Source organism: Peromyscus maniculatus, chromosome 10 (genome assembly GCF_049852395.1).
Source record: "Peromyscus maniculatus bairdii isolate BWxNUB_F1_BW_parent chromosome 10, HU_Pman_BW_mat_3.1, whole genome shotgun sequence".
Lineage (NCBI taxonomy): Eukaryota > Metazoa > Chordata > Mammalia > Rodentia > Cricetidae > Peromyscus > Peromyscus maniculatus.
This window is the reverse complement of record NC_134861.1, coordinates 69,799,905-70,088,262: the sequence shown is the minus strand read 5'-3', so window position 1 is coordinate 70,088,262 and position 288,358 is coordinate 69,799,905. Positions and strand designations below refer to the sequence as shown.

At 44.1% G+C, this 288,358-nt stretch overlaps 3 protein-coding genes and 1 long non-coding RNA gene across 16 annotated transcripts in view; 2 read left to right on the top strand and 2 right to left on the bottom strand.

Moving 5' to 3' along the window:
* The first annotated feature begins 85,537 nt into the window (after window positions 1–85,537).
* On the top strand, window positions 85,538–202,994 carry Lnx1 (ligand of numb-protein X 1). Of its 2 annotated transcripts, XM_076546450.1 has the most exons (13): window positions 85,538–85,654; window positions 92,585–92,670; window positions 94,598–94,719; window positions 111,805–112,273; window positions 170,364–170,605; window positions 171,254–171,406; window positions 175,733–175,935; window positions 179,345–179,716; window positions 187,321–187,455; window positions 191,161–191,338; window positions 193,030–193,255; window positions 201,773–201,931; window positions 202,483–202,994. In XM_076546450.1, the coding sequence occupies exons 4-13, from the start codon at window positions 111,882–111,884 to the stop codon at window positions 202,616–202,618; spliced, it is 2,196 nt and encodes a 731-aa protein (XP_076402565.1). In that variant the 5' UTR covers window positions 85,538–85,654; window positions 92,585–92,670; window positions 94,598–94,719; window positions 111,805–111,881; the 3' UTR covers window positions 202,619–202,994. The 2 variants fall into 2 exon arrangements, with proteins under 2 accessions (XP_076402565.1, XP_006979772.1); XM_006979710.4 differs by lacking the exons at window positions 85,538–85,654; window positions 92,585–92,670; window positions 94,598–94,719; window positions 111,805–112,273 and adding an exon at window positions 119,853–120,220.
* On the bottom strand, window positions 200,854–268,588 carry Fip1l1 (factor interacting with PAPOLA and CPSF1). 11 transcript variants are annotated; one of them, XM_006979712.4, is made up of 19 exons: window positions 268,236–268,570; window positions 267,163–267,207; window positions 267,036–267,075; window positions 261,884–261,941; window positions 260,715–260,818; window positions 256,904–256,968; window positions 256,205–256,312; window positions 255,505–255,635; window positions 255,148–255,216; window positions 245,492–245,601; window positions 238,032–238,139; window positions 231,446–231,539; window positions 229,869–230,025; window positions 218,478–218,504; window positions 216,546–216,600; window positions 214,966–215,021; window positions 208,972–209,191; window positions 204,670–204,807; window positions 200,854–203,995 (listed from the first exon to the last, which is right to left on the bottom strand). In XM_006979712.4, the coding sequence occupies exons 1-19, from the start codon at window positions 268,315–268,317 to the stop codon at window positions 203,848–203,850; spliced, it is 1,815 nt and encodes a 604-aa protein (XP_006979774.1). In that variant the 5' UTR covers window positions 268,318–268,570; the 3' UTR covers window positions 200,854–203,847. The 11 variants fall into 11 exon arrangements, with proteins under 11 accessions (XP_006979774.1, XP_006979775.1, XP_006979776.1 ...); XM_006979713.4 differs by lacking the exon at window positions 218,478–218,504; XM_006979714.4 differs by lacking the exon at window positions 255,148–255,216 and having other exon boundaries at window positions 268,236–268,567.
* On the bottom strand, window positions 224,452–225,318 carry LOC143267626 (uncharacterized). Its single transcript, XR_013042957.1, has 2 exons — window positions 225,178–225,318; window positions 224,452–224,639 (listed from the first exon to the last, which is right to left on the bottom strand). It is a non-coding gene; the product is annotated as an uncharacterized LOC143267626 (long non-coding RNA).
* Window positions 268,589–279,707: 11,119 nt separating the features above from the next.
* Window positions 279,708–288,358, top strand: part of Scfd2 (sec1 family domain containing 2) — a 327,459-nt gene continuing 318,808 nt past the window's right edge. Inside the window, exons 1-2 of one of the 2 annotated variants that reach the window (XM_076546449.1) lie at window positions 279,708–280,697; window positions 284,579–284,747. In XM_076546449.1, coding sequence (XP_076402564.1) covers window positions 279,860–280,697; window positions 284,579–284,747 — 1,007 coding nt within the window. In that variant the 5' untranslated portion in view covers window positions 279,708–279,859. The remainder of the gene's footprint in view (window positions 280,698–284,578; window positions 284,748–288,358) is intronic. The other variant, XM_006979706.4, reaches the window with a different exon arrangement.

Here is a 288,358-nt window from a genome sequence, read left to right as displayed (position 1 = left end):
TGGTAGTGCTGTTCTAGTAAGTTCTAGAAGCCTTAGGTCCTAGCCGGAAGAAGCAGGTCAACATGGGCATGCTCTTGAGAGCTGTCGCTTGTCCCAAGCCTCCACCTCACCCCTGCTTTCTGGTCACACATTTCTCCCACCATGATTTCTACCACCATGATATGCTGCTTCACTACAGGCCCAGAGACACAGAACCAAGTGGACTGAACCCTTTGAGGCCATGTGTCAAAATAATTCTTCCACTTAAATGTTTCCCTTAGGTGACACATAGGTATTCCCACCCCACCCCGTATACACCATTTGATCCAGGCTAAAGGCAAAGTTTCCTTAGGTCTAGGGAAAGGGGCGCGTCTTCCTAGAGTCAATATCCCTGAGGGTCCTGGACTGAACAACCCATCGAGATCTGAACTAAAATCTTCAGAAAGCCAAGGGTTCCCAGGTGACATGATCCCTCACAGGCTCTCTGCAGCCTGGTGCTTGCCCTGGTTTGAGAGCTGGAGTCTTCTTCATCTCCACGTTGTTTCTTCTCTCTATGGTTCGGAACTTTAGTTCAGGGTTAAAAACTGCATCTGGGAGTCTCTAACCCACGGAACATGATGAAGACCTCTTTCAAAGTACAAGTATGGGTAAAATATAATCTCAACAGATACATGATACTATCTTTTCTTTTTTTTTTTTTTGCCTGACTTCAAGAGTATATTGGTCATCTGGGTCTCAGAGATCATGTTAGATAAACATTGGTTGCTGGGTTTAATTAGGAGGGCAAAGAGAGAGTAGCTTGGACTCTGAGTAGAAAGAAGAGCAGGAGTAAGAGGACCTATGAGCCCTGACAGATGATCTCTGGCACATGGGAGGCAGCCGCTAAGACAAGTCAATCACTCCTGAGGACTCAGGTCTTCGTCCCACCCCGGTAGCAACTCTTGACAAGTCCCATCATTTTTCTACCCTGCTGTTTTCTGTTGCCTGGAGACAATACTTGCAGATTTCATAGGACTGTTCAATGAAAATCAAGTAAAACGAAATACATCAAATACTTTCCAGAGTACTAAACATTATAGTACATATCCGGCATCAGTATTGAATCGCAGATATTGTTTTATTGTTTTTATCAGCTAAGATTCTAGAGAAAGGCAAGCAGCCAAGGAGAAAGGATGATTAACGGTTCCCAGGGACCCACGCTGGAGTGGTAAAGCTAGAGTGACCCCCTTGCTGGGGCACAGATGTTCCAGCCTCCAGATGTTCACACAGGACCGGTTTTCTGCAGAATGAAGGAGCCGAAACCCAAACAGGGTCTGGGAAACTTGTACAAGCACCACGTCAGACAAGAACAGTCTTAAATCAATTGCAAATAAAAACCCCAAGAAGGAAATCTCCCACTGCAACCTGGAAAGCTCGCGTTGGGGCTTTCTCTACCTTACACAAGAGAGTAGGAAAAGGAGACACGGGAGGCGAGCAGAGGGGAGAAGAAGAAAGCAGAGGAGGAAGAGCAGTGTTGGAAGAGGAGAGAGACAGAAAGGGGAAGATGGAAGAGAGGAATGAGGGAAGAAGGGGGAGGGGACTTTTAGAACACTCCTCCCCCAACTTCCTGCCTCCCCGGAGAAAGGAGACATGTTCCTTGGCTAGCAGCCATCCGAGGTCTCAGAGCGATGCCGCGTGTCTGAGCTGCCATGGGCAGCCAAGGAGCCTTGCTTTGGGTCCTAGGGGAAGCTGTCCCTTGGGCAGGCTGCAGTGCGTCCACACACAGGGTTCAATGAGGGCAGTAGCTCGTACACATCGGGGACCACGAGGGATGACAGAGGCTGAGTCTAGCCCCGGGGCTATTTTAGGCCAGACACAGAACTGGAGTCAGTGGAGGTTTTGTTTATGTAACATCTGCACAAGGTCCTTTGGAGCAAATAACCCCGGGCCTCCGGGCCTGCGCTCGCTCACCGAGCAGGGGCGGGGCTTCGAGCTTCCTGTTGCTCTTGGCTCCGCTACCCTGCTGTTGCGGCTCCTCTCCTGGAGCTGTTTGCTGTTTGCTGCCTCGTAGGCTCGGTGCAGAATCCCTCTCTTTAGCTCCCTTTCTAGAGTCAGGATAGTCAAGCTGTAAGTAGCCACCATGCTAGAAGAGATAGTACCTCAGACACTATGCTCCAGAGAGTCGCTTCCTGACCCCAGGGTGTCCTGGCCACTTGTCTCCTGCTCCATGGTGTCCCCCCTACACATTCCCTTAGCTGAGAAGCTCTCCTGACTGCTCTGGGATGCTGTTCTGCATTCTGCAAGCACAGATCTGAATCCAGATCCACACCCGATCCTTGCTGTCTTGAATTGTTTCATTTACAAGTTGGTTTTTACCTGCAAAAATAAACAGCCATTCCTTGGGGTCCTGTGATTGGCTCCAGTGCCCAGTGGATACTCAAACGTAAGGATGCTCAAGTACCCTACAGGAAATGGACAGCGCTTGCATAAGACCCACAATTTCTAGATTGCTTGTAGCACATAATAGAATGTAAGCGCTTGTGAGTAGTGGTATATTGCTGTACATGTTTAGATCAGACGCGGTTGTTTTTCATAAAGATTTTTATCTGTGGTTCATTGACTCTATGGAGGCTGAACAGACATATACAGAGGGTTGCTATACATATAATAATATATGCCAATTACCCTTCTTTCAGGCCTCCTCAAGAGCATGAAGACTACAGCTTTTTAAAAAGTTCAGGAAATATGGGTACTTCATTTGTACTTTATCATCATGGACTCCGTGTGTGTGTGTGTGTGTGTGTGTGTGTGTGAGAGAGAGAGAGAGAGAGAGAGAGAGAAAGTCAGAGAGAATTTTATATACATCTACAATGCAGTTTGATCAGATTCACCCCCACAACACACACACACACACACACACACACACACACACACACACACACACACACACACTCTCTTTCTTGTCCCTCTCTTGCTGAACTCCAGACTCCTTCCAACCAATTCTCCTACTTTCCTGCCTTTTTTGCTTTTCTTTCTTTTATTCCCTCCCTCGTGATTTGCTGAGTTTAATTAGGGTTGTTTGCGTGAGCGTGGATGGGGGAAATATTTACCAAAGTTTGGGCAATCTACCTGTGTCTAGGAGGAAAGTGACTTCCCTTCCGCTGATAACCCGCTAATTGCCAAGAGCTCCTAAGGAGGGGTAGGCCTTATGACCTGATCAAAAGCCCATGACTGGAGAAGGCAGGCCATCACCCTGTCAGGGAATCGACTACAATCGTTTTGCTAACTGAACACATTGCCTTCCAAATACTTAGTTTTACACCCATAGAATAATGCTGCTCTCTGTCTCAGCAAACAAAGGTCTTTTTTTCCCAGGGGATAGCGGTCAATGCAGAGACTCCTAACAGGCCAAACTGCTAAGACAAGTGACTCTGAATACTCAGCCCTGTTGACCCCTACCCCCCCCCCCCACCAATGATAGAACACTGATGGGCCACTCTAGAGCAGGAAACCACAGCTACTGTGAGTTTATGAGTGCCATGGCCGCATCATATCCTGAAGATAGCTCTTCACATCACTCTCCCTCATCCCTCTTCCGTGATGAGTCTCTGCATTGACCATTACCCACTTGGAAAAAAAAGACTTTTTTTTCTTTTTTCTTTTTTTCTTTTTTCTCTTTGCTGAGGCAGAGAGCAGAGCAGCATTATTCTATGGGTATAAAATGAAGTCTTTAGTAGGCAATGTGTTCAGTGAGCAAAACCACTGTAGTAGAGTCCCTGATAGGGCGATGCCTTCTCCAGCCGTGGGCTTTCGATCAGGTCATAACACAAGACACGAGTCCTCTGCTCTGGAGAGAGCCCCAGCTGCAGTCCCAGAGCGGCTGATTGCCCCCCCCCAGCAGCCATGCTACCATGGCACAGGTGGGCACAGCTTGCCACGCAGGTCGGTAGGCAGCATGCAGGGTCCTTGGCGGGGTAGGACCATGGAAGACTTTTCTTCCCGAGCAGCCTGCACAGCACCTTCCAGTCCTGTGAGCTAGCAGAAACAAAGCACCTAAAGTCCACCTTGATTTTTCTGTGTCCTGCAACCAAAGCGTGCAGTACGGTTCCATCTTTTTAAAAAAGAGTATCAACTGGGAAATACTAGAGCCAGTATTTTTTTTTATAAGTTTAAATAAAGTTTACAAACATGTAAGTCTTAAATGGACAATTTGACACATTTGCTTAGCTTCAAAGTCATGATATAAATAACCAAATCAAGCTATAAAAACATTTCCACTTAACTTATGGCCCGTCATGCCCTACAGGGTTCTCAACCTGTGGGTCATGACCCCTTGGGGGTCCCATACCAGATATTTACATTATAATTCATAAGAGTAGCAAAGTTACAGTTATGAAGTAGTAACAAAATAATTTTACAGTTGGGGGTCATCACAACATGAGGAACTGTATTAAAGGACCACAGCATTAGGAAAGTTGAGAACCACTGATCTAGGGTCAATAACCCATTATCCCCCAATCTACCTATAATAGTGTAATATAGAGCTGACCTAACAAAATACCGTCAGCTAGAAGATGTAATCAGCAGAAATGGATTCTGCAGGGTAGACCTCTAAGAACAGGGTACAGTGTAGATGGAGTCTGGCAAGGGCTCTTCCTGGCTCACAGATGGCTGTCTGTTGTGAACACAAATATGTACGAGGAGAAAAAAAGGCAAGCTCTCAGATCAGTTATTAAAAACATAATCCTATTAAGCCAGGACTCTAGCTTGATGGCCTTGATTCACCTTGATTCCTCTCATCACAGCCCTGGACTATCAGTGCTTAGGACGTGAACACGTGCATCTGTGGACATATGCAGAGCATAGCACTAGTGAATGCCTCAGTACCCGGCCTGAAGCTACAGTTACTGCCTCACTTTTAGTGTCTCAAAACTGGAGGCAACCCAAAAGTTACCAAAGGAAAATGGACAAGTAAACATAGGTACACTCAAACAATGGAATACTCTGTCTCGGCAGACAAGAAAGGGCTACCCATGCCCATATCTGTCCCTGTGTCCACATCTGTCCCCATGTCTGCATCTGTACCCATGTCCACAACTGTACACATGCCTACCTCTGTACACATGTCCATATCTATACCCATGCCCATATCTATGTCAATGCCTGCATCTGTGTCCTTATCTGTCCCCATATGTCCATATCTGTGCCCATGCTCACATCTGTACCCATGTCCACAACTGCACACATGCCCACATCTGTTTCTATGTTCATATCTGTACCCATGCCCACATCTGTGTCCATGCCTGTATCTGTGCCCATACCCATATTCATCTGAGCTTTCCTTTGGGCAGGATACGAATGAAGTATCTGCCAATAGTTCCTCATTAGGAACAACTTTAATTGTTTCCTCATGTTTGAAGGCAACTTTTCAAGTCTCTAGGACCTTGCCTAAGTGCTGATAATCTTCTCACTCTAGGGTAGAGAAGGATGCCAGCTCCCTAGCAGGACTGCTTCCCACTAGAGCCTGGTTCATATAAAGTATGGCTTTATTGGGAGAAGAACTCAACTTCCATTGTGGACTCTCCTATTCTTACTAAAAAACCCAATAGACTGGCTAGCTGACCAAGGTAAAACAGTTGTTTCAAATTTGGTGTCATTTTGAATCAAGCCAACAATGGCTTAATGCATTTCAACTTAGATTTTTCCTATGCACAAGACATTTCTCTAAATCCTACCAAGATCGATATTTGGCTTCAGGCTTTGTAAAACATAAAAGCAAGCGTGTGTTCTGACAGCGGTACTGCCAGTCCACTGGAGTCGGAGGAAAAGATTTCTATAACACTCATCTCTGCCAGGGGAGGAAGTCCTCATTCGATCAAATAGTAGATTTGGAAACAAAAGCAGTTAAGACGCGAGAGCTCCGCTAACAAGCCAAAGTGCTTGCAGCTCTGTAAATGTGGTGTTACCCCAGGCAGCGCTTTGGTTTTCCCTTCCCAGACGCTCCGTTCTGGTTTGTGAAAGTCTGGGGCCTCACTCACCGGATACTCCAATTTTCACTTAAAGAATACTAAATGAGTCAAAAACAAAGATACCAGAGACATATAAGGAACATCAGAGACCTAGCTCAAGTTCTAGCTCTTTCTGGCCTATGCCTAGAAGCAAGTGACTTCACCTATCTGGGCCTCAGAGCCACCATTCATAAAATGGATACAGTAATAATGACCTCTGAGAATTTGATCAGAGTCCAGAAACATGCCTGTGGGATGGTGGAATATCATGCCCCTCCCCATTTAATAAATACTTGTAATGTGTCGGATGCCTTAGCAATGGGGACATAATATAGACAATAATCTCCTCCTCCAGGAGCTCATGGTTGATCAATAGTCACCACTCTAGTGAGCATCTAGAAAGATGCTCCAATAACTAACCACCAGGAAAATGCAATTAAAAACCACAAGGTGTGATACTGCCACACATGTGGCAAACAAAACAAAACAGGAGATAAATGTTGAGGGCATGGAGAAAGTGGGCCCTTGGCACACTGCTGGTGAGAACATGAAATAGGGTGGCTGTTCCAGAAAATATTACGGAGGTTCACAAAACATTACAAATAAGCAAAAAACTATGACACAACAATTTTATTTGTAGGTATTTATCTAAAGCAATTAAAGACCTCAAAGAGAACATGTCATTCCTGTGTTCATTGTGGTGTTTCTGACAACCGCTAAGAGGTGGAAACAATCCAAATGTTCATCAACAGATGAACATGTTGTATACGATTCAGCCTTTAACGATTGATTGATTGATTGATTGATTGATTGATTGATTAATGATTGATTGATTGACTTTAGTGCATTTGTGTGTGCTCATGCAGGCAGGTGCCCAAGGAGGCAAAAAGAGGGCATCAAATTCCCTGAACTGGAACTTCAGGCTATTGTAAGCAACCTGATGTAGATGTTGAACAGTGAACCCAGGTTCTCTCCCAAAGCAGCAAATGCTCTAAAAAGCCAGTCCTATAGCTCAGCTTTGGAAAAGAAGAAAACATTGTCCCTTGTGACAACCCACGTAACCCAGAGGCTATGTGATGATGTGTAAGAATGGTCTCCACAGTCTCATATAGTTGGTGAACTGTTTGAAGGGTTAGAAGGTGTGGCCTTGTTGGAGGAGGTGTGTCACTGGGGGTGGGCTTTCAAAAGCCCATGCCAAGCCCAGTGTCTCTCTCTGCCTGGCTTGCAGATCAGGATGTAGCTCTCAGCTGTTGCTCCAGCACCATGCCTGCTGCCTGTCACCAGTGCTCCCTGCCATGATGGCCATGGACCAGTCCTCTAAAAGTGTAAGCAAGTCCCCAGTTAAAAGCTTTCTTCTGTAAGGTGTCTTGGCCATGGTGTTTCATCACAACAGTAGAACATAGCGGAGATAACACAGCACGTCTAACATGAACACACAAGCAGAGAGTGGAGTCGTGTTGCAAGGGCTGAGGAAAGGGGTGAGGGGAGGACGGACGGAATGAGCTTTGACTTCAAGATGATGGCGTTCTAAACATGGGCTTCGTGATGTGGTTCCTCTGCTCAACAATATTGCGTAGCATGCCGAAGAATCTGTTAAGATCAGTCCCCTGTTAATTGGTCCTGCTGCAATTAGAAAAGACAAATGCTTTAAATCTAGATTGTGATCATGTTTGCGCAATTCTACAAGTTTACTAAAATATATTGGGTTATACATTTTGGATAAGTTTGTGATATAAAACTTATAATTTAGATGCTTTAAAAGCAGTCGTCATTATCTCAGTGGCTCATTTTGTTAAAGTCTATCATCATGTCGTTATTCCCTCTGCTATTTGCTTTTCAATGTGACTAAGTAACCATTCAGAAGCAGCCTACAAGATAAAGGATTCATTTCGGCTCATGGTTGAGAGGGTTCTCAGCTCCTGTGATGGGAAGGTGTGGCGGCCGGCCCAGCTACCTGGCTATGGGAGTGTGAGGCTGCTGGCTAAATCACCTCAGCTGCCAGACAGCACAGAGACTTGCGGGACTGGCGAGGAAGCAGGCTAGAGCTATGGCCCTCAAAGTCTGCTCCACCAGTGGCCTGTCTCCTCCAACGAGGTTCCGCTTCCCAAAGGCTCCATAGCCTCCCCGCATGGCACCACCAACCGGAGATTAGCCGTTCAAACACACAATTCTGGGAGGGACACTCTACATCCCAACCCTGACTCCCTCCCAAGCCTCCTTTGCTCTCCTCCCTTTCCTTCATAAGCATCTTCTGGAACAATACACCTTATCTCCCAAACATAATTCCAAGTTGCAAGATTTTTTTTTTCTCATTTTAGCATACATGACACCAGTATGCATTCTGCAGCTGGTAACAACTACTTAGCCTTAGCAGTGTTTTTTTCCCTTAACAACACATAGAATTCTAGCTTGTCTCTGTTACTGTCATTTTAGAGATGACAGGCTATATAGCATTGCAATAGTTTTTTACCTAATTCTAGAATGTCTCCTCCACAAGGCAGAGCAATCTTGATTTTGTCCATTGCTGGAGTCCAACCACCTAGGCTAGTTGCTGGCACATAGTAGGTCTTCACCAAACATTTGCTGAATGAATGAAGAAATGCCATGCCTACTGTCAATCAACCGATGATGAAACAAATGGTTGGCTTAATGATAAAGAAACCTTTTGCCTCATCTCTTCTGTTCCTGGGATAGTGGGAAAGTAACCTTCCTGATGGGCAGCCTTGTCAGGGGGCTTCTCTACTTGCCCTCCAGGGAAGGAAGAGTAGGCCAGGAAGCTGGGATGGGGCTCACTGTAGACCATGTAATTAGTGTGCCCAGGGCCTAGGTTCAATCTCAGCACACAAACCAAAAGGAAACAAAATAAGCAAAAAAGTACAGCAACCCAGAAGGGACATCCCTAGATCGTAATGCTCATGGTTAGCTCAGTCCTAGCAGCTTTGGTCCATGAAAGCCTAATCACTGATATATATACCAACCCATCCATCCATCCATCCATCCATCCATCCATCCATCCATCCATTCATTCATTCATTCATTCAGCAAATGCCCCTGGGATGCGGAAGTAGCCTGCCCTGTAGTAAAAGCATCTGCCCTGGTCTGGGGCAGGGGAGTGTCCAGCTATGTCTCAAGCACTTTCTAGGGGTGCAGATCCACCTGCCCCCAAAGCATAGTGAGTCGCTCAAGAATAGCTACCTCCTGCTTCTGATTCGCCTTGAGGACCCTGAGGATGGGTCTGGACGGGGGTCAGGTGGTATCTCTGACAGTCTTGGGGTCCAGTGTCAGGTGTCACCCAAGGTCTCTGTCCTGTTTCACAGCACCTGGTCCCACCTTGCTGTTTCATCTGCCTTCAGTTTGAAGAGGCAGGGCTTACACCATGATCCCCCTTGCCATCTCTCTGGAAGGACCTCTGTCAATGGAGGAAGAAATCCCATTAGAAGGAAAGGTAAAACTTCCCCTGCCATGAGACCCTCAGATGGCCTCAAGTTGACATCCTGGACACCACTTACCCATCAGGCCCCAGGCCTAACATGTTTGGGGGTACCTACCACACTTAGGAGGTAAAGGGGCGTTAATCCTTTTAAAAGCAGAAGGAAAAGCAAGTCCGGTTCTCAAATGTTTTTGTCTTAATCTGAAAACAAACATTTTTATGTGTATGAAAATCTATTAAATCCCCCCCAATCAAAACTAAATGTAATGCTGAAGTGATTAAAGCTTATCAAAAGAATGTTCATATTGACATTTTCATGGAGAGGAAGGCCCACATTGTATGCCTGAGATGCTGCTAGGTGAGAAATATGACCTTGTCATAGTAAGGGACCTTTTAGTCCCTTTATGACATACTCTCTCATTTCAATAAGACTTTCAAATGCTCTAGAAGCCCAAATAATTCCCAGTTTTACTGAGAGCTTAAGGACTGCCCACTCCCCAGTCTACCTCCTCCGGTATCTCCCTTTATTAAATAAGTGATGGGCAGGGAGGTGGCCCATTGAGTAAAGCGCTTGCCTCATTTCAAGAGAGATCCTCCCTCTCTAAATAAGGCAAAGAGAGAAGGAAGAAACACCCAAATCAACTTCTAGCCTCCACAAGGATGTGCCCACACATGACACGCACCTATACAGTGTACACACACACACACACACACACACACACACACACACACACACACACACAGAATCATTTTTAGTTACCCTCTAAATGCTATTTTTACTTTTTAAATTTATTTATCTATTTTTTTTTTTTTTTTTTTTTAGATAAGGCCTCACTATGTGACCCAGGCTAACCTTGAACTCTGGATCTTGCTGCTTCAGCCACCCAAGAGTCAGGATTCTAGTTATATGAGCCACTACTTTTTTCTTAGTTTTTTCATCAAATGAGAAGCAGCGGCCTAAGGCTGTATCTCCCTGGTAGAGCAACTGCCGAGAACGTAGCAGACCCTGGAATCAAGCTCCAGTACTGTTAAATAAATAAATAAGAACCAGAAAGATAGATTCTGACAGTCAGAGACCTGTTTGTGCTTCCAGAATGTTCTGACTGTGTTCTAAGATGCACCTGTGGTCTTGAGGTCACGATTACCTAGGGCAGCCTGCCTTGGAGAAACATGTGGTTTTTATTTTTTGAAACACATTTCATGTGTGCAGAGGTAATTTAAAAGCACATTTCACAATCAGACTTGATTGTATTGGCCTCTGTGCCAACACACCCACGCCGTCTTCAGAATGTGGCCCCAGGGAAGTTCAATTAGGAAAACCAGAAAACAGGGCTGGCCCACTGGAACTCATCCTGCTCAAGCTGTCCCAGAAAAACAGAGTGCTGGCTGCAGAACTCCTGGCTTCTCCCTCGGACAACTGGGTCCACTCACTGCTCCATGCCCGTGAACACTGCTGTGTGAGCAGTCGGTCACCACGCTGGGCGTTGGGAGGATCTAGTCCCCAACAGAGGGATCTGGTCTTGTGATTGTCGTTCCCAAGCTAATGAGGTCAGCCATCTTGGCCTAAGCTACCAAAGACTTTCAGAAGCTTCTTTACCGGGTACCCTCCCTTCACGATGCAGAGATCCATGTGTCCAGTTATATCCCTCTGTTTCTCAGCATCCTCTGACTGCCCCTGCTTCTCAGCATCCTCCCACTGTGAGTGCTTCTCAGCATCCTCCCACTTCCCCTGCTTCTCAGCATCCTCCCACTGCCCCTGCTTCTCAGCATCCTCCCACTGCCCCTGCTCCTCAGCATCCTCTGACTGCCCATCTCATTCAAAGCAAAACCAAGCTCTATCTCCTACCTGTCTTCCTCTCTCTCACCGTACTCCAAGCACTCTGGCCAATGTGCTCCTTCTAAAGATGGCCAAGCACACCCCCACATCCAGGGCTATTTGCTATTCTTTCAGCCAAGAATGCTCATCTCTGATGTCTGTGTGGCTTTGTCCTCGCCTCCTTCCTGTTTGACCCAAATGTCATGACAGTGATGTCTTCCCTGACAACATGGCAGCCCTGCTCCCCACCTCTGAGCCTCCGTTTGTGCCTCTCCCAAATTCTTTGACTGCACTGCATTCTTTACCTCTAAGCATATTTATTGTATTGCTTACTTATTTTTCATTGACCATCTCCCTTGACTGTATATATAAACTTGACTGTAATAAGCCTTACAGAGGGAATAGAATATGATAAAGGGATGGGGCCCATTTGGCTTACCGAGGAGCCAGGGAATTCTCTGGGGTGATGCTAAATTGAGGAGATAGAGTATGTTTCACGGGTGCGGGGATGAAAGCTTTTTTTTTTTTTTGGACAAAGTCTCACCATGTGGCACTGGCTGTCCTGGAACTCGCTATGTAGACCAGGCTGGCCTCCAACCTGTCTCTGCCTTCCAAGTGCTGTGATTCAAGACATGCACCACTACACCCTGCACCTTCTTGTTTTTTGTTTTTTAAGATTGGGGGAATATGGATATTTAACCACAGGATTGGGTGTAAGGGGAAATAGAACTCATGAATCTCCCCAAGGGGCCCACTAGTGACCCACACGAGGCTGAGATCTTACTGACTATGCTGGGATGGGAGGGAGAGTCAGTTTTCTTTAAGGGTGAGGCCCCTGGTAGATTGAACATGATCCCGTACTTGGTCCCACTTCCACGTGTATCTGGGCAACACGGATCGGGTTTCACACACACACATCCAAAGATAAGAAGTTGGGAGGGTGTGGGAGATGAGGGGCGGATCTGAGGGGGATGGTGGGAGAGTAGAGGGTATCATCAAAATACATTGTATGTATATATGACAGTCTCAAAAAATTAATAACATATGATATTAAAATCTTTCCTAAGTAGGGTGAGGCGCCACATGACGGTAACTCTAGAACTTGGGAGGTGGAGGCCGAAGAATGGCTGCAAGTTACAGGCCAGCCTGGTCTACATAAAGAAACCCTGTATCAAAGAAACAAACAAAAACAAGAATTCCTCTTAAGTTTTACCTTGAATGAATAGTGAAAGTTGGTGTCTTTTACTGAGAAGTACAGGAGAAGAGTGGGTTTTCAGATGGCTACAGGGAATCCATTTTTATTTTAGGTACATTCAGTGTGGAAAGCCCATGACACACCCAAGAAGAAATACAGTTGGTGATGGCATTCAGGAATTGAAGGCTATGGTCCTGTTGAGATAGAAATTTGAAGGTATTTGCTATGGCAAGACTAAGTGAGATTGCCCAGTGTCTTAGTCAGGGTGACTATTGCTGTGAGGAAACACCATGACCAAAAGCAAGTTGGGAAGAAAAGGGTTTATCTGGCTTACACTGCCACATCACTGTTCATCACTGAAGGAAGTCAGGACAGGAACTCAAACAGGGCAGGAACCTGGAGGCAAGTGCAGAGGCCATGAAGGGGTGCTGCTTACTGGCTTGCTCCTCATGGCTTTCCCCCCATGGCTTGTTCAGCCTGCTTTCTCATAGAATCCAAGACCACCAACCTAGGGATGGCACCACCCACAATGGGCTTGGCCCTATCCCATCAATCACTGATTAAGAAAATGCCCTAGAGGCCTGCCTATAGCCTTATCTTATTGAGGAATTTTCTCAATGAAGGCTCCCTCCTCTCCAGTGACTCTAGCTTGTGTCAAGTTGACATAAAACTAGCCAGCACACCCAGGAAGCTGAATATTGATAGGAACGGGAAGGCGTTCCAGGAGTGATCCAGGCAAAGAAGATAAGTGAAGGAGGAAAGGGTGACTCTCCGGGTGACATGCTGCTTCCAAATCCAGCAAAGGGAGGGTGGAGGGTGGACATGGCAAGGTGAAGATCCCAGAAGCCTCAGCAAGAGCAGCTTCAGCAAAGCGGGCGACAATGAAGTGCAGGAAAGAACTGGAAGCAAGACAGTGATGACTAGAGTGAGTGGCAGTCACAGAGCACGGGGAACACAGAGGTGTGGATGAGGCAGAGGCTGGAGAGGAGTGAGGTCAGGGGACCCAGAGTGAACATATGCGCAGATGGTGATCACTGCGGAAAGAACATCATTGGTATAGGACAAAGGGGATGATGAGCAGTTGGTGTCAACACTTAGGGGGTAGGGGTAGGGGAACACAGTGCACCCCTGGAGAGGCTGCTACTCAGAGCAGGCACAATGCCACTTGCTTCAAGGGGACAGTGATGCACAGAACCTCAGGTGCTGGAAGTGTGGTAGATTCCATTCCATGGATAGGAGGCCGCTCTGTTTTTTGTTTTGTTTTCCTCAGCAAAATATTTCAGTATGACTGACCAGTGGCCACCTGAAATCCAAGGTCCTTAATTTAAAGTGAGGATGGAGCCAGGTGTGGTAAGGCACACCTATTACCCAGATGCAGGAGGCTGAGGCGGGAGGATCACAAGTTCAAAGCTAAACTGGTCCACACAGCCAACAAGACCCTGTCTAGAAAAATAATGAATACATTAAAGCCAGTAAAGTGAAATCTGCCTCCTACCTGGCGTGTGTAGGACTCCTGCCAGTTTAGCTGGATGAAGCCAGGAGGGGACAAAAGCAAATGATGGTGCTTTAGTGGAGGAAGATACTGTGGGGTTACAGGTTGCCAGGCTCAGTCTGGCATGAGCTGGGTTTGGGACAGCTAAGGAGATCCAGGTGAATTGGCCTGGTGGGAGGAATCCACACTAAAAAACAAACTAAACTGCACAGGGATGCTGGCTGGGAGGGGTGGGGGGAGGTGGATTGCTCTGACTGGGAACAACTCTGATTCGAGAAGCATGTCCGAGGAGATCCACTGTGACTGACACCATCCTAAACACCACAGGACATCAGGGAACAAAAGGCAGTCTCTGAACTCAAAGAGCTGCCACCCTGCAGAAGAAGGCTGTGCATAGATCAGTGGTTTCCACGGACAGAGCTGGGAACCCAAAGAAGTGCTGTACCATGTCCCGAGATCCGGGTAGAGAGTAGAACTTCCACTCTGACTTTTTTTTTTACCCTTAACATCTGTTTTTATGTCCCCGATTTTATAGTATGTTAGCAGATGTATTGAGGAGTACATATATATGTGGATAAAGAAAATGTGTATGTTGAGAAATGTTTGCCGAAAATTTGTTTACTGGTGGAACTGCTTGACTGAAGACATTTGGAAACCACTAACCACGTGGAGAGAGCAGCAGATGAGATACTGTAGCCAACCCCCACAAACGACACAAAGAAGTCGATAATGAATTAATTTGGCTCTGCAGAGCACAGCCCCTGAATTATCCTATCCTGTGTGGGGAGTGAAAATGCCTAAGTGATGAGTCTTCCAGAAATGAGGTAAAAATATCATAAGGACTCTATAATGACTGTGCTGTCAAAAACCAGAGCAGGCTTCCATGGGAGCATGTTGGAGCGTTCAAGAGAAGCCAGGTGCCTGTTGGTGAGATTGACTGTGGGGGGGACATCTTCCCCAGGGCTGAGTTCATTTCATAAGGAAGACTGGACTGCATGGCCACTGAGTACCTTGTAACTGTAAGCATCTGCGAGTGTGTGAGGAATGAGCTGCGAACTTAGAGTCTAACAGCCTCTTCCTGCAGAGTTGGACTGGAGAAGGGTGAATCACAGCCTCCACTCTGCAGAGGGCAATGGCTGCTCAGATCACAGGGAGGGGTGGTGGTGGTGGTATGTGTCAGTTTTTCCAGCTCATGGATTAGGAAGCCTGAGCTGCAGATGTGACCATGTTGTTTCTGTGGTTGGTATTTTCCTAGTGTGACTCATGTGGTCCCCACAGCATGAGGAAAATCACCAAGAGAGACCAGGCATGGCAGCTCATGTGCTCATAATCCCAGAATTTACAAGGATGAGGGTGAGGCCAGCTTGGGAGAGACCCTGCCTCAAAACCCAAAGCAGAAAGCAAAAGGAAAACCGGCAAAGACATTGTCAAGAGCTGGGCATCAGGTGCACACATTTAATCCCAGCACTTGGGTGTTACATGCAGGTAGACCTCTAAGAGTTTGAAATCAGCCTGGTCTACAAAGAGAGTTCTAAACCAACCAGGACTACATAATAATCTCTCCCTGTCTCTCTGTCTCTCCCTCCCTCCAAGTTGGCAGGATCTAGGATCTAGAATCCCTTTGGAGACAAATCTCTGAGCATGCCTACGAGGGATAGCTTGATTGGGTCAATTGAGGTGCTGGGGTCCTGAACTAAACAAAAAGGAGAACTCGAGCAGAGTACCAGTGTTCATCACCCTCTGCTCACTGGCTGTGGCTGCCTCAAGATCCTGCTGTTGTGATTGCCTTCCTGTGAGGGACTATACACACTCATTCTGAGCCAAAGCTACCCACACCTTCCTGACATTGCTTTCGTCAATTGATCATAACAGCAAGAAAGGTCACTAATACAGGATGGGTTGAATTGTGTGCCTTCTAAATTCATAACTTGAATTCTTGATGCCTAATAATTCAGAACACGACTGTAGTTGGGGCCATGGGCATTCCTTGACTTACAGAGGGTTAGACACGTAAATATATTGCAAGTTGAAATATCATCAGTCAAAACTGTCTTTAGTACACTGAACCCACTGAATACCCTATCTCTGCAACACATTGCACAGTGTTGGTCCATTTTCCATGATCATGGGCTGCCCAGGGCCTATGCTCGCCACCGTAACTGTCATCATGAACAAGTACCACACCACATATCACGAGCCTAGGGGCAAGATTGGAACTCAAGTCCCTGTTGCTACTAAATGTAGTTTACTTTTGCCTCCTCATAAGGTGGAAAATTAAAGGAACCATCCTAACTTAAGGGCCCTCTGCAGGGCTTTTGCAGAGACAATAATGTTCATATGGAGCCAATAAGACGGATCCTAGTTATGCTGTGACTAATGCCTTTACTGAGAAGGAAATTTGGAGGCAATACACATCATGAGAAGATGGAGGCAGACCCCAGACTGATATTCCTATAAATCAAGGAACACTGCCTTCAGCCTGCAAAGCACCAGAAGCTGGGGAGAGGCCTGGAAGACATGCCCTGTCATCCCTCAGCAGGAGCCAGCCTTACCAACACCTCTCCATTGCTCTTCATTGCTGTTGTCCAAAGCACCCTGTGAGGCTTTGTTAGGGCTGCCCTGACACACTCCTCCAAGCCTCTGTCCCACAGAAGTACCTGGCGCATATCCAGTATTTGATGAATACTTTGGGGATGAATAACTGAATGCATGAATAAGTGATTCTTGAACATACGAGTCATCTCTCACTTCCCCTCCCTTCGGCATTTTCTCCACTGTTAGGAGCTGTACCTGGTGCAAACCTAGCCAGAGAACAAGGCAGGAGATTCACGAAGACAAGGAGAAGCAGCTGCCAGCAGCTGTATTTCCCAGAAACTCTCCCCTGGCTGCAGATGTCAGGGTCTCAGCCAGGCCGCTACCTGGAGGGAAATCTGCTTAGGAAAGTGGAAAACTTGCTATTTGTTATTCAAGCTGAGAGCATTCATGACTATAAATTGATTTTGTTTTTGAAATCAGCAAAACAGCTTAAAGTATATTTGGAAGTTTTGGAGACCTGGGGGGACCTCGGGGGTGCATTTTCAGAGAGTATTTTTCCACTTTGTTGTGAAAGACACTTGAGTTTCTGGGGAAATGTAATCCTATGTTTCAGCCCCTTTGTCCTGAAAACCTCGGGAAGACTTACTTCAGGAGCACTGCGAAAGAGAGCGCCTGGAGGCCTTTCTGCCCCACTCTCTTGGAGTGAGTAGATTTCTTTTGCCAGCTCCACCTGAACACATTAAACTTCCAGTCCATTGTAACCAGTTACCTTCCACTTGGGAAGAAATCCATGGCTGTTTCTATTGATGGACACTCTACTAGTCCATTCGCTGTTACTATAATGAAACGCCTGTGGCTAGGAACTCCTAAAGAAAGGAGGTTTATTTATCCTCAGTCATCCAGGTCAATGGGCATGTTGCTGGCTTAGACTCTGCCTTGCTGAGGCATTCTACCAAGAGCCCATGAGGAAGAGAGCTCACCCAGAGAGACAGGAAGGGCCAGACATACCAGGCTAGGACCAATGAGGACCTCCCTCTAGGTCCCAGCTCTTAGAAGTCCCACCACCTGGTAATCACCACACTAAGGACCAGGCTTCCAACATCCAGCTACTTACAAACCGCATCTAACCCATAGCAGACACAGCCTCATCTCTTTCTTAGCCAGGCCTTGCATGCGGCTCACACACAGGTGACAACCAGCCAGCCCTGGCCAGTCCCCTCCAGCCTGCACAGCACAGGTTTGCTTCCCTCTCTCCATCCTGCCCCGAGACATCTTTTTGAGAAAGGTACTAAATCCTGTCTCTAACACAAAGCACAGATTTCCCACTGAGCTGGATGAGCGAAGGCTCTATTCGGTGCCGTTAGGAACAAAATGTCTGTCCCCTGCAATTCAGAGAGTTTCACAATAAATACTCATGTGTCTCCTGTTCAGAGAAATGTGAGGCTCGGTTCCAGGAAAGCGGCAGAATATATGAACCACATGGGACAGAGCCCCTCCCGTTCAGTGCCTGGTGACTCTGAGATTTATTGCATTCATTCATAGCTTTTTATAGGTCAGAGACTGCAGAAGCCCTCCAAAGGCCCCCCAACCGATCCTGAGCAGCAGAAAGTACAACAAGCTTGTCCTTGGACTGAAAACAGTTTCCTGGTGGAGATGTCAGGAGGAGGGAAAGAAAGGGTTAATGTCAGAGACAGAAACTGGGGAGGCTTTTGGGGAGTACAACCCAACACACTGCAGACTCAGCTGCCTGGGCTGCCCCATTAATCACTCCTGGCCCAAGGCATCATGGGGCCCCTCCCTCAGACACAGAGGGGGGTGGCTTCTCAGTCTTGGCCCTGGCATAATTTATCCCACCTGAACCAGCCCCCCCCCCCCCCCGCCTCCCCCACACACACACACAGGAGGGCAGTCATAGTAAACTCTGTTCTGAGCCACGGAGCCACGGAGGGGAGGAGCAGTTGAGGTAGTGGAAGTTCTAGAAGGGGCGTTTTCAAATGTCTCGCCACCGCTAGGGTTGAATTAAGTTAGCTCCATGTTGTACTTACTGTTTCAGTTTGTCTTTGGGAGGCTCTGACTTTCTTTTCCTCTCTTTTTCTTCCTTTCCCTTCATCTCCCCCCACCCACCCCCCACTCCTGTCCTTACCTCCTACCGCCTGCCCATCCTAAAGTGTTAACGCGTACTGTTGTTTCCATCCATATTTGCAAAAATGCACAAGGCTCCGCTTTGCCTGGGCATTTTAATTTCTGCATGTTATGAGGTAGACCGCATGAAACAATTTCAACATTTAGCTCCCACTGCCCCAGGGATGTGAATGCTGACTGCTTTCAACAGTCGTTATTACAAAACCCACCAAGGTCAGTGTGGATTCGTTATCTTCGAAGTGGTGGTGGGTGCGCTCCTGTGTTCCAGATGTGGCTCTGGCGCTTCAGATAAGTCAGGAAGCAAAACAAATAAGATTTCAGCAGACAGGACCCATCTGTGGTTGTGGCATTTGTGAGGCAGAGACAGGATTGGAAGTTCAAGGCTAGCCTGGGCCACATAGAAAGAGTCTATCCCTAAAAGCCATGGGCTGAAGCTAGAGCTCAGTGGTAGGTACAATGCTTGTATAGTATGTACGAAGCCCTGGCTTCCATCCCCAGCACCACAGGGCAGGGTCAGGGAGCAGGAGGAGGTTACTTTTTATTTATTTATTTATTTTTATTTTTTTGCTGGTCACAATCTGTATCTGGCAGAGAGGAAGGTAGAATATAACCAAAAGTATTTATTGAAATCAGTATATTTTGTGATATTTTAGAAGGTGGTAGGTATGATATGGAAAAATCAAGCAGGTCAGGCATTGTTGGGAGGGTGGGTCACAACTGCAGTGGATTGACAATAGTGTCATTCAGACATAGACCTGAAGGGGCAAGAAGAGGACAATCATGTAGATGACCCAGGGAAGAGAGTTCAGGAACAGCCACGGCAAAGCTCTAAGATCAGAATGCCCTTGATGTAGGATGGGTATAGAGGGGTTCAGGGCTGGGCTATAGTAAGCAGGTAGTTGAGGAGAGGAAACTGGGGACAAGGCAGATAATGGATGGTCACAGAGGGCATTTGAAGGATCTGGGTTTTTATATCAGGTGAGGAATGATTGGAAAGCGAGCCAAGCCAATCTGATTGATGTTTTTCAGAGATCGCTCTGGCTGAATGTTCGGAAGAGACTGCATTAAAGGGGAGAAGCCAGAGGGCTCTGTCCAGAATGCTTTGTGATAAACTGAGTGAGATGTGGTGATCCATGCAACCAGGACTAGAGGTATCTTAGTGATGTTTCTGTTGTGACAAAACAAAAAACAAAAACAAAAACAAAAAAACATGACCAATATAAGTTATAAAAGAAAGATGTTGAATTGCTCTTACAGTTTCAGCAGGTTAGAGTTCATGATAGCTGAACAAAGCCATAGTGGAAGGAGGAGCTCAGAGCTCACATCTTGACCCACAAGTAGAGGGCAGGGGCACACTAGGAACAGTGTGATTCTTCTGAAACCTTAAGGCCTCCCTCCAGCAACACACCTCTTCCAACAAGGCCACACCTCCCAATCATTCTCAAACGGTTCCACCAACTGGGAGCCAAGTATCCAAACATATGAGCCTGTAGGGGCCATTCTCATTCAAACCACCATAGGAGGCATCAAGATGATGGAAAGAGGTCAGATGCCAGACAAATTTTATTTTAAAATTTATAGAATAGCACTAATTTAAAAAAAAAATACCACTATTTTTGCTTAGCATACAAAACAATTGGTTTCCCTATAACATTTTCACACATGTACTACTTACTGTACTTTGTTCATCTTCGCCCTATTATTCTCCTTCGGCTTCTTCCTTAATGCTGGTCCCCTTTATCCTCACAGACAGTGCTCCTTCTGCTTTTGTGGTGTGTGTGTGTGAGAGAGAGAGAGAGAGACAGAGACAGAGAGACAGAGACAGAGACAGAGACAGAGACAGAGGTCTAGATATCTAGTATGAGAAATTTGGATATTTCCTTTCTTTGCCCCCACCCCATGGCTTTCCCTTTTCCCCTCCTCTTTCCTGTAGAGCATTTCTGGCCCATCAGCACAGTCCCACTTCTACTTACACACTGGACAAATTTTAGATGCAAAGCTGGTAAGATTTCTGCAAGTTCTGCTTCTACTTAGGATGCAAAAACCGCAAAAGCGCATTGTTCTCATGCTAACAATGAGAGCAAACTGGATAATCTACAGAATCATTTCTGTTCTTGAGCCCATCAGAGAGCTGAGGTCTCGAGGCAACCAAAGAAACTGAATTCCATGACGAGTCAGGACTCTCCCGAGAGACACAAGACATGCTGGCTGCTTGGGCTTTGGCAAGGCAGGGAAAGGAAAGATGGCTGCCAAAGAGTGAGCAAGAAAAAAGGAGCTGAAACTGTTGGACATTCCTAAAGACTCAGCGTGGGCTAGTATACCAGGAACGCGACCCAAGGGACTCCTCGCTCCCTCACCCCTCCCCACAGGTGTTCCTAAAGGCAGGGCAGGGGACCAGATCACCCATCACTGGCCTCGGTGGAAAGAAGGGGCCAGATGCTGCTGGGAAACCTGGAAAATGCTCCCTACTCGCCCAGCTGAAGCCTCATGTTGCTGAAAGAGTGCAGCTTTGGAAAGGTTTATGCAAAGAAGGCCCATGTGCCTCTGAGTACACAGTAAGTGTAGACAAAGACCTATCACTTCCAGGGAACAGGTTGAAACAAGAAACAACTCTCCCTAGAAAAGGAATGAGGGGCCCTCTGAGCCTCAAGATTCTACCCACCCCAAGCCTTACTCTACCGCCACTGAGAAGGCATAGAGAGATCTTTACCGTCCAAGAATGCACACCATCTGAGAAAAAGTTGGGGGCTATGGGGTATAAAGGGGGGGAAAGGAGTAGCCATTCTGAGAGGCCAAGGTGTCTACTGTAGGAAGGAAACTCTCTGGAGGACACGCATGGAGGGAAAGCCGAGATCTGAGAGGACAGCAGGAAGAGGAAGGCCTCCCACTGAGTGAAGGCTCTCAATAGCAAAACCCAAACCTAGCTTAATCCTTCCACACCAAGGGCCGGCCAGAAACCCAGACAGGCTCATTTCGGTGTGTAAATACCAGTTGTCTCAGCCACCACTGTTCTTCAAGCACAATGCTTGGCATTCAATTAGAAATTGAAGCACAAAGAAAGCAAGGAGTGAGAGAGGAAATCTACTGTTAAGAGCTAAAGCAGTCAACAGAACTAGCCCAGAGATGCTGAAAGGATCACAGAACCATCAAAATAACTATGATTTAGGTATGTTAAAAAAGAACTCATGGAAAAGGTGGGCCACATGCACAAACAGACACAGAGTTTGACCTTTTCAGACAAGGGCAAGGAAATTAGTGTCAGCTTTTGAACAGTCAAAAACCTTCATTACATCAGCTTTACCAACAGTTTTACCTATAAGCAAAGGTAGATGGATTCTACTACCAGGATGATGAGCTTGTTGTGTAGACGCTCACCAGGAACACTGAGAGGAAAGGCTGGGAGGAGGGCAAGGGAGTAAGTGAGAGTCAGAAAGAGAGCGAAGGGGGACAGTGACACCAAAGCGTCACCCCTGGGACTAGGTTAGATATCATCATTACAATGATAGACAGGACCCAATAGACTCCGGGAAGAAAGCAAACCAGAAGAAGGCCTCAAGAAAAAAATTAGAGAAAGTGGAGAAATAATGTAAGAAGGGGAGTAGAGAGAAACAAATGGGGTTAAGTGTAATGGTGGGGAAAGAATGGCAGGTACAAACTATTGCAAGATGGTCTCCACAGCTCCAGTCACCACATCAGGATGTCAGGTACAACGAAGGAAAGAGAAGACGAGGTGATGCCTCGTGCCTCTGTCTCCTGTATCAGAAAACCAAAAGCCGTCCCCAAACCTCCCTCGTGGTCAGTACAGTCCTATGAGGGGGCCATCTGATCACACACACTGTCACATCAAGGCCAGGTGGGGAAAGCAGGCTCTTCTCTGAGTCCATTTCTTCTTCAAGTGGGATCAAGGTTCTGTCCCTATGGAATGATGGCGTGTGTGACCCTGGCTCGATGACACCGAGAGAAGAGACAGATGTCATGGCTGGCACACCAAAGATGCTCAGTAACGTAGCCTAGAGCTCCACAGCCGAAGAAAAGGGGCTTCTCTGAAACAGAGGGGGAAAGACGGCCTGTAGATGCAAGGTCAGGTTCCCACACTCCAGGACTGACAAATGGAACGTTTATATTTGATGTTGCAAATCCTCAAAATACTTAGCAGAGACACTGCCATCCATTTTAAGAGCACTCTCAACAGCCAGGGGCGGGTCTCCCTGGATCTCTAACAGGCAGACTGGTTAATATAAACTGGAAGGGAAGGGGCTGTGCCAGATGCAGAGAAATAGCGACTGTCATGGGAAATAAACAAATGCGGAGGTAACCTCAGGCCTGGAGAGGGCTTTGGAGAGGTGGAAGACAGATAGCACACGGAGAGTATGAGTGCACTGTGCATACACACGTGCACTGTATAAATAGCTCACAGGCTGCCAAAGCATTCTTTAGCAGGGGAAAGGGGAAAGACTTCCATCCACCCAAACGTAACTGATTTCAGCATATCCCTTCTATCAACTTCAAAAAGTTATTTCAATAGGAAGAGCTTTGTTGCTTTTAGGGAACTTTAAGGACAGATTTTAACATCTGTTTCCACAGTCTACGTGAAGAGAGGGAGACACTCAAGCATGAGCTCTTGATCAAAGATAACCACCAAGCGTCATGAATTTAAGCACCATCTAGATGCCTTTCAGGCTCACTTTTCCCCTTTCCTGGGGCTTTCTGGTAACAGCTGTCATCAACATTCCACTCCTCAGCTTCATTTTGTAAGGGTGTTTGAGGCACCAAGCTGAAGCACAGAGATGTGGCCTAGATGCCTGCGTCAACTTTCCCAACAGTAATAAGCTACCCGAGGCAGTCACCCTGAAGTTGCAGAGGTTATCTTTGCTCACGGCTTCGGGACTTTTATTCTGAGGTCACTTAGGTAAAGGTAACCTATTGCGAAGCTCAATGTCATGGCAGAGAGAATATGGAAGACAGGTGCTTGCCCCATGAGTCCAAGAAGCAGAGAGAGAGAGAGAGAGAGAGAGAGAGAGAGAGAGAGAGAGAGAGAGAGAGAGAGAGAGAGAGAGAGAGAAAGGGAGGGAGAGAGGGAGGAAGGGAGGAAGGGAGGAAGGGAGGGAGAGATTTGGGCTCAAATATCCCTATCAAAGGCACACCCCCAATGACCTAACTTCCTTCTGATAGGTCAAACCTATTGAAGGTTCTACTGCCCTCCAATAGAGCCACTGACTGACTACCGGATCTTCAGCACATGGGTCTTAGCTCCAGAGAGACGTTCTGAATCCACAGTACAACCTTCCTTTCTTTCCAGTGGCTGATGATGGAATAGGTAACCGCAGCAAAAGTACCAAAGCATCCTTGGTGGTGCTCCAGTTCAGACAGTGCAGATTTACTGGAGCAAATCTTGGTACAGATCTGTGCTTATGCAACCAATACCCAGATAGAGATTTTTGTTAGGCTACATGGATGAAAAAGATAGATTTAAAAAGAGCTCACTTAATGATGGTTGAATTAGTAACTAACATAACACAGTTAAGTTAAACAGTGTGGTTCTATTAGCTACTTTTCTCATTGCTGGGACAAACTACCCAGCAACAGCAACCTAAGAAAGAGGGATTTGCTCTGGCTCGTGGCTTAAGAAGAGTACAGTCCATCGTGGCAGAAAGGCCTGGGAACAGATACATGAGGCAGCCGGTCACATCGTGGCCACGGTCAGGAAGCAGAGAGAGAGAGAGAGGCACGCTGGTGCTCAGCTCACTTTCTCTGTGTTTCCTTGTAAGTCAGTGAACAACACCAGGCCCTTCAGGGTGGGCTTCCTCTCTTTGGTTAAACTTCTCTATAAGAACCATTAGAGATAAACCCAAAGTGCACCTCATTAACGCACTGGTCTTTCCTAATCCATCAAGTTGACAAACATGTATATTACTGGCATGAAAATGGCCTTATGTACCTGAATCTAATATATTAAAAAAAATCAATAAAAACTATAGAAGAAAAGAAAAATTACCCAGCTTCAGTAAAGACTCCAATATATTACAAAGACTATTAGAAGTTTTATGCTCTGACATGGATATCCAGGGTGGGCAATTTTCCATCCACCATGACCCCAGACTCTGTTTTATAACCCTGTCACCTTGATGTCTATCTCAGGCTGCTACGCTGACTTGGCTTAAACAGCTCATGCTTAGTCTCTTTGTGGTTCTGGTTGGGACCAGGTGCCAGGACTCAGTTTCCGGTGAGGTCTCTTTTCCTGCCTTGCAGAAGGCCATCATCATACCACGTCCCAACAAGGGGTCCGCTCTGTACACATTACTGGTCCCTGCTTCTCTCCTCCAAAAGGTCACTGGGAAATGAGCATGGTGGCACACGGCTTTAAACCTGGCACTCTCTCCGGAAGCAGAGGCAAGCGGAACTCTGGGAGTTTGAGGACAGCCTCATTTACATAGTGAATTCTCAGCCAATGAGGGCCACAGAGTGAAATCCTCCCTTTAAAAATAAAGTCACTGACCCACTGGGTTAGACTCCTACCCTCACAACCTCACTTAACCGTAAAATTCTTCTCGTTGGCACCGTCTCTAAATCCAGTCACAGTGGGAGTTAGGACTTCCCCGTATTATTTGGGGACACAATTCAGTGTATAATATGTTTCAGAGCTACTCTGCTTGCCACATAATAACCCGCAATTCCAGCCAAAAATAAGGAGGAAGTCAGGGGAAGGCAGATCCCCCCCCCCCCAATCAACAAGCACTTCAACTAACACTCAGCTTCCACCGGCTACATCCTTAGCTTGTAGTCACATCTAGTGGCTGAGTAGGCTGGGAGACAGGCTCTGTGGCGAAGCTTCCATGAGCCTGGCTTAGGTTCCTACTGGGGGAGCAGAGTTAGGACCTCAGTAGCAATGTCCCATTTTCTGGTGCGCATCGCGAGGGTGGCCATTCACCTCCTTGCTCACTTCCTCTGTTTCTTTACACTCCTCATGCGGTGTGGGCTCCACTCTGCATCCAGGGAGGAACACGGTTCATGCCCACACTTGGAAGTTATTTTATGGCATCAGTAGGAGACTTGGATGCATTATCTTACACAGAGACCCCTTCCGTTTCTCTTCAAGAACGAAGGGTTTGGGAGGCAGTAATGCAAGCCCTCTGAAGATAATTAGAGGACAAAGCAAGGTCAAAACAGAGAACTCAGAGATGGAGACACAGCACATTCTGTCTGCACTGGGAGTGATAACCTCCTACCCTTGTTTAAAACCTTCCAGCGAGGCAGACCTTTGCGGAGAGAGGATGTTTAGAGCTGTCCACTTCCGATGCAATTTCTTGCTGAGCCACAGCTAGGTCTGGCTTCCTGCTCTGTCTCTTGAAAGTGGAATGTCTCATTCCATTAGCGTTTTTAATCTCATTCCTATAAATGGTGCAATTTCCTGATAGTCCTTCTATGATAATCTGGCCAGTTTCTGTTTGGGGCAGGGGGTGGGGGGACTTTCCCTGTTGCTTAGGTTTCCCGAAAGGTTTTCTAGTTGTCTCTTTCTCCTCTACTCTTTTGTGGGAAACACTGTGTTCTGGCACTTACCAAATAGCTATTTAAAAATGCATCTTGTCACCTTGGCCCCATTTCAATCAACAAGGATTCATGGGATGCTTTCTCTGCTCTGATGGCGTTCTGAGTCTGGCAGAGTGTAGACACTCAAGACTCTGGGTCTAAAAGAGCCCAGAGTGATAACCACTATTTTCTAAATGAACAAACGGAGGTCCAAAGAGCCCACAACTTGCCTCAAGGTCATGAGGTTGTTTAGAAGAGCCTATTGACTTTCCCACTTCCCATCCTCATTAGGGCTTATGCTTTACGGGAGAGATGAAAAGGCTTTATGGAGCCATGGGGTGGGGAGTGTCTCTGAGCTATGCATTGTATTTTCAGCATGTTTTGTAATCTCTCATATCCCCCTAAGAACTTAATAACAGGATCCCACAGTCAAGATTTGCCCGAAAGAAAACCACAAAATGTATCTAGACAATGTCTATAAGGAGACATGCACAATCATATTATATAAAAATTATTTATAATACCAAAGACTAACAACAGATGCCCAAGCAAAGGAGACTTGTTAACCATATTGTGTTCTTTCTACAATGGGAAAAAATCTGACACAGCGGATTGAACAAGTGAACAAAACTAGAAAGACACGGGTGGACGGGTTTCCTAAGGGAACTGGGGATTTCCATTTATTCAGCGTTCTAAAACGCCCCGAATAATGGCCCCTGTGTATCTGGATGCACATATCATATGTAGTGGCAGTATAAACAGGTATGGAAGTTAAAAATACCAAACCCAGCTTACTAATGATGAGAGCAAGCACAACACAAAACATGGGCCAGGCACTGTCCTAAGACGTCACATGCATCAACTCACCGGTTCCCTGTAAGAGCCCCGTGAGGCAGAAGCTGTTATGAGAACCTGAACAGAGGGAAGGCAGTGACTTGCTCAAAGTTGTCCCTATGCTCTAAGCAAGTTGTCTGATTTAGCCAGACTAACTGGCCTGCAAGATCTAGGGACTCTCCTGTTTCTGTCTTCCTGGTGCTGAGATTAAAGGCATGCACAGCCTGCCTCATAATGAGCACTGGAGAGGCCAGCTCAGGTCCTTGGCCTGTACTAACTAAGCCATCTCCTCAGCCCCAGCTCATTAAAACAAAACAAAACAACTGTTTAACTCAGTCTTTTCTTGACTCTTGTTTTTCTACGCTACCGCATGCTGCTTTATATCAACACCTATTGACTTTCAGCAGCACCAATTTCTACCGGAGATGGTATAAATCGAAGCATGGCTGCCCCTTAAGGAGAAATGCTCATACAGTCCACGCCTGAGTCACTATGGCGGCCAGAGGAGGAAAATCAAAGCGATAAGAGCTGCAGTGACCACATGCTTCCAGCCTGCTCTCCATACAGCGGCACTGGCCCCACAGCTGTGGTAGCCGTGATAATGTCAGTCAAGATTCCAGCAAATTCCTGCCTTGGCAGTTCACCCGGGAACCATGTCCCTATAACTTATCTTCCCTGCAGACTTGGTGATCAGCCGGACGACATGTCACACTTAATGTTTATAGACTACATTTCTTTGGCTTGTACTTTAGTCTCTAATGAGTTTTGACAATGAGCTGAAATGAGCTATCTAAGTCTAGACTTTAAAAACTAAGGACCAGATCCAGGAACATCACGAGGCTGATACCCTTAGAGTCCTCTTGGGGACAGTCAGACAGCATGCAAGGCATCTAATGTTTGGTCTTTTTCATACTGCAATATGTATTTCTGTTTCAACCTTGTGAAGAAGATAGCATTATTCCTAGTTTAAAGATGAAAACACCAAGGCTTGAAGGAAATACCTCAGGAATGATTCTGGCCTAAGGGGGAAAAAAGTGATGAAAATCAGTTTTATTGATGTCTTCCCTTATCCTCAAAATACTAGATTAAGTCACTCCCCCGTCCCTGTACAGCTTCCCAGTGTAGAATGGTAGAAGGGTGTAATATAGACCCTAAATGATGTCATATAGACCCTAAATGTCTCTCAAGGGCTCTTCTGCAAGTTGGCCCTCAGCCTGTAACACTATCAAGAGGTGGTGGAACTTATAAGAACTGGGGTCTACAGACTGGAGAGATGGCTCAGTGGTTAAGAGCACTGGTTATTCTTCCAGAGGACCCAGGTTCAATTCCTAGCACCCACAAGGTGGGCCAATAACCATCTGTGGTGCCAGTTCCATGGGATTCAAAGCCCTTTTCTGGCCTCTTTGGGCACCAGGCATGCACATGGTGCATAGAGATATATGCAAGCAAAATACCCACACACATAAAATAACTTTTCTTAAAGTGGGGCCTACTGGGAGGAAGTTAGCCATTGCAGGTGGGTTCAAAGGCACTGCTGGAACTCCATACTCTTGCTATTCTTCCCAACCACCAGGACCTTTACTCTACTATGTACTCCTCCCATGATGCTCTGCCTCAACACAGACTCAAAGCAACAGAACCAAGCAGCACCTAACCTCTGAAACCATGAGTTCCAATAAACCCTCCCTTCCTCTAAGTTGTCTGCCTCTGGCATCTTGTCATAGTGACAGAAGGCTGACCGACCCAGGCATTTGAGTGGACAGGGTGTGGCCTTCAGGACACATATGATTGTGGGTGCTTTCCCTCATAGATGGCATCTGTGAGGTCCCAGATGTGCTTCTTCTACTTCTCTACTCTGTGAGGGGAAAAGTCTTCTTGGAAGAGCTGAGAGAAACTCCCATCCTCTGGAATGGCTCTACGTCCCTGGGACTAGGAAGAAGTTAAAATAATGAGTGTGGGGAGTATGGTGGGAGATGGTGAAGAGAAAGGGAGAAAACAGAGGTGCCTAGAACCAGAAGCCCACGGGGATGGGGGTCTACAAGGAAGGTCATGCTCTGTAGCACTTCCCAGACCCACACACACATTAGTGATCCTCCATCTCTTCTTCCTAGAATCTGGACTTGCCTTTATACCTTCCCAGATGTTGCGATCCTAAAGACAAAATTATATATTTGTATATGTAGATGGAAGTTTCTGTCCCACCGGGAACTCCCAAATACCCGGCAGCTGCTTCTTCCCAAATTGCCACACAGAGGCTTATATTGATTATAAATTTCTAAGGCAGTAGCTCAGGCTTATTACTAACTAGCTCTTACACTTAAATTAATCCATAATTCTTATCTATGTTTAGCCATGTGGCTTGGTACCCTTTCTCAGTACGACATTCTCATCTTGCTTCTTCTGCATCTGCCTGGCTGGTGATTCCTAACTCTGCCCTTCTTCCTCCCAGAACTCTGTGTCAGGCTGTCTCACCCAATCTCTTCTTGCCCAGCTATTGGACAATCAGCTTTTTATGAACAATGAGAGTGATGCACATTTACAATATACAAAGATTGTTCTCCAGCATGTATATCCATACAATGAAATGATAGTCACACAAATACCAATAGTTGTGATCATTGAGTGAAGGTTTAGTCATTTTTTAAAAAAAATTTCTTCCTCAAGATTTTCTATTTTATTTATAAATAATGAATTGAAATTCCTTTTTAATTAAAAATGGGATTTTTTTCATTTAGTAAATTATAAAAGGCCACCATGCACATCTACTACATCTGAATATGATTGCTACCTAAAAGATGCTTGGAGGTCTCAACATGACTCTGGTCAACACTGCATCCTTGACTCCACAGGCAATTTGAGAAGAGATGGAAGAAACCAAGATACATATCCAGTTCGGGATGTGGAGGGCTAGCTACTAATCAAATTCTTTCTGGAAAGTTCCAAAAACAGGCTCACATTCCTCTTGTCTCTGTAGGGTTCGAGGAAATGCTGAAGGAAGACCCCCAGACTCAAATAGTATATAAGAGCATAGAGCGATTATTAGCACTCCAGCATGCACATAGGGTTATATATGACTATAACCCTGAGAGGAACATGCAGGCACCCTTTAAGGGGAATTTCAGAAACAGTTAGGTCATCTCAAATATGATTGGTTAACAAGAAGCAGTTACATTAGTACATTTTTAGTTGGCCGAGGTTTTTATCTTTGGACATACTTGGGTAAGTTTCAAGGGGTTGCAGGAACTGTCTTTGAGACATTGTGGGGCTGACTCAGACCTTGTTCATGTTCCCTCCCTCATCCTTGAATGTAATTTGTTGATAAACGGCCCTTTGTTGGGAGAGACATCTGTCGGCCCCTCTCAGAGAACTGCAACCTAAATTCAGTTGTAAAAGTGGGAAAGTTTAAAGCCTTCATCTCCATGCAGCATCATCTTGGACTTTTCTAAGCATTGGATTGCAGCCACTTTGGGCAAAGGAAGCCATTTACAGGTGATTATAATTACCTGCAAACCTGGTCTGAGAAGCTCAAGAAGCAAATGTGGAGGTTTAGTGCCTCTGTTTTTATGTTTTTAAGTGTGGCTCAGTGATACTACAGCACATGCTTAACATTCACAAAGCCCTGGGTTTAATTTCCAGCACAATGAAAAACAAAAACAACAACAACAAAATCTCCACAAATGGACAACAAAAATGCAGGTGGAGGCCAAGGGAAAACAGTGAAATGGTGGCCATTTGGCTTTGTGAGATGCCAGGAAGAAGACAGAATCAAAATGTCCCTAAATGAGTTAGAGGGATACAATTTAATATTTTCCTGGGAGAGATGAGGTGGCCTTGGTTTCTGTCTTAGTGATTTTCCTCATTGCTGTGGCCAGGTAACTAAGAAGAAACAAGTTAAGGGAAGAGGGGTTTATTCAAATTAGTTATGGAGGTCTCTGGAGAACACAGGAATGCAGCCCCAAGTAGACACTCCTAGCTTGCTTCTTTCTGGAGTGTTCTAGAACAGTAACAAACAGTATCAGCCAGGGCCATTGAAATGGCTCAGTGGTGAAAGTGACATGAGACCAAGTATGATAAGTCCAAGTTGGATCCCAGGATCCACATGATGGAAGGAGAGAAGCGGCTCTTGCAAGTTGCCCTCTGACCCCCACATGTGCCTGCATATATAAAGTGAGTAAATGAGTAAATAAATAGATATCAGTGCAATCAAAGTTGCTTAAGTACCAATCTCTAGAACATGGGAATGGTTTTCTGTCTTTAAAATAGCCTGGTGTGTGTGTGTGTGTGTGTGTGTGTGTGTGTGTGTGTGTGTGTGTGTGCAGAAAGATGTTTAGAAGGTTCCACACCCAGTGAATCATATCAGTTAATTTTGAAAGTAGGACAACACAGGCATGGAGGTGCAGAGTAATGAAGGGCCGACAACCAAGGACTTTCACCTTTCCTATATTCGCTTCTGGATGGTTAAACATTTTCTTCTGGATTCTCTCTCTCTCTCTCTCTCTCTCTCTCTCTCTCTCTCTCTCTCTCTCTCTCTCATTTTAATCACGTGAATGTGCAGGTGCCCATGGAGGCCCAAAATGTCAGATCCCCATGGGGCTGGAGTTTTAAGAAATTGTGAGCTGACTCATGTGGGTGCTGGGAACTGAACTTGAATCTTCTGAAAGAGCAATACGCATTCTTAACAGCTGGGCCATTTCTCCAGCCCAAATGTTTTCATTTTTAAAGTGAGAAAACTAATACAAAGAAACTTGAAACAAGCAAGCACACAACCACACTGCTCTAAAATCCTGGCCAATCTCATTCTTTTCCTCTAAGACCCCAGACTGGGGAATAAGAAACACATGTTTGGGGAGAAGTCTCGCCTGCCTCACCTGCCCTGTCTGTGCTGAGCCCCACCGCAAGAGCTGGCGTGGCACCCACTGCCCACAGGGCTTGCCTCACGCTGTTGGCAGCTGCCTTGGCATTCTAAAATTGCCACATGGCTGGCCTTGAACTTGTGCCACTCTTACCCTCAAAGCTGCAGGGTGGAGATCTGAGTCCTGTGCTTAGTGTGGCAGGCAAGCTTCCCTGCATTCAAGGACCAACTCTACCTTCCTTAGGAGTCAGAATCACAGAGATGCTTAGATGGCTTTGTATAACTGTGGACAAGTACACACGGAAACGGTCCAGACTGGGATCCAGGTGACGGGGCTCTGGCTTTTCTACATACTGTCACTTAATCTCAACTGAGTGGCTTGGCCACTTGTGTTCTTCATCTGCTGTAGGACTTAAATGCGACTGGGTGTAACTTCATTTTAATAACGTCTGTCACATGGTGAGAGTTAGGCATTTCTATCCGTGTATCTAAAGTCACAAGGCCTTCCTGGGGTCAGGGGATCGGCCAAATGAGGGGGTTAAAATAACTGACTGGCAAATTGGATCTGATGCCTCCACATGGCATCAGTTAACCAGAACACTAGTTAAGACTTGGTGGTGGCCATTCTCTCCTGCTTCCTAAGTGAATAGTTACTTTATTTTGTTTGCTTAGCAAATCTGGATGTGTCAATATGTCACACTTGCACAAAGTAGCTTCAGCTCCACTTCAGGGCCCCCAAAACAATGAATTACAACCAGCATACAATCTCTAAGCTAATTTTCAGTTAGCATTCAAAGTAAGGCTGTGTTGTCGATTTCATTTTATATACATCTAATTATATTTGCCGCCTCCACCTTCCTCTTCTTGCTGGCTCCCCAAACAGTCCTTCCTTCTGCTCTCACGTCACAGATGTCCCATTGTCCTTGTCTTAGGGTTTCTGGTGCTGCAAGGAAACATCATGACCAAAAAGCAAGTCGGGGAAGAAAGCGTTTATTCAGCTTACACTTCCATATCACTGTTCATCATCAAAGGAAGTCAGGACAGAAACTCAAGCAGGACAGGAACCTGGAGGCAGGAGCTGATGCAGAGACCATGGAGGGGTGCTGCTTACTGGCTTGCTCACCATGGCTCGCTCAGCCTGCCTTCTTATAGAACCCAGGACCATCAGCCCAGGGGTGGCACCACCCACCATGGGCTGGGCCCCACCCCACTGATCACTCATTGAGAAGATGCCTTCCAGCTGGATCTCATGGAGGCATTTCCTCAGCTGAGGCTCCTTCTTCTGCCGACTCCCACTTGGGTCCAGGTGACACCCAAGATCAGCCAGTGCAGTTCCTCTTGTCGGCCCCTCCTTTTAGACCTCTTTCTCCTCTCCCACAGTTGCCTTTGTACATATTCATGTCGTAGACCTCCCACGTCACATGTTATAGACATGTACTATATGAACATAGATCACACACAAGAGGAAACATCTGTCACTTTGAGTCCGGCTGATTTCATCTAACATGGTCTTCTCCAACTCCATACATTTCCTGTAAATATCATATTGTCATTCTTTACACTTGAATACAACTCCGTTGTGCATATGTAGTGCCATACTTTCTCTAGCCATTTGCCTGGTGGTGGACCTCTAAGCCATCTTGGCTACTATGAATAGTGCAGAATGAACAAAGATGTGTAAGCATCTCAGTGGCATGCTGACTTAGGGTCCTTTGGGCATACATTTAAAACCATATAGCCAGACCATGTGGTACTTTATGGTTTTATTTTGAGGAACCATCACACTGATTTCCCCCATTGGAAGCATCAATTTAAATCCCCATGAGCAATGAATAAGGCTTCTTCTTTGCCCACATCTTCGCTGGCAGTAGTTGGCATTTGTTTTCTTGATGATAGCCATTCCAGACTTTTTGCTTATTATAAAAAAGGGGGTGAACAGGAGTAGGGGCATCATTTCTCCTGAAAAACTGCTTCCAGCTGACTTGGTGGGTGTCTCTTTCCCCTGGAGAAAGAGACTGGCTCCCATGGGATTGGGGCTGCTGCTTCCCTTCCACCCACCAGGGGACCTCAGGGCTGGAGCTGTGTTCCGCATCCTTCTCAACTGGACACAGTCATGGTCCCCACAGTTTGCAGGTGTCCTGTCACTCACTAATTTGTGAATTTTCGAAGCCCCTCCTCTCTTTTTTCCTTGGTACCATGTTTATATTTTCTTGTTCAGCCTCTTCTTCTCAGGGTCACACAGAGGCAGACCCTGGTTGGCTTTCTTGCTGGAAAGTCCCCCTGGGTATTTTCATACTCTTTTAGTAATTATGTTCATCAGTTTTGTCCATCAAATTCATTTCTAAAAAAATGGCTTTCAGACATGGAGACATTTCTCCAGGTTCTATGACAGCCGAGCCTCCTCCAAGCTCTAACTACCCCTATCACGGGAACTCAGCCTACTCTCACATACAGTGTCTTAGGCTGGTCTCATGAAAGCTGTCCTTTACCACTTCCCAAATGCCTTTTAGTTGCCTGACTTCAAATGGAGGCAAATTTCAAAGAGGTCATAAATGAGCTAATAGGATTTGCCTTTAAAATTAGAATTGGTGAGCTGGCCCAGGGAGAACACCTGCCACCAAGCCTAATGATCTGAGTATGAGCCCCAGAACCCACATGGCAGAAGGAACCATCTTCTACAAATTGTCCTCTGATCTCCATGCATGGGCCCTGGCATAAATGTGCGATTACGCGCGCGCGCGCGCGCGCGCGCGCGCGCGCACACACACACACACACACACACACACACACTTAAAATCTCTAATTCCTATGGCTAGGCAATTCCACCCTCGTAAATGAAAGCAATGGGTGGAAAAATTCATAAAGCATTGCCTGCATTAGCAATAACTTTAGAAATAATTTAAATGTCAAGTGATAGCAAATATGCTGAATAATTACAGCATTTGCCTATTATGAAATTTTCATATTGGAACATTTTTTTAAATGTGAAGGAGAAATGTACATAATTACATATGTGATAGCCAATGAGAAATGTACATACTTACAGGAAAGGTTAGCCAACGGTGCATTAAGATAAAAAAACAACAAAACACAGACCCTGCTCCTCATAGTACATTAGCTCTCTACTGCTGTGTGGCAATCCCCCAGCACTCACATGCCTTAGAGCGGCAATCATTCACTGGTTCACAGTTTTGCATGCAGTGTGAATTGAATTCATCTTTGAGGTTTTTTATCTCTGCTCAGTGTGGTTGGCTGAGCTCACTTACATGTTTCTGGGCAGTGACAATGGGGGACAGCATTCTCTCCCTGTCCTTGGCCACTTCCTGGGATCCTTCCAGCAACCAGGACCTACAACTTCTCACCTTCGGCTCTTCCCAGGCCTCACTGTCTCCTTTATCTCTGCTCCTATGGTTTCTATTCCATCTACCCTGAGAACTCTCAGCTGCCTCTCCCCCTCCCTCCTTCTCCCCCTCCCTTTCTCCCCCTCCCTCCCTCCCTCCCTCCCTCCCTCCCTCCCTCCCTCCCTCCCTCCCTCCCTCCTTCCCTCCATTTCTCTCTCTGTGTGTGTTATTGGAACCTAATGGATTAAGTACAATCATTCCTTTTTGCTTTTGGGGGCCTTTTTACACAGTCATCTGAGGCTTCTCACTAAAAGCATTTTACTTTTGTGTGTGAGCTTGCACATACACACACAAACTCACTCTGCTTCTATCTGCCAAGCACTATCATCTTCATTGCTGAAATAATGGGTGTGTGCCAGCACGCCCAGCATCAGTTCTGTAGTTTCTAAAACAAAACATTAATCTCCCAATATGAAGAGACATTTGTACAGCTCACGCTGAACACAAGGGGTGTCGGGAAGGAGGCTGGCCCATACTGAGAGTCATTTGAGGGATTCTGGCATGCATGTCCTAGTCATGACTGCACGGCATGCATAGAGTCCATGCTCAATCATGGTTTCCCAAGGTGGACACTCAGGGAAAGGATAAATAAAGGTGGATGTTAATAAAACAAAACAAAACAACCTGTGAGATTTCAGTATTCATTCTCCAAAGTGCCCCCTCCCCACCAAAAAAAAAAAAAAAAAAGACAAACAGGTTCTGGTTCTGAAATACAATTAGGACAAGCAGCTGGAGCTGGTTTGGAACACTGAGAACCTGTTTGAACAAACAAACACAAAATGGGACCCAGCTGCCTGAACCAGTTTAGGAAACATCTAAAATGAAGTTCCCCTACATTTTCCAATCGTTTTTCCAGTGCAAACGTGATTTTCCGTTCTGATCAATTAATGAACGCAGTTGACCAGGGCTTCTTAAATTCAAACTTCAAAGGCTTTGGGCAGTAAAAATGGAGATAATTGTCAGTACGGTTGCTTGGTTTTTGTTGTTGTATATTGTTGCTTTCCAAAGTCTGATCTAACACCAGGAGTTTCCTCTTTTAAGGCATCCGTGGCACCCCGCACACTGTTCCTTTCACGGGGGATGTTTATTATTGCCGTTTTTACTGCATTTAGGAAAAGACAATCTTGTTGCCAGGGTTGGAGACAAAAGCATGGAAGCTGTAGCCCCTGCCTAACGGAGCCAGGGTTGAGTCTCTTCTCCGTGACTGTCCAGGGATATGCCAGGGTTAGTCTTGCAGCCTTGCACAGAGCTCAGAAGAGGTGACTTCGCTTCAAAGAGAAATGCCTTTAACTTAAAGAAGGCAAAACCAACACACAAACGAATAAATGTGTTGGGACAATGACATCACCCTCACCCCTAGCATCATGCACAGACCTGCTCAAGCTGTGATTTGAAATTTAATGGGAAAATTTAAATTTAATCATTGCTTCTCTTCTCATTTAAAGTTTAGGCTACTACAGACAAAACTGTTTTTTTCTTAATGCAATAACTCAATTTATTTTATCTGCTTTTAGACTAGTCTCTGCACCCGAATCCTATCCAGGAGGGAATCAAATGAGACCCTCTTAGTGCAGAAATCATGGAAAAGGCTGTTCGGCCAGAAGCTACAACAGGAACTTCTCAGGAGGAAACTGTGGGTTCTGTAAGCAATTGAGAAAAGCAGAAGAGAGAGATGGGAATATCATGCTTGTTCTCTCCCTCACCTTAAGACTCTCTATGATTCTCAGAAACGACCCAGTCCTTCCAGACCTTCTCTCCTTCAGTGGCAAGAAGGAAATAAGTTTTGAGAGCAAAGTACCATGAAACTATTGGAATGATTACCAAGCAAAGAACAAAACCGCAGCCACAGAGACAGGGATGTGTGGTTCTTCTTTTGATGAAGTTGACTTAAGGTGAAACTGTCTGATGAAATTCCTCAGGGAGTTTGCCTAAGTCTCCTTGAAAAATCTAGAATGTAGAAAACACGAGTTTTTGTTTTTCAGATATGGCAAACCCTGACTTACATCTCTGTGATCCCGGTGTCAGATTCATTTTACAAACATGTTAATCGCAGGTACATCCAAAGTTGATTATGAAAGAAACACTTTAAGCAGGGCGTGGCGACGTAGACCTGCCATCCCAGCACTTGGTTGGCTGAGGCGGGGAAACACCAGTTGGAGGGCAGCTTGGACTACATAGTGAGTTTCAGTCAGAGCTACACGATGAAACCCTGACTCAATTTAAAAAAAAAAAGAAAGAAAGAAAAAAGAAAGGGAGGGAGGGAGGGGGGAGGAAGAAGCGATTTAAAGTACAGTATCAATTCCTGAAACTTCAAGAGAGAGTCTGGTGGAAACCAGGAACCTTAAGTGATACACTGACTTTCCGGGGAGCCAAACGGATAGTGATTCATGAACCATGAGACCCGCAAAGAGTCTGACTAAGGCACCCATCAAAGAGCGACAGGGAAAAAATGGAAGCTAGGAAACAGAGACTCGCCTCAGCTGGCCTGGCATCCCTGTGTGTGTGCGCGGCCTGCCTAAAGCAGGGAGCTTAGGGGCTGAATGAGCGGCTGCGGGGTTCGTGGTGCATTCGGGAGGCAGAGGCAGGCAGATCTCTGTGAGTTCGAGGCCAGCCTGGTGTACAAAGCAAGGTCTGGGGCTGTTACACAAAGAAACCATGTCTCAAAAAGAAAAGAGGAGGGGAGGGGAGCAGAGGCTGCCCAGGCACCCTTCAGTGCCCACCAAGCCTCGGCATAAGGATATGAGAGACAGAGGGAAGGAGACCTTTCCTTTTCCAATACAGCTCCCTAGCCCCAGAAATGCAGCCCAGGGAGAGGGCTACTGTCCTGACCTCACCAGCCAGGTTACCCATTACCGCTCCCATCCCGGGAACAGCCCAGGAGGCTGGAGAAAGCCATGGAACTGTTCCATACAATGTTCACAGTTCTTCCCCAGTAGACAGGAAGTCTATTCCAAATAGAGACAGGAAATTGTTTCCTGGTTCTGCCTCAATGCAAATAAATGCAATCCCTGTGTGAATAAATTATCTAGTCAGCATCCATAGTCTAACACATGCTAACCAGGATTCAAGAGGAGAGTAAGAAGGGGTGTGGCTGGGGGTGGTGAGTCACCATAGTTTCGCAAATTCATAGAAAACAGAAAACAGATGAACTCCCATTTTAGAGTTTAGTTATGAGCAACTTTAGGTGAATATGTTGGTTATTAGGATTTGGAACACAAACCCTCTTAAACTGATGTTCTAAAGTTAAATGGTGTTTTGTTTCCCAGAGCTGGTCACCAAACATTTTTACACCAGTACAATATTCCCTCTTCCCCGTTGTCTTCATGAGGAAGGAATTACAAAATCTAACATGGGAAGTGGACATGCATGAGATTGGCAGGCAGTCCGGGAGCTCTCCAGAACCCTTCCCTGGGCTTGGAAACAACTGGGACAGGAGAGGGAATGTCTGTGTGCTTGGGGGATGGGGTGCTTGCAGATTCCAAGTCCACAGTTGCTTGCCAGCTCTCTGGTCTTCCTGGGAAGTCTGCATCTGCATCTGAGTGAGAACATTAAGCTCCTCTCTGAAGATCTTTAAGACACTCAGGCTGGCAAGATAGCTTAGCGGGTAAAAGATGTTTGTCCTTCAAACCCTGTCAGTTCAATCCCTGCAGCTCACAGAAAGAACCAATCGTAAAAAAGAATTGTCTAGACGCCACAATCAGGCTACTCACTCCAGTCATAATAACAATAACAATAATACTCATTTTTGAATTAAAAAATATAGTCGAATTCCTTAAATGTCCTAAATTCAAAGGAAATACTCTTTTTCTTTTTCAGTGGCTCTTGTCTGTACTAGAATTTCAGGAGTTGTTATGTGCCTGGACACAATAGACCCTTCTCCTGCCTTCATAAATGAAACCTAGCTGGGCTGGAAACATGGACATGGGAAGGTAAACTATAAATCAAATATTAAGCAAATAGATACAAGATATACACAGATCATGAGATCGTCAATCGGAAAAGTGCCTGCCATGTGGGCATGAGGACCTGAGTTCAATCACCAGTGTCCCCAAAAACTCTGAGCATGGTGGGCCACTCCTGTTAACGCCAGCACAGGGGAGGTGAAGATGGGTAGATCTTGGGACTCCTTGGCCAGCCAGTCTAGACTAATGGGTGAGCCCCAGGCCAGTTAAATGCTCTATCGCACAAACAAGCAAATAAAAATTAAGGTGGATGGCACCCAAGGAGCAACACCTGAGAGCGACCTCTGGTCTCTATAACCATGAACCACACACGTATGCGTACCTGGGCACACATGCAAAGGATACACACACCCAAATCATATTAAATATTATGGAGGAAATGAGAGCCGGGATGGAGTGGGGTACAAATGTCCCTGGGCTCCAAGGACATTTGAGCTGAGATCTGAAAGATGAGAGAGGAAGACAAGAATAGAGTTTGTATGTGAATGGGGTAGGGTCAGAACCAACCCTCCCTGGAAGAGCAGAAGGTGCGAGACAGGAGAGTTCAGGGCCTTGGAGGAACTGCTAGCAAGCTAATGCACACTCTGGTAATGGTGGAGAAGGGAGCCATCCCATCATGCCAAACCTCCCGGGGCAGCCAAGTGAAAGGCCACGTAACTTATCCAGAGGCCCTATAGATAGCCTCACGGCACGTTCTGAATTACGTTTTAGAAAGTCTTGTCTTTTGGAATTGGGAGTGCAGATGCAGGAGTGGTCCAGGGGCAGACAGGGAAGCGAGAAGATCCCATCAGCAGACGATGAACAGAACTTCAGTGAGGTGGCCGGCCGCACAGTCAGTGACCCCGTGGGAATAGGGCGGGGCCTGGAGAGAATATACTTCCTGGATATGGCGATGAAAGTGGGAATCAGAGAATGAGGCTGAGTAAGGGTGGCTTCCAGGATAGAACACGAAGTGGATGGAAGAGCCAGAGGCTGAGATGGGAGAACAGGAAGAAGGTTTAAAAAAAAAAAAAAAGTGCCGGGCGGTGGTGGCGCACACCTTTAATCCCAGCACTCGGGAGGCAGAGGCAGGCGGATCTCTGTGAGTTCAAGGCCAGCCTGGTCTCCAAAGTGAATTCCAGGAAAGGCGCAAAGCTACACAGAGAAACCCTGTCTCGGAAAAAAAAAAAAAAAAAAAAAAGGCAAGAGTTGGCTTTGAGGGCATGTTCAAGGTGACTGTGAGACATGAGAAACGAGTTGGAATTGAGCAAAAAGTGCCAGACTCCGGGGCAGAGACTCAAAGGCGGAAGTTGTTGGTGTAGAGACAGGATGGAAATCACGGAGGAGCTCTGGACTCCCCACTGCCTCCCCCATTTGCACTAAAAGTGGGTAAATCAAGATAGGCACAGCAGGGAAGGTGAAAGACATTGTCTGTGGCCTTAAAAGAAGCCATTTTCCACTTCCTATCACAACTGGAACATTTCTCAAGAGGGAAAACCTCCTTAGAGAAAGTTGGCTCAGGTTCCAACCTCATCTCGGCTAGAAGACAGAAATGGTTTCCCTGTAATTTTACATTTCCCCCGCTCTAAGGCCCCTCCTCCCTCAACACGCACCAAATATAAGATCCCCTCCTGTTTATCTGGGCATGTCCCTTTGCTGAGGCCATCAGGAACGCACCACTTCTATGGTGGAGCTGTTGGCTTCCCTGTAACCGTTAGGATTTGGGTTACATCTGGACATGCATGCAGAGTTGGAGCATGTCACTGGCTGGAAAGCCCTCCTCTAATGGAAAGGACAGTTCAGAGCCATGGTGTTGGAGCAGACTCGGGCCTCATGCGGTCAACGCCAAGAGTGAGTAATGCTGGCGTTCGAAAAGGGCACATTTGTAAGGCTAAATTAATATGTCCTGTTTCTCATCCACGGCTTCTCTCTGTTTCCACTTGAAAGCAGTCAGCTGCTTTGGTTACATGACCACGCAAAAAAACTTGTTTTGGTGTGTGTGTGTGTGTGTGTGTGTGTGTGTGTGTGTGTGTGTGTGTATGTTATCAATCCCAGAATGGACTCAACTCTTGGAACCAAATCAGTCAAAACTCGTCAGGAAACTCACAGGAGAGGAATGAGAAAGAAATCCATTTACCTTACCTTTCTGGGAAAACCCCAGAAAGCTTCCGACAGTCTTCAGATTTATGATCATTTTCTCCTGGCAGTGAAAAGCTGGGGGGTGGGGGGCAGCTGAGGAGCTTGAAAGCCTCCATGGTGATGTCAGCTCCTGCCTGATACGTTGGTTTTATCATTTTATCCAATAGGGTTGGCCAGACCTGGATACTGCATCAAACTCTACGCCACTAAGAAAGAAGAGCACGATGCCATCTGAACTAAATGCCAGCCTCTTTCCAACCACCCCCTCAGTCACAGCCGTTCCAGTAAATCTGTCTCCAGTCTCCATGAGAACAAAAGACTGAGCAGCCTTGGGTTTAAAGGCTGATGGGTCTTCAGGAGAAAATGTTAAAGGCTCCATCTGCAGAATCCAAGGTGTCAGAAGAAGCAATTGCCCTGATGTCTGAAGTCTCCTTTTTATGCAGACTATTTGGATCCCCGCAGGAAGACATTTTTTTTTGTCCCTTAATTAACCGACTTCTATTTCCCCAGCAGCCAGTTGGCCTGGATAAGAGCCATGGCACAGAAGGGCTCACAATTGGAGGTAAAGATGAGGACACATATAGAAAAGTAAAGAATTGACCTTAGGCTGTGAATGTATGTGCTGATTTTTCCTTCTCAAAATAGGAACTTAGTGTCAGCCACTCCATGGGCTACTTACTAAAAGAATCTGCTGGCAGATAGGTTCCCATAGGCAAAAGGACAAAGCAGCCATTAGCTATGGCTTTCTTGTTTATAAGCAGAAGTCACAGCAGCCTGCAATGTCACCTGGGAATAAGGACAGGGTACCTAGGCTATTATGTGTCCCATTGTTTACGGCTCTAATGGGCAGTGGGACTTGAGAGACTGGGGCCGATAAATGAGGCCGATTCAAGTCGCATGCAATAGCCAACTTTATTTAGAGCATCAGACAATTTATACTCTGAGGGTTAAGATGAGTCACATGAGTAAAGTGTCCAATTACAGGGACAAGTCACACTTTACACACAAGCTGCATGTGGCAAAAATACATCTTTTCTTAGAGGCATATAAACAAATAACAATATCCTGTTGTAATGAACAATCTGAAGTAAACTCACTCCTCTCTGCTACACCTAGGGGGAGCGTGAAAGCCTTTCAAGAACAAGTCTGCGTTTTGAAGAAACTGGGGTCACAAGACTCTTGTATTGTTTCCTTGGAGTTTTCACACAAGCCCTCAGAATTCTCCTCTCACAGCTCCATTCTTGGTTTGTATCTGACACCATGTAAGCCTGGAGCCACCTTGAATCACTAAAAACGTTTCTCTCTGGAACTCTTTTCCCACAGCATTTACTGAAGCAAAAGTTTTGCCCACCAAAGCTGTCAGAAGCTCACAGAAGAGCTCAAGACAACTGATAGGAAGAGCCAGATTTGGAACAGCACACTCCTAGACATGCCACGTTTTGGTGTTTAACTGGGTATGATGGTTGGAGTTTTTTGGCTCTAGACTCAAGCTAGAGAGTCATTTGCAAAGAGGAAGGTTCAACTGAGAAAAACGTCTCCAACAGATTGGACTGTTGGCAAGTCTATGGAACACGTCGTGGATTAATGATCACGTGAAAGGGCACAGGCCACTGTGGCACCACCTCTGGGAAGATGGTCCTGAATAGTATTTTTAAAAAGCAAGCTGAGCAAGCCATTAGAGATCAAGCCAATCAGCATTATTCCTCTGTGGCTTCTGCTTCAGCTCCTGCCTTGAGTTGTCCTGCCTTTGAGCATCCTTCAATGGATGCTAGACATGTCTCCAGACATGTGTAAACCAAAGAAACTCTTCCCTCCGCAGGTTGCTTTTGGTAGTGTTCTTTATCACAGCAACAGGAAGCAAACTAAGACTCTAGGTCACTGTACGGGAGTGACTTCATCTCTAACCCTGAGTTCCTTATTCTGCACGATGGGAGGGGCCCTCTTAAGATTATGGTGAGAGCTGAATGAACTATTACATACAGGTCAGGTAATTTACATAAGAATTGGCAGACAGTAAGCACTGGGTAAATGCCAGGCAAGAGGCTGCTCTCCTGGTAATCCTGCCAAAGAGAGAGTGGAAGAAATCCTTGCTTAACCAACGCTACGGTTTTAGGATTCAATATTTTATCTCATGTCAGCTGTTAATTTGCTCATTCCACGGCTCTTATTTTGGCCAACATTCAGTTGTGAGCAATACTGTGCGCACAGCATCTTTCAAAGTTTTGGCAGTTTGGATGGGAAAAGTCAGACTCACTTGATGTTTCTGCTGCAGATTTTATCGCATGCCTCTTTGCATCCTTAAAAATAAGAAAATGGGGGCAGGCGTCTGAGGCTGTGCTGCCTGTTCAGGAACTAGACCCAGCATGGTGATGTCCTAGAACTAAAGAAGACCCTGTGTTTCTTTCCTTATCGTCTTGCTCTCCCGGCTCCAGGCTCATTCTCTCAGTGACTGCAGGAAAACAATATCCAGGCATTCTGTGCCTGACTCAGCAGCCGTAAGGATGAACAAAAGCATCCTGGCTTGAGTCGAGAGCAGGAGGAAGCTAAAGAGCATCTCAGCCTGTCCAAATCAGGACACAGATGTCACTAAGGCTAATAGTGCTACCCTGCAGGGGTGCTCTCCCTGGGGAACCCCCCCCTCCAGGCTGCCTTCAGGCTTGGGGTCTCTACTTCCCAAGGCCTGACATTTGAACAGTGAACCACCGAGAGTGGCTGGGTGAGTGGTCTTTGTTCTGGAAAACAGGGCTCAGGAAAGTGAAGGAAAGGTTTCTTCATCCACCTGGAAACCCATCCACAGTGCATGAATCCTCCACCAGGTGGAATCACACTTGATTAAAAAAACAAAAAACCTGTGCCCACATTCCCCCACATGCAATAACCACTGAAGTAGAGTAGAGCTCAGTGGTTCTCAACCTTCCTGATGCTGCGACACTTTAACACAGGTCCTCATGTGGTGACCACCCCCCCCCCCCCCCCCCGCGCGCCATAAAATTATTTAATTGCTACCTCATAACTGTAATTTTGCTACTGTTATGAATTGTAATTACACATGGAAGTCTTTGGGTAGGTATGCCAGGACCATTGGAAAGGCCTCTTGGTGATGGGGAAAGGCCTTGGGTATCTAGGGTTGGAATAAAATGGAGAGAAGAGCTACAATAGACCTGACTTTTGACTCTGTATGTATCCTCTTTACATACATATTTAATATTTGATGATGATCTACATGTATCAGAAACTATAAGGTCACACTGGCTCTTCCGAGTCGGATCCAGAACCCAAAGTTCATTTCCAAGTTTGTCATCCCCTCTAACATTAGTCAGAACCCCGCTTCCACTCTCTTTCACATATTTATTATTCTTCCTTCCCAGCTGCTGTCAGGGCCTCCGGCCCGCTCCCCACACAGCCTCTCTCCTCACTTAGGGTCTCCATCCTGCCTTGCCTCCCTGATCTACATTGGTAGGTAATTCCTTTTTTAAGAACTGGGGTTTACGTTTGTGTGTGCACAGATATCTCTTGGTTTAAGATGGTCTACTTACTATTTTGTTTTCAACTTTACTGTCATGGGAAAGTGAGATGCTTTCAGTCAAATCCCTCTTTCCAGTATCATGTTCTACTCTGTTTTCACTTCAAGTACCATATTCAACAAATCCCAAGAGATAGCCAACACCTATTAGAAAGTAGACTCTGTATTCATAATGCCGCCCAACTATAGACTAACTGAAGTGTTTCAAGCATGTTGGAGGTAGGCTGGACTAAGGCTTAAGGTTCGGGGTATTAAATATATTTTTGACTTGTAATAGTACTAACTTCCAGTGAATTTATAAGGAAAATGTATAAAGTGAGGACATGACCGCTCTGAAGTAAGCTTGACGGGGAGGTTTTTATGGCATACATGAGGGAAAGAACAGCCAGAGTCATCTGGAAGAGTCCAGGGGAGAGAAAGAAGTAAACTGAACACAGCCTGCAGACTGGGCTGGGCCATGAGACAGTAGGGGGGAGCAAGAGAGGAAGAAAAAGACACAGCTGAGAAGGGGGGGCATGAGAGGAAGAAGAAAGGGGGCACCAAGAGAGCGCATGGCCGAAATAGCAGTTATACGGGAGGCAGACCCGTGACAGAAGCAGCTGGGAGCCTTAGATCCTGGCCCACGGGCAGCAGGCAAAGAGAGCAACTGGGCCTGGCACCTCGAAGCCCACCCTCAGCACCACACCTCCTCCACTAAGGCCACACCTACTCTACCAAGGCCCCACCTCCTCCACCAAGGCCCCACTTATTCCACCAAGGCCCCACCTCCTCCACCAAGGCCACACCTCCTCCACCAAGGCCACACCTCCTCCACCAAGGCCACACCTACTCCACCAAGGCCACACCTACTCCCCCAAGGCCACACCTACTCCACCAAGGCCCCACCTCCTAATCCTTCTAGACTGGGGACTAAGCATGCAAATATCCGAGCCTGTGGGGCATTCTCATTCACACCACCACAGTGGTAAGGCAGGGTCATGTGATGAGATCTATTTCTATCTAGCCTTTTGAGGAACCTCCACAATGATTTCCATAGCGACTGCACTAGTTCTCACCCCCACCAGCAGTGAATGAGTTTTTTCTTTCTCCACATCTATGCCAGCATTTGTTGCCATTGGAAAGATCTTAATCACTTTGACTGGGGCAAGATGAAATCTCAGATTGTTTTGATTTGCATTTGCCTGATGGCTAAGAAGGGTTAGCACTAAACAAACAAACAAACAAAAACCCAAAACCTATTTCTCATTGATTTGCATTTCATCTTTTGAGAACTCTCTAGTTCTATTTTCCAACTTTTAATTAGATTAGATTGTTTATTTTCTTTCTTTCTTTTCATTTTTTGTTTGTTTGGTTTTTGTTTTTGTTTTTGAGACAGGATTTCTTTGTGTAGCCTTGGCTATGCTGGAACTAGCCCTGCAGACCAGCTCTGGCCTCGAACTCACAGAGATCTGCCTGCCTCTGCCTTCCAAGTGCTGGGATCAAAGGCATGTGCCACCACTACCACCCAGTTGTTTATATCCTTGATGTTTACTTTTTTGAATTCTTCATATATTCAAAGTACTAGTCCTCTGTCAGATGCACAGCTGGTAAGGATACTTATCCAGCTGCAAACCTTAGGAGCTGCAATAACAATTGGCCTGGCAGGATATGCCTACTGGTGCAATATGGCACGAATGTTATGGAAGTAATCACATACTTTCTGATTTGATTTAAGGCTCACTCTAGAAGATGTAATCCATACATAGTACTGTTATTGGGTCTAAGAACCTGTGGCTAGATAGGTCATAGGGTTTGGGAGAAAACCTACTACTATTATTCTGCTAAACGGACACAATATTAAGACTGACTCCTAATGACTTATTGCTGTACCCATAGAGGAGTGCAAATACACCCTCATCAGAGAAACTTCATGTAGACGATGACAACCAAACAGTGTTTTCTGGATACAACTATCATTTGCACATATAAACTCACAGTGGCTATGACAGCATGCACAAGAATTTTGAAAGTTCAAGTCAGACAAGATTCAAGCATGGAGCGGGGAGGTAGGCATGAGAGAGAGAATTAGTTTTATTTTTTTAAGAGTGTGACCCCTGGTAAGGCCCCCATACACAAGAGTATTTCAGGAGCACAAATTAGACTCAATGGTTTTGAAATACCTGACACTGCTAAAATGGTCAAGAAGATGAGACTAGATAGGTCATGAGCTTAGGAGAAAATCGACTATTATTATTTCACTAAAGGAAGACGGCAATATATCGACTCCTATGTCCGCAGATCAGTGATCCACTCAACCCTCATCAGAGAAGCTTCTTCTCACAGTAGATGGGAATTAACATAGATTAAGACAGAGTCCCACAACTGGACAACGTGCAGACAGTGAGAGATTTGGAGCACTCGGTCCTAAATGGAATGTCTTTATCAAACCCCTCCCCTCAAGGCTCAGGGATCTTTAAAGAAGAGGAGGCAGAAAGCTTGGAAAAGCCAGAGGTGATGGACAACTTCAAGGAAACCATGTCTTCCAGACACAACAGGACTGATGCACATATGAACCCACAGAGACCGTGGCAGCATGCACCGCCTGCACAGTTCGAGCTATAAGAAGACCTGGCACTGAGAGGGAGAAGTGGACATAGAGTCCCACCCCTTAACATGAAGCTAATTGCAGTTGATACCTGCTGGCAAAGGGAAAATCCGTTTTCTCTATTGGAGTGTCACTGGGTATATCAAGCACATTCCAGAGCAGGCCTCAAGTCCAGGAGTCTTTGGCCAACACTAAACAAACTCCAGAGGTTTTTGTTGGTGGGGTTTGTGTTTCATTTCGGCACTTTTTTTCTTACTGCGTTTTTATTTGTTTATTTTGATTTTCATTTTTGTGTTTTTGTGTTTGTTCTGATAGAGAGAGGGAGAGAGAAAGAGAACATGAAGTTGGGTGGGTAGGGAGGTGGGAAGGAGCTATAGTTGCGGGAGGGGAAACATGTCAGAATATATTGTATGAAAAACAAATTTTAGAGCCGGGCGGTGGTGGCGCACGCCTTTAATCCCAGCACTCGGGAGGCAGAGCCAGGCGGATCTCTGTGAGTTCGAGGCCAGCCTGGGCTACCAAGTGACTCCCAGGAAAGGCGCAAAGCTACACAGAGAAACCCTGTCTCGAAAAAACCAAAAAAAAAGAAAAAAGAAAAAAAAATAAAAACAAATTTTAAATAAAAAAAGAGAAAATAAACAAAAACTTCCCTGAGTCAAACAAAAGAGCCAATAGAGTGAAAAGATAAGCCACAAAGGAAAGAAATGTGTGCAAGTCAAGCATGTGATAAATTCTAGACTATATAAAGAACTCCTATAACTCAACAACACAAAACAAACTGATCCCAATGAGCAAAGTACTTGAATGATCACTTCTGCACAGAAGATATATGAATGACCAAGAAGCACGTGAACTAATATGAATGTCACAAATTATTAGAAAAATATAAATAGAACCACAGTGAAATGACACCCCATGTCCCTCAAACTGAAAACAAACAAACAAGCAATAAAAACCTAACAAGTGCTACAGAGGATGCAGAGAAATTAAATCCCACTGTTAAAATTAAACCTCTCTGCTGATGGGAATGGACAATAGTGCAGCTATTATAGAAAACAGAACAGTTTATCAAAATATTTAAAAACCCACTAACCCTCTAGGTCAGCGGTTCTCAAGCTGTGGGTTATGACCCACAAACCTCTATCTCCAAAAATATTTACATTATGATTCGTAACAGTAGAAAATTACAGTTATGAAGTAGCAATGGAAATCATTTTATGGTTGAGAGTCACCACAACCTGAGGAAGTGTATTAAAGGGTCATAGCATTAGCGCTAGACAATTCCAAATCCAGTCAAGTTGACAGTGTAAATTAACTATCACATGCATATCTATCCCAGATAATTGAAAGTAAGAACTCTAGCTGATGTTTGTATACCTATGTATGTAACAGCATTGCTCACAATTGGCAGAATGGGACAGGAACCCATTCATTCACTGGGAGATGAATGGATAAGCAAAATGTAGGATATCCTATAGGATACAATTCAGTCTTCAAAGGGAAGGAAATTCTGACACATGCTACATGATTGAAACTCAAGGACACCACATTAGGTATATAAAGCCATTTACAGAAGGACACATAAGAGATGCTGTAGCTGGAGTTTTCTCTCCAGGTCCCACCAAGCCCTGGCAGTCTGACACCCCACTTATAAAATAAAAACACAGCCGCTTATATTATTTACAAACTGTATGGCCACAGCAGGCTTCTTGTTATCTATTTCTTATATCTTAAATTAACCCATATCTATTAGTCTATAAGTTGCCACATGGCTTGTGGTTTACCGGTACCTTACATCTCACTTTTCATGGCGGTGGCTGGCAGTGTCTCTCTGCCTCAGCCTTCCTGTTCCCAGAATTCTCTTCTCTGCTTGTCCCGCCTATACTTCCTGCCTGGCTACTGGCCAATCAGTGTTTTATTTATTAACCAATCAGAGCAGTACATTTAACATACAGAACATCCCACAGCAGCGAAGGGTAAGCTCGGCTCTCAGCTACTGCTCTGACCTCTTGGGCTTTTAACTCTGCAATTGACTCTGTTTCTTATTTAATAAAACCGTTCATCTACAAGATGCTCCGCTTACATGAAGTACTAGCGAGGTCATCTCCACAGAGGCAGAAAGCAGGATGATAGTTGCCAGAGTTGATGGGGAATGGGGAACTAGTTTCTAGAAGTTCCAGAATTTCATGCATGATAAAGAGTCGAGGAGACAGCAGTCATGGTGTACAACGAGTGTGTGTGTGTGTGTGTGTGTGTGTGTGTGTGTGTGTGTGTGTGTGTGCATTTAGTAACGGTTGAGATGGGTTGGGGTTGGGATGCATCGGCATAATGTTTACATACTGTTAGTTAAAAAGTTGGGTTTAGTTCCCAGCACTGCAAAACAAAAGGGATTATGGTATCAAATTTCATGTTGTGTCTACTTTATCATAATTTTAAAATGTCAGTAAGTTCATGCTTACTTCCCTTAAAAATATGAACTAATAATTAGAGGATAGAATTGACAAAAATAACTACGGAAGAGGTGGGGGAAAGGTCCTAGCCAAGTGTGGTGTGCACATTTGTGATCTCAGGACTTGGGAGGTGGAGGCAGGGAGGTCAGGAGTTCAAGGTCATCAATAATTCCATCATGAGTTATAAGGTTGAGTCTATTCTGGACTACATAAAATCCAGCCTCAAAAAGAGAAAGAGAGAAATGAAGAGAGACAGGGGTGTTGAGAAGTTTCCCACAGGACTGGTAAAGACATAAATTCTAGTACTTTGGTGTATGTTAAGGCTCTTCTCTTCTCCACTAAAAATACACAGAGAAACAAGTCCTAGCTGGACCTTGGTTATGCTCTCACAGTCAATAATATGAACTCTGCTAAATCACAAAGAGCTCACAAGCTTGACGACGAGTCACATGAGGAGGTCACCCCTCAAACAAGTAGGATCCCCATTATATTGAAGATACAAACAGGAAGAAGCCACACACACTAGGTAGTCAGTGCAGGCTGCGTGCACAGGTATGCGTACTACAGAAATATTTTAGGTCTTCGGTTCTTAACAGGTAGCTGGTGAGCCAGAGGGTGGCATAGAAGAGCATTTTAAAAAAATACACATCCTCACAGGCTAGATCTCCATCAAACCATGTAGACATAGACCCAGCGTGAGGCTGAATCTAAATTCAAAGTCCCAGTGTGCTAGATCTCCATCAAACCATGTAGACCTAGACCCAGCGTGAGGCTGAATCTAAATTCAAAGTCCCAGTGTGTGACAAGGGAAATGTCTGTCTAACATCTGGCCCTGGGACATAAGGAAAGGGGCAGTGGAGCATGAAGAACCTTCTGTCCCTCCTTCTTACATGCCTGGCCAGGAGACAGACATGGGCACACTCCTGTAATCTCAGCACCGGGGAGGCAGATTCCTGGGCCTTGCAGGCTAGCCAGGCCAGTGAGAAACTCTGTGTACTCAAAGGGTATTTCCAGTCCCGCCAAGCCCCCGCAGTCTTGTGGCCCCACTTATAAAATAATCATTCAGAAGCTTATATTAATGATAACTGCTTGGCCATTAGCTCAGGCTTGTTACTGACTAGCTCTTACACTTAAATTAACCCATATTCTTATCTATGTTTAGCCACGTGGCTTGGTACCTTTTCTCAGTTCTCCTTGTCATCTTGCTTCCTCTGTGTCTGGCTGGCGACTCCTGACTCAGCCTTCCTCTTCCCAGAATTCTCCTAGGCTGCTCACCCCGCCTTTACTTCCCGCCTCGCTACTGGCCAATCAGGATTTTATTTATCAACCAATCAGAGCAACACAAATTCACAGCATACAGAACGACATCCCACAGCAGCCCTGCCTCAAAAAACACCACTCAAGGCTGACCTCTGGGTGTCTCCACACATACACATGCACCTCCACATACAAACAACCACACATGTACATACACATACCTTCACCTTTATTCATCCCTGGTAGAAAGCACAGCTATGGTGTGCCAGGCAAATGACACTGGTATAAAACCAGTTCTTTCCCGTGGAGAAGTAGAGGGGGATAACACATGCCTATCATTCCAAAATAAGACAGTATGAGCACTGATGGAGAGGATCAATGCTTGTGCATGCATACCTGCACCCCATGTGCACACAGGGAGCACACATACATATATACACACACTTGCACAAAATAGCTATAGGAAATTATAAATGCTATGAATAAATCGGGGACATAAGGACTAAGGGCCAGAGATTGACAAGGGGGTCAGGAGACAATGTGATTTTACTAGCACACCCAGGGAAGACAGCCTCAGTCTGCCTCAGGTTTCACCAAGCCCTATCGAGACTCACTCTGGTCATTTACTACCATGTGCCTGGCCGTTGTTGGAACCTGGAGCTGTGAATTCATCTATGAAATGAGGCAAATCCAAACCAGACTTTGAATGGGGAACAGGCCCAATAAAAAGTGAGAGAGACAACAAGAATTGAGGAAATAAGAAGTGAGCGCAGGCTTAAGGGTCTTCCTGATCATCCGTGTCGGGTATCAGATTTCATTGAGCTTCCTGGCAACCACAGCAAAAGGCAAATATTTCCAGTGACATCACGCTCATTTTCAGAAAGGAAGGAATAAAGCCAGCCTTTTATAGATATACGGCTTCGGCTTTCCTTCTCTGAACTTGGAGTAGAAATTGACTCTGTCAGGCTCATTAGGGAGCTGGGCGAAACAATGCTGAACCTCCACACTGGACGTAGCCAGGAGTGTGATCATACTAACACCCCTCTAGAACACCTCTACTGAAGTATTCAAATAAGCACCAGAGATGAAAAACAACAACAACAACAACAACAAAAAAAAAAAAAAAACATATGCTCTTTCTCTGCTGTCCACAGAGACGAGGGCATGCTTCACCTAACCTCAGCCCCGTGGGCATTGTGACAAGACAAAGACAAAGCAGGCGGACCAGCAGCCCCCAGTGACACCAGTTCTCAGAGAAAGGCTAACAGAATCATTGTCACTCAAATGTTTTCCTTCCCCAAGCCTTTCTTTTTTAATCTGCCTATACGTTAAGAAGGCAAAGGCTCCTTGCGATGGGCCTCAGGGCAGTGGTCCTGTTACTAGTAAAGGGCATCTTCTATAGCCCTTGGGTACTTAATAGAAGTAGGAAACACTTCCTCCCCTTTCTGGAATAGCCCCATGGAAAAACACCAAAGTGTACGCCTGCTGATGTAGTTGGTTTGTTTTGTTTTTTTTCTTTTTTGCTCTCAGCTCTTTGGGGTCCCGCCACCCAGCTCCCAAATAAATCACATGGAGGCTTATTCTTTCTTATGAATACCCCGCCCTAGCTTGGCTTGTTGCTAGCCAGTTTTTTTCTTAACTAATTATCCCATCTACCTTTTGCCTCTGGGCTTTTGTTTTCTCTATGTCTGTATATCTTCTCTTCCCTTCTTACTCCATAGCTGGTTGTGTGGTGGAGTGGCTGGTTCCCTGCATCCTCCTCTTCTCCTCCCTCTTCTCTTTTTCTGCTTCCTCAATCTCTTCTTCCCAGATTTCTCCTCCTATTTATTCTCTCTGCCTGCCAGCCCCACCTATCCTTTCTCCTGCCTCACTATTGGCCATTCAGCTCTTTATTAGACCATCAGATGTTTTAGACAGGCACAGTAACACAGCCTCACAGAGTTAAACAAGTGCAACATAAAGCAATGCAGTGCATCTTAAACAAATGTTCCGCAGAACAAACAAATGTAATATATCTTCACCTAATAGTCCATAACATGCTGATACATTAATGCCCAAGACAAGCCCACATGACGGGAGAAATCACTAAATCTCCTCATTCACTCTTTGTACAAGAGAGCTCTGCCACACTGGTAGCCTGGTGACCAGGGCCAGGAAATGGTGCTTGCCTTCTAGAACATTCCCAATTAGACAATGGTCTAATTGCCTAGTCTCTTAAGAGTTCCCTTGCTAGCCAGATGGTGGCAGCACACGCCTTTAATCCCAGCACTTGGGAGGCAGAAGCAGGCAGATCTCTGTGAGTTCGAGGTCAGCCTGGTCTACAGAGGGAGATCCAGGACAGGCTCCAAAGCTAAACAGAGAAACTCTGTCTCAAAAAACAAAAAAACAAACAAACAATAACGGCACCAACAAAAAGAGTTACCTTGCTGAAAAGCGTCTCCCCTGGGCATTCTCAATGTGTTACTGCCATCCTGTACCCGCAGATGTACATTGTATGTGGGCTTCCAAATGTGCTTATGCCTGGGGGGTAGGGAGCACAACAAGCAAATCGGAATTAATCCAAAAGTCCGTCCTTCTGGTTTGCAGGGAAGCTGCCTGGCCAAACTCTTCCTGCCTGGATTATCTTTCGGGTCCTAGGACTTTACGGACACACTCGCCTCCTGTTGGCAAGAGTTGGCCAGCTCTCTGAGAGCCAGGCCCAGGCATTACCTGTCCCTCCCTCTTCTGAACACGGAGAGGCTCAATGTGGCTTCCTCCGCCCTGCCGCCACACCCTTGTCCCTTTGACTCAATGCGCCCTCTGAGCCAACCTCGAAGAACTGGTTCTCTGAGTCTGAGCTTGTAGCAAGGTCTTTCCAGAAGTGCCCAGAGCTCCCTCTAGCAGGCATCTCACAGGCTCTGCTTGGTCACTTAGAACTTAGAATGCACCCTTATGGTGTCCCATTAACCCACTCCATTGGAGAGATTCCCAAGTCACCTGACATGGAATCCAGCTCCATCCTGATGAGGCAGCCATGAACATCTGAGGATTTGCTATGAGAGTCCTAGCTAACACTAGATCTATGTTTGGGTTTTTTGAAGACAGGATCTCATGTAGCTCAAGTTGACTGTGAACTCCCTAACCAGCTGAGGACAACCTTGAACTCATTCTCCTGGTTTTTGTATGTACCAACATACCATGTTGATGCTGTGCAGGGGTGAAACCCGGAGTTTCATGCTTACTGGGCAAGCTCTCTACCTGCTGAGCTAGAGCCCCAGGCCAATACTGGGCTTTAAGATAAGCTTCATCACCCAAATTTGCTTTCAGAGACCGTAATCTAATAATGCTTCAGGTTATAACACATTGTTGATTTTTTTAGACTTATTTTTTTTATTATGTACATAGTGTTCTGTCTGCATGCCAGAAGAGAGCACCAGATCACATTACAGATGGTTGTGAGCCACCATGTGGTTGCTGAGAATTGAACTCAGGGCCTCTGGAAGAGCAGCCAGGGCTCTTAACCTCTGAGCCATCTCTCCAGCCCCCAGTATAACACATTGTCTTGAGATACACTTTCCGTATGTGTCTTTTATCGCTAAAATAAGTGCAAAATGTAATTCAACTAAGTTTTGCTTTTGCAGGGCAAGGTCACTGTTTTAGAGCACACTAAATGTCTCTTGCTGTGTTTGTGTGTGTGCTCATGCATATATATTTGTGTGCATGTTGTGTGTGTGTGTGTGTGTGTGTGCACTTGTCTGTGCATCTGTGTGTGGAATTCTACTTTAGGTACCTTCCTCTGTCGCTTGTCACTTACTCTTTTTGAGACAGGGTCTCTCACTGAACATGAAACTCACTGTTTCAGCTAGACTGGCTGACGGGCAAGCCCCCGAGGTCTGCCTGTCTCCCCTCTCCCCCAGGTGATGGAGTTACAAACATGTACTACCTCATGGTGTTTTATGTGGGTTTGGGGGTGGGTTCTCAAGCTTGCAAAGCCATGTCCCCATCCTCACATTTTGAAGATTAAAAATAAATGGTCCTCAGCTGGTGCTGCACAGTTAGGAAACACAAAGTGCCCTGTGTGGGGCTGGAGAGATGGCTCAGAGGTTAAGAGCACTGACTGCTCTTCCAGAGGTCCCGAGTTCAATTCCCAGCAACCACATGGTGGCTCACAACCACCTATAATGAGATCTGGTGCCCTCTTCTGGCCTACAGGGACACATGCAAGCAGAACACTGTATACATAATAAATAAATCTTTAAAAAAAAAAAAAAGTGCCCTGTGTGTAGCAAATGTTCTTGTTGCTGCTATAAAACACCACAACCAAAAGAAACTTATGGAAGAAAGGCTTTTTGGGGATTCTGGCTTCAGAGAGAGTCTCTAATGGTGGATGAGGCATGGCAGCAGGTGGCTGAAGTCGAAGCTAAAAGGTCACATCTTCAACCAGGTGAAGGAAGAAGAGACCGAACAGTGAAGCTATGAAGTCTCAAAGCCCGCCCCTTGTGACACACTTCCTCAAGCAAGACTCCAGGTCCCAAAGGCTCTACAGTCACCCCAAACAGTGCCACCAACGGAGGACCAAGAGTTCAAATGCATGAGCCTAAAGGTCCATTTCTTATTCAAACCACCAGACAGAGAGGGATGAGAGAAAGGAGAAGGGAAGCGGGAGGGAGATCTTGGATGGCCCGTTCTCTGGTGATGTCAAGCCTGTGACCCACAATCTATGGCTATGTCTCAACTGTAGTCTGAGTGAGGAACTGGACCCCTTGCAGATTCTGTATCAGTTGCATTCTGTCCATTCTGTCCAGTCTGACTGCTGACTACCTCATAAAGGTTTCTGGCTTTGCCATCCTGGTGTTTGGAGCTAAGCTATTTTCAGCCATGTGTTGCAAGACGTTCAGCCACACCCTCAGCCACTACACTCCAGGCTCACTAACATCTCCAAGGTTGTGATGAGCAATAATGCCTCCAGACAATGCCAGTGTCTACTGAAGGGCAAAGTCACACCACGTGAAGGACCGTCACCCTAGATACACAGAGGCAGAGAGAACAATCCGCCACAGAGGTGATGGTAGCAGCTCCCATGGCAGGAAGGACCACATGGGAACTCCTCAAGGAGAGGAGCCCTCTCACAGCCAGGATGTCTTTTTCACCCCACACTGAGCAGGAAAGAGATGATGGGAGCTTCAGTCTCCTACCCTCACCTCCAGCTTGTAGGCTTATGGAACACAGTGTTCCTCCAAAAGGCACAAAGCCTTTCCATTTTTGCCATTTGGACAAGGAGTCTGCACACACACAGGAAGTAATTGACCCTCTCTTCCATAGTTATCCTTGTAGCATTCATTTGATTCCCCCAAAAGTGTTAAAGGGGAGCCATGAAAGATCTAAATTTAGGGGTGTAAGGGCTATGTGAGAAAGACTCCAAGCTGGCACTGCCTATCACAAGGTGGCCAAAAGAATTCTTTGTCCTAAGCTCCACCATAGGCTTGAGCTTAAAATCATAACATCATCTCCAATGTTACACGTCAGATTTTTAATGTATATTTAAAATCACTAATTTGTTCCACAGATATGTTAAAACATATCACAAAAAACACATTATATAAGTCAGTTGATTGCGAAATTTCTTTTTTAATATTCCAAGAGCTCCAAAAAGTGGAAGTGGCCTGGGTCTGTCTTGACTTTGATGCCTGCCTTCATCAAAGAAGACGCAAAGGCACATGGAGAACATGATCTCCATGGCCAGAAAGTCCTGAACTGCTAAATTATTCTCCTCATGTTCCAGCTGGTGTTGAAAAATTTCATGAAAACTTTCCAGATAATATCTTACCATTCAGGGTAATTCCTTAAATACTATATACAACAGCAGGGTGTATAAAGGTCTCCCAGACTCAGCTCAGGATGGCTACTCCTTATCCGAGAACTTCAGAACCAGGAGTACTAAGCTTGTGAAGGCTGAGAGCCACGTCTAAACACAAACTGCATTTAAATTGTATGCATGCTTTATAGGCATTGCCTGGAGGCAATTTTATGGCATGTTTTTAGCATGCTTCTGTTTTGACTGTGACCTATCACACCAGGGCAGGTATGGAATTTTCCTGGCTGCTGTGACGTAAACATGTCTGCTGCTCCCTGCTTCCCCTGCCGTGATGAACTGAAGTCTCTGAGTCCGTGAGCCTAAATAAATAAACCTTTCCTCCCTGTTAGCTGTCTCATCCCACTGAGGAATGTATGACTAAAACACCCATCAAGAGGTGAATGATGAGCTGGGGGTGGGCCACACATGCCTATAATTCAAATACCTGGGAGACTGAGGCAGAGGAGGTAGACTTCTAGGCCAGCCTGGATTTCATAACGAGATTCTATCTCAAAAACCCTCAAAGCAAAAGCGCCCCCGAGATCAAACAAACAGCAAAAAAGAGGTGACCGGGGCTGAGGAGGTGGGTTAGTCAGTGAAGTCGTTGCTATGCAAATACGAGGACTAGAACTCAACGCCTAGAAGCCGTGTAAAAAAACAGGCTGCATGATAGTGTGTGCTTAGTGGTGGGGAGGCAGGCTGATGGATCCCCAAACATTCATTTAGCCAGTCAGCCTAGCTGAACAGGGAATTTCCAAGCCAGTGAAAGACCCTGTCTCTGAAAACAAGAAGACTGTCACATGAGAAACCACACCTGAGGTTGACCTTGGCCTCCCTGCCCCCAAGAAGTAAGTAAATCAATCATCTGAGCTATGCCCTTATAATACAACACTAGTATAAAAAGAATGAGCAGTTGACACACAATAAGAATGAATCCCCAAATTATCATGTTAAGGGGCAGAAGCCACTTGGAAATTCCACTTACAGAAAATTGCAGAGGACAGAGGCAAACTATGGTTACAGAATGCAGCTGGGTGGCTGCCTAGAATGTTGTTGGGGAACCAAGGAAAGATGACAGAGAGACATGAGGAACTGAAGCATTATAATGGTACATTTAGATCCTTGGGTGTTGGGCCAAGGGCAGGGCATCATCATCTGGCTCACTGGAGAGAGTCCTCCATCTCTCTCTTCTGGGGCTGGATTCAGGGGCTGTGGGTAGTGTTTTCTCACCACTGCCTGGATAATGTTCCTAAAGGCAAGCTTGAGAAACTCATAAAAAATTCATCAGCTTATTGGTGAAGGAGAGCTTGACTGTGGGGTCTGCTCACTCTCTGAGGGGCACCGTTTATCTGCAAAGTCCCCTCTTGGGACTAGTTAGCCTTTAGACCCAAATACACTGGGCATGTTTTCATGGCATTAAAAAAAAAAAAAATCCTCCTTCTTAAAGGGGTAGATCCCACTTTCTCAGAATAGAAAAAGGGGCTGAACAACTTGGATCCCCTCCAGCATATTCATGCCCAAAACAAACTCTGCAGTATCTCCGGGTTCACTGGGAGAATAAAATGCACACCCATAAACACGTGCAGAGAGAGCAGCCGGCACTGAGCCTCCTCCCAGGCTGGGGGGGGGGGGGTCTGCAGGTGCAAGCTCCAATTACAGCATTCAGGCTCCCAATACCTTTTCATTCCTAACAACAGCCACAGCCAGGGTGGAAGACGGCCCCGGAAGGGGAGCCGACCAGAGTGGGGAGAACAAAGCCTGCCCAAATGTCACTCGTGTGAGTCAAACCTGAAACCCGACTTCATTTTCCAAACCTCTTGTGAGAACCGTCCAATGCATGGCTTTGTTGGAAATCGGTGAGTGGCCCCGAGGAAGCCAGACACCTTGCAAAACAGAGGCAGGGGGTTTTTCCCACAGTGCCGTCTCCATGGCGGTTTTAACAATTGACAACAGCTTCCCTCGCCCTGATGTGTTTGCCAGGGTGATGGTAACTGGTGGCTCTTTATTGCTAAACATCACATCCAGGCTGGAAACAGAGCACCTGTGACCCTGTGTTTTGGTGAAGGGATGTGTGAGCTGCTGGGCTCAGCGATGCTTTGGCTGGCTGCTGGCTTCTGTGGGAGAGAGCAATGAGGCCCTGGACTCGCTCTGCATGGCGGCTTTCCTCACTTGCCCCCACCGACTTCTCAGAGCCAGGCTCTGTCACTCACAAGGTGCCCCTTACTTCTGTAACCCAGCTAGCTTGCCTCACAGCCACAAAGGCACAGCAGAAGAAAGGCTTTCACTGCCACCTCTCTGGCTCTCCAGGTTGGGTTACTTTTCCAAACCCCGCTGTGTTGGGGTAACTTCCTTCCTTTTTGAGCATCTGCTTGTAGCCACGTAAATCCTGGAAGAAGTGCTTACAACAAGAAACTGTGACAAATGGATGTCATAAGCATGCATTCCTGCTATATCATCATGCCACTGTGCGGTGTCTTCAAGATCTAGTCAACCAGCACATTTGGGGAGGGGGGGTACTTAATATATGCATATGCATATGACTTTCAACTCGCTATCTTCCTGGCTTGGCCTCCACAGTCCTATTATAGGCATGTGCTATCAAACCTGGCTAAATTTCTGTCCTTGGTGTGTACTTGAGTGTGTGTGTGTGTGTGTGTGTGTGTGTGTGTGTGTGTGTGTGTGTGTGTATGAGAGAGATGTGCGCTGTGTGTTCCTGTGCAGACGCAGCAGGGTATCATTGTCCTTCTCCATTACCCTCTAACTTGCCTTTGAAAAACACAGTCCACATTCACCAAGCTCCAGCAATCCCTACAGCCCAGAGGTCAGAGAAATTGATGCAACCAAACCCAGCTTTCTAAGTGGGTCCTGGGGATTTGAACCATGTCCTGTTCTTACGCAGCAGACTCTCCTACCCGCTGAGCCATCTCTTCAGCCCACACACGTTTGCTCGCTCCTCCGACTTGACCTCTCCACAGGGTTTGCAGTTATGCGATATGAATGGCTGACAGTAGAAGATACAGCCCTTTCCACACGCTAACACCTCAGAGGAGTCAGTTCTTATTAGTGAGAAGGAAGGTAGATTCCTCTGGGAGCCTGTGGCCGCACTTTCATCAAGTGATCACCCAGAACTTTGTCTCCTGTGTGGTTCTGTTTAAAGAGACCTAATTCAGTACATATTGTTGATTCTTGAACATTAAGCGCATGTCCAACTCAGGCCTGAATGAGGCTTACCTAACGCAAGTATTTTTTTTTTCCTGCAGACCACGCATCCTTCTCAGGCTTAGCACACTAGACAGCTCTTCAGCTGTGCTTAAGGGCCACTGGAAACGGTGAAGGGACAAAAGGAGGGAACTAGAGTACTTGACGACCGTGAAAAGGGCACTTGTTTGCGGTATGAGAGCCACAACAAAAAGGCAAACATGGCTTTATTCAGCCTCAGCTGCGAACAAGTGTATCTTGCCGACGCCTCAAACTTTCCCTGTTCAGGGCGTGTCTACAAATGCACACGGAAGCACCAGTGGGCTATTGACTTGCATTATAGCAAAATTTTATATACTGCGGAGTCCACAAATGATGATTGGCGGCACCCCCCACCCCCCCACCCCCACCGCCGCCCATGTTGTGCTTGTGGGATGTATCAGGAAGACAGGTGATAGTTATTTGGATTTCCCTTGGAAAACAGGTGATTGTGTTTCATTGAAGACACTACCAGAGTGTTGCCGTTACCCGTGATGAAGCATCTCTTTTTCAGTGCCTGCTGTCAAACTACACGGTGGAAGCCTTCTGTCTTGCTTCCGTTGCTAGGTCTGCTTGAATGGAGTCCACTTGGGCTAAAGTCAGAAGGTCCAATAGTGGCCCAGACTGCATTGGCAACCAACCCTTGAACACAGCATGAATGTTCTCATCTGCAAAGGAGAAAGTCCGTGTCTCAATACTCCCAAGACAGTCATCGTGTCATGGCTTGGCATCTCCGAAACCGTGTGTTTCATTTCGTTTGGTTTTATAATTGTTGGTGCACTGCAATTTAATTGGCAGTCTTCTGTTTTCTTTCTGGGTGGTACATGAAATCAGGGTGTGCGTCCCGCCCATTGGCTTCTGCGAAGTAACGAAACAGAGTTCTGGTGATGCCTCCCGCATGGTGTCGTAAGGACAGAGCCGCACCGCACTGCACCTTCACGGGGTTGGGAAAAGGTAAACAACGTGTAGAAAGAGGTGCATGGTGCAAGCACATCGCTTTCCTTTTCTTCAACCTGTTTGAGGAACTTTGTGAAAGCTCTGCCATGATCTCTATGATACTAATGAACTTCTTTCAAATAATGACTGCTACAAATGATCTTAGTGGATCCTAACCTTTTTTTGACATTGGAAAGAGATTACAAAAACAATTTAAAAAAACTCAGTTTCTTGGAGCCAGGTCAGTTCTGCCTACCATGTGTGACCATGAGGTTGTATGTGTCTGGACGATTGGGAGTCTCTCCTCTGCGTTCTAAGATCCTGTCAGCGTGAACTGCTCTCTTCCCATGAGTGTGTTGCTCTGTGTGGGAGAGAAGCTCCCAGCATCTCCACTCTGAACAGACGCTCCAGTTACAGACTGGGAGCAGGTTTCCTTGTCTATGGTGGTTTCTCGGTGGATAGAGACAGAACTACAAGAAATGTCAATAGAGTCTCGCCATGAATGGGAGGGCCGAAGGCAGTGTTAGCTTTTAGACAGTACAATATGGAGGTGGCCCTCTTTTCTGCCTTCTGGTACAATTACCATCCAAGTGGATAAATGGAAGGGCACAAAAAAAACCCTCATGTTTGTCAAGCTGCCTCTCTGTGATGCCCATTTTGTATAACAGTTTTGGACACCCCTTGATATGGTTCTTACTATTTCTACTTGAAGTTGTAGACACTGGCACTCGAAGGTGAAATGACTTACTAAAGCTCTTCTCGATCTAATTTCTAACGGACAGGAAGATCTAACAGGGCAGGATATGCCATTCCCTTTCCTGGCCCTCTGAGACGTTTACTGAGAGCCACTCCAAACCCAGCTGCTCTGTTTGGGCCATGTTTTCCTACCATGAGGACATGGATAAACAGCTTCATGCTCATTTTTTTTTTTTTGAGACATTTAAATCACTTTCTCCCTAAACCAATCAAAGACAGAGTCCCTTACCTCCATCCCTTCTCCGTTCAAAAAACAGAAAAGGTAGTAGATTACAGCCTCCGGGGGAGCCCTCTGTGACTTCCGCTGTAAGTAGCAGCCTTGTCCTCAGCAGTCATTGCTTTTGGAAAGAAGAACAGCAAGAACACACAGCACAGAACACAGAGCTGTTAGTTAACCTGCCCAAGGTCACCCAGTTGGCGTCAATGCTTCTCAGCCCTGCTTCTCCATCACGGGCAGAATAAGCTCCCACTATGATTTGTGCACACTCAGTAAATATTTACATCTTTAAATATCTTCCCAGCTGCACTCAGGACAAGAAGTACTCTCATATAGACACACGTCCATGTACAACAGATGGAGAAAGCGTAAACTTGAATTACGTAGATACAGTCTCATCTATACTAAAACAGAAAGCTTAGCACTGGTGTTTGTTCCTTTCAATCTTGTGGATGTTTTTTGATGTTTTGTACTAAGGAGGCTTTATGAATTGGGTAAATAGTGATCAAATCGTGTCCTTAGTTCCCAATCAACCATTACATAAAGTAAGCGATACTTATAAGGTATGAGTCTTAGTCCCCTTTGTGATAAAGTTGAGTTATTAATGTATCAGTACATAGTAGACTCCTAATAACAAGGGTAAGTTCGTGTAGGATAGCAAAAGAACATCCATATAAATGAAAATTTATATTTTTCAAAATGATATGTCCTTTTAAGCTTTGTGGTGAATTGAGTGAGGCTAAGTTAATATAAACTTAAGAAACAAGGACTTTGCAGGCTCACAAACTCTGGGACATCAAGAGAGGTGATTCTGGTTCCCACGCCACAGCTGCTGTCCTTCCCCACATCTGGCCACTGCACACTGGTCTGTTGTGTAGGGTTCTGGTGTCATGCTTACCCATCCTCACCTCCTGTGACTGGAGAGACCCTCACTGCTTGTTCTACCGCCCACTGCAGACACCCTGGGGAAGGGATTAGGCTGACTGAGTAAGTGAGCTGCCCTCCGGGCTGATCTTCTTGACGGGGCTGTAGGCCTCTGCAACTGAGTCGTGGGCCCAGCTCTTCATACCCGGAAGGTGGTGAGCTCAGTGGTCAGTGCCGGCTCACGACTGAAGTCACACTGGGACGGGGTGACAGCGAAGGAACAATCCACCAGAGACAAGGCTAGAGGGAGGATGGAATGCTGAGCTGAGCAGACAAACAAGTGTTAATTTACCTCAGCCTGCTCCGCTGAGGGTGTGTTGAGAATGACTACAATAAAGAGCCCGCTGAGTAGTTGATAAGGAGTATCCCAGGCAGACGCGTGTCTCTCTAATTCCTACTTTCTTCTGGGTAGATTGTTGCTACAGCAGATGTGGGTTACAGGACTTCATGCCCCAGTGACTCAATTTGCAATGGTTCCATGGAGTTGTTAATACAGTGTTAGTAACAAAGTGTGTTGTTCACAGTTTCTGAACAGAGTTCCGGTGCTTCCCAAATCCCAAGTTAGGAATTCTCTCTCGAGGCCCTTGTGAAGTGGCCGGCACCATATGTTACTCTAGAACCTTTCTGATCATGGAGAAATGGGACTGTGAGGGGCTTATGCAGTCTCCCCAAAGCCCCTAAACTAGTTTGTGGCCAAGCCTGTAAACTCTGTCTCCTGTCCTAACTGCAGGATCTGCTCCCAGCAGGGGCCCCTTTTGGCTCCGATGGGGGAAGATGGATGAGGGGCTCTTCTGTCACGCCTACTCTGATTGGTTTTTAATGGCCTTTAAATTTCAGTGTTGAGGAAAATAGTATAAGCTTCCCTGGCTAAACACTATTTTGGGAAAAGCCGCAAACCTGCCCCCCAAGTCCTGTTTACAGAAAAGAACTCAACCTAACTCTGCCGGGCTGACCAACACTGATGACCTCCAAGCAGCTTCCCTGGCGCAGCCCACAGAACGAGGGCCTGCATTTTGGGCATCGGAGTGCATTTTACACCAATGATCCTGAACAAGGGAAATGAAGGACAAGGCAAAGAATGAGGAGAGGAGGGCTCCCCTACTTCCCCTCCAGGCGAGAATGCAATAGACTAGGACCACAGGACCCAAGATCTTTGATCTTTTCTTCACTACATTCACGTGCTCTTAACAACTCCTTCTCCACTCTGCCAGCTTTGGCATTCTCTGACAGACTTTATTTAAACATTTTAAACATACAGTAACTACGGATCTCACGATGTCCAGGATCAAGGCCGTAAAACAAGCATAGTAAGCCTGGGCTGCACCCCGAGGAAAGAATTGATCAGCCTGGCGTCCAGATTAAAATAAAGACGGTGAGTACTTTTTAAACCATATATGTCTAGTTAAAAAAAAAAATCAAACCAAGGCGCACCTGTGACGCATAAAAACAGGAAAGGCTGCATGCAAATGGAAGTCTTGGCCTCATGTTTTACAGGGGACATCTGCTGAGAAGAGGCGCAGGCTGACCATGCCACCATCCCTCTCCCAAAGATGGAGCAAATCCTGAGATGGGCGGCTTTTTCCCAGGCTCCGGCTCCGAGCCTCCCCTCCCCTCACTTCAGCTCTGTTGCTCCACTCACTAGACAAATGGCTTGGCTGTTGCCTTGGAGCGCGTTGGGCAAGGCGGGCGGCTTGTGGTGCAGACAAGCCATTTGCGAACCATTTGGAGGACAGACTGCATCTGCCATAACTCACCTTCTTTCCAGGTGCTGAAGCGAAGCCAGACTTTGACATTGCCTGGGATGTTCGATAAAGACAGAGAAGGTGGAGAGAACCACGGGGACCTCAGTGTGTGTGTGTGTGACTGTATGTATGTGTATAGGAACTCATTATTTTCTTCGACAGAAATTGAACTCAGGTCATCAGTCTTGGTAGCAAGAACCTTTACCAACTGAGTCATCTTATTAGCATTTTTTTCTGACATGGGATATTTATTTTGCAAAAAGATGTAAGTGATAATGAGTCTCTGTGTGCTGTGTAAGGGCTACAGGGCACAACCCTGTGGCCTCTTTATACAGTAAGGCAGCTAATTTTTCATCTTTAGTTATTATGCAAAAATATAAAGCAGTGACCAAGACATGGATCTGACAGGAAAATCGGCCTCTGCAGTGAGAAATTAGAGCAGTGCGTGGGCTGAAATGGTCAAATGATTTAAGTTAAATGTGTTAATGAAGCATTAAAACAGGTTCAGATATATCTTCCTAACATAATAGTTTCTTGAAAGTCATGTTAAGGTAATATGCTATTAAAAATGCCACTAACATTGGTCACAGATGGTAAATTGTCAAAAGTTACTGAAGTTAATTTTGACCCTTAATATAGCTTTAAATGATAATTAAAGATTTATTAGGTTTACTTCCCAAGGGAAATTTCACAGTTAGAGTTGGGGTATAGCTCAGTGCTTGCCATGCAAACACAGGGACCTAAGTTCGATCCCCCAGAACACCTCTCTCTGTCTCTCTCTGTCTCTGTCTCTGTCTCTCTCTCTCTCCCCCCCTCCTGTATGCTCTCTCTTTCTCTCACACACACATTTAGAAAGAACACCAAACTTCTAAACATTAAAACAAAATTAAGTAGGCAACATTAAAGAAAGGTCATATCTATACTGAAATGTGGTGTTTGATGTTCAGCGAACTTTGGCATTGACTAGAAATCACAGAAACATTCTGTCAAGGAGAAAGTCATCGCAGAATTCAAACCCACCTGACAAACCATCTTGGTGATGGTTACGTGAAGCTTCCTGGGTACATTTCATTTTCTTGATGGCGTCCTCTGCAGCACAACTTTTTTTTTTATTTTGATAAAGACCAATTCATTGTGTGTATGTGTATGTCCTTTATGTACTAACTAAGAAGCCACTGCCTACTTCATGATCATAAAGGTTTCCTCATGATTTCCTCCCAAGAGTTTCGTAGCTTTTTCTCTTACATGTAGACCAATGATTCCATTTTGAGTGGATTTTTACAGGTAGATTGCCTAAAATTTTTTTAAAAATACATACCTTAAAGATATATATTATTTTAAAAAATTAAACTGCATTTATTCCTTACTCTGGAAAAAAAAAAGGGGGGTCTGCTGCTGCTACAATGTTTAACAGTTTCATTAATTTGAATCCCTTTTTCCGATAAATATTTAAAATGTAGAACGTTGGGACTAGAAAGATGGTTCAGCAGTCGTGGGTGTGTGCTGCTCTTACAGATGGCTGGGGTTCAGTTCCCAGCACCCCGTCAGGTGGATCACAACCACCTGTCAATCTAGCTCCAGAGAATCTGCTGCCCTCTTCTGTCCTCCAAGGGCACCTGTACTCACATGTGCATACCCATTCATAGACATGCACCTACACAAAATTTAAAAAAAAATAAAAATCTTTTTAAAATCTATAAAAGATCATTTATATGTATATTTTTTCTGGTTTTAGTCATATTAACTTTATATTAATTCAGAAAATGTTGGAATATTTCATCTAACTGGTCCTCTAACAGTTTTGTGCCTAGTGTACACACACCATCTTCCAAAGAGTGGGCGATCTGCCAGGTCAAAGGCTACAGAAAGGTCAAGGTGAGGGGTGCCTTGAGAAAGGCCCACACTGTGCAGCTGGTTGGAACAAGAGTGTTCTGCAATGTGCTGTTTCAGCCTGGGCCAGGGGGCAGCTGGGGATGCTGAGAAATTGCCACTCTAGACACTATTTGTTGTGAAAATTAGAGAAATCGGATAGCGACTGTAGGGTACAAAGGAGTCATAGAACCACGCCACACGAGGGAAACCTGAGCGTATTTGAGAGAGGAATGGGAACAGGAAATAGAGAGAGCCTGAAGCAGCTTGAGGGAGCAACAGACCTGGTCCCTGACATACACATAAGGATACACATGACTCAGACGGCAGAGATTCCCGTTCCTCTGAGGAGGGACAACCGCCACAAGGACCCTGCAAGTCACGAATTCTTGATAGCTGTGACTCCTTAGGAGCTGTAACAAAACCCAACACCCAAGTAGCTTCAGTTGAGAGCTGGCTAAAATAATATTTTATTTATCATGGCCTTCTTCCTACTCTGCAGTCTAATAATCTTGACAAAAAAATGTGAGAAACACATTGTGTTTTTCTATGAATTCTTCTTTTTTTTTTTTTTTTTTTGAGACAGGGTTTCTCTGTGTAGCTTTGGAGCTTATCCTGGAACTCACTCTGTACACTAGACTGGCCTCAAACTCACAGAGATCTGCCTATGTCTGCCTCCCGAGTGCTGGGATTGAAGGCGTGCGCTACCACTGCCCGGCTCTGAGAATTATTCCTACCCCCTTCTCATCCATGGTATTTCATACTGTGTGGAGTCAAATCTCTACTCCGTGGAGGCCAGAACCATCTCATCTGGAGTAGATGGAGTTAGCACAGACCCGTTCTATAGAGCCACACAAAGCATCTAAGTGATCCATCCAGGACACTAAACCCCGGAATGATGGGATCGGCACCCTGTTTTGCAACGTTTTCAGCCTCCAGCCATCTCTGCATAATGAAAGGGCAATCTGTCTCCATCTTTCTTGTGCAATTCTAGGCAACAAAAAGTCAGACTCCCTTCCCAAGGAATATTTTGCTTATGAGAGAAATGAAGTTATGAAAGACAATGCTAGCGTCTCCCAGTTCCCCGGGGCAGATGTTAAAGTCTTGTGACACAGAGGACAGTGACCAGCTTCTGACGTGTGGGTCAGCCTCCCCCACACCCTTGCCCCTCCAGCACCAAGCATCTTCTCAGGAAACACGAGCGTAACTGCACTGCATTCTCTGGGTTGCTTGTGTTTCTCTGAAGTATGTTTCTGTTTATGCGTTTCATTCTCTCCCCTCTCATGAATTTCCCCCTTGTTTTCTTTACTGTATCCTGTTGTAATAAGAGGATTTTTTCCCCCTAAACCTATTTGGCAAACTTCCTTCCTGGCATTCAGATTCCATCTTCAAATGTCAGAATGGGAGATAATGGTCCATTGCAGGCTGGGAGCAGTCAGGGCTTGCTGGCCCGGGGATGGGGACACTGAGGAACAAGGGGAGCTGTGGTCTTCCCATGTGGGGCAGCTCGCATAGACTTCATGAACACTGAGTGGCCCAGTGTGTGCCGACAGTGGCTGTACTGTTCACTGATACAACACCCGGGCATTACCATGCAAGGCCAGTGGTCTCAGAACTGTCAGTATTTTCTAATCCACACACTCTTTATGACAAGTCAGTGGGTTTTCTAGAGAACTTAATTGCTCAAACAGAATTGGATTGCGAGCAAATGCCAACTTTCTCCATCAAAATCCACTTCTCTGGGTGTGCTGTACACCCACATCTTCCCAAAGGCAGGATTTGTTCAATTGCTTCTTTGTCTCAAGACACTGAATATATAATAAATGATGTTTATAAACATCCCTAGGGAAATAGGAGAACCATGTATCTTAGTGTAACATGCCTGTAAAACAGATCATGAGAAAGGAGTATTGACCTCTGGAGGCCTGTTTAAATAAAACCTTAATTTCCAATGTGGTCTGCATGCCAATAAAAATTAGAATTTTTGTCCTTAAGAAGACGTATAGGGAGCCGGGGAGATGTTCAACTGGTAGAGCGCTTGGCACATAAACATGAAGATCTGAGTTCAGATCCTCAGAACCCACATAAAAAAGCCAGGTGCGGGACAGGAGAGATGCCTAAGCGCTTTAGAGCACATGTTGCTCTTGCAGAGGACCGGGGCTCAACTCCCAGCACCTACAAGGTGGCTTACAACCATCTATCATTCCAGCTCTAGGGGATCTGACATGCTCTTCTGACCTTCACGGGTACCAAACATCCATGGTATGCATATTTACATGTAGGAAAAACACTCAGACACATCAAACAAATCTTTTTTTAAAAAATATAAAGCCAGAGATGCTGTGAGGCATGCCTGCATTTGCAAAGCTGGGAAGGCAGAGATAGGAGGATTCCTGGGCTTGCTGGCCATCCAGTCTAGCCAAATTAGGGAGCTCCAGGTTCATTAAGAAGCCATGTCTCAAAAAATAAAGAGAAAAGTAGGTATCCAGCATCCATATCTGACCTACACTCTCTGTCTCTGTCTCTCTCTCACACACACACACACACACATACACATACACACACACACACACACACACACACACACACACACACACACACATACGAGAGAGAGAGAGAGAGAGAGAGAGAGAGAGAGAGAGAGAGAGAGAGAGAGAGAGAGAGAGAAGAGAGAGAGAGAGAGAGAGAGAGAGAGAGAGAGAGAGAGAGAGAGAGAGAGAGAGAGAGAGAGAGAAAGACTATGGGATGATATGGGGGTTCTGCAAGGTTGCTTGCTCCAACATCCTCTCTCAGAAATCGAGAGCCTTAGGAAACTCGGGCCTGGAGCCCAAATGCCAAGTCCCAAAGCACCCCTTCCTTAGATCAATGTCCGACTGGGGGCCACGCCAGCAACCCAGAGTTCATTTCAGGCAGTGTCTCTGCCTTTCAAGGTAGGCGCTCATAAACAGAAATGTAGTGAGAACTCAGACTGCCATCGGGGTGTTTCCAAAGTGGACACTGTATTCCCTCCTTTGCCCCTGCCTCATCCCAGTCTCTTCAACTCTCGGTTTGACTCGAGTGAATCGGAGAACCGACCAGACGAGTCAGTAGACAAAGTGGAATGTGAGCCCTTAGGTAAAGTGACCGCAGATTGTCTACGTGGGTGGATCATTCACCCACCCACTGTCCTGTGGAGTGTACATTGGCTAACCTTCTATTATCCGAAAGGCAGCAAGTAGGACCAGATGCCTGCAAACTATAGAGAATCTCACAGTGTAGTGTTGGGGACAAACAGATAAAGAAACAAACTACATTCTGGGTGATGTCCAGCCTCTCTGCAGGCAGAGAGGGCAAAGGAGAAGGGCATCCCAGGCCGAGGATGTCACATGGGGAATAGAATTTGGCAACTTTGGAGATCTGAGTCACTTCCAGTACCTAGAACAGAACTTGTAGGATTTTCACACACATTCAAGTCATCTGGGGACCTTCTTAAAATGCAGATCCCAGTGCTGGAGGTGAGAAAGGAGGCTGCAAGTCCACCTGGCCCCAGTCCCTCGCTGATGTCAGCTTGCTCTGTGGGACAGGGCTGGAGAAATAAGGGACGTTAGGGAAATGAGGGTGGAGCCGGTGACCAGCTGTGTCTGGAAAGCCATGGAGTTGGGAATGTCTTGTAAGTAAGAGGAATAACGAATGAACTCGCTATCTAGCAGCTACTGCGGGCTTTGGATGCTGCTGTATGCTTTGGATGCTGCGGCGGGCTTTGGATGCTTGTTAAACCTGAGAATTGCTGGGGTCGCCAGGAAATGGCGGCCAGTCACATTTTGCAGAGGCTTCGAAAGGCCTTATTTCTCATCAGGTCCAATCAGGGGCAAGCATATCTTCTAACATATTTCCTGCCTTCGTACCTCTTGCTTACATCCAATCAGGCACATCTGGTGCAGTGGGGTCGAACTTGTTTAGGGGAGTGGAAACATAAACAGTAGCCTCCAGCCTCTAACTTGGGTCCTCACGTGCTTCCAAATCACTTTCTGCAAGGATGCTTTCTCAGTCTTGAACAACCAGACTGCCCTGCATTACAAGTTAACATCATTTGTCTTCTGCTAACTTCACTTGGAATCTCAGCCAGGGAACAATTTTGTCTCTCTCTGCTTTGAGTTCTCAAACTGAACATACCTGTCACCTTGTACTGAGTCTGGCTCACGGTTTTTCTGCAAACTTAGGTCTCTGTTGTGTTGGCTCTAGGGCAGAGATTAATTCTTAAATATTAGCCTGTGCCTGAGTCACCTGGACACAGATGACCAGATTCCACCCCAGGTATGTGTTAGGAGGGGGAGGAAAACTAATGGATTTGCTTTTCTAATTCTGTTCACAAGCAATAGAGCAGCTGCTGGCCTGGGACCCTCACTTTGATAATCACTGATCTGGAAGAAACAGTCAATGACCTCATACCAAGTCTTAACAAGTCTTACCGGCTAAGGGCAGAGGCTCTAAGTGACTGCTTAGTCCCTTAGAGCCACACAGCACAGTGCCATCAGCTGCAGACACAGTCATAGTACCTTTTCCCCAGATCCAATGGGAGATTAGCTTGTATTAGTGCAGATGGGGGATTCAGCAGCAGCAAGACAGAACCATCACTGCCCGAGAAGAATTCAGCTCCCCTGCTGACAGCACTACATAAAACAGCTTTTAAAAACGAATTAAAAGCCTCTTGTGTGCTTATTTACAAACAGATTGGGCAAATAAGAACTTAGCTTTTCGTGTGTGTGTGCGTGTGCGCGCGCGCAAGATCAGAAGAGTGCATTGCCTGTCTTATTTTATCACTCTCTACCTTAATTCTCTTAAGACAGGGTGTCTCACTGAACCAGAAGCTCACAGTTTAGCTACAGATGATTCTGTACTGTATTCCAGAAATGGCAGCCATGTTTTTGTTTCAAAAAGTTAATAACCGTCTTGCACCCCTTTCTTTGTTCCAAAAGGTTGTTATGACCACCTTGTTATAACCACCTTGCAATCATGTCTTTGTTTCAGGAGGTTGTTATGACTAACTTGTTATGGTAATGTTCTGGTCCTGTAACCCCACCTATTTTGCCTATCAAATCCCACATTTGGAAACCCCCCTACTCCTGGGCTATAAAACCTTTGTTTTCCTTACATCCAATGCTGACATCTCAAATCCTGCCTTAGGGGCAGACAGCCCATGAACATAAATAAAAAAGCTTGCTTAAATTAATTTGGCCATGATGGGTCGGTGGTCTTCTCCCATCTTTGGTATTAACACTAGTCCTTAATCTTTTTTTTTTTTAAGATTTATTTATTTTTATTCTATGAGTATTTTTCCAACACGTATGTAAGTGTACCATGTGCATGCCTAGTACTGGAAGAGGCTAGAAAAAGGTGCTACATCTCCTGGAACTGGAGTTACAGGCCACCATGTCCTCTGAAAGAGCAGTAAGTATTCTTAACTGTTGAGACAGCTCTCCACCGTTCTCCTTTCCCCCTTTTGAAGGCAGAGTCTCACTGTGTAGCCCTGGCTGGCCTAGAACTCACTATGTAGATCAGAGAATAAGTGACTTTGTTTTTATTCCAGTACAATTTTTATATTTATTATTGTACTGTAACTCCAGTTTTTATATTTATGATTGCATAACTTGAGATCTGATATGGTGATACCTCCAAGAGGTTTTTTTTTTAATTGCTGTTGATGATATTTAATATTTAGTTTTGTTCTGGATATCCCCAGTCACTTGTTTTTCCATATGAAATTCAAAAATGATTTCTAATTTCTGTGAAAAATCGTGTTGGAATTTTTAAGGCAAAGACATTGACTACATAGAATGCTTTTTGATGCACATCCATTTTCACAACATTAATCCTGCCATTCCATGAGCTTGGGAGTTCTTTCCACATTCTGGTATTGAGAGAGCCAGTTGCCTTTGCCTCCCACGTGCTGGGGTTAAGGGTGTGTACCACCACACCCATCTCCCTTGATCTTTTTAGAACTATAAGAACACCATAGCTCCTGTTGCATTTGTTGTGACCACAATTTGAAGTAATTTTTTTTTTTTTAATTCAGGAGAGCCCCAGCTGACTCTGGTTTTGTTACAGTCTTTGGATGGCTATATGAGCTAGCACAGGCAATAACAAAGGTTAGAAAGAGTATGGATAAATTAGAGCCTGCACGCAGTGTTGGTGGGCTTATAAAAAGGCTCAGCCACTTTGAAAACTAGCCTGGTGTTCATCAAAAGTTAAACATAGAATTACTATATGACTCAGCTCTTCTAGATTTATGCTCAGCAGAATTGGAAAATATGTCCTTTCAAAACTTATATGAATGTCTGTAGAATCATTGTTCATAGAACACAAAACGTGGGGCGGGGGAGGCCCATCAATTGATAAGTAGCTCAACATGTGACATGTGTCTTTTGAGAGATACAGGACAGTCAGTACATGCATCTGGGCTAGTGAAGTCGGGCAGGCTTCCCCTTACATAAAAGGCCATTGCAGTGGGCACTTGATGGCTGTCTCATTAGCAGGGCTCAACCATGTAAACAGGCTAATTCAATGGATGCGTCTGTCTTTGTTTTTTGAGTAGAAGGCCACCTGCAATAACAGGGACTTGTTATGGCAAAGCACGAGGTTCTGAGCCAGTATTATTTCAGAAAGGACTTTGTGTGTTTCTTGCTAATGAGACCACAGTGAGACAACTGAGAAATACATTCTGAAGACTTAATTCCTTTCCTCTTCGGATGAACTTCTTTCCAAAGCTCAAATCCTGCCTCAAAATATCATTAACCTTGACGTGTATCTACTAAGAAATACAAATTAATTAGAAGACAACCCCAGAAGGGAAAGCTGTTTTAAAATGAGTTAAACACAATGATTTCCTTGACAGATAAAATAATCCAAGAAAATTTATTTAAGTGATATCTAAATGTCTTTCAAGAAGAAAATTAAGCAGGCTAATTGCTTCTAAGAAGTCACAGTATCTTTTGATTAGAATAACAATGAATGTTATTTTGAAGATGTTCAAAAGCATCAACAAGCAAATTCTAATCCCTTTATCTGAGAATTATTGTTAATGTATAGAATCTACAGATGCTCATTCTCCTGGGAGAATAGAAGGCTTGCTTAGTGAAGAACGTCTCCGAGTAAAGGAAATCAATTCAGTTTCTGTTGTTGGCTCTTCATCAACAAATCAAGTTTCTTTTCATTCAGTCAAAAATAATTCTAGGGGCTGGAGAGATGGCTCAGCGGGTAACACTTGTTGCTCTTGCAGAGGACCGGGGTTCCATTCTCCGCACCCACATAGTAGCTCACCACCATTCATAACTCGTTCAAAGTAATCCAATGCCCTCCTCTGACCTCCATGGGTACCAGGCACATATGTGGTGCACATACATGCAAGCAAAACATCCACATGCATAAAGTAAACAAATCAAAAATAATTCCATTGGCACTCTAACTTTTGAGAAGACCCCAATTTTTATTGGTTCGTTTGTATAACACCCCCGGGTCACAACTCAGTAGCTTAGTTGAGAATAATCCTTGTGCCTTTACCTCAACAAAACAGGAGCGGTATTTACAGTGCACTCCTAGATGAGGTCGGTGAGCACGTCTCTATACACTCTTCTTTTCTCCCCACCGACAAGCTTGTCTAAAATTATGTACTGCTTTCCTATGGACTCGCGCAGAGTGTGGGACCGTGCCAGGAGAGAAGGGTCGATTCGTTGCTGGGTTTTTTATGGACTCACATTCCAGTGTTTCCCAGCTGTGTTTACAGCGCTGGGTTTCTAAGCCTCTTGAGAAGTCATCAGTTTTGATCACCTTAAAGCCCGAAGTAAATTTTCTTTTCTGGAGACTGCTCCCGCTTGCTAAGACAGGTTAGCCTGGCCTGTTGGACTATCTGTTAGTGCGGTGACATCCAAAAGTGAAAGCTGTGATTTCACTCCGAGGAAGAGAGAGGCCTGAAACACAACACGCAGCCTTCCTGTGCGGATGAGGGATGTGAATTCCTCTACTCTTAAAAAAGTTATTACATCCTGTCTTGTTCCATGGTTATTTCACTGTGAAAGTCTAGTATCTTCAAAACAATGTAAGCCTCTTCAGAGCCAAGATTTTCAAATGCTATTTTTTTTTTTTTTTTTTTTTTTGGTTTTTTGAGGCAGGGTTTCTCTGTGTAGCTTTGCGCCTTTCCTGGAGCTCACTTGGTAGCCCAGGCTGGCCTCGAACTCACAGAGATCTGCCTGGCTCTGCCTCCCGAGTGCTGGGATTAAAGGCGTGCGCCACCAACGCCCGGCTCAAATGCTATTTTTATTATAGCTCATATGTTTTATCACTTTCTATAATAACTGATGTAACCAGGGACATTTGCTCTCAGTCATGTTTGCTTTTTGATTCATAATAAATGATATTTAAGTTTTTGGTGATTGTAATTTATGGGCGATTTCTAGTTGGGAAATTTTTATAGGTAGCTATATTTACTATTCTTCGGTGCAAATTCTAACTACACAACTAGCAACACTTAGAGCCAGAGATTTGCTAAGAGTTGAGGTTTTGCCAGTTAACTACACAAGCTTGGAACGGTCAGTAAATCCAAGTGTGCCTCAGTTTCCTTGTGGAAATGATAAAGAACTAACAAAATCAGTCAAAGTACATGGCACCATGGTCAACATATTGGTAAGTTTTCAAAAAAAAAACAACAAAAAACGTTAATTCAATTGCTATCAGTGATACTACTATAACCACTGTGCCCTTGACCAAGGGACCCAGTTCTCCATTCTCCGGGAAGAGGCTCTCTTCTTTTCAGAACTGTCTCCGAGGGAAAATGAGGCACCTTAGGGATAACTGCAAAGGTGCTAACTAAATCTAGAGCCCCACGGTGTTCATTCGTGACACATCCAAGTTCCAAGAAAATGAGACAACAGCCCATCAGGCGCTGCACGAAACACTTGATTTTATCAAGACATGCTAAACTCCCAGCAGCCAATCCCTGTGCCCTGGGAAGAGGATACTGAAGAGCTGAGGGAAGATGCTGTACCTGTGTTACAGGCGTCTGATCCTGTGAGCTTTACAGTGTGGAGTACATGGGGATTGTATGTGATCGCGTCAGAAACGTGTTTTCCCAGGTTCCTAAAAAGGAAGTAGAAAACATGTCTCACTATATGCAGAAAACTAGAAAAGCATAGATTAAATTCAAATGACCAAGCTCCTATACTAATAATACGCTGCTGCTTTATAGCCAGTGTTTGTGGTTTAAAACAACCACTAAATATTATTTGCCACAGTTGTGGGTTGGCTGAGGCATCCTTCTGTGAGTTTTGGCTGTGGTTACTTGGGAGGCTGCTTTTAAGTGAGAAATCCAAGATGGCTTCCCTCATGCCTGAGAGTTGGTTCTGGTCAGTAACCGGAGCCTCAGTTCTCTTGATGAGGTCTCTCATTCACCCCTTGATGGGGCTGGTCTCTTTCTAGCTTGGTTGCCTAATCACAAGTTCCATAAGGGCAAGAATACAAAAGCCTCTAGCACTCCCACAGTGTTCCAAAAGTCACTCGGGGAGATTGCAGAAATCAGGAGTATGCCTGCCTTTGCTTGGAGGGAAGTGCCATCCATCATCAGTTAACCATTGCTGTGTAGCAAAGCATCCCAGGATTATATTAAATTTCTCTCATCTATTTATTGTGCCTTCAACTGTGACAGTTTCTTATTTGTGGCATCTGTAAATAGCTTTCTGGTTTCTTTCTGCAATTACTTAGTTTGAAGTGTCAGTGACTTGAAGAAAAAATATCTATCTTTCTCACTCTGAGAGTTCAAAAGTTGACAGAGGAAGCGAGGAACAGCTCTGAAAGTCAACTTGGAATGAAATGAAGAGGATGTAGCAAGGAGCGAGACTCTGAGTCTGACCACACCCTTGGAGACTCCTTTGAAGGTTCCCAGTGCTGCATGAGGAGATTGTAGGGGCGGGGGATGAGCAGACATGAGCTAGAAAGCACTTTGTGAGCATCAAGGATGAGGCAGGAGCATGAAGCTCCCACCACAGGGGCTCACTAGAGGCATCTCAAGTCAATGCTCTTGGCACTCAAATATCTCAGGCCTATTACCCAGCGAGCAACTGTCCATTTCCTGGGGTATCTGGGATGTAACTCTTTCCCTCTGGATTCTTAGATGTGGATGGAAAAGTTACACAGCTCCGTGAAAATCTATCTGAAGTCGCTTGACTTGCTTTGCCTAGAAAGGTGGATATGAGGGTGACTTCAGAGAAGGAAGTGAGGACAAGAAGGGGAGGAAGTGGAAACTCCACAGGAATTCCACTTCTGCGAGTGTGTTGAAGGCTCTCTAATGCTGTTTCTGAGATAAAACTCAGGGTCACAGTATTAAAGGCTGGAATTCCACAGGCCTATGACCCTAGCCTGCTCTGTACACAGTGATTGGAGGCCAGACTGGCCTACAAGAGACCTTGTCTCAATAAACAAACAATTTTTTTAAATCCCAGATTAAGAACAGGTTATATTTAGGAATATATATGTATATTCATATCTGTATATTCATGCAATAATTAATGAAAACAGAGGCCATGCATTTGAAGAAGAGTAGGAACAGGTATATGGAAGAGTTTGGAGGGAGGGAAAGGAAAGGAGAAATGTTATCATTATATTATAATCTCAAAAATAAAAATAAATTAACAGATTAATAGCAACAAAAATAAATTCTTTCCTGGAGAATGGAGAATGTATAGGGACAGTGTTACACAGGGAACCCCAAGTTTTCCTGTTAGTCAGGAAGTCATCTGTGAGACCGAGTCTCATGTGGACCAAGTGATTTCAGGCATTTTCCTAAGTGCATGTGCCTGACATCTGAGGTTAAGTGCATGCGTGCAGTCACATGCAGATGCGGTCACGTGAGGGTGCACTCATGTACGGGTACCTTTGGTTTGCTTTTCTTTTAACATTTGCTTTTGTCTCAGGACTTCCTTTCTCCATCACACATGTCACCTCCCAAACCACCCTCACTATCGTCTGTTTAGTGTCTTTCCTATGTTCCTACGGCTCTATGGTTATGTGCGGACACATACACACAGATGCACAAGGTGCTTTTTGGTCATTGTTTATTTTATAGAAATCAGCCGTGTGATACATCACCCCTTGTAATCTGCTGGACTCCGTCAACAACGCCTTCTGAAGTCCTCCTTGCTGGCCAACACAACTCTCACCCATTCTTCTTGGTGACTGTGCTGCCCCATCTCAGGGTGGCCAGAATTTATTTAGCCAGGCCCCTCATCCTAGAAACACTTCCTGACTTCTACACAACAATTCACACAGCAACAACCATGACAACAAATCACGAAAGACATTACATTCTGGTGATGTTATGTCCCACTGGAGTTTCTGGGAAAGGACTGCTGGCTGGAAGAGCATGTTTTTGTTTGGTTGGTTTTAGGGGTTTTTTGTTTGTTTGTTTGTTTGTTGGTGTGTGTGTGTGTGTGTGTGTGTGTGTGTGTGTGTGTGTGTGTGTGTGTGTGTGTTTGCTGCTGTTTTGTGTGTTGGTTGGCTGGATATTGGACCTCGGGCTCTGTGTAAGCCAGACAAGTTGCTGCATCGCTGAGCTGTGTCCCTATTCCCGGTTTTATTTCTGAGACAGAGTGTCACAACGCTTCGAATTTTCTCTCTAGTCCAGATAATCCTTGAATTTACAGTTCAGCCTCCAGTCTCCCAAGAGTCGGGTGTTATAACCCTGGGCCACCAGGCCGGCTAAGAGTGCGTCCATCTTGAACTTTCTATAGATGCTGCTGTGGCTCTAAGAGGATGTCACATTTCTCATTTCATCCATGCTGTGGGGCCATGCTCCCTCCCTCATGGCTTTCCCAGCACAAAACAGCATTACAGACTCCTTATATTGTAACCGACCTGATGGGCAGAAAGCCTGACCTCCCTGTTAGTGGATTTGTAGTCTTTTCACCCTTGGGGACTCTAAAGAGCTTTCCTGACTTCTTGGCCGTTACTCAAGTAGCCCATGCACATTTCTTACTCTTCTCAGGTTCCTTTTGTCAAATTATACTCAGTCATTATATTCTAAAAACCTAAGCATATTATGTGGCATATTCTCTAGCTGGGTTGTGACCTGTGGTACTTTTATACTTCCTTTGTCTTAGGATGTTGTAATTTACAGTCCACTGCATCTAGCTTCCCTCCTGGAGGTTTTGACTTGGAAGGAAGATAGATTAGGGAGGTTCTCCTGTCTCCGCACGGCACCATGGTACATCCTGGATCTTCTCGCAAGAGCTCTGCTTTACTTCGTTATTCACTCCCACATCGGAACTATGTCACTGAATGTGCAGTAAATCGGAAGCAGGACACTAAGGTGGGTGACTTGGCTGCCCAGGTTCCAGTAACCATTGAGAAAGTCGCCTGCCCTGACTCTAGTTATTTTTCCGAAATGATATGCCTTTCTCTTGGAATTTAGATTTTCCTCTAAAAGTTTTAGATCACTTGCACAATTACTTGAAAAAAATAGGCAGAAAAAAATCCATTTTGTCATCACTGTAAAATACAGTTACAAACAGGGAGCTCTGTGCCTCTGGGTCTCCCCACCCTCCACCACGATCCATCTTTCCATGGCTTAAGTATTATCTTTCCATTACATTTCTAAGTATTTAACATGGGATAATTTTTGTTTGTCACTATTTTAAGGGTATTTTTCATCCCTATTTTAATTCCTAGAAAAAATAATGATGTATTTCAAATTATTATCCATTATTTGAATCCACTAGCCTTAAAAAATTGCTGTAATTCTGAGAGATTTGGATGAGTCCTTTGGGTTTTCTTGGTTTACAATCATATCATCTGCAAAAGTAGATATTTTTACTTTTCTTTTCCATCGATTACTCCCATTTTCAAATTTGTTGCCATAGAATTTTAAATTGCATTATCTTTTAATGCTTTTAGTCATTTTAATGTCTGATATTTCTGCTTCTTTTCTCCTTTCTTTATTATTATTATTTGGTTTTTTGAGACAGGGTTTCTCTGTGTAGCCCTGGCTGTCCTGGATCTTACTCTATAACCCAGGCTGGCCTCGAACTCAGAGAGATCTGCCTGCCTCTGCCTCCAGAGAGCTGGGATTAAAGGCGTGCGCCACCACTGCTGCCACCTGGTACTTTCTGCTTCTTGATCTTCCTTCATTTTGCTCTTTCTTTTTAATAACCCAGACTTGCTCATGGTCACATGAAGATTGTGCAGACATTTTTATGCAAAATTTTAAATTTAGTTGTATGTTCTATTACTTTTTAAAGAGTTTTAAAGTTTAGGCTTTCTTTTATTAGCTATTTTTAAAGATTTATTTTAAGTGTGTGTGTGTGTGTGTGTGTATGTGTGTATGTGTGTGTGTGTGTGTATGCATGTGTATGCATGTATATGCATGTGTATGTATGTGGTATGTGTGTGTGTGCCTATGTGGGATGTGTATGTGCGTGTGTGTCTGTGTGTGTCTGTGGGGGTGGAGGTGTGCCTGTGGTATGTGTGTATTTTCAAGTGAGTGTGGGTGCCCTAAAAGGCCAGAGGTGTCAGATCTCCCAGGAGCTAGAGTGACAGGTGATTGTGAGCCATCCAACCTAGGTGCTGGGAACTGAACTCTGGTCTCTTGCAAGAACAGTATATGATCATAACAGCTGACCCATATCTCCAGCCACTCTTTTACAAGTTTTTTATCTATGTGTATTTGTGTGTTCGTGTGTGTCTGTGTGCATGTATATGCAGGTGCTCATGGAGGACAGAAGAGAATGTAAATTTTAATGCCTTTACCCCTTGAGTTTGCTGAAGTTTTGTTTATAGCCATGGCAGTCTTTAAAAGTTCTCTGCAGATACATAATAAATGATGAAGGTTTTTCTGTATTGGATCATAGGAAGGGACTATTGTATTGCATTGGCACACCCACTAAAATAAAGACTTCAGCTGGGTCAACCGTATCTTCACAGATGTTGGGAGGCTAAGACCAGGGGCTTGGATACACAGAAATATGGGGGGGCAGCTGGAGAGATGTAGGTCAAAGCTACTAAGTTATGTAGCATGGGTAACTCTAGAGATCCAGTGGGGGGCATACAGATTGTAGTGTTGTGTGCTGGCAATGTGCTCAGAATGTATTTTCAGGTACTTAACACATAATCACTTATCCAAAATAAGATGAGGAGTATGTTAATCAATTAACATTATGTTAACTGATTGACTGCATTAATGTGCCCAACTCTCTATGTATATCAAAATATCACACTGCATGCCTTAAATTTATTTCATTTAAAATGCTAGGCATTGAAAGTGTGTCTTTGCAGTGTGACTTGGCCACCTCTATTTCCATCCCTTTAGCTCTGGGCCTTGCAATCCCTTTAATAACTGAAATAGGGAGAAATTGTGCCAGGTCAGTTCTCAGCATTGCCCCTGACTGCCTTTGAGTCCCTTTCCAGGCTAATGGGGTCCCCAGATCTTGCTGTGACTTTATATTGTTTCCTGTATTCTTAAGTTTTCTCCTAAGTGTGCAAGTCAGCAGAAGTTGGAGAAGTTTGTGCATGTCTTTGGGCAAGAAACAAGTGCCATAATCAAGCCAGTCACCGAAAACAAAGGAGGCCGTTTCCAAAGTGGCGTTGAGGATACAGAATAACTCCAAGGAAACACACAAAGCTGGATGATAGTAACAGTGTGTGCCCCAGGAGGGGGTGGGTGGAGTTACTGCTGTGCAAAAGCTTACACTCTTTGTCAGAAATCAGGCACTCCGATGCTGTAAGATGCTTTGTTTTTTTAAGATTTATTTTATTTTTGTGCACGGATGTTTTGCCAGTCTGTATGTCTATGTACAATGTGTGTGCAGTTTTTGAGGAGACCAGAAGAGGGCATCAGATTCCTCTGGCAAGCAGGAGCTGGGAATTGAACTCCCTCCGGAAAGGCAGTTCTGACACTTATGAGACAGCATATCGCTCTTCTTAAGATTCTATGAGCACAAGACTTCCAGTTTCTTGCCCCAGCACCTTCATGGAACTGTATGTAGTCTGTGACCTGCCAGTCCACCCAGAAGCAATCCAGAAATGAAGTCAGCTTATTATGCAAAAGACAACTAAATCTGTGTCTGACTTGTAACTAATATCATCATGCCTTTTCAGTTGTAAGAGCCAAATAGAACCCGAGCGTATTTCAGATGTCAGCTCTGCCCTTGCACACTCTTTGAAAGACGCAAAGTCAATTCCCAAGACCCACATGGCTGCTCACGGCCATTTCTAACTCCAGTCCTGAGGATCTGATGCCCAATTCTGGCCTCTGTGGGCACCAGACACAGCACACAGACATGCATAAGAGCAACCTATTTCTACACATGAAATAAAATAACAATGACAACAATAAAAGATTTTAAAACAAGAATATGCTTGACCTGAACTCTGTACCACCACCCGAGGGGAACTCAGTATCACCACCCAGGAGAACTCGGTACCACCACCGGGAGAACTCAGCCATCACTTTGCTGTTAGAGAGTTCCTGGGCTTCCTTGTTTCTTCCTGCCTCTGCATGGGATCCACTCATTTCTTACGCACCTGTGTATTATGCACCTGGTTTGAAACCCTGGAGCTCTCTCTGTTTCCCTCCAGAGTGTCCTTTGCCTCAAGCATCGTGTGAGGTCAGCACTTAGGACTGGTCAGGTCGCTTTTCCTTCAGCCTTAGTTCAGTGTTTCCTCCAAACTTAAGGAAGGAATAAACACTTTCTGGTGGTCAGAGAATAAAGACAGTAAGGAATGCACCACCTTTAGCTGTGAAAAAACAGTGGCATGAATTCTTTCCGGTGATGGACTGAACAAAAATCAGCAGCAATTCTGAATAAATATACTGTCCATTTGGTAAATCAGTCTCCAACAAGTTCATACAACAATAAGCTGATTTTTCTTTTCTTTTTTTTTCCTTCTCCTTCTCCTTCTTCTTTTTTGAGCATGGGGGAGAGAGGAAGAAGGACTAGTCGTATAGTATAGGCTGACCTGGAACTCACAATGCAATCTGGGCTGGATTCAAACTCACAGTAATCCTCTTGTCTCAGCTACTCAAGTAAACATGCCAAGCTTGACCAATTGCTTTTGACAGTGCCCCTGTCCACTTCTATTTACAAGAATTGTTCATAGGATCGGAGGCTATAGTAACAGAGGGGTGGCCATCAGAAATGAATTGATTTCCATTTGAAAAACCAGCTCCAAATATTCCAGGCAGTTTGGTAGCCCAGGTCTGCAGGTGCAACAATGGTTAGAGCGTAGCATCAACCAACCAGGACAGAGTTCAAGAGTAAAGGTGTAGTGCAGCCCTATGGGGTTCATATACCCTGCCTACAACCAACTCCAATAATGCATATCATTCTGTATCCAAACCCTCTTTTCTCTTTCCCTTCCCTAGATATATTCTGTTCGTCTGTGCATTCATATCATGAAGGCATTTCTCCATTTGCTAGGCAGGGTGAGGAGAAAAAAATGAGTCATTCTCAAAGACAACAAGGATCCTCTGATCCTCAGGCAGCCCCACAGCTCCTTGGAGTCCTGCACAACCCATGGCCATCAGGACTCAATGGCCTCCTTTGCGGTCTAAACACTACGCCATTGTGGTGCCTCCTGCCTGTAGAAACTTCCTTAGTCTGTCATTAGCAACCTCGTGGCTCAGAGCAGCATTTGATTTTATAAGTTTTACACCTGGGAAGTCTTCTTACAGAAGAAGAAATGGGGGCTGGAGAGCTGATGGATGGTCCACCAGACTTAGAACCAACCTCCTCCCATCTTCTCACGTCCTTCTCTAGCCTTAAAAGTACGCTTAGTTCCACACTTCCTTTGTCAGCTTCCTTGGATTTCAAGTCTATTGATTTTGTCTTAAAATAGGGAGATATGACCTGTCACAGATAGATGTGACAGCCCTTTGTCCCAAGCACACTTTCATCAGTCTTTACTGTTTCTCCTTCGCTAGTGTTGGCTTTGGGATGCAGTCCAACAGCTCTCTGGCCTTTCCAGCCCCTCCCCCATGCCACTTTCCTAATCAAGCCCTTGCATATTTAATCTCTTCTGGGCACCTGTTACTCACAGGACTAATGTTAAAGCCAACATTTCCAGTTCCGGACCGGCTGGTTGATCCTGGGAGTGTCGAATCACAGGAGGCAGAGCTCTCTTGCTACCTTTGGCTCCATGGTCCTCACTGCAGAGGGTAACTTCAGACCTGAGGCTTTGGGTGTACACCCACGGGGTCCTCACATCTGAAGTTTTTCCATTTCTCGTTCTTGCCGCCATACTGTAGATTCCAAAGACTTCATCACGAGGAGCCATGTTGCTTCTCTACGAAATCTTCTGTGATCCTTTCCAAGGGAAGACAGTTCGGGTGCCGCACAACCCTGTGGGTTCATATCTAGCCTGCCTACAGCACAGTCCTGCTAACCGGCATCAATTTGTATCCAAATGCACAGCAAAGGCTGTGCCTACCCGACTCCTGGGGCACACAGTCACTATCACCTAACTCGGCCCTTTCTCTGGGGTCATCCTGTATCCTGAATGTCACTTTGGAAATAGTCCCATTCGTAAACTGTTTTCAGTGACCTGGCTTGACCACAGCACTTGTTTCTTGTCCAGAGATGTGCACAAACTTCTGGTGCTTTGCACATTTAGCAGAGAACTTCAATGGTGCTGATAGGAGATGAGACACCAGTCATTTGAGATTTGAGGGTAGATGGCTATTGGTTCTACAAAATGGATAATTGGTATGGGAGGTATGAGGGCAGGTAGAAATCGTGATAACCAGTTGGGAGAGTGTGGCTTTTGGGTGACTGGCAGCTTGGGACTGACATGTTGGTGACCTCTGACATGTGAGGCCTTTACCCTAGAAAAGAGATAAATTGAAGGTAACCCACCATCATGGATCTTCTCCCTACATCTCCAGGTAGGTGACAGTACACTTGGCCCTTGTGGCAGAGGTGAGGATGAGGCGTCCTTTTGCACAACTGCTATCCACCCTGTCCCTAACCCAGTGGCCAAACAGCATCAAAAACAAAAAACCCCAGGATGCCATCTTGCTGTCACATTCCTGCAGCTGTCACAGCAGTTGTGAGGGATGGGTGGGAAATAGTGTTAGTCCAGGTACAGGCTAATCACTTGCAAGGCTGGTCTCCTGGGGAGGTATTTTAGTGGAAGTCACCCAGTGTGGGGATGCAAGCACACCAGTAGCTTGACTTGTCAAGGCTTTATTTCTAGTCTATCTCCTGGAAAGACTAAGAGAAAGTGAGTCAGAAGGGGACCTCATTGTTTTAGGGCTACTAGAAAAACCAGTCTGGCCAGCTTGGCTGATAGCAGATCCTGATACCGTCAAAGGCTCAAATTAAGACATCACAAACAGGGAACTTTGAGATCTGGGGCCTCTAAACACCCAGACTGGCTAATAACACATTCCCAGCTCTTAACCCTCCACGCAACTCACCAGGACGAGCTAAGTAGCTTTGAAGACAATATACAAGTCTCTTCTCCGACATTCTCATATCCCAAGAGGAACAAGTTTCTGCTCTCACCTGTGATTTGGTTCCTGGATTACAGCTGAAGTCCACATTTCCAGCTGCGCCTTAATTGGACTGCTCAGGAATGGAGCACTTCAGGGAAGCTTCACAATGGCACCCATACTCTTATAATGGACAAAGGACAGCGGCAGGGAATCGCTCATTACTCTGCTGAACTCTGGATGGAGGTTCAATCTCCATATGGAGAGAAGATGGCTGCACCTAGGGTCAGAGTCACCAGAAACGGACATGGACAGGTCCTCCCGCCACGTCACCCAATTCCATACCTGACACTCCAAGACACTGTGGCTTGTGGTTTCCCAGGAAGCCCAATCTTGTTGGCTCCAGCTACCTCACTGCAGATTAGTGACAAGGCGCCCACAGGGAATTCAGCTGCAAGAAGATTCTAGATCAGACACTCGGTCCAAATTCCCTGAGCAAAGTAAGAAGGACTGTCTTCACACTCAGGATTTGGGAGAAGTCAAGTGAGTTGCCCTGTTTTGGAGACCCTGATGCTCAGAGTCTGACCAAGGCTGCCTCTGCATGGATGGTGAGTGGTTTTCATGGTGGCTTTCTTAGTCTGACTTGGAAGGTGCAGGGTAGGGTTCCGGGGTATGGTCCCTGCTTCAGAGGACCTGCCCTTTGTTGGATGGAGGTGGAAGTTCACCGGGAAGGAAAACACTTCTCCACCTAGGAAGGGAAACACTTCTCCACCAGGAACTTGGCTTCTCTGGGACTTCACACGCCCCACCTGACCCTCAACACAGTTCCTTTCTCACGAGTGTCCTTTCTACTACAGTCCCCCAGCGGAACATGTCCTTAAGTCACTTGGGGTCACTAATGACAATGAATTTTAAACTCCCTTGGGAAAAAGTTTGAAGAATTTGGTCTCCTAAGTCTAGAAAGAGGCATTTCACAGAGAGCACCGAGCCAGCAAGTCCACGGAGGGCTGAGGTGAGGCAAATGACAATTTGTTCTTCTTCACTGAGGGCTGAACATACATACATAAACACAATCAAGAGACACATAAGTTAAACAACACTTTAAAAGCTGAGGTTTGAAGCAGGGTCTTTTTTAAAAGGCCCCCTAAGCCGTCAATACCACCTTAAAGGACCCGAAGTTCATCTCAGCGTCTACAGAGGGTATTGTCATTGGCAGAAAGAACCCAGGTTGTTCCCAAGTTCTTACCTGGGTGCCAGCCAGCCCTGACCGTGGCCATGAGACAGAGGCTGTAATTGAGACGTGGCTGGTCTGCCTGTCCACTCAGTCCACCCACTTCTCACATTAGTGCAGAGGAAAAAGCTAGAAGAGGCTCAGGCCATCTGCTAACACACGCAACCTGGACCAAGGGAAGACTGCTGAGGTCTGAGGTTACCATAGGAACTACAGACTGCACTCCGAGGCTAGCTCTGCTGTTCAATGGCATAGAACTTGGAGCCTTTAAATTAGCTCAAGACAGCCTCCTTCTCTCGGGTCACTACATCTGTAGCATTCTTCCTTAGGAAGATTTCTACCTTGCGTTTTGTTTTACCTCTCATTCCCCATTGAGTGTAAATACATAAAGCTGGGAGCCCTTCTCTTAGACACTGACTACCGTATGGAAAGCACTCAACAAATGTGGATCAGTGGATAATGAACGCTCAGATTATTGTCCATTGCAGGGAAATTAAATGTGATAGAAAACTCCCCAAAGCTTATGGGGAAAGGAAAGATTGATTAGGGATTCAACTTAGCAATGTGTACTCCTTTTTATCTCTTTCCTGGTCTCTTTTGATCTTTAAAGTGAAATGTACTGAAGGCTTCCTATGCTCCTTCCAGACTGTGGGCCAAGCTTATCAGAAACGTCTCATTACATATTTTGCCACCTTTAGGGGAGACGCTCTAAACACTCCAAGCAGCAAAGTACTGAAGTAGGACCCGTAGGGAGCGCACACAGTATCTGCTTGGAGAAGTCAGAAAAGGTTCTGTGGGAAGAAATTCCTCAGGGTTCCCCACAGCGATACTCCAGGTAGCTGGCTATGGAGCTGAGGATCTGCCTGCAACCAGCTGGACATGTTGGACAAGCTTCTCAGGCTTGGTTTTTGCACATCAAGTACAGTTAGTGTATGGGATGCTGCCAGGGCTCCGCAGAGTGACCAGTGACATGGGTGCACCGTGTCCCTGCAGACGGTGGCACGTGAACAGTTAGGAGGGCAAGCACTGACAAGAGCCCAAACAAAAGAGAGACGGGTTGCTATGGGAACCGTAAACAATTGGGTTCTGGCATGTATTAGGGACGCCCCCATATAAACAATGACCCTCTTTTCCACTAGTGTTCAGAAAATATAAAATGAAGTCCTTATGGAAACTCATATGTCACTTTTGGAATCATCAAGACTAAACCAGAGGCTAACTCTAGAACTGGGAAGACAATACTAGAAGGCACCCAGCTGGGCAGACTGGGGGTATGGCAGATTCATGAATGGGAAAAACGTGGGGCACGGGGCATCCCAGGAGAACACGGGCTCCCTCCAAGACAGAGGAAGAACAGAAGTGAGCCTACCTACTGCTCTTTTCCAGGGGACCATCCGGAGACTGTCAGGGGCAGAGTGAGAAAAAGATGGAATATGGTGGATGAGAGTGTGAGTTAGGAAATTCTTTTCCTGTGGTCACAAGGCCATGCATGAGCATGCTGTCCTCTCACAGGGGGCAGGGAACAGCTGCTGCTCTGTGCATAGAAAGAACTAAGAAGTGGCACAGGTTTGACAGACAGGCTGATAAAGAGCTCCAAGGGGTAAACCTGAGAATGGGCTATTCTAGAAGGGGTGTGTGTGTGTGTGTGCAAATGTCATTGCCATCATAGGGATGTCAAGGATACCAAATGGGTCCTCTGCAAAGATGTGGAGGTCCTCAGATGGAGATCAAGGTTAAAGGAAGAAATCTTTTGCAACTTCCGGCACGTGGACTTGGGCCAGCTGAAGTATAAAGAAATGTAGTGGTTCGTGCCTGTAATTCCAGCAGGTGGGTGGCTAAGCCTGGAGGACGGAAGTTCCAGACCACTATGGACTGACTGTATAGGGAGACTGTCTCAAAACAAAGCATGAAGTAACCAAGAGAGAAAGGGACATGACCAACTTCCAAGCAGCAACCACCACCACCACCAAAAGTCGCTGGAAGAGAACTCACATGGTTTATGGTAGGATGGGCTCATGTAAACATGGAAGTGTAGCTATCACCAGCTTTACACTTTTGACAATGGCAAAGAGAGCGTTAACATGGTCACTGTTTTCCTTTTGCTAAATGAGAGTGTGCTGGCTACAATTTGCATAGGGAACTTTCACAAAAAGTGTCCCCTCATAAATAATGGATGTAATTATAACTGCTCTGAGACCTTCCATCTCCCTGCAAAAACCAAGTGAACCAGAAGATGAGTGTTCCCTATGATATATGTATGGGGGGTACCGAGTGGAAAGTCTGCGAAGCAAGCAGCTCATGGCTGGTGGGGGGAGTGAGACGGGATGTCTCCCACATAACAGAGCCCCAAAGCCTCAGTCTCCACTGCTGTTCCCCAGAATTGCCCTGTGGAGGTCGGCTTATCCACATCATGCTAAGTTCTTGTACTTAGCTAACGGAAGACTTGGAGCTGAGCTAGTTAAAAAAAAAAAAAAAAAAAAAAAAAAAAACCCGAGGCCAATGTGATGTAATGTATATAGAACAATTTCATCTTATAATACAGAATACCTTCAGAAATTATGTAGCTAAGGCTTTTTCTAAAGATGATTTTATTAAAATCAGATGAAATCTGTTCCCTATTGTGGCGTTCTGCCGTCTTAGAAAACCCCACAAATATGCTGGGGGTAAAGCAAAATAAGGGTGCAAACAGGGGCAGAGTAATTCTGAATCAGAAGGAATGCTTTAGCCACAGGTTCATTGCCACGAGGAAGCCTTGAGAATGCCAGCCTTCATTGTGGGGATCAAGAGGTAAAGAGCTTGGAGAACAGACCTCCCCTCCTGTATACTAGGCTCTGTCAAGATGGATGAGCGTTCAGTCGAATCACAAAGCCCACGTGAGCCGGGCCGAGGAACTGGGGAAGGCCCAGCCTTGAGTTCTGTGGGCTTCCTAATGCTTCCCACCTGCCTCTGCAGAAAATGAACTTTCCAGGATCTAGTCCCAGCAGAAGAGGCCAGCTCCCAAAAAGAAGGAAGCCATAGAGAAGTAGCCCAACACTTGAGAACACTAGCACTCACTGCCAGTCACCTCTACCCACCAGCCAGCCTTCCTTCCTGATCTGACCCCATCTCATCCACCCGGTGGATCCTCTGTGAAGTCTCCTTGTACTGCTGCCCTCCCACGCACGTCCTCACCACACACAGCCTATGTCCTATCACTCCTGCCTCCGGCTCTATGAGTGTCCATCTCTCCTTCCAGGCCCAGTTCACGTGTCTGTTGTCATGAAGTTTTCCCCAATAGCCCCGACAACACTGAGCAGCCCTGCCTCTCGCTTGCTGTGAAAGTCGGGCTAGAAATGATTTGTTCTTGAGGCAGGAGGGTTAACATCAACTGCTAGTGTACCTGGAGGTAGAATTGGTACATTCCAAGCTGTTGCTACAATTTCTTCCCTTAGGGAGTTGTAAACAAAGCTTATCCCTCCCTAGAAGGTCCCAATGGCAAACTGAGGTGTGATTCCATCAAACTTCACCCGGGGACCAATGCTTTTGTGTTTCTTAGGCTTACTTACAGGTCTGTGGGGGTTATGGGCAGCAGGGTGGGTGGCCTTGAAGCAGCCATACTAGAAGGTACCAGCATGGATGAGGAAGGACTTCCCAGTGGACCAATAGATGGAAGCCCCCCTCCCTGGACCTTCCCAATGTATGTACTTCTAGCCCTTCCCCAATATCACATGCAATTAGGGCAGAATTGCATACAACTGGCTAGGAGAAGCGGCTGATGACCTCCCACCCTCACGCCTCCTCCTATGAGAGAACATCACAGTCAACAAGTCCAGCTGTGGTAAGCCTTTGTCAACCAGCACAGCTGAACTCATGAATCTACAGTGGCAGTTGGTTGTTATGGAATATTAACTAGGCAAAGACGTGTCACATCTGTTTAGGCTGCAGACCTTAACCATGTAAAGGCGTGTTACTTTTGTTTATGCTGCGTTTGTTTAATGATGTAAAGATGTGTGGCATCTGTTTCACCTTGCCTGCCTAAGGCACCTGATTGGTCTAATAAAGAGCTGGACAGCCAATAGCTAGGCAGGAGAAAGGATAGGCGGGGCTGGCAGGCAGAGAGAATAAATAAGAGGAGAAATCTAGGCTCAAAGAAAAAGAAATGAGGGGAGGAGAAGGCAGAGAGAACAAGGCAGCCACCAGTCAGCTTGACACGGGAAAAAGTGAAAATATACAGAAGAAAGGTAAAAAGCCCCGAGGCAGAAGGTAGATTAAACAGGTTAATTTAAGTTAAAAGAGCTAGCCAGAAAAGAGCAAAGCTAGGCCAAGCATTCAAAACTAATAAGTCTCTGTGTCATGTGGGAGCTGGTTGGTGGCCCCAAAGAAAAAGCCTGGTACAGTCTGTGACAGTCCGGGATGACACCTTCGAGTTCCAAAGCACCTGAGCCCTTTAGCAATGCCAGTGAGAAAGTCTGGGGAAGGGGAGGCAGTGTGTGTCCACTGCTTGTCGACTCTGGTCCCAACCACTCACCTTGGCAGTAACCAACTTACTGTGACATTATCTCATTTTATCCAACTGTATGCAGATCTTAATAGCTCTTCAAAGAGTGTGTTGCTAGAAATGACCATGGAAGATGTCACAGGGAATCACTGGTCATTCTCAAGGGGCCCCTCAAGTTCTCCTTCATTCTTGGGTTTAGTTTGACAGGTCTCCAAAAGGTAAGTTCGAGAACACTCCCAGAAGTAGTATGGTTTGTAACACGAATCTTAAAAGTTCTTATTAATAAAATCAAACCTGAAGCCAGGTATTGGGGTGAATGCTGGAAGATCAGAGAAGCAGAACAAGCCACAGCCACCTCACCTCACCATTTCCTCAGCTGATCCTGTTTCCTCAGACTGGATGGCTCTCAGCTGAACTATGCTGCTCAAACGCCTAAAAGCTTAACCAGGCTATCGTTCCTCGTCCTCATGCCTTAAATACCTTTCTGCCTCCTGCCATCACTTCCTGGGATTAAAGGCATGTGTCACCATGCTTGGCTGTTTCCAGTGTGGCCTTGAACTCACAGAGATCCAGGTAGATCTCTGCCTCAGGAATGCTAGGGTTAAAGGCGTGTGCTATCACTGCCTTACCTCTATGTTAATATTGTGGCTGTTTTGTTCTCTGACCCCAGATAAGTTTATTCGAGTGCACAATATTTTGGGGAACACAATACCACCACAATGGTTTCCTGGGGCCTTTCATAGACGTATATATCCATACATTTGCATACATAAGAATATACATCTTACATCTGTATATTTTGTGTATAAACCAGGTTGTTTATTTGCAGCTGAAGGTCTTAGTCCAATTCTTGCGGCTACTAGTCTCTTCCTTCAGAGTAATGTATAGGTAAGGAGCTGAGGTCAGCCCGGCATGGTGGTGCATGACTGGAAATCCTAGCACTTTCAAAGACGGGAAGATCCACCTGGGTCAGCCTGGGCTCCATGAGATCCTGTCTCAAAATGTGTGGGGATGGGCAGGGCTGGGAATATAGCTCAGTTATACAATGCTTGTCTCTCATTCAGGAAGCCCCGGGTTCGAACCCTGGCACTATATAAAACCAGATGTAGAGGCTCACACCTGTAACCCCAGGTATAACTCAGGAGATGGAGGCAGAAGGGTCCAAGGCCAAGGTTATCTTCATGTATATAGGGAGTTTGAGATCAGCCTGAGCTAGAGACTCTGTGTAGAGGGAGATGAGGAGGGAGAGTGAGGAGGAGGAGGAGGAGAGAGATAGCTAAACTGACATTTAGGACCTTACTCAGTGAACGTACAATTAGAAGCTCTCTGATTTCTTTTCATGGTTTAGAAAGGCCCTGGTTACAAACTGCTCTGGCCCTTTCGCTTGCTGCCTGAGCCAAGTTCCCCGATTCTCTGTGCCCCGGTTTCCCGACCTGTTCTGTGTGAATAGCACTCGGAGCTGACTTAAAGCACTCAGAGCTGACTTAAGGAGTTGAGGTATAAAGTGCTTGGGATGGTAAGTAGCATCTGGCACGACTCTCTCGGTGTTTGCTTTTGTGGTTATCATTTCCACTTTTTCTACGGTTCCTCAGAATCTAAGGCTTGGCTCAAACACTACAACAGCCTGAACGCGACAATGGAGTTCCTACGGAACTTGTTTGTAGTCGTTAAAGGATACGCTACGCCCAGCAGCATAGAAAAGCCCTTCCCTTGGCTGATCATATAAAATAGCCAGGAGTTCCTCTTGCACACGGCACCTGGGCCTTAGCTCCGCGCCCAGTTTAATGCTTATTCACTTTTCCTACGTCCCTTTTCTTTTTCTTTCACCAGGCCATACATGCCGTGGGGCGGTACGTTTGTGAATACAGCAAGAAAAATCCCGACAGTCTAGAGGCCTTCCGCGAGGTTCTATGCGCGTACGTTTTATTGCACATTTAATGCAAATATATTTCTCTGGCTCCTCAGCCCAGGGGCCCGGTGCCAAGAACTCTAACTGCCTCTCCAAGTCAGAGCCAGTCCCTTGGGCAAGGTGAGGCCTGACTGACAGCACACGGAGGGCGGGACTCAGCGAGGGGCGTGGCCTCCCGTCTGATTCAACTGGCCTAGCCGGGTCTCCACCTATCCCCGGGGACACCTTGTCTCAGGAAAGAGAAGCCTTTGTTGGTGGGATGATCCGCCTCCCCTCCACCACCCCAGAAAAACCTGCACGTGGAGGGTTCGGCTGCCTTCATGTATGCCTCCTATTTCCATTGTTTTGCTTTTACTAGTACAGGGTGGCCACACCCCACTTAGTGTCTATTGGATAAAGTCGTGAAGAGTTGCTTTTGTGTTTGTTTAAAGCTTCCCACGCTGCTGAAAGAGTACCTGGGTCCCAGGTGGGAGAGGCAGTTCTGGCCTGTCCGGGATGAGCCCGTCTTTTGAAGTTGCCTTCTGGACTAGATTTCGTCTTCCTTCTCCTCCTCTTCCCATTCGCTTTACCTGGTACTGAGTGACAGGGAACTACCAATGTGGACTCAGTGGGGGGATGGGGTGCTTGTTTTTTCTTTTTCTTCCTCCAACCTTCCTCCGGCCCAGCCCAACAAACCCCTGCTAGACAGTCGGGTATTAGAACAGGTGAAGCCTACAGTTTCGAGATCGGGAAGGGGGAAGGATTTTCAGCAGGTGTTTTATTTAAGGGACAAACGTCCGCCTGGACCAGGCCAGGAGGAGAACTCCCCAAGTGTCCTCGGGTAGCACATTCCGTTGAGTGAATAAGTTGGGGAGGGAGGCTGGCCCTGAGCCACAGGCGCGCGCACACACAGCTAATTCAGCAGTCTGATGGGGGTTGTTCACCGCGCTGGGCACAGATGCCACAGGCCTTAACCGGCAGGCAGGATTCCTCATAGCTGCCACTCAGGTGCCCGCTGAGTCGTGCTATTAGCCTCTCTTTCCTGCTGGAAAAGCTGAAGCAACCATGACTTGTCCAGGGTCACACACCAAGCTTGGGACCAAAATAACCTTGACTCCTCCTCCTCCTCCTCCTCCTCCTCCTCCTCCTCCTCCTCCTCCTCCTCCTCCTCCTCCTCCCCCTCCGCGGCTCTCCCAGCGGACAACATCCCCTTAGTAAAGCGTTCTCATTCTAACCTGAATCATTTAAAATACTCCTAATTGCAGGCCTACGGTGGGTGAACTGTAACCACCATGTGACAAGCAGACAGGTGGGAATGACCCAAGTTTTACCAATGCCTAGAATATACTATTACAGTGCTGGGGGCGGCGGGCAGTAAGAGGGTGTGGCAAAGGATGCCAACACGCATCAGATTAGATTTTTTTTTTAAAGAAGTACACTAATAATGTCACCTCCAGTTGTTACAATATTGCAACAGGAAAACACTACGGACTCAAATGGATCCGATTCAGAAAGGCATTTGGGGGACAAATCCCAGATATTGCAAATCTTCACAATCTCTTCCCTTTTTTTGCACCCATTGGGGGGGGGGAAACAACTTCCCTTTTAATTCTGATGTTGGCAGCGGTGTGGGCTTGGGAGGGCCCTGGAAACAATCAGGCAGGCATATAAGGTCCGTCTGGGAAACAATCAGGCATATGCATTCAGCTCGGTACACGGGGCCGGACACGTGCTTGTGCTCAGGCAGGAAAAGTAAATTCCATCCTGCAAATCGCTCTAACTGATTCATTTGTCCTCTGAGAGACGCCACCTACCTGCTCCCAGGTATTCAGGTAATTGACAGGGGTGGGGGCGGGGCCTCCGGGGATGTTTTAGTCCCTCAGGTCTTAGCCAGACTTCCGTGATGTCACACATTTCCTGCTCCGCGCCAACCAATGCCCTCCTTCTTCCTCCAGCCACCTGTACACCGAAGTTGAGACTGGTCACAGCTCAGGCGGCCCTAGAAGCTTCTACCACAAGAAATGAAAACTGGCTGGCGGCTGCTGCTACTTTAAAAGCCCCAAACACCTTTGAACAGGTGAGCCGGGTCTCCATTCTCCTCTCTTGGCCATTAGACCACTGACCTCTCAGGGGTGTCCAGGGAATTTGAGTGACCGCCTTGACTGTGAACGGCTCAGTCCAGAGTAACACTCTTGAGAGTAGAGGATGTCTGTATCAGCCGTCTTCTCAATGGCTCTTGGCGTTGCCTCTGGACAGCTATTTAATCATTTTCGTTTCCTAATTATTGATCCAGCTTCTGCTTGTCGGTGAAGTTATCTGATTGTTTTTAAAACCCCCCCAGAGAAAAGGAAGGTGAGATGGGTTTTGAAACTTAGTCCAAATGTGAAGACCAGTTCAGCCTGTTTTGTGGGGGGCTGGAGACACTCACCAAATTCAGAGTGTCTTGTTTTTCCCTTGTATTCTGCATTCATCTCATGCTTCTGTACTACTTTCCCAGGTTATGTTGTGTTGTGTACCACAGAGTCCTGGAGTTGGTAAATTCTGGTTCCCTATTATAAGCCTTTTTTTTTTTTTTTTTAACCTTTAAAAAAAAAGCCTGCAGTTTCCTTTGTGGAAAACATTTAACAGTCTGGATTAGAACTGTTTACCTTCAGGCCAGATAGGCTGCCTGCTGACCTTTGGTTAAAGTAAAGATTACCCCTCCAAGGCCACAAGAATGTTAACGCCAGGTCTGGGTTTTAAACTGCTGGAACTCTTTTGTTGTTTGCTTTTAATATATTAAATAAGTATATTTAATATATTAAAAAATACATGGAGGTGGCTGCTCTGCCAGGACCTGATTTTTAAAGTAATTTTATTCCAAGGACCCATTTTTGTTTTTTTTTTTTCATCTGGATCACACACCTGGCTCTCGACAGCCCCAGGAGCCACCCTCCGCCAGATACTGTTATTGACAAGAGCACGGGGACCGTTTCCTAAGCCAGCTTCTTACCGAGCTAGCTGGGAAACTCCAGGAGAGAAATAAACGAGTGGGATTTTCATTTCATAGTCCTTAGTTAGTCGCTTTCCCCGGGAGTTACGTTAGCAGATGGGTTTGTAAGGGAATAATCTATTAGGAAACAGGCCCATATATAGTCCTGTAGAAATTACAAGAACGTGTGTATAGAGACTGAAGCCCAGCGTATAAGCTGAAACAAGTAAGTTGCTTCTTACTGCTCAGCATCGGCCTTGTTCTTGTTGCCAGTCTCTCTCTGACTCCTGGGAAGCTCATCGTTTCTTCTCTGACCTTTGTGCCTGTTATTGTCCTCCAAGCTCACATATTTGCAGAGTGACAGCAGTTTACGCCTTACAAACCTTCTCAGTGGATTCAGAGGTTTGTGAGCAGGGTGAGAAAGGATTCCCCGTGGCTGGGATTTCCTAGGTATGAATTCGTCTTTGATATCCCAGACCTCTGCAGATCTTCACCGCCTCTGGCTCACCTGGTCGATTAGTTGTTTTTACAACAATGGACTTATGATTCATCAAATCATTTCATCATTGACTGCTTAGAAATATAATGCTGTATATATCATTGCCCCCAATATAAGAAAGAAAAAAAGGCAGGAACCAGAGTTGACTGTCTAGTTACAGGGGCAGCTTGTTGGACAACTTACATGTGTGTTTCCTGAGTGGTTCCCATGACAACTCCATTGGTTCAGGTGTGTACAAGGTGTGATGGGAAATCTTACATCCCTTAACAAATGGCTGAATTTCTCTGGACCTCCATTTCTCCCTCAGTAGGATTAGAGATAAGTACCATGTGCTATAATGTGGCACTGAGCATGGGCAGAGCTTGGGGTAAGCCATGCCTGGTACTGAGCCAGAGGCTAATAGAAGCCAGGTCTGCCTCTGCTGGAGGAATTTTCCTGGGAGCTTAGAGGACTTGTGTGAGCCTACGTGGCTCTCCTGTGGCTGCAACAGTTGGGAGCCCAGCTCTTATTACTGTAATTAATTGCCGGTAATTAACCCCACCGTTCACAACAATCTGGAGGGAGGAGAATGAATGAACTGTCGTTCACTGGGCCAGCCAGCGTGTGTCCGCCAGCCCCCTTGGCAGAGAAAAATCTGGGGGTGGTCTCTATTCCTTCCGTTCTCCAGCTGAAGGCTCTCTGGAGATATCTACAAAGTACGAGTTCCTTGTAGGGTTTCGGGAGAGGTCTTATTGTCATTTGCTCTAAGCTGACATGGCAGGGAGCTCGGTCTATTTTCAATAATGCCACCAGCCATCACCACCACCCTGAGTGGTCTGGGGTGTTAGTCCCTTCTAATCTTGTGGATAAACATCTTCCACCTGAGACTCCCTGAGCACTTGGCCAGGCCAGTGTGAGAGGGGACAGATAATTTGCAATGTGTACCATTCTGTGGAGAGGGAGACTCATGAGCTCTTTGAATAGGCTCACCCCCTTAAGTAGAATCTGCTGTGCCCTTCAGTGACCTTGAATCACTGCATCAGAGCAGATGTGTCCTCAGACCCCCTTGGAGCTGCTTCTGGCCCCACGCTCTTCCCAAAGTGTAACCCATTTCTGCCATTCAAGAGCAAGGGCCCAGTGAACCGAGGACTATGGATTCTAACCTTGACCACACTACAGCCTGCTGCAGAGGACTTTTAGGAAGAAGTTCAAGTTCCTCGCCCATCACTTCCATTGCCCCCCCCCAACCAAGGATGAGCCCCCCTGCATCCTACAGTAGAAGCTGGAGAGGCTCTTGGCCTGAACTCCTGGGTCAGGGTAATGGAGAGCAGGGGATGGGCAGTGCCTCCCAGGCCACGATCTTACTCAGTTCCAGGTGAAGTGGTGCTGCCATCCCACAACAGAGAGCTGGTCTCTGGCATCAGACTGCCTGGGCCCAAAGCCAATCCTACCGTGTCCTTTCTTTATGCCCCGGGCAGGTTTTTTAAAACCTGTTTGGAATGGCCCTGGCACTACATTAACCTAGTACCCATGTGATTTTCTTGAAAAGAAGGCATGATAGTGAGGACCAGACAGACCTGGCTCTGTCAACACAATTACTAGCCTACACGAGGCCCTTGATATCTTTGCCTCAGTTTGATCTCCTGAAAAGTGGGATACTTAGCTACCCAGGATGCCTGTGATAAACAGTTGCAGTGGTCGTGTGTAAAGTACCTGGCACATGCTAGGTGCTCAGTTAAAGTGCTATAGTGTTCCAGGACACATGTTACATTAACTACAGTCAGACATCTTAGCTCACGCTTCAGTTTGGACATAATGATGGAAATAACCACTGACTGGACAGATACGTTCCTGGAAAGACCTCCATGGGCTTAGAAGAAAACCTGTTAACCAAGACCATGTTATCTCCTTCTGGGATAGAGTAGCTGCCAGGGTGATGTCTGGTATTTTATAGACCAGCAGGTGTAGGAATCTGATGTACAAGATGAGGTCCGAGCATCTTCATGCAGCATGGACTCATGGCTGCACCTCTCAGCATTTCCTCTCCTGTTCTTAGAATCCCACACACCTAAGGTGGAGTCAAGATCTGCTTGGCTCAGGGCTATAGAGGCTCTTTAAAGGGACTCTTTATGACTCCTCCCCTCCTTGGTATCTCTGGACTTCCTGGCAGCATGGAACTATTCTTGATATTTATGTGCAGTATAGACTCACTTTTATGTGGGTGGTAAATTGACTGCCCTCTGACAGTGTCTCCAAACAATCAAGAGCCTTCCAAAACTATTTGAAGGTGACTGCGTGTAATTCTTCCTGGATGAATTAGACTTTAACCATGTACTGTTTCCAAAGAATAAGGATTGATGTGAAAACCATAAAAGTCGCTAAGTACAGAGACCTACAGGGAGCTGAGATCAGGGTCATAGAATGTTGGCTGTCTTCCCCCCTCTGCCATCTCCTCCTTATTCTGTGTCCTATGGCACAAGGACACCATAGTGAACTATTGCTTAGCAACACAGATACATACTTCAAGGGGAGAAAGCACTTCCTATGAACTGGTGTTTCCAAAAATGGAATAAGTTACCCAGTGGGGTGCTGAATGTGTTGTCACTGAAAGTGGTCACTATTTGGCATTTGTAACACCTGGAATGCTTGGTGGCTATGTGCCTGGGTTGATAGACAGATGGATGTATGGGTAATGAGTGAATGGATGTGGATAGATGATGGATAGATGTGTGGATGGATAGTGGATAGATGTATTGATGGATGATGAATAGGTAGATGTGTTGATGGATAGTGGATAGATGGATGAATGGACAGATAGATGGTTGATGACAGATGTATGTATAGATGGATGGATAGATGACCAACGTTTGTGTTTCTTCAGTTGAGACATCTTTACATGTGGCATGAAAATAAATAATGTACAATCAATTGTTTTAAAGATTGCATGAGAAAAATTCATGTCTATTACCAGCATCTCCCCTAACCTGTAGAAAATTGTTTACTGAAAGTAGTAACAACAAATTAAAAGTTTATATCTGCAAACAGAAAAGAGAAAAGGCATTCCCACTTCAGACAGGGTGGATGAGCTGACTCCCAAGCCGGAGATATGCAGGTTTTAGGATAGTTTATTTTCTTTCTTTCTTATCCCTCTCTGCCTCTTCTACCCCACTCAAAGAATTGCCCTCCCCTGCCCAGGGAGCCACAGTCCCTGTCATTGTTTGTAGGTTGACTGGTGCACTTCAAATATGTGCCCCGAGTTCCATCCCAGTTAGCCAGGAAGGTTTTCTTGTTGTTTTTATGACATCAAGAATTTCAGTTTGGAACACGTATGCCTAAACACCACTATTGTTTGCCAGTGACTCGGATTGGCTTCTTGTGTGATGCATTTGTCACAGGGACCTGAGACTTCATCAGCAGCAGAGTGGAAGCTCTCTAGGAATCCCTTTAATAGCTTCTTGGCACACAGCATGGCAGCAGCAGATGCATGATGAGAGGTTTAAAAATGTCATTGCTATCTGCTAGGATGATTTGTATAACTTGCTTGTGACTAAAGGCTGTTAGTCACGTGGCCTCTTTAGAATGCTGCATGCTTGGGCTCATGCATCCTCATATTAACACATGAGTCACTTTGTGTTTTCAAAGTCCTCGTTAGGTATTATGGTCATACTCGTATGACATCTTCCACAGCATGCACACACTCAGCCATTCTATCTGTGACCCCTGGAGGCCCTTGTAAATTGGTTTCATGGTTACCTCCAAAGACATCTGCATTATAACTTATTAGTGAGCTAAAAGGAAATCACTAGAGTTTTACAATGGGGAAGGATTGCTACTTCTAAGTATACAGGAGTCTCAGTGGCCGCCATCTCCAAATGTTTGCCCTGTCACTTAGCCATGTGGAGAAGGGTTAGAGTGGGTCACTGGGAATATTTACTCATTCCTGTGGGATTCACCTCTAGGAATACACAGTCTCCTGGGCTAGTCTCTTAGGACTTACCTTAGCTGATGACCGTAAACTCAGAGACTTTAAACAACTCTGTTTATTATTTCAGTTCTAGAGTGTGTAGAAGTTTGAAATCAAGACATCAGCAGGGCCGCAGTCTGCCTTTGAAGGATGTAGGCAGGAGAGAATTTACCCCTGCCTCTCCCAGCTTCAATGGGTCCAGAGGTCATGTGGCCTGTGGCAAAGTCCTCATACTGCCTCCTCTTCTGAGTCTGTCTTCTAAGGATACTAGATTTAGAGATCACTCAGGTAATCAATATGGTCTCATTTCAAGGTCCAATACTTGGTGACATCTTTTAGAGTCAAATTTCCCAATTAGGTCAGCTTCCAAGCTCCGGGGATAACCATGGACATGTCCTCGGGGTGGGGCTATCACTTTAATCTACTGCACTCACTCTGTAGCTGATGTTCATATTCACAACCATCTATGTCTGTTTATGGAGAAATCTTTGTGTAGACAAGTGGTTCTCAATTTTCCTAATGCTTTGACCCTTTAACATAGCTCCTCATGTTGTGAAGACCCCCAACCACAGAATTATTTCATTGCTACTTCATAACTGTAAATCTTGCTACTTTGATTACATGAATCATAATGTAAATATCTGATATGCGACCCCTGTGGAAAGGGTTGTTCTACCACCAAAGGGGTCATGACCCACAGGTTGAGAACCACTGGTGTAGACATACTGAGTGAAATATAGGCAAGGACAGGTTAGAGTTGGCAGCATTTACAACTATCATTTATTCCTATGATCAAGGCGGGATGGGAAGGGTTTTGTGCTCTAATGTATTCTTCCCATCAACACTATGACATCTCCAGAAGGAAGGCAGTAGAAACCAACATAGATTGTAATAGAGATGGGTCAGGTCATATTCCAAGAACTATCACTCCACTGAATCTTGACCCCTCCTCCACTCAGGATAAGCAGATAAATATCTGCTTCTAAGTAGCATTGCTTCAAGGGACCTTAACAAGTTAGAAAGTGTCCTAGGAGAGCCTTTGCCATCACCGGGACTACTCATGAAGACAGTAAGTAGGACCAGAGACAAGACAAAGGAGACACTCCCCCCCTCCCCCCTCCCCCCCCTGTGCTTTAATTTGGGGACAGGGATCATGTTTTGAAGGGACAGTGTGACATAGGTTGACCCCTGAAAAAACAAGCGCCAACAGCCAGGGTAACAAGGATTTGAATCTTTGAAAACTGCCCAGGCCTCTATCACTGGAAACTTTTGGAGGAGTAACTGGCATGTCACCCGTAGGTATGTTTGAAGCAGCATTTCCCCGACTTGGTGAGAACCTAAGATCCTTGCCCAAACCAAAACCTTGTCATTTCTAAGCCAGCCACAGTGCTGACACCAGTATCCAGCACCTGGGAGGCTGAGGGAGGGTCATGAGTGTGAGGCTAGCCTGGGTTACACTGTAAGTTTGAAACCAGCTGGGCTATGTATATAGTGAGGCCTTGACTCAAAATATCTGTGACTTCTAAATAAAACATAAAAAAAAAGTCTTAAAATCATGGAGGTACCAACCCCCGTGTATACTCTTGTCCTTGATGGATGTCTTTGGTCAGGCCCTTCCCTCTCGGGATCTTCTCTCATTTGTTAAAAGCCTACTCACTTTTGTTTGTTTGTGGGTTTTGTTCAATAATTTTTTTAAAGACAGGGTCTCATGTAACTCAGGATGGCCTTGACCTCTCCATGTAGCTGAGGATGACCTTGAACTTCTATCTCCACTTCCTGAGTGCTGGGATTAAGGCATGTGCCACCGATGCCCAGGATATGGTACTGAAGGTTGGACCCCAGGAGTTGTTACGCTATGCAAATGCTCTATCAACTGAGCTCCAGCCCCCAGCCCCCAGCCCCCAGCCCCCAGCCCCCAGCCCCTGTTGTGAGCCATCCCAGCAACCAGTGGTCCATGAAGTTCCCTGGCCCTCGCTATGTGGTTCTCTGGTTCCTTCTCCTCCAAAGTTTTGTTGCACTTTATTGAGTTTGCTGGCTGTGTCATACTATCTATCTGTGTCTAACCTCTATTTTCCTAATTAAACTTGAACTCCATAAAGATGGCATTGAATTCTCTCTGGGAGTCCCCACAGAGTTCAGGACAAATCCCAGTCATGGACCGGGCAGTCAGCAGACATCTGTAAAATTGAAATAGTTGGAAGATGTTGAGAACTCAAATATGTTTCTTTATGTCCTTCCTAAAGCTTGGCTAACTGTTTAAAAACTAAAGAAAAGTTCCCTTCCTGACATGGTCAGCTTTGAGGGGTCGGACAGCAGCTTACAGGTTGTTCTTTCCCATACGGCCTCAGCGTCAGCTCTTCCCAGGAGTCGGTGTTGATGCTTTGCAACAGAAGAGTCCTTGCTCCTGTGAAATCCTTCCCTTTAATCGTGGACTCTTTGCAGGAGTCCATGTTTCTAGGCTAGGAAGTGGGAGGACATCTTATTTGAGACAGAGCACTTACAGACCCAAGGATAGCAGGTGTACCGTGACATCCGGGGAAGAGTGGTGAGGTCTCCTGTCAAGGGAGATAAAGCTCTTTTCTGGAAGGCTGTGAAAAGCCATCCCCTGGCCTCCAGAACTCATTTGTAATTGGTTAACCATGGGGGGCTCTGGTCGCTCAGCCGCTTCTCTCGTCTTTCCCACTTTCTGAATGTGTTCCCAGTTATTGACTCCAGATGTGTTCGGCCGTCTCTTCTTGTTTGGTTCTGTAATTTCCTGGCAGATTCTGACCTTTGTGGAGACCCTTTATAGTTTTCTTCTGTTCTTCCTAGTGTCTGAAACACTGTGCAGGCGGATGTCATTCACAGATTTCATTAATGAGTCTCCCGCTCCCGCTTTGAGACCATTGATTTTAGAAGTTAAGCAGAGGCAGAGCTAACCACAACCCTTGCAGGCAGGCTGTGAGTACCTGCCTCAGTCTCCCAAGGTGAATTGCATGCCCCTCCCTGATGCCTCCTCCAACCCTGGCTCATAGCTTGAAGATAGGTTTTTTTGTTTTATTCTATATGTGACTCTGTATTCAGGTCACTGAAGCAATGGATTTGTCCTGATTATATACAAGTCTGTAAACCAAAGAATAATGTATCTTAGTTCATAATCAGTACTTATTAAAAAGATCACACATTATCAGAACCTTCAGTGCTCACTGAATGTATCTGAAATTCAAGGTTTAAGTAAGATTAATAAGGAAAGATAAGGCTTATCTTGACTTTGGGAATTGCTTTCCCCAAATAATCCATTTTAAGAGGGTCAGCCAGGGCACTATTGAGACAAATGTGCCTGCTGGCAAATTCCTTTAGAAAGAGAACAGGTGGCCCGGGCCACTGTGGGAAGCAGTTGTTGGCACTGGTCCACTGGGCTTTTCCATGGCTAAGCTTCTGCTTAGGAATGAGTGTCCTGGCAATGGCTGGGGTGTGGGCCCAGCAGCCAGTTTGAAATACTGAGGCCCCAGGTTGCCCTACAGTGCTTCACTCAAAGGTTTAAAGCATCATCAACAAAACCTCTGCACCTCTGGTTTTTTAAGTTTTTTTTTTTTTTCTTCTTCTGTCATGTTGTGATGCTAGGGACTGAACCCAGGGTTTTACACATCCCAGGAAAGCACATCATCACTGAGCCTCGAGCCTGTACCTCCATACCAGCCTCAGCTTCTATTCCATATGTTTGTGTTCATGGGGGGTATGCATGTATGTGTGGCTGCACACATGTGTATGTGTAGAACAGAGGACAGCCTTGGGTGTGCCATTCCTCAGGCCCCATCCACCTTGGTTTTTTTGTTTTTGTTTGTTTGTTTTGAGACAAGGGCTCTCATTTGACCTAGAGCTTTCCCATCAAGCTAGGTTGGCTCAGGGATCTGCCTGCTCCTCGGTGCTGAGATTAAAGCTCATGCCATAAGGCATGGCTTTTTTTGTTTGCTTGGGTGGGTTTTTTCGTGGGGGTGGAATCTGGGGATTGAATCAGGTTCCTGTGGTTCCAAAGCAAGTCCTTCAGCAGCTGAGCTATCTCTCCAAGCCTTCTCCCCAGGCTCCGTTTCTTGGAGCTAGGTTACCTGAGGGATCACTCCATATAGGCTTAGTCTGTATACATTTGAAATACATTGTAAACCATTAGGGTTGGTTGAGGGATAAAAAGAGTTTGAACAAGTTTACATCATCATTACAAAGCAATGCCCCAGTGTGGTGGTAAACACTTGTAATCTCAGCACTCGGGAGGCTAAGGCAGGAGGATGGCGTGATCATGATCAGCTTGGGCTAATTAGGAAGACCCTGCCCCCACACTCCCCCAAACCAGCAGACTGAACACCACTCCAGCAGGGCAGAGCCCCCTGCCTGCTGTTTGGCACATTCTGGGCACTGTCCTGGATGGCAAGAACTGCTCGTTGCTTGGCTGGGATCTCATGTACACATGCAGCAAAGCTTTTGCAGGACCCAGTTGCTTTGTCGACCCCTCTGGAAGAGAGCTCTACACTTCCTGTCCCTCTTGGCTCATGAGCCCTTCAGCAAGTTGTGGCCCTGGTGTCTCTCCCAGGCACGGACTGAAGTGGGGCTGTAATCGGTGTAGGGCTTAAAGTCTAGTGGCAGGCCTCTGATACATCGGCCAAGCCCACAGTTTCCTCATGGCACCTGGCTGGCTACCAGGGGTGATGTAAGAAAACTAGGAAGACTCACCAAGGCTGTGTTAATCCCAGGGCTGGGTCTAAGCCACAGTGGTGACACCTCACTTTCCCTACTTGAACTTCTAAGAAAAATAGTGATAAGGCCTTGATTATAGGTAAAGCAAGGGAGGCACTCGCCTTGGGGTACAAATTTTAAGAAGCCAAAAAAACAACACCCCAGCAGTGGTGATTTTCATAGTGTATTAGTCTTCCCATTGCTGCGACGGAGTGTGTGACGAAAGCAAGTTAAGGAAAAGACGCCCCTCACCTCCACCCCCACTCATGGTTTGAAGGGATACAGTCCATCATGGCGGGGAAGGCAGGCAGGAGTGTGAGGCGCTGGTCACATGGCACCACAGTCAGGAAGCAGTGAGAGATGAACGCTGGTGTCTGGCTCAGTCCCTCCTCTTCCCCTGGGTAGTTAGTCCAGGACTCCAGTCACAGACCAGCACTGCCCACATTCAGAGCGGGTCTTCATTCTTCAGTGAAATCTCTTTGGAAAGACCCAGGTGTTGCCATGGTGACAGTGAAGATGAATACTCAGTGCTTTTCTACAAAAAAATCAAAAGCAAGACAACAACCCACGATGAACAAAGGGTCGGCACTGGTTTAGAGATCAGATGGGTAAGCTGTGGTTGTTTAGGGGTTATCAACCCAGTCTTTCATCTCAGGCTGTGGTGTGGCTCAGCACAGCACCAGTGTGTCTGTTGTTTAGGGATGGATTTAGTTGGGGTTCTCGACATCCTATGTTAGTGAAACGTTTTCTGTAGGCAAGTCTGTCCAGCAATTGCCTCTTCCCCAGGTTGGGACAACTGTCACGATCTAGGATGACAAGCAAGCCTCTTCAGGCACTCTCCTTTACAAGTCCTCTTTTTGGGGGTGGAGCAGGTGGCTGGAGCTGGAAGGTTCTGTTTCTCCCTGTCACTCCTCCATGGGTTTCTCTCTGCTCATCACTTGAACCTTTTCACATACTAGTGAATTTTAGTGAGTATTAATATTTGTGCTTTGGGTGGGGAAATTATCACTGATTGACTGTTTAACTGGTTTCCATTTTAGTTTTCTTGCATTATGTGTTGTTCATACTCTTAAAAATGAGATTGATGAAATAGGAGCCCGAAATGTCCCCGGTGCCGTCTGTTCTAGGGAATAACAGAATACTGTAGATCCTAATACCAGACTACTTAGCTGCTGAAGGCTGCCCTCTATTTATATAAAGCCACTTTATATATATATATATATATCTTTCCACTTCTCAGCCATGTCCACAGACCTTGTTTATGCTTTTAGACACTTCGTGCTTGTCCTTATAACCCCAGATCTTATCTCTCAATCCATCTGTCTACCTATGGAGAGAGTGCTGTCCCTCTTCAGTGCGGATGCTTCTAGAACTCCCTCCCCACCCAGACACCCCAATTCACAGATGCTCAAGTTCCTTCTATAAAATGCTGCAGTATTTGCCTTTAATAATCACACATCTCCTAGGTAGCCTAAATCTTTTCTAGATTACTTATATTTTCTAATACAATGTATTGTTCTGCTGAAGTTTTAGGGGAAAATAAGGGAGAAAGGTTATATATTTAGCATAGATGCCTTTCCCCCCACCCCAGCCTGTGATTGATTGAATCCAGGATTTAGAACCCTCACACATGGAGGGCTCCCTCCCTCTCCCCCACCCCTCTCTGTCTCTTTTTTTCTTTCCTCCCCTCCACAGCCAATGATTTCCACTAGTGCTCAGGGAAGCATCTCATGGGTGGCCACCCACCAGCATTGAGGAAGCATCCTAGGCTGACTGAGAATCATTGCAACAGTACATATACTGGCCTCCCTCTGTCCTGGAGTTCTGGTGCTTACTCTTTCCGGGCATTGTAGGAGACACATTAACAGATTGGGGGGCTTGCTGTGAAAAGCTGGTCAGCCCCATTGCGACTAGAAACCTGAAGAAACACTGGATGAATCCAGTTCAGTTCAGAGAAAGTCATATCTTCAAATACTAAAGTACTAAGCAACTACGTACACTCTATGAAGATCTCCATGGGCAATGCTGCATACCCTGGAGAAGGGAGGAGCTATAGGGAGACAAATTCCCACTTAGTGTGTGAACATTTCCTCTGATATAAAGATATGCCTGAACATGCAGAATGATCTGTTTTATAAAGCCATTACTATATTATGTAAGGACCACTCTCAAAACTTTTAAAAAAAGATTTCATTTATTTATTATGTATACAGTGTTCTGCCTGCCTGCATATATCCCTGCATACCCAAAGAGGGAACCAGATCTCATTATAGATGGTTGTGAGCCACCATGTGGGTGCCAGGAATTGAACTCAGGACCTCTAAGAGATCAGCCAGTGCTCTTAACCTCTGAGCCATCTCTCTAGTCCTCCAAAGTTCCTTTCAATGCAGCTTCTGTGTGCCATCTTTGAAGGGTACTGATGCACGTCATAACTGCCATCCTTACAAGTGGAGGGAGCCCCTTTGTTTATTTCCTTTTTTGTTTGGTTTGACCGTGCTGGGCCTTGTGCCTGATAGACAAGAACTCCACTCCTCAGCTCTGTATGTCCGCTGGGATTCCTTTGACACAATGGAATCTCCTACTGTTAGAAAACGGGACTTGGAAACAACTTCAGAGATGTTTTAGGGTGAAATTGGTTCTCTCAATAGGGGAAGATGAACTCTCAGTGGAGCCAAGTAATGTGTTCATCCATTTGCTTTCTGTGAGCTTTCAGGGTGCCCTGGAAGAAGAAAGAGGGTGCCCGAGACACACCACGGCCATCTTGTTCTAGTGGGCTCCCTTTCTAGGTTCATTTCTATTGCTGTGATTTTTAAAAAAGCTAATTGGAGGAGAAAGGGATTTGTTACAACTGACAATCCCAGGTTGTGGTTCATTATTAAAGAGGAGTCACCGCGGCAGGGCCTTGAGAGAAATGGTCACATTGCATCCACCTTTAGAGCAGAGGAAAATAAATACATGCTTGCTTGCACTCAGCTACATTCTCCACTCTTATACAGTCCAGGACTCCATTGCCTAGGGAATGGTGTCGCCCAAAGTGGCCTGGGTCTTTCCGCATCAATTAAGACAATCCCCTCATAGGCGTGCATCAAGGCTGACCCAAAGAAGCTGATCAATCCCTCGTTGAGGCTCTCTTCCCAGCTGATCCTAGGTGGTGTCAATGTCTGAAAGTCATGTTGTCCTTCTGCCCTGCTCTAAATGAAAAGGGGAGAGATTGTTTCTCAGTGTGGGAGACCAAGAAAGCAGGACTTCTGTTTTCTGCTTTCTCGCTCTGAACTGTATGAAAGCCACATCCCACATCTCCCTCCCCGCACCCCCAGGACCAGAAGGACTGGCCTACCATACTGAGTATATTTAGATAAATACTCCTACCTGCCTGGCTCCCAAACCTTACTTTTTAGGAGAGAAAGGCATTTATCTGTTAGGTTAAATGCTTCTTAATCCTGTCATCTCACATTCATCTAAAAGCAGGATATGTTATATGTTCATAAAATAGAGACGGAAAAAGAACTGCCAGGTAAACTGAAGGAATCTTCTATTTTCCAAGTCCACCTGGTTCATCGTTGTGGAGCCCAGTGGGCATGTTCAGCCAACCCTCCCCTGGCCCGATTTTATTTATGGGGGCTTTATTTAGTCTAAAGCAAATTCACAAAAATATATGTAAGTGGTGTTTACATTAACATTACATTAAGAAATTGGTTTACCATCTGGCCACGAGCCAGTGGACTCATTACTCTGAGAGGGAAGGAGAGGGAGAGAGGTTAGGAGAAAGGAAAAAGAGGCTGGAGGTAAGGGAGGGGATGGAGGAAGCAGGGGAAGCCTGCCAGGTTTGCTAACCTGCTTAGGCTAAGTCTTCCTCAGGCCCCTCCAGTTCTCCTCAGAGGAAGGACTCTGTCTCCTCAGAGCTTTGACAGCTCTCTCTGCAATGAGGCCTAAATGGATTTAAATCCTTCTGATTCCCTGGGTCTTTTATATTGAAGTGGTTACAGTATTGGAGTTCTGACCATTTTATAGTGGAGAAAGGTGCTGGGAGACAAAGGGATGGGAAGTTAGGGGGAAGGTAGAGGCCGGGAGCCCTGCCTGGCTAGTTTCCTTTCGGGTATGCCTAACTGGCCAGTCACTTACATGCCATATTCCAGTTTCCTGATCTGTTTAATTAAAAAAAAATGTCATGAGGTGCTATAAGGATAAAATGACACAATCTAATAATGTCCTCAGCACAGTTCCTAGCACATGGGAAATTTTAATTGTTAAGAAGCAAAGTTATAAAAAATATCCTTCCAGAGGGGCATGGTGGCACAAGCCTTTAATCCCAGCACTCAGGAGGCAGAGGCAGGCAGGTCTCTGAGTTTGAGGCTAGCCTGGTCTCATATATAGTGAGACTCTCTCTCTCTCTCTCTCTCTCTCTCTCTCTCTCTCTCTCTCTCTCACACACACACACACACACACACACACACACACACACACACACACACTCACTCAATATCACAAGAACAAAACAAAAACACTTCATCATAATAGAATCATAGAAATCTATTCGTGAACAGGATTTTATCTAATCCTGTGCCCTACAGGGTCTTTTTGTTTGTTGTGGTTTATGGCTTTTTTTAAAGGCAGGATTCTTAGTGCAGAATATTATTTTTTTAAAAAAAAGTGATGTGCCAGTGGAATAGAGCAAGGTCGAATGGATGCCCTGCGTTGATCAGCTTCATGTTACAATAATGAACGGCCTCGGTCAGGGTCCATCCTTTTCTATTGCTGTGCAAACACCATGACCACAGCAGTGTACAGAAGAGCTGGGACACCCAAGGGACCCGATGGGAGGAAAGGAGGTCTAAGGGAGTGAGCAGTGGGGGTGTGCGGTGGAGTATGTTCAGAGTACATTATACGCTTGCTTGAAGCGTCCTTGTGATCTTTTTAATAAGAATATTAAAGCCACATCCCAATATGATCTGCCCTGGGCCCCACCTCTCAGGGCTCCATACCCTTTCTTCCCGGTAGCAGTACCCTGGAGACCAAGCCTATAACACATGGACCTTTGGGAGGCACTTGCCCAGACCACAGCAGATGAGCCAAGGTCTCTCCTTGTCTTCTCCCACCTTCAGCCTCTGGAAGATTCTGAGGGAGGCTCACGACTCCTCCCAGAGCACACTTGACAAACCACCCATCAGGTCTACACCGCCATGTCACTGAAGGATGATGAGTGGCACTCAAGTGAGCAGCGACTCTTTCATTAGTACCAGGAGCTGTAGCCTGGTTCCTGTTAGACCGTCTCCTGCCACAGCATGAGAAAGAACGGGACCAGAACATGTGGGGACACATGACAGAACTCCAGAAGAAGCCTCAAAGATCTAGAGCCTCGGTGTACCCTTCTGAACCTTTCTCCCTACAGTGAGATGACCATCTTTTGGGTGGCCCATTTCCATTGTCAGATTAATTTTAACTTTCCAGTCTCCCGAAAGGACTTCCTGTAAACTTCCAGTGCCTGCCTGAGAGCCTCGAGGACAAATAGCTCCGTAGGTTTCCTTGCGCTCTGACGGCAACTCACCCCCTTCCTGAACCCTCAACCTTTTGCCGTCTGTGGTCTCAGTGAGAGAGAAGTCAAATGCTGTTGCTTCCCAAGTGCTCTAACTTTTCAGGCATTTTACTTCAGCCCCCTGTGACCAGACTATTCTTTCAGGCATCCTGGCTGAGTTTGGAAATGTAAACATCAAAGCCCGAGTCTGTGAAAGTTGGAAGGCGTGTATTTTCTTTGAGATAAGGCTGTGTTTGGACAAACAAGCTCAGAGTGTTTGGAAAAGGAGAAGGATGCAGCGCCGTGTGTGACTGACCACCATGTTCCTTACACACGTGGCCCCCTCTGTCTAGTTCATGTGTCTCCATGGCCCTGTGGAAAGCTGAAAGTCTTGTTTGTGAAAAAGTTGTGTTGGAGGTGAGGGGAAGCCAGATGCCCCCTTGGCATAAACAATGGCAGATTCGTTGATGGGCACTTGTTACCTGCTCTCTGCCAAGTTGAGAATGCCCACCTCCTCTCTCGACTGGGGACTCCCTAAAGCTGCATTCTTTGCATGTGTTTTTGAGGTCTCCCCCTCAATTCACAGCCTGGCTTCGAGTTGGTCATTGAAAGTACTTATTGATTGTTTAAAAATTACCCGAGCTTTAAAATCAAACATTGAAAAAACTTATTGTTTGGGGACTCTTTCTGTACCAAAGGAAAAGATACACCGCCATGGTATTTTTCTGGGAAAGATATAAATATATAATTGGGTCAAAGACTACTGTTCTGACAAAGCAGAAAGATTCCCTTGTAGGAACCAAAGTTTCTGTTCTAGGCCAACAGAGCTAGACTAAAGACAAGATAAATTGTGGAACACCAATGAGAGAAAAAAAATATCACAAGTTAATTCGTACTCAGTGTATGCCTGGTACAAATCAAAGATCTTCACTGAACTTATGTAGTCTTCAGATCAGCCCTATAAGCTGGCCTGTTGTTAACTCTTGCCTGGTTAAAGGCATCCACACACAGTAATGGGAGGTTGAACTCCGAGGCCACTTAACTACCGATAACTGGACAGTTGAGGGTGGTAATGAAGAAGGAAAGTAATCCAGGCCATAACCATAGGAAAAATACAGAAGACACACAGCTCAGGTGACTTGTTGAAGGCACTGGTGTCCTGCTGTGTTTGTACTCTGGAGAACGGTGGCAAAGAGTCTTCAGTCTGTTTTTCTGAAATTATTTCTTGCTCTGGTCTGACAAAGAATTTGGTAAAAGATCTATCTCTTTGATTCTATTAACAAATCATATTTCTTATATGATGTACGTACACATTTCACCAGCAGACGGGACCCAAGTGATTATTAATCCATCGGCGTGGGAATGTTTGTATGTCTCCATTATTCCTATAATGTGAAATGGAGGTACAGGGAGGCAAAGATCGTTAGTTATAGAGTAGATGCTCAGGCCTGGCCTTCGGAGTCTATGCTCACATAAGCCTTGGTCCCCTCAGGCTATGGTGTGAACATGAGCTGCCTTTTTCTCTTGCAGGTTTTTCTCTTGGGTGGCCCTTGGAATATCTTGACCTGTTCCTGAGGAAATACTGCTTTCCTGATCCCCACTCAGTCATGAACCAACTAGACCTCGCTGATGAACCAGATCCCAGCCTTGAGCCCTTGTGCACGGTGTGCGGCCAAAACCACTCCCCAGAAGAAAACCACTTCTACACCTACACGGAAGACGTGGACGACGACCTCATCTGCCACATCTGCCTGCAGGCATTGCTGGACCCTCTGGACACTCCGTGCGGGCACACCTACTGTACCCTGTGTCTCACCAACTTCCTGGTGGAGAAAGACTTCTGCCCGGTGGATCGCAAGCCTGTGGTTCTGCAGCACTGCAAGAAGTCCAGCATCCTGGTCAACAAGCTTCTTAACAAGCTCTTGGTCACCTGCCCGTTCCCAGAGCACTGCACCGAGGTGCTACAGCGATGTGATCTCCAGCATCATTTCCAGACAAGGTAGGAACCCTTCCTCCTCCTTTCCCGGGGCCAGGGAGTAAGACGCCAACCGGGGTGCAGTGAGGAGTCACTCACCTCCCTAGGGCCTGGCACTCCCCATGCCCTGGCACGCCTGGCACTCCACAGGATGCCTGTTCTTTCTCTTTGTGTCTGTTTCAAAAAGACACAGTCTAGGTGTTCATGGCGGTGAACCAGTGTGAGCAAATGTCACTAAATGGGATTGTGTTGTGTGTATGCCCTTATGTGTTTATGGTTTTTTTAAAAATGGTGGTGTGAAATGTTAGGGTTTGGATATCAATTATCACCACTGGGTCATGTTTTCAAATGCCTGGTTCTTGGCCAAATGGTGCTATCTGGAGATGTGGCAGAAGCTTCGCAAGATGGGGCCTAGCTGGAAGAGATAGCTTACTGCTGCATACCTTTGAGGTTATGCTAGGCCCCTGTTCCCTCTCTCTTTTTCCTGGCTGCACTCCTCACCCAGATGGACAGAAACCTCTGAAACTGTGAGTCCAAATAAATCCTTCTATACGCAAGCCATCTCTCTTTTTAATTGGTGTAGGATCTACATTTATTCACTTACTTATGTTCAATTTTAATTTTTATTGGCATATGCTCATCATATAGAGTATTGGATTTTATAATGGCAAATTGTTTCAAATAAATCAACTAAGTCCTTAAATGAGAAATTCAGAAAACTATCACCCTTCATTCTACTTTTCTTTCTCTTGCTGTGATAAGTATCCCAACCAAAGCAACTTGTCTTAACACATCCCAATCACTGTCCGTCATTAAAGGAAGCCGAGGCAGGAGTTTGAGGCAGGCTCTGGAGCAAAGGCCATGGAGGAACACTGTTTACTGGCGTATTCCCTGGCTTGCTCAGTGTTCTTTCTTATAGCATCCAGGAACAAGGTTGACACCACGCACAGTGGGCTGGGTACCCTCCTGCATCAGTCCTTAATCAAGAAAACGTCCCCCAGACTTGCGTCCTGGCAATCTGATGGAGGCATTTCTCAACTGAGGGTCCCTTCCCAGGTGACTGTCGCTTGTGTCCAGCTGACATAAAAATTACCCAGGACACCCTCTGAGTGACTGTTTCTGTTTCTCTTTTGGCCAAGGTACACACAATGGTGGCAGAAATGAGATGCGCTTCTTGCTGCTGCTGACTGGCACCCCCTGCTCCCCCACTTGCTTCTCAGTTTGGTCCTTTTCACTGTTGTGTGCCTGGGCATTCCTGTGTGGGTGGCCTCACTGGTGACTCTGGGCCTGTTACCCATGAGGCACTCTTCTCAGCACACTTAAGGTGCTTAATCAACGGTGAACAATAATACCACAATTATTTTTGTAAGAGGAAATCTGCAGGCTTGTATTTATCTTGGTTCCTGTCACAGCCGGGGCAAGAGGCAGATGCATGTTATTTTTTTTTTAAAGGTCACATACCTTAGGTCATGAATCTGTGGCTTTGTCTTGTGAGACATAAGTAGATTCTCTAACATGAAAGTTTTTTTTATCATATTAGGGCCTAAGTTTAGTGCTTAGCACATGTTTACCATGTTGGTTATGACACTGGACTCAAGATGCCCAGCCAGAAGTTTTTAATATAGGTTTGCAGTACATGCTGCTTTCAGACATGGAGACCCACCTCTATAGTTTCCCAAAAGAAGGTGTGGTAAAAGGAGACTGTGGGAGGGAGCCTCTTGGTGACCATTGCTGATAATTTTGGTCAGGTGTCAGAGGCATTGGGGAGAGGAAAGTAATTTCCCAAGGTCAAAGATAAGGTAAGTTCTGGTCCAACTATGCCAAGACCAGGGGACACACTACATAGGGAATATAGAAGACCTAAGGAGAGAGGGTCCTGGTGGAAATCCCTCTGCCCATGTGCCCATGTCCTGTCCTGCCATCTTTTCTTCTATTTAGGATGTGTTGGTTCCCTGTTGCTGCTATAACAGTGATCACAAGCTTTCTGACTTCACACAACTCAAATTTATTATCTCAGAGTTCTCTGGAGGGTTAGAAATCTAATATGGGTGTCACCGACCAACATCATGGGGTCTCTGGGTTAGATTCCTTCGGGCTGCAGGGAAGGCTGTCACATCTTACCCTTGTCAGCTTCTAGATGCTTCCTTCCTGGGGGTGGCCAACCAGTGATAAAGGGATAGCATCACTGGAGTAGACTGTGGCAACCTGTGGGGCTACAGGGAAGAGAATCCATACTTAGCTGCCCCAACAGAACTTTCATTCATCCCCTGCCCACGCTTCCCCGTGACCAGAACTTCTCAAGGAAGCTGAGAGGAAAGTGTTGGCAATCACACAATTGGTAATGATTTTCACTTGGGAAAGAGCTGTGAGGGAGGAACCCCAGACTGACAGAAATCCAGTCACCTCTTCAGGCTGTGGCTCTCTGGGGAGGAAACCCCCACCTCAAGGAAGCATGGGCCTCAACACCTGCACTTGCACCTCTTCCTCCACACTAGAGCTGCCTAAGTAGGTTGACACCAGCATTTCCCAAAATACACATTAGTCATCAAGTGCTTAATATATACACAGATGCCCTCCATTACCAGCCCTAGCATTTGTGGGCAAAGACTAAGAATTTGGAACTAACCCTGGACTTGCCTTCTGATCCTTCATAGGCCATGCCCATTACTGGTCAGTAAACCACCTTTTCCTTCCCTTAGAAGGAACTTTAAGAAGACCCAATAGTGCTGGGCAGTGGTGGCGCACACCTTTAATGCCAGCACTCAGGAAGCAGAGCCAGGTGGATCTCTGTGAGTTCAAGGCCAGCCTGGTCTACAGAGTGAGATCCAGGACAGGCACCAAAACTACACAGAGAAACCCTGTCTCAAAAAAAAAAAATCAAAACAAAAAGATGACCCAATAACTATTGCTTTAGGTGTCTGTTGAGCTAGGAAGACTCAGATGACCAGGAGATAAGTGTCCTTTGGCATGAGGCCTCAAGGATTATGACTAATGGTTGGGACCATTGTCCTGTGGATATGCTGGGGAGAGCTTTTGTGAAGACATTTTGCTCTTTTTTTTTTTTTTCTCATTTTTTGAGACAGGGTCTCATGTGGAATAAATTGGCCTGGACTGCTATATGTAACTGAAGGATGACTTTGAATTCTTGATCCTCCCACCTCCATCTCCTGAGTGTTGGGACCACAGACCTACAGCACCACATGATACAGTTTAGTTTTGCTTCTGGTTTTTGATTTTTCAAGACAGGGTTTCTCTCTATACCCCCAGTGGTGCCAGAACTTGTCTACAGACCAGGCTGGTCTCAAACTCAGAGATCTGTCTGCTTCCCTCCCAAATGCTAGAATAAAAGGCATGCATCACCACTGCCTGGCTACAATTTAGCATTTTTGATCATTCTGTATTGTCACTTTATTTGGTAGATACACATATAAACAATTTTTTTTTAACTTGACAAAAATTGCTGTGCTGGGAATGCAACTTACTTGGGTAGAGTGCTTGACTACCACAAAGCCTTGGGGTTGATCCCCAACACCACATAAACCAGTGTAGTGGTGTACACCCATTATCCCAGAAATTGAGTGGTAGAGGCAGGATTAAGAGTTCAAGGTCATTCTTAACTATATAGGGAGTTCAAGGTTAGCATAGGCTACCTAATACCCTGTCTCCAAGAATACATTTATGGTGTATAGCATCATCCTTTAAATATTGATGCATTGTGGAGTGGATTAATTAAGGTATTTAACATGCATTACTCATACCAAGCTTTTGGTGCTGAAAACTTACAAGATCTGTTGAAAACTGATAATATCAGAGAGGAGGGCTCGTTGACTTTTTCCTCTTATTTCACTGAATTTCACATCCTTAACAGATGGTAGCCTTGCGTCTGGGGTACAGCTGCATCACATCTGTAAACAGACGCCATGATCTCTGGGATCCTGGCCATGTACACACAGTGACCTTCAGAGCCTGAGCTGGGGGAAGCTTTGGTAACACATGCAAGATGAACTGTGACTGTGAGCTAGTGGCCGATCGTTGACACTTGCCTCTGATTAGAGCATTCTGGGGGTGTTGGGAGCCAGGGACCCAGTGTGTGGAATCTGCTCGGGTGCTGTTGACTTCTGCCCTCTTATTTACATGCCTTTAGATTATGTCGCATGTCTGCTCAAAAAGGTCCCAGTAGGGGGCCGGGCTGGTTGAGTTGGATGGCAGCCTTCCCAACCAAGATATGATTCCAGGAGATGCCATGGTGCTGCAGCAAAAGGCCTGACTGGAAAGTCTCCCTCCTTACCTGTGTCATTGGGAGAGCGTGAGCGGACACCAGCTTGCTACCCTCTGGCCTCTGATCAAGACAGTCAACACCTCGTCTTCACTTTGTGACAACCTCTTCCGCATGCACGACATTTATCAAGGGCCATAATGGTCTAAGTCCCAGTGAAAGAGACCGAGTTCTGCTTCTGAGGAAATGACCTCAGAAGGGTAAAGAAGAGAAGCGGCAAAACATCCCCTCTGAGTCGCTTCCTAGGCAGGGCAGCCCACCCTCTGCCTCTCATCCTCTGGACACTTTGGTTGTGAGCCTAGAGTGGCTGAGTCGCCTCTCCAGCTGGTTTCTCTTACTCTTTCAAAGTGGTAGACAATAGAACTGGCCCTCCCTAAGGACCTGCTGGCAAGGAGAAAGAGATCATTGTTCAGTGTTTTGAAAGAAGCTGGAATGAAAACATGATGGAATTGGCTTCAGCCCCACCTGGCTGCAGGTTCCCGGGGAGGAGTGTCTTGATTAAGTCTGGCCAGTGTCCTAGGAGTACCTTCTTCAAAGATCTACCCTGGGCCCTCTGTTGACCTTGACTGCTGCAAGGGGCCCTTTTCTGTTGCTTTCGGTGCAGTCCAGGCTTAGCTGGCTGTCCACAGTCTAGGCAGGATTTCACTGCAGGGAGAAAGGAAGCCCGGGCATCACTTTGAAACCTGTAAGCATGTTACTAGTCAGTGTGTGTGTGTGTGTGTGTGTGTGTGTGTGTGTGTGTGTGTGTGTGTGGTTTGTTTTTTACTGGTCGTTTCAGGTCGTCTGGACATATACACTGGCATCTATTCCTACAGTAACTTGATTTGATTGGATTGGATTGGGTTTTGTTCTCTTGAGGCAGTGTCTCGCCATGTAACTCCGGCTGTCCTGGAACTCACTTATCTTAGGCCAGGCTGGCCTTGACTTCGAAGAGATCCACCTGCCTCTGCTTCTCTGGTTCTGGGATTAAAGTTATACGCCACAATGCCAGGCCTTATTGTGACTTCCTAACCCTGAATCCAGTTTGGTCCTCACCTCACCTCTGTTTAGCAAAGAGGAAAGAAATAAGATAGGGAGAGACGATGGTGGATATCTGAGGTGGCCTTGCCCGGCATAGAGAGGACAGCCAGCAAAGCACCAGGACAAGGACTAGGGTTAGGGCTGTTTACTATCAAGGAAGCTCTAGAACAATGCGTGGTTATTCCAAGTGAGGGCTTTTATCCCCCAGGGACTTATACTAATTAGGATTGCAGCTGGTAGGCCAGAGGACATCAAGTGGTATAGGATTAAGGGGCTGGACGTTTTCTTTTTCTCATGGAACACAAAGTCTCAGGTAGCAAGGCCAGGGCCAGGATGACGTCACCCTGATGCCATCAGGGATCCAGGCTTCCTTCTGGTTTTCAGTTTAGTGGCCACCCTCACGCTTGACACTGTGTGCTCCCAAAATGGCCATTCACCACAGTATCACATAGACGTTTCAGGCAGGAAGGGAGCCAAGCCTGTTTCCTTTGAAGAACTTTCTGGAATGTCTCCACCTGTGAGTTTTGCTTATACCTTGTTGGCCTGAATTGTGATCCAGGACCAGTCATCGGCAGGAGGGGCTGAGTGCATTACTGCCATGAACAAACCTGGGTTCGTTAGAAGAGCAGACCTCTGGTGGGCAGCCAGTGAGCAGCCACAATGGTGACATGGGAACAACAGGAAGGATCCCTTTATTTTTGTCTTGCAGTCTCATTCATTCATTCATTCATTCATTCATTCATTTTGTCACACTGAAATGCAAGGAGACAAATGGATGGGCACCGTTCATGGGTTAGGGTTTATACTCTAGAGTCTGCACCTCTCAGAAGAACTTGTCCCAGAACTTGCTAAAACCACATTCAGGAAAAGGAAGCATATCATCTTCCCCAGTATAAGAAGGCAGAAAAGATGAAACAAGGATTAAAAAGCCACCAGCCAGGCTCAGTCACTATTACTAATAGTCATTAGTAACGACTCACTGGTGTAGACATAATTTTGTCCTAGCTTCTTAACAATACTCTGAGTTAAATGCTGTTATTTTCTTACAGGGGAGGAAACAGAAGTTCAGAGAGGGTAAGCAGCATGCCTGGTACACCCAGCATGAGGCAGAGCTAGGATTCAAATTGCAAGCTTGTCACCTCAGCACGAATACCAAACCTGACTTCCTCTTTACGGCTGTTCATTAGCTCTGACTCACTCCTGCATACCGACCTTCCCTGCCAGAGAGTTCAAGTTTGGGCCTCAACAAAATTGGCAATGACTGGAAAGAAAGGCTTTGTCAGGATTGCATGTGTCTGAGCTAGACCACGCAAGTTCAGAGTGCACGCAATGCCTGGCTGTGTTTAAGCTCTCAGACCTGCCTCGCCTCCACGCCCGGCTCCAATGTCAAACTCTGTTACTAAAACTCTGTTACTACGCAGCTGATTACAGTACCTCTCCCTCTGTAGACACTCCTGTACTCCTCTTCCTCACAGGTGTTCAATCTGCTAATCCCGAATGTAACTGTCCCTTTGAGCCATTTCTCTCAAGACTTAGACTTTGAGTTGACGAGATGGACACATTCTTCTTGAATATGGAGTCTTGGGAGCATCTTGGCCGTCCAGAGCTCAGGCACATAATCCTTATCCAACTTGAAGCTGAAAGAAGTATTAGAGTCAGGTCCCATGAGAAACCACGTATACTAACTTGATTTCTGTAGCTGAGGCTCAGACAGTGCAACTAAATGCCAGCACGTAGTTCAGAGAGGAGTGACAGTGACTCTCTTCACCACAGCCAGCCAGAGCCCCTGTTTACACAGTACTGCTGTCTATTTGGGGCTCATTAGTATTTTCAAAGAAAACAGCCTGGTCTCCTAGAAAGAACCCGTCTTCAAAAATTGACCAGCACAGCATGCCTGTGGTCCCGTGTGTCAGGATAGTGAAGGGTAAAGTGTCACAAATTCATATTCTGAAAGTGCATCCATGCTCAGGAGGGGTGGTTCCGCTTTCGGCACCTCCTGTGAGGCGGCATCATAAAGCCCAGAGACTCCAGGCTTGGCTCTAGAGATGCTAATTTCTGAGTGTCTCTCTGCACCAGGCAGCAGCCTGGGTTTTGATTATTCACTCATTTACACTTTGAGTTGAATGTGCCAATGCCTGTGCCCTCTTCCAACACGGCTTTCACTTTGATTATTCACTCATTTACACTTGGAGTTGAATGTGCCAATGCCTGTGCCCTCTTCCAACACGGCTTCACTCGCAGCCTGGCTGCTCCTAGCCAGTGATGTAAATGTACCAGCTGCTTCCCAGGAGCCAGTCCGAATCCTGCAGGAGGGGCCTGTCCCTCTCCCAGGCATCAGCCTGCTGCCTCCAGCCTAAGCTCTCTTGCCAACCATGGTGGGTCTCTCCGATCTCCCATCACGTTATTGGAGATGCCCAGAGCTAATCCTCTTACTGGCTCATGAATTATAGCGTGCCTTAATCTACAGACTCCAAGACAGATGCACTATCATTTTCTGATTGTGGGGACATGAACAGATTTGCTTAAAGGGGCGGCACTGGGCTGACTGAGGTGGTCAGGAGGAAGGCAGCAGCTGCTCAGAAAATGAAGGCGCTTTTGCTTCTGGTTCTGCCCTGGCTGAGTCCTGCTAACTACATTGACAATGTGGGCAACCTGCACTTCCTGTACTCAGAACTGTGAGTCCTTTCTCTGTGCCTGCATCTGTCCCTTCCCCTCCCGACCCTGTGTGTGTGTGTGTGTGTGTGTGTGTGTGTTGGATGGAGGTGGCTTCTGAGTCACTTTCTCAGCCGGTCTATTCTGTTTCCGGCAGTAATTCTGCATATATTGCATGTGTTTTAATAAAATGCCCTGTGGCGGTTAGGCAGCATGCTTAGTACTCTGTGACTTAACAGAAAACGTCATCATCTTAATGGTTCTGCCGCTTCCCCAACAAGGCATCCCCCCAATTCTGTGAGCATGTGTGTGTGTTCAGCCTTTTCTTGATAAATTGACTTCTTTCCCTTTCCATAAATAGAACTGAGAGAGCAATTAAGATCAGGGCTTGCACGCAGAGATGTGCATCTTGTATAGGGATTTTTAATGACTAACACAGTCCCTTTATTGACACCATCAGAGCCAATACCTAGAGACAGATGTAGTGTCTATAAAGAGAAAAGATAAACTTATGCATTAAAAGTATAATTTTATTTGTATTTTTGATAATTTTTAAATATATGGAAATAAAGAACCATGTCACTGATGTCCATAATCATATACATCAATCTCAAGATTAATATTTTAGCAAACTCCAGGCCATCCAAGGCTATGTAACTTTATAGCAAGACTGCCTCTCAAAAAATACATACATACATATATAAAGATATATATACACACACATACATACACGTATATCTTTAAAATTGTCTTGAGTAAATGTAGCTGTCATAAAACTTCACCCTCGAATAATTTATAGTATACTTCTAAAACATAAATATATTTTCCTACATGCCTAGTGTCTATTTCATGAGAGGAAATGACCTAGGTCCTCTAACTTTGAGTATTTTTCTGGCTCCTTTGTTGAAAGGGCTGCAGGCTAGTGTGGGTGGTTTCTATCAGTCACAGAAGATGCGTTGCTCAGCCAACAATATTTACAAAACGCCTCCTTGCAAACCAGACAAGAAGCTACAGCAAGGATGATTTTTCTTTCAGGGATGGGATTTTTCTGTGTAAACCAGGCTGGTCCGGAACTCTCATTCTCCTGCCTCAGTTCCCTGAGTGCTGGGATGACAGGTGTGCTCTACCAGGGCTAGGAGAGAAAGCAAGGAATCTAAATTGGGGTTCGTAGAGCTCTGGTTAGAAAAACTTAACCGGGTCTTCCTTCGGTTGTGACTTCACTCAAGAATGTGTGGAGACAGACAGTACTGCTTTTGTGCTTAGTAGGACTAACCAGTTTGTCAAAGACAGTAGCTACTCAGTAAATGCTTGGCAAATAGAGGAAGACACTTGAAGGCAAGGTATTCATTTTAGAGATGCTAACCAGACAGGAGTGCCTGGTCTACCTAACTGAAACGTGGCCCTAGTGCACCGGAGATCAGAAAACTTAGAGAAAGAGTTTGGCCTCAACTTGAATTGTGGGAGCCCCTGGGGAGATTATGCCATCGCAAAAGCCTTCCTTGGAAAAACACACAGTGGGAGAGTTCACTGGGACTGTGCGAAGTCTCCTTCCCCTCTCCCAGCGGTGACTGAGGTTGGGGTGTCCAGAATGCAGGACCATAGCATCCTTTCTGCCTACCCCAGCCACCTGTATCCTTGTCAGTCACTGTGAGTGTTCCATGGAGGCTGCAACAAATGCCCACAAACTGGGTATCTAGCTACCTATTCTTTTGGTGTTTTGGAGTCCAGATACTAGAAATTGGGGTGTGAGTCCACATCCACTTTGACGTAGTGGGAAATCCTTCCCTGCACTCCTCAGGGTCTGCTCTAAGCCACCCTTTCACTGTGGCTTTGTAACAAACTCGAGTTTGTCTCTGTCTGCATGTGACCTTCCAAATTCTGTTTTGTCTCTTTCTCTCCTCCTCTTCTTTTCCTGCAGCACTGGGTACCTAACCTAGGACCTTGAACATGCTAGGAAGCCACGGAACAGCATCCCAGCTCCTCCTCTTGTGAGGATATTGTCACTATGCTTAGGCCTAATGGGGATAGTCCAGCGTGATCATATCGTGAGACCCTTAGCCTAATTTAATTTCAGTCCTAAATAAGGTCACATTCACACACAAAGCTGAGTGGAGTTATCTTTTGGGGGCTACTGGTACTCTGGCCTACTTTAGATGCTATGGAAGAGCCCCTCAATTTAGTTACCTTCAGTCTTATAGCCAAGTTGAAGGAAGGATTTTCATTTTAGCTTATCAGTTTTTGTCCTGTAAGTATCTGGCTCAGAGTCAAAGTCTCTCTTGGATTATCTGAGTGGACACAAGGAGGTCACTCCGAAGCTCTTCAGAAAGTGTGGTGCTATAGAATCTCCAGGACAGCATTTCTAAACCCATTGGTCAGGACTTGTTAACCATCTCCAGTTACTGAGGAGGTGAAAACTGTCCATTTCTGGTTCCCAGAGAACTTTGGGGTGTAAGCTGGACCCTGAAGTAGGTAGGAATTAGGCATGACGAGAGGTGGAGAAAACATTTCCAAATATCAAATAGCACTGGTTATTACTAAAACTTTAGCAATTTAATTCCGAACCATGCAGGGGACTTCTCAGCTAGTTTAATCCCCTGAGCAAAGGCAGCAGGAAGTGAGTCTGTGTCCTTAAGGTGAAGAACTTCATCTCCTATCTACCCTGGTCACCAGGACCTCAGAGACAGAACCATGGGGATTTCCCGGCTCCCCAACCCAGGCTCTGTCACATTGATGAAGCTTGCTTTAGGCCCCCAGTGCTCCCAGATGCAGAGTCTCCCTTGAGTTCCCTACCTACTAGCACCAAGTTTCACCCACTGGGGACTGATCTGGGACACTGGAGCTAATCAGTAAATGATTCAAAATTGGGCGCAGGACTGCCCCAACTCACATGCCTACAGGAACCTGTTAGAAAATGTTCAAAATAGAAGTCACTTAGGTAAAAGGCAAAGTCCATGGTGAGGTCTATGGCCAATTATAGAATCCATGTGAAGTAGTTGTGTGTGTGTGTGTGTGTGTGTGTGTGTGTGTGTGTGTGTGTGTGTGTACATATATAAGACACATATAATATAATATATAATTCATTATGTGCATAATACCTAATGGCATTCTAATTTAATCCCACCCAGAAGATGGCTTACGCATGCTCAGTTTGGCCTCGGGGACCAAGAGTTTCTTGCTGGCAGCTCCGTTCCTCTTGAAACACAACCTTTGTCTTTTGTTGCCTTGGTCGTGGGTTCTAATCTGCAATTGGAGGCAGGGAGTCCAGGGCGGTCCCAGAGGCTGCACCGTGGAAACAAGTGCTTCGTGCTGGGGGCCGTATGGTGGTGGGAGAACACGTGCTTGACATGCACAGGGCCTGGGCTCTGCCCCGGGCCCCACACACTCACATTCGTACACACAACAGTGCCAAGGTGAAAGCTGCTCTCTGAACTTCCTAGACCCCAAAGGGAACACAGGCAAGGACCTCACCCGTGGGCCGTGGAGAAGGGGCACACAGGATGTGTCCATGAGGGTCTGAAGGACAGGTGGGTTCTCAGGACCACCCCAGCCTGCTTTTTAAAGTTTGTGATTCTTAGGCCTTAACTCAACCCTAGTAAAATTAACCTCTTTTGGGGAGGAGCCATCATTTTCTTCCTTGAACTATCCAGATAACCCACGTGGACCATCATTTCCCATTTCCGTAGGGAACAAGCCTTCCGGGGTGACTCTGTGGCATGGTTATTAAAGAGCCCTTTGTTCCAGCTGGGAGCCACCATCCCCTGACTTCTCTGATGGCCGCCACCTCTGTGCCTTGTGTGTCTATGTCCCTTCTCTGGGCATCGCTGAGGACTTAGAGTTGCACTCCCCACATAGTAGTGCGTGCTTAGGAGGGGTGAGGAGATGCTGGAGAATGTCCACACGCCCAGCTTCTGCAAAGCTGAGCCCCAAAGGTTTAAGGTAAACTGAATGGGGTTGTTTCCCATCTCGGCCTGCTTTGTGATTGAGGGAAAGCTGCGATAACAAAGGCATTCTGATCTTGCTCACGATAATCCCAGCCAAGCTTCCCTCAGAGGGTCTAGAACACAGCTCTGCCCTTGGAGAACTGCGGTATAGTCATCACCTGTTCAGTGACCCACTATGGCATTCACAGCATTTCTTTTCATTTAGACTACATACTTAGTTCAGCAAAAACCCCCAGGGAAAAGCATTGGTGTTTGGAGTACAGCATGCGTCTCATCGCCCGCGGCGGACCTTTAGGAACATGTACTGAGAACTGGAAGGCTTTGTGTTTCCTCCACCTTCAAAGTTCCTACTCCCTCTCAGCTTTGGGGGTGCTCCTTGCTGCCACTTTCAGGGGGCTGTTGTGACCTGCTGGTGCCGGTGGGGCAGACTGAGCGAGCTGTGAGCAGGCATGCAGTGCAAGTATGCTGAGGCTTTGCTTTTTAGAGGACACTGTCTGTCCACTGTAGGGAGTTCTCAAAGGGCGGCTCGGCATGGTGACTAGAAGAACCCATGTCCATGAGGTTAATGTGACTCTGTGACTTCTCCAGAAGGCAGGAAGTACCGTCGCTCTCTAACTTGATAAACAGTTTGGATTTGTGAGTGGAGTCACTGTTCATAGTAGCCACTCCAGGATCTGGAGAGAGAAACTACGTTCTAATCCCTTGGTCCCTATGAGACAGTCATCTGCATGGACGTGGCCTGGCCTGTTCCCACCAGAGTTGTGTACTAGAAGTGTTAAGATGAATGATTCTAAATGTGCAACTTGAATCATCTCAGGCTGTGGAGGGACAAGGTCTTCTGGAGAAACTGCCAAGAACAGCAGGCAGGATGGGAGTGCTGTGTGCATCCTTCTTGCAAGCCGGGTCCAGTCCACAAGTCAAGGGCACAGGGACACAGATCACCCACCAAGTGTCCTAGGACCAAGGACACTAAACACCCACCACCTCCTGAGAAGATCCTTCGCAAAGCATCTGCCAAGCACACCTGTGACGAATCACCCTGACTTGCTGCACCAGAGGCTTGGCTTTGGAGCTGTCAGTCAAGTCTAGTTGGGCATTCTGGGCTTGGAAGTGAGAAGTCGGCTTGCCTTAGCTGTGTCTGTCACTCACTAGGTGGTCTAGCTGCTTGCTTTCCCTTTTCTAGGTCAAGGTCTTACAACAGTCATCCCAGTGTTTCTTTTTCCTCCCTTGTTGACCTTGGCTGTTGGTCTGTGGACTATAGAAAGCCGGGGGCATCTTCTATGGAGCCTCCGGGGAGCAGAGATCCACACAGGTGTGTCTAGATTGCTGCCTTTGGATTCTTCTAGGAGGAAGAGAAGGGACGAAAGGAATGACGTCAGCACCCATTTCTCCCTCATTGTCACTCTGTCTGTTAATGACACCCAACACACCTGAAGGCCACACTGCCTGGCTCAGCTTGATGGATTCACCAGCCAATGTTGTTCAAACTGACTCTCCAAGAATTTGTTTGTTTTTCAATGATCTTGAAAGGAAAAAAAAAAGTCTCTGGACTCTGGATTTTTCTTGCTATATGTTTTGAGCAGCTGAGGCCAAGTTTTGATAGGACTCCAAAGGAAGGAGAAAACATTTACAGATAAAATGGGCTGAGGTGGAGAAGCCATATCCCAACACCAGGTGAAGCCCGATTTCAAGGTTTTGTTTGGGTTCAACGAATGTCTTCAAAGCATTTCAGTTGGGGTCGGAGGCGGGTGGGTAGGGCACCAAGGAAGGCCTCATACATCAGGCAAGTGCTCTCCCACTGTGTTCTGTGCTCAGCCTTCAGTACATGCTTTCCCATTTCCCCTTAAGTTTTAGACTTGTGTATCTGGAAGGAAATTGAAGCTGTATGTTCCTGATCCATTTATACTAGGCTTACTGAGTGCTTCTTTGTACTGATTCTTTGATGTTCACAGAGCATGGTGACCTTGTTCCATGGTTTTGTTTTTTGTTTTTTGCTCCTTGATAGTCCACAAGTTCTCTTTTGGCAACAAGGCAGCAATTCTGTTTCCTAATTCTTCACTGGTATAAAACGCTCTTCCTTGGAAAAACCTCTACTCCATGCAAACCCGGCAGTTTGGAGAGGCTACTCAAGGGTTGACCAGTTGTGTTTATTTTCCTAGTTGTGTGACTCTGTCAGGCAAAGTTAGGATTTTTTTAATAGTCGTATTAGTTCAGGTTTGGTTCATTGACTTTCATCTTCGTTTTAACTTGCTACGGTGGAAAATTTTGGACAACAAAAGGGGAGAGGAGAATAGAGACCTTCTGGGTCTCTTCCATCCGTCGTTAGCAGTTCCCAGTCCATGGTCAGGTTTCTTTCATCTGCATGCCCTTGAACTGTTTGGAAGCAAATCTTAGACATGACTACCATTTTTAATCTGTAAATATCTCAGCATTTCATCTCTAAAAGGTGGTTTTGTTTAGTTTGGCTTCTTCCTTTTTTATTGTTGCTGGTTTTACTTAAGAAAGGATATCACTATATAACCCAGGCTGACCATGAACTTGGGGTCCTCCTGCCTCAACTACCCGAGCTCTTGGGTTGTGACCATGTGCCACCACTCCCAAGAAAAGAAATTCTTAAGAAATGTGACAATAACATGAGTACCACAACAAGACAAGCAACCAGTTCCTTAACATCAAATAACCAGTCAGGTCCAATCACCTCCACCTTTCATTATCTGTCTTCTGACAGTTTGGTTGTAACTTGTTACCATATTCAGTTGTCTTCCTCCTTTGCCCCTTCCTCCTCTTCCTCCCCTTCCTCTTCCTCCACTTCCCCTTCCTCCTCTTCCTCCTCCTCCTCTTTCTCCTCTTTTTCCTCCTCTTCCTTATTCTCATTCATGCTGCATTGGTAGAAGAGTGTTGTCAAAGTGAATTTGGAGAAACATACCTTTGACAAGGTACAAATGCTAGACTAACATAGATTGTAACTTACTACCCAAGTAGAAGAAGTCTCCCAGAAAGACCCAAAGCCTTGCGTGCTCAAGTCCTTAGGAATTTATTTGCCATTTTATCTGAGTTCAGTTTTTTGGTGACAAATCACCCAACATTTGGAGGAATCTAAAAGAGCACAAAGAGGGAAATATCTTTCCCCCAGAATAATAGTTTCCCATGGTTTTTAAATCATGGGCTTATATCAATAAGGAATACATTCATATATTCATATACCTGTCATGTATAGTTATTTCTATACAGAGCTATGGACATATGCATATATTTCCATATATACTATCATAAATATATCTATGTAACTCGTAATCTGTATCATCTGTACATAGTTTATAGGTATTGTCATACTATAGGTATCTATAAATTTTGCACATGTCTACTACTACATTAATAAATACCTGATGGAACATGGGCAAAACCATTTTAAAAGGCAAAGAAGTTGCTGGAGTTTTATGGCAGCCTCCCCTCACCCTGCTCCGGGTTTCTTGCACTTTGGCGACTGACTGCTCCTTGAGACATGAGCTCTCTGGACTTCTTGGCATAAGAACACAACATTCTCAAAGTTAACAGAGGACAGTTTCTCCCTGACAATCTGGGGTGGGTCTTGGAAGGAACAGGCAGGAAATGGCCCGATTTTGCAGGCCAAATAAAACTTGAGGCCAGAGCAGCAGACATCCTTTTTTTCTTAGTCATCGTCCCTTTCTATAAAAAGGAAAGGGACTGTCCTTCTCGGTGGCCTCTCTCCCAAGGAGCCCTCTTTTTGCCCACACTGCTTCCATGACATCCCGAGTGGCTCAAGCCTTAAGACTGCTAAGGCCAGCTAGGGTTCTTTGAGGGATGCACATGTACCAGGAACCCTGGGCCCTGATCAACCCCATAGTAACCCTGCTTCGGTGCGGGTAACTTTCCTCCTGACTGAGCTGCTTGTTCTCTTGCCTGTCTTTGGAGTAGCAGGCATGGTGGTCCCTTCCAGTCTATTTCTCCTGTGTCACCTCTTGCACGCTCTCCTGAGGCTCTGGGCGCCCTTCCTAAGCCTCTCCCTTCCCTAAATCACTCTACCCAATGAGAAAGGAAGAAGCCAGGGCTACATGACAGAGAGGAGCCCTCTTGTCAGCCCAACACTATGACTAAGTGGTCCTCATGAGAAGAGGGAGGCGGCATGGCCTGGTGAGTGGCTACCAGGGCTACTCTGGAGTCAGGCTGGCTGACTCCTTACATGGGGCAATTTGGGGGCTAGTTCCTCAGCCCCACTGAGGTTTCTTCACACAAAAAGGAAGGTAAGAACACCTACCTCACAGGTGGTTGTGAGCGCTGGATAAAATATGAAGTATTTAATACAACGCCTGGTATAGAAGAAGCCCTTATGTTGTAGATTTTGCTAATAATGGCAAGAATATACAGCCCCCAACCTATTTTAGTATCTCTGAAACAGACAGCATACAAAGAAATGTGGTCCCGCTTTTCTTGGTGACTGAAATAACAGAACATTCCCCAATAGACGGAGTCTTTGATGTGAGGAAATTTGGATCACAGCTTTGTCTCCAGTGAGCATGGGTAAACAGAGCAGAGGGACCGGTGACATGGCTCCTCTTCGCCTGCTTCACCAGAGAGGCAAGTGACATCTGAGGCGGGGTGGCGGTCATCTGGGAGTGAAGTCTCGGGAGAGGCCTGAGCTGTTTGTCAGCAAAGGGCCACACTTGTCTGGCTCCTTGCCTCAGCAATGGGTCCTGGACCACACCTGCTGCCTTCCTCCTCAGGAGTCACTCCTCAGCTATTCGGCTCCCTTCTTGTTGTTCCCTCGACACCACAGCACCTACTTCCTCTTCCCTCTCCATCTCCCCCTTCCTCAATTAGAAGATGACGACTCAACCCCGCACATTCCTTGGCTGGTGGAGTCTGGTGATACCTGCTGCTTAGCACTGTAGCTGCTTAGAGCCTCAGGAGGTCTTCAAGGGACTCTAATGACTTGTTCTGTAAATGGAGAAACTGAGGCATCATAGTTTACCCAAATGACTCAGTCCTCTCAGTTACAGGCTGTGTGACCCTGAATAAGTCATGACATTTGGCTACATACAATATATTCGTTATTGTACGACATGCCCTCAGGAGCAGTAAAACTAGTTGTTAGCAGTTTTGGCTAACAGCTTTGGGTGACATAATACCATAGGTGTGACACACGTGACCTTGCACATCACCCATGAGGAACTGAGTGTCCTCTGATGGAGTCTGACTTCCTGGGCATGCTCAGAAAATGGCATCATGGGACTTCCCCGTTCCATTTTGTATAAGTGCAACCTGGGGCCATATGATGGTAATAAAGCTGTAGATTTGAATGCAGCATTCCAAGATCTTTCTTTCTGGGATTCTAAAGATTTCATATACAGAGGTCTGCAGCAAGCTACAAACTGCAAAAAAAAAATGTGGCCTCTTTGGTGGTGTAGCCACTGCCGAAGTAGCCATGTTCCTGAAAACAAACTCCCATCCATGCTCCCGTAAACAGCCCTGATGAAATTCACCAGGTCATACACATGCGCACGCTCGCACACACATACAGAGACATACATACATACATACACACACACACACACACATACACACACAAAGACACATAGAGAAACATGAAAGGAGTGGACTACTTTGGAAGAGGAAGGAGATTAGCAAGGCTGAGAAGGGGGACAAGAGAGGGTAACTAATAAGGGTGGGGATTATGATCAAATTACATTATAGGTGTGTATGGAAACGTCCTAGTGAAACCCATTTTTAAAAAAATATAATTACTACATGCTAATCCAAAGCATTTTGAAAAAGCAAAGAAGAAAATGTGGCCTCTGGAGCCACTTAGACCTGAGTTCAAACACTGATCGGGCACTTAATAACCACGTGACCTTCAGCAGATTACCGGGCCTCGGGTCCCTTCACGTCAGGACACAGCATACATGAGGCACTTGGGGACCCGCAGCCTGCAAGTGTGCTATAAACGTTAGTGGCCTCAGCTGACCTGGGCAACAGATGCACAAAGCTTTTCAGCACCGGAGCACAGAGATGGAGTGGGGTTCAGGAAGCCCCGGCAGGCCAGCCTGCAGGCCCCAGAGCAGTGGGTTTATTTTTTTTTTCACTGCCCCGCCCATTGTTGCCATGACAATAGCATTGGTGGCACGTGTCTGCAAGTTACTCCTGGCCTGTAAGTCACACTAGTTCAAGTCAGATTGAAAGATGAAGATGGCTTCTGAGGGAGGGATTTCTAGATTAAGTTTTCCTGGGTAGAGGACTTAGGTAGTTTTTTTTGTGGGGGCGTCTGTGAAAGTGATGCTGAAGATGGGGCTTTCATAGCTGATGCAGTCAAGAGAGCAGCTTCACGATGCTCTGCCAGCGGTGGTGGCAGGGACAAGGACCTAGCTCCACGCTGCCATTTGCAGTGGCCTAAGGAGTTTTCCTCCCATTAAGGAATGTGCACGGGGGTCAAGCCAGATCCTTGACTTTACAGCGAGAAGAAATTTCAGGATTAGGCATGAATGAAGCCAAGGTGAAGTTTGCTAAAGGGAATTTTTAATGTGGGTTTAAGCAGCACGGGTTAATAGAGAGGCTCTTGGGGAACAAGACATGCCCACGCGTGGGTATGTGCTTTTCATGAGACAGTCATTCTTCATTGCTTTTACAATTGTCACATTTGTGATGTTTTGCATTCTGAAGTTATTATCATCAAAGTGCCACTGTGAAATTTAAACAAAATCACAAAGTGGCTTCAGGGTATATGGGACAGGATTATTGTGTGTGTGCGCGTGCACATGTATCCTCTGACCGCAGGGGTACCACAGATTAGGGGATCTTCACTGTTAGGCAGTCTTATTTGTGAAGTTTCCAGAAAACCAGAGGGAGAAAAACAAAGCCACAGTCAGGCCGTATATGCTCAGGGCCCAAGCCTGGTTTTCTTCTATTTTAATATTACTATTGGAAAACAACTCTGCAGAAAATTAATATTCGCCTCTATGTGCTAGGATTCTTGATTCTCAGCTAGCAAAAGCCTTCAACCTGACTCTAGAATGAGAGGATCCTTCCTCTTTCTACATTCTTCCATAATTTCCCATGTCTTTTATCTTGCCTCAGTCCCAAAGACATTTGTTAAAGTGGTCAGCCACAAATAATTTTGGTTTTATGAGCTAAATTGATGCTAAATTAAAGGGGATCGACCTCTATTGAGCGTGCTCTGGAACAGTCCTTCCTTCGCTCTCAGAAGATGCCTCCACAGTTTTTGTGGCAAGAACATCTGGTGGGAAGAGTTATGAGGACCTAAGTTCAAGTCCCAGTGCCCCAGGTGAGAAGCCAGGCATCCTGGCACTTACTTTTATAATCTGGTTCTGGGAAGGCAGAGGGCAGGAGGACCCCTGGGACTTCTGTGGGCAGCCAGTCTAGCCTAATCGATTAGTGCCAGGTCCCAGGGAGAGACCCTGTTTTCAAAAAATGAGATAAATGGTTCCCGGGGAATGACACTTGAGGTCTCCACACACATGTGCATTCACACACACACACACACACACACACACACACACACACACGAATGAATAAATCTGGTCACCACCAGCAGGGTAGACGTCTGTCTTCCCTGTGACATAAACCCTGATGGGAGCTTTGCAGTGACATTGGGGAATTCTAGAATGATCTCTCTTAAACTGAAGTCGGGCATACCAGGATCTACCATGTTTTAGGTGTATGTCCTTGGACAATGGCCACAACTTCCATGAGTTGTGATGACTAGTGAGGCTTGTGAGGACTGAGACAATGGCACGCTGCCCCACCTGCACAGGGGCATCATCCACTGATGCTGTTTATGTTCCCACCTTTGCTGATGTACAAGCCAGCTGCTTTATTTCACTCCCTGAGAGCTATTTTCCTTTAGAGAAGGAAAGCCTGTCAGCGTTGGTATCTTCTGACTGGAGGGTCTTCCCTGAGAGCCCCCCACTTGGTCTCCTCGGGTCCCACGCCTCGGGGAATCAGAATTCCTCCAGACCTCACAAAAGGATCCTGAACTCGGTGAGAGAGGCCAGTTCCCCGTGCAAGGCCCCTAGACACTCACCATCTGCTTTGGAGTCTTGAGAAATGGTATCTGGGCCTTAAAAATAGGACTGGAGAGGTGATGGAAGCTAAGGAGAACAGTGTGTTCTCCTCGGTCACAAGATGACCGGAAATGTCTTTTTATAAGGCTCTCAATGTCATGTAAAGAAAGTTCAGGGGTGACTGTCCACTTTCCAGGTGGCTTGTTGAAACAGTCATTGTCACACCCACCTCTTTCTTCCCTGGAGAGGTTGGCAGTGTTAGACTGAGGCCGGGGGCCCCTAGGACTCCAACTTCATTTTCCTTCATACTTTCTAGCATTTGTGATCATTTTACTTTACTTCTTCCTTCCTTCTTTCTTTATTTCTTTCCTCTTCTTTCTTTATTTCTTTCCTCTTCTTTCTTTCTTTCTTTCTTTCTTTCTTTCTTTCTTTCTTTCTTTCTTTCTTTCTTTCTTTCTTTCTTTCTTTCTTTTTGTGATTTTTTTTTAGAGACATGATTTCTCTGTGTAACACCCCTGGCTGTCCTGGAACTCACTTTGTGGTCCAGGCTGGCCTCAAACTCATAGAAATCCACCTGCCTCTGCCTCCTGAGTGCTAGGACTAAAGGCACCATGCCCAGCATGTTCATTTTCTTTAACATTTGCTAGACAATCAGCAAAGACAAGGAATGTCTACCAATATCAATTTAAAAACGGGCTTTTGGGGCTGGAGAGATGGCCCAGTGGTTAAGAGCACTGGCTGCTCTTCCAGAGGACCCGGGTTCAATTGCCAGCACCCACATGGCAGCTCACAACTGTCTGTAATTCTAATTCCAAGGGATTTGACACCTTCACACCAATGCATATAAAATAAAGTTTAAAAAATGTTTTTTTAAAAAGGTGTAAAAAAATAAATAAAAATGGGCTTTTCTCAGCAAGTGGATGTAAACCAATGTTCTGGAAAATAAATCCAACAAAAGAAGCTTTCTATTGCTTTTCTTATAAATTCTGATCCCCTGTTTGTTGGTTTCTAAGTGTGGTTTTCCAACCTAGGTGTCATTCTTGTAGATGAAGAGTTTACACTTGATTAAAAAGAAAACACTCACTCCTAGGAAGAGTACAATTTAACAATAAGTATTATTGAGTACTTGTGAAATGTCAGGCATGCTCTGGGCTCTGGGGATTACGCAGTAGTAAAGAGCTAGTATACAGAACCTCAGGAAAAAGAAACAGGGCAAAGAGAGGAGAGGGGCCTTCCTTAAGAAGGCCTTCAAGAAAAGGGAGTATTGGAGCGGATGCCAGAAGGAAGATTGGGAGGGTCAGAAACATCTAATGTCAAGATGAATGGACGCACAGGCCTTTTGGGCAATTAGATTCCTAAGTCCACATCTGTAAACTATGTACGCGTGATGATGCCTGCATCCCACGTTCCTGCGAGTAACGGGTAAGAGCTGCCCCTGGGAGGTCCTGAATGTCAGCTCCTGCTACTTCTACTCATTTTCACCTTTGCTGCATTATTCCAGGAGGAGAAGAGAGGGGGATCTTTTTCTACTGGTTTAACATCACTCTGGGTCATGTACTCTAAACATAGATTTTTTAATAGAGCCATGCATGCTAAAGCCCGCCTTCCATCCCATCCCTGCTCGGTGGGAGTTCATGGCTAGCTTCCTTGTCTCCAAATTGTGCTGCTTTCACGTCCCTCACTCCCACCGCCACCCCCACGCCTGCTCATATCTGTTTCTAGTGAATTCTCTTGACTCACACCCTGTCCATAGGTAGCCAAGTTTGTTGACTTACCTCCTCCCCTCTTCCTGTCTCCTGTCTTCGGGGACATTCCCCCACCTGAGTGTCGTCCATAAATTTTATGACACTCTCAGGTCCTCCACCTTTGGTTCATATCAGCAGGATGGCAGGTTGTAGAGTACACTCTGAGAAACCACAGAACTAGGCTCAATCCCATGCTTGTGATTCCACAATTTTCATCCAGCTGTGACTCTTTGGACTAATAATGGCGGTGAAATCTTTCCTGAGATGTGGCGTAGCTAGCTCAATTCCTTCCCCACCCCTCACAATCTTACCAATACAGAGCATAGTGTTGCGATCTTCAAGACACTCTCGTAGGCCTTGGGGGATGGGAGCCAACTAAAATGCAGCTTCTTTCTATTTTTCATCCTTCCTTTAAAATTTTACGTCCCCAATATTCATCCCTCAACTTTTAACCCAACCATCACATACATCAGTCACTGGGTTTTGTTTTGTTTTGTTTTTTCTAAACTACCCTTTCCTTTTGCTTGCTTTCTGTATCAATATCACATGTTGTTGGGCTTTTTCCAATTTCTGACATCCCCCCTGAGTGCAAGGTAATTTTTCAGAAATAATTATTCATTTTTACTGCGCCATTGTTCAGTAAGCGTATTAGTCAAATTCCTTCATTCCCTGAGGGCCTGTGTCATCTGGTCCAGCTGATTTATGTGTCTTCATATTTGCCAAATATTCCTTTACCTAGATTTTAGTCCAAACTTATCTACGTGAGTTCATAAATCTCCTGATTCCCCTTACATGTACTTTTAAAGAGTATCTTGGGGGGGCGTTAATGTTTTTTTTTTCAATATTTGTCCCTTCTGCTTGTAAATTGTTCTTTCAAGCTGCTTGGCCTATTATGTCTGTGACTCAGAATGCACTTACCAGTGTTTCAAGCTGTTCCTAAAGAGCTTGCTTTATTTCAACCCCTGTGATTTCTCTGCAGACCTTCATTGATAGAGGCCATTGTCCTGGCCTCTTGCTTGCCTCTGGTTTGCCAAAGTGTCCATTGACCCTGGGGGCTTCTGCCACGTGACTGGAGAGGGGCCTGCTTTTTGCACATGATTATAAACACTTCAAAACTGGAATGAAGCAAGAAACATGAACCATAAACTCCTTTTGCAAAGAAAGAGCAGTGGAATTTGCTAATCAGATCTGCTTCATAGAAACGACCAAGTCTCTTGAAGCAGAGAACTTTCCACCATGCAAATAGTTTGGCACTAATATTTACCCTTCCTCGGAGAAGTAATTTTATTCAACCCAGCCTTGCCAAGTCAGTACGATTTTAGAAAGCACTTTGCTGCACTTGACCCAGTTGCTAATGGTGTACTAACTTGTTCGATGCCTCCACCTGCCCACAAGGGAATCCTGAAACCGTAGCCTATGGTCTTGCCATTTATTTTTAGACTCCAATGCTCACATTTCACTCAAGACAAATGTTTGACCCTGACACATGAGGACACTCCGATCTGTGGCCACTCTGCGCTGGTGACCCCTCCCAGCTTTCTAACTCCAGGCCTTAACAGGCTGCTTTCACAAGGTGGTGTGGGCCCCAGCTCTGTGGTGCTCAGATGAGAGTTCTTTGTCATTGGTTGTTAGCAAGAACAGAGTATTTGGGATATCATTTTACTTTATTCACATCGCCTTTGATTTGCCAGTAACACCCTGAGTAAAAATGGTTGGAGCAAAGGAAAGTACTAAAGGTCTGCTTTTAACTCCAGGGCCAAGGTAGCTTGTGCAGTGGGTGTCCCATGCAGGGGCAATATAAGTTAAATGATTCCAGTCAGTCATGAAGAAGAGTAGCCTTGCTATGCTGGGCATCCTAGCCGATTGTAAGAAGCCATGGGCCCTGTCTGGAAGCACGATTTAAAGGTCCTCCTTGATTGGAAGGGTTTTGATGCCAATGGTTCTGGTATAGAGATTTTACATATGTGTGTGTGTGTGCGCGTGCGCGCTCACGTGCGTGTGTGTGTGTGTGTGTGTGTGTGTGTGTATGTGTGTGTATGTGTGTATGAGTGCACGCACACACATGGAATAGATAGGAACAGGGATTAAACTCCAGCTAGAACTGAATCACTTTCTAGAAATGAAAAATTACTCCTAGGATTGTGTTTCTGTAACTAAAGAAATTCCAGAGTTCTAAAATCTTAATTGTCAAAGTCTTAAAAATAATATGCATAAATAAATCGCTTGAAGACTTTTAGTGAACATCTGAGCCATTCATCAGCCCATAGGTAATTCAGTAAACAAATACCTCTACTAGTAACTCGACTGTTCTTTTCACTGAAAGAGGCTCAAACAACTTCCATGCTTGTCAAGACTGTATAGGACTGGAAGGCTAGGAAACTGTCTTCTGGGGAGGGGTCATATGGACACTTGTGCCTAGTTCAGATCACACAACCTCAGGCATCTGGTGGCTTCACTTGGCAGGATGTGTGTGGGATTGTTGGTACCCAGTGGAACCCTCGATCGGTGTGTTTGCCGTAAAGCACCATGCCTCCTTTGATGTAGCGTGGGACAGCATGCTGATCAGATTGTTATCAGGGGAATCTAACTTACTAAAAGAAAAAAAAGCAAACCTTCAAATTTCTTACGCCCTTGGACCTCACTCTGCTTTGTATGGGACCAGGTTGATTTAGTCTCCTTCCTAGACCTGCTTCAACTGGTTAGATCTCCCGGACTTGGCCTTGTAAGACTGCGCTTAAACCTTAATCAGCTGTTTGGCTCACTCCTGATTGCTTCCGGAAGTTCCGGAACACGCTGTCTCTGTCTGAGGGTCTTTGGTTACCTTTTCTCTCCACACCAACCCCCCTCCACTCCAAAGGTCTCTTGTCCCAAAGTGTTCTGGTTGAGCCTTTCCCGGCCATGAAAAGAATGAGACTGGACACAAATGGCTGCTGCATTTTGAATTTTTGGTGTCCCCGGTGGGTTGAACAGCTGTGCGTCTGAAGGCTCTTTTCAGTCATAGCGTCGGGGTCACAGAGGCATCAAGGGAGGACCAGGGCTGCATGGGGAAGGGGTTTTAACCAAGTCACGTCCCACGTCATCAGTCTGGAGCCTCTGACAGAACAGGGTGACTGACCCTGACTTTCTACAAAATGTGCGGCTAGCTCAGATTAATTGGACCTGGCGCACAGTGAAGTGTCTCTTCAGAGATGAACCCTCATTCTTTCAGAAGAGTCGGAAGGTTGCCATCGTTTACCCCACTTGGGTTGTGTCTGCCTCCTCCCTGCCTCCTCCTGGTAATCAAGTATTCAAACCTATGAGTGTTTTAAAGACAAATCAGCTTTGACATGAGACTCAGTTTACCTTCTCCACTCGCCACACTAGACTCAAGATGAGAGGAAAAAGTCTTCGCCTAATTGCACGTCTAATGGTGTTCAGTAAAGTGATAAACAAAAAGGTGCATTTTCCTGGGTGATTAGAAAATGGTGACTATTAACTGCATGTTACAGATATTTGGAGTCTGCTACTGTGAGAGAATTTATATTATTTGTATTCTCTATATAAAGATCCTGTAGCTGGAGTAGAAATTCCACACGGATGCTGGTATCTCTATCATAGTGTAATAAATGTAATTTATCCCAGCTTCCCTGCTGCTTACCCAAGTCAATGCCCCATTAGGTGCAGAATTAAGAGGATTAGAGCCAACTGATGATAGAGACCCAAAGGAATGATTTGTGAGCGTGCACATCCTCCGTGTGGCTCTGGAGAGGCACTGAGAACACTCGCTCTCAGGAGAGAGGAAGCCAGCCACTAAAGCATTTGTAAATCTCTTTATAAAACATTTGCGTGGGAATGGGAGCCCCAGACTGGGAATGGAGCAGCCTTGAGATTTGATCCAGAGCTGGTGCATCTGGACTGCCAAACACATTTTTATAATTTGCTTCTATACAGCACATTGTGTTCTAGGGTAAAGGTCGGAGAACGATGAAAGCTTTGTTGTAAGAATTGTGTGTGACTTGGGAAATATGCTGTTCAGTACATCTAGGTACTCTGCTGTTCTTTGGGGGATAAGACAAATGGCCCTTGTATCAGAGTCCTCTTCAGAAGGAGATGTGGCATCTGTGCAGCTGATAGGTGGCTTCAGTCCTAGGAAGATGTTCTGTGGCTGTCATTTCCCATGGGATTTTTAGTGAACACTTACTTGGCTTGTACTTGACCGTGGGCATCCAGTTCTTCATGGCTATGTAAGGAAAACCACGCCCCTCTGTTATATGGTATAACTGATAAAAACCAGCAATGATAAGGCACCAACAGAGCACTGAAAATGCTTCTTAAAGACAGGGAGGAAGACTTCAGGTCAGGATTAAGTGATGAACCCATGAGGCTGGCAGTTGATGAGGCTCCAAAGACCTCAGGAGGGTTGCCCCTCACTGAGTATAACTCTCGAGTGTTTGAGCGCTGCCATCTGAAGAATGAACTGATGGGGTCCTGGCAACAGTTGTCAGGTGCCGTGACCCCCAAGGTTGAAGCCCAGGTCATCCCAGCCCTGTGGCCCCATGGACTGAGACAGCCAATAAGGGGGGGGGGTGACAGAATGAAAGGAGAGAGGGTCAGGGGGCCAGGGAGGAATTACAAAGTGACAGAGGGGAGGTTAGGTAGGAAGGACTTGGTCTGCATGGAACTCTGGGTTTGGGGAGCTGATTCGAGGATCCAAGACCAACCATCTAAAGAAATCCAACTCACGTACCTGGCTCACGTCCCCTCACATCTCATTCCAACCAGTACCAAGGGACCGTAAAGGTTTTCTCAAGTGATGGTAACACTGGTCACCGAGAACACAGCGGAGTGTTGTCAAGTGTTCATTCGTGTATTAACAGTGATAAAATTTAATAAGATAATTTTTTAAATTCAAAACAGTATAGTAAGCCAATCTGTGTGACTAGCTCAGTGCCTCATGTGTCCTTGTGAATAAAAAAGACTGGAATGGTTTGCTCAACATTTAGTCACTGTGGCAACACTAACACGTAGGCTGTGATTACATAGAATTGGCAAAAATAACAAGAGCAGTCAGCAAAAAGAGCAACCCAAAATTTGTGTCCCAAACAAAACAAAAAACCCCTCAAAATCTTATGTATTTCTGCTAGCTACGAGGATGTATAGCTGTTTCAAGAACATGGCAAGCATCCCCCCACCTCCGCCAGCCTCACAACAACAGGGAAACAATCTCATTGGCTCAGGTTCCCACTTCCGGTTTCCCTCCTTGCACGCCAGGAACTGGTTCTTTCCATGGCAATTCCTTAAAGGGCCTTTCTCGGCCACTCTCTCAACAGTGCTAAGCTAGACAGGTGCTGTGTAGTGGCGAGTTAAGAACACTGCGGCCTCCAAACATCATCCAGCCTCATAAAAGAATAGGGCTGATGAGAGAGAGAGAGAGAGAGAGAGAGAGAGAGAGAGAGAGAGAGAGAGAGAGAGAGAGAGAGAGAGAGAGAAAGAACAGGACTGCAGAAGTTCCTCTGGGCGTGTTGTTCCCGAGCCCTAGCAGATAGGGAGCAGTTTCTGCTCAACCCTATCGCACGTTCTGTTCCACTGCATGCCATGGAGTGGAAGTCCATGCTTACAAATGCCCCACTTCCTATCCATTATCAGCTTACGGCACTCACAGCTGAAGACAGGCCCTGTGTAGAAGCACGGTGCCCTTGAGAGGAGCCTTTAAACTCTTCCAAGCCAGAGCAACAAGGCTGCCCCTGCTCGGGTGATACAACTGGCAGTGAAGGTGATGTTTCTGAGCTCTGGCCTCTCGGCTCTGGGTGGCTCACTCACCCATTCTGAAAGGGCTCCGTGGTGCCTTTAGGGAGGAGGAGGCTGGGACGGTCTTTAGTGATGTCTTTGTGACATCTGCTGGCACGTCCACTTCTTCCCACCCTCACCGACCTTCCTGCCTGATCTGTTGACCAGATGCCAAGATCTGTACAGAGTTTTCAAGCCAGTGTCCATCAAGATTTCCTGGGGAACTTGTTAAAAAACACAAATATTAGGGAGATGGCTCAGTGGATCTAGCGCTGCAGCACAACCAGGAGGACCAGAGTTCGAATCCCCAGGACCTATGTAAAAACCGGGCAGGCATGGCAGCCTCTGTGATCCCAATGCTTGGGAGGCAGAGACAGGATTGCCAGGGTAGGTTGGCTAGTTATGACTGGTCTAATTTGTGTGCTCTGGGCTCAGTTGTCGGAGGTCCTGCGTCAGTAAATACGTGGAGACTGATCAGGAACCTAGTGTCAGCTTCGGGTTTTCACATGCACACACGGGAATATACTTACACACGTACCATACAAAACACACCCACAGATTCAAGACTCCTCCTCCCACAAAGAAGTCAACCTACTATTGACATTTTGGTCCAGATGCTCTTCCGCTGTGGGTTTGATCTGTTCATTGTGGATGTTAAATAGCACCACGGGCCCCCATCCACTACCCTCCCAGCTTGTGACAAATCAAGGTCTCCAGACCTTCAGATGTCCCTTGGGGGGAACTATTGCCTTGGTTGAGAACCACTGTCTTTGGGATTCTACTTCCTAAGAGGAACGTAGGGGCCTAGGCTTCTGTTTCCACAAGCTTTTCAGCAAATCTGGTGCCTTTGCGCATCCAATGGGGCTTTCTCTTCCCTTTCAACAGCACTTGCACTCTAACCCTGTTTCCATGGCCACCTAGAAGGTCAACAGCTATCCTAAGAGGTACACAGCCCAGTTCTTCCCTCCACAGCCCAGGCCCCCTGTGCTAGCGAAAAGGCCATTAACCTTCCAGTAAACACCACACCCCTGTCTGCTGATGTGGCTCAGTCTCTTGTAGCTAGAAAGCATAGGTGCTTAATGGCCTGGGCTTAATAAAGGCTTCCCTGTTGGAGGGAATGTCCCAGGTGACATTGTGAGACCTCAGGGAAATAGCAGGTACCAGCTCCCCTCCTGGGACTTTTGACCCAGAAGTGGAGGAAGAGGAAGTATCTGGCCACAGGGATAACCAGGCCATCTGCACAATTCGCCAGCACCCTGCGGTCCCTCGGAAGCCAGGCACTAGGAAAGTGGAATGTGATGCACACACACACACACACACACACACACACACACACACACACACACACACGTGTGTGACTCAAACGCTTTCGGGAATTCTGTTGTTTAGTCTGTCTCCTGTGGTTGGAACTTCCTCCCCAAGTGTTCGCACTGGGAACATTCTTTTCCAACTGGCATGAGTAGAATTTCCTACGGGCCTCTCAAAGCGCGGGACTCTGAAGGACTGCTTCCATCAGGGAAAAACTTCCCCTGCTACTCTTCATGGAATGAAGTGAATATTTTGTTTAAAAGTAGCTTAGCTGCAAGTCTTCCTCTCTGGGGGTGCCCCTTGGCCCTCACAGCCTTTGGAGCTAGCGATCTTAGCGTCGACAGGTGCTTTACTGACTGAGACTGAATGTGTTGGTGGTATGTGTGTCCTCAGGACACCCCTTCCTTTAGTACACAAGCCATTGAATTACAGTTAATTAAGAAATAGTGTCAGGCCAGAAGAGGACACCAGATCTCATTACAGATGGTTGGGAGCCACCATGTGGTTGCTGGGAATTGAACTCAGGACCTTTGGAAGAGCAAGCAGTGATCTAAACCTCCCAATGCTGCTAATTCCCTGCCAGGTTCTACCCTCCTGAATGCTTAAGGGAAGTTCCTTGTCTGTGTATCCTGAATAATGGGTGTTAACAGCTTAGATGCAAGATTGTAAAACATCAATAGTGAACTTCTGCCCTCTGGGGTCCTCCCATTGTGCTGTAAGCCTGTATTTAAGACCTCCTACCCCCTTTCAAGAAATGACATTCGACATTTAAAATTAAATATATATATAATCGAATGAATACTGCGAATGTAACCTATAAATACCACAAATGTGATTAATATCATGAGTGTAATTGAATAAATAAATAAATAATTTTTTTTTTTTTAAAAAAAGAAATAGTGTCGTCTTTATTTGATTCTCACTGGAAGAGTAAGCAGTCCCCTTAGGATGGCAGCTTCTAGCATGCATATTTCTTTATAAGAGTACTGACCCCTCTCCATCAAAAAGAGAAACTAAGGCAGAAGGTGTTTTCTACTCTTCCAAGCAGTCACATTGTGTCTGTCCCCTAAATGTCCCTGGAGAGAAAGAAATAGAACACTAGGATATTATGATAAGAACAACAACACCCTAAGATCTCAGGGTCCTAACATCTCTCAGAACTCTGAGTGTTAATTGTGGCCTAACGTCAAGAAAAATGAAGTGCAGACGCTGTGGCTGCCCCGCACCGTGGTTCCAATGTGCAGCAAATGTGGGCTTTCTCAGTCACACGCTGGATCCTGTTCAGTTTACAGGGTGATGTGTGTCCACTGCCCTCCCCTTCCCCTCTCCCCAAGCGTCTATGTTTACAGGGTGGAGAAGCATCAGAGCAGGCCAAACCCAACAGCTAGCTGTCGGCTAAAATAAGTTATACTGCGAACACTCCCCAAACTAAATATTGTCCTGACCACTGCCTCCGTGGGCCTCATCCAGAGAGCTGTGGGGACAAGTTTGCAAAGGACACAGGCTGAACCCGGCTGAGGCACAGACTCTTGACATTATTAGGGACGGTAAAGACTGTCTAAAAACAAATCTTATACTTTCTCAGGACTCATGTCCCTGAGAAAGTAAGTGGCTTACTTAAGAGAATACAGTGAGATAGGCAGAATGGAGGGGGGGGGGTAGAATATCTTCTCAATGCATTTTATTTTATTTTGGGGGGCATTGAGACAGAGTCTCGGGTAGTCCAGGGATGGCCTTGAGCTTGCCTTATATATATAGCTAAAGATGACTCTAAACCCCTGACCCTTCTAATTCTACCAGCCAAGTGCTAGGAGGATTAGAGGCACACGCCACTATGTCCAGTTTTCCTGATGAATTTTTAAAAGAGTAACAATATGTGTGACTATAAATGCATGTATGAAACTTTGTGTCTTGTAATTCTTATTTACTGCTAAGCAATGTGATCTCATTTTATGCTATTTATAACTGATTTTAACTTATTTGCATAGAATTTTTCAAACATGTTGTGTAGAGAATCATCTAAAGAACCCCAATGGATACATTATTCAATTCTAATAACTATCATCATTTTATAATTTTATTGTACCTCTTAACCTGCCTTTTTGCTAGAGCATTTTATTTTTTTTAAAGATTTATTTATTTATTATGTATACAGTGTTCTGCCTACATATATGCTTGCAGGTCAGGAGAGGGCACCAGATCTCATTATGAATGGTTGTGAGTCACCATGTAGTTGCTGGGAATTGAATTCAGGACCTCTGGAAGAGCAGCCAGTGCTCTTAACCGCTAAGCCATCTTTCCAGCCTGCTAGAGCATTTTAAAACACATTCCAGATTCTATATAACTTTATTCCAAAACACTTTAACCAAAAATGCATCTTAATCCCAGCACTCAGGAGGCAGATGCGGGCAGGTCTCTGAGTTGCAGGCCAACTTGGTCTGCAAAGCAAGTTCCAGAACAGACAGGGCTACACAGAGAAACCTTGTCTTGAAGAAAACAAACAAACAAACAAACAAAAACAGGAAAAATGTAGCTGATTTTAGCCAGGTGTAGTAATACTCATCTTTCAGGGTGAATAATTGATGGGTTTATTCCCCAGACATGGCAGTGTTTGTTTAGACGCATGTGGCTGTAATTCTTAGGCTTCCACTATGCCTAGTAATTTTTTAATAATAAGCCTCTCTTCAAATGTCCAACTTTATGATTAATTTTTAAAAGTAGAATTATTGATTAAAGTCGATCTTAAAATCTTTAATCAAATAAACATGCTAAGTTTCTTCCCAAACTGCACACTGCTATTAGGAGTTTTATGAGAAGTATTTCAGTGGAGGAGCCTGCACCAGTCATGGATGGGACCATCACCGATTCAATACATGGAAAGATGTCCTCGACAGTGTCATTAATTCCAATGTCACACTGCTTTGGTTATAAGTGAGCTAGCCAAGCTTGTGTTGGTTTCATTTCCCATGTCCCTTTTGTCAGTATTTAAGTCATTTTTAGTGGCTCTCTTGGGGTGACTTCAATATACTCTTTATAATATGTCAAAGATATCGATTCTTTAATGACACATTACAATTATTTTCCACATTATTGCCATTGCTCTTTTAATTTCACTAGTGATTCTTTCTGTATTTATTTGCTAAAAATTTTCTTAGATTTATTTATTTTATGTATCTGTTTTGCCTGCACGTATGTCTGTGTACCACATGCCTGCCTAGTGTCCAAGGGGGGGCTGAAGAGGGTGTTGAATCTCCTGGAACCAGAGTTAGAGATGGTTGTAAGGCACCATGTGGGTGCTAGGAACTGAAGCCAGGTCCTCTGTAAGAGCAGCAATTGCTACTAATACCAAGCCACTTCCCCAGCCCTGCTTTCTGTATACTTAACACATCATTTAACGACAATCTTAAGGAATGTTTTACACAAATATCTATAACCACTCCTCTCTAATACAACTGTTAGTTGCTAGTTTGTTTATGGGTGAAGACAAACATTTTCACATAATGACAGTCAACTTAAGATCTGGTTTGATGGTGAGAAGTGTCTGTTCTGTGAAACACAGCAATCTTTAATCCTTGCCTTTCTTTGACGCACGCATGTGAAAATCTGGAAAGCATACGTTGTTTCCTCCAGTCTTGTCTGTGTTCACAGGTCTCATGTCAACTGTGTCCTCTCTATCCCTGCATGGATGAGAGAAGCCAGTCTGAGACTTTGGTCCTTTGGATGATGTGTGTCTCTTTCCTTTGCTGGGCACCATGCCCTTGTCTCGGAGCCACAACTGCTGAGCTGGGGGAGCCCTGGCTCAGCCCCTCTGTGGGGGAAGTTCTCTCTGGAGAGGTTCTGCCATAGAAGTTGGGGTTTCTATAGCCACCAACCTTGGGTTTCTCACACTATCTGATGCTATTCAGCGTCGTGTTCACATTGTCCCCAGTCTCTGTGAGTCTGTCCTTGCCAACAGGGACAAGTCCTTCCCAGGATGCAACACTGTCGTCCCTTCCATCCCTCTTGACTTTTGTTCTCTTGTTTCCTGGGCATCGTGACTCTACACAGAAGTGGAAATAGACCCTCCACAGAACGTGGAGATAGTAGTGTGGTAGACTTAGTGGTCAGCACCATGTTTCCCTGTGTTTTAGTGAGAGGAATGGCACTAGGTCTTTGGACCAGGGGACAGAGGTGGGCATGGAAGAATTTTCTCTTCCTCCCACCATGCCGGTCAGCTTCTGTTCTGTCTCATGAGTCCTGGCAGCCTTGACGTGCTCAGTGCCTATATATCCTAGATGGTGTAAGTGCATTGCCGTCTCCAGTTTGGGTGTTTCCGGTTTTTTTGTTTGTTTGTTTGTTAAGTTTTCGTATGTGTGTGTTTTTGTCTGTCTGTGTCTATGTGTTCTCTCTGTGTGTATATGTATGTATATGTGTGTGTGTGTGTGTGTCTGTCTGTCTGTCTCTCTCTCTCTCTCTCTCTCTCTGTGTGTGTGTGTGTGTGTGTGTGTGTGTGTGTGTGTGTGTGTGTGTGTCTATTAGGCAGGACTTACATCTTCAGGTACCACTAAGCCAGCAAACAGATTGGCTCGCACACTATAAATCCAGACATGACTGGCCCTTGGGATTCAGTCAGTATGGTGGCTGCTGCTGACTGTCAGGGTCCTGCTTTTTTTCAAGACTGACTGATTTTTGCAGGCAGCCTTTTCCTGTCAATGAGACATACAGTGGTAGGCCTCCGTGTGCATAGATTTTTAATCTACAAATTCAAATACTAAAATAATTTTAAAATAAAACCAATTTCTGTACTTAAACAGACTTTTTCCCTCGTCACCCTGAACAACGTAATCTAACTATTGGCACTGACACTGTCTTATAAATTACAAGTAATATAGAGACAATTTAACATCTGCAGAAGGATGTACACAGGTTATATGCAAATATTCTGCCATCTTATATAAGAGACCTGTGTGTTCATGGAGGCCCTGTACTGACTGAGGGAAGGCTGTACATGATCCACCTCTCATGGATGGGGAAGGTGGCCATCTTGGGACAAACCCATTTGCTGTGGATGTCTTGACCATTGAGGTGATATCATACCCTGTCCACTCACTCATCCCTGTCTTCGTTCAGGTTAGACCAGATCAATTATCTGCCCTTACCAGTTGTAGTTCAGGCTATCCCTGCTTTCTAAATATTTTGGAAGAACCAGAAATGATCCCTCAACTTTGTGTTCTGTTGCTATTTTCTGAACTTCTTTCTGACCCTTTATACCCCTCTGCCTTTCCTAACCTCGAATGGACACTGTTCTGTTCGTTCCCTTCTTCTACAGGGCTAACTTGCCGGTTGCGACCATGCGGGTTTGGTTTTTGTTTGTTTGTTTCTGCTTGGCTTGTCTCACTTAACATAATCTTTGGTTCCATCCATATTGCTGCCAATGACAAACTTCATTCTTCTTATGGCTGAATAAGATTTCATATATATCCTATATATGTAAACATATGACATCCTCTAAATCCATTGCTCTGGAGGAATTTGTAGTTATCAGTTAATGAGCTCCACTGTGAACTAGAAAAGCACGTGTGAGTAGGCATACCCCTAACACAGAAGAGCATAATTAAAGAATTACTGACTTAGAAAACACAACTCAATTATAACTTTGCAACCTGGGAATTAGCAAGTTCTCTGAACATATAGACATAAAACCTCCTACCTCAAATTCTTATATTTGGAATTATAAGCTGTCTTGAAGGGATTCACGAAGCTAGAAAGTTAGTGCTGACGGTATAGAGCTTAGTGCTTTAATCCCCAGTGACGTGTTTGACGTCTGTAAACAGTGTGATGAGCTGGTTGTTGGGTGGGTGGTTTTATTGGTCTAAATTGCTATTATTGTTTTGTTTGCATTTTGCTTGATTTTTAGGACAGCCCTCCCCATGTGACTCTGGTTGGCTTGGAACTGTGTAGCGCAAGCTGGCCTTGAACTCATAAAGATCCACCCAGCTCTGCCTCCCCAGTGCTAGGATTAAAGGCTGTGCCACCATGCCCAACCTGTTTGTGTTTTCTGGGATTCTGAAGCTATACTCCATCCAGCATATATTTGTTGTCTAGTTCATACACCCCTCCTCATTCGGCTTTGATTCTCTAGTCTTTTAGAGTGGTAATTATATACAGTAGAGAGAAGAATTTGTTCTATATTTTAATTCATTCTGCCAACATTGCTCCTTCTATGAATCAATTGCTGAAAATCTAAGAGTGTTACACTGTTTTTATTTTTGTTTTGTTATCAATAAGAGACCCAAAATTTAAGTAGAGAAATGGATAAATTCACCTTTGATAAGTACCACTGGTTTAAAAGAAAAAAAAAAAAAAACATAGTGATCTGTCAATATCTTCTCCACACTGGACAGGATAAGAAAGCCTGAGAATGCACCGGACCCCTAAATGAAGTGGCACAGTGTTTCCACACCACCTGCACACATCTTCCCGTGTACTGCTATAAAAACCATCTCTAGTGTATCTAATGCAATGTAGATACTGTGTGAACGGTTTCACAGTGTATTAACTAGAGAACGATGACCCAGAAGAGAGACATTCCGTCCAGAGACAGTTACTTCCTCAGTGTCTTCTGTGTCTGCTTAGCTGAACCACAGAATTAGAGAGTCCGCTATCCTTGGGCCTTGAGGCTTAGACTAAAAACCTTTGGAAGATGGTCTTTGAACTGGGTTTTGAAGCTGGAAAGGCAGTAAAATTCTGTTGAGTGATAAACGGGGAAAAGACATTTCCCCCACAGTCCCTATGCGTCGAGATGGTGGCTTTGGGTGCCTGGGGCAGCACAGACGGTCTATGTAGCAGGAGGAATGTGCTCTTACCATAGCAGCCACAGCGCTGGGGGCTAACCCATGCTGCCTTCATCAGCTTCTTGACCCAGCAGTTTTCACTGGGCTTCAAAGCCCCTTCCCAAAGTAGTCACTCTGATGTTATAATGCACAGTTGTTGATTTCTTTACTTCACGCCAGGGGTCGATGACTTCATTGGTTGGTATTTCAGATGCAAGAGTTCAGGATTATAGAAATAGTTCATAAGTAAATGTTATGTTCACTGATGTTGTAACCATGATTCATTTTAGATCAACACTTGTAAGTTCCCTAAATGACATTTCTGACATAAACGTGAAAATTAATACTCAGGAATGTGTCTAATGAGCAGTACATCCTGTGACTGGGTTTATGGTTTGTTCATCATACTAGTGATTAGAAGAAATTTGATATTTTATTCAGGAATTCACATGGTCTGGGGATGCAGCTCGGTTGGTAGAGAACTTGTCTAGCATGTAGGGAGCCCTGGCTTTGATCACTGGCACTACACAACCCAGACATGGTGGCACACACCTGCGATCCCAGCACTTGAAAGTCAGGGAGGTCAGAAGTTCAAAGTCATCCTCGGTTACATAACAAGTTTGCACTCAGCCTGGGCTCTATCAGAGTTTGCCTGTCCTTCCCCACCCCCAAAATAACCCGGTCCACAGAAGCTTGTCAGCTTCTGCTGGGTTTCGATCCTATGACCCCATTGAATGTGCACACACCCTAGTTTTGCAGCACTCCCTGGGGCTGATTGATGTCTCAGCCTCGCAGCATAGCATCGCTGATGTTGATTGTTCCTCAAAGCCACGTGGATGCTTGGGATCTGGGGCTCCCTGCTGCCGCCTTGCATCATGAGACAGGATGGCACCGCATGGCAGGGCTGGGAGAGGATCAACATTCAGAGTCTGGCAAGTGCAGATTGTCTGCCTGCCGTGAAAAGCCCAGAAATCTAAGTTGCCCTGATTAAATCAGGAATCAACTGTTATCATGTCTCGTTAGGTGGCTTCCAGACAAACAAGTTGCCTTTTGCAAAATGGAATGCCAATTGCCGAGTGATTATTTTGATTAAACAAGAATTAAATGGGTACTGGCAATTTGCAGCATGCAATTTGCAAATTGCTTCATCTATCAAATGACAGGGCACAGACTGGCACTGCTCAGGTGGTATTTCCAAAAAGTAGATGTGAGCTCGCAAAGGACTCCGTTCCCAGATCCAGTGGTACCACTGCTGCCTCCCCCACACCACAGCTCCTCCCCCCAGTACCATCCCAGGCAGCTCAGCCCAGCCTGCCATGATGCCATCCAAGAAGAACCTTCTATGACCCAGTCCACAGGAAGGGTAAGCAGTTTTGAGCCCCCAAAATAGCAGTTTGGGGCTCTGACTGTCCGCCAGCCTGGTTGATAATTCTCACCACATGGTGGATGATGGCCAGTGAACTGGGTTGACAAGGGACAAACTCTTCTGGGATCAGCTGACGTCACAGTAGAGCTGGCCTTGCAGCCAGGACGCCAGCATCTTTGATCTGTGTGGGCAGTCAGATAGGCTGAAGCAGAAAACGGCAAAAGGAAAAAAACTCACAAAGTGGTAAGCTTTAGGCTTGAGTCCTCCGGATTTGCCAGCTCTTTAAGTTTGGATAAGGACAAAGCCTTTGTGGAGCTGGGAAAATCTGTTAGAAGAGGATCATAGGGTAGCTTGGCGAGTTCTGAGACCAAGAATGCGGAGTGAGATTGTGTGAGTTATGTGAAGGGCGGAGGCTTCAAAGATAAGAAGGGTAAACTATTTTCCTAATATACAAAAGCATTCTGGAAGCTTCAAGTAATGCAGGAGCCCCATGGGTCTCCTTCCTTGTGAGTCTGCCTTCAGATCCTGTGCTCATTAGAAACAAGCATCCTTTGGTATGACTGGAGCTGTTTTGCAAATAAAGGACTTCTCCCTCTTGGCACATATTTGGAGAAGCAGAGCACTGGCTGGGTGACAGTCCCCGTGGCATCTCTGATGGGCACACATGTGCAGACCCCAATGGCTCAACTGTGCCTTTTGACTTCATCTTGTTGATTTGTTAGAAGTGCTGTTGGCTTTCTGGGAATTGAATCAGTCCTGGAGATGACATCAACTCCTAGAGTGTGGGTTTGAAGTCATAGAGAACTGTTGTTTTTTTTCCCTAAAGATCTATTTATTTATTATGTATACAGTGTTCTGTCTGCACATATCCCTGCAAGCCAGAAGAGGGCACCAGATCTCATTACAGATGGTTGTGAGCCACCATGTGGTTGCTGGGAATTGAACTCAGGACCCTTGGAAGAACAAGCAGTGCTCTTAACCTCTGAGCCATCTCTCCAGCCCCCGAGAACTGTTTTTTATCTGCCATTTACTAATTGTGTTAAAACTGAATCTCCAAGGAAAAATCCTTACCTTGGGCAAATGAAAAATCTCTAAAAGCAAGCACCAGCTTGGTTCTCAGATTTGGCAATGGTTATAGAATTGGGAGACCACGTACTGTTTCCCTAGGGGCCAATGTCACTGTCAAGCTTGGCTCTTGAGTTATGTCTGAGACAGAAAGCCTCTGCTCTCCATCAGCAGTTCTTCAAAGCCATCACAGTGTCAACAAGATAGTGACTATACTTGCTACTTTTGTGTGGCTGTGGCCAAATTACCTAAGAGAATACTTTAAAAGAGGAGCAATTCATTTTGCTCCATCTCAGAGAGTTCAGTCCTTGATTGTTTGGCCCCATGCACTTGAGCAGAATGTCATGTCAGTGGATGTACGTGATAGGGAGGTTCTGGTGGTCAGGAAGCAAAGAGCAAGGAAAAGATTAGAAACAAGGGAAAAACTTCAAAGATATGCCAATGTCTCACTTCTTTCAACAAAGTCCCATATCCTCAAGTTTCTACCACCTCCCAAAATAGTGTCGCTAGCATGGGACCAAGCTTTAACATACCAGCCTATAGGGGACATTTCATATTCAAACTTTAACAACGACCACAGTGACAGCAAGGTCAAGGGACAGCCTATTGAATGTTATTTTAGAACACACACACACACACACACACACACACACACACACACACACACACACACACTTACTTTAAGCTGCAGGACTATTTATCAAACTGTATCGTTTTCAGAAGACTGTTCACAAAAGAGCAGTGGTGAGTCACAACCTCTTGGTTCTCTGATGGAACAAAGACCCTTATCCAAAATGTCAGTTTTATGTAATCCAATTGATGGTCAATTTAAGAGTAAGGTCGACCAGCCAGATTGTAATTAAGTCCATGGAAAAGAACGCTGTCTTCTGGATGTCAGTTCTCAGCGTTGTAATTAGCCAAATCCTCTCCTGTAATTATCTAGATCCTCTATCACTGACAGGCAAGCAGGAGGATGGGGAGGATTTGAGTGGAGTCCTCATTGAGTACTTTAAGATGATCAGCAAAGTCAAAAGGGCTGCTGATTGCTTTATATGTCTGAAAGCTCCTGAACGCTGTGTTTTCCAAGTACCTGGGTCAGTCTTCCAGGTTCAACAGTGAGGCAGGACAGCCACACTCGGCTCTCCTGCTGCGCCGTCTGACTTTATATAAGGTGTGCATGTCTGTATTTGGAACACATGTCACAGCTCGACACATGACACCGTGGCATGCAGTGTCTGCCGTGATCCTTTCCTTAATCTTTGTCAAGGGGCTGATTCTTCAGTTGAAGATCTCCACAGTTAATCATCTGCCTTTGTTATAACGAGCAGCTCACAATACATGAAATGACTAACATCTTCATAAAAACTTGCAATATCTAAAGGATGCTAACACCGAGTTCCCTCATGGGAAGACCTCCATCTTTGTGGCTGTGCTAATCCATGCAGCTTCACTGTGGCTATGTTTCTTAGTTTTATTAAGAAACCTTTATCAATAAAAATTAGGGTTTTTATTGCTATGAAGAGACACCGTGACCATGACAACTCTTATGCTAATGCCATGCAGCTTCTCAGCCTGGTCTCCTGTTTCATTCTAGCAAATGGGCAAAAGCTTCACTTGAGCAACCAGGAAGCCCATGATATCCCAATGAAGCTAGGGACTTTGTTTCCTCTTTCTGGAATAGTTGGGCAGATTAAAATATTGGGCCCCATTGATTTCAGTGTAGTTCTCTGGTGACAGATTTTGGCCATGAACAAGGTTAGTAATAAATTGGGTGGCTGGCAAAAGGCCAATGTTAAGCTCCACTTGTGTGTTTTTCTGTGTCCTTTGCTGTCTCCTCTCTTGGGATTATGGAGTACTTCAAAACTTACAAAAGAAAAAGAAGTCAAGTGGGTTAAAACTTAAAAGGCAACCTCAGTAAAAATAGGAGCCAGGGCCATGTTTAGGATTCAAATCAGGGCACTAGTTAAAACTGGGCACTGGGTGTTTTCTGGATACCGCCAGAGAGCTGCACATAGGAATTCACAACGTTTGAGGTAGCATTCATGAGACCTGAGCAGGCTCAGGCCAGACCGAATCCCAGAATGGAGAGAAGCGGTGGGCACGAGTCCCGCCCCCAGCTAAGGCAGTTGATGGCTGTTAGGAAAAGGAGGGTCTATTTTCTTAAAAAGTGTGCCCCTTGGTGGGTAGATCACCTTCCGGTGAAGGCCACACAACCAAGAGTATCCGGGCAGTGAAAACCATACTTGATGGGCTTAAAGAAACATAAAGGACAGAAAACTGAATAGATAGGGGGTGGATATGGGAGAAATGGGGGAAGGAGGTAAATATGACCAAAAATGTAATACATGAAATTTAAGAACAATAAATAAACATGGCGGAGGAGTTAAGCACTGGAATATGAATGAAGTGTCAATAGTAAAGGCAAAGATTTTAACACACAAAACTTCTGTTCATCAAAAATTATGTTTGAGAACTTATGCTGGACATATAAGGGCTTTGTGACATTTGCTCCTTTAAGAATTTTATACCTCTGTGTGTGCTGAGAAATAAAAGAAGAAATTAAGATAATGAAAAAGTAGAAGTTAGTTTGAATGTTATTTCAATTTCACATGCAGTTTTTGAACAAGGATATGGGTGACTACTTTTCACATAGGTAATTACAATCACGATCTTAATTATTGCTAATTGCTACAATATCCCCACGTCACCCTTCAACAGATGCTCGTTGAGAGCTGGGAGCCTGCTACTTCCCAAGGCTGCCTGTTGCTCCCCTCACAGATCCCTTGGGCTGCAGATTCCATAGATTCCGAAGGCTTAGGATTTCAAGATAATCAAAGAGCCTTTAGTGTGATTTAAGCCCAGAAATATCACTGTGTTTGTTAGGATGACTTTTCCATGTAATCCTTGAGATATAGAGTTCAAGTTCAAGAACTAGGGGCTGGAAAGACGACTCAGGGGTTAAGAGCTCTTGAAGTGATTCCCAGCACCCATGTTAGGTGGCTTACAACACTTCTGTAACTCCAGCTCCAAGGGATCAGATGGCTCTGGTGTTTGAGAACATATACATTCAACTTACACAAACATACAGACACACACACACACACCCCAAAAGTAAATGCTTTTTTAAATGTTCCATGAATAGTTGATCATGTTGACCACCCCTTTGAGATGGGCTGTTTGCCTGGCTATGTTTTAACTATATCATCTAAATAAATGGCTAACAGCGGAATTGGTGTGTGTATGTGTAGCATACATTATGTATGTGTCTCCACATGGAGACCTGAGGTTGACACCAGGAGTCTTCCCCAGTTACTCTACCTTAGTCACTGAGGTCGAGTCTCTCAGTAGAGCCCAGAGCTCACTGATATGAGGTGCTCCAGAGATGCTGTCTCTGCCTTCCATATTCCCCATGCTGGCTTTACAGGGGACTGCCACACCCACCTGGTGCTTACCTGGGGTCTGGAAATCATAGGCAAACACTTTATACTTGCATATACTTGCATGCTGAGCCATATTCCCAGCCCCTGTCAGTTGCTTTGGAGGTGAAATCTGAAAAGAGGGACTATTTCTATTGTGTTCTACTAAAACTGAGGATGTATTTAGTGAGCGTGCACCCTAACCACAATTTTACATACAGACTGAAAGATGCAAAAGCCGTGTGAGACAGGGGCATGGTCCCGGGGAACTGACCCCTCTGAAATAATAGGAGACTACATCGTGGCACGCTCTTCTTCCTTACAGTGGCTGCGGCATCGTGGTCTGCACGAGGCAAATTCAGGTTTTACATTTCACATTACAGTTAGAACCTTCTGGAATTAAAAATGTGTCCTCTTCATGTTTGCGTGCGCAGAAGTGGAGCCTGAAGATGTTGGAGGGATGGCTGCATAGCTCATGTGGGCCCTGTTGGTGTGCCTATTTTATTACTGCATACAACCTGCTTACAACCAGGGCTGTGTTAGGAGTGCCTAACCCTCTGCCTGACAGTTAGTTGACTATCGTGGCCACTTAAATGTCTATGAAATGAATGGATGAATGGATGAGTTCAGTGAGGTTATAGACTTTTTTCCCCCATAGTCACTTACTTGTGGTAGAGAGTGTGGCACAGTGAGATGCTTCGACAATCGTAGTCCCGTAGCTTTCATACACTGTCTTGTCGTCTATTTCTGTGCCTGCTTTGCAGACTAAACTTTATCACATAGATGTGTGTTTGGGATAGTTAGGCTTTGGTCCTATCTGGGCTTTCAGGCATCCACTGAGGGTCTCGAGTGTCACCCCCAATCCCATACTATACCACGAAGCTTCCAAGTGAGATTAGAAGCAAGCCTTGAGTTAAACAGTGCTTGTCTGAGTGCTAGCCACAGAGAAGAGGCCAGCTTGGGCACAGACATGCAGCCAAAACAGGCGACATGAGGAGAGACAGTTGCTAATGCATTGGACTGCAAGAGGCCTGGTCTTGTGCAGCAACTGTGCCCTGTGAGTGGGCTCAAGCAGAGCCATAGCTAAGAGGGGGCTCTGGCAAGAGAACCCAGGGGCTCAGCCCAGAGTTCGCATCCTGCAGATGGGAGAAGCATGCACTCTGCACGCCACATTTGCATAACATACTTCTGAGGTTACGAAACGTGATTTGCAGAGTACTATTATTGTTTCCTTTAAACGTGTCGAGAAGAAGAGGAAGCTCACTGAGCAAACACGGAAAGTGGTTGGAAAGATGGGATTTTTTTTTTTATTTGATTCATGCAAAAAAGATTTGAACACAAAGGAGCCAAATATCTTCCCGTGACATGTTGGCAAGCAGGGAGGAAGAACACAGTTTCTCAATATCCAAGTGTCGAGTCGTGTGCTTTGGAGAGTCTGGGATGCCTAGCCTGGAAAGGGTTTAGACAGATGGGGCATTTTCGTAGTTACCCAAGGAGTGCCACATGATGGATGTGGAGGAATGGAGGGACAGTTTTGAAATGTCATCTGGAAACAATTTCCACTCGAGTGCCATGCCACCTTCTCCCATGTCTGTCTCCACATGGAGCTGTGACCCCTCTGCACAGCTCCTGAGATTGAATGGACTTAAACACAAAGACCAAAAAAAAAAAAAAAAAAGACTCTTGCCGGCATCTGGGTGCCAAGGCAGTTTGGAAAGTCAGCCAGAAAACCACTGTGGTCAGGCTGCCTTGATTCCTGCTACCCCAAAAGTCATTTCCCATCAACCCTGAAGTGAAAAGGAAAAAGTTCCATAGCCCAGTTCTCCAGAATGTGCTATTTATGTGTCTGTCCATGTGTGTGTGAGTATTCCCGTGAATGCATGCTACAGTACTGGGAATCGAACCCAGGCCCATGTACATGCCATGTGGTTGCTCTACCACTGAGCCATAGCTCCAGCCCTCTTTGTATTTTATTTTAGCATTTTTTTTTTTTGTTTCCTTTGAGGCAGAGTCTCAGTCTGTTGGCCAAGCCAGTTTGAACTCACTCTAGATAAAGCAGAACTTGTGATCTTCCTGCCTCAGCCCCCAAGCAGCTGATATCACAGGCCAATGCCACCAGGCTAAGCACATTTCCAAGTACTTAAAAGTAAGTAGAATAAAATTCTCAATGGAAACGAAAATTGCAGGGACCAACAGTTGAGCAAATAGCTGGCCTCCTTCACCACCTTCTCATGTACACTGGAATCCCTACATAGTTGACAGAAAAACCCTGTTGTCTGTAGCTTGGGAATCACCAGTTCCCCTCCCCCCAAATGTCCAGGAAGAGGAGTTGATGACCTCAAAGGGGCCAGAGAGTCATAGGATGGATAAACCACCCTGACGTCTCTATGAAGAATTGGCCTGGCATGTGGACTGTGCCCAAACCTTCCACCATCCCTCATCAACTTCTGTCAATCGCACATCTGGTTTGGGCTTTGGAACTCTTCTGGGGCACCCCAGGGAGCAGTGCTCATATTTATCAGACTCCCCTGGCTATCAGTTAGGCTTTGTCTAAACTAAACAGTGAGCTGATTCTTTGAGTATCCAGAAAGCCCTGGAACTGCATACAATTTAGATCTGCAAGGGTTGCTGTGAGGGAAGGTATTCAAGCAGCCATCGGAAGGAAGGACATTTTGGGCATCCATGAACCGCATACACCGTTTCAGAGGCATCTGAAACCATGAAATCCTCACCCCATTCCTCAAGTAGCTTTCATTAAATCTCTGGGCCAAAACATAGGAAATGGGGTAAGATGCAGTAGTATCACCAGCAAGAGCATCCTATTGAGAGTCGTAGCTCTGACTTCACACTGTCTGCCACTGATGAGGTGACCAGCTCATCAGGTATGCCTGGGACTGAGCAGTTTTAATCGGGAAATTCTGCATCTCAGAAGCAGGTTATTCCCAGGCAAACAGGGACTGCTAGTCACCAGAGGTTAACGGTGACCGTGCACAATTTAAACTATGCATTGTTTCCAAATCTGCAAAAGAAGGATATTGCTCACACGTGCCTGCTAGGTTATAATAAGGATTAAATAGGTTGAGCATGAAGTGCTCAGAACTTGTGAGCCACATCCAGGACAGTGACATTGTTAACATTGTCATAAGACAGAGACGAAGAGGATTTAGATTAACATCAGAATCCCAAAGCTGTGTCTTGCCATCATGTTGAACCTCATTGTTTATACCTGTAAAGTTGGGGGTGGCGCATAACATCACCCAGTTAGGAAAATGTCGAATAGGCTAAGTCCCAATTCCATGCTTTCTAATAAAGAAAAGTGCCAATCTAATGACTGTCATGAACAGGAGCAAACAGGACACACCAGCAGTGTGGACCACTTGCAATACCTCCTCGCTTAGTAAAGCCTGATTTCAACAGCAAATGCCCCGCCTTCTTCCTGCAGGAGTGCATAAAGTCCAGAACTAAAGAGCTCCCTCTAGAGGCAGAATAAATAATCCACCTAGCAGTGCCCACAAGCCCAGAAAGGATCCTTTTAAACTTCTGTTTCTAGGAGGCAGAAGCCAAAACTATTCCCAGAGATAATTAGGTTATTTCTGGAGATGAAGGATGGCAGCGAAGCAGGAAGCCCAAGGGCGTTCAGGGACCTAGGATGTGCACTCTGCTGGCAAAAGGCCCTGGCGACAGGGCAGAGGCAAGGACACAGGCAGTGTGATGTGTGTGGCTCCTGTCTCTCAGCTGCAGGCCTAAAGGCACAGGCTTGATTAGCACAGGCTGAGCTTGGCGGATCATACTGCCTGAGTGTTTCTCGGTAGCCACGCAGTAGCTGCCGTGGATGATCCCGTATTCAAGAATAGGATGTTCCCCATAGCCTGCTTCTAATTTTCCTTCTATTTCCTCTGCTTCCCGTGTTCCAAGCACCTCTCAATTATCAGCCACCAGCCACGTAGGCGTCTTGCAGCCCTAATGTGCACGCCTCAAAGAGAATTCCGCCCTCCCCTCCAGTTACCAGCTGTGTGAGCCTGGGGAGGTTATTAGCTTCTCTGTGCCTTAGTTTCTCACTGGCAAGCTGGGGTATGGCGATATTTTCCTCTTAGAGTTGGTATGAGGGCCTGGTCCATAATCCCTAGCAAGTGAACTGTGTGGGTGAACTACCCTAAAGAGAGAAGAGGAGAAAAGCCATTACTATGAAGGGAAAAGACATCGACTTCCCACTGTGCGTTCTTCTCATCTCACCCCACCCCCAATAGAAACTGGCCCTGTTCAGAGACTGGCCAATTAATTGTATCTCAGGCATGCGCAGCATCTTGGGTAAACTGAGTCAGGCGTGCCTACTGGGGTTGGCATTGGACTCTTCATTACTTGTATGAACTCTATCCCGAGGGCACACTGCCCCTCCTCCCACCCCATGTCTACCCCAGAGCCTCAGGCAGCTGGAACCCAACTTCCCATTTCGCATGGTTTCTCGGCTTGTTTTGAATTTTTCCTTTCTGGTGTTCATTAACAAGTGAACCGGGTGGTTGGAGACCGGGGGACATTTCCCTCAGCGGTTTGCAGACCGAGGAGAGGAACTAATGAGGAGAGGCAGTGTGTGGCTGGTGGGGAGATAGGAAGTCTGTTGGCTCTTTAAGATGAGACCCATCTAGGTTCAAGTTCATACTCTGGCTCTAACCTGACTACCAGAGGGTACACTTGTCTCCTGGGTGACCTCCTTGACTTATTAACTTATGCCACCCTCACCCGAGACCACACATAAGCACTAACGTTTAGTACTGGCATCGCTTCTGGTACTTGCTTCGTGACTGATCGCTTACCTGTAAGTCGTTCCATCCCAGGGAGCAGGAGGTTTAACCTAGAAAGGGGACCAGAAGAACCTTAGGAATAATTTGACCTAACATCGTTAGGTCAAAGAGGAATTGTGTGAGAAGACACAGGTACAGGGAATAAAATGTAGCCAGTAACTATCCAATCATAGCTCAGAACATTCCTGGTGGGGGGCTTGTGTTCAGGACCGGAATGCCTGGGGGCACTGGAGCAATCCTATTAATAGAAGCTGCACCGCTGTTACTTGAGTCTCTTCCAAGGAGCATGATGAGAGCTAATTGGCAGGGATGAGCCCAACTCGAGGGTGGGCTAGGGAGCCTCAGTGGGGGCATTTGGAAGATTACGCCTGATGCATTTATTTTTATCTCAAGCACAATAGAGATTTCTAGTGCTTCACATTAAAGACTTATGAAATACTGTCATATATTTAAAATATATAGCCTGCCTTCTCCCCCCCACCCCCCAAAAAGCATTAAGGCAGCTTGCAACTATTAAACCATGTCTAGGCCAGCACAATTAGAAGCATAAATAGAAAATGTCTAATAGGGAGGGAAAAAATAGCCGCCCTCAGACCTAAGCTGTATTAACACAGCCTGTGATGCGCTGTCTGCCTGCACTTTGTGCACCATGCTGAGGGCTTAGAGGTGGTCAGGACAGGCACGAGTGGACTCCCTTTCAAGCTCTACTCTTTGAGAGAGAAGGAATAGTCTCTTAAAAGGAAAACACTGAATACATTGGCACGAACATGTAAGCCTAGTACATAGGACGCTGAGGCAGGAGGATCACAAGTTCCAGACTAGCCTGCACTACATGGTGAGGATCTATCTCTAAATAAATAAATAAATAAATAAATAAATAAATAAATAAATAAATAAATAAATAAGGATGAGAGAGAAGTGAAGGGATGGAGAGAGGGAGGGGGGATTTTGAATGCTAACTATAAATACATGTAGCGGCTGGCTGGCAGTTGGCAGTGGCAATCCTCTTCAGGCTGATGGTCAGAGAGCCTGAAGAAGTGACTTGGAGTCAGCTTCTTTTGGCCTCCCCCGTCTCCAGTCTAAGCCTCAGACTTCTCTGTGCCTACTGTCCCAGCCCAAGAGTATGGCTTAGCCTTGCCGATGCCCAGGAGTGGGGCTGGCATCACGTGTCCCAGGTTTTACCTACCGATCTACCCTGACATTTCTCCTCCTCTTGACCTCACTCCCAGCTTGCTCTTTCCCCATCGGCGTGTAACAGGGACACTGTATGGAACCCGCTGCTCCTAACACTCACCATGCGCTTGCATCCTTGGGGCCTTTGAATGTAGTGTCGACATCTTGGCTGTTAGCTGATATCACTCATTTCTCTGGCCTCATCTCTTCTGAAAAGCCTTCCCTCACGCTTCTAAGCAGAGTGAATGCGCTCCTCTGAGCTCTCTCAACACTAGTTTCTACCTGCATCTCCCCATTAACAAGGCATGATGGTTTTCCTGTCTCCATGTCAGTCCCCAGTTATACATTGTACAATGTTTTTCTTTGCATCCACAACATCTAACATGCACCTTGAGGTATACTAATTACACTAGTTACTGCCCGGTGCCTTGCTACTGAATTCCAGGGAATGCTGGCTACTTCACATGGATATTTTAACCCCATAGTGAATAAACATCACGGGGCCCATTTGATATACAGGAAATGAGTCAAGTGGACTAACTGAGGAACTTGTCTAGATTTGCAGAGTGGTAGGGAGGCAGACCTGATCCCCAACTAGAAGTTTTCAAAAGACCTGAAAGTCTCTTATTTTTTTTCACCACCCTGTGTTTCTTAGATGGCCCTCCGCAAATTCATTGGCTGCGAAGATGTATTTTAGTACTATTCTAGAAAGACCCCACTGTGCTAGCCTAATGCATCAAAAGAAGGTACGTGGTCAGAGCATTCATTAGTGTTGAGTATAGGCATAATTTAAAACACATACTGAAGCTGAGCGCGGGCCACAGGTATATAATCCCAGCATGCAAGGGGTTAAAGCAGGATTATAAAGTCAAGGCTAGCTTGCCAGCCTGGGCCATACTGTAGTGAGAACCTTCTCCCCCCACACACACACCCCCAAACAAAACAAAGCAATAAAACTGTCAAAGTTGTAGAGTGAAGTATGTAGGGAAAATAAAGGCCCGTTGAAAATATATTCCGCCTCTTCTTCCTTTCCTCCTCATTTTGGGTTTGGAATATGTGGGACTGAAAACGGATATGATGAGCTTGCTGAGGGAAGGGGGCCCCAAGCCCATATCAGAGTCAACCACAGGTAACTGTATGTTGTCGGGGCTGTGTGGGCGCATCCTGCAATTCTCAGTGTGGTGTTTCTGTCAACAAAATGCTGAAAGGATGACTGTTACTCCCTTGGGTTCAGCAGATGTTTACTTACAGCCCTGTGGTTGCCCAGAGCTAACCAGTTAGCAGAAGTCAAACTGGTGTCTCTACCAGCGGCCATGACAGGCATAGGAATCCATGAGCCAGCTGTTCCCAAGCCCCGAGAAGAGAGAAGAAGGCATCTCCATCCTAGAGGGGGATGCTGCATCTCCATCCTGGAGAGGGATACTGCATCTCCATCCTAGAGGGGGACGCTGCATCTCCATCCTAGAGAGGGATGCTGCATCTCCATCCTAGAGGGGGATGCTGCATCTCAATCCTGGAGAGGGATGCTGCTTCTCCATCCTAGAGAGGGATACTGCATGGCCACTGGTTTATTCTATTGGATTGATTGTGGTGCTCAATTAGTTAATTCCATCTCACCGTGAAATACTCTCATTTCTTTTGTTTGTTCCTTTTTGTTTTTATGAGACAGTCTTCCTGTGTAGCCCAGGCTGACATTGACTCAAATCCTCCTGCACCATCCTAAATGCTGGGACTGCAAGCATGTGCTACCACACCTGGTCATATCAAGTGGATGCTATCACACTTGTCCATACCATAGTATAGGAGCTATACTAGTCTAGTATAGAAACTGACCCTGCATTTGGAACTTAAATTCATTAACTGCATTATTTGGATGGTGTATTTAGGTCTTAAAGTATTCTTCCATGTGCTGGCCAGATAAGTCAGCAGGTAAAGGCACTTGCCACTAAGCCGGATGACCTGAGCTTGTCTCCCAGGACCCACATATGGAAGGATACAGCCAATTTCTACAAGTTGTCCTCTGGCCTCCATAACCATATGCTGTGAATGTCATCCCCCATAAGTGAATAATTATAATAATTTTTAAGATATTTACCTTAACTAAATAACTCATCAGGTAAACATTTCTCTGTGAAGGTCATCATCTCAGCAATCATTACCTTCAACTATTTTTCATGCTCTATTAGGGATTCAGAACCCTTATCTTGAAGAGTCTGAGCATGAAGGTGGTGAGGTCCAGCCTTTGTGCTGGGACTGCAGAGTGCCATGGAAAGCACAGGGCACAACATGGCAAAGACAGGAGAGACCGTTGTCCTTCTTATAAGATCAGCGGCATTCACCCATAGCAAGTGGTGAAGTCTTACACTAATCACTTTCCCAAGACCCCCATCTCCAAACACCATGCTCAGATTAAAATTCCATAACCTTATAATAGCACAGGAGGATTAAATTTCAATACACAAACCTTTGAGGGATCCATTCAAACCACGTTAAAAACCATAGCAGAAGCTGTGTTGAGAATAAATGGGGAAGAACAAGTGTGGAGCTTAGAAAAGTTAGGGGGTTAGCCCAACAATCCAGTGAGAAGGTGGAGCAAGGTGGCGGTAGTATGAGAATCTGCTGGTTTCTGCATAATTTTTGTTGTTGTTGGGATGCCAAAGGAAAGAGAGGAATCTGAGGTTTGGGGCCTGAATGAATAGGATGGATATAAGGAACTATTTAACACAGGGGAACGATGTAAGAAGAACTGACTTGGCAGGGAAAATCGGGATGTGTGGATGTTATGTTGAGGATGTGGATGAGATGTCGAAGTGAGGATGTGGAATGTCTGAGAGGTGAGTCCGGAGCTCAGGGAAGCTCTAGGCTGGAGGCCAGGCTGTGTGAGGGAAGAAAATGTGGAACTCACAACCTGGTTCAGACCCCAGCTTCTCACAGTGACCTTGAACAAGGCGATTCTCCCTTCTGCCATCCTCATTTTTATGGGAGAGGTGATACGTGGGAATTAGTGTCTCAGGACAGCTGAGAAGGGGTTAAATGAGGCCACATTTGTAAAACATAGCAAGAGACTGATGGGTGTGTGTTGCCTCCAGCCAGCCTCCTCTGAGTCACCAGACTCCACTAGATACCATGAGGGTAATATGGACCCAGGAAGTCCTAGAATGTCAACAGAAGCTCCGACTCCATTCCACTAGCAAAGGAGAACATTTTCCCAATGAGTTTCTGAATGAAGAGCAAAGGTTTCAGTGTGGTTAAGTGGATTAGAAGGTGAGCGGCTGTAACCAGAGGAAGGAAAGTGACTGGTCAGGCCATGCACAAAGCCACAGAGGTATGATGTCAGAAGGGCCAGAGCAAGGGTGGCATCCCCAGAGGAGTTAGGGCTGAGTACCCAGGAGCAATGCTTCTTCCTTGGGGGTTACCAATCCCCCGATAGCACACAGCGTGTTTCCTAATGGCCTCCATAAGGGACAGACACTGCTCTGTTCTGGAGCCATCTGCCTTCCTGCAGCAGAGCCTCCTAGCTGGTCCCTGGACCTCCACCCAAGACACAGATTCAGGGCCACTCATCCTGTGCTAGGGAGGTGGTGAAACATCAAGAGCCTCAGAGCCAGCTGGAGCTAGGAAACTCACTTCTCTCAGGAGTCCTCCACCATTGACTCCCTTTGCCTGGAAGAAATAATGGGTCTATCTAGAAGGACAAGATGTCTCCTTTCCAGTTAAATTCTAGTTTCATATAAACTATTAGTTCTTTTGAAAAAAAGAATGGTTGAGAATTCACTCTCAACCTGCCGCTTGGTCAGAAATGTGGCCTGGGACAGGTGGGTGAAAGGGCAGCCCTCTTGAGTGCCCATCTTGCCTCGGTGTGCACGCGCTCCTCAGACCTCATACAAGCAGCAGAAAGCAGAATGCCAGAGACTCCTATTGCTGCTGCTTTGTTTGTTTTTGGTTTTTTGAGACAGGGTTTCTCTGTGTAGCCCTGGCTGTCTTGGATCTCGCTCTGTAGACCAGGCTGGCCTCGAACTCACAGAGATCCACCTGCCTCTGCATCCTGAGTGCTGGGATTAAAGGGATGTGCCACCATTGCCCAGCTTCCTATTGCCTATTAGAGAACTACAAAAAAACAGGCCCAATTTTCCTACATTGGCATTTTGTCTTATTACCAGTGTTTGGAATGTGCTCTCCTTTGATTTAGATGTGTGCTACGTGTGTGTTTGTGTTTTGTTTGGACCACACAGTGTTTTAAGGCGCAATTTGTTGCCAACATTTAAAAAAAAAAAAAAAGATTTCACATTAAAATGTGGGTTTTAGTATCCAGATAGCTTGCTTCTAACGACACTGGACTGGCCTTCTCGGCAAAGCTCTGCTATGGCAACGGAGTCCAAAACTATAATCAGCACTGTTCACCGCGGCCCTTGTCTGGCTTACCTCATTCATTTCCTCACTTCCTTGCTTTACTATCCTGTGAGTTCAGTCCCTGGGTTACAGTGAGAGCAGACTGGGCAATTAACGGGTTCTGAGTGCGGAGCTGAGTCAGGCTTGTATCAGAAGTGAGCTAAGAGCGGGAGTGAGGAGATTACCTCAGGGAGGGTTGCGTTGTTGGGATGGTGCTGTGAGGGTAGGAGCTTGCTTTCTTGTGGGCAGCTTGCATGCTATCATAAGTGGGCCAGTTCACAGACAGCAGGGAGCCCTTGCCTGCAAATGAGCTAGTATCACCCCCACCCGGCAGGCTGAGCTCTGTGGAGGTTCCTCCCTTAGGACCTTTGTGAACCGCGTCTGGGGTCCATCCGGAGCTTCATCTCCAGCTCCCATTAGCAGCTCATACCACAGGCTCAGGACTTTTGGAGGAAGAGGGTTCATTTTCTCTTCGCACATTCAACGCTCTGCCCCTAACCCAAAATTCAGGGCACCTGGTACTGGTGTCCTCAGAAGCAGACTGATCGTCACTCGATGCTGGCTTTGGTGGAGGAGCTCAGGACCCGGACTTCATCAGTACCAAGAAAAATGATTTCAGGATGCTTGTTTGGGCAGACAGCATATCCAAAGTCTGTGGTTTGGGATGAAAAAAAAAAAATGGTGTTCTGTGTTCCGTATGCTCATCCTTCAAGTTCATGGCCATCACCACCTGAGAGTACTTAGGGCTCGGGGTAACTGAAGGGAGCATAAATCCTGCTGGCTTTGAGCACAGCCCAGGGTACAGCCTACCTTCCTGTCCTGGCCAACGTGAATCAGCTCTCTCCCTTCTCCCTCCCTCGTTTCTGCCTGTAAATCAAGAGCCCCCCAGCATTAGTCACTGCAGAAGCGATCATTAGTAAGGACAAGTTACTGCTTTCATCCATCACTCTGTGTCTCAGATTCAGGCTAAGCCAAGAAGATAGAGAAAACTGACATTACAAAAGGATGAGTCGTTACCCTGGGTTTTTTTCAGAGCTTATGAGTCTGAATGTTTCCATGTAGATTCTGCACCCTCCCCAGCCGTTATAACTGCAGCTAGATAGAGTGCCAAGGAGCAGTCTAGTCATTCATGTAATGCTGTTTCCCTTCTCTGGACTCAAAAATATGTCTTTAGAGCCCTCCAGGAATCTGAGACAGTGATGGTGTCTTAATAGTAGAGTCTTTGCAATTTATCCTCTCCAGTTAGTTCTCTTAAGGCACCAGAATGAGATTCAACTTTCTCAATGGGACCAGCTATGTCCCCCAAAGGAAGCCATAGCTTGGGCCGTTCTAGCCACCTGTGTTGTAGGGAAATGTATTTTCTGCTCTGGCTGAGCACATGGTCAAGGGCACTGCTGCCCACAAAGAGAGGCTGTTTCCAAATCCACTGACAAGTCATGAACTTCCTTTCCATGCCCTGCTGACCAAATGCTCGCTGGCCTACAGAGACGTGTTCCGCTCTCGGATTACAGCTTTGGCGCTCTCCAGTGCGTGCTGGCTCTGATTTTTTCCATCACACAGTATTTCTTCCAATTTTTAAATTCTCCATATCAACCACTTTACTCTTCTGGAGCAGAATAATTCCAAGCCAAAGTAACTGATGAGGCTGGTTAAAAACCTCACCAATTCAAAAGGGATGTTAAGGCTTCCCAGGGGGGAGGTCTTGGGGCAGCTCAAAAGTATAAGCTCTGGCTTGTACTGGCCTATCCATCTTCTAGAAAATAAGGGTGTAAAGTTGTGTAATCACAGGCCCTTTCTACTAAGAGTAACACCACATTTCATCACATTTAAAATGCCACTGGTTATTAAAGGCATTGTATTGTATTGACTGACAAGCAAAAGGAGCCTAAAATGTGTCTCCAGTTAAATTACCCCAAACACCATTAAACATGGCTAGGTTGTTCACACCAGGCTCCATTGGCTTTAAAATGCACTTAGGTTAACCCGGCAACTCCTTCTGGCCTGGGCTGCATTGTTTGGTGTCAAATAGACGATCCTTGTCCATGACAAATGTAGTGCTGCTTTTCATCTCCTTGGGAGTGTCTCTCTAATGAAAGAAAACATTTTCTTAAATAGTTGTTTTATTTCTACATGGTGTGTGTGTGTGTGTGTGTGTGTAGATGTGTGTCTGTGTGTGTGGTCTGTGTCGGGGTATGTGTACATGGGTACAGGAGGAGTACTCATGAAGGCCAGAGGAGTCAGATCCCTCTGGATCTTGAGTTACAAAAGACTGTGGGAACCACGTGACATGGGTGTTGGGGGCTGAATGAGGGTCGTCTGCAAGAACAGTATGTGCTCTTAACCACTGAGCCATCTCTCTAGCCCTGAAATGGAGCCTTTGGGGGGCCAAAAAGAGGGCTTAGCAGTTAAGAGCACTAGCTGCTCTTCCAGAGGACTTGGGTTCAGTTCCCAGCACCAACATGGTGGTTCACAACCATCTGTAACTCCAGCTACAGGGGATTTGATGCCCTCTTCTGGCTTCTGCCAGCACCAAGCATGTACATAGTTCACACATATACATGTAAGCAAAACAATCATACACATAAAATAAATAAAAATAAACCAAGAAAGCAAATAAAGCATTTTGCTTTTTCCCTTGCAAGAAAATAACATTGTAGACATTCTTCTAGGAATGGATATCTGCTTCTTAAAACAAAATTGGCCTGCCTCTGCTTTTTTTTTTTTTTTTTTTTTTTTTTGTATATTCAGTAACTTTTCATTTCCGTGCTGAAGCATAATGGCCTCTTCATAAATATATTTTAATCATATTTTCCCCTGACTCCTCCAAGATTGTCCCCACTTCTGTCTCCATACAACTTTGAGTTCTTTCTCTCTCCCTCAAAAAAAAAAAGAAAAAGAAAATCAAAACAAACCAATCAGACAAAAAAGAAACAAAAACAAACAAACAAACAAAAAACACTAAAAGCACACCAAAACATGGGGTCTGTTTTGTGATGACCAACTACTCCAAGCACAGGGCCTGCCTGGAAGTGTAATTTTTATACCTAGTGGCATTCTGTTGGAGAAAAACTAATTTCCCCCTTTCCAGCAGAGATCTGTTGCAGATAGCTTCTGAGTTAGTGGGACTCTGTGTCTACTTCCCCTTCTCAGCGCTGGGATTTTGTCTAGTTTGAACCTGTGCGGGTCGTGTGTGTGTGTGTGTGTGTGTGTGTGTGTGTGTGTGTCTGCGCGCACCACACTGTCTCAATCTCTCTGAGTTTATATGTGTATGAGTCCTGTTGTGTCTGGAAGACGCTGTTTCCTTGGAGCATCCACCACCTCTGGCTCTTACACTCTTTCCACCTCCTGAGGGGAGAGATTTGATGAAGACATCCCATTTGGGACTGAATGTTCCAAAGTGTCTCATTCTCTGCACATAGTCTGCTTGTGGGTCTCTGTGCTAATTACCATCTACTGCAAGAAAACATTACTCTGATGGGATCTGAGGGATGGGATCTGTGGCTATAACCATACGTCCGTGATGGATTCTATTGGAAGACATTTGCAGGGTAACTGCACTCAGTGATGTGAGGAGAAGCAGGAGCCCAGCACGGGGGTGGAGGTGGGAGGTGGGGTCATGACAGGACTGCAATGGTGTCAGCCATGCTCAGGCAGTGGGACCTACATCACAACCGCGGCTCGGCGGTAGATGCTGCGCGGTTCCTCAGTACATCCTGACCCTCGGACATGGGACAGTAAGAGAAATGAGTGTCTCAGAATGGGTGAGTTCACGGAATGGCTCCCGTTTCCTGAGAACTGACCCTATATCTAGCAAGGTGCTATGCTCCTGGCCGAACTTCATGTCAACCAAACTTTATGCCAGGAACTATGTGTAGGATGAAAATCTTACGAGGCTTGGATAATTTTTAGTGTTTGTCAAATTTATTTCTGAGTTGCATGAATTGTTTACAGAGAGTATATTGATTGATTGATTGATTGATTGATTGATTGATTGTGTGTGTGTGTGTGTGTGTGTGTGTGAGAGAGAGAGAGAGAGAGAGAGAGAGAGAGAGAGAGAGAGAGAGAGAGAGAGAGAGAGAGAGAGAGGCACAGAGGCCATAAGAGTGTCAGATCTCCTGGAGCTGGAGTTGTAGGTAACTGCAATCCATCTGACATGGGTGCTGGAAAGCAAACTCAAGCCCTCTGTAAGAACAGCCAGAACTCTTAACCTCTGAGTCATCTCTCCAGTCCCGAGGGCAGAAGTTTTAACCATCTGATCTAATTACTTCAGGTCACACAGCTAGGTACATTCAGGGCAAGTATTCCGATGCCGCCTCTAGGATCCCTCCAGTCAGTTCTGTTTGTCTACAGTCGGTCTGAGGCCCACCAACGGCAGGCTCACAGGAGCTCCCGTCTCCTTTCGAGGGCACGAAGCATCACTCAAGGTTGCAGATGTTTATTCGGTGGTGTGCAGCAGTGCACGCCCGTAACCTCAGCACTCAAGAGGCTGAGGTAGGAAGATTGTGAGTTCCAGGCCAGCCTGGACCACATAGCAAGAGCCTGTTTCAGAAGACCTAAATGAATAGATAAATAAGTAAATGCATGTTTGTTTTAAATAGTTCAGTCACAGTGTAGCTACTGTGCTCTTTCTTTAAAAAGAATAAAATCAAAATAAAGAGCGATGGGCCAGTGCACAGTGGTAATTACTGACAGGCCTGTGGGCTTGTGGATCAAACTGAGGACCCGAGTTCGATCCCTCGAACCCACATGGCAGGAGGAGAGAAATGGCTCCCACCAGTGTTCCCTGACTTCTGGGTGAGGTCCCGTGTGCGCATGCACACACACACACACACACACACACACACACACACACACACACACACACACACATACGCTCTAATGTAAGAAAGAACAATAAGCAAATAAATAGAAAATAAAAGACTCCAATCATACACGTCAGCAGTTCCCAACCTTCCTAACGCTGCGACCCTTTAATATAGGTAGGTCCTCATGCTGTGGTGACCCCCAACCATAGAATTCTTTTCATTGCTCCTTCATGACTGTAATTTTGCTACATGAATCGTAATGTAAATTATGAGTCATAATGTAAACACCTGAGTTTTCGGATGGTCTTAGGAGACCCCTGGGAAAGGGTTGCTAGCCACAGGCTGAGAACCGCCGATATGGGGGTTGTGTAATGAACGGGTAAGACTAATACGATCAGCACACCTACGTGAGGCAAATGGCCCCTCGGAGGAGTTCCTTAGTACGATTTCTGTTGGGACAGCAGCTGTGTCGTCTGGCTGCCCTCTCCAACAGTGCAAAACACCCCCAGTTCCTGACCAAAACCGTTGTCAGTAAACTGAAATGACTAGCCTAGCGGTGAGGAAATGTGTTTGTGAAAAAAATAAGGATCTAAGCTGGCTCAAACATTGGTCTTCGGAGCCCTGAGCATTCCACCTTTTCCCTAGTCTACCAATGACTGGTCTGCTTTACAAAGTTTGGTTCTTGGTGAAATGAAATGAGCAAGATGGATAGAAACACGGAAATGGACAGAAGGTTTTCTGTTTTTTTGTTTTGTTTTGTTTTGTTTTGTTTTTTGGTTTTTCGAGACAGGGTTTCTCTGCGTAGCTTTGTGCCTTTCCTGGAGCTCACTTGGTAGCCCAGGCTGGCCTCGAACTCATAGAGATCCCCCTGGCTCTGCCTCCCGAGTGCTGGGATTAAAGGCGTGCTCCACCACCGCCCGGCTTCTGTTGTTAATAATAATAGGCCATCAAAGATGTTTTTCTTTTCCAATGTTGTGAGACACGACATTTCCCAGTGTGTGAGAGTCCCTGGTGTTGGTCCCTCTGAAGAGCATGGGAGGCCCTACCAGACCTGGGAATGGAACAGGAATGGAAGCCACCACGCCTAACCCCTAGAGAACAGCAGTTCCAAGTAACCCTTGTGGCTTTGTGGCCAGGGCGATTCTGTTTCCATGGTCGGCTAAATACGGGATCTGGGAGTGTCCTCGTATATTTATGTCCAATGCTGTGGGATCGAACCCAAAAGAAAGGAGTGGGAATGTGATGAAGGGCTTTCGTAGTCAAAATAGACACCAGTAAGAAGCAGTTGCCAAGTCCAAGTGTTAGAGATCTCCATCCTCACACCCAGTCAGGTAGATTTGATTGTCTACTGTTCGGCAGCCAACGTGGAGATTGTGCTAGGAGAATGTAATAGGCGATTTTAAAAATGACTATTTCAGTCATTAATGTCTCTGGCTGGCAAGCATATATTCGTATGTGTGAAAGGGGAGGGATGTACAGGGACAGATGTGTGTATTGGGGGAGTCCTGACTAAACATTCTAACTGCCCCTTTGGGTTTGTTCCAGCTGCAAAGGTGCCTCCCACTACGGCTTGACCAAGGACCGGAAAAGGCGCTCGCAAGATGGCTGCACCGATGGCTGTGCCAGCCTCACAGCAATGCCACTCTCCCCAGAAGTTTCTGCAGCCGCCACCATCTCCTTAATGACCGACGAGCCTGGCCTAGACAACCCTGCCTACGTGTCCACAGTAGAGGATGGTGAGCCAGTAACCAACCCCTCAGACTCTGGCCGGAGCAACCGAACCAGGGGTGAGTCAAATGGGTGGGTGTCTGGGAACGGGCTCTTGGTTTTCCCTGGGATTGCCCTCTGTAGAATACTCGTGGCGGAAAGTTCTAGAAATGTTTTTTTAAAGGGGAAATGGTTCTGGTAGTTTTGGCAGCCACTCCACGTCCAATTCTCCACTCCAATTTCACTCCCAGTGAGATGAAACCGTGAGTGCTCGGATCTTTATGGCTGTGTAATCTGACTTGGTGAAGGCATTTGAGGTGAGGCTTGATGACTTATGGCTCCTGCCAGTGTGGGGACCTCCTCTGCCTGCTGTAGAAAGTGTTGTTTACCCAAGAGAGGAGAAAAGATTTTACATAAGCAAGATATGCTTTTTCATTACAAAAAAAATTAGGAGTATGGTAAATTCTTATCACTAAGAGACAATCACTGTTTTAATATCTTATTGTCCCACTTCATATATTTTATACATGAAATATTTCTCTTTTTTTGCTGTTGTCACCTTTTTGTTTTGAGGCAAAGTCTCACTCTGTGCCTCTGCTGGCTTTGACCTCGTGGGCTTCCTGTCTAACCTCCTGAGTGTTGGGATTACAGGCACATAGCAGCACACTTGGCTAGCGGATGATGGCCGCGAACCTGTAACTCCCATCTCCCGTTACATCTCTCCTCAGCACGGCCCTTCGAGCGCTCCACTATGAGAAGCCGATCTTTCAAAAAGATTAACAGAGCTCTGAGTGTTCTTCGAAGGACAAAGAGCGGGAGTACCGTTGCCAGCCACGCTGACCAGGGCAGGGAGAACTCTGAGAATGCCACTGTCCCTGAAGGTAATCAGAATCCCCACCCTGTGCGAGTCTGTGGGAGTCCAGCTCCAACCTGCTCCCACCTTTTGAAGGGTTCTTGGGTGGAGGAGAGAGAAATAAGGAAATATTAGATCTAGACAATGGAAAGAAAGACAGAGACACAGGATAGCTTTGGGAGGGCCTGGGTCAATACCCAACAGCCTCGAAGTTTATTCAAAAGGGCTTTTTATAATATGCCAAAGGGAGAGGCGAAAGACCTCCCCCTTGCAAGATCAAAGCACACTGTACAGTCAAGCACAGACCCTTCCAAACACCTGGTAACCACGCCTGTGGCCAAATCATCCCATTATGCAGCCCTGCTGGGTAAAGCAAGCTCAGATTCTCTGACCCTGAGTAAGTTCTCACTAGGAAGCCTCTGTGGGTCTCCACACTACCCCTACCCCCAGGCTGGCCGCAGACTGGGTTTCCAAAGTCACTTCAGGAATGATGACAGTCTGATCACCACCCACTCTCCATGTTCCCTCTCTTCCCAAGGGTAACAGCATTGTTTTTTCACCTTGGTTAGCCTCTCCGCCTGAGTAAGGACCGAAACTCTTGTTTTTGTGGTCTTTCTACGCAGATGAGGGAAAACGCATCTGCTCCCTGGGCTTCAGGGGCCAGCTTAATATGTCTGAAAATAATTACTATAGTTAGAGAGGGAAAAGCATTTTATTTCATTCTCATCACATGGCACTATACAGTCTACTGTTGAAATGGGAAAATACCATAGATACCATGAGTGCTGTACAAACCGATAGGCAGCAAGTTCAGTCCTTTGTTTTCATTTGTTATTTTAATTTTCTTCCTTTATTTATTGTGTGTGGGTAGAGACGGGTGCACTCATGTGTCCCAGTGCACGTGGAGGGCAAAAGATACCTTGTGAGGGCTGGTGTTCTCCTTTTACCATGTGGAGCCTGAGGCTGAAATTCAGGTCACCAAGTGCCTTGAGCCACTGACCTATCTCGAAGGCCCTTGAAAAAGCATCTTTTGACAGGCTAACACATACTGATAGACTCGTTACATTATTATCTCATTACATGTACACATGAGACATCTATAAGTTCTATGTGCCTTTTTTATTTAATCATCACAAGAACCCTATGACCAGGGCACATTTCAAGGTCACCAGCATCTCCGTGGTGTGGTTCTCAGGATGGTTCACTGTCATTATCCCTGATTTCAGGAAAGTATACTGAGGCCTATAGAGGTTACTCAACTTGTTCTATATGCCCTTGTTGACCTGTGAAGCCACAGAGAGAAAGTCATTGTATCTTAGTTCATGTATGATTTACATTTTCCCCAGTGTAAGTGGAGCTGAGGAGACATTGTTTTCCATCTTTCTCGTTTCATATTGAAGCTTTTAGGTTAAATTACCATTTTTTTTTTTTTTTTTTTTTTTGGAGATGGGGTCTCACTCTCCAGTCTTGGTTAGTCTAGAACTTACTGTGTAGGCTGACCTCAAACTCGCCGTGATCCTCCTGCCTTTGCCTCTTGAGAGTATTGGGCTTGCCGGCATGCACCACATCTGGTTTTTGTTAAACGTATACAGTAAAATAATAGCATTAAAACTAAGAACAGCTCCTCAGTACCAGCTAGGGCTCTGAGTCATGCATATGTCATAAGAATGATGAGATAAGGGTTGTCGTTCCTAGTTCTCAGATAAGGAAAATGATCGCAAGGTTAGGTAAGTAGCCCAAAGTCACACAGCTAAACAACCACCACACACACACACACACACACACACATACACACACACACACGCACGCACGCACACTCACATGGCAGGGTTTAACTTCAAACTCTTGCTCCTTTAACACCTTCCCAAACACTCTTTGGAGTTGAAGGTTAAAGCCCCAGGTACTTTATTTACCGTGCCCTTGGAAAACTCAGGAGTGCCATAGGAGACCCCTGGCTTGTCTCTGCAGCTTGTGGCTGCCCTCCCCCGACATGCCCTCCACGCTCTCCCCTCATGGGCCTGCGTGGCTTCTCGTGCCTGTGTCTGAGCTGCTGGCTAACCCGCACGCTCCATCCCCGTCCTGCCGCCAACCTGAATCTTCACCTGGGGACAGGGATAAGAAGCCGCCTTCACAGGGTCATCGGAAGAACTGAAAATACACATTCCAATGTCTTAGTTCAGTGCACAGATAAGAATGTTTTCAAATCCTATAATCTCCAGACGAAGACAGAATTTTGATCAAATTCTTTTGTGTCTCTACTAGGACCATTTTGGCATTTTTTTTTTTTTAAATCATTTTCACCCCTGAAAGTTCACGGGGATCTCATTGGTCTGGCTCTAAGGAGCATCATTTAAGAGTGTGGTGTTGGACATGTCCTTTCAAATCAAATCAGCTCTCCTCCGGTCATTGAAGGAGAACAATGTTTGCGTGTGTTGTAAAGGAGGAAGAGGGAAGAGAGAGAGTCGGGCGCTTTGATGACTATTTCCAAAACTTGCTTTGTTTTAAAATGATTTTTCAAAAAGTTTCCATCCCCTTGATACCAGACATGTTCTGACACATGCTTAGAGCCTACTTAATACAATCAGAGCGGTTTGAACATTAATTGAGCCTAGTCACCCACATACTGTTCGCACTAGTAACTGACAGATTACAACTGCCACTCATAGCCTCACAGAAACCATTCCCTGACATTAAATTAAATCCGGAGTTAAAGACCCACAAGTCACAGGCTTCCACTGCCCACTACATTACCTCATTAATTAGGCTGTATAGTAATTGCAAATAATTTTTTTCCTGTATAATTTTCATAGAGAGTTGAGTTGTTTAAACAAATGAACTGTGGTTATGGGTTTTGAAAATAGTCCCGAAGAGTGGCTTATACAGAATCAGGCTCATAGCCTATCTTCTGAGTGTCAGAATTTAAGGTGACCCTGGGGATGAAGGCAGCTGTCAGCAGCTACTGGACACTGACTGTCCCGGTCTTCTGCATCCTAACTGAGCCTCTAGCTACACAAAGGAGCCACCTCCCAGCGGGACTAGGTGTGACTTATTCTCAGCAGTTGGTGTCCTCTCTAGATACTTATGTTCCAGCTGGAGTGAAAGACAGTGCCAGTCAGTGCTTCTGGGTTCTTGGTACCTAGGGACAATTCCTGTGACCTTTGACCTGGTTGTGAGCACCTGGCTCCTGGGAAACTATTGAGGCTATGAGTGTGCCTGTCATTAGAAGCCTGGTGTTCCTGACACGGTCACCTTACTTCACAGCTTCCTGACTGTGCATTTCACACACACACACACACACACACACACACACACACACACACACACAAGCGTGTGTGCACATGCATGCATACACACACACAAGCGTGTGTGCACATGCATGCATACACACACACACACACACACACACACACACACACATGTGAATAAAGAACTGCCTATCATTGTGGAACTGCCCAGTGACCCAGACAGCTGCTATCTGGCACAGCCAGGCTTGGGTCAAATACTAACGTTAGGAAACACCCGCTCCCATGATCTTTGATCCTCTCTTCAGCACTGAGTTCAGTGATCCAGGTAGATGAGGGACACCTCCGGAAGGTAGCCGTGAGACCATGATCTCGGCCTCTTCATGACTATGAACGAGGTCTTCTGACTGCCTGGTATTGGCAGCAGTATCTGCCAGAGGGCTGAGAATTCCTAGAGCCTGAAAAGCAGAGTCTCTGAGATCTTCCGAAATAATCTAAGAGGACAGAAGAGCCGATTCGGCTTTTGTTCCTTGATAAGAAAGTAATGCCATCTTGGGTCATTTCCCTGAAGACATCTGTTCATTAGTTTGTTCCTATTCTAGCAGTGAGCATCAGCCAAAGGCTCCCATGTGCACAGAACCCTAGAGCAGCCAGAAATCACTGCCTCTGATGTGTATTCCAAGTAGTTTAAACATTAATTGGAGCAGTCAAGCAAGGACTAGTAACATTAGGAAGAGCCAGGTTAAGACAGCTACATGCAGCCTGATAGTGAGGCCGGTTGCTAGATTCTCCAGTCCAGTTGGTGATATGAGAGATCATCATTGATAGCAATAACGGAAGGTTGAATGCCATGAGAAGTAGAATCAGCCTTATAGGAATCATGTGTTTAGAGACAGCAAGAAAAAGAGGGATTGGGGTAGAGTTTAATTGGAAGGGATTATTTCATGCATGCCTTGGAGGGAAAATTGAGTTTTGGCCCAGGCTGGAAAACATTCCAGCAGAGAAATGTATGCTGGCACCAAAGCACGAAAGTGGGAAACACACACAAGGAACAGCACACAGTTTAGTTTGGCAAGAAGGTCTGAAACAAATACTGTTTTTGTCCATTTCAGTCTTCCCAAGGTTGTACCACCTGATTCCAGATGGGGAAATTACAAGCATCAAAATCAATAGAGTGGATCCCAATGAAAGCCTCTCCATTCGGCTTGTGGGAGGCAGTGAAACCCCGTTGGTCCACATCATCATCCAGCATATTTACCGTGATGGAGTGATTGCCAGAGATGGACGGCTGCTGCCAGGAGACATCATTCTCAAGGTGCCCAGAAGGCATGATCATGTAACTAGAAGCTACAAGATCATGAGCTGTAGGCTATGAAAGGCACACAATCTAAATCCTTAAAAGTAAATAATGGTTGGATGAATAGGTGGAAAGATAGGCAGATGGTTGGGCAGAATGATGGGTGGATAAGTGGATGGGTGGATGAATAGGTGGAATCCTTCAGAGCCGATAATGGATGGATAAGTGGATAAGTGAACAGATAATTAGATGGATGGGTGGATAGGTGGATGGATGAATGAGTGGGTGGGTCAACAGGTGGATGAATGAGTAAGTGGATGAATGGATGGGTGGATAAGGGGACAGGTAGATGACAAATGGAGTGGGTATTATGAAATAAAGATAGACACCCCCTTTCCACAGTTACATTGAGATAAATCTCATATGAAGAATTCTGATGTAACTGGGATGGTCTTTCATTCTTTCCCTCCCTCTCTCTATTTATAAACAATTCTCTTTGCTACTGTATCATGTTCTGCCTTCTCTCTCCTCAGCTACTGTCTTCATCTACCCCTCCCTTTCTCCACTTTTTCTTTTCTTTCTCTTCTTGCTCCCGGGGCCTCCCCTTTTAAAATAAGACTGGAGCATATATTTTCTTAAACTGGAAAGCAGATGAATGGAAACTGTCACATTTGATCAAGTTCTGTTCAGACAGACGCCCCTTCTACAGAAAATCTAGTCTCATGACCCAGAGGCATTCTCGAGGAGTCAGGAGTGGAATGACCTGGCTTGGGCACACTGCCCTCCAAGGCATGGTTGAAAGGAAGACTTGGCAGAAGAGTTCTCAGGACAGAAAGGAAGCGGGTGGGGAGAACTGTTGTTTACCAGACAGATGTCAGATGTGAGCCCAAAGGGACTAGCACGCCCTCCCTGCTCATCTACTTCTAATCTGGTACTCAGATAACAGTTTCATCTCACCCTTTGCAGCCAGCAGAGGGACAACTCCTGTCCCCCTACGTGAGCTGTTTGTTTGGCAAACGAATTGGGATCAGAGGAGAAATAATTGAAAGCAGCTCCTGCAAAAATGTTAACATTCCCACTGGTCTCTGGGGGGGGGGGGCGCACCAGGCAGGGCCCATCACTCAAGTGGGCCACAGAGACTGGGACCCCAGTCACAGTGGGGCTTTCTCCCTGCTCCAGTGGAAACTGTTGTGCCTTGGAGGGGGAGGGGAGCTGCCTAAGAAAATTCTATTCTTTGGCCCTCACCTGGAGGCAACTTGAAGATAAAAAACATGCCAGGGGCCGGGCGGTGGTGGCGCACGCCTTTAATCCCAGCACTCGGGAGGCAGAGGCAGGCGGATCTCTGTGAGTTCGAGGCCAGCCTGGGCTACCAAGTGAGTCCCAGGAAAGGCGCAAAGCTACACAGAGAAACCCTGTCTCGAAAAACCAAAAAAAAAAAAAAAAAAAAAAAAAAAAAAACATGCCAGGGACTTTTACCAGGTGACCGTGACTTTCCTTGGCTGGGACTGGGGCGAGGTGGGGGGGTGGCTAATGGGGTAGCAGACTCTGCCACCTTCCCGGTAGTGTTCCTTGTGTTTGGACAAAGGGGCATCTTGTCTTCACTGAGGGAGCCCCGTCCATCTCTGAGCTGCAGCAGGAAGGAGGCAGGGGTTGACCTTAAATAAGGCCCTTCCAAAGCTCATTCCAGTGTGCCTCTAACAATTGGCTTCAAGTACAAGCCATCTCAGCAAACTCCTGAAATCTAAGCAGGGCTGCTGGGAACTGTTTTCCTCAGAGTGGTGACAAACACTGGGGGCTGTGGCCTCCAGGCTGGGCCTGTGGAGCCGGGGTAATTAAAGCCAGAAAGTCGGATGCAGCAGCAGACCTGGGGGTTGTCACTGAGGTCCAAACGAGAGGCCTGGCTTTGGGACACTGAAGAAGGAGTGCTGTAGAGTGATTGGACTTTCAGAAAATAGCCTAGCAACGTCCTTGCGCATTAGTTTGTTTGAAATTATCCAAGCCCCCAGACTCCTTTGTAGTTAGAGCAGCAGAAGACCTTACAGACATCCACTTCAGTACCTGACATTCCTATGCACACTGCCACACTCACACCTGCAGATGCACACTCAGACACACTCACCGATACTGTATCATAGACAACAGCCCCTTCACACACTCAGACCCACTCACAGATACTGTATCATATAACACATTCACACACACACACACACACACACACACACACAGGGATAATCACAGATACCATATCATACAACACACTCACACTCACATAGGCACACTCACATATTCTGTGTCAACAACACATACACACTCAGACCCACACACTAATACCATATCATACAACACACACACAGACTCAAGCCCACTCACATACACTGAGTCATACAACACACACACACACACACTCACACACACACTCACACACTCAGACCCACTCACACAAATACTGTAATATGCAAACACACGCTCAGATAACATAAAGTGAAGACACACTCATGCACATTCACACAGATAACATTACATACAAACACTCCACACTTTGTCAGGCACATTTACACATGTTTTGACATGCAAATACACTCACGCACAGGCACACTCACAGATACTACAAACATGAAACACTAACACATGCTCAGACATATTCACACAGATATTCTATATACAAACACATTCACACATTTAAGCACGTATTCTCTCTCTCTCTCACATACACACACAAAGATGGAGTAATTGGAGGTGAAAGTATCGGTAACTCAGTAAGAAAAAATTTTGTTGAAGATTTTTGGAAAGAAAACAACTCGTTTTGGTCTAAATAGTGTTGGATGTCACCATCTGGTGTTGGGGTGCAGATCAGTGGCCAGGCCTGTGCTCTGCATGCACCTCACTTTAAGAATGTAATCATTTGAGCTGGGCAGGGTAGCACACATTTTTAATCCCAGCACTCAGGAGGCAGAGACAGGCAAATCTCTGAGAGTTTAAGGCCAGCCTGATCTACAGAAGTGAGATCCAGGACAGGCACCAAAACTACACAGAGAAACCTTATCATTTAAGTAGAATAGGAGAGTGTCTTTTTCTTTTCATTTTTTTTCTTTCTTCCTTCTGTATCAATGAAAAACTAAAATTGGCAGGCAACAGAAATAATCACCAAGATTCTGCAAATAGACATAGGGGCCTGTGTAAGGACAGGGATGATGGAAGGCAGTGCTGAGCCATAGATGTTGGGAAATTACTGTGGAAAATGAGGTATTTGAATACAGGCTAAAAAGAGATAGCAGAGTGGGCTAGGGGACAATGTCCTGATTACTCCGTGTCCTTGGGCTTGTATTCATTTGATTTTTGTGATGCTGAGGACCAAATCCATGCTGGCCTGGCCCTATTCAGAAGGCTTATGGTAAGTACACTCACTATCAAATGGCCCCACCCCCAGGTTAATGGAATGGACATCAGCAACGTGCCTCATAACTATGCCCTGAGGCTCCTACGGCAGCCCTGCCAAGTGCTGCGGCTCACAGTGCTTCGTGAGCAGAAGTTCCGTAGCAGAGGCAATGGACAGGCGCTGGACTCCTATGGACCTCGGGATGACAGTTTCCATGTAATCCTCCACAAAAGCAGCCCCGAGGAGCAGCTCGGCATAAAGCTGGTGCGCAGGGTGGATGAACCTGGGGTATTCATCTTCAACGTGCTGAATGGTGGTGTCGCCGACCGACACGGCCAGCTAGAGGAGAATGATCGTGTGCTGGCCATCAATGGACATGACCTTCGATTTGGCAACCCAGAAAGTGCAGCTCATCTGATTCAGGTGAGTCAGAAGTCACCCTAAGATCCCGGTCAGAAACATCCACACGGGCAGGAACACTTATCATGTGCACCATGTGAGCCTTCCTCTAGGAAGTCAAGAGAGGGTTGGTAGTTTCAATGCTACTGTCCAAGTAAGAACCCAATTGATGGCTGGTGGCGGTGGCGCACACCTTTAATCCCAGCATTCGGGAGGCAGAGCCAGGTGGATCTCTCTGGGAGTTCGAGGCCAGCCTGGTCTACGAAAGCGAGATCCAGGGCAGGCACCGAAACTACACAGAGAAACCCTGTCTCGAAAAAACAAAACCAAAAACCAATTGACACAAATGGTGTACCTCGGGTCATGACCTCTACTGATAGTCTTACAGTGTATTCTCTCTCTCTCTCTCTCTCTCTCTCTCTCTCTCTCTCTCTCTCTCTCTCTCTCTCTCTCTCTCCCCCTCTCCCTCTCTCCCTACCCATTCCCCCTATCTTTGTCCTCCAGTTCTGCTTTGCTTCAGTTTTATGGTTACCTGCCAATCTAGAAAAGTGTAGTAGCACACATTATATTCTAGAAGTACCTAAAACAATGCCTAGCAAGGTTAAGTACTCGGTGAATATGTGCTTATTATATGCAATTATTTAACTAGTAAATTAGTCAAATTAGGAACAGGTAAATACATATAAAATACATTTTGCTCACTAATTCCATCTCTGAGGGCTTTTTTTTTTTTTTGACCGTTTACCACAGAACCAGATCTACATTTGTTTTTACATGCTCTTTGACCCTGTGACGTAATCTCTACTTTTCATCCCTTTGGCTTTGCTCAGTTCTCATTGGTTGAGCAACCTCCATACACCAAGCAGTGCCCAGTACAGTGGTGAATGAGGCAGTCATGGGTGCTTGCCTCTCAGAGCTGGAAAACACCCTGGTTTTGTACAACCACGAAGACAGAGCTGGACTAGAAAAAAGGATAAGATGAAACAGTCGTACATGAAAGAGAAGCCCCCTTTATTCTTCCCTTCAGGAAGATGCTATCTTAGCTTTTTTTTTCCCCCCCATCCTTAAAACCTTGGCCCTAAGGGGGATTGTCAATATTTTTTCACATTACACTTACTAGCGCCCTCTGCAGGCCACCCAGTGCAACTCCCATCCTGTAGCTCTTGGCCAACTGTACTTTCGCAATGGGCAAAAGAAAAACGGCTATGTTATTTGGAAAAATCTTGATTACACATGGCGTTTTACTCTTGAAGATTAATAACAGACGAACATGTTTTTCCCCGACAAAGTAAATGTATGAAGTAAAAATCTTGCCTAATAGTGGGAATTCCTTAAAAAAATCCCTTTGCTTGCTAAACAAAGCCAATCTGCTTTATAAGCAGAAAGAAAACTTATTTTTCAGAAAGGCAAGGGCAAAGCTAGTTGGAAAAGAAATGTAAAAAATTAGATGTTGTTTAAAAAAAAAAGCCAAGCAATAGCTTGCTGTCTCTGAAAAGTCGATTTTATTTATGTGATACTCGTAACACACACCAGGCTGCAGGGATTAAACTAAGTACCCTTCAAAGATGGAGACTCAAATTTCCACCCAGCCCTGGCCATTGGCTAGGTTGCCCATGTGTGTCTCCCCCATGAATCACATTTGCCTCACAAAGAAATTCCCAGACAACATCTCCTCTTGGCCATGATCTCCCCCATCAAGCTACACTTGTTTTTTTCTTCCTACGTTACTTCAGGGAAGAGTTATTACAGAGGCCACAACTGTTTTAAATTGGACCAACTTTACATACGTTGAGCCCTTCACCTCCACTTATTCAGCAGCAGCCTGGGCAGACGAGTCCCCAGGGTGAAGACACATGGAGAGTCAAGGCCTGTTAAGAGGAAAAGCCTTAAAGAGATAGACACCTCCTACACGGAGCCATTGACTTCTTAGCAGCTTAGCCAGGACCACGTGGGTTTCCACCATTGTTAATTTCTCAAGCTTCTTGAGCATCCTTACTAGAATAACTATATGGAAAAACAATCTCTTTGGAACTATCTGACGTCATACTTGAGATAACAGAACAAAGAGATAGCTGATCAAAGAGGGGGAAAAAAAAAGATGTCTCAACATCTGTATCCCAGAGCGCCAGCATATTCCACCCAGTTATCACCACAAGAACCTGGGGATTCTAAGAGAAATGCTTATTTTGAGGACTTCCCATCTACATGCAATTCTAGATTAGTGAGTTAGGTTTGTTTAGGAGTTCAAATATATACAGCCAACTAAGAAAGAATTGTGAATTTCAAATTGAGTAACCCTCTATGCTCTTAACTAGCTAGCTAGCTTTCTCTTCCTCTCTTCCTCTCTCCTGTTCTTACTTTCTCTTCTTTTCTTTCTTTCTTTCTTTCTTTCTTTCTTTCTTTCTTTCTTTCTTTCTTTCGTTCTTTCTTTCTTTCTTTCTTCCTTTCTCTCTCTCTCTCTCTCTCTCTTTCTTTCTTTCTTTCTTTCTTTCTTTCTTCCTTTCTCTCTCTCTTTCTTTCTTTCTAACCCTAGAAACTGAAAATAAATTCAAAGCGGCTTCTAGAGGTTGGGGGAAGTAGGAACATTCAGTAATCCTGCCGTATGTGTGATTTTTGTTCCTCGGATGAAATGATATTTAAACACACAGTTACTTCATCAAAGAACTGAAAGTCAGCCTGTTCCAGGTTTTAAAGAGAATGTGATAGGGCTTCAGACAGAGCCAAGAAGTAAACAGTGCCCTGCTCATGTTACCTACGTTTACTCTAAAGACAGGATTCCAGCTCATGAGTGGTGCTTCATACCTGGAAAGAAAAAAGCAGAACTTGGGTGGGAATTTCAACATTCAAGTCCCTGGGAGCCAATAAGAACTGTCAGTGAAATAAGACCTGCTAAATCTGTGTGTGTACAGATCAGCACAGCTCATATGGAATCTAACCCCTGCTTCCATAAATTGTCTTACCAGGGTCCTGTAGTCAATTTAGTGCACATAGACTAAACTTAAATCTCCTTATGCTCAATTCTCAAAGCCTGAAAGATTCCTAAATAAGACTCCAAATTCCCTATTTTCTCACTATAGAAAGTGAGACTTGGAAACCAGTACAGCCACTCAAGTTAAACTTTATGCGAAGGAATCTTCTGTGCAGCTGTACACACAAGGGTGAAAGGGCCCGGAAACCCCACTTTCTCCAGCGCAATATCCCCTCCACGCTTATTCCTTTACTGTGGAAAAGAAATAATCCCGGGAGGAGCAACCTCCAGGTCCCTGAAGAGAAGGGGTGCTGAGGCCGAGGAGTGGCTTTGTCTGTTGACTCAGCAATCAGCAGACTCAGGGACTTTGTCGATGGCATCTGTATGACCCTGCCGAAGCCACCAGCTCTATTGCCATCACCACTCACTTTCTTATTCCTAAAAGATTCTGTCTTGAGGGGAAGGAAGAGATGGTCAAGAAAAGTCCTATGCGTAGGTAGAAGATGAAGCAGGAGGCAGCTGTCCGAACAGATGATTCTGTAGGTCCCCACCCAGCTCTCACCTGCCTGTGGCAAGGCACGGCCCTTCTAAATATGCATCTCCTCTGGACCCAGACTGTGCCCAGGGCCTACCTGCTTCACAGAGCACAATTATGATAGCCAGCAGTCAATTCGGTCCCCACCCCACTTCATGTGTTTGTGCCAAATAACCCTGTGCAGCATGCTAGAGGGGATGGAAACTCCTTGAAGTCTATAAAGCCAGTGCAAGAAACCCAGCAGGTAAACCCATGTGAGCTATTACTCACTTGGTGCCCACCATTGACGCCAGCACTCATGCCGAGGCCATGGACCTCTATGCACTTGAGACCAGCCTGGTCTACATAGTGAGTTTCAGGCCAGTCATGGCTGCATAGTGGGACCCTGTCTCAAAAAACAAATAATTTAAGCATAGAATATATATCATATTATATGTATGTGATATTGTATCTTATATATATATACATTATATATGATATATGTTGGGATATATACATACGTATGTATATATATTTACACACACACACACCCCGAAAGCAGTGCAAATGCCTTATTCAGTTTCAATTCTCCTTACAAATAGGGGATGAGAAGCTTACACTGTCATGTACAGGTCTTCTGTCAACTTTTGCTCTACCTATAGTTAGCACTGGCCCTCTTAGTCACCATTTCCCATTTCTGACGAGCCCATCTTCTGCATATACATGGGTATGAGACCAGGAGTCATTCCGGCCTTCATCCTTTCTGTTCCTCTGCCTTGTCTCCCCTTTCATGTATTCACCGTCACACCAGTGGGAATAAAGACTCCAGGGCCCGGGACTGTTTCTCAAGCCTGACTCCAGTTGCTCCTGAGAGTGAGTGCCAAGACCAACACATTAGCCTACCTCATATCTCCAATGCTGTGAAAGAAAGGGCACCAAAGAGCCTCCCTGTGAACGATTCATGAGGTGGCTGGTAAGAGCCACAGGGCCAGCCTTGCAGAGAATTTATTTGCTAGTAAATTGATACCAGTGTTATTTATTAGAGTGTTGGTCCTGCCAAGGCTTCATTCTCGAGCCAGCATTTGAAAGCCCAGGGAGAAATGTGCGCTCACAAATGTGAATGAAATAGCTTGCACAGGTTGCGCCTTGGCAATTCGGATTTTGCCTGTCACGTTGAGCCGGGTATAACTCGGCAACATTCCCGTTTCTTATAACGTGTTGCTCAGAGCATGCACTGCTCGCTGTCCAAGATGAACAGGACACAGTTCCAGCCCAGAGCCAAAGCCCTGCCAGCAGCCTTCTCAGCAGTGGAGTTTCCCCAAAGATAAGAGAGCAAACTCAGTTTCTGTGATTGAGGTTTTGACCCGAGAGCTCATTGTTACTTATCTTCCCATGAGTTCTGTCTCAGAACGTTCTTGAAGATAACCTTTTAGCGAGGCTTGCAATCCAGAGGAAGAGATACAATTATTGCAACACTCTCTTCCAAAATGGAACACAGTTGGTGATGCCATAGTTCTGAGTTCTGTTGCATTTCTTCATGGTGTGTTACCTGGGTGCTCTGTGTGTGTGTGTGTGTGTGTGTGTGTGTGTGTATACGCACCCATGCCATTCTGATGTAAGCTTCAGATGCGGTAAGGGACCCCAGGGAATCCAAGACAGGCTAGCAAAAGAAGGGCACATAAGCCCTGATGGGGTTAGGGCTGTGCATAAAGGAAAACAGGCTAAATTCAAGCTTCCTCTGGGGAGCCATTTGGTAGCATTTTCTACCATGGATATGGAATGAACAGCTCACCTAGCTGACCATCCATGGTGATATTTATAATATTCTTCCTATACCCCAACAATTGTATTAAAAGTTAGTCTAATTTATGACCACCCACCTGATGACCCCCGAGTTTCAAGAGAGCCTTTGTATAGGGATATCGGTGTGAGGAAGGTTTGGGCTGGTTAGTGCTTTAGACAACTGTGAGGCCCCAACTGCATTGGCGGAGCTCTTGGTACTTAAGGTCCTCGTTCCTGACAGGGAGAGGGAGTGATGTGCTCTGGAAAGGAAGGTGAGAGAAGTGGTGTCTTAGTCTCTGTGACGGCTATGGAAACAAAGTCCCATGAATGGAGTGCCTTATTAATAGGAACAACAGAAATGCATGTCTTACAATTCCAACCATCAAGATATGGGCAGATTCAGTGTCTGGAAATGCCCCCTCCCACTTAAATCTCTGTGTGTGATGTGATGTATGCACATATGTGTGAGTGTGGGTATGGACATACCACAGGAAGCACGTGTCAGCCAGAGGACAACCTGGAATGCTAGCCCCTAGCTTCCACCCTACTTGAACGTTTCTTAGTGTTTGCTGCTCCATATGCCAGCCAGCTTCTCCTGTCTCTGCCTTCCACCTCATCCTAGGAACCCCGGAATTACAGACCCTTGCCACCACTCCCATCTTTACATGGGTCCTGGGGATCCGAACTCAGGTCCTTGTGCTCATGCAGCTGGTTCTTTATCCACTGAACCATCTCCGTTCCCAAATGACTTTCTTTTATGAGGTATCTTCTCCTTGTAGCCTCACGTGCTGGAAGGAACAAACTAATCCCACTCATGGGAACTGAGTCCAAGGCCCACCTGGTAACACCAGCACCTCGGGGGTTAGATTTCCACAGATGAGGGGTGCACACATTTAAACCACAGCCAGTGAAAAGCAAACATCTTGATTCGCACTGTCTGAGCTAATGGAGACAAGCAGGAACTGCCTGGCCCTTCTTTTGTGACCTGACTTCTCCACGGCCCCACACCCATGCAGGAGAGAGGCCCATTAGTGTCTGTTTCTGCTGCAGTGAGTAGTCCAGACCTGGAATGACAAGGCGAACTATCCGACCTTACAGTGTTTCCATCTTCCTGGTTCCCAAATCTAGTTTTGCCCAGGTGCCTTTCTAACCAAATTGAGCCATGCCTCTTCCATTTTTCATTGAAGTAATGGGAGGATCCATTTGCCATTTCAGTTTCAGAAATCAACCTTGTTCCTGAGTTTCTCAGGCCTAGGGTCTCCTCTGTCTGCCCTGCAGATCTGAAACCTCGGTCACTGGCATGTCTGGCTTCTGACACCCACACTCAGGGACACAGGAAGCTAACCTGTGGCAGAAAGCTAATTTGTAATTTCCTGCGTGGAACAAACCTTTCCAATAAGCAATACATTTGCTATTCTAAATCTTCTGCTTAAGTACCAGTGTGCATAAGGATCAGAATTAGTGATGGTCATATAAAAATGGTCAAGGTAATGGCTTCAGTCTGGCTGTCATTCCTGTATTCCAAAGGTTCAATGCCTGAGTCTCTAAGACTGACACAGTATTTTCATTTCTGCAGGTTCAGGGTTGCTGCCTCTGATCCTGTTTCTCTTTGCTTCTGACCATTGAATTAGAACTGATGTAGACACCTTCACACCATGCACCTTACTCTGTTCAGAAAGGCTTTCAGCCGTCCGTGCTTGTCTGCAGCCGAGCTCCTCACTGAAAGTGCATTAGCAAGACCTAGTGGTGTCTCTTCAAAGACTTGCATGAGTCAGACCTTCCTTAGGCTTTTTCTTGAAGCAATGTTTAGTCCCTGGCTTCAAGTTCAGGGAAATAGTTTACGCTTTTGCCAAAGTAGAAGCCGGGCAGTGACGTGAGCAATCTAGGGTGGGGGCTAACGATATGGCTCAGTGATTAAGGGTGCACACTGTTCTTGCAGAGGACCTGAGTTCAGTTCCCAGCACCCACACCCTGTGGCCTGTAACCACCTGCACACCAGCTCCAGGGAAATCCAGTACCCTTTTCTGGTCTCAGATGACACCTGCACTCACATGTACATACCCACATACATATATGCACACCTACACATAATCAAAAATAAATCTGTTTTATGAAATATATTCTTCTAGTTTTTGACTACATTTTTAAAAATGAAGAACTCTAGAAGGGGTTGGTGGTGGACCTCAATGGTGGAGTACTTATCTAGAGTGCTCAGAGGCCCTGGGCTCAGTCTCCAACACCACATAAGAAAGGCTTGACACTTTATTCTTCCATTAAATAAAAGTAAAAATGAAAGTGGTATCTCCTGGTAAGGCCCTAGAGCCAGGTCTGTGCAAGCAGCTAATTTAATGTCCTCTTGTCTAGGCCAGTGAAGGACGTGTTCATCTCGTCGTGTCCCGCCAGGTTCGACAGCCCAGCCCAGACATCTTCCAAGAAGCTGGCCGGATCAGCAACGGCCGGTGGTCGCCAGGCCCAGGGGAGAGGACCATGGCTTCTAAGGTGAGGCCCAGCTAGGCGTGTCTGCAGCTCCTGCAGAGGGCTGTTTCCTGGGAAAGCTATATACTTTGATGTCTCTAAGGGTTATCTCTGGACTTTGTCATTTCAAGAAGTGCTACTCATGAAATTAAAAGGCCAAAGTCCCATCATCATACCTGGGCGGCGACAGGTGCCTCCCATCCAAGCAGGAGTGAGGACAGTGCTGTTGGGGGTGGGGGCTCTGTTAAATCCCAGCTTGCAGCCCTTCTAAAGGGACCTGATTCCAGCCTAAGCCAAATGCATGTCATATTTTTTAACCAAGGCTCCTTCTGTATAAGGATTGTTTTCCATTCACTTTGAAACGCAACGAGAAGTTTGCTTGGTCTCTAGTTTTTGAGTTTCCCAACCTGCCTGGAAATGATGATGATTCCCCTGCTGTTTTTAATATTTTTGTGTTTGTGCAAGGGACCAGGAAGATACTTATAACACTTGAAGCCCATGGGATGTTAGGGAGGGCAGTGTTTGGACAAGCCAGGAGCATATGTCTTGTCTTACGGCGTTCAAATCCAGAAATTAAAAACAAAATTATTTTTCATTTATTTTGCGGGTCTAGGTGTATATGTATGTAGACATGTGCTATGTATGGTACATGTATAGAGACCAGAGGACAACTTGTATCAATTGGTTCTCTCCGCCCGCCATACTGTACCCAGGGCTTAAACTAACATCATCAGATTTAGTGGCCAGCTTCTTTACCTACCGAGTCATCTCAGTGGCCCCAGGACAAATTTCAACCACTGTGGACCCAGCAGAAGGGATCTGTGAGGAGAATACATCTTTCCACCTTCCTCTCTTTGCAGCCTGTCTTCAAGAGAGGTGACTCTGCCCAGTGCTTGTGTGTGGCTTCTATTAGATGCAAGGTCTACACTTCCTTTAGACGAGTGTCTAATCAACACGTTGTCCAGTCCAGATTAAGAATCCTATGACCTTGGTTTAGCATTCTGTCATGAGGATTATCAGCTTCTAGCAGCCACTTTCCCTGAGAGCTGATGTCATGTTGTCGTTACTAAAAACAAACAGGGTTGGAGATGTGGTTCAGTAGTTGAGAACACTTGTTCTTGGAGGAGAAGCCCCACCCCCACCCCCCCACCCCCGCCATGCCATTTGTTGCCTGCACCTACAAGACAGCTCACAACTATCTGTAACCCTAGTTCCAGGGGATCCAGTGCTCTCTTATCTCTAGGGGCACTCCTCACACATGGTGCAAAATACCCATACATACACACACACATACACACATACATACATACATACATACATATATATGTATATGTGTGTATATATAAATATACACACACACATATATATACATATAAATATACACACACATATAAATCAGTGTTTAAAAAACAACCAAACATCCCTATATGTAGCCTATTCCTGAACCAGGTTGAAATGAATGAATGAATGAATGCCTTTTCCTTCCACATTAGGCCACAAGTTGAGTTTTTTGAGCAATGTTCGCAGAAAAAAAAATTCTCTGCTTTGTAATCAGGGAGCCTGAGATCACCTTTATTGTAAATCTCCAGCCAGTTATGTCTCCACAAACCATTCAGTTCCATCCATGTTTATGTATGGGAAGCAATCTAGACAGAGCAAAGTACACCCTGCTAAAGAATTTTATGGATTAAACTCCCTGGTTCCTTCTTCCAAATAAATACAGTTAGTGTTTTAAAGTTATTCTGACAGTATTCATTAATATCAAGCTATATGCGAGATCTTCAAAAATCTTACATAAAGCTTGTATCTAATTAATGAATTCAGTTGAGTTAAGTATCACGTGTTATATTGTCATTCATTAAACTGCTAGCAGTGAGGCTTTGTAATTCCTTCTCCCTGCCTGCTGGGAGCCATGGGAAAGCCAGGACAGTCTCATGGGATCTTGGCTGTAGCCCTGTGTCGTGTGTCTGAATTCCTGGAAACATATTAGGAAACCAGTCCTTCTCATTCACATTTCTATCTGCCTTCTGAAAAGCCCTCACCACCCCAAAAGTCACGTACGGGGCTGTTTGGTGATTTGGTTTTTTAAGCTGATGTAGGAAAAACAACATGGCATTTGAAAATAGGAGGAGTTTCAATGCTTCCAAGAAATGCCAAAGAAAGTGGAGACAGCAAAGCTATCTAGGTGAAGAGTTAAGCACTAAGAGGCACCATCTTCAGTCCTGAAGTCACCCGTGTGAGAGAGGAAGGGGAACGTGACCAGAAAAGTGTCACCGGGACACATTAACCATAGCCTGGCAGTGATTTTATATCAAGCTATAGGGTGCATGGGTAGGCCCTGATGCTTTCTAGATGTCCAAAACGTTTGATGTTTTAAGCCCTAGGCAAACGTTTTAAAATGTAAATATTCCATAGAGCTTCTTAGTGGCCCATATTTTTTAATCAGCTTGAAGTATTTTTACCACAAGTCAGGGTTTCAAGCATTAAGAACAATCTGAGGTCTCCTAAGTAGGGAGTGAGGAGGAAAGACAGACAGAAAGGATTATGTCTGTCACGCTTTCCTTCTTCTGCATCACATTGGACAACTGAGGGTGAGGAATTTACTGAGAAGTTTGGGTTTCTCCATCGCTACCATCAGTCTCTCTCACACAAGCCTCCCTCCCTCTGGTGGAGAAGATGACAGAAGGCCATCAGAGACACAGGCCATGTGCGGTGCTGGTGTTCAGCCACTCGGTTCAGCGGAGTGTATCACTCAGTGCTGCCGAGGCTGTTTGGAAAGTACCAAAAATGGGAAAGATGGATAAAACCGGGCAGATTTCTGCATGTGTGTATGATTTGCATGCATGCGTGCACGCACGCATGTGTGTATTTACAAATACGTGGGTGCATGTGCATGTGTGAATGTGTGCACGCAGAGACCACAGCATGGCATCAGGTGTCCTCCTTGGCTGGTCTCTACGATATTTACTGAGGTTGGGTCTCTGGCCGAAGTAGAGCTTGCCTCTTTCCTTCCATTTGCTCTGTGGATCCCTGAACCCTGGATTACGCGAGCCGCCATTTTTACATGCCTGGCTTTTATAGGAGGGCTGCAGATCAGAACGGTAGCCTTCAGACTTGTGCAGCAAGTACTTTAGGCACCAAGTCGTCACCCCAGGTCAATGACTTTATTCTTTTACTTTAAGCATAGACAAGCTTGCTGGGCTAGCAAGATGGCGCAATGGGTAAAGGCCTTTGCTCTCAAGCTTGCCAGATTGCATTTGATTCCCGGGACCCATAACGTGGAACAAGAGAACCAACTTCTGTAAGCTGTCCTCTGACCTCCACCTGCACGCTAAAGCATGTGCCCCCCACAAAAGCTCCACACACACAGTAAATTAATTTTAAATATGAAAAAATGTACTGATATTCGGTGAATCATGAAGTTGACCTACCACTGTCAAAAACAGATGCCTCCCTTGAGAGATTCAGAATACAGTTCACTTCATAAGCTCCAGATTTCTACCACGGTCTCCAGGCTGTTCCCTTTCTATGTTTACTATTCTGTTTTGAAATGTAAACTTCTCTGAGCAAACTTTCAGAATCTTCGACTCTGTTACATGCTGGTTCTCATGGTGTGTTCTCTGGGACACACCAGGCTGGACCACCACCTTGTTGATGCCTTGACAACTGTGTGCCTGTGGAAATGCCTCGTGAGTGCATGTGCCATGTTCTTTGTGTCTGTGCCTTCAGCCCCTCCAGCCTGCAGCCACTTGTCACGAGAAGGTTGTTAGTGTCCGCAAAGACCCCAGCGAATCTCTCGGCATGACCGTTGGAGGGGGAGCGTCCCACGGGGAATGGGACTTGCCTATCTATGTCATCAGTGTTGAGCCCGGAGGAGTCATAAGCAGAGATGGAAGAATAAAAACAGGTACAAAATGAAGAGGATGAAGGTGCTGGGGTACCAGAACCTGGGGAGGAGCTGGCAGCTTGCCGGATTAGCTCACTGCTCTCTGAGTGGAGGAGAAGATGAGAGAGGGAGCTGGCCGTGATGGCTGGGCCTCTTTGACTAGGATGAGCATGACTGTGGCTGTATTCCAGGCTCACCCCTCTTAGTGCATGTGAGTGGGCGTGAGGCAGCTTTGCTGGGGGAGCCAGAGCCCCTAGACGGCTGGACAGGCCGTCACTACACCCAGGAGCTAAGTTACCTCTAAGGCATCATTTAGTTCCACAAATTCTAATGGGTTCTTTGCCAGTAGTGAAACTGATTTATGAATTGTGCCCTTTTGTGGGATAAATGAGTTGACACATGTCGATTCAGTGGTATCATTAAATATCATTGGAGGGACTCCCTCATTGGTGAGAAGTGGACCTCTGTTGGCCACTCCTGTTCCGGGCTTCTCTACGTGAAGGGAGATATCCAGTTTACCTCTGCAAGGATCTTTTTTTTTTTTTTTTTTTTTTTTTTTTTTTGGTTTTTCGAGACAGGGTTTCTCTGTGTAGCTTTGCGCCTTTCCTGGAGCTCACTTGGTAGCCCAGGCTGGCCTCGAACTCACAGAGATCCACCTGCCTCTGCCTCCCAAGTGCTGGGATTAAAGGCGTGCGCCACCAACGCCCGGCTCTGCAAGGATCTTAATAGCACTGTTCAAGCACACGAGGAGGCTGCCTGGGTAGAGGAATTGTGCTTTTTAAGAGCTCAGATTCAAGAAGAAGAAAAAACACCACTTTTTTCAAGTACAGTCAGTCTGCCTGATGAACTGGGCTGGGGATGGGGGTGGCATGGGACAGGATTTAGCCAGACAATCAGAGGGTGCTTCTTTTTGAGTCAGCAAGCATTCGAGGCCATCCCCTGTTATTTTCCTCCCGTCTACAATGATTCTGTATGAAGATAAGATGATGTACAAGAGGCACACCCCCCCCCAAAAAAAAAAAAACAGGAGATGAATGAAATAGAAAGCAAGGATAGGAGGGCATCTTTTAATATTGTTTGCTGCTCGGCAGGCACCCGGGTGGAGAATGATGAGGTCTGACCAGAGGAGACTCAATGAGAGAACCTGTAGCACGTGACACACAGGAGCACTTTTGCACAACATAGGCACTTAGCTATTGCCAGCTCTACACAGCCCAGGGATGCAGTGACTAGAAATGGTCCCTGCTTTCCATCTCTGTGAAGACCGGGTCCAGGCCTAGGCTTGGCCTGCTCGGGGCTCCTGTGCCAGACCCTAACTCCTGCTTCAGTCCCTGTTTGTTGGTAGCATCCCACACACCAGGCTCTTCGCAGGCACCGAAGCTCTTTGTCCATTGCTCTCACTGTGTGCTAAAGAAAACAGGAAGTTCAAGGAGTAAACCTGTAGGTTGTCTTTGGCTAAGTAGTGAACAAAGCTATCTCACGTGAGGCGACAGGGGAACATTGGTAGGTGATCTGTAGAGAACTCCCAACTAGACACTCCCATGTGCTCTATTTACCATTTGCTAAATAAGACCCAACCTCATGTCACTATGAGCTCAAGAGACACACTTCTCCTCAGCCTGTCCACACGCCCAGTCAGCCTCTGTCCTTTCACACACGGAGCAGAATCCCATTTGCACTCACTGAGGATGCTTCTGCTTCTCTGGCCTCAGGTGACATTTTATTGAATGTGAATGGGATTGAGCTCACAGAGGTCAGCCGGACAGAGGCCGTTGCCATATTGAAGAGCACATCTTCCTCAGTGGTACTCAAAGCCTTGGAAGTCAAGGAACAGGAGCCCCAGGAAGACTGCAGCCCAGCAGCCCTGGACTCCAACCACAACGTGACCCCGCCTGGTGACTGGTCCCCATCCTGGGTCATGTGGCTGGAATTACCACAGTGAGTCCCAATTTAACACCCCTATGGATTATACTTCTTAAACCACTCTTTCACTGTCTTGGGCTGATTCCTGGGCACGAGCATCTTGCTAATAAGGCCCAGTCTTGTTTTCAGGGCTATCTGAACTAATTCTGTCTTCTGTTGGCAAATGGAAATCCACATAGAAATCTTGGGGTGGGTGTGAAAGTCTAGATGGAGAACCTTCTAGGTGCTTTCCTGAGTTTTCAGAGTCACCAGGTGGCTCATGTGGCAGGGCGTTCAGCTGATGGCAGAAACTCAGCCTGTGTCCACACTCACAAGCTGGGCTCTGCTCAGGCCAAGTTTCATCTTTGCATGGAGATGATCGGGAGCTGCAGCCCAGCTGTGGCCTCACTCGGGCTTCTAGAGGCTCTGACTATACATACAGCAGTACAGTAGAGCACTGTGGCTTCATAGTGAAGCATCTGGTAGATGGGGATTCTTCTCAAGGCATCTCTCCTCTGAGACTCTTCTGGAAAGTTCTTTAGGAAGCAACTGGGTTACCATTTTACTGAGGTACAACTGGAGCCTTGCGATGAGCTATAAAATGACCTGACCCAATGACTTCAGAGGAGGATTTGAAGACAGCCCCAAAATGGCTACATACATGAATTGTGACTATTCAAAGGACAGATAAATTTGATGTCTGCTTCCCTGGACCAGAGCAAAATCTACTTAAATGGTTGCCTCTAAAAGTATAGCTTAAATGTTAAAAACGGTGTCACTGATGATGGATGTACTGGAGTAGGATGAAATCGTGGAAGCAGGCAGGGTATTTGGTTTTGAAACATTTTCTTGAAGGTAGAGGTAACTCTTATAGATTTAAAGACAAGCAGCCTCCTCAAATACAAACTGGTCTAGATTCTCTTTGGAGTCTCCAGCAGTTGGTACATTACTTTTTAAATCAGTAGTAGGTCTTTGAAAGTCCTTAGAAAGTGGAACACTGAGCATTGAGGCCATTTAAGCACTTTACCTCTGAGCCAAAGGAAGAGGCTATTATATTAAGTAACTTTTTATTTATTATTATATTAATATTAAATATATAATAATATGTTAATATTATTAATATTTTATGTGCATTGGTGTTTTGCCAAGGATGTCAGGTCTCCTGGAACCGGAGTTACAGACAGTTGTGAGCTGCCATGTAGGTGCTGGGAATTGAACCTGGGTCCCCTGGAAGAGCAGTCAGGGCTCTTAACCACCGAGTCATATCTCCAGCTCTACATTTTTCTTTAAAAGAGATTTTGGAACTACACTCCCAAGAGCGTTTGTACCTTTTGTTGGAAAGCTACTTGTCAGTCTCCTCACTGCCCCCATGTGTGAGGAGAGAACGCCAAGCCCGCATGTCTCCTCTCTTCTCCCATGAGCCACCTGGCTTTGGCGGCAATTCTCTGCTCGCTCTGGGGTGTCTACACTGCACTCATTCCCTCCAAGGATGAAAGGAAATGTCATATGAGGGCGACACAAGATGACAGGGACTTCCAGAAGCTCGGAGCCTTTTCCTATCCTCCCTTCCCTCCTCCTCTCTGCAATATTTAATGACATGATGAGCAGGCCAGAGGGGACCAGAGCAGAGGGAGCGGGAAGTCCTTATCTGGTCTTTCCCGAACCTTCAATGCACTCCACAGAGGTCACCAGCATTACTAACGTCTTGAGTATTTTTCCAGGGAAAGACTATGTCAGAGGCTGATCCTTTCTGCGAAAGGCTGGCAAGCTTGTGCTTGGAGAGCCTTGGCAATTGCTTGCTCTGCTGCTGTAGCACAGAGGCAGCCATAGACCATCACGAATGAAAGCTCATGAGCTTGGCGGTTGCTTGATGCCCCCTGGTCTAGATAGCAATGTATGCCAACACAACAGCGGCCTCTGGGCTCTTGTGTTCCAAAGCTCCTTAAAAATTAAAAAGAAACCCAATAATTGATTTGGGGCATCATGATAGTGCACCATCAATGTCTGCTGCCGGCAGGGACAGGTCAAATGGCCTATCTGTGAAGCCAGGCGGCAGGTGAGGTGACTGTCACACACTACTGCGTCACTTTTGTTCTTTAGGGATGGTACCTGCCATAGTCAGGGTCGCTGTCTCGTTCCCCCCCACACACACACACACACACACGTGGCCGGCCCTTTCCTTAATGGTCAAGAGGCTGACCTTCTGCTTCAGCTCCTAGGGGACTCCAGATGCTGCTTTTGATATCTGCTCTTTCACTTTTTCTAGACCGCGTCAGCTGTTTCCTTCTTTTCTGGGCTTGTTTTTGTCAGCTCTCCCGGGCACTCCCCAGGGTCCAGTCATATGGCGGTGCCTTTGTGACCACTTTCATTTCCGAGTGGGTTCCTCTCTTCTCTTATCTGCTACCCTTTTCTCAGCGTACCATCTTTGGTTTTCTTTTCTCCCTCCTTTTCTCCCTCTATCCTTCACTCTTTTTTTTTTTTGTGGTTTGTTTTGTTTTTGTTTTGAGACAGGGTTTCTCTGTGTAATTTTGGAACCTTTCCTAGAACTCACTCTGTAGCCCAGGCTGGTCTTGAACTCACAGAGATCTGCCTGCCTCTGCCTCCTGGGTGCTGGGATTAAAGGTGTGCGCCACCACTACCACCTGGCTTTCCTTCACTCTTTTTGAGACAAATCCAGGCTGGCCCCAAACTTGCAGCAATGCTCCTATCTCTGCCTTTTAAATATTGGAATTACAGGCATGTGTTTCCACACCTCGCATCATCTTTGAAATCTTCTCTGCATTGAGCTCTTGCTGATTACATAGGGCATTGCCGCATAGGTCTTTTAAATCAGTGAAATGATTAATTATCAATTTCATATTCTGAGGAGGCATTTCATTTGTGTAGCATTTGTCTAGTGAGTGATTTTTTTTCCTTATTTCTTTTCTGCCACCTCTCCACACCTGCTTTCTTGTGTAGCATTATTAACACTGTTGGTTCACAAATCTTTGAGTGGGATAATTTTTTCTGAGCAGTTATCTGCTGAAGGCTGATAAGAGAAAGGATCGGTCATATTCTAGGCACTAGATCTGTTTGGTAAAGGGTTTGTGCATTCTCCTAAACCAACTGAGGTCAGCCTAACATGACAGGCAGAGTATGACACACTGCCATACTCAGGCTCCTCTTTCCCACCTGGCTCTCTGCTTGGGTTCTTACAGTCTGTCTTCTCTGTCAAGCTGAACCTAGGGAAACCTGTCTGCCCACTTCCGGTGTGGTTAGAGCAGCCCTCCACTGCAGCTTTGCTGGCTCTTCTCTGCTGTCATGGCCCCTCTGCCAAATTTCCTCTTTGATGTCCTTTGCCCTTTGGCAGCTCTACTTCACACATAATAGCTCTTAATTTTGCAAGGTCGATTCATTTCCACTTCCAGATTTCCTAGTCCACTTGATAGTGAAATTTAATGCACAAAGGGACCTTGATCCTCACTCTGCCAGATTGAAACTTGACACAGTCTCCAAACCTGACACAACCACAAGAACACTGGCATTTTTCAGGCCTCAGTCCCGTCTTGCTCCTGTCCTAGGCACTGTGGTACTCTCAGGATGTGAGCTCCAGTAGTATGGTTTCAGTTGTGGTGGGGGTTGGGGTGGGGATCTACTCACACCTCTAATCTTGAGTGCTCAGAGCCTCAAGAAACCTAGCTTTTCCCTTACCAACGCAACAGCATTGTCTTACATGTCTCTAGCCATTCGAGGTAAGTGATGTAATGATGAGGTAAGTGATGTGGAGTAAGAGATTCCAAACCACACCTTGCCAAAATGCATTTTACCTGAATTGTTCAGACTACAAATAAACCTTTAAAATACATGCACAGAAATGTTACAAATACATTTCACCTTTCACTCAACAAAGCTTGAGGAAAAATATCTGTCCCAATATACGGTCTTAGTTACCTAAGGCCCTCCCTCAGTGAAGAAGCATGTGTCAGTGGCCTAGAATCATGAAGACCATAGCATTCGATCCTGAGATGCTGTGCAGCACAGAGCAAGAACGTTAAGTGAAGAGGGTAGTCCTAGGATGCCCTGCTGGCACTGCCTGTGGGGAACCAGTGGCTGTCAGGTTTGGGCAATGGCAGAGAGTCTGAGTCGGTGATAAAGAAGCAGATAAATGTGTGTTATTAATAGTGCACTTGTTGATAGCACAGCTCCAGACACTCTGCCAGCTATGCTAATTATCAGCTGCCATTCAACAGGAGACTCCGAGAACACCGATGACATTTTACTTTGTTGGCTCTCAGGGCCCACATTCCACATCTGGAAGTCTTTCAAAGCATGCTCTCATCTGGACTAGCGTGAGAGAAATATGCATTAACTCACTTCTCTTCTTGCCTAAGAAATTAACTCTTTGCTTTCCTCTCCTGAGGCCCCTAACGTATTTTAATTTAATCAGGATTATTGCCAATATTGAATGGTGAGGAAACAGGCATCAATATTTTTCTTCTAGCTAAAACTTTTTGATGCTTTCATCACAAGATAGGTCCACTGTGCTGGCACATCTAAGCCATGCAGTCTAACAGTAGCCAAGAAGCAACTGATGTTTATGAGCCCTGAGCAAGAGCCAGGGTCCCTGCTGAGGTCTTCACACTTCCCTGGAGACTCACAGGCTCTGTGACTCAGTAGAAATCTAAGACTCAAGGCAGTCATGTGACATGCTCAGGCTGCATGGCGGAGCCACAAGCTGAGCCTGCCATTCTCCACTTAGTCTAGGATTTAATCACGATGCATTAGAAAGTTGCGAAGTCTTTGTTTCTACCATAAAGCAAGTTCTGGAGAAGCTCACATAACATTCCTGCACAGGAGACTACAGACTGCTCTCACTGTTGCCGCTTAGGTAGCCTACGATTTCTAGTCATTTCCCTTACCACCTTTCCTGTGTGATTGTCAAGTCCTATTAGTCAAATCAAATGGCCACATCATTTCAGCAGCAGAGTTATTTTTTAAAAATGTATAGAACACTTGCCTCAAAACTTACCTATATTTAATATATAAAATGATGCATTTTAATGTTTACTATGAGGGTGGACCTTTCAAAAGAAAAAAATGTCTCGTATTTCTGAAGGTCTGGAACAGCTGTTGAGTAAACCATTTACTAATGAAATAATGAGTCCCTTATGTGCTAGGAAAAGCTTTTTATAGACTTCAGAACATTTACTAAGAACCCAATTGGAGCAGATTTTTTTTTTTTAATCCCACTGGATAGGACGAGCTCTCCTTGCCTAGGTGGCTAGGCATCCCCTAAAGAGACACTTTGCTCATGACCTGAAGCAGAGTAGCAGGGAGAGAGCGGTCCGTCCACACGGGGCCCAAATGGAGGTACAAAGCAAGCCTGACCCAGGAGTCAGCCACAGAAAGCAGCGCTACATTATACCCTGAGTTGAAATTAGTGGTAATATTTACAAGTAAGTTAGGGCAAAAAGTAAAAGTATTTGAACAGATAGGGCTAACAAAATTCTAAAAAAAGGATAGAAACTCGAGGTAAGTGATGTCATGATGAGGTAAGTGATGAGGAACTGGACTTATAGACCGTTGTGAGCCATCATGTGGGTGCTACAAACTGAACTTGGGTCCTCTGGAAGAGCAGCCAGTGCTCTTAACTGCTGAGCCATCTCTCCAGCTCCAAAGCTTTGTGTCTTGAGCAGCTCAGAACTTCTCATACTCAATTTATTGACTGGATCAAATTTGTCTGTGAGCCTAACCATAACCTCACCGGGAAAAATGACCAAAGCCCTTGCCATTCCTTATGCCAAATCTTTCTCATTTACGCCTAAATTGAGAGAATGAGCTCAGAGTAGGAAAAAAGCTCACATTTACATCCAGAGGGTAAAGTCACTTAATCTCAAAGGTCACTGATCAAAACCAGCTGCCAGGTTTTCCCAGTGGGGGATGAAGTAATGCAAAGAAAAAAAGTGAGTCACCAGTCCCAACTCTCCAGCCTGACTGAGAGGTTAACTTAGTGAGAGGCTGCTGCTGCTGCTGCAACACAGGCAAATACAGCTAAAGGAAAATACAAGGGCAGACCATGGCTGCCTTCTTCAACGGATGCCACAGGAGGACAAGCATTCTCTGTATTCACTGATACTCCCCAATGCCAAGTGCATGATATAGACTCAAACATCCAAAAGCTGATGCCTTCTCCACTATGAATAAATAGTCTAGGGAAACACACTTATAATTGATATTAGGTTGAAAACTGTAATAATTTTATATAGTTGTGTTCATAGATGAGCAAGATAAAATATTTGGACAGTCAAATAAGGCCTACAGAAATACTTACTGAAAAAACAAAATACAACACACAACAATGGTCCAAATAAGAAGCAGCTTGGGTTCCGGAGACTGTGCTATATAGTTATTATGTTTTGTTTTGTTTTTTGTTTTTTGGAGACAAGGTTTCTCTGTGTAGCTTTGCCCCTTTCCTGGAACTCATAGTTATATGTTTTAAAGAGTTACAACTGGAAGATTTGATCAAACCCCTGGACAGGAATCGCCTAATTATTACTTTTCTACCAAAAAACTGGGCACATACCCACCAACAGTGGTTCTCAACCGATAGGTCTTGACCCCTACAACAAACCTCTGTCTCCAAAAAATTTACATTATGAGTCACAACAGTAGCAAAATTACAGTTATGAAGTAGCAACGGAAATGACTTTATGGTTAGGGGTCACCACAACATGAGAAACTGTATTAAAGGGGTCACAGCATTAGGAAGATTGAGAACCACTGCCCACCAAGGTGGGAATGTGTGACGCTTTTCCTAAGTAGTCAAGTAAACTGGAACTTACCAGTATGATATCCAGTGGATGCATGTGCTGACACATTTATACTTTTTATTTCAATGAAGAATGTCATACATGATGCCAATGCATACAAAACAAAAATGGGCTTGTTCTATTTCAAATGAAAGCAACACCATGAAAAACATTGTATTAGTTAGGTTCTCTAGAGGAACAGAACTGATATGCATGGGACTTACTGGAATGGCTTATAGGATATGGTTCAGCTAGTCCAACAAAAGCTGTCTACCAATGGAAAGTCCAAGAAGCCAGTAGCAGCTCAGTTCTCGAGGCTGGATGTCTCAGCTAGTCTTCAGTATATTCTACAATCCCAAAGAATTAGGCTCTAATGCCAGTGAAGGAATGGACTTGCCAATAAGAGCCAAGCAGGTTAGAGAGCAAGCTTCCTTCTTCCATGTCATTTATATAGGCTGCCAGCAGGCGTGGCCCAGATTAAAGGTCGATCTTCCCACCTCAAAAGAGCTGGATTAAAAGTGGGTCTTCCCATGCCAGGTAGTGGTGGTACACACCTTTTTTCCCCCAGCACTCGAAATGCAGAGGCAGGCACATCTCTGTGGGTTCAAGGCCAGCCTGATCTACAGAGGGAGTTCTAGGAGAGCTAGGGCCATTACACAGAGAAACCCTGTCTCAAAAGACAAAGTGGATCTTCCCACTTCAAATGATTTAATTAAGAAAGAAATCCCTCACAGGTATACCCAGCCACTTAAGTTTATTCCAGATGTAGTCAAGTTGCAACCAAGAATAGCCATCACAGTTAAATGAGAAAAGCCAACAACCAGTACAATGACCAAACTTCAATGCTTACCATTTCACAAGATCATTTTTATTGATTATCAAAAAGCAATTGATTCTTTTAAGGTACAGTCTATAAACAAAACATCTTCATTTCTACCAACATAAAAATGCTATCTTCTGGTCAAAGCAGTTCCTAGACCACAGACACACATATGCTAGACAAGGATCCTAGAGCAAACTCCAGCTCCTGACACACCTCTCTATTAACACAGCAGTCTGCACTTAGCTCTGTCACGACTTCCCTAGTTGAGGCTTCTACTGATTCTTAGGCCAGCTGTGGTCTTCCCTTCTCCAGCTCCTTTTGTACTTTGGGCTTCAGTTTCTGCCATGTTGATTCACTCTTACAACTGTTCTACTCTTGACCCAATTTCCATTCATCTATGTCTATAGTCTTCTTTATGTGAGTATAAACCAGTGTCTTCCAAGGGTCAATACAAAGTCAATACAAACTTAATGAAGTTCATTAGCTTAAGTTAAAATGATTTTCATCGTGATTTCATTGTGAATCACTAATTCAAAGAAAGTTTGCCTTCTTGAAGAATCATGTAAACCCACAAGTATATAAAAATTATATTCCCTCAGTATGCTCCACTTTGGCTTATCATTAGAAGTATTGAGGCATATCATCTTTTTGGCTCATAGTAAGCCCATGCATTATGGTGTCCTTAGCAAAAACACAGCCATCTTTCTCAGCAGATTCACAAACTGAACCCAATAATGCAGTCCTTTGGTTGAAAGGGTGTTCAGCTATGGAAGAGATGAAATACAAAAGCCGGCCAGCTGAGAGCATGAAAAGTTAGTCATTTCTGAGGGAGCATATGCAGTTACTAGTTTACTTTTTTAAAAATATCCAAAAACATGAATGAGAGATGAAGTCACAACTAGTGGACCCAACTGTACATACACTAATTACATTCTATTTCAGGTACTTATCTAACTGTAAAGACGTGACACTCCGGAGGAACACAGCAGGAAGTCTGGGCTTCTGCATTGTAGGAGGTTATGAAGAATACAATGGGAACAAACCTTTTTTTATCAAGTCCATTGTTGAAGGAACACCAGCATACAACGATGGAAGAATTAGGTAATAATTAGTTAGCAAAAATAATATTCAAGTATTTTGTTTTCTACATGTGAAAACTTGGCCCCACTTGAAAGAAAGCGTATTCCTCACTATACTTACTACAGTATGTACTATATATTCTTAAAGAGTAAGAAATTAAAACGTGAGTGTACTAGTCAGGTTTAAGAAATTCAAAATTACACTGGGCAGTGGTGGAGCACACCTTTAATCCCAGCACTTGGGAAGCAGAGGCAGGCAGATTTCTGTGAGTTCAAGGCTAGCCTGGTCTACAAAGTGAGTTCCAAGTCAGCCAGGGCTATTACACAGAGTAACCCTGTCTCAAAAAATTCATAATAAAAAATTACTACTGGCCTTGGTCCCATATTGCAATTTCCTATACTACTATATCTTCTAATGTAAGCTGTATGGAGCTTGGAGAATTTAAGTGAAGAGGGGAAAAATCTACTTAGAATTAAAATGGACAAATATGGCAAACAGTAGGACCACCCAAGTCCACCATGAGTAACTTCAATCATAAAGTGATTCTGATCACGATCCTGTTTTTTTTTTAGATGTGGTGACATTCTTCTCGCTGTCAACGGCAGGAGTACGTCTGGCATGATACACGCTTGCTTGGCAAGGATGCTCAAGGAACTGAAAGGGAGAATTACTCTCACTATTGCTTCCTGGCCTGGGACTTTTTTATAAAATCAATGATGGATCTTCAAAAGCAGAAAAAAGATCAGATAGGCTAGGTAAAACTGTATTTATCTTGTCAATTTTTATATTTAAAGAATATATTGTAAAAAATGCCAGGAAAAGTATGATATTGTGAAAAGAAGCTACACCTCAGAGAATGTTTTCAAAAATAAAAACTGGTAAGTTTTTATTTAGTGTGGAGGATTTCTCATCACTCCAAACCTTTAAGTTTATATTTTTCTATTCAATAAAAAGCCCATAAAAAAATCTAAAATGGTTTGTATGACACAATTCAAATCAAGTAAAAATATGGTGTACGTGGAGTTCAAGAAAGTACAATACGGGCATTGAAATTTAAAATGAGAAATAAATCTTTTCTAAATGATAGCTGTCTTCTTCCCTGTGGCTCTAAGTCATTCTTTCACACACCAAGTTCCTAGCACCACCACTACTCTGTACTCCCTCCTGGCCTTAGTCCAGATTTTAAGCTTGGATTTTGGGTTTTACTACGAACTGACTGACTGAACACTACTGTCATTGAGTTTCCTTCCATCTGTAATATGGTAATGATATAAAAAACACCTCACATTCTACTTCACCGATGAGTTTCGGAAAACATGTTAACAGCAGCCAAACCACCTTGACCCCGGCTCAAACAGGTGGCCATGGAAGGGTCCAGCGCCATGCCAGTCACAACTGTGTCTACAGGTGTGCCTGCTGGAAAGTACACAAGTTACATCATGGACCACCCAAAGGCCTCTACCATCTATGCACTGAGATGTGAAACTGGCCCACTCAGTTTCCTTGGACCCACTTTAGAACACTGAAAATCGGCTCTCCCTAACTCGCAGGAGTAGTAAGACAAGAGCGCGTCACTTCACGGGGGTCTGTGCAGCACTCTGTGACAGCACCTGGCTGACTAGGAAGCTAGCCAACGTGAGTCCTGACCTTCGTCATCCTGTGTACACAGCCAACCTTAGCTCTACATCCCCTGCTGACTCACTCACATTACTTCCTTGGATATAAAGTCATTTCTGTCTTTTATTCTTTAAATATTACAAGACAAAGATTTTTAACTTAACACACAAAAAAAAAAATGCACATTTTTATTTTGGAAAAGAAGTTAACGTTTCATTCTAACAGAACAAGATTAAAGGTATATTTCTTAAACATTATCCAGAAAAATAAGGAGATTTACAGCATCTATTTCTGGGACTGACACAGAGAAAAGGTGGCGTCTACTCGGCAGGGGCAGCTTCGGCGCTCTCCTGTTCGGGGACGGGCTCACTGCCAGCCTCTTTTCCTTCTTTGCTTCTTTTAGACTTTTTGTGCTTGTGTCTCCTGTGACTGTCCCCTTCTTCACTTTCATGACGACGTCTACTGTTACTGCAGGAAAAGGGATTGTGTTTAACAATGCTTAAGTAACAAATTGTGAAAAATCAATCTGGTCTAAATAAGCCTGGATTTAGGTTGAACCCATTCATTTTCTGATAACCATATTTTGGAGGGTCATTTTGCATGAGATTTTACACAGATTATATTGTGGGGTTATCTTCACCCATACCATCCCAGACTACTAGAAAGTCTCTAAGTCTAAGGCACTGAAGCATGATGACATGGAGCAGGAAATACTATTTTATAGCATTAAAGTTGATTCTAATTTTTTTTTAATTTTAGAACTGCAAGCCTCCAGTTTTTTCTTTTAACCAAACAGCACTTTAATATAAAGATTTGCTCATATGACCCAATTCCCCTCTATCAAAGAGATAATATAAAACAAAGGAAAACCACCCAGATATCTTATTTTAATTTTGTCTTGGAGATAATAAAGAAAAGCAACCTTGTTAGCTTTAAAAATTGTTGACACCCATAAGGAAGGAACTAGACAGACTGTTCTTGTCTTTCTGTTAGGAGCAGTCTTGTCTATCGGCTGGGTACTGTATCTTCGCTTCTAAAGGGCTGACTGTGTCGTGCACACCCGCACCCACCCACCCCACCCCCCACCCACCCCACCCCCCACCCCCACCCCCCGACTAAGGGGTCACTAGTAGAGAGCAGACCTGCGAGAGGACTTGTGTCTGGTCTCCTCTTTCTCTCTGTGACGTCGCTCTCTGTGTCGTTCTTCTTTCTCCCGACTAGCTCTGTGGCGCTCATAGCCTCTCTCGGCATACTCCCGGTATCTGTAGCGCTCCTCATCACTGCAGCGGAAGTGGAAACACCAATAGCAGGACTGTTAACTTAGCTGGCTGTGAAAGGAAGAGCTTCTGTAGTCTAACAGGCCTGCATGTTAGCGTCTTATGTTGGAAAACAAATATTCCCTAGACTGAGTCACAAACCAGGAGCACATCTAACTTAAGAAAACAGACCACTAGAAAAATGGCCTTCTGTTCAATTGCTCTGTGCTAACAGGCCTTCTGTTCCATTGCTGTGTGCTATCAGTTTTTATGACAGGTTTCATATTAGAATATCACATTTTATTTCTGGGGAAAATATGAGACCTATAGCTAATATAAAATTTAATCAGCAGGCTTATTTCTTTTTGCTCCTATTTAATAATTAAATGTATTTATATATCTCATATCTACAAAAAACTCTGATTTGCAAAGCACTGGTCATGTGGTAAAATTTCTAAGAACGAAGCATGGCTCACAATGGCTTCCACATAGAAGGCAGATAGATACAATTTTTTAAGTGTTTGATTTTTACCAGCAGAAATAGTGCAACTTTCACCATGTGCAAAAGAATACACATGAAGAAAAAAGACACCAATGCTTGCATACCTACACAGAACACACAAACTGAACATCCCAGCTACTTCATCCACATCGCTCTCTGTCCTCCTCCCCTAACTGTGTGTTGAAGACAACACACGGCTAAAAACTTCAAATGCATAAATACAAGTTAAAACTCTCTTTTCTGAATTTGGATTCTGATTTACAGAGACTCACAAAACAGAATTGACTGCCAGAGTTAAGAGGCGTTTTCTGACTTTTTCTTCTTTTATAGCTCTTAACTGACATTCTTCTCTCCATTTTACTAATCCTTTGAAGTCTTTCACTCTTCTTTTCTTCTCACTACGAATTCCCTCTTCTTGCCTCCCCTTCCTGAATGCCGGGATTACACACCTGCACTACCATGCCTGGCCTTTTCATCCTTGTTTTTCACATGGGAGTCAAGATTTTTGAAAACCTAGTATCAGAAAATTCTGTCATTTAGAATAAACAAACATCTTTTAAAATATTGCCAAAGAGCTTTAGTTTTTAAAAGTATGTTCAATACAAGTAATTAGCAATTTGTATGTAACAACATCTTGTTCAAGAATCTGGATGGGAATAATAGAATCAGGGGAAAGCATAAGCTGTATACAAGAACCAACCAGCCTGTGGCTACCCAGCGAGAGAAGTGGTTCAATAATGCTATTTAATGCCAGAATACCCTGCTGCCCAAATAAAAACCTAGGATATAGTAAGACTGTAAAACATTTTATAAAAACATGTTTTAATGTACACATATGCACATGTACACGTATGGGTACACCCATGTTTTCCCCAAGAAGCACGTATTGGTAGGCAGTGTACCATGACAGGCAGAGCAGAGCGGCAGCGTATCCATGAATGCCCAGCACACTCTGCCTTGGCCACTTTTAATGCTAGAACTGCACTCCTTGAAATCTCAGTTTTCTCATTTATAATTTATATATTTCTCATTGTCCATTTATGACAATCTTTTTCAAGGTTTCTGTAACACTGACAATTATATTTATCAAGCTCTTAGTGTGCAAGTAGGCAATCAATAAATGGAATTTGGGGGCCTGACAGGATGGCCCAGTGGGTAAAGGCACTTGCTGCCAAGCCTGACAACCTAAAGTTTGATCCCCAGGTTCTATATTGTAGAATGATTGAAATGATTCCCCCAAGTTGTCCTTTGACCTCTAAAGAGGGATTATGGGACAAGCACATACGTGTGCACACACACAGCATAATACATAAATGGAACTCTTCAATGAATTTAGTACGTATCAGAAGCAGACCCTTTCCTACAAAGGTTATTGGGCCTCTAACAATCTCTCTCCAAGGCAAAGAAAAATAGCACAGTGACAAATGAACACTGCAGTCAATTCTATCAACAAATGAGGTTTCTCTAACGACTCCGACCAGGCTACATAAGAGTAAGGCAGGCACTTATTTCACACTTGTATCATGTGTGGCCGGCCCCCTTTCCCCCTTTGTCCTAAATCAAAGTCTTGCTAGCTCTGAGGCCTTCAGATTCTGTCAGCAGACATATGATGGGAGCCCATGAAGAAGAGACCACTAGCGAGCTTCCCTGATGAACACAGCAACACCCTCCACCCCTTTCTGCTAGGTGCTGCAGTGCAAAGGCTCTCCAGGCCTGGAGCTCATCAGAGCACATGTCAGACATCTACAGCACCCAAGCCGCCTTTCTGGCCCACAATTAAACTGCCTTAAAAACAGATGTTAAAACTGGTCTCTCATTTTCAAAACAATGACCCTGTAATTTGTAATGCAACACGTACTCTATACATTTTGCTTCAGAACATGTTTGTCAGTCTTTAGAAGCAAAGAGCTTTTACTTCCCATGTATATTCCCCAGTGCAGGTTTTTCCTAGGACAATCCGGAACACAGAGTTCCTTGACTGTTTGCTTTTCTGGCCTTAAGCTTTACTCATATTTAAGTAGAAATAGAACTCAGCAACCTGAAAATGAAAACATGGTTTTTAACCAATGGTGTCCAGTTTAGCAACTCAGTAACCCCTGAGCATGTGTGTGTGATGCAAGAATCGTCTTCCTACACATTTCTGCACTAAGCTCCTTCACTATGGCGTGCATATTTTACAGATGTGCTCCTCAAAGGTACCATTTCAACTACAGCAGAAGCCAGCCAGCTTCCTGAAAACTACTGCCCTTGAACTTGAGCAGAATCATGGACTAGTGTGTGTTCCACTCACATGTACATGCCTTGCCACTGTTCACCTAGTTCATCAATAAATTGTGTTAAATGCGTACTATGTGTAAGTCACAAGTAAACTGAGTGGAAGAAAAGGTATTTTAATTAGCTTTTCCTGTTCTTTGTCATACACTCTTACACTAAGAAAACCAGTCCTAGTCAGCTTAACAGCACTATTAAGTTTAATCTGTAAAGACAATGTATGAATATTTATGTATCTTCAGGATACAGCACTGTTACTGGCTTAGAACAGGGCTCAAAATGTGAACCACATGAATCAAAATGAATTTTTAAGTCAATTTCACTGAAAGGAAAAAGGAGAAAGGGAACAGAGTTTTAAAAAAACAAATTTTAAGAGAGTAGAGAATTTTATATGACACCACAGCCACATCTCCAGCAGTTGACAGGGCTCTACTGGTACCATAATCTCTGACTTACGCTGACTTATCATATTCTCAGCTTACAGGAGCATTTAGACTGCAGAGTAATCTCTAAACTTGAGTCTATCTTTATAAACATTATCACTCTGAAAACCTGGGTTTGGTCATCATTCTATTAACAGTGTAGACTAAAGTAAATGAAATATAACTTTTAATCACACTACCTGTTTTCATAGGTAGATAGTTAAATGTTAGTATTAAACTGCACAGACAGCTTGTTACGTATATTTCTGGATAAAATAAAGCAGTTTGCCAATTCAGAGTGTGAACGTCTGCCTGATTCAAATAGTCATTTACTGTCAGTCAAGTGAGGTCAGCTGTGGTTCTAAGGCAGGTATACAAGTCAATCTTTAATACACATACATATCTTCAGAACCCACAAAAGTACACAGTATTCTGGCTTTCACAACCTTTGACATCTAGACTGTGCACATGAGTTAGGACCTATTTAAGCTGACTTGCGTGTGCTGCAGAAATGCTTGAGAATTCCTTTAGAAATGTGATACACAAATGGAAATTCAGGTGCACACAAAGAAATTCAACTGCTAAAGCTAGCTTATTTATGCTTTTTAAAAAAATGGATATGATACTCAGTAAATCATAGTATTTTTAAAATCACAGTACATATTTAAAGTAGTAATTTTATTTTAAAATATATATTAGAAATATATATGAATTATGAACTAATTAAGCTTAAAGAGAAACGAATTTTAGGTGATGAGACAGAAATCTGTGAGGGGATACAAAGTTCCTCTAAGGGCCAAGTGAACAATGTGATTTGAAAATTGCTGCTTATTGTAATGGGAATCCTCAAGAATGAAATGAGTATGATTTCAAATGGCTTTTCTAGCCACACCTTGAGCATTCTTTTCCCAGTGAACTGGAATTTACTTCCTCACACCAAATAAAAAGCCAAGTAGAAATGAAGTGTGTCCAACACCCTCCCACCTAACAAACCTGTTGAAAACGCTGGGGGTGGGGCTGTGATCCCGCTCCCTCTCCCTCTCTCGGGTGCGCTCTCTTTCTCTGTCCCGGTCTCTGTCTCTCTCTCGGTCTCGGTCTCTCTCTCGGTCTCTGTCTCGGTCTTTCTCTCTCCGTGCATAATAGTCCCACTGCTTGGTGGTGTCCACGAGGCTAGGCCACGAGGGAGCGGAGCTGGTGAGATGGGGGAAGGCCACTAAGGGAAAAGCACATGAGAATCAAAGGCTGTGGAGCTCAGTCTGACAGTCTTGACTCAGCACGAAACTTCCCAATATTAAAAGCAGAAACCAAGACACTAGAACATCACGCAACTATTAAGAGAAAATAAAATACGAAAATCATATTTTAAAGACTTAGGTGTAGCTCTCTTAGCATGCACAAAACAATAGGTTCAATACCCACATCTACAAAAAAAAAAGTAAATCCATTTTAACAATAAAACAAAGTCATTTGTAAACAAACAACAAAAATAAAGCAAAACTTATTATCCAAGACAATGAAGGAAATTATTTTAGAAAGGAGACCTAAAATGAAAATACTTGAGCAAATAAACAAACTATATATCCCTTTTAAGAATAAAACAAGGAACCTCAATAAGTTACAAGAGAAAAACTAATAGATACTATCATCTCTGTACTGATTAAGAAGAGAGTTCACGTATTATTTACATATTATTAACTATACAGAGGAAATTTCGAGAAACCACTCAAACTGGGAGCTGTATTCATAAAGAACAAACAATAACAATAAAGCACCACAGTCGATCCGGGAAGTCACAGAAGGGATGGAAATGGCAAGATCTCAAACAGCTCAATAGACATATTAAATACAACACTGATTTCACCAGTTACAAGACAGAGTGTGTTGATTTTACTTTTAAAAGTCTACATTCTAAGGGCTGGAGAGATGGCTTAGTGGTTAAGAGCACTGGCTGTTCTTCCAGAGGACATGGGTTCACTTCCCAGCACCTATATGGCAGCTCACAACTCTAACTCTAGTTACAAAATGCCCCCTTCTGGTATCCATGGGTACTGTATGCACATGGTACATAGACATACATGTAAGCAAAGCATTCATATACATAAAAAAATCTTTTGTGAAAGTCTATATTCTAAAAGCATACGGGAAAAGGATGGGGGAGGGGTGCTTCACGAAGGTGAAGGGATAGGAGCACTAGCTACTATTCCAGAGGACCCAAGTCTGATTCCCAGCAACTGCATGGCAGCTCCCAACCATCTTAACTCCAGTTCCTGGGGATCTGACCCTTCTGGTTCCCATGGGCACCAAGGATGCTCATGGTTGGTGTACAGACAGACATGCAGGCAAACCACCCAAACTCACAAAATAAAATAAAATTGTGTATTTTTTTAAGAAGAGAAATTGGGCCTATTATAAAGTTTTAGGTCATAAGGAGCATGTTCTCTAGGATTGTGGGTCATACATTCCTTTTATTCACTTCTGTTCTTGCCATCAGGCTAATGGTTTTGTTTCATTACACAATTCACACAAGACTTAATTAAAAGTCATGGGTTTGTCTAAGTTATGGATGGGAACCTCTAAATCTGAGAGCCAAAATTTAAAAAAAAAAAAAAAAAAGAAAAGAAAAGAAATGAAAAGCTTGTCTCCTAATATTCCTGTAAAATCTTTTTTTAAACTAGGTTTCACTTCATAAGCAGTCTTCAAATCAAATCAGAAAAGTTATCTTGTTGTGATGCTCGGGGGGTATGAAGATGAATTATAAATTCTCAAGTAAACAAAGGGGAAACAGAATCGCCCAGAAGCTGGCTATACATGTTATCTTTGGTGTAAAGCTTCATTTCGCTGGGATAAGGAAAACCTCTTACCCGCCTTTACTCATTTTTATCACTGGCTAATTAAAGGCTTGTCCCTGGGAGGAGAACCGGGGGCAGAAGAAAGTGTGCACTGCTTCCTTACACTAGAAATACACACCTACCACCCTGAGAAAAAGCTAAGTTCTTAATTCAGTTTTAAAAAAGTTCTACCAGGCTGGGGCACCAGTCTCAAGAATGACTTTCAGATGTGGGCTAGTCACTGTGTTCCACCTGTATTGAAGCAAACATCTAGGGACAGAGTGACAGAAAACGTCCCATGTCATCAAAGCACTCAACGAGCAGTGCTTCTCAAATGCTCACACACTGTCAGTATCGTGCTAAGCTTGAATTCCAGCTTGTTTCCATGAGGATAAGAGAGCTATTTTAACTCATCTAAGGTTACCTAAGACAAGCTGACCCCAAGACCCCAACACAGGTAACCACAGAGCCTGTTTCAACAATCACTGCTTACTGCTTCAGGGGTAGAGAAGAGGGAGGGAGCTTGTAACTTGCTGGAGACGGCGGTGATTATAAGAACGAGAGCTAACACTGGGACACCCGTGAAGAGCAGGGCAAGGTGCTTCCAGGTAATCCCATGGCCTTAGGAGAATGCCTTACCTTCAGTTTCATGACTGAAGACCAACAAAGGGTTGATGACTAAAGAGGGCAAAGCAAGATTTCAACAGTGTGGCCAGAAGATGAGCATGGCCATACACTACCTTTGGGGGACTGAAAAGCAAATGTAACTAACACAATTTGGGTTTGACACAGCCTGTAACAGTTTGTTAAAGGTATTCAGAAGCATATTCCCAGGACATAGATTCTACCCCCAAAATGTCTTTGAAATCCATTAAAATTTCCACCTTCAGCGGAGGAAACAGGATATCTACCATAATGCCTACCTCTGGATTACTCCCATAGGAGAGACCACAACATGCTTCTCAGAAACAATATTTGTCAGGATGATGCTGAGGTAAAGGCAACAGAGAAGCCGCATAGCTAAGAAAAAGCTTTCTGTCCTCTTGCATTTGTCCACAGGCTGGAAATCAAATCCCCAAAAGCTCAGGTATATCTCTTGCTCTCTTTATTAGGAAAAATGAAAACTGATCACTGGAGACTTTTAGCTTGGAGACCCACCAGCTCCTTTCTTTATTAATGACTTTATTTCATTATTCTTTTAGCAGTAGGGACTGAACCCAGGCCCTCAGACATGCTGGTCAAGCATTCATCATGGAATCACAGCCTGAACCATTTATTCTGTCAGTTCGTTAGTTAGTGGGTGAACCCTAAATGAGGGTTACTTACAGGAGCATGGATGGTGGTTATTTATAGGCACAACGGCTATGAAATGCCACAGAAGAAAAGGCCCCTCCCTCCCTGAGCAACTATTAACTGGCTGCATACATATCCTTAGGAATGGCGGGACTCTTGGGCCCAGTCATTACAGGTAATTAAAGTTGCTGTGAGTTTATGGACAAGTGCAATGGCCATGGCATACTTGGGAAACATATACTGCTTTACCACATTCCACCCGATCTCCTTCGATGCTGCCTGAACCTTGCAAGGGTGATACAGACGTTCATTTAGAGATAGACACTAACAGCCCTTTGCGGTCTCTCATTTATTGTCTTTGTTACAGATGCCATACAAGCCAGACTCTTCTAAGCCTCTGTGTCTTTGGTGTCACACAAGTGATACAAGATAATAAGCACACTTTTCTCTTCCTATCTGTCTCTGGGAGGGTGTTTCACCTAACAACTGTGTACAGCTTTGTCTGCCCCGCTCATCGACATGTTCAACACCTTCTGCTTGTTCCCCAAGTGCAAGAAGGCCCAACAGCTATTACAGCCTTTCTCTGCACCTTGAAGTCCATACCAGCCTCACAATAACTAAGCAGAAGGGGGCATTAGCAAATGTAGACAGAGCACTTTACAACTCTGCATAAAATCAACAGAAGCCTCATAGCCCTGTGGCAAATATTCATACTCCATAACACTGCATAGAGGTACAATTGATTTTACTAAGCTTCAAAAATGCTTTTTTTTTTTTTTTTTTTTTTACATAAATTGAAAGTTTGTAGCTATCTTACATGATGGAGCAACCCAGGTACCAACCAACAGCAAAGTCCTAACTCTCTTCAATTCTATGAAAGCTGGGCAAGGTAAGAAAGTTACAAAAATAAATTCCAAGACAACAGAAGCTGGATTGTAATGCTAAAGAATTGGTCTCAACCAAGTTCAGTGCAAGGTACAGACATAGAAACTGCAGCAAGCTATCTAGCGGCTGAGAGAGTCAAAGGAGGCTGGCTGTACTAACCAAAAGATCTTCAGTGAAGAGCAGAATTCTCTAGAAGAGCATGCCATTTAGAACTTTTACAGCTAAAGGCAAATCAAAGTCTGGCTGCCAAGTTACAGTAACCAGTGACTTTAAGTTGAAGTTAGTGCCCATTTACCATTCATGAAGTTCTAGTGCTCTTCCAGTGCTCTGTAAATGCAATAAGACCTGGGTCGAGGTACACTGTTCACAACTTGGCTCACTAATTATTTTAAGCCCACCACCGAAACCTACTACTTAGAAAAAAGGTTCTTTTCAAAACACTTCTGCTCACTGACGATGCACCCAGTCACTCAAGAGCACTGATGGCAATGTGGGGTGGAATTCATGTTGTTTTCATGTCTGCACACTAAATTCACTCTGCAGTCTGTGCTCAAGAGTATCTCTGTATTAATTTCCTAAGGCTATTGCTGGCATACTGGTTCCTCTGATATAACCAGAAAAAGTAAATCAAATCTTCTGGTTCTGGATGCCATTAATATTCAGGATTTAGAAGAGAAGTAAAAATACTGACATTAACATGACCCAGCAAGAAAGAGGAGGGATTCAGGACTTCTGTGGGGCAAGTACCTGCAGAGGAATATGGAAAGAGAACCGAGGAGGAACTTGAAATGGTCTCTGCTGAGGAGCAGAGAGTAGTTGACTGAGACAGAATGTATTCTAGTGAACACTACACACTACAGAAGTGTCAACAGAGTGAACAGCACACAACCTTGGTTCCTGAAGTAGTGGCACTCTATGAGAGGACCGATTCCATCAGCCCTCCTCCTCTGGGGAAAGTGCACTCACACTGCTCAGGGAAATCCTCCATAGAAGATGCAATATACAGTTACCTTCACTGCAGTGTTAAGACATTGCCACAGTGACTCTAGGTGTCAGCAGCCATCACCTGACTGGGGCAAAATCTCCACAAGCAAAAAAAAAAAAAAGATTGTAACTCACGAAGGGCTCAAGTGATCACTAGCATTTTTTAGCAACTTTTTTTTTTAATTAAGCGTATATGCTTCTTGAAGCATGATAGTGCACATTTATAGAGCTTAATACAAAAGGCTTTACACAATGCATTTTACTATATTTGCTCTATTGTGCTGGTCTGGAAACCAAACTTGCTCTATCTCCGAAGTAAGTCTATACTGTTGAGTGTGAGCACAAGCTCTCTGGGGTCCAGCCTTACCACACTTTCAGTTCATAAGCCTACCGTTTCTTCCCTCTTCCCCCATGCCTCTGTATAGCATGCAAGTTATTACCAACCTTTCACTCAGTTCTCAGGACAAGTCCTTTGCTGTCTGGTCACCTGCCTATCTCCTTACTGACCAATGAATACGATAAGGATAACCATTATAACTCACCACATCCTTAAGCTAGTACGATGTATAGCTCTTAAAAAAAATAAATAAATGAAGGAAGGTATGCCCTTGGTGTGGATAATGTTACTACAAATAAAAGGGGGGGGACACTGAGATACACATGACTTCCAAAAAACTAAGTCAGTGAAAGGAAAAAATAAGGTTGGTTGGATACCGTAACTCATAACCAATGAGGCTGCGACAAGACTTCAATCATTTCATGAAACATTTCAGTAAAAGCTGACCTACCTATACCTGTTGTGCCACTATTTTTTAAGCATCGATTGATAGAGTATATCTCTTAAGTAATCTGGCATATATACTGACTTAACTCTTTCAATTGTTATTTCTTACTTACTCTGTAAAGATGTCATTTTAACCCATGAAAACATGTTTCTATTTCTTTACCACTACATACTTTATCGATTCACAGTGGGTCTGGGTGGCGAATAACTTACCATTGCCATATGGAAAAGCTCGCGCAGAACGGCTGTCGTAACCAGAGGAATGGCCACTGTGGAGGAAAGAAGTATCTTTATGTCTGATGCAAATAAGTACTAAATCTTAATAGTTCAGTACAAATGAAAAGACAGCAATGCAACAAAATGTGACTTTTAAACAATCTGGTACAGGGTCTTGCTATTTTTTAATATAACAACATAGACTTTTTCACCTCAAAAACATTAAGACCTAGTATAAGTTACTTGCTCGTACTCCTTAGTATGACTCATACAATCAATTTTAGCTTTCTCAGTAAGATACAGGGAAATTTTGACGTTAACAGAACGAGGTGTGAAACTTAATAAATTCGTTTTAATGCCTAGGAGTTGGTTTGTAGTAGAGTATTATTTTAGGGTGTGTTACTTTTGTTTATGTTGCATTTGTTTAACTCTGTGAAGCTGTGTTACTGTGCCTGTCTAAACACCTGATTGTCTAATGAAGAACTGAATGGCTGATAGCAAGGCAGGAGAAAGGATAGGTGGGGTTGGTAGGCAGAGAGAATATATAGAAGGAGAAATCTGGGAGGAGAGATCAAGGAAACAGAGAGAAAGAGGACACCAGGGGCCAGCCACTCAGCTACACAGCCAGTCATGGAGTAAGAGTAAGATACACAATAAGAGAACAGGAAAAGCCCAGAGGCAAAAGATAGATGGCATAATTTAAGTTAAAAGCTGGCTAGAAACTAAGCCAAGCTAAGGCCAGGCATTCATAATTAAAAACAAGTCTCTGTGTGTGATTTACTTGGGAGCTGGGTGGCAGACCCCCAAAAAAGAGACAAAAACAAACAACAGCACTGGTTATAAATCAATTGATAGTACTTTAAATAGACATTCTGATTAAGAAACAAGTTTGTGTTCAAGGAGAACTTGAGAAAACCAAATCCTTAGTTCCCACAATTCTCTTTCTGGAGCAGCACTTTGACACTACAGGGATGAGTTGATGCCACCCTGTAAAAGGAGCCCAATGGTCTCTGCTTTATATAATTTGACTCTTGGTTTTTAGAGCATCTCCACTCAAGAATGAAGTAATGGAAAGCTCCTGTTTACTAATGAGTTCCGCCTTCCGGGAACCGTAAGCTAGCAACACAGATTTGAAATCCTAAGGTTGTTTAAACACATACTACTACCATCGGGGAATAGTCTTCAATAGAGAAGACTAAGAAAATTAAATACAAGCCATGAGAAAATAAGGCCACTGCCATGGAGGACAGATCTGGTCCTAAGTGTGGAAGTGGAGATGCATCGGGGTAGCAGGAAGAAAACAGCATTTCTTTTTTATTACAGTACAGGAACAGTAGTTCATTTCCCTTTCCAATAGATACAAACTCACTATCAATGATTGCTAACACAATAGTTTTATTTCTTGAAGATTTTCTTTGCCCGGTTTTGATATTAGGCTACAGTTCCATAAAGTACTTAATAGAGATTAAACTTATGAATTAACAGGCAGGTGCTACGTCTTTAGCAAAGACACACGTGTAAGGTTCTGTTGCGAGGCTGTCATTGATCAGAACTCCAGAGCATCCGAACTGCTTTACCTTTCGATTGTTGGTATGAGAGATGGAGGTGGAGCGCCTGGGGGAGGGGGGAAACCTGAAACAGCCAACACAAGATAAGATAATGAACAGGACGCCCATGGAATGTCAAGAGTGAAACACAGTTGCTGAGCATCACTAATCTTTTCTGGGGACACAAACGTGCTTCTCTACGTCATTATGAACAGGAAAAAATAGAGCTGAAACTTATAAACAGTGTTTTAAAGCAATAACGTTAATTAACAGTCTGGTCTAACACACAGAGCACAAGTTGTCAGGACACCCGGTCTTATTTTCAGCACCACACATAGCCCATTTTGTGCACGTAAGAAAGTTAGTCTTAATGCCTTACCTTTTCCACATAAAAAAGTAGCAGTTTTGCCATCAGATTATGTTTTGAAGAAACACAAATAAAATAGCATTTACGTCATTTAAAAATAGCCCGAGTTTCAGATTTATAGAAATTTCTTTAAAGTGTAAAATTTATAAGTAAAATTTAACCAGTAAATATATGTTCATAGCAAGACCATCTGCCATGAAATGTCTTAAATAATACAACCCCAATGAACTACTTTACAAAGCAAGGCACATAATGGGATTTTTGAATTGGTCTTGAGACAACTAATTTGCCCTTTGGATTGTGATCTCAGTACTCCCAGTCACTTGCACGGCTAAATGAAGTCCCACAGACCAGCACAGCTAACAGGACCTCAGCACTCGTCCCTCTATATTTCCAAAGCAGAATGGAAGTGTCACGGGAAAGACTTCAGAGCTCCACACTTCTGATACCTAGTTAACAACCCCCGGGTTTAACAACCTCCACTATCAGGAAATGCACCAAGTTCAGCAGTTTCAACTCTCTGCCCTCTGGATCACAGCCTGCCGGAGACAAATCCACTGCTGCACCCCACTGTCTTCTACGTACTGGCAACTTTCCCTACGGAGGCTCCTTCCAGTATTCTCTGGGACATGAATCCCAGCTCTCTCATTCAATCTCTAGCCCTGCTTCACACTGTTTCCCCTTCACCGTGCCTGTCACTCTGTCCAGTTTTAGCATCTGTAACTCTTCTACTAACATCAAAGCAGGCCCAGCATTAGCAGTTACCACAGAGGTCAAGTCCACGTCCTACAGGACACCGCTTCACAGCCATACTGTCTCAGACTGGCCAGCCTGTCTCAGCCACACCCACACACAGTCAGTGACTGGATCCCTAGGTCAGTATGTACACTAACCTTTGCAATCTAAACTCCACTTGCTGCTCACCCAGGTTATCTGGAATTGAGATCCCCTCCTCTCAGGAGCATCCCTAGTAATCTTCTTCATACTCCCTGGTTTTACACTGACCTCAGCAGATATTATTTCTATTGGGTTCACCATTACACAAGAAAAAGAAGTCACTGACAAAAATGTAAAATACACTGGGCCACATGAACACTCCTACTGACTACACCATCACAATGCCCAACTAATTACCACTCTAAGAACAAGTACATGACTAGTTACTAAGTCATACACAGCTGTGTAGTTCAGAACTTATTTTCTCATGACAATGAATTATGACAGTGGGTAAACAATCAGAAGCCATGATAAAGTCAAGATAAATTAGTTTTCTTTTCTCTTTCAGTCACTTTTACACACAACAAAAATTATTGGTCTAAAAGGTTTTCAAACAGTGGTTTTATTTTATATCTACTGTCTTCCTCACAAATTGAGAAGGTGAGAATATCTATTTCTATAGAAATGGGCAAGACAGGTTTAAGAAACCGAAGTGTCTTAAAACTGGAATGAAGCAAAGGCAGAGCTGAAAATAGGACCTTGAAATCCCAGTGGCCTAGTGCACATTCTCACCGCATCAACACTGTCCCTCCTGTAACTATAAACTTGAAATTTCATGTTCATTAACAATGATGGAGAAAACAGGAAAAAAGTTTTACCTGGAGGTGGTACAGTTATTGGAATACCTAAAAAACAAGTGATGAAATTTAATATAGTAACTGGATTTCAGAAGCTGGTATGTTTTTATGCCATCACCAACACAAACTTTGCAATCAACCCCTGGCTCGGCACCCTGGCTTAGCACTCAAGAAAAGCGCGCTGGTTTCTTGCAGGACAACGATTCAAGTACAGCATCCAACTTCTCTGATGAAAAACCAGTCTACCAACTTCATAACAAGATTGCCCACTAGCTAGAATCACAAATGAAGTTAAAAGGCACATCACTTAAAAAGCACACTTGTGATACACAAATATCAAACTCCATAATATTGAAAAACTCACTAAATTTGGTCATCAGAAACGAATTTTGTTGGCTTAACACTTTAATGTAAATACTGCAGGTAGGGAAAGATTATACAACTATCAGTCACTTCTGTAAAGGCCAGAGTGGGCTACTCAAGGATGAAGACTGTTTTACTGCTGCTGCCAGGAGTCAATGGTCAACACTCTTTGATTGTAGAAGTGGAAAAGGCGGCTTAGGAAACTTACATATGGACACATGCATACACCCATACCCACACACCATATTAACATCAACAGATAATTGCCTTCTACACTGTTGGCAATCTAACATTTGAGTGTCTCGATTCTTTGTAAACATCATAGCCTTTAGGAAATAAACTGTGCATGTACACTCTAAATTTACATTGGCAAAATGTCCCTGTTAAGTACTAAGCAACTAAAATTAAATCCTAATTTTAAACTTAAGAAATATAAGAAAGCCAATGTATGACATGCAAGCTGGAACTACTTTTAATTGAAGAAAAATAATGGTCTCAAAGTAAGAAAACAGGGAAAAATTCAAACAACTTTTTCATTAAAAGTTTTATATTATAAATAAATTCAATTGCTCAAACAGTTTATTAAATCTTATCTTTAAAACTGTATCAAAATTAGCTCAAAGGAAGGGGAACAAATTAACTTGCTAACTACATGCAACTGAACAGAAGCACTTTCATATGTTTTCGTGACCATGGAAAGCTGCTGCTGGTTGACTGTAAAATGTTCTGATGGACATGTTTTACTGGAAGAAGGCTGTCATGAATAAGGGCTTACGACAAGCCAGTCGGTGGTGGCACATGCCTTTATTCCCAGCACTCGGGAGGGAGAGGGAGGTGGACCTCTGTGAGTTTGAGGCCAGCCTGGTCTACAGAGTGAGATCCAGGACAGTCAGAGCTACACAGTGAAACCCCATCTCAAAAAACTGAAAAAAAAGACCTTATGACAGTATATGTCCTTAAAACACAGACTCAAGTACCCAATCTAACCCCATGAAATAAAAGGTTAGAAAAGCAGCATGAGTGAAGAAGTATGTAAGGCAGCCATAGTGTTCCCAACCTACCAAGCTAACCCACAGGCAATCCTATTTTCATCTATCCCAAGGTTTTAGCCTGGTGCCTCTCGGATCACTGAAGTCTAAGGACCTAGGAGATGCACCAAGAAATCCCAAATGGGGGAAGGCAGGCAGGCAGGCAGGAACAGTACTGATTTTATATATACTACTACTTAATATTCTTTACAATGGTACAGATATTTAAAACACTAATGAACTTCACTATCTGACTGTTTCACATGTAATGATGAATTTTTTTAATGTGCAAGACTACTGCTAGATCAGTTCCCACCCTGTGATACTTTCATTCTAGTGATATTATCTAAGTGGGTTTGTTTAGTATTTATATAGTAATACTGTCTAAAGTCTGTACTTTAGCTACACTCACTAAAATGAGAATTTGTGCAAAAATGACACAATTACTAGTCAGGGCCTTCAAAACTTAGTCCTCTAAAGTATGCAAGTCCTCTAAACTGTGAAAACAAATACAGAAGGCATAATTCCTCCAAAAGCAGGAAAATGACTGTGTTGGTTAGTTGTATGTCAAATTGATACAAGCTGGTGTCACTTGGGGAGAGGGGCTCTCAACTGAGAAAATGCCTCCCTATGACTAGTCTACAGGCAAGTCTGTCCAACATTTTCTTAAAGACTGACGGATGTGGGAGGAGCCGGCCCTAAACAGGGTCCTGAGTTGTGTAAGAAAACAAGGCCAGCAAACCGGGAGGAAGAAGCCAGCCAGCAGGAAGCAAGACTCCGGCTGCAGTTCCTGCCTCCTTGTTCCTGCCTCCTTGTTCCTGCCCTGACTCCTCTGAGGACGGACTGTGGTGTGGAAGAGTAAGCAAGGAACACCTTCCCTCTCCAAGTTGCTTTTGGTCACAGTATTTTATTCCAGCATTAGAAATCCTACCTAAAACCATTATTATCTGCCTTTAATTTTAACTGTACTATAGTAATACCACAGAAATGATTTTTAAAAATCAACTGAAACTAAGAGCAGAGTAAAAGAAAATACATGTTATATATGGTTGTCTTTCCACTTGGTGCCTAGACAACAGAAAGCTTGCATGCTACAAGGGATCTTCCAGTGAGACCTTTATTTTATATAATAATCTACTTCAGTATAAGAAGAACTATAAAGTTGATGAAAAAGAGAACCAATTCCTTGACAATTCCCAGAAACATTTTCAAACAATAACTAAGGAAGTTTAGTAAGTGATATAATAGAAAACCACATTTTCACTTAAAAATCTCCAGTATTTAATGTTTTATTAAAGAAACAAAACAAAATAATGTAAGGAATGGAAAATTCATTCCAAAATCCCCTTTTTCTTCCCTGGACAACTCCCTTAGACTTAAACATACAAATCCAGTGCTTTGCTTCTGTTACATATGTGAATCCATTCACATTCAATCACTTTCCTACCATCAGAATCACCTGGAGTTTGTGAGCACAGACTACTGGGACATTCTAGAGTTTCTCATTCAAAATGTCTAATGTAATATAAAAACATCTGCATTCCCAAGAAATCCTCAGGAAATGAAGTCGTTAGCCTGGGACCACACTCTGAGAACACTGGATTATAACCCACACTTCTAATCTTAACTTTAAGGAGACTCAGTAATACAGTTGAAAAGTACAATCAACTTTAAATTTTTATGAAACAAAGGCATTTTTTTTCATGAGTAAAGCACAATGACAATATATACTACTGTTAGATACTCAGCAGAGGTGGGGGGATTGAATAGAGATAGACACACAGAGAAAATGTTTAGCTTTTCCAGTATGTTATGATTATTCCTAAATGTAAATGGGGGTGGCACATGCCTTTAATCCCAGCACTTGGGAGGGATCTTTGTGAGTTTGAGGACAGCCTGGTCTATAGAGTAAGTTCCAGGACAACCAGGGCTACACAGTAAAACTTTGGGGGGTGGGGTGAGGGGGATAAAAATCTCACCTGAGGAATTGAGGCAAAGAAACAGAAAGACAGTATTCCTGTTAAATATTAAAACAACAACAACAAAAAAGTGACCCATGCCAGGAATTCCTGAAAAATACTCTGAAGACATATAAAGAAACAAAACAATCCCCACCCCCAAATTATCTTTGAACAAACTCATTTTCATCAGTGATTTGTAGAACTATGTCAGAAGCTGCCTAGCATGGTTCTACAAATCACTGATTAAATTCCTTCATCTTGGTACAGATGCCTTTGCACACTTGTGGTATCTGAATTCTCTTCTAAGTGAGCAGGACATCACAGTTGTTATGCGACACATACAGCACAAAGCCAGCAAAGACGGCAAGGCCAGCTCCATGACTAGGCCACTCCATGACTAGGCTACTCTGCCGGCACTCTTTCGATTGCCCCTCAGATGGCGGGGAGAAGGAAGCCAGTGGAACTCAAGCCCATGTGGCCCACAACCTAGCAAAAGAAGAAAAGGGTGCTAGACAGAAGACTTCTTGCAGGGCTGCTCTTTGGGCTTGGCTCCCAGCACTCACACGGTTACTCACCAGCATCTGTAATTCCCTTTCTAAGGGATCTGACAATATTCTGATCTCAACAGGTACCCAGTATGCATGTGGCATACATGCAATTAAAACCCTCATACATGTAAAATAAAAATAAATTAAAAAGGAAAAAGCTGATTCTTATCAAAGTGAGTGAGCTTAGAGACTAAGCCTTCCTCCATGACATCCCCAGAAATGACTGTGAAGTCTGAGAGAAAGTTTCCAGTGGAGAACTTAAATTACTCCTAGGTTCCTAACCCAGACAACAATATGCTTCTTAAGCTACTATAGTCTACATAATTTGTATTGTACTAACAGAAACACAATACATACCTATCTTTTCTCCAGTAAGTTCAAAACAAAGGGGGAAAAGGGCAGAATTACATGAATTCTACTTCCTGTTTCTCACTAACTTCCAAATCCCATAAGTACTCTAATGTAGGCCTAGAAAATCCCGACTTCAGCCCTGTTTCTACTGTAAGCCAAAGTCAGAAGCTTGTATGAAGACAGAGTCAAATGCGTATAATTTTTTAAAAAAGATATCATTGAACAGAAATGCTTTATAAATCAAGCACATGAACATACAGACATACATACACAGAACACTGCAGAATACCATCAACTACCAGTTTTCAAGTTGCATAAGAAGAAAGTCATGGTGAATGTTTTAAAATGCTATGATCACAAAATTTAAGTCAACCGAGTTACCAGCATATTTCCTATCTAAAAAGCTAGTAAGAAAGCACAAGGTTTTATATTTTTTAATATCACTCAATCATCAAATTTATAAAAATTTAATTCCTATTGAAAATAAAATTCCATCTCCAAGTAAAACATATTCGATAGAAATGCCAATGTTTTAGAGAAAACTTACAGTTGATTTTATCAGCTCTTACATCCTATCCTCAACGTTACTGGAAAAACAGTCAACAAAAGGCAGACATTAAACTAGACTTCAGCCCTACAAACTGCAGTGCCAACAGTGCACTGCATATAATAGTTCAGTCTGAGGATCTGGCTTATTCCATACAAACTTGCACAAAACCCTGGGTTTGATCCCAGATCTCCACCAACTGGGCATGGTTACAAATGCTGTAAACCCAGTAGCTCAAAGGAGAAGACAAGAAAAACAGAAGTTTCAGGCCATCCCTTGTTACACAGACCATATCTTAAAACAACCAACCAATTAAGTGTGGGGCTCATACCTGTAATCTCAACATCTGGGTAGGCTGAGGCAGGAGGACTTCTCTAAGCCTGAGGCTAGCATGGACTAAATAGAGAGAGAACTGTTTTTCTTTAAGCCCTGGTAGGTGGCTTGCTACGGAAGTATTCTGACCTGAGATTCCAGCCACGTAAACGTGGAGGATAAAGGTGTGTACCCGCAACCCAAATGCCACAGGCGGGCAGGAGCAGAGCACACAGGCAGAGTCCAGGGGCTTAGTGGCCAACCAGCCTAGCGGAGTGGTCAAGCTCCAGGATCAGTAAGAGGTGAGAGAGCCCATGTCAGAGAACCAGGTAGAGCAGCAGAGAAAGACACCTGAGGGGGATTCTCACTTCCACAGCAGCACACCACATGCAGGCAAGTGCACATCCACCCCCCACACAAACAGACATTATGATGAGTTGAGTATCCATACCAAAAAGGACATTAAAAACTCATCTTAAGCTTTTAATATCTATGAAATTTATATATAAAACAGAACATAACATCAAAGCAAGTTAACATTTAAAAGTCTAAATTATAAGCTTCCCCTAAAATTAGTTTATCATCATCGAATTCAAAATAAGCCAAACTCCAATGGACAAATAGGATCACTCCTCTATATGCCACCTAGGAAAAGCAAATTCAGAGACAGGAAGCAGAACAGAGATGACCAACACTGGGAATGGATAGAGTCACTCTTGCTAAGGAGAAAACACATGGTGGGGATGATGGAAAGGTTTCAGGTACAGTGAGTGAACAAAATAACTAAGTCACGCATGGTTAAAATAATGAATACAAACATTTGACAACAATAACTGACATACAAAAGAAGCTAGTCTGTAACACCAACCCTACTAATTTGCAATATTTTATTCTAATTTTCAAATGATTTCAAAACTGATGCAGTCAGTTAAATATAAGAGAATGCAAGGCCAGCAGACAGTGAAACCTTAGTTGAATAGATTAAAGAATATCTAATTCTGCTCTTCACAAGCTTCCTGACCTCTGTGTTCAGAAGTATCTACGCACTTCACACCAAAGGGGAAGGAACAATTCTAAGATGCTCTTGTGTGTGTGTGCACAGTCCTGTGACACAGCCTTCTTAGTATGTACAGACCCACTTCAACTTGGTAAGTAAAGAAACCAGACCAGAAAACTGCCTGGCATTATGCAGCCATTTTCAAGTTAATCGCTTGAATTTTAAAACCTCCCTAGTATCCAGTTCAGTGTCATTCTAAAACAAAATGAGTTTACAGATGGACTGTACTCAAAACAGGACCTTACAAAGGAAGCATTCACTATATTAGATACTGGCTTAGTGGTTCCACTATTACTTGGAAAAGCAGACTAATACTACTGTGTTCCTGAAGCAATTTCACAGAACAGAATTTTCTGATTCATTAGACAGTGAACAGATTTGTGACTACAGAAGCCATGACTAATGGCTCGTTCTTTTCAAGTTACTCCTACTACAGTGGTTCTAGTACTTTAGCATTCCCAGGAGTCTCTTCCATCTTCAACTGAAGAATATCTAATTCTGCTCTTCACAAGCTTCCTGACCTCTGTGTTCAGAAGTATCTACGCACTTCACACCAAAGATGCTCTTTGTGCTGGTCAAAAATACCCTATCCCGCTGTGTTCCTGAGGAGGTTCACACAGTTCTGCAGAGGGATGCCCAAGGGAAAGAGGAAACAATACGCCTCCTCCTGTCAACTACTGCATGCTATCTTAGGAGGGAGCTGTTTCTGTAGCTTCTATCTTTTTGAAAATGTTTCAATGTTATGTGTATGTGTGCCACACGCAGTGCCCCTGGAGGTCAGAAGAGAGCATGAAAACATTTGGAACTGGAGTCACAGACAGATGTAAGCTACCACGTCGGTGCTAGAAACCGAAGCCAGGCCTTTTGTAAGAGCAGCAAGCATTTAGTGGCTGAGCCATCTCTCAAGACCTATCAGCTCATAATTTTAATAAATATTTAAGAATATTTAAGAATATCACATGATGAGCTATACTTAGAAACCCCCAGTGATGACCACAAATTTTAACTTCCAAACCAGGGCATATAGACAAATTTAGTTACGCTGTGATAAAAGGTGTGAGGTAGGCTAGGTGGTGGTGGTGGTGGTGGTGGTGGTGGCGGCGGCAGCGCACATCTTTAGTCCCAGCACTCTCTCTGTGTTTAAGGCCAGCCTGGTCTTATAAGTTAGGTCTGTTCCAAGCAAATCTAGACATGTAGTCATTGTCTTTTTTTTTTTTTTTTTAAATATAGCCACTGCACAGTCCTTGGGGATACACTCAGAACTCAGGTGAAGAACTTGGTGCAGTTTTTTTTTTTTTTTTTTTTTTTTGGTTTTTTCGAGACAAGGTTTCTCTGTGTAGCTTTGCGCCTTTCCTGGGACTCACTTGGTAGCCCAGGCTGGCCTCGAACTCACAGAGATCCGCCTGCCTCTGCCTCCCGAGTGCTGGGATTAAAGGCGTGCGCCACCAACGCCCGGCTGTCTTTTTTTTTTAATAAAGATTTTTATTTATTTATCATATATACAGTGTTCTGTCTGCCATGTCTGCCTGCACACCAGAAGAGGGCTCCAGATCTCATTATAGATGGTTGTGAGCCACCGTGTGGGTGCCAGGAATTGAACTCAGGACCTCTGAAAGAGCAGTCAATGCCCTTAACCTTTGAGCCATCTCTCCAGCCCCATCATTTTATTTTCTTAACAAGAAAAAACTATTAACATCCAAAAATATGGACATATCATTACTATATCTGTCTCACTATATTTAGAGAAAATTAATTTTATGAAAAGTTAACATTAAAATAAATTTAAAGAAAGTCTCAAAGGGTTTCCTCCTTTATGTTTAAAAAGGCAGGGGTGTATAAGAAAAACATAGTACCTTTCAAGAGGCAATATCCAAAGAGACCCTACCCTACAAGGCTTTCTTTTACAAGGTGTATATGATTCTACAGTGGTGAAATTCCAGCGGTTACAGCACAGCCGAGTGTGCTCGTGGATCTAGGGCAAACGGCACCTGGAAACAGAGCTCCCGTTTCACCAGTATGTACCTACACACCCACATGGTTCAGCATGTGCACAGCTGAGTGAATGTACGACCTGGCAATCGGAAAGTCACTTCTGGTGCTATGAAAACATTAATAGGTGGCTAATTAGTCCTATCAGCTAACATACTCAGGGAATGCCAAGTGTACACAAAACTAGCACTGTGGGAGACACAGATGGACACGTGGTGTATTCCTGGCAATAGCGCACACAACAGTAAAATCAGGACTAATTCAGATGGTCTCAACTAATAACTTAGTGAATGTATAACTCCAGCTAGCAAACATGCCATGTTACCTACTACTTAAATATGGCTAAAAAGCAGGAAGCTGAGCATTAAGTATATAATTAGACTAGCCTACGGGAAACCAAATATACTATATATTATGTCACAGATAACCTGAACATTATTCAAAGACTTGTTAGCTTTAAAAGATGATCTATTTTTTTTTTCATTTTATTTATTTTGTATGTTGGAGGGGGTGGTGGAGGTAGGGAGTCAAGTAGAGGTCAAAAGGTCAGCCCTCTCCTTTCACATGTGGATCATGAGAATCAAATTCAGGTCATCTGGCTTGGTAATAAGTGCCTCCACCTAAGACTTATTGTTATTATAAACAAGGGTAAGGTTAAAGAAATGTGTTTTGAATATTATTTTAAAGTGTGTTCCATCTCTTCATACATCTTTTGTTAACAATGCAAAGATGTGTTACATTTGTTTGACTACATAAAATTAACCTGCAAGCAGGAGGCTGAATCAGCAAGTAGCTGACAGGAAGTGGTAGGAGGAACCACGTGTGGCAAGGGCTTGTAAGTGGGGCTGAGGGAAGAACACTAGGTTTTCTGGAAGACGCCAGAAGGGAGAAGGTTAGCACTTGCTCTTCAGCCTCTCTGAGCGAGAAGAATTCCACCTTAACCTTTGAATCTCAGTTCTTTAAGAGGGATAGGGATTTAGTTAAGTTCCCTTAGCAGCTTTGAAAGAGTCGGTGCCTGAGGGAACAGAATCCCCTCAGACTGCGGCCCTGTGGCCTAATCCTAGCTGCGAGGCTGCAATCTCTGATTAGGACAGTCACTGCTTAAAAGGCAGCCACAGTTATCAAGAAAAACAACAGAAATGAGTGTGATTTTGCCATTTGATAAAGTGGAAATCTTCCACATACTACCCTTGCCAATCTATGAGCAATATCCTACAGTCTCCTGGTATTTTATAACAGCACAGTATTTTTCACTATTTCATACCTTTTTCCTTCTGCTTTCATTGGCAAACTCATTTTAAATATACACTGCTTTATTAGTAAATAAGAACTTTTTTTTTTTCATTTTCTTGGTCACTTGCAAAAACATGCATGCATCTGGAGAACATTATACTAGGCAAATGAGTATTTGCCTAGTGTTTGACAAGGGGTCAAACACTGAATGAATGAACTCACATGTGAAATCTAACAGACAAACTCGGAGAAATGCAGGGTAGAACGGAAGTTATCAGAAGCTAGGATGAGAGTTGGAAATAGCACTGTACAAAGCTTCAGTCTTACACATTTACTGTACAGCAGTGACTACAGTTAATTACAACTCTTTATTACAAAATAGCTAAAAGAACAGGTTTTGAGGCTAGAAAGATGACTCAGCTGATAAGAGGACATATTGCTCTTGCAAAGGATCTAAAATCAGTTCCCAGTACCCACATCAGGCAGTTCACAACAGCATGTAACTCCAGCTGCAAAGGGATCTGTACCTGTGGCCTCTGTGGACATCTGAACATATACACAGACATACACAAACATATACACATTTTAACTCAAAATTTTCAAAATAGATTTTAAGTAGTTTTAACATAAAATATGTTGAGTATGTGAAATAAGATGTAAGTAAGCTTAAAATCATTCCATAGTATAAATACATAAATCAAAACACATTGTGCCTCATAAACAAATATATTTGTGGATTAAAAATAATTTTTTAAGATTTTTTAAATTTTCAAAAAGAACTTTAGTACTTTATTCAAAATTTCATTATTTTTGCACCATAACACTCTTTTTTTCTTCAGAGAATAAGGGCTTCATTTAGGAACCACACTGTATGATCATTATGAGTCACCTTTTATCTAGCTAATTCTCAACAAAGACTTAAGATTCACAGGTCTAGTCTCTGGTGGACGTGGCAATGGTCTGTGCTCTGTTTGTTTAGAAACACTATCTTGGAGGGAACATTAGTCCTACAGCATTTCAAAACCTCTGCTCCAGGATAACAGATTTTTCTAAAGAGCATTTCTCATAGTATTTTCTCATCGTAGTTCAGAGCTGAAGGACAGTGAAGGACCGTGGGGTGCGAAGGACACAGGTGCAGACAGAGGAGCTGACATTGCAGGTCAAGGGTAAGCACTGGGGAAGAGGCAGGTGGCTCTGGACTGAGCACAACAGGCACCTTAGAGAGGGCAGCTCACTCACCATGCCTATCAAGACAGAGCGATTTTACTAGGAGAAGGCAAATCCTAATGCACGTTTCCTTAGACTTAACTAGGCCCTGAAGCTAATGTTTTCCATCTACTATTGGCATTCTCAATCCACCTGCCAATGTCATAAAGAGCTGGTGGCGGCGAGAAGCACTGAAAACTGACTGAAGGAAGGGGAGAGTCCACTGGGTGAGCTGTGGAGACTGCTTGCAGACTTTTTCCTCTATGACTAAGGTTCTGGGTTTCTAACTATCAAAAGTAGTTAAAAACATGATAAAACTGATTTTCTGTCTTGCTTAAAGAAATAAACATTAAACAATAGACTCGGTGGTCATCTCCTAAATGGAAACCATCACACAAAAGACTTACCACTAAACTGATTCCAATCTCACAAAATACCATTTTTTGGACCTATTTATTTCTAAGTCACTTTAGAACCTTTTTCAATACAAGTCAACATACAGTTAATATTTGGTAAGGATTTCTCCACACACTAAGAGCAACTTCAGTTTGTACTTATTATTATATTTCAAGGTCAATATTATCTGTTTATTCTTTTCTACTTTAAAATAGTATCTTCACTATGCTGAAATAACAAGATACAATAATAAATAGTAAATACAAGAATAAATAACAAGATTCAGTGTGAATCTACTGAAGATAATATGTTACTTTTAATATAGTATAATCAATCAAAGTAGGATTTCCAAATATATATTTTCACTTCAGCCCAAGGGAAAGGAACCCTAGTTAATCGAAGGCCTTTCCCCACGTCTTACCTGGAGGTGGGATCAGAGGTGGGGCAGTGCTGACAGTGGGAGGAGGTGGGAGAAATGGAGGAGGTGGAAGGTGAGTAGGAGGAGCCCCTGGAGGGAAAAATGGAGGTGGTTTGCTGAAATTGTTGTCGACTTCAGTAGCAGATCTGTCAGAAAGGACCTAAAAATAAAGCACAATTAATTAGAAAGACAAATCAATGTTCTAAAAGTTGAATCTTAGTAAGTTTACTTCATCCACTCTAAAAAGTGAAATAAAGGGTAGCTTTAATTCTCACTAGTGGGGGAGCAACATTTCTATGTGATGTAGGCTTGTATGTTCACATGTGAGTACATATTCACACACCTCCTTTTTAAAATGTTCATACTCAAAGCCCAGTTCAAAGAACTAGACTACTAATTCTTTTTCAAATAAGAACTAATCAAAGCATGTCAAGTTATAAACAAACACTTTGTAAACACAATACAGCACGTGCCACAATTTAACCTTAGGCAAAGTTCAAGTACTGGAGTTAGTTACACCAATGATCAATATAGATCTAGCCCTGAGAAACTCACATATAAGTAAGCCAGGCATTTGAGGACCTAATCTCACCACAAGGTAAAGTGTTACGCACGTGTTAATAGGTGGAAAAGAAGCAGTTATGAATGTAAATAACTTTTTATGTGAGCCTCTGTAAGAGCAAAAGCTCCCCTGGCAAAGAGTGCAGTGTTGACTGTGTGATTAGCTACGAACTGGAAGACTCAAACATATTAAAGCAATGCAGGAAGGTGACCACCACAAACTGGGACTTTTAACCATCACATGATACATTCTGCTTGTGCAATGAGGTTTACAAATAGCAAAGCCAGCTAATGCAATATATACACTCTTGAATTCTTATTAAAACATACCATTTAAATATGTAATTTTGTTTTGTTTTTTGAGACAGGGTTTCTCTGTGTAGCTTTGGAGCTTTTCCTGGATCTTGCTCTGTAGACCAGGCTGGCCTCAAACACACAGAGATCCTCCTGGCTCTGCCTCCCAAGTGCTGGGATTAAAGGCTTGAGCCACCACTACCCGGCAAATATGTAATTATTTTTATTAACTTTTTTCTACATTTAAGTACAATAATCTTCCAAGTGTTTTACTCATAACTTATTAAAATTGAAAACCATTTCAAGAAATCATAACAATTTAATGATATGAATAACTATCTTCTGTTTTACAAAAATTACCTTTAAAATGCTAAGAAGCATATAAATGCTAAAAAGCACATTTTATATGCTTTATTGACAATAAACATCTAAGTGGTAGAATTCTAGGGTGATTTCCCCTTCATTTTCTTTTCAATGAAATTATACGGTATGTTTCTAAGAAGTGTAGGAAAACTTCATTCACAGAAATTGAGAGGTTATCAATTCTAAATGGGAAGTTTTTCTAGTAAGTATAGATAAGGCTGATGGTTTTGCATATGAAATCCCTTCATAACACTGAAAGCAACTGACAGAGACGAGCACTATGGGGGTCTACATGCATGCACACATGCACACATGGCATCAGTTAAACAAGAACACACAATGGCTGGTTTTGAAATAGAAACCTGTATATTGCTGTTCTCATTGGCCCGGCGTCTTCCTTCTACTCGGCTGATGGTTATTGTCTGACCAATGACATCAATTGCACCAGGTAATCTCCTGAAACACAAGAGTTGAAGCAATTCAGTTTCATCCAATTAGATGATTGAAGAAGAATAGAAACATTAACAAATACACAGCCTTTATGGTGTACTTTTAAAATAAAAGTGTATTGAAAGAATTTCTCTGAAAGAATTTCTCTGACGTAGATTCTCACTACTTTGTAATTTGATTTTTAAAAAAATATAATTTTACTAAAGTAGTTTGCAAACAAATTTACCTTCATGGAATAGAATCAGATAGTAAATGCTAGACAAGCTGAAATAAAATCTGTTAGCTATGACAACAATTAATTCAACAAATAATTCTATTCCTCAAACACTTAGTTCTCCAAAAAGGCTTGAAAAGAGATAGATAATGGTCATGTTCACACACAAACACAGCACATCGCCATTCTCTTCAGCGGTAGAGTCAGGCAGCGAACTGTTCAAAGGAAAAGGAAACCAGTTTCTCCTTTCGAGTGACTCTCCTTCAGATAAACACTGTAAGCACCCAGAAGCCTGGCTTACCTGCCCTTGGCATTTACGATCCCTCTCAAGTTTGAGAGGTAAGGATAAATGATCTACCAGGAACCATGCTACAAAGTCAACAGAAACAGTAGGCTACTCTTTCTTTTTTAATAAAAGCTACTATGTAGCTGAGGAAGGACTTTTAAAAACATATATGCTGAACAAGAAAGAGGAAATCACTTCAGAAACAGGCTCTGAAAAGTGAATGTAAGAATTGTTTCTCTTTTCAGTCCTAACAATTCAAACTTTAAAACTTCACAAAAGAAAAAAATCCTTAAGAGAACTCCATTAAAGCATAAATAAACAAATATAAAACAAAGTTAGTGTATAATTGTTGGATATGGTAACATCAAAGTGCAGAGTATAATTAATTGACATAATAATTGGATGGCAAAACCAATTTTCATGCCTGATACCTTCTAATCCCATGAACTATGCATGCTTCCTTCCAACAAAGTAATTAATTCACCTTTGAAAACACTAGGACTTTTCTGGAAATAATGCATTAGCCAGTTTGTTTCCAGTAACTATTATTTTACAGCCATAAGAATAAAAAGGCCCCATCATTAAAGTACACAAGGACATCAGAGATGTCATCCAAGTACAAGTCAGTGTCCTTCACTGTCTCTTTCTATACCAGACTCAACCATCTAGGAAAAAGCTCAGATACAAACCAATGTCAACAATGACCATTTTGTGCTGACTCTCTTCTGTACACTTTTAATACAATAAAACAATGTTCAAGCCTTTCTAATTTCAGTAGATCATTGACTTCCTAGCATTCCCATAAAAGCAATGAGCAAGAGTAGCGCACACAACTTAGAGACATTCTGTTTAAAGATTTACTTTTATTTTTATTCAGGTGTTTGCAGATGCTCACGGGAGGCCAGAAGAGAGAGTTAGATCCCAGGGAGCTGAAGTTATAGGCAGCTCACAGCCAGAGAATGTGGGGTGCTGGGAAGCAAACACCAGTCCTCTGCAAGAGCAGCAAGCTTTCTTAACAACTAAACCCCTGAGTCATAATAATATCCCACTATAACTGGGGAATACCCAAACTTTCACATATAAGAGAATAATCCAAACATGAGGGAAGCAAACAGTCTTCCAATTTGTATCCTAAAACTTAAAATAATACAAAATTATACAGATCACTGCTTCCCATTAAAGCACATGCCCTCTGCCCTTGGATTCCAACATACTGTCAGACATGGTGCTTATTTCCCTCACCATTTACAGTCATGAAAATTTCAATATCAAAATCTACTTCCTTTCCTACTCTTCCCCACTACAGAACTGGTCCCCTCTTGAAGTTTTAAAATGTATTCCCATCAAAATTACCCTGCCACATTTGTTTGGATTTGTGGTTCAGACTGCAAATTCTCTGACTCCATAAGACATCCATTGAAAAGTAAGCCTCAGTACGCGACTGACTTTTCTCTGATTCCTAATAAATTGTCTCTTAGCACTGTGGCTTTAAAAACTCCAGGGATACCAGGAAGCAGGCAGCTCTTCAACTTGACCCTAAATGAAGAGCACATCAGTTCTCTAAGCTGTAAGTGGAGTAATCACAAGAAATGCAAGATGGTAAACACCATGTTTGTAAAACCTAACAGTGGAGATATCAGTCTTCAGAACACACCCCCAGGAAGTCCAAAACACTGCAGTTGCCTCCATGCCCTAAGACCTCCTTGCCCAGGTTTTTGAATAAACCACATCAATTAGTTCCCTTTTATCAGAATGAATTTGACATTTTGTTCACAAGTGGATGATGACATGTTCATAGATGAAGCAAGGTAAACAAAAGTAACATATAACACAATGGACTAATGTCAAACTCCATTAGTCCTGAGCCACATGATGGAATACACTGAATCCCATTAGTCCCAGAATGTGTCCCCCTCAACCTGCCCACTCCACCATCCCAAGGATTAAACCCACGGTCTCATGTAAGCTAGGCAAGTTCTCCAGCAGCTCTCCATGAAAACTCCCAGCAGACAGTTCATTCATTACATGAAAACTCTCAGCAGTGCTTCACGACAAGAAGAGCTGCCGGAACTCAGATGTCAACATAGTACATCTAACTACCCGGGCCCAGATCTGCTCAGTACCGCCGACTCCGCTACTGCTACTCTCCCCATTCTTGATATTAGACGCAACTGTAGGGTAAGAAGCAGGGACAGAGACTAAGCACTCTGGATATCTGAGTTTATCTACAGCTTAAATAGGCTCTTATTCATAAGCTTCCATCTTGTAAATATCCTGCAAATATGAAACCATCTCTGAAATCAAATGAAAATGTCTTATTTTGATAATTCGATGTCCCAGAAAGAGTTAAGGGCTGCTAACAAAGATAAAACTGGGATTTCTCAATGGCAAATAGAGGTCACATGAAGACAGGCACAGGCTATTTGCTAATCTGTCATAATTGTTTGTCTAAGCTACCCACTTTCAGCAGGCAGGGCAAAGGCATCCTCAGTGCACAGCTCTTTAGTGCATATGATAAAAATAAAGCACTAGGGGGCTGCAGAGATGGCTCAGAGGTTAAGAGCACTGCTTGCTCTTCCAAAGGTCCTGAGTTCAATTCCCAGCAACCACATGGTGGCTCACAACCATCTGTAATTAGATCTGGTGCCCTCTTCTGGCCTGTAGGCATATGTGCAGACAGAACACTGTATACATAATAAATAAATAAATCTTTAAAAAAAAAATAAATAAATAAAATAAAGCACTAGTTGCAGATTGCTTGTTGGTAATTTAGCACTTGTATTAACTGAGCACTTTACTTACATTTATAACTCATAACTTATGGCACAACAACTATTATTCACATTTTTACATACGAGAATACGGAGCAAAACTGTGAATTCTTTTTGGAAGAAAGTATGATAGGTTGCAGTAGTTTTTAAACTTATTGGTAATAAATCACACAAGAAATGTGTTTTGCCTAAGAAATCAAGAACATATTTATTACGTTTAAAAAAATGGAGTTGTGTAAAATGATGCTTACCATAAAGGAAAAGTACAATATTAAAAGCAAACATGATTTTATTATAAAAAGCCTAACTACAAAACCCAACAAATATCACTTAGAATCGCCAAACTGACTGGGACTGAGAAATGAGTTACAACCACACTCTTTGAAAAGCACCGAAACCAGACAAACTCTGCAGTATCTGTACAACAGAAGCAAAAGTGGATTTCCCAGCTCCATTCTCAAATGCTGTGTACAGCATCAGAGTGTGAGGCTCAATCAGTCAGGGGAGTCTATCCAACAGAGGTCAAGTCTCACCTAAGGAGGAGCGAGTGTTCTAGCACATAGAGCTTTCGAAGAAGGACCAAGAGATCCCAAACCTAGGGTGTGTGTATAATGCAGATGAGAAGCCACTGTGTGAAGCAAGTTTACAAATGAGTTACTACTACAAAGAAAATCGAGAACATTTTCTAGCTTTATATTTCTGAAGAGTTTTTCACAATAAAAACTGGGCAGCAGACATTTCAAAGATTTATTCTCTAAGAAAAAAATAGCATTTGAATTTTTCTTATATTAAAACAATTATTTATTTTATATGTATGGATGTTTTTCCTGCATGCTTGTCTGTACACTGTGTGTGTGGTGCCTACAAAGGGAGAAGAGGGTATGATCCCCTGGAACCAGAATTAGATAGTTGTGAGCCTCCTTCTGGGTGCTGGGAACTGAACATGCGTCCTCTGCAAGCGCAACAAGTGAGCTTAACCTCTGAGCCATCTCTCCAAAGCCCAGCATTTGACATTTTCCTATTTCCAAATAGAAGATAGTCATAGCTGGTGAGGTGTCTCAATCAGGTCATGTATCTAAGCACATGGCTGTAACCTCTCTTAAGCTACTACAGGAAAGAAGGAACCAACACACAGATCAACATAAATACACGAATGGGAATGAGGGATATTTTAGATGGTGTGAAGAGCACATATCAAGAGAAAGAAGGTAGAGGAAGTATTGTGCAAAATTGTCCATCATTCAGCTTGCAAATGAAAACACATAATACCCTGCTGAAACTGGCTGGTATAATCAAGAGGCAAAAAATATAAATTAAATGAACATTACATAAAGGGCCCTGTGAGGCTATAAATGTTCCCCAATGCCAGCTCTCAGTAGAGTTACAGCTGTCATTCTACTGGCAAACTCCATTGCAAGCTAGCATTTGATGTGAATCTTCCAGCCCACCCAGAATCAAGCCTCTAAGTCAACCTGGGCAGTAATATGGCTGGTCAAGATAAAAATAAATTCAATTATTATACACTAAATCAAATTATTATATAGAAGTACCACTAATACAAGTATTAAAATTCTGAATTACATTTAATTGCTAACAATATGAAAAAATTCATTCTGTTTGACTCCACATATTCGAACTAACTTTACCTAAAATAATTTTAAATTTCTATTGATTACACATGTAAAATTTTAGTGTCATTTAAGTATAATTAAAATTTGCTAATAAAGACTATTAAAATAAGTCACTGTTTTCATCCTTTTTTAAAAGCTACTGTGTGTTTTGCTGGCTTTATTTATTGACTGTGTAAGAGTGTTTTGTGTGCACACGTGTCTTTGTATCACATGCATGCCTGGTGGCTATGGAGGACAGAAGAGGGCATCGGTTGCCTGGAACTGCAGTTACTGGTGACTGTGAACCAGCACTGTGTGCTGGAAACTAAACCTGGTCCTCCGCAAGCAGTCAGTGATCTTAACCTCTGAGCCGGCTCTCCAGCCCCCTTCTGTCTTTCTTCCTTCCTTCCTTTCTTTCTTTCCTTTTTTTTTTTTCATTCTTAACCCATCAAAAAAAATCACATAAAATTGTTCTGAAAATTTTTACCTTCTCAGTTACTAGATGGATAGTTAGGACTATTTTTTAAAAAGTCAAAATACTGTCTCTGACATGAATGCCTATTTTTTCTTTGACATAAATAACTTATTCTTTTCTAATAGCAAACCTCAAACTGACTAGAAACTTTTACAATTCACTAAGAATATATAATTAAGCTTCTATGGGGAAAAAATGAAAATCAAACTTTCTTTGGATAGTGCTGCCCCTTTGCTTTTTGTAAAATGCTACAATCAAAAGCACCTGCCATAATTTGCATATCTAAAAGCTTTTACATTAAAGTTATTAAGAGCAAACCACCACCAGATCATTAGTACATGATTTAGACAAAGGAAGCATAAAATTCTTCACCAACACAAACAAAGCCAAACACCAAAATTATTCCTTGTTTGGTTGTAATACTCTCCAAGGGCAAGTTAAAATTACCCTGGGCTATACTTCTGAGTCGTACACTAGACATTATCTCTCACGCTAACTACTGTTAGCAACACATTCTGTGTGGACAGCACTGCTCACTGTATCCTTTAGAAAGGAGTTAGTCCCATTTCGCTGACTTAGAAATTATAGTGTGTCTATGGCTGGACACACTGTGAGGACATTTAGAACACGAATCAAGTCTATGGATGGCGGGATCATGAGTCAACCCACTAACTAGACAAACACACAACCTAGGGCAGCTGGTAGAGACCCACTACAGGAAGAGCAGGCTGAGACACGGTAGCTGGATAGGATTAGAAAAATTCTGTGGAGTCAAATTTGCAAGTCCTAAAACTAGTTCAGAAAGTTAGACTTCGTGCATAAGCAGTGGAAAATAGCTGAGAATATTATAAAAGAATGTATAAAAACAAAGAATTAACATGCAACAAGGGGGAGAGAAAAGTAAGTTCAGAATACCATAATTAGTGTGGTTCAATGTAACAATTACATACTATAAAAGGCCAAAAGGATGAGGAAGACACATGCTGGGTCTCAGTAAAATGCCTCAATGCATTCTGAAAAAGCATCATTGGGGAGAAATATGGTATAGTCTCAAAACTAGTTACCTTATTATATACTAAGAGACACAGTAATACCAGTGATCTAAAGACGAGGAAGTAGCCAAGGTTTAAAAACAGCCTTACCTTAGGTCGGGTGACTCGGCCCTCCCATATCGATCCTGCCACTTCCCAACGCTTGAACTGGCTTTTCTGGAGGCAGTACTTGTCTGAGACTGAGAAGAGGTGCTGTTTCTGGTGAGATAAATTTGCTATGTTTTTTCTTACATACTGTTGTCTCTAACCCCCCCTGTCCTGTTTATTTTTCCTTGGCATGCTTTTTCTAAGGTGCTCTGACATGTTCCTACAGTACCATTCTTTTCAAGTCATGAAGCATTTGCTGGAGAACTGACTACTGCAGGCATTTTAATTTAGATGTTGTTATCACCAACTTGTTAACTCTTGAATACTGTTAGAAATGTTTCAACATAATATGGTGTCAAGATGAAGAAATGAAAAAAGAACCAACCAATGGTATGCCCAAAAAATTATCAAAAAACAAAGTTGTGCCTTTATAAATTAAGAACAATTTCTGCTGTTTCACAAAAATCTCACTCAAAACTGGTGTTGTTTTCTTCTATGCTCCTCAATAACACATATTTGTCAGTACAAGCAGTTTATAGTAGTCCTCAGATTTGTTTCATAAAAACCTATGATAAACGAAACTCTCATTGCAAAGGAACAACTCTTTCCAAGCACATTTCCAAAGCTATTTTCTCCCCAGTGACACACTCCATTCAAAGTTTAGCTAGGCACAGTGGCACTCACAGGGCTGAGGCAGGAAGTTCACCAGCTGACTACACAGGAAGACCCTGTCGCAAAAATGAGTCCAGCTATTTCCATTCTCACCAATCCTGTGAAAGACTGGTTCAAAGCTACTAAAACAACACACATTTCCAAGTATACTTCTGTAAACACGCACCCAGGGAAAAATGAACTACAAATGAACTGAAGGGAATCTGTCACTAAAATCAAAGAAAAAAAAAAAAAAAGAAAGTGACAGCTCCATGTATCCACTGGATAGCCCTGTCCTTGGCTCTGAGTTCACTATTCACACATGGGAAAAGAAATTCCACCAGTAGTCATGGAGGAAAAGATGCTACAGTGAAGAGACCAAAGCAACCAGTGACACTGAAGCACATGAAGAAATGTTTCCCCATTCACCCTCAGTCTAAACCAGAGTAGAATGAACTCTTTAATTGTGTGTGTGTGTGTGTGTGTGTGTGTGTGTGTGTGAGTGTGTGTGTGTGTGTGTTAATGGCTAAGCAGAAATCCCAAATCTATTAAGATTACATTTGATTAGCAATCAAATGATTAACAGACTGAAGCTGCTGGGGGCCAGATTATCCCTTTGAGAACAAAGAGACATAATATGAACTAGTTCTGAGAAAGGAAGCATCTGTGGTGACAAACTGGATGTAAAAGAAACATGATTTCATGACTCAAACTTTATTTAAAAATATGCAAGTGACACTTTCATACTGAAACTGCTGTTTCCCCCAAGCGGTTAAGTACTTAAAGGGCCCTGAAAATAAATAATGACACCCCAGTGCAACGATCATAGCTATCAGACTGATCTTGCTTTTGAATTAGTATTTCTTCCTAAGATGAGTAAATGTCTTAAAAGAAATCAGGGAAGTACAAGATAAGCTTGGAATACCCTGTTAATGCCAAAAAGCAGAGATCATACATACACACACACACACACACACACACACACACACACACACACACACACAGAGTCAAAAGCAATTTTGAAGCCACTCCCACCACTCAATTTGGAAAATTTGACACATCAAAACAAATTACTATATAAAAATCACACACATGCACACGTATGGGCACACGCATGCACACACACACACACACACACACACACACACACACACACACACACGTCCTTCTACACGTAAGAACTCATACACTTAGTGAGGCATGTTGGCAATACCAGCACTGGAAAGGGTGAGGTGGAAGGATTGTGATAGCCTAAGCTACATGGCAAAATCTTGCTTCAAAAACACTGAAAAGCAGGAGCTGGAGAGATGGCTCAGTGGTTAAGAGCACTTGTTGTTCTTTCAGAGAACCCAAGTTTGGTTCTTAGCACCCATATGATCCCAAGGGATCCAGCACCCTCTTCTTGCTTCCTTAGGAACCAGATACACATATGGTACATGTACATACATGCAGGCAAAATACTCATAAAAGCAAGTAAGACTGGGTAGATGGCTCAGTGGTCAAGAGCACTGAGCGCTCTTCTAGAAGACCTAGGTTCAAGTCTCAGCTTTGTCTGTTCCAAAGGATCCAACATACTCTTGTGACTTCTGTGGTACCACACACACACGGTGCACAGACTTATAAGCATGCAAAACACCCATACACATTAACAAGATAATTTAAACAAAATTTTAAAAGTTATTGTTTTAAAGACATTATAGTAGCAACTCAGTTATTATAAAAATCATCAACAGATGCTAAAGTTCTTGGGAAGTTAGGACATTTATACCTAGTTTCTCTGCAAAATTACTTTTTTTTAATGGTGCTAGGAATCAGACCCAAGGCCTTGCACATGCTAAAGGCAAGCAGTTTTTCTAAAACTGAGCAATATCCCCAATGCAAAAATGACTTCTTAAATACAAAAGGAGAAACAGGAACTTGATGTAGAGCCAGAAAGACATGAGCACAAGTAACTCACTAGATTTACCATCATTAGTAAAAAACAAGTGGGGGGGGGGGGGCGGGCAAATGGGTTACTTCTCTTGAGGCTGGTACACTGAAGAGGAGAACACAGCATCATTTACACAACAGTCTCAAAGCACAAGCCCATCTAATAATGAGGAGGAACTGGCAAAGCCAGACTGAGGAACCATCTCTAAAACAACCGGGTTGCACTCTTCTAAAATGCAACCAAAGGCTTGAGAAGCTGCTCTAGATGGTAAACACCTAAAGAGAGAGCTCAAATGAATGAGCCTGGACTGAGTCCAAGGTCAAAAAGAAGAGGAATTCAGTAAAGGACAATGTTGAGGTAGTTGGCAAAATTGATGATCTGGGTAGTATACAAAGGATTGATTCAGCATTGGATTTTTCTGACTATTAACAACCCTATGTACAGTTATGTAATAAAACGTCCATCCATGTTCCTAAGAAATACAAGGTGAAGTGTTTAGACGTTAAGAGAAGCATGCATCCAATGGTTACCATCCAAACAGTTGAGAGAGAAGTATTTTTAAGAAGCAAATACAACATGTTAGAACCTAGTGAACTTGTAGATGAGGTTCCCCATGCTTTACCTGGAACTCTTAAGTTTGAATACTTGTCAAAACAGAATAGTACAAAATGAAAACAACAAAGAAAAGAATAGCAAAGATGTGTTTTCCAATGTACTTGCTAGTTTACAACAATATACTGTATTCGTAAAATCTTATCAAGATGTAAATTCCTATCACTTTTCCATAGATAAGTTCTTCAAAAGAAAATAAATAATATGGGAACTTAAAAAGACTAAACAAAGCATTCTGATATAGCAAATGCAGACCTTCCCTTAAGTATACCAGCTTGCTGGGCAGTTCCGAAGTTGCAAACTCACCATTCCTACCAATCCCAAATTTCAGAAGGTCTGCAAACATCCACCCACACATTAGTAAGGCGTGTAAGATTTTAGCAATGGAGATCTAGTGCTTAGGCCAGTATCACAGATCACTACTCTTAAATCTGGTTTATGTCTCAGTACTGACAATACTATCTTCCTCTTAAACTCAATAAAATTTATTTCCAAAAATTTTATCCAATTTTCATATATATAAAATTACCCCCTCCCCCCCGCCCCACACACACGATTTTTAGGGAAATAGTTTGCAAAGATTCTAAAAGTCTATTTTTGATTAACTGAAGATAAATCCAGAAAACAAATTTTCCTAACGAGGAATGAGCACTGCCCTTTATATTCAGAAGTGATGAGAAAAGCATGCTAGGTATGTTCCTATCAGTTGCAAGGGCAATTACTCATACTTGAAGCGGTGACGGGCCTGCTAATTTCCCATCCTTCCTTCACCAGCTGTTTTTCTGTCCCTTACCATCTTTTTCATTCCATCTTTATGCATATCTTCCAATGTCTTTAACTCTACTTAGGTCCAATCATTACTATTATCACCCCTTGAATACACATTCACTTTTTGGGGCCCTCTGTCCCTTAGTTATTGCCTGGCATAACCTCCACTCCTGTGAAATACAACTGTAACTACTCTTCATGAGCACATCTAAAGCACACTTGACTTGGCTCATTTTAGAGCTTGGCCTCAATCAAAAAACAAACAAACTGCAAACACAAATCCATTAACTTTTCATTTTATTAACTCATTTCCATCAACATATAAAAACATTGTTTCTCCCATTTTGAAGTAAGCCTTCATACTCTGTTTCCCTCCAACTACTGCCAAGTGATCCTATTCTTTTTTTTTTTTTTTTTTTTACACAAAAGTTTATTCACCTACCCCAAAAAAAGACTACTTCAGGCTTCTCTTTCAAACATTAACACCCACTCTACCATCTTTAGTCTGCCCTGCTAAGTCTTTATCTCATTTTCCTAGGGGAGAAAAAGGGCAGCAATCTACGAGAGTGTCCCATTGTTTCTCATTATTTTTTTTGTCTAGGTACTTGCTGCAATCTCCTACAAGGGTCCCTGTTTCTACCTTTTCTCACTCTACATGTTGTTCTTAGCAAAGAAACTAAACTGAGACTTGAAAACCCCAAGTATAGCACATTCTCTCCAGTTAGGAAGTTGTTTACCACCCATGCATTCATACCCTGTTCCCTTTGGTCTAACTAAGAACATTGCTCTACAATTGTCCCCCTTCCTTACTTCTTGATCATTAAGATTTCTAATTAACTCATTCTCAAGTACACAATATGCTGCAGTTTCTTTTACCTTGAAAAATCTGGCCTCACATGTCCCTATTTCCCTGGTTCTAGCCCCACAGACAAGAGAAAATAGTCTTTAAAGTTGTTCATATTTTTACTTTTCAATTCCTCTCATTACTGCTTTGTTTTTTAGAAAGTGTCTCTCTATATAGTCTACCTGTCCTGGAGCTCACTCTGTAGACCAGACTGGCCTTGAACTCACAGAGACCCACCTGCCTCTGCCTCTGTCTCCTAAGTGCTGGGAGTAAAGGAAGATCTCTTGTTTCTGTTGAAGCCATTTAAGTCTTTTCAATTTACCTTGTACATGATCTTGGTCAGGATCATCAGTGACTATCCTACCTGAAAATCTAATAGACACTTGATCTTCATCTTCCTGACCAATTTATCATTAATGTTTAACAGTTGACCACTCCATACACTAACTTTCATCTGTGCCTCCTTATTGGTCCTTTGTTACTGATTACCATTCATTCTTTTAGTATCTCAAGGCTCTGTCCTCTATCCACTCTGGATCAATACGTTTTTTGATGGTCTAGTTAAATTTCCCAGCTCCACTTTCGATAGCATTTGAACAGTGATCACTGTCTCCAGCCAATACTCCTTTCCTTATTCCACAACCTATGCAACCCTCCAACTTCCACTTTCACATTACACTGGCACCTTGACTTCTATCCCCTTGACTGATGCCTTGTCCTCTCTCTCCAAGCCATTCCTCTTGTAATCCTCTCCATCTCTTAAATGACACCCCATCATGACATTTATGTTGAGCAAGACAAAATCCTTGAATTCACTGAGAATAACTTTTCTCTATAATATACAACACACCAGCCCAGACATGCCATTGCAAGCCTTTGGAATACACCCAGTAGCTAACCATTCTGACCATTCATCATCACCTTGGTCCAGGACACCATTATCTCTTGCCTACACATTTGTTGCAGTCTCTTACACCTTGTCCCCTTTTCTATCACTGTTCACAATGTAAGCTGCTCTTAGTAAAGCAGCTAAATTAAGACTTGAAAACCTTAGTCAGACTGGCCTGCTAAAAACCCCATTGCGGCTCCCCATTTGTTTCAAATAGAGGAAAACACAAAGCAAAACTTTTATATCATCACAAGATGTGATACAATTCAACACACTCCCCATAAGGAGGGGAACACAAAAGGAGACAAAGACTCCATGACTTTTAAAGAGTTTCACTGTGACAGTATCTAGAGGAATGTTTCCATGTGACAAACAGTTCCACAACCCTTTACAGAACTTAATTCACTTGACACATGCAGCTAGACTCAATGGAAGTACTATTACTAAATTTTACCAATGGAATTGGAAATCCAGACCTAAGAAAATGAGTCGGCCCAAGGACACTCAACTAGTAGACTGCTGAGTTAGAATTTAAACCCCAGAAATCTAAGGCAAGATTCCAACCTCTTAACAAAATTCAAAAGCAGAAACTCGATGAAACAAAGTGGACTTTTTAGAAAAATCCAAAATACTATCTATTAAAGGATCAATACTCTTTAGCTTCTATAATTGGTTAATCAAATGTTTTATGAAATTTCATTTAGTTCAAATTACAGCATTTGAAATATTTCTATAGCAATCCATATAAATCTCGGCTCACTTTTAAATGTTTCACTTTGGATTAAAGCTTTAAGAATCTTTATTTTAACTGGTCATGGCAGAACATGCCATTAATCCCAGCACGTGGGAGGCAGAGGCTGGCAGATCTCTGTGATTCTGAGGCCAACCTGGTCTATACAGCAAGTTCCAGGCTAGCCAGGGTTATATAATGAGATCCTGTCTCAAACAAACAAACAAACAAACAAACAAACAAACCCTAAACAAATAAAAGCATTTTAGTTAGAGATGAGCCTAATGCTTCTCTAAGGTCTCTTCCCCCATTAGTGTATATCATAAAATAGAATTTCTCAGGATAGTAATAAACTGAAGAACAAATGAAAAGAGACAACTAGAACATACATTTAAGCAAACAACAGAAGGTAAATAGTCTGGCAGAGAATCTTTAATGGCTGAGTTGACTTATTTCAGGCCCAGACTTGTTAACCTTAATCTAATCCAAGACTAAACTGCTGGCATCCTCAACCTTCCCTGGTCTTCACTTATTCTTTGTTATTTTCCTTATAATGGAGTCACAAAGAAACAATTGTCACATTTGAACGAAAAGGACATTTTTTTCTGCATAATTACTACTTCTATCTAGTATTTTATAAACACAAAATTGGGGGTTATATGAAAGCAAAGAATGCCATAAGACTTTTATGGATGAAATTTATATCATTTCTTTTATAAAAACCTCTTTAAGTCCATAGATCTAGACCTAGGAAGTCCAATAAATCTTTAAGTGAGAATAACACACACAGTGAACAGCATGAGCAGTCACCACTTCTGCATGGAAGATTATTCTAACTATGCCATGCTCCATTTCGTGCAGACTCAGGTGTTTTGTTTTTTACGATGGAATAGTACCTGAGAAGTTGTTTATAATGATTCAAACTACAAGTCCAGTTTGTACTGGTAGACCCCCCAGGAGACTTCATATTTAACACAGCATTACAGCACAGACACAGCGCCAAGATCCCAACGCTGGGACTATAAAGGATCTAACTAACCTGCTTGGTGGCAGGCCAGTCTTGAACAACGAGGGCGGAGAAGTAAACTCTGCTTTTGTAGATGGAAGCGCTGCTTCTTTCTCTGAATTTCCAGTTCTCCCTTGCTGTACCTTCAAAAAGAAAAATGGGGTTACAACTTTGCTTAATTTAACAGACACTCAAGCACGAGGCACTTTTACATCTGTAGCATTTGCTCTGAAGTTAAATATGAAGGATGTACCATGCCTGGATATGTATTAAAAGGGATCTATCTTAGATTAGCATTAGGTAAAACGCATCAAAGATGGATTTGAGGATCAAAATGTTCCAATTACTAAAATGTTCAGTTTGTCACTTAGAAGCCCCAATAAACCCAAATGTAACTCTTCACAAACTGTTCATGAGCAAAGTTAGTCTAGGATATACTTGGTTACGACTCCATGTTTCCGAGTTCAAGGAAAGCCTTGAAGTTTCCCCCTTCTGTACTCACAAGCTTTACTAGCAATCTGATCATTTGCTAATTCAAACAGTCATTTGCTTTAACATTAATATAAAGAATCTGTTCCTGGAAATCAGACTGTTGCCCAACTAAACACTTCACACCTAATGACTAACATTGATGGTCCTGGAAGGTACTTGGCACATTACCAGAGGAGAAAACGAACCGTCAATATTCCCCAGCTACAAGCCCTGCAATGTCCCCTGGCCACCTGTTTGCAGGATATACTGGAGCAACAGTGACAAAAACGTTGGGGGAGCAATCAACCCCTTTGATTAGAGTTAAGGCCCACTCCCTAAGATGGAGCCTCTGTCTGACACCAGACCACTAAAGGGGCCAACCACCTGGGCCTAGCCAGATCACGGGTTCCAAGAGGAAACCTTCGGTTCTTATCAGCTCAAGGAACAAAGCAACAATATTACTCCTAATGACTTATTGCTATACTCATAGTTCAGAGTATTGCTCAAGGCTCATTAGAGACGCCTACTGAGGTAATTAACACAGAGACCAGGGACTGAACAATATGCAGAGAGTACGAGACTTTGGAGCACTCAATCTTAAATGTGATGTCTTTATCAACACCCCCGCCCCAACCCCTCCACCTCCTGTGAGGCTCAGGAACCCGTACAGAAGTAGAAAACCTGTAAGAGCTAGAGGTCATGGATGATTCCAAGGAAAGAGCATTATCCAGACACAACAGAACTGATACACATATAAGCTCATGGAGACTGTGAGAGGAATAAGACTTGCACAAATTCAAACCAAAAAAATACCAGCATGGAGAAGGGATAGTGGAAATGAAGTTTCACCCATAACCAGGAAGCTATTTGCAATTGATAGCTGCTGAGAAAAGGAAAATCAATTTTCTCCAATGGAGTGTCACTGGGTATATCAACTACACTACAAGTTAGGCCACATGCCCACAAGTTGACCAATACAAAACAGACTACATGGGGGTTTTTGTTTGTTTTGGGGTTTTGTACACTTTTTATTTTGGTATTTTTTGGTCTTATGGAGTTTGGTTTGTTTGTTTGTTTGTTTGTTTTTAAAGATAGAGGGAAGAAAGAGACAGAACATCAAGTTGGGTGAGCAGTGAGATAAGAAGGATCTAGGAGAAGTTGGAGGAGGAGAAAGAATAAGCTTCAAAATATTATATGAAAAAAATGTCATTAAAAGACATTCTGCTCCTGCACATCCCTAACTTATCACCAGTGACAGTGCCTATCACACCAGCTCCACATACCTAGATACTAAGAACAAGTCCTCTATTTCCTTACTTAGTATTTTTACCTAGTGTCTTAGGCCCTACTTAAATTCTATTATCCTGCTCCACCTAAATTGAGCATCATTCTCCTTTCTCATGAAGAGACAACAGAATCTCAGATAATTTGATTGATATATTTTAATCATTAATTTAATTTCAGAAATCATTTATCTGCAAATTAATCAACATCAGGAAAACAAAAAGATCATTATGCATTTAAGCTAATAAGAGTTCGATCTCTGACCAGAAAGTCTCTTCCCTGAGGACTAGCTTTCATGGTACCAGAGAGCATCACTCCAGCTACCAAGGGAGGGAAGCAAACAATAGTTCTGGCCAGCTGTGATGCCCATGAACCACAACAATAGCCTGCATGGCATGACAACCATAAGGGTGAAAAGTAAGGTGAGAGGAATAAGGCTGAGTAGGAAGGCATAGTTAACTGATGGTGTTACATAATTCGGGAAGTTGACTATTTTAATGGTATTAGTTAGGGATATTAGGATGGCATGCAAACCTTGACTGTAACCAACAGCTGTTTAATAGGAGTTAAAGCCCACTCAATAAGAGGGAAACAATGCCTGGTACTGGAAATAAAGTCAACTACCCAGGGTTAGTGAAGTCATGGATCTTGGAGGAGAACACTTCACTTTACTAAACTAGCATAATTCCTAACTACATACTAAATATTTATTCTTATGCCCATAGATAAGTATAGTTTTCACCCCTTATCAAAGAAACTTCTTTCTGCAACAGAAGTAGACCATTATAGAAAACCGCTACAGATCAAATGCAGCACACAAAAGGTCATGTGGAGTCCAGTCCCACTCAATACATGTACAACATGATTCCTGCGTCCAGAGCACAAGAATCATTGAGGGAAAGAGGGACAGAAAGATCTTTAACAGCCAGAGGAACAGCAAGTTTGCTGTGAAGCCATGTCTCCTAGGAATGTTAGGTTTATCAGCATGCCTGCTTAAACAAGAACAAAACAATGACCACATCAATGGGCATGCTAACACAGAAGGGGGAAAGTTCCAGGGTCTTCAAGCCTAGCTAAGAACTATGGGCAACTGAGAAATGCTGAAAGTGAGAGAAATGGTCTTCCCTAACAAGAGCCCCTAATTGGTTATCCAATAGCAAATGATCAGCCCTGAAATCCTATACATACAAGTCACCTAATACGGACTAAGAAAGTTATATTTAGGAACACATATATAAATGTAACAACACTTTAAAAAAAAAAGAGGTAATGAATTTGAGAGCAAGAGGGATCTGTGGGAGAGGCTAGAGGAAGGAATGAAAAGGGAGATTAATATAATTATAAGTCAAAATATTAAAAATTATTATTAAATAAATTTTTAATGAAATAAAGCTAAGTATTAACTTAAAGAGTCAGATCTCTATTAAGTAGTGGCCAGTTTTACCCAGTTGGTACCTACCTATAATTAAGCCTTAACACTGAGTTCATTTGAAATCAAGCTCTACTGCTTACTAAAAGCAAATTCATTGAAAACGTACAGCTCCTAATGGGATATCAGGATCATCACTAAGACAAGGAAGACAAGAGTAAAAGACTGAACACCTGACAGGTAAAAAGCCAGGCCGTAGTGACAGGGGAAGTAAACAATTCAATTACCAAACAGCTACTAACTATCTACTGTACCTAAAGCTCAGATTACTGAAAGAAAAACAAACAAAACCAAAACTCTACCTCTCAGAGAAAACAACAAAAATAGTGAGCACAATACAATAAATGTTATGAAAAAAATATGAGATGAGGTGGTTCAGAGTGTAAAGTGCTTATTTATTTTTAAGTCCCACAACCTGAGTTTTAATTTCTGGGACCCACAAGAAAGGAAAGAACCAGTTCCTGAAAATTGTCCTCTGCCTCTCACAAATGCACCACAGCATGTGTGCGTGGACACTCCCGCCCCCCCCCTCTCTTTAAAAAAATAAAATGGGGTAAAAGATGTAAAAGAAACACATTACTCTGCCTAAAGGACTGGTTAACTTTAAGGTCCCAACTGTCCCCATGAATACCGCAATTTATATTCAGTTTCTTGGCATATCAAACTGACACCTCAAAATTATCATGGCTTAAACTAAACTATCAATTTCCCCTAATCTGATCCTCCCCATATTTTCCTCATATTAATAAAACAGCATTGTCACCTCCTAAACTTCTCAAGAACGAAACACTACACCTTTATCTAGCTCACGTTAACGTACAGGATGTCAGCTCCCCAGGCAAATCCATCAGTGTGCATGAGCCACTGTGATACTCTCTCCACTTCTGGTCTTAACTCTGTATAGAGGCAAAGCAATCTTACCACATATGCATGCCAGCTCATGTCTCCTCTGTTCAGAGTCTCCAACTGCTTCCCAATGCAAACAGAATAAACAAGCGTCTTAACATGGCCTATATGGTTTGGGCACTGTATCCTTCCAAATGCGTTTCCTTCTAGTCTCTCTCCATCCATGTTTACCACTCCTAGTCATGATAGCCTTTTTTCTTGTTTTTTTGGACATGTAAACTCCTCTTGTCAGCGTTTCTGAATTAACTAGTCTTTCTGTTTGGAATATCCTTTCTCCAGATCATCTCACGGCCTCCTCTAATTCCTGCAGAGCAGTCTTCCCAACCTCCATCTATGCTATTGTTCTCTGCACTTTCAATTATAGATCAAAAACAAATGAAAATAACTTACATGAACAATTCCAAAAACTGACAACTGATACGGTAAACCACATAGAGTCTGCACCTTTCCAATTCCATCTTACCCGGGACATGAATCATCCCTTTGTCTAGGCATTCACATGCATACTTCGGCATCCTAGTAATCAGTCACTCAGCTGCTTGGGATACTAAAACTGTTGTGTAAAAGTGTTGATGTCTGACTAACCTTTACTTAACTTAAAAATGCTCCTAAAGCACAGAAGTACTGATGCTGACAATCAGAACTGGCAAAGAGGAGCGGTCAAGTGCTCCCTCTCAATAAGTTATTGACTTACATCAACAGAAAAGTCATCATGTGCTATAACAATTATTTTGAGCATACTGGAATAATTTTATTAGTGTATTACTCTGTATTGTTATTGTTAATCACTTACTGTGACTAACTTAGAAGTAAACTTGATTGTGCATGTGGAGAAACAGAGGGTACAGGGCTTAGTACTACCCAGTTTCAGGCATTACAAGGGATCTTAGTATGTATCCCAGTGGCCAAGAGAGGACTACTGTGTCATTCAAGTGATCCCTCATAAGAGGAGTAGCCTTCCTCACCACTTCCTGACTCCTTCCTGTGATTTTCTATTTTCTTCTTAAAATTTCTGATTAGCATCATTATCTGAATATTTTGCTGCATGATGCTATCTGCCTATCATCACTACAACCAAACCTGTAAAGACACTAACTACATATAAACTCTGTATCCTAAGTGTCTGGACAACAGGACGTAGATGAGCCGATACTCTTTTTTTAAAGTTTATTTAATTGGTTTTAGAGTCTGCTCTAATATCACTTCTTCAGTCTTTCAAACACGGAATGTATAAATATGCAACTGTTGGCATCATCAGTCACTCAATAACTAGCTTTCCCATTACAGAAGGTTAGAGTCCATGTCACTCTCTATTTTCTTCTTAAATGTCACTTTCTTCCCCCAACCAGCTGAACACACTGCGTTGTAGAGTCTACTAAAAGCTGGAAAGAAAATGGGAGAAGGCTGAAGAAGAAAGTGGGAGAAAGGACAGCTCTTCCAACTGAAAGGGAGTGTCTCCACTATCTGCATGCACCTGTGTGCATCTCTACAACAGGGAAAGCCCACTATCTGCATGCACCTGTGTGCATCTCTACAACAGGGAAAGCCCACTATCTGCATGCACCTGTGTGCATCTCTACAACAGGGAAAGCCCACTATCTGCATGCACGTGTGTGCATCTCTACAACAGGGAAAGCGAAGACAGAAGACAAAGAGGACAGTAACTGAAAAACGGTTTACTTTGCTCCTAACTTTGACACTTTATTTCTTTCAACACACTTATTAAATAGTCCTGAAGCCTTCACCAGCCCAGCTGCCCTCCTTGTCACATTGAACTCTAACCTGTCCTCAGAGGCTGCACTCAGGTGACAAACTCGAAATTTGTCCAACCAGAACATGAGGATATTAATTCACATAACCTAGCACTATAAGAAATAACTGTAGGATATACGCTTGATTTATTGAAACCAAGTGAACAGCAGATCTTACACATCTTAACTACAACTCAGAAGCTTGAGAAGCTAAGGGCTGGCCAGACGGCTCCTGATGTCTGAATTCACTTCTCCAGTGCCACATGATGGAGAAAACCAACGCCTGCATGTTGTCCTTAGATCTCCTACATGTATGTGTGCCAGGTACATGCTGCGCTCTCGCTCTTTCTCCCTCTCCCTCTCTCTCTCTCTCTCTCACACACACACACAAGCTTTTTTTAAAAGAAGTTAAATATTCATCCAAATTATTATGCTATCACTATAGCAAAAGTCCTGAAGTTTTTTGTTGTTTTTTGAAAATAGCATTATTTATAAAAGTTTAATGTTATAAGCAATACTTAAGAACATAAATTAGTATTTAAAATTCTAATTAACAAAAAATATAAATTACCAATCTCCAAATAGCAGTAGGGTGAAAAAAGGAAAAGTTGAAAGTTGTAAATAGTCCCATCTCAACCCACAGCAACTAAAAACAGGAAATGTATTTGGAAGCAGAGAGAGGAAATGACTGGGTAACTAAGGTGAATCCTAAGTCAGTGAAGAGAAAACACAATACAAGAGCTGCAGTCATGGCAGAACCAGAGAGCAAGGACAGCTCAAGCTCCTGGAACATCCCAAGCAGCCAGCAAGGCCTTCCAGTCACACTGAAGTGTTCTGAAAGTCAAGAGTCCCACAAAAAGAAAAACTAAAACAATAATATAGGAAAACAACTTAAAGCTAAGAGCACATAAACGAATCACAAGCCTATGGAAATCCTAAGTTAGTAAGTTTTAGTCACATTAACAGAGCTTCTAAGAGTTTGTAGGGTCCACTCTTACCGAAGACTAAGAATAAGACAAAGAACATTTGAGAAAATTCCAAATCGGAAGCTGAAAACAACAAAGCTAAAAATTAACAGAAAGAAGAGACTATGCAGAGAAAGAAAACAGCAGAAGCAAAAAATTAAAAATAAGCCTTCCATTAAGATCCTTTCAAAGATGGGGTTGGAGGAGAGACTGAAAAACAAAGGAAGATGATAAGCAGTGAAAACTTTCTTGGAAAAACTTAACAGCAGAAACGAAAATCTAAGTAGAAGAACCCAACTGTCAAAAAGAAAGCTCTCAGAAAGATGAGATGGAAAAATTAGAGCAAAACCAGATATTATAGGACTAGTGCAGAAAGAGAGTAAGAGGCAGTAAGAGAAGCAGAAAAAGGCTCTCAGATACGAAGCCCATGTGTTTGCAAACTAAAAGGAAGCGGGTCAAGTTCCCAATACTGGTGAACAAATTCATACATATGTGCAGAGTTCGTGCTGTACAACATACAGTTAGAAAACTATTTTTAAGAAAATGTTACAAGCTACACAGGTGACACACATCTGTACTCTGGGCATTTTGGAGGCTGATGTAAGAAGATGGCCAGTGTGAAGTCAGCTTGGGCTAGTCAGGGAAGCTCTAACAGAAAGTAAAATCATAGAATGAAAGAAAGTAACAAAAAGGAAAGGAGAGGTTGCAGTTGATGTTTTTCCTAATGGTCCCTTTCTCCTGGAACCCCTCACCCCAAATTATATAATCACCAGATTCCTGTACCTGAGAGGCTTTTATACCTGAAGTTTCATCTTTGACTTGGCATAGGGAAAGACAAAACAACAACAACAAAGCCGGACACACATAGTGGCACATGCCTGTAATCCTAGCTCTTTGGGGCAGAACTTGTATTCTGAACTTAAGGTCAGAGTGGGTTACCTAGCAATTCCAGGCCATCCTGCATTACACAGCTAGACTCCTTCTCAACACAAAACAAAACAGAAAACCAATAAAATTCACTCACGTCAAGATACATGAAAGGCTATTACTTCCTGAATATCAAAATGTTTGTTGATAACCACCGATGTTAAAGGCATCTAGAGGTTGCTTTCTACCACTCTCTGGACTTGTAACCAAAGCTTATGTAACATAAAAAGGAAGGACGCCTTCTAAAGGCTGCTGGGCTGTTTCTCACTTGCCTTTGACTATCTTTGCAGTAGGAAGAGCATTTAAACTGTGACTCTCCAGCAGTCTATCCCTTGGCTCAGTCACCACTAAGTACAGGCATGTTCATTTCACTCTATACTACATATTACACCAACCCCATCTGACCTTTTATGTCTCTTACAGTCCACTGAGCTGCCATTTCATGTCTAAAAATCAGATCTGCATAATATCTACTGCTCAAGATCCTTCTAATGACTGCCCACAGCTCACAGGACAGTGTACAATGGCTTAAGATGAAGGTCTTTTTACATGGCTTTATTTCCATCATTTCCTACAGACCACAATATAACCAAAGGGGTGGGGGGAGTGTTTTGTAATCATTGAAATTAATCATCCCCAAATGCAGTATTTAAGCACCTGATCAAAGCAAAAAAAAAAAAAAAAAAAAAAAAACCACTGGACAACCATAAAATTCATTCAGAATCAATCAATCATTCAGAAATGGAAAAAGAAATTAATGACTTCTCTCAATCAAAAGGAACTCAATAAATATTCTTCAACAGACAGCCTCTATGTAAAATAAATGTATCTACAACTTTCAAGAGAAGCCAGCCCTAGTTATTTCTTATTTCACTGTTTACAAATCTAAGATTTAAAAAACTATGTATAAGTTGATGGCTTATAATGATAGTTCTCATTCTTCATAGGGGAAAAAAAACACCGATGAAATGAACCGGCTCATTATTAAACTTGCCTATGTATGTGTTATAATCATCTATCACAAAATATTAAATGCCTCAGCAGACATCTAAGAAGTTGAGGACCATTACAATAGAATAAATATTAGCAGGTACTTTCAAAATATTAACAAGAGAAAAAGAATCAGATACTCAGCTATAGCAGGATGTAAACTAAAAGTCTCTACACAGAACTGTGTCCAAACAGCAGCTACATCTGCAGATATAGCACATGTATTGCATAAGGCAGTATTTTGTCGTTCTCAAAAGGGCACAGAGTTCTCTATCCAGACCACAAAAGGTCACTGAGATACATAACCTAAACTTGACCCAGTGCCATCTGGAATTGGAATTTCCTCCAAGGCAGGGAAAGGCTACCCAACCAAACCTCAGGAAAAGCAGCAATGAAAATGTGGTATTCTTTGAACCTGAGAAACCACAAGTCAGACCTGATGTCACCTAATCCTGTCAACCTTCATGTCACGTGCATCGACCTATTCCTTTTAAGTATTAATTTTAAAACTCAGTGTCTCTGCTCAAATCTTAGGAGGTTGTCAGAGAACATCTGAAAGTCTTAAAGGACCTCAACTTTAAGCTATTACACCAATGCCTTCAGTGTCAGAGAATAAACACTGTTGTCATCCCTCCTCCTTTGAAGAATTGGGAAAACAAAAGCTTCCAATTTTGCTAAGGAGAAGAGTAAGATGTTCAATGAATGCTGAACCTGCAGCCTATCCTTAGGTCACAACACACAGCAAAGAACAGTTTTGCTTGGAGTTTGTTAGTATGATAGGCTATGAATTCACATGCTTGCAAAAGTAGAGTAGACAACAACCAACAAATGGGTAAGTCACCAGGAAGCTGAAGGTCTGGGGAAAAAGGTAGCGATTTCCACTTGAATTTTCTCCCTTGGACAGTGGTATGGAGCAGACTCAAGAACAAAAATGAGAGCAACCAAGGATAATTGACTAAAATTCACCTTAAAAAGATTGAATCTGCCATCTTGGATCTCTGCACCTGGTGTAACTTCCATAGTACAGTCTTCGGCCTAAGTTAAATAACACATTCCCCATTAAGACACCACACAATACTTAACTGATAGGCCACATAAAGACAAACTAGCTGTGGCTAGTCTGTGATTTGAACTAAGAACATACAGTAATCATTAACATGGAACTGAAGGGGAAGGAAAGGGAAAAACAAACATGGTCAAGACAACAAGAAACTAAACTGTCACACGGTATTGAATCACCTTTTTAGGGGAAAGGGACATATTTGGGGAGTCAAAGCGGGACAGTAGAAGAGGCGGGGTTACTCTGGAAGATTTACTAATTACCGTAATTTTATTTGTTGTTGAAGTAACCGGTATAACTTCAAGTCCCATTCGTATCCTCTTTTGTTTTTCACAGTAAGCTTTCCAAGTATCTTCATTAAAGCCATAATTAAAATAATCAGAAAGATCAGCACCTGAAGATAAAATAGACTTTTAGGACACATTTTAACTCTATGGCAGCATCAAAAACCTGGTGTGGTATAGAAATGTAAACTTAGAGAAGATGTGAACAGAGAAGGGAGCAAACTTGGAAGTGAAGGGGACTGGTGGGGGGATTGGAGGGGGGCCAGAGAGGACAAAGGAGTGGATATGCTCCAAACAAAGACTATGGACACGTGTGACAAGGTCATAAGGAAACCCATCACTATTAATAATAGATGCTAAGAGAAATACTTATATCTGTAACACCCTTGCATTTTTACTAGTTCTCAAAATTACCACAATGAAGCAAAGACGGAAAAACATTTTGATCAAAATGTTTTCCTTTAGAAATGGCATTATAATAAATAATGTGAGCCCACATTTATGTTAATTCCAGTGACTAATGAGATTTAATAATTCAAGTACTTGAATATTATTAGTTTAGGACAATAAAAAAAGACACTGTAAAGGGCAGTATTTTATATTGCTACCCAAAATACTTTTCTGATCATTTTATACTAAAAATCTTTTTTGAGATTAATGTAATACCAAATAATCCTACCAGGTTTCCGCCATGGTTTATCTTCAAAAGAATCCAAATCCACTTCCAAGAGTGGCACTCCATTAATGCTGCCAGGGGCATCAAGGTCTACCCCTTTGACTTTGGTTCCTATTTTACAGAAGAGCAAAATGGCAAAGAAGCTACATTAGCAAGGAGCTAGAAGACAAAGAGCAAAACCACAATGTCCCTTTGCCATCCATCCTGACGATTAATAAAGCTCGACAAAGGCAAACTTTGTGATGGAACTTTGAAGACTAACAGGATGGAAAGGCTGGGGCTTTAGACATCACAGCCTAGCATGGTAGCACACACCTACATCTGTGTACTTGGGAAATGGACAGAGGACCAGGAATCCAAGGCAAGCTTTGGAAACACAGCTAGGTTAAGGATAGCCTAGGTTACATGAGATACTGTCTCAGAAAACAAAAGGTTACTACATCAATGGAGCTGCTAATGCCCACATGTTAAACTGCTGTTTTATATCACTTGTGGGCAAAGAAAAGTTTCTCTTACAGGGCTCTAAAAGGAGCAGAGCGGCACAACCACAACAGCCAACATCTGCTGCCTGAGACGTCTTTCCCAGAAAGTCTGCTTCCGTGTGTCAAGGCGGTCAGACATACCATGGAAAGAGCTGAGCAATCTGCTTGGGACCTGTTTCAGATATTTTCATACTGATGCAGCTGCAAATACAAATTTTACCTGTATTTCCATATACTCTTCCCCCTGCCTTGATATTAAGATTTACTGGTGCTGTTCCATAACTCCTAAAAATAGAATAAAAATTAACCTCAAAAACATACAGTAACAAAATAGGAAGATAGTCAGCGTGTATAAAACCACATAGTGAGTGAATGGATTGGCACTGTTTTGCCTGCCATGTATGTATATCACAAGAGTGCCTGGTGCTCAGAGGTCAGAAGAGGGCACTAGGTCCCTGGAACTAGAGTCATGGGTTGCTGTGCGCACTGGGAACTGAACCCACATCCTCTGCAAGAAAAAGCGCTAAGCCATCTCTCCAGCCCCAAGAACTAATTTCTAAAGAAAGGCCTGCCATTTTTCCATCTCAATTTTTTTTTTTTTTTTTTTTTTTTTTTTTTTTTTTGGTTTTTCGAGACAGGGTTTCTCTGCGTAGTTTTGCGCCTTTCCTGGATCTCACTTGGTAGCCCAGGCTGGCCTCGAACTCACAGAGATCCGCCTGGCTCTGCCTCCCAAGTGCTGGGATTAAAGGCGTGCGCCACCACCGCCCGGCTCAAATATTTTTTAATGTCATCTTCCCATCTCAAAAGTCTCCCAGCTACTAACTCAATGTGCCACTGTAGCAAAAATCTTAAGAACCACCTTTGCTGTTACTTCCTAGTTCCTTACCATCTAGCAACCCTGCAGCAGTGAAAGCTCCCTGACACACTGCCATGTCCCATGGCCCCACTTTAGTCTTTCTCACATCTTATATCACCAATCAAACCTCTTTCCAATACACACCGAGTATTTCATTCAAAACATGAATTCACTTAGAAGAAATGTGAAAGAACTAGTCTGGCATTAATTAAAAAAGAACTGATGTGGAAAACAGTGACAACAGGAGGTTAATAACTAAAGGGGATGAGGGACAACTTCCAGGACACCTGCAGTCTTCCACAGCTTTGTCTGGGCTGTGACGGCAGCAACACATATATATTCACGTGACAAATAACCCAAGTTAAACCAACCCATGTTCATATACTAGTTATGCAACTTTGTGCAAGGCACCACCATTGCTACGAGTTTTCCTTAAAAATCAGCTGACCTCTGGGTAGAGTGGTGCACATCTTTAATCCCAGCACTCGGGAGGTAAAGGTAGGTGGATCTCCGTGAGTCTGAGGTCTGCCTGGTCTACAAAATGAGTTTCAGGACAGCCAGAACTACATAGAGAGATTCTGTCTCAAAAAAACCAAAAAACAAAACAACATTATTTACTTACTTATTTATTTATTTGGTTTTTCGAGACAGGGTTTCTCTGTGTAGTTTTGCTGCCTGTCCTGAATCTCACTCTGTAGACCAGGCCAGCCTCGAACTCACAGAGATCCACCTGGCTCTGCCTCCTGAGTGCTGGAATTAAAGGTGGTGTACCACCAGCAAATCAAAATCAAGCATTAGTGCAAACTGAAATGGTTTCCCACACTGTTGGGGATGTAGAGAAAAGGAGACTCGGGACGAGGTAAGAATGAACAGTAAGAATTTGTAGTGAACAGAAAGATATTAGTAAGCTTTCAGATCACACTCAAGACTTTGAAAGATTAATATTTCCTATCATGTCCATTCTACTTAAGTGTGCTCTTTTCTCTTCGACTTTCAGCTAACCGGACCTAGGATGGTTCCTGCTTTTGTTCTGCTCAATAATTGTCTTTGTGGACTGTGGTGAAGGAGTACTTGCCTAGGATGTGCAAGGAAGGCTCTGAGTTCAAGATCTACCACTGCCAAAATAAACAGGTTTTGTTTGTATGTTTTATCTTTGAGGAAGTCCAAACATCCCTTCAATAAAAATCCTGAAGCAATTAGAAATAGAAGGAAAGTGTCTTAGCATGGCAAAGCAGCATGACCTTCAAACACACAGCCAACACTGGATGGGATCGTTCCACTAAAGCCAGTAAAGAAATAAGTATGTGCTTACTTTCTACTCTTACTCATTACAGGGCTTAAAGTTTTAGCTTTAGAAAAGGGAAAGAAAATGGAAGGAGGAAGTCAAATAATTTCTAATAGCCAATATTATGATTCTATTTGTAGAAGATTCCCCCAGGCTCTACCAGACAATTCAGTAACCAGTATGTACTATATGTAAGTAAGGATGTCAAGGAATAAAATTAATATTAATTTCTAAAAAATAAGTATCACTCCTATATACTAATAAGGAACATAGTGAGAAGTCAGGAAATCTTCTGACTTCCTGACTTGAATCAATCCCATTCAAATAACAAATAAGAGAAAAGAGAAAACCTAAGAAATGAAAGACCTCTTCAATGACAATTTTATTGTGAAATGGCAATATTACCAAAAGCAATCTACAAATGTGATTCAATAAAATCCCCATCAAAAAATAACAGTGACATTCTTCACAAAAGCAGAAAAATCCTAAAATTCCTATGGAAGCAATGAAGGACCTGGCAGCAATCTCAACAATGCCAGGAACATCACCACACCTGATGGTACTACTGCAGAGTCAGTACAAAAACAGACATCAGATCCATGAACAGAGGATTCAGGAGTGATCTCACACAGCTACAGGCACCTGAACTCCCAAAGACGTCACCACTACAGCAACTGATGTCAGAGAAACTGATGTGCATCTACAGAAGAGTAAAAGGAAATCCTTCTGCCTCACCCTGAACCAAAGTCTATCACACTGGTCAAAGACCTTACTGTGAACTTGGAGTTCTCAAAAGCTACACTATGGAAAACAAGAGGCACTAAGAGGCACTACCAAGTTCTATCTGAAAATGAGCCCAATAGTTTAGGAAGTAAAACCAAGAACTGACAAATGGAATTACATGAAATTCAAGCTCTTTCAAATACAGCTCAGTGAAGACAGTCTACAACACATCTGACAGAGAATTAACATACATAACTAATATAACATACAGAATTAATATAAAGAACTCAAAAGCAAATACCAAAAACCCATACAACCTAATCCATAAACAGACTCATGAATAATGAAAAAGAGTCCTTATAGCCAACAGACATCTTAACCATCAGGGACAACACTGGGATTCCATTTCATCCCATTCAAAATGATTAATGATAAACAAACAAACAAACAAACAAAAACAAAACCACCAAACCCAAACCCTCCCAAAGATGAGGACAAAGTTTCAGTAGTCATCTTATATAGCTAGTTAAAACCCAAAGCTCTTAACTCTACCACCATAACAAAACCACAAGCTACTTTAACGTGTTTACTTGCTCCAGCTCATGGAATGTAAATCTTGCTACCAATACACTGGCCTAAAAGGACTGACAGATAATTAACTCAAAAAAAAAAAAAAAAAAATTATGGCAACAAAGAAGAAATGGGTTAGTTTGTATTGGATATAAAAAATGAACCAATGACAGGAACACAAGTGACAGTTCAGGTATTCCACTTCTAACCAAAGACCTCATCCTAGCAAATCCTCAGGAAAAATATGTTTTCAATGCAGCGATCAGCTATGGCTGCTTCCATGTCCCCACAGAATTCAGTAGGCAGAAAGTAATTAACCACCTGTTGAAACTGTCACAAGTTCTTTCCTCTCATGTAAGATAGAAAATGTAGCATCAACAGAATCAACCACTGACAACCTAGCACAGAACTTCACAAGGTAGCACTCATACATATAACTTAGGGCTGCCAAGGCGGCTTAGAGAGTAAGGGCACTTGTAGCCAAGCCCCAACGACCTAAGTGGAAACAGAGAAGTGACTCTTGTAAGGAGTCTTCTGACCTGCACATGCAAACCATGACACACATGGCCCCCTCCAAATAAAGTAACACTAACTTACCCATACTGCGGTGCTCCCGTTTTAATGTCTCCTATAGTGACATGAACATCATCCTCATCATCGTCACTGTCACTGTCACTGTCATCTTCAGTCTCCGTCACTTTCTATTCCAACATAAACAATTACAAAATGCATTCAATAATCCTATTCGGCATTCAGCAATAATCCTAATCATATGAACAAATAAAAAATTGATTCTGTGTTTTCTGAACTTGTTTAAGAGTAAAAATTACAAGCTTATAAAACTGTTATCCCAACTCTGATGGACTACAATAATTGAGTTTATAAATAGGAAATAGAACTGTTACTGCCGTCTTTCAGAGAACAATACATGCTTCACATTTTCAATGCTCTGTTAATTTAACTATTTGGTAATTTTTAATACTGACATTTAATCTCACAAATGTTTTACTCATAAGAATTTCTCAAGTACTTATTTTTAAACATTTCTACAGTAGATACTACATTTCCTTAGATTCATTCATTTTGCAAGGTCATCAATTACAATAGGAAGAAACTCTACATGCAAATGATTGGAGAAGCATTATGTATCTTTTCAAACTAAAATGGATCTGCTTACCGTGATTTTAGTATGGATCTAAAATGTTGTTATACTTTAGTTACATAATGGTAGATAATCATATCACCTAGGCAAATGCTTTTTTGGTTATAGGTTTCAGTTTGAAAAAAACGAAAAAGCAAAAACAAGTTTCCTTCTCTATTCAGGATTAAAATGTACAACTATCAGAGGACACCAAGTACCATTCAACAGCCACAGAGTCAGGAGTAAAACCTTTAGAGAGCATTCCTAAGAAACTGTAAGAGACAGTTCAGGTTGTGGACTTGATACTGGCTTTGGAAATCAAGCTCAGTTAGGACAGTCTTTTGATCTACAACTACTTAGTTATTGACAGATAATTGAAAACAATAGACAGCAAGTCTTTGCATCTGCTGTATGTCCTCCAAGTTTCTTCCCAGTATTTTTTCTCCTAAGTCATACATATTCTTTTGATGATATCAGATGGAGCAGTTGACATAAGAAGGGGTCAAGGCATACAGAATGCTGAAGGTTATGATAAATGTTGGTTTTATTTGTAAATGAACTGTGACGTTCTTAAAGATTTGAAACCTCAAAGTAAGTGGATTTCAAAGCCTGAGATGTAGGTTACCGGTTTTGACACGCCATTTTCAGCAGTTTCCTCTTCAATTCCAGCTGGAGGATTAGCACTGCAACCAAAGAAAACAAGGAGACAGGATGGATGCTGCTGCTGCTTCAAGACAGATGACACTACAGTCTCAGGCTACCTCAGACATTTCCTAAAGTTATTATCTCTACTGCAAGATGAGAACAAGATGGTAAATCTGTCTGGTTTTCCTGTTAGTGTGCATAAAGTCAGGATTCAGATGGAAGTGAGAGTTGGGCTTACTTGGTTTTTTGAGACAGACTCCTTGAACTCACCATGTAGACCAAGCTGGCCTCAAACTCAAGAGATTCACCTGCCTCTGCCTCCTAAATGCTGGGATTAAAGGCGTGTGCCACCACTCTCTGCCTAACAATTTCTTGGTGTTTTTGTTTTGTTTTTTTTTTTTTGGGGGGGGTGTGTTGTTTTTGATTTTCAAGACAGGGTTTCTGTGTAGCTTTGGAGCCTGTCCTGGAACTCAACTTTGTAGACCAGGCTAGCCTGGAACTCAGATCCAGCCGCCTCAGTGCTGGGATTAAAGGCGTGTGCTACACTGCTCAGCCTCTGGCCAACCATTTCTTAATGACATACAACTTGATGGTAGCACACAACTTAAGTTTACACTGCACATCACATCTCTTTTCCTTTCTGAGTCTTTACTAGGTATCTGCTATGTGCCAAGGACTGTCAAGGATATATAATACGGTTTCTCTTCTCCCTGGTGCCCATGGAATTCTCTATGACAGGATCATATTAATTCTTTCAGTGCCCAGTTAGCACACATGCTTCTACCTGCTTTGCTGTTCCATTAACCTTATCAGATAGGTCTATCAAATACAAAATTTCAAGACTAAAAAGAAATTATCTCCATGAAAGACTACCCTCTAGTTTACAGTAACTAATCACTTTTAGAAGGCGAATTTGACTTGTCGTTTTGCAACAGAAACTGTGTCATTTAACAAGGGAACATTCACATTGCCAGGAGACTCAAGATATTAACAAAAAATACTTCCAGAACTATAGTATAATAAGTTTCTTGACAGTAGAAAAACTGTACAAACAGAAAAACCGTACAAAACAATGAACTGATTTGGCCCAAGTCACTGAAACTCTTAGTATCATTTCAGAGTAAAATGCTTAGATTTTGACAAGTTCAGTGCTCTTTTTTTTTTTTTTGGTTTTTTCGAGACAGGGTTTCTCTTGTGTAGCTTTGTGCCTTTCCTGGAACTCACTTGGTAGCCCAGGCTGGCCTTGAACTCACGGAGATCCGCCTGCCTCTGCCTCCCGAGTGCTGGGATTAAAGGCGTGAGCCACCACCGCCCGGCAGTGCTCTTTTTATTATAATACTTTTATAATACTCCTTAGTGGCAATTTATAACACTATACCCAAGTAAAGCAAATTAGGAAAGAAACTGAAAACTTCAATTTTTTCCTGTCCTAAAACAGGACTCAAGATAAATTTTCTACTATAATTCTTCTTAATTTAATAATTTGCTTATATAAACTTCTAGAGAGCCAGAAACAAGTTTGGTTTACTTGTTTGTAGCACATGCCTGCAAGCAGTGGGATGAACCCTCAGTGTGCTTCCCATTTCACAGGACAGTATACGATAGTCAGCTAAAGCCTGGACACAAAAAGCATAACAGCACTGAAATCTGTGTAATGCAATGCTTAAGGACAGAGGCTTCAGCAATGAACCAGTCCCAATGACAATGGGCAAATGCAACAGCAGGGGCCTAGGCGGGAAATGCAAGGCTGTACCAAGCTGCAGGCTAGCTTTGCCTGAACTCCTTTCCCTGTCAGAATGTGTTAGAACTTCCAGCTCCTTATCATCACTAAAATATAAGAATGATAAAATTGTAAGATTTTTCTAAAAAAGTAAAAATGTAAAGACAATTGTCCTCCCAGGGAATGAGACACACATAGCTCTCCAAATGAAATTAACACCAAATAAAGGCAACAGTACTCGAAGAAGGCAGAAGTGGATTAACTCCAATCGACCATCACACTGTGTCTCAGAGAATTCAAAAAAGTTCAATGAAAAAGCAAACTTGAGGAAGGAGAAGCGGCTCAGTGGTTCAGAGCACGGTCCAAGACCCAGGTGTGAGCCCCAGCACCACACGGCAGCTCACAACATCTGAATCGCAGCCTCAGGGGATTCAAAGCCTTCTACCATTCCATCTTCCACAGGCACCAGGCATGAACATGGTACATGGACATACATGTAGAAAAAATACCAATACACATTAAAGAAAAATCAGCCGGGCGGTGGTGGTACACGCCTTTAATCCCAGCACTCGGGAGGCAGAGCCAGGCGGATCTCTGTGAGTTCGAGGCCAGCCTGGTCTACAAAGCGAGTTCCAGGAAAGGCGCAAAGCTACACAGAGAAACCCTGTCTCGAAAAACCAAAAAAAAAAAAAAAGAAAAAGAAAAATCAAAGTGAACTTAAAATTGTAGTTAATAAAACTCAGAGATAAGGATTAGCCCATAAAAATACGTATTTGATTATATCACTACCCTGTAGTCAATTTCTTGACACTTAATAAAATGGATATTAAAAAACATCTTTTTTCTTTTGTTTTTTTGAGACAGGGTTTTGTTGTGTAGCTCTAGCTGTCCTGGAACTGCTGTGTAGACCAGGCTGGCCTCTAACTCACAGAGATCCACCTGCCTCTGCTGGGATTAAAGGCCTGCACTGCCGCCACCACCACCGCCTGGCCATACATACATATATATAAATGTATGGTTTCTTTTTTTGTTTTTTTGTTTTTTTTTTTTTTGGTTTTTTGAAACACAGGGTTTCTCTGTGTTATTTTTGGTGCCTACCCTGGATCTTGCTCTGTAGCCCAGGCTGGCCTCAAACTCACAGAGATCCGCCTGGCTCTGCCTCCTGAGTGCTGAGATTAAAGGCGTGCACCACCGGCTTAATTAAAAAAACAAAAACAAAAACAAAAAAACTATACATTCCTATCAGTGAGCTGAATACATAAACTCCAAACATAGATGATTAAATTTCAGATAATACACAAATACAGCTCTGCCGAAGACATATTTTGTTCAGTGTAACCGTTCCATATGAAATCCCAAAAGAAATCTTGTATCACCAGTCATCCCATTTTCCTATGTCACAATCCTGAAATTTCTGTCTCTATGGATTTACTTCTTCTGGATAATTTATAATTAGAATTGAATCAGACGCGTCTTTTGTAGCTGCTTCCTTCCTTTAATATGTTCTTAATGTGTTCACCCATGTTGTGACAAGTCAGGACTTGATTTCCTTCCACCATGAATATAAGGGTCCACTGCATCAAATCTATTAACCTGTATGATGGTGGACAGGTGGATTATTTCCATTTTCCTGACTAGGTATGATTCATGTTACGAACACTGATGTTCAAGTGCTTATGTTCACCTATGTTTTCACTTCTCTAAGTTAAAGAGAGTAGAACTGCTAAGTAGTGATGACTCTACTTGGCCCTGTGAGGAGGCTACCAGCTTACAGTAGCTCAGCAGTGTATGCAGATGGTCCAGCTTCTCCATATCCTCAACACTGCTGTTCTCCCTTTTGGATTACCCTGCTAGGTATGGGGCATCATCCCCTCCACTCTGAAAATCTAAATATTCTTTAAATGTGTTGTGTGTGTGATACAGGTGTATAGGTTTGTGCATGCACCTGAGCACGCCATGTAGAGGCCCCAAACATCAGACATCTTCCCAACAGCTTTTCATCTTGCTCTCTTCTGAGACAGTCTCTCATTGACCTGGAGTTCACCAACACAGAGTGGGTGGAGAATGAGTGCTGGAGATCCTGCTGTCTAAGTCTCTCCTGGGACGTTCCTGTCCACATGCTTATGCTGCGTGCATCTCAGGGACCGAGCCACTTCTCCAGCCCTTAATCACTGTTTACAACACTTCTCCCCGGGCTGGAGAGGTGGCTCAGCAGTTAAGAGCACTGGCTGTTCTTCCAGAGGACCTGGGTTCAATTCCCAGCACCCACATGGAAGCTCACAACTGTCTGTAACTCCAGTTCCAAGGGACCTGACACGTTTATGCAGGCAAAACACCAATGCACATAAATTAAAAACAAAAACCACTCCTCCCTCATTATTTCACACAGTCATCTGATCAAAGTAAAGTCAATTTAGCCATGTACTTATATGCGAGTTATACTGATTTCTGAGTAGATGTTTGGTTCCCTGGACACAAGGTTTTGTATAATAACAAAAGAAATCAACTTCTTAAAAAAAGAAAAAAAAAAAATCACCTATTGTGTCCATGGTATAGAAGTGAGCATGGTTCCCTTCCAAAAATTAGTTCCATTATGAATTTAAATAAATATAAAGAACTGAAATTACAGCCAAGCCAGGCATAGTGGCACATGCCTTGAATCCTAGCACTCAGGAGGCAGAGTCAGGCATATGTCTGTGGGTTCAAGGCCAGCCTTGTCTACAAAGGTATTTCCAGACCCATCAGGGCCACAGCAAGGGCTGCCTCAAAAAAAAAAAAAAAAAAAAAAAAAAAAAGAAAAGAAAAGAAAAAAAAAGAAATTACACCAAACATAAATGATTAAAAATAATAATAAAAAATTATGAAAGCAACAATTTTCAGTTATTATTTAAAATCTTACAGTAAATTATTTTTTTCTCAGTAATTCAACAATACTCAGCAGACATGGTGGCACATGTCTTTAGTCCCAGTGCTCAAGAGGCAGAGGCAGGCAGATCTCTGAGTTCAAGGCCAGCCTGGTCTACAAAATGAGTTCCAAGGCAGCCAGGGCTACACAGACAACACTTGCCTGGGGGCGGGGGGGGGGGGGGGGGGGGGGGACGACGGGACACGGACGGACGGGGACGACGACGACAACAACAAAAACCCAAAAAACCAACTACATTATATACTCCACTACTAAGCTCAGCTAAGAGCTAAGAGTATAAAGTTATCCAATGGTGAAAAGTTGGCAAACACTTAACTCCAAAAACTGTCTTTTATAAGCTACTAGAAACCAACACTGAATTGGTCTGGAAATAGAGTCCTCCACACTTTGGTCAAAGATGTAATTAAGCCAAGGACTATAACGAAACAGTTGACACCGTGCTAGAAACCCAATCTACATAAAACACCGACAGGAAAGTTCACCAACCTGGTATTTTCTTCTTCTGGCCTTTCAACTCCATTCTCATCTACCAAATAAGATAAAATCAAGTAAATCAAGAAATCAAGCTTAAAGCAACAAGCATTATAAAAATCGGAAGGGAACGAGCACTAACCTAGATCCTTTGCCAAATCACTGTGCACATGCACGTCCCATGGGCCTACGAGCATAGCCACAGTTAGATCATTTTATAAACAAAATACATCCATTATGGGGGGCAAAAAATCAAGACAGTCACCGCTATACGAGCTTTTAAGAAGTACTGAGGATTTACACATCTTGGTCCGAGAAAACCCACACATTTCACGTTAAGGGTGGTCAATACAAGTTTATCAAAGTTACATCACTCAAAGGGTGCCTAGATTCCAACGTGAACTTTTATAAAATATTCTACAACAGTCAAGGATTTATGTTCTAGGTAAGGACGACACACTTTCAAATCTGGTATAACAGACAAGGGGGATTACGACTTAATTAAGTTAAAAACCAGACATAAAACACGTCCCCTAACAAAAACAAAGTACACGATGCATTAAATTTAGGCAAGCAGAAATCCCTGACACTGAAAACAAGCCTAAGGGGTGAGCCACGAGGTACAACTATGACATTAACTTTCTTTTTTTTTTTTAAAAAAAAAAAGATACACTTCACCTTAATATAGGAGACAATTCAGGGTTTTCTTTATGGACCAAAGTGTATTCCATCTGTCTCTCAATTAATATTTTTAAAGCACGTCTTTCAAACAAGGAGGTACCCTTGCAGGTGCATTCCATACAAACTGACCATCAAGAAACAAGACGTTAGTTTTATAGCATTAACTTTATTTAGCTGTAGTTACAGAACGACTGTTTCTGAAAGAAAGGGACGAGAAAGGGCACCCGACAACCACCGAGAGCAAGAGACACCCCGAAGCAGCTCAGGATCGATAGAAAGGGCAAGAACAGAGAGCGCAGGAGCGAGGAGGCCGGGATGGTGGGGAGGAGGGCGAAGCGGGGCTGCCCGGCCTCCTTGGCCCGCGTCCACCGCGCGGTGAGCGGCTGTGGGTCCCGGCGAGGGCCAGGAGGTGCAGGCCGCGCTCGGCCTAACTGAGGCCGGCCAGCCCTAGTACGAGAGAACCCGGACGCCCGGGCCTGCGACGCCGGGAGGAAGGCCAGAGAGAACCCGGGAGACAGACAGGAAGTTCCGTACCGCCATACAGCCACTCTTCCTCCTCATCCCCGCCGGTCCCGCTGCTCAGCTCCACCAGGCGCTCGACCTCGCCGGCCGACATGGCCGCCCCCACGCACAAGTTAAAGGAGGCGATCAACAGCCCCTTCTCAACCCCTTGCCCACCAGCCTCGCCGTCCCGGGTCGCGAGAAGGGGAGCGAACCCGCCGGTAAGCGGACGGAGAGAGCGCGAGACTCAAACCCAAGGCCGGCCGCGGCGGAGGCAGCCACCATGAAGAGTCAGCCACAGGCCCGCCGGCGCATGCGCAGCGGCACCCCAGCGGCGCGGCGTCTCTTGGAGGCTTCGCTTCCGCGGCGGCCGGCACCTGGGCCTCGTTGCGCGTGCGCAGCGCGATTGGCTCCTCCCCCGCCCCGCCCGGCCCCGCCTCCGCCCCGCCCTCCATCCTCCCAAGATTCCAGCTTTGCCTTTCCCAGTGGATTTTGCCATGGCTCCTGGTGTTCTTTGAAGTTCCCTTCCCCCCACACCCCCTTCCAATCCTCAGTTTCCCTTTGTTCTTTTCTGCCCTTGACGCTTTCTCCCTCCACTGTTTGTTTCTTTTTAAATCCTGAAGGCCATCATCCCTCTCGGGTTTACTTGATACCAAGTCATACCTGTCTGTCGGTTTCTCATGTACTCACTCATTCGTCGAAATTTTGACAAGCAACGTAAGAAAAATTTAAATATATGAAAGAATGCGTTCTCTTTGGTGGCCTAGTGGCGCACGCCTTTAATTCCAGCACTTGGTAGGCAGAGACAAGCAGACCTGTGTGAGTTCGAGCCCACCCTGCTCTACATAGTGAGTTACAGGATAGCCTGGGCTATATAGAGAGATGTTAAGGCTGGATGGAGCATTTTATGTCAGCTTAACACAAGCTAGTCATCTGAGTGGAGGGAACTTCAAATGAGAAAATGCCTCATAAGATCTTGCTGTTGGCCCAGGCGGTGGTGGCACACGCCTTTAATCCCAGCACTCAGGAGGCAGAGGCAGGTGGATCTCTTTGAGTTCCAGGCCAGCCTGGTCTACAGAGTGAGTTCCAGGAAAGGCACCAAAACTACACAGAGAGACCCTGTCTTGAAAAACCAAAAACAAAAAACAAAAAAAAAAAAAACACAACAACAACAAAATCTTGCTGTAGACAAACCCGCAGGGCATTTTCTTAATTCATGATTGATGGGGAGGGCCCAGCTTTAGGCTCTATCAATATCCCGTCATTCCACATTACCTGAATAGATAAATCATGTGGGTTTTAATTGCTCTTAGCTTTGAACTCACTGTTGCCCACTATGCACTGTTGCCCTGTCAGAAATTCTTGTATCGTTTTAACTTCTAAGTACAATCTCCTCTGTAAACTCTTTCCTGAATTCAACAAATATGTATGAAAGTCTACCCAAGTATTAGGAACTCTTCAAGGCTATATAGATTTGGCAGGAGGGCCAGGAGGTGCAGGCTGTGCTCGGCCTAACTGAGGCTGGCCCGGACGCCGGGGCCTGAGACGCCGGGAGGAAGGCCAGAGAGAACCCGGGAGACAGACAGGAAGTTCCCTACCGCCATACAGCCACTCTTCCTCCTCATCCCCTTCCTCTCATGAAGCCTGTATTCTCACAGAAGAGTAAAGCCTGAAACAAAGAAATACACCATGTTGATAAGGATTAAGAACAATAGCCGGGCGGTGGTGGCACACGCCTTTAATCCCAGCACTTGGGAGGCAGAGCCAGGCGGATCTCTATGAGTTCGAGGCCAGCCTGGTCTACCAAGTGAGCTCCAGGAAAGGCGCAAAGCTACACAGAGAAACCCTGTCTCGAAAAACCAAAAAAAAAAAAAAAAAAAAAAAAAAAAAAAAAAAAAAAAAAAAAGAACAATAATAGCTGTAAGAAGCCCCAGAGCAAAGTGATTAAAAGGGAGGAGGTGTAATCCTATATCAAGTGGTACAGGAATGCCAGTAAGATGAGGTCAAAAAAGCAGACACCTGCAATGAGAGAGGCAGTAAGCCCTGTGGATTCCTGGGAAGGGACTACTTGACAGGGAGATTAGGAACATGCAAAGGCCCAGAGACAGAAGAGTTCTAGGCACGCAACTGCACTTAGAGTGAGGGGCAGAACGCAGATGAGCTGAGCAAGCCGATGAGATCAGCAGGATCGGGTGTGAGGGGAGTAGAGCTAATGACTCATTTAGACTGCATGCTGCTTCTAAGACATGTCCTTCACAATCTGCCTTCGTCTTGTTTACCGTTTATCTGAGACTATGGGGGTTCAGTCCCTCGATAGGCCCCTCCCAGGGTCTGGGAAGAATCTACAACCAGCTGATAATTAATCTTTGATGAAAAGAAATGAATCTATGTACACGATACTCCTTAGTCCATACACTTTATTGTTCTGTCAGTTCTCTCTCTATAAGCTTCTATTCTGCTCTCATTTTTAGCTCCTTTCTTGCCTGATTTTTCTCTACACTTATCTGCAGTCCCCTCTAGGTTCTATCTTAATTCCTTCATCTTAGTTTTGCACCTTCTAGGTTCTCATCCATCTTATTCTTTCCCATATTATCTCCTCTCCCATCTCCTCTCTTATCTTGTTCTTCCCCATCTGGCTCTTTTACATCTCCCATCTCGTTCCTCTAGTACTCTCTTCTAGCCCTTCAACCTAGTTTTTCTCTGTCTCAGTTTGTTCCTCTCAAGTTCTTACCCATCTAGTTCTTCCTTTCTCTTTTCTTTCCTCCGTCCCCCTGTGCCCAGGGAGTCCCGATATATATATATATATATATATATATATATATATATATATATATATATATATACACTTACAAGCAGTAATCCCTTGGCAGTGCAAAACCAGGCTTCCAGGGGCAAACGGAGGGGTAAAAAGAATCACATAAGGAGGCAGTAATTGTTAATTATCATTTGCAACCAAAAAGGGAAGTGACTAATGGGGAAATGAATTAACTAAAGGCTAAATTCGGGTAATATCTAAGAAGAGAGATCTTATGTGCTCAACTATAACCTTAAGTGTGATCTGTAGAGAATGTTAAGAATCTATTAAGTTGCTAGGTCAATGGGAGAAAATAAAAGTCTTCTTTTTTCCTGTGGCTCCTATCTGTCCAAGCTATCTGCCATTTTTCTGTAAGGTGTGGGAAGGTGTGCTCGGTCGCTTGGCAACCTGTGTACAGCTAGATGCCTCTGGTCATAGTTAAAAGGGAGATCTGGAACTAGAGGTAAGATTTGGGAAAGGAGGTAATTAAGCTTAATTGGCACATCTACGAGGTTTTCTCAAACAGGTAGTTTGGATGCTTAAGTCTGTTCTTAGAGAGTACAGAGGTTTTTCTGATAAGGTACTTTCCTCCAACTGGGGATGGACCTGGCCAGATGCTGCCAATGACGATAATTACAGGGAAGCTTGAACTGGGGTTCTGGCTATGCATAGCTGTCAGTGTAGGTTATCTAAATATTTTTTTAGTAGAGGGGATATGGTGCCCAATAAATGATGAAAAAAGCTACAGTAGCATACAAGAAACTCATAGCAGGAAATGGCTGATAATCAAAAGCCAAATATCACCAAGGCTCCTTGAACCTTAGCTTGTCCTCTGGAAGGCCTGACTTCTTCCAGGTATTAGCTTTGTCATAATCAGCTGAAATCCTACTTTGTATATTTTTGCAGCTTGCAGCAACCTTTCACTCCCATCTGTCACCTAGTGAGTGCACAATATCTGTTTTTGCCTTTGATAAAAGAATTAGAAAGAAGCTTTACTATCGGCTTGGGAGTACCATAGGCAGTCCTTGTGGCTGTCTCTATTTTCATTGTTTTGTGCATCTATAATAAAATGTGGTGGTTTCATGAAAAAGTTGATTGTCTTTTTGCAGAGCAGACTGTTTTTCCTTCCAGTCTGGAGGGAGTTTGCATTTCAGAGCATTGTTTAGAGTAAAGCAAAGAATTAATGAATGTTGATGGATGCATTAGAATTGCCTGTGTAGTGGAGGTAGCACTTGAGCTAAGCTTTGAAATGATTTCTACAACCAGAGAAGCCCATAAATCATTAATAACCATCCTTAAAGGCCTCTTCCTTCCTCCCTCCCAAACGGAATTCCATGTATGGGTATGCTTAACCATATGGTCTTTATCTCTCCATTTGCCACGGGAAACTTCAAAGATAAGTAATTTGACTATTTATAGACCACCTCTCACTTCCTATATTATGACCTCATCATACTACAATATTACATCTATCCTGAGTATATTTGTTTGCCACTTCATTATTTATTGTGGTTTATTCTTAGCAACAATAATAATGATGATAATAAAACTAAACTGAGCCTGGTAGTATACACTTGTCCTCCCAGGTATTGTGGGGACTGAGGCTGGAGGTTCACTTAGGCTCACAAGTTATTAGCATGGGCAGCATAGTAAGAGCCATCTCAAAATAATGCCAGTAATAATGATATATTTTAACATGACATAGACTCTTGAGAAGTACTGAAAAGAAGTGCATAATGATTAGACAATAAATTATCATTTAGATGATGCCAAGAGGCCAGGGGTGGTGGCACATGCTTTAAACACAGCAATCGGGAGGCAAAGTTTCAGGACAGCCAGGGCTATGTAGAAAGAGACCCCCATCTCAAAACAAACAAATAAAAACAAACAAACAAACAAACAAACAAACAAGATGATGCCAAGAGGTAAAATTAAATTTAAAATGTCATGTTCAGTAGCTAGTATGCAGAAGTGCCATGTTCATAAAGGTATTTTAAAAGAATGTATTGCCTAGTCTCTATGTCATTGTTTGCTGGTAATATGATATGTCACTTTAATAAAATCTCAGTGTTCTTTAATTTACACATCAGTAGATCCATACATTAATCAGTGTTTTTATATGCACTTGTTGAAAGGATAGAAGATAAAATGGAAGTTTCAAACATGAAAACATTGGACTAGGTGCTGGGGAGATGGCTCAGCGGCTATAGTAATTGCCACGCAAGTGTGAAGACTAGAATTCAGATGCCCAGAACCGACGTACACACTGGCTGAGCCTGTCAGCCCATCTGTAATTCTAGCCTCAGGTGGGGGGTCCCCAGAACAAGCTTGCTAGTAAGACTAGCCATACAGTCAAGCTCTGGGTTCGATTGAGAGACCCTAAATCAATGAAAAAGATGGAAGAACAATGGAGGATGGTTCCCAGCATCGACCTCAGGCCCCCACATGCATAAGTACACATATGCACATACACATAAATGCACCCACATACCTGAATATACACATGCGTGATACACCTGCGTGGAAAATGGATAGAAAAAACATTTGACTAGATAGAGGCCAGCTGGTGTGCTGTGCACTCAGCCCTTTCTCCTTTGACGTGCCAGAGGAACTGCCCCTGTGGAGAACTTTCCTTTTTAAGACACTGTTCTGAGGGATTAAGGCCCAGCTATGGTCCTACTTTCTGTATCTTAGCATCTTTTGACGTGAAGTTTTAGATTGCTACTTGTTTCTGGAACGTTGAATCATCTCCTATTCACTTCTCTGCTGCTGAGGGAAGTTCTTCTACCTTTGAATGATAAAAACAAACCATCCTTCTCTTTGTACTCTCCAGATCCTATCTCATAAGGTCACTGTATGGAAAACCCTCACTGCATCCTTTACCTAGCTTTGACCACACCCATAGAGGATGTAGACATGCTTTTATAAGGAATGAGACCCTTTCTGTAGAGAGCTACACAATGCAGCCTAATAAAGTTAATGTGATAGTCTTAAACAGCTCAGTTTTTTTAAAATCAGAAATCCATTTACCACACCATCACATCTGGAAGAAAAGATTTTTACACCTGTTTTTTTTTCTGTTTACCTAGCAACTCTCTTGGATAGCTAATTTCAAACTCGTGCCCCAAGTCGCACTAATACATTGTCCTTTCAAACTTGTTCTCTCCCTTCTCACATTTCCCCAGGTGGTGAACATCTTCCTGTTAGTAACCACATCTGAACAATTTTTATCAGCACAAACCCCTCAAACCTCTGATTCCCCCTTTCCTCTCAACTATACCTCTCATGCCTATAAAAATCCACTGCCAATATGTTAGTACTTCCTATATAATGTACGGCAAATCTGCCCACCTTTCTATAGCTCCACGGCCACACAACAATTCAAGTCACACACAACATTTCAATGGCGATTTCTTACTGTAAATAGAAAGCTAAGCTTCCTTGCTCATGGCCTACTAACTACATGTCCAGTGTGGACCACTCAGGATTTATACTACAGATATTTTAGAGTTTTAAAATATGTGGCTCCCCATATTACCACTATTTGTGGCCCAAGCCCCCCACCCGCAATGTCTATGCTGAAACCTTAAATCTACTATGTGGTGGTATTCAGGGAATGGCCTTTAGGAAAGAATTAGGTCATTCATAAAGGAATGGAGATTTCTGTCCCCATAAGAAGAGATAGGAGAGCTAGCTGTGGAGTCTCAAAAGAATATTTGCCAGTTCTTTGGCTCTCATAGGCCACGACAGGGCCTTGTGCTTCCAGGTGCCTGTGAAAATCCTCCTCTTCCTAGTTCTTACCACCCACCTTAACCACTCTACCCTGCTTCTTCACCTCCCCTTGTTCACAGATGACATCAGGGTCAAACATTGGATGAAGCCATCTCCTCCCTACCACTCAGCATCACAATGAATGACTTGCGTATCCTACACGTTTTATGTTCTTTGTTTATATTCTGAAATCTATTCAACCACCTTCACCATTTCCTCTACCCCAACAGTCCACATTCAAGGCTATTCCGCGGATTTTATTAAATTCTGCAGTTGCTCACCAGGGAATGTAGAGGCCCAGTACTTTCCTGGACTTTAACTTTGCAATTGTCCAACCTTCTTCCTCATTCCTTTAGAACCTTATTTTCTTCAACATCATGGAGAGAGTTCCCATGGTTCTTACCGACCCCCCGGCGCCCCCCATCTGCTATGCCACGTGTCTTTCCCGCCTGTCTTCTTGCACAGGTTCAAATCCAATAGATTCTCTGCAGATTTCTCTTTACGTCCCCCTTCTCTGGCACTGGTCACTGTAGCGTGAACCTTAAAAGTTCTTATTAATAAAATCAAACCTGAGCCAGTTATTGGGGTGAAATGCTGGAAGATCAGAGAGACAGAACAAGCCACAGCTAACCTCACCTGGCCAATTCCTCAGGTGATCCTGTTTCCTCAGACTGGATGCCTCTCAGCTGAACTGTGCTGCTCAAAGTCTAAGAGCTTAACCAGCCAAAATGCTTAACCAGCCAAAATGCTTAACCAGACAAATGCTTCTAGTTTCTGGTTCTCACGCCTTATATACCTTTCTGCTTTCTACCACCACTCCCTGGGATTAAAGGCTCGCTTTCTGGGATTAAAGGCGTGATGAGTCACCATGCTTGGCTGTATCCTTGAACACATGGATTTCTGCCTCTGGAATGCTAGGATTAAAGGCGTGTGCTACCACTGCCTATCCTAAGTATCTAGTAGCTTTTCTGTTCTCTGACCACAGATAAGTTTATTAGGGCACACAATATTTTGGGGAACACAATACCACCACAGGTCACTGTTGGCCACTCTGTCCTTGAAACATACTTCCTGTGTGACTTCACACACTGGCTCCTCTTCTGCATCCTTCCCCCAAGGTTGCTCAGAACTTTCTCCAGCACATACTTATTTTTCACATTCTCCATACTCTCTTAAAGCAGCCTCAGTACCCTTATACTAATGATTCCCAAATTACCAGAGTTCTCTCCTACAAGATAGAATCTTATATTCAACAACCTGGTAGTCATTTCTAACGGGATGTCGCTAAGTATTTCTACAACAATATACATCTTCATCCATTAGATGGCTACTTGAAAGAGAATATATAAAATATTCGAAAGGATGTAGAAAAACTGGAACCCTTGTGCATTGCCAGTGGGAATATAAATGTTGCACCTACTGTGAAGAACACAAGTTCCTCAGAAAACCTAAAAATCTTTACTATGTAATTCAGCAGTTTCAATCAAAAGGATCGAAAGCAAAATCTCTAAGATACCTGTGCACCTATATCTAGAGTAGTCTTATTCATAAAGGCCCCAAAGTGGCAAAGCGCAAATGTCTATTGATGAATGAAGTAATGGACATAATGTGCTCTATGCATACCACCAAATATTATTCAGCATTTAGAATGAAAAAATAAAAACAAAAACTGGGGCTGGAGAGATGTCTCAGTGACTTAGAACTTTTGACCTTACAGCAGACCTGAGTTCAGGTCTTAGCATCCTCATTTGGTGATTCGCAATCCTCTATAATTCCAGCTCAAGGGGATTCAAAGCCTCTGGCTCTGAGGGCAGACACACACACATACACACACACACACACACACACACACATGCACGCACGCACGCACGCACGCACGCACACTCAAGAAAAATAAAACTTCGTAATGAACACAGTGGCATGTGTCACAACTGGATGGACATGAGGACATTATGTTAAGTGACATAAGTCAATCACAATCAAGCAGACAGTGTATGAACCCACTTGTATGACCTACAGTCGCCAGCTCAAAGAGAAGAGAATTAAAGTAGAGGCTGCAGGAGGGTGTGGGGGTGTGAGAGGCGGGGGCGGGGGCCGGGGGCCGGGGGCCGGGGAGGATGGGAATTGTTTAAAGGGCATGGTTTTGAAAGTATTTTGATTTTGCAAAATAAAAATTCCAGAGATTGGTTTACAACATCATGAATGGTTTTTAATAGTACAGAACTGTACGTTTTAAAATGATTAAGGATGGTGTACTGGCTGGTTTTGCGTGTCCACTTGACACAAACTTGAGTCATCTGAGAGGAAGGAGCGAGCCCCAGTTGAAGAAATGCTTCCAGGAGTTCCAGCTGTAGGGCATTTTCTCCATTAGTGATCAATAGGGGAGGGCCCAGCCCACGGTGAGTGGTGCCATCCCTGGGCTGGTGGCCCTGGATTCTATAAGAAAGCAGGCTGAGCAAGCCAGGGGAAGCAAGGCACTAAGTAGCTTCCCTCTGCAGCCTCTGCATCAGCCCCTGCTTCCAGGATCCTGCCCTGTTTGAGTTCCTGTCCTGACTTCCTTCAGTGGTGAATAGCAACATGGAAGTGTAAATTGAATAAACCCTTTCCTCCCCCACTTCCTTTATGGTCACAGTGTTTCCTTGCAGCAATAGAAACCCTAACTAAAACAGGAGGACATGGAGGTGCACACCTTCAATCCCAGTACTAGTGAGACAGAGGCAGGCAGATCTCTATGAATTTGCAGCCAGCCTGTTCTACATGGTGAGTGCCAGGACAGCCAGAGAGCTACATAATTAGATAATGTCTACGCGCGCGCGCGCGCGCGCGCGCGCACACACACACACACACCCACACACACACACCACAATAAATAAATAAATAAATAAATAAATAAATAAATAAATAAATAAATAAATAAATAAATAATAACTAGATAGATAAATGTGATTTAAATAGTTAATTATCTTATGCATACTTCCACAATTAAATAAAACAGGTCCCAAACAGAGCTCAGTATATTTATTCCTCAATCTTATTCTCTTTCAGTTTGCTAAGTCTCAGTTGTAAAATGAACCAAAAAGCCTTTTGATTGTGTGTGTGTGTGTGTGTGTGTGTGTGTGTGTGTGTGTGTGTAAAAACATTTCAAATTAGTTTTCCACATAATGATCTGGAACCCTTTTTCAAAAAACCCACAGGAAACAAGTTAGTCTTACTCCTAAAACCCCATTAAAAATTTCCACTACTTAGAACAGAAAGTAAAGACTTGTCCTAGTCTTGTCGGTTTTTCTTTTTCTAGTTTCTTGTTCATGTTTCTTCTGAGAACTTTTCTTTATACATCTCAGCTGTGATAAATAAGGTTGGGGGATTCCAGTCCTCTAGTGTACATCCTAGTGATAAATATGTTAAGAAAAACAGCTATGTTAGAACTTTAGCTCAATGATGTGGCAAGCACTTTTAGTAAATGATTCAACTGAGTGCTACATGTCAATCAATTCTGACAAAAGATTAGTAGAGGTGATGAGTTGGGAAATACCATCAGCTGAAAGGTAGAATTGGAATTTGCTTTGAGAGAGCAAGATTTACTAGGTGTAAATTTTTGTATGTAAGGTGGTGGTTTCAATTAGACATTGGATCTTTGAAGCTTAGCATGCATAAATGGTGGGAAAGCATTATAGTTGTCCAGATGAGTGATCACATTGGCTGGGTGAGGGGGGAGTAGCAAGGATGAATAATTAGAAAGTAGAAGTTTTGAAGGAGATTAAGATTTACATGTAGGAGAAAAGATTGAGAAAGGAGAAAAAAATTGTGTGTGTGTGTGGGGGGGGGTATTGGGGGTGCGAATTGTGCACTTCCCATAGTGAGCATGTGGAGATCAGAGGAGGACAACTTTCCCTGAGTCCTTTCGTAAAGGGGCCTAGGAGTCAGTACAGAATACAGCCAGACACCAAATTCTCAGCACATAGATTTTGTTACTCTCCCCGGACTGACTCTGGATAGGGCAAAGACAGCAGCAGGTGTTTCTTCTGCGGGAGTGGTTTTTAAGGAGAAAAAGGAGAAGTCTGTGTTAGGATGAGTTGGTGACACGTTAGCCAGTGTAGCCAAATAATGAAATCTGATTGCTCGACCTTGGTGTTTTGATAAGCTGGACCTTGGAGTTTTAGTCAGGCATAAGGAAGTGGTCAAATAAGAGACTAGACCTTGGTGGCTAGCTTTAGGAATATAATCTAACAGTTTAGCAAGGAAGCGGGAATGAGAGAGGGCAAGAACTGTTGGCGCCATGTTCTTTTTCTTTTTCTGCATTGAGTCCCAAGGATTGAAATCAGGCCATCCGGCTTGTGTTGCAAGAGCTTTTACCCGATGAGCCATCTTGCTGGTCCCAGTAGGTGTTTCACGAGGCTTGTGTGCAATAGTGCAGAAGATAATGTATAGACGAGAGACTACTATGTAGCAGTAATTATCCCTGTTTCCTCTGGCTGCTCAAAAGTTGGGTTGGGATGAGCCGGGCGGTGGTGGCGCACGCCTTTAATCCCAGCACTCGGGAGGCAGAGCCAGGCGGATCTCTATGAGTTCGAGGCCAGCCTGGGCTACCAAGTGAGCTCCAGGAAAGGCGCAAAGCTACACAGAGAAACCCTGTCTCGAAAAACCAAAAAAAAAAAAAAAAAAAAAAAAAAAAAAAAGTTGGGTTGGGGAAGAGGGGCGTGAACTTCAGGCTAGGTTTTATGATTCCCGAGACTACTTAACTGGAAGGAAAAGGTGCCGTGAGCTGACAGAGACGAACAAACACAACCCATCTCAGATCCTTCCTAGAAAGCACCTGCCGCCAGCTTGCCGGACGACTGAGTCTCCGTGCACCGCGGGCTGCCTCCTCCCGCGGAGAGGTTCCTCCCGCCAGCCCGCGCGCCTGGCCAGCCAATCAGCGCCCGGGGACGTCATCACCGTGCGCACACTGGGACGCGTCAGAGACTGGCCCACGTGTACTGTGTTGACTGTCAAAAGTCTCAAGGTACCCGGGATCCGGAAGTTCTGAGTTCTGACCGAAGTTCTGCCCACCAGCCGGCACATCGCCCCCCGGCCAGCCGGCAAGTACCGAACCATGAGCGCCGCGGGCGTCCTGTCTTTCGCCCAGCAAGGCTGGGAGCAGGTGCTGGCCAAAGTGAAGTGGTCCGTGGTCTACCTGGACGCCGCCTGCGCCGAGAGCCTGCACTGGAGCTGCGGATCAAGCCGGCTTCTGGAGGCGGTGAAGGGTCCAGCGTGCCACCTGAGGGAATTTGAGCCCCAGGCAATTGGCGGTGGAGCCCAGCAGCCCCGGGCGGTGTTCGTGTTGAGCTGCCTGCTGAAAGGCCGGACGGTAGACACCCTGCGAGACATCGTTCGCCGCAGTCACTTTCAGCACTGTGTGGTGGTCACAGCCGTGAGCCACGCAGTCCACCTCACTGCTAACCACGTACCGGCGGCTGCAGCGGCCGAGCTAGAGGGGCAGCAGCCGGTGTTCGAACAGCTGGAGGAGAAGCTTTGCGAGTGGATGGGCAACGTGAACTACACGGCCGAGGTGCTGCACGTCCCTTTGTTGCTCGCCCCTGCTGCTCCCCACCTGGCCTTTACTCCTGCCTTTGCTACCCTTTTCCCACTGCTACCTCGGGATGTACATCTCCTTAATAGTGCCAGACCCGACAAGAGGAGGCTGATCAACTTGGGTGAAGTGGATGCCGCTGCCCTGACCCCTGAGCTGCTGCTGCACATCAGATGCCTGGTGTCGGGCCTCAGTTCTCTGTGTGAGCATCTAGGCGTACGCGAGGAGTGTTTCGCTGTGGGTTCCCTCAGTCGGGTCATCGCTACAGATCTGGCAAATTATGCCCCTGCCAAGAACAGGAAGAAGACTGCTACAGGCAGGGCGTCCGTGGTCTTTGTGGATCGAACTCTGGATCTCACAGGTGAGTGGAATGTCTAGGAGTTCTTCATCTTCACTCACCCAGCGAAGTGACCTTTGCATTGATACAGCGTTGTTGGCCTCATATTGAGGTTGCTAATAGAAAGATGAACTAAATGAATCACTTCCTAATTTGACAGTGTCTGGAGTTGTTTTGTCTGGTGGAGGAGGGGGTGGATATAGACCAAGTACAGTATAATTTGTTAAGTGCTGTAACGGGGCAAATATGGCTTTAGTGTGCATTGTTGTTATTTTTCGAGACAGGCTTTCTCTGTAGCTTTGGAGCCTGTCCTGGAACTTGCTTTGTAGACCAGGCTGGCCTCGAACTCACAGAGATGTGCCTGCCTCTGCCTCCCGAGTGCTGGGATTAAAGGCGTGCGCCACCACCGCCTGGCTGTTGTTGTTTTTTAAACAACTGCACTTAGTCTAGAGACTATTAGAAATGTCTTAATAGCAGTTGTCTTAGTTAGGGTCTCTATTGCTGTGATGAAGCACCATGACCAGAAACAACTTGGGGGAAAGGGTTTATTTGACTTAAGCTTCCACATCATTGTCCCATCAATGAAGGAAGTCAGGACAGAAACTCAAAGAGGGCAGGGACCTGGAGGCAGGAGCTGATGCAGAGGCCCATAGAGGGTACTGCTTACTGGCTTGCCCCATATGGCTCGCTCTACCTGCCTTCTTATATTACCACCAGCCCAGGGGATGACCTTAGTTTGTTCTCTGGGACCCACATGGTTGAGGGTTGTCCAGTTATCCTCCGATCTCTGCAAGAACCCATGGCTTGTACATGCCCCTCCATATGCAAATAAATAGGTAAATGTAATTTTTTAAAAACTGAAACTGGCCTGGTGGTGGTGGCTGTTGAGGCACATGCTTTTAATCCCAGCCTTTGGGAGGCCGAGGCAGTTGGATCTCTGTGAGTTCGAGGTTAGCCAGGTCTAAATAGTGAGTTAGTTCCAGGACAGCCAAGGCTACACAGTGAAACCCTGTCTTGAAGAACAAAACAAAAAAGTGGAACTGACCCTACCTGTAAGGAGATAGAAAAAGAATTTTAGAAAGTACTTTCAAATGTGTATTGATTTATTCTTAGCTCTCATTCTGTTGAAGTTTATATAGCAATCTCAATTTTGGCAATGTATTATTTATATGTGCAAGGAATAACTCTAACCTTAAAATAGGTGAAGAAAAAAAATGCTTTTTGATATATGATGGGAACATTTATTTTCAGAGGTCAACTTTGTCCTAGAGTTAAGTAGATACAATTCAATAATAGTATGTGCTAGCCACTCAGGGTCAGAAAACTGATACCAGTAGTTAGTTAGTTTTGCAGGTTAGAAATAAAACTTGAGTGATGTTATAAAAACTAGTAGGAAGTAGCTTTGGCATTTTACTTTAATTAGATGGATTTTAAGATGTAGCTCGGAGGGAATGATGGTGGGATGTATGGTAATCATAGCTAATTTCAAGAGGGCAGTGGTCATGTCGTGGCCATGTCATGCCCGGAGGGCAGAATTCCACAAAACACAAGCTAGCAGAAGGCTTCTGTACCTCCCTGTCACCAAATCTGTACAGTTTTCTCTTCCTTCATATTAAAAGGGAACATTGCTTCCTTCCTAACATTTTTACCCATGGAGCCTAGCTCTGTGTTCTCTCATCACTTCTTGTGGATTTGCTTCTGCCCAGTACCCCTAAGTTGATCATTTTCACCTCCCCACCCCCCCCCCCCCGACTTTCATCTTTGGCATACAGGCATAATGGGGCATATCCTTGCTTGACTCCTCCTTCTCATCCAACTTCAATTCCATTATATTTGGCTTCATTTTGTAGCAGACTTGAGAATTGTCTAGATTGTGGGCCATTTCCACAATCATCTATGTCAGATTTTATTCTTTACTTCCATTCTCATTAAGCTTTTATTTTTCAAAACTTCCCAGCTAGTGGCTTCGTTAGTGACTTTGTGTTTCCAAATCCATGGATGAGTTGTACGACTCCTTTCCCCCTGAACCTCAGACTAGTGTTGACTACAATAGAGTACAGCAAAGAGTAAAAGGAAATTTAGGGAGAGGGAGATAGTTCCATGGGTAAAGTGCTTGCTACACATGCGTGAGGACCTGAGTTTGGATCCCGAGAACATAGGTTGAAGCCGAGTGTGATGGCCTGAGTGTGAGAGCATGCATCTGTAACTTCAGTGCTGGTTGTTGTTGTTGTTGTTGTTGGTGGTGGTGGTGGTAGAGGTTGATATGGAGAGGCAGAGCTAGCCAATTGGTGAGCTTCAGGGTCAGCAACAGAATGTCTCAAAAAAAAAAAAAAGATGGAGAGCCATAGAGAAAGACGTGCATTGTCTACCTCTGCCTTCTACAAGCACATGAAGGGGTGAGCATTTCAGCAAACATATAAAAATAAAAGATACAAAAGGTAGATAAGCACTCAGTGATTTTGCTGTGTGATTTTATCAGTCATAAATCTGGCTTGCTGTTTTTTTGCTAGGTCTTCTCACCACAGTATTCACGTATTGTAGTTAACTTTCAGTTGCTGTGATAAACATCATGACCAAAAGCAACTTGGTGAGGAAAGGGTCCATTTAGCGTAGACTTCCAGGTAATACTCCATCAGTGAGGGAAGTCAGGGCAGGAACTCAAGCAGGACCCGGATCCGAGATCATGAAGTAATGTTCTTACTGGACTGGCTTTCTTGTACAACCCAGGACCACCGGCCCAGCGGTGGCATTGCCTACAGTGGCTGGTTTCTCCATATCAATCATTAATCAAGAAAATGCCCCACAGATATGCCATAGGACAGTCTGGTGGGAGGGGGCAGTTTTGGGTCACTCATGGTCCTGTCATTAATCTCACTCCTGCTCTGTGAGTGACCCCAACAAACTCATTGGTTCCCCAAGTTGGACTTTGGTGGAAGCATGCTTTAGTTTGCCACTGATGCTCTATAAAGAGGGAGTAGATGTTTACATCTCCCTAAATAATGAGTTCCTGCACCTGTAGAGGGTATCTCCCACATGGGATGAGGTCACATGTATGTGTTGGTAGCAGGCAATATAGTCTGGTGAGGTGACGAAGCCAGAGATAAAGGATTGTTTTCTAGGACATGATGTGCTTGCTTAGCCTCTGGTATGTGGATCTAAGATTGACTTATGTTCCTATCTGGAAATAATCACCTTTTGGCGTAGTGTAAGCCAAGAAATTTCTATACCCTGCAGAAGTTGGCCATGAGGGTTCCAGGGAATGAAGTCAGATTGTTAGACCCTTTTCCCCTGAGCCATCTAGCTGTCCCATCTCCTTTTCATTTGAAAATTATGATACGCTTTCCTGTAGAAAAGCTTGAGTAGACTTTTTTAGGGTAGATTTTAATTTAGATTGGTTTGTTACTGGGCCTAAAGCATATAAGTGCAAATATTTCTATTGGGTATCTTTTGGGTAATCACCCAAGTTATCTTGCATATGGTTAGCTTAAAGTTTCATTTGCTGCAAAGATGTGTGACTGTAGTGTTTTGATTCTATATCAGTAATATAGAGATCGTTTTCATTTCCTAAAAGCTTGTATTCTAAGTTATATTAATGTTAAAATGCTCTGCACTACTGAATAAAAGGAAATTTCTACTTGATGAGACCATAAGTTACTTAATACTGTGAAATGAGTGATAGCCTATGGCTGTGTTAGTGAAGATGTAGTGAGCCGCACAAGTATTGAGAGTACTGAAATGGAGGGGGTGTGGTGCATTAATGTTATGGGAGTGCAGTGTTTGCCCATTGCTCTTGAGTGACCCTGAATTGATGAGGGTATGAGGTAGGTAGTGTAGGTGGCATTATTGGCATGGGTCATTGTTTTCCTGTCCACTTTGAGTTTCCATTTGCTTGTGTGGTTAAACAGGAGCAGTTGGACATCATGGAGACAACTTTGTGGAGAAGATCATCTCAGTGCTACCACAGCTACCAGGCCACACCAACGATGTGATGGTCAACATGGCAGAGCTCACCGCTGTCCAGGCCATAGAGGGAAACCAGAATGTGATTGCACCAGGCTGCCTTGCACAATCCAAGTAAGACATGTGGCTTTGTTGTTTTTCTCTCCTTCTCCGTCCTCCTCCCTTTTCCTTAGCTAAGATGGAATATCTCTATAGAACAGAAATGAACCTGTGATCCTAGCACTTGGAAGATGAAGGCAGGAGAGTCAGGAGTTCAAGATCATCTTTGCCTAGTTAGCCAGTTCCAGGCCATCCTGGGCTACATGAGATCCTGTTTTTAAGAGAAGAAAGAAAAGAGTGAGTGAATAAAACACTACTCAAATAGAATAATTCATAATGGGTAATATTTAGGAAAACACCACCTATAAATATATCAATAATCATACCCACTAGGCATAGTAAGACAGAGAGTATGACATTTTATGCTTTTTCCAGCATCCAAGAAGTGAGTCCGTGAGTGGATCTCCATTTATTTGATAGATAGTTTTATAGGGATTAAGTCTGGGATTCCACAGTTTCTCTTCATACTTACTTGGCTTTATCAAATAACTAAATGCAACCCATATAGCTATGAGTCAGTGACATATTTTATATTTAAATAATATGCTTTGGGTATCACTGGGTGATATGTTCATTTAAAGGCATATCTTTTTTCTCCATGCACTTTGAGAAATCAAAGAATATATGTCCTTGAAGTCATGCAATGTTTCAAAAACAAAGACTTTTCTTTAGACATGACAATAAAAAACATATGTAGTCACACCTTTTCAACTTTGTACTTCATCCACAATTCTTAGGAGAATATTGGGTTTTTTTTTTAGATTTATTTATTATTCTTTATGTGTATGAGTGCTTTCCTTGGATGGATGGATGTGTCCCATGTCTGCTGCCCATGGGGGTTAGAAGAAAGTGTCAGAGCTCCTGGACCTGGAGTTACAGACAGTTGTGAGCTGACACATGGGTGCTGGAACCAAACTTGGGCCCTCTGCAAAAGCAGTCAGTGCTCTTAACCAGCTGAGCCAGCTCTCCAGCCCCTGCAATTTGTTTTTTAAATGTATTAGTAGTGAAATAGAGTATTTATTTTCTTTATCTATTTTGTGTTTTTAAACAAAAGAGGATGTTTTGACGGTATAGTTTCAAATCTAAACAGTAATACATTTAAAATTTCCTCTCATTTTAGAATCAATTTGTAGTAACTGAAGTTTTCAGCTTTTCTTTTGGTACCTAGGGTGGGACGAAAATTGGAAGTTTTATTCTTTGTCTTCTCTCTGTTTACATGAACAATGAGGAGCTAGAGCAAAAGCTTGCCTCTCTTCTGAGGTCCTTGTGATTGGAGGATCCTCAGAAGCTAACAGTTACGTACTTTCTGTGAGCTAAGAAAAATGAGGACACCAGCGAAGATGAACTAGCATTCCTGTCTTCACAGAGCACTGTTTTTGTTGTGGTAGTGTTATGAGTTATGTTCAGGCACAGTAGGAAGAGTGTAGCCATGATCTGACCTGAACTGCCACTGGGGATGTTGAACTGCCACTGGTGACCATTTCTATAGATAGCTGTCAGATAAATTCGTCAGCTTGGCCTCGTGGAAGAATGGGCCTTGAGATGATTGTGTCTCAAGGTTTGGAAATAAGGTCCACATGGAAAGGATGTAGAAAGAAGATGCTCAGGGCCTGATGTGATGACCGTGAAGAAGAGAGACATCCTTACAGGGCACCACTGTCATCAGCTCTGTTAACATTTTCCAGAATGTGCTATTGTGTTAAGCTCATCCCTAAGCATCTTGTAGTTGGGAAGTCACTTTTAAGTTTTTACAGTAAATCCATGAGGGAGATTTTCCCGTGTTTCAAGTAAAGAAATTGAGGTAACAAGACAGTAAATTACATAGATGAGGAGCTAGAAATGCACCGGAAGGTCTGATTTCAGAGCCACTCTCTTCCCCGTTGTGCTGTCCATGTGGGGCCCAGAGGAGAGGTGGGCTCTTGACCAGACTCAGGAACTCAATACGACACAAAATAGTCACGTCAGTATTTAATACAAGAAGTCCTGTTTGTTCATGGTGATTTTTATAGACTAACAGAAAAAAATATCAGCATATTTCAGTAAAAGGTATTTAACAGCTAATAGAATCAGGAAGACTGTTGATCAAATTTTTGAAAGTAGAAATAGTTGTAGTCTAGGGAGCAAGAACTCAGGAAAAGCCTCTTCAAGGCCTTGACATCAGAGAGAGACTTAGTTTTAACTGCCTCCTGTCTTTTAGTCTTTCTGCTTAGGACAGGCCTATCTTGCCATTTGTCCCCATTTTCCCAGTGGGGGTTGGGAGCTGTTCATACTAAGAACTATGCTGAGGTCATGTGGCATGCCAGGGAGGTGAATGTCTATAGATAACTGGAAGACTTACTTAAAAGAGACCAGAGCAGTGATGCCCTTTGGTAATAGAGCACATTTAAGAGAAGACTTGGAGCCGGGCGGTGATGGTGCACGCCTTTAATCCCAGCACTTGGGAGGCAGAGCCAGGTGGATCTCTGTGAGTTCGAGGCCAGCCTGGTCTACCAAGTGAGTTCCAGGAAAGGCGCAAAGCTACACAGAGAAACCCTGTCTCGAAAAACCAAAAAAAAAAAAAAAAAAAAAAGAGAAGACTTGGCATGTCGCTCCTGAACACTTCAGATATGCTAACTGATTTAATGGCTCTCAAATCTGTGAAACAGCTTCTATTATTCCCCATTCTAATCTTTTAGTTTCATCATGTGACTTAAGATGTTATATGTGCAGTTAGAAAGATGGAGGTCCAGCTCTGAGTCAGTGCTTCCATTACCCCATGTTTCTTTCATAAAAGCCTAGAGTAATTAGAAAAAGAGCAAGTAAGCTCTGAGAAAACGTTGTAAAATGAGGAATTGGGTTGATTAGAGTACAAGAAAACATGTGAACTCTTACACATTCGACAGGATAGATAAAGGAATGAAAGCAGCCTCAGATCCTTAGCAGATGTTGTGATTGTGGCCAGCGTATTTAGTCTCTCCAGCATCCATTCTACAGCAGGGCCTGTCCTGAACTGCCTTTTTCCTTGCGAGTGATTGTTTAAGAAATGGACATGACACCTGAGACCATGTTGGTGTCTGAGGGCCTTACTACCACCAGGGTCATACTGATCTGGATGACCTGTGCTGCCACAGGGGCCATGGTGATGTCTGGCCCAAGCTGCTGCCAAGGGCCACGTCTGAGTCCGTATTCCTGCTGCAGCTGGGGTCTGTGATGATGTCTATGGCCTGTATTACCATGGCGGGGTGGATCTTAAGAGCCATTCCAATTGAAATCCAAAGGCCATGCTGAGCTGGTCCTGCCCCTCATTGGCCCTGGGATAGCTGGTCTTGTCCCTTTCTGGACACTGCAGCAGGAGAGCTGTCCCTGCCCTATAGACGGATTTTTCTTTTTGGGCTACCAACTCACACACACAAAATGACATGGAGACTTATTAATTATGAAAGCTTGGCCTTAGCTTAGGCTTGTTTCTAACTAGCTCTTATAACTTAAATTAACCCATATTTTTAAATCTGCATTCTTCCATGTGCTTGTTCCCTCATCTCCATTATGTCTATCCTGGTTATTTGCATCCAGCTGGCGACTCTGCCTTTTTTCTTCCCAAAGCTCTCTCTGTTCAGAAGTCCTGCCTATACCTCCTACCTAGCTAT

Bases quoted from the DNA above. Each gene is read 5' to 3' on its own strand.
- Lnx1 (XM_076546450.1), top strand. From the start codon at position 111,882: ATGAACCAACTAGACCTCGCTGATGAACCAGATCCCAGCCTTGAGCCC. The intron at 170,606-171,253 runs GTGAGTCAAATG...ATCTCTCCTCAG, and splicing joins CCGGAGCAACCGAACCAGGG to CACGGCCCTTCGAGCGCTCC. The intron at 171,407-175,732 runs GTAATCAGAATC...TGTCCATTTCAG, and splicing joins GAATGCCACTGTCCCTGAAG to TCTTCCCAAGGTTGTACCAC.
- Fip1l1 (XM_006979712.4), bottom strand. From the start codon at position 268,317: ATGTCGGCCGGCGAGGTCGAGCGCCTGGTGGAGCTGAGCAGCGGGACC. The intron at 260,819-261,883 runs GTAACCTACATC...ATGTTGGAATAG, and splicing joins AAAATGGCGTGTCAAAACCG to AAAGTGACGGAGACTGAAGA. The intron at 204,808-208,971 runs GTTTGTTAGGTG...CTTCCGCTGCAG, and splicing joins ACCCCCAGCGTTTTCAACAG to TGATGAGGAGCGCTACAGAT.